The following is a 283,010-nucleotide window of genomic DNA, read 5'->3' as shown; positions in this document are numbered from 1 at the left end:
TGGGGCTGGTGTCTGTCAGACAGCTCCAGCCCCCAGGCACCCATCTGCTGGTGTGGGGAGAGGGGGAGAAGCTGTCTGGTGGCTGCTGCTCCCACACTGGACAGCTGGGATCCCAAAGGAGCTGGGATGGCACCAGGCAGAGAGGAAGCCACACACCCTAGAAGGGAGGCCAGTTTTGTCTCGGAGAATAAAACCTTCTATTTAAAAACAGTTGTGGCTCACACAGGTCTAAATAGATGCAGGTCAGGGCAATCTTGCTGTAAAAGGGTCAGGGAATGGGGATGGGCCAAGTGCCAGAGGATCTGCTGCTGCTGCAGCGAGCGTGGTATCAGCTCAGCAAGGGTGACAGCCTGCCCAGGGCTTGTTGCCAAAACAATATGTGGGGCTTTAATATCAAGGTAATTACCTGACCTAGTATTATTGGACTACCACGCTTGCTTGGATGCCAGTAAAAGTGTCTGAGTGTAGGGCTGGGTGGGAATGAACCCTGGCACTCAGGCTGTGCCCATCTGTGCCAGGTTGCACTGGAGCCGGTGTTGGCTGTGTGGTGTTTGTACCTTTGTGCTCTTTGGTTTTCTGCTATTTGTTTGCCCTTAAATCTTTCCTTTTGCTCCCTGGGGATACAGAGTGGACCACATTGAGCTCCATCAAATAAAATGGTGCTACATGTCCAGTAGGATTTGACAGTGAAGTAGCCAGTTTGCATTAGTTACCTTAGTGTAATAGCATTGGCCCTTCCTCCTCTATCCTGTTTTCTATGGCAGAGGAGGAGTAGATAAAATAAATTATTTTCTGCCCTAAGGAACTCACTATTTAGGGAGAAGGGCAGGTGTAATAAAAAGGTGAATAGTGGTGGGGTGCACATTTTGCAGAAGAGAAAGAGCATCCCTCCACTGTCTACCTCTGGAAAGCCTCTGGGAGGGGAGCTGCAGGGCTGAGGATGAGAAACCTCATCAGTATTGGCAGATTTACTTGACAGAAGGAGACTTTCTGTCTGGGTGGGGGAGTCCTGTGCACACTATACTGACAGCAGCAAGTATTCAGAATATTCATGGTGTTGAGATCTATTTTCCTGGCTTGCACCTGCTGGTGAAGAAAGAAGTAAACTGCATTTCCTGGATTGCATTTTTCAGGTCAGGCTGTGAGTGGGCCTGATTCCTGTCTTACATTTCTCTTTCTGCTGGTGCAGTGAGCCCTTGTGTGCAACCTTCACATGAGGGCTCTTTTTTGGGAGAAATAAGATAAACCTACTGATAAGCACTGGCAGCAAGATCCCAGTGAGCTGGGGGCACTTTACATCTTCTGCCCCAGGGCTGGGGAAGGTGGTCCTGGCACAGAGGGTCCTCTCTTCTCTGGGCAAGTGTTCCAGGGCACAGAGACAAAAGGCAGTGCCAGGCAGACAGTGTCCCACAGAGCAGTGCTCTGACAGCCTCTGTCCCAGCCTGTGCAAGTGGCTGATTCAGAGCCAGTTGCAGTTTCTGGTTGTCTGGCCATGCAAGAACATGCTTCTTTTTTCCCTCCAGGACCTGACAATGTTGTATCCCAGGGCTGTTCCTCACCACTCACTCACTCATCACTGAACCACTTCCTAGAAACTTCTAGTGTTTTACCAGCCAGACTTCTGGCAGGATTTTATTAATCAGAAATACTCATTTCTTGTTCTTCCTGCTTGTCTCTGGCCCACCCAGAAAACACCCGTTGGTGAGCACAGTGCTCAGTCTGTTGCATTGAGTCAGATGAACCTTCTCTCACCATCAGCTGGGCTGACTCCTGCTTGAAGCCTCCAGGAAACCCTCAGGCAGGGGGAAAACAAACCAGCAAGAGTAATTAATTGCACCTTTCCAACACTTTCAGTAGCTGAGGTGTTGTGGCCATGGCAGGACCTTGTAACTGCACCTCAACACCTGGCTAAAGCCAACCCTGCTGTTGGGGCTTTTCTTTATTAAAAAGGGAATGTTCTGACTCCCAACCAGCTTTGAATGTCACACACGAGAGATGGAACGATTGGATGGTTTGCACTTGTATTTTCTCTTTCAATTCAAGTAAGATGCAGTTAAATGATGCAGTTGACTTGGCATGAAGAACACAAATCTGCCTTACTTGTGGTTCTCTTGGGTGCACTGGGAAGCACTTGTGGCTGCTAGGGTCTTCAAGGGAGCTCAGCTGTCCTCCCTCTGTCACAGCTGAAGGGCTGCTGAAACAATTTGGAGAGCAGGCAGTGCATCATAGTCTTTTCAGAAAGAAGTACTTTGTTTTCTCATTTCTCTTTTGCTATTTATGTAGTCCCTGTGAGATGTTCTGAAGTATGTTTTTCCATGACTGAGGTTTCCTGCAAATTGATTTTTTTTTCTGTGTCCCACCCAGTGTTAAGTCTTACCAAGAAAGAAAAGTAGATGACTCATGGTGGCTTTGAAATCTCTGTGGTTAGACCTGATCTTGCAGACTTTTGGCAGCAGTTATGGCAAATGAGCCATTTTGTTCACCAGGAGAAAGAACTGGCAAGATGGGAACTGCTGTCTGAGCCTGTTTAGCCTTTTTTACTTCTCTCCCAAAACGATTGCATTTTTTCCTGCCAAACAGCTCTTTTTGTACATGCAGAAAACTCTCTGCAAACACTTTCTGGGTCCTGCTGCTCCAGAAGGTCATGACACTTGAAGGAAAAACAGTCTTTAATTTTTGCTTCATTATGTGCTGAGGTCTGGAGGGTTAAGCTTGTAAGTCATAATATTAATGCTCTGATTTCCTCTAGGAATTTGTGGGAAAAATACTGTAAAGGAGTTTCAACAAAAGGAGAATTAACTGCAGGGTGTCTGCCTTGGCCAGACACCCGTGTTGCTTGTCAGATTCTGGAGATCTGGGTGGGGGAGAGGAGAGAGGAGGCAGCTGAGGCTCGATTTGAGCTCTGAGACGAGCATCATCTTTCTCTGCCTGCCATCAGCAGGCTCCTGTGCAGGCTTGATCGAGGCATTGTTTCTCCCTTCTAGGAAAGTGGTTAAAAAAAAATTGTCCACAGCATCTATTTTGTTCTAAGCAAGCTGTCAGTATTGTCAATGTATGTAAATGAGATATTTTGCATAAATTTGCAGGTGTTTAGTTGTATTTAAGAAAGAAACATAAGGGAGCTATTCTGTTCCTGCAAGTTACTGCTTCATAACAGACAATTTCTTCTTAAATTTGCCTGGATTTGATCTTAGTCTGAAACCTCAGCCATCATCCCAGAATTATTTGAGAAATCAGAACCCAATTACTGTATATACTTATCCTTAATTCTGATCATGAATCAAACACTTTAAGGTATAGAAAAACTAACTTTTCACTAGCTTGAGTACCCTGTGTCCTAGATGCTGTCATGTAGGGTGTCCATGGGAGAGGCTGATTTGCAAAGCTGCCTGGAGCCCTCTGTGGAGTCTTGGGGACAGCATCACCTCTGCCCTCTGAGCTTGGTGTAATGGTTTCTCTTAGTTACCTCTGGGACTTCTCCAAGCCAACTGTTTTCTTCTTGTAAACAAGACATTCACAAATATTTTTTTTAGCTGGCCACAGAAAAGGAAAATGCACTTCTTGTGAGACCTTGGTGTTACTCTAAATCTCGGATGAAGCTGTGTGGGGACTGGTTGGAGATTTCTGGTTGTGAAAGGGAGGCTGAGGGCTGGTGTCTGCCCATGTTGGTGCTGGCTGTGCTGAGGAAAAGCAGCTGTTCTTGGAAACGTGGATCGGGAGCACACATGCACCTCCTGTTGTCACCTCTGTCACCTGATGTTGCTGATTTTTTGGGAATGATGCCTGATTGTATGACAGCCTTTTAGTGCTGGGTGTCCCAGCTCGATGGTGGGAGCTGCGGCCACTGAGCGCTGCAGCTTTGAGAGTAGACTGGAAAATAACTGAAGTCAAATCAGGACAGAGACATCAAATTCTCATGGAGCTGATCAGCCAGAATGCATCAAACACATTTAAAAGCGTTGCTAAATAAAACCTTAAAAATCACTAGGGAGTTCACTTTGGAAAGGTGCTGAATTAGGTTTGCATGTAGGAGTACAGGAGCGTTTTGGGGTCTGCACCTCATCATGGGGCTTTGCACTCGTGGCTGTGGCTCCAGCCTGTCAGTGACAGTGTTTTCAGGGTGGTGCAGGGTCCTGTTTGGGATGGGGAAGCAGCAGGATTCTGGCAGAGGAGCAGAGAGAGAAGCTGGGACATCCCCTTGCTGGGACAGCCTGGTGACCCCGTGGTGTCACAGTTCCTTTCACACCCATCCTGTACTTTGGGTTACCAAAGTCCTGGCACAGCGTGTGCACAGTCAGCAAAAGCTTGGCAGAAGTTGATATTCAGCCTGAGCAGTCACAGGGTTGGTTAACAGTGCCAGGAAGGATCAGCGTGGGAAGGCACCGTGCAGACACCTGTGTGGACCTGCATGTGGGTCCCAGCCCTGCACCTTGGAGCTGCCTCCAAGAGGGACATCAGAAAAACTGTGGTGGTGGTCTCCCTGCAGTGGTTGTCCCCAAAGCTGGTGGTGGCGTGGGGAAGCCACCCTGGGAGATGAGTACCTTGCACTCCCCAGGCAGGGGAGGGAGTTGGGCTTGGCTGCTCACGTGGGAGCATTTGAGTTCTGTGCTGTAGTGGGGACTACACTGACAGTAGGACTGTTTAGTGGGAGGGCTGCTTTCCTCCTCCATCGTGGCCCTCTGCTCCTGCCAACTGTTTGGTTTTTTTTAAGTGGAAGTTATTTGAAAAGTTCCATTAGGACAAACAAACTCCCAAAAGTCAAGATAATAGAAACAACATTTTATTGAAGTGTTAAATTTTTAGTTAAACTATTAGTAAAAATATGTGGTCTAAATCTGCTACTCCATGTTGCTGTGATACCTGCAGGAATTTCTTGTTTCTTTGAGCAGGTCACAAAAAAGGTCAACAAAATCACCTCTCTCTGCTGTCACATGATAAAAAGCAGAAAAAAAAAGAAGAAAAAGAAAAGTTGTGTTCTCACTTAATGTGAACAGTTCAATCAGCAGCAGGGTGGCAGCAGGGACAGGGACAGTGCTTTCACATGGAAAAAAGCAGAAAAAAAAAAGAAGAAGAAAAAGAAAAGTTGTGTTCCCACTTAATGTGAACAGTTCAATCAGCAGCAGGGTGGCAGCAGGGACAGGGACATTGACCTCCTGACACATACCTGTGCTTTTTGCTGTGATCTGGAGCTGCTGCCAGGAGCCAGTGCAGGGCTGGGATCCTGTTGCAGTTGCTGAATCCCTCCTGAATACAGGCTGCCGTGCTTTCCCTGGGATTAGCTTGGCTGGTAGGAGATATGTGAAGGTCTGTGTTTGCATTTATCAGCTGCCACCTAACCCCACTGTGGGAGGGAGAGAGGGATGGAGGTGTTGGGCTGCCTGCCAGCATGCCCGCTTGTCTCGGAGCTGCCGGAATTCCCTGCGGAAATGTGGCCTGGCAGGTGGCAGTTGCTGGAGCACACGTGGCACTGGGAGATACCAAAATAGTGTTGAGTGATGTACAGGACATCAGCCCTGTAGATATCTATACATTTAGGTCACAAAAATACCTGCTGTATTTGTGTGATGTGTTCAGCTATAGATAAGAGCTGCAGCCATGCATATCATCCTGTGAGCACCATGGTGCTCCCTGTTATCCCTGATCCTCGTGGAGATGGGCACTTTAAGGGTCCTGTGCATTATAGTATCACTTTGGCTAGCTCCTTGCTTTTAGGATTTCATATAAAGCTTTTGTGAGCTCTGTCTTGTGCCAAAATCTGTGTGTCTATCAGCACCCAGAAGTGCTGCATGGCACTTTTTTGGCCTTCCTGCTGTTTGCTATTTGCAGCAGGCAGTTTTCCAATCCCCTCTTTTCCATCAGCCCAGGACTCTATTGACCGCTCTGTTGCATCTTGGTTGTGTGGTTTGGGGATGCTGAGATGGAGCTGAATCCCAAGGTGCTGTCACATGGTTCCTTTGCCTGCCTGCAGCTATAGTGCTAGTGGGTCTCTGGGGGTGAGTAACCAGGTTCCAGAGGCTCTGGGCACCCCCTGTCCTGGTTTTCAGGGGTGTTATGTGCAGTGTTCCTGGGTTTAGGGCTGCAGGGTGTTTCCCATGGACCACATCAGGGAGTGCAGGACTGGTGGTGATCCCTGAAGGATGCACAGCCCGAGGTGTGACTGCTGTGTTTAAATACTCTTGTCCATGCCTGAGGAATCCAAAACAAGGTGATGAATTAGTATTTGTAGGGCCAGCCTTAATTACCAATAAATTACCTAATGATTGGCTTCCTAGGGAGGCTGCACTTCCTGTGGCAGCCCAGGGAGCAGGGATGGTGCTGCTGGGCAGGGGGAGATGGAGCCAGAGCAACCAGTACATCAGCATGAGATCAGCTACTGCCTGTCTGAGGATGCTTATGTTTTCCCTTTACTGTTCTGTAAAGCAAATGAAATGAGTCCTTGGGAGGTGCCTGACGCTTAGGCTGGGCCTGGGTGTGGGGACAGAGCAACACGGAGGGGCTTTCTGGCTGAAGCCGTGTTAGTCACCAGTGCCTTACCTCATCCTTTCCTTGACCTGCCTGGCTTCTCTGTGTCCTTTCCTCTAGCACAAGTGCTGTGGGATGGATGCTGCAGAGCCCTGGCTGGGGGCAGAATGGGCTCTGCCCAGTGTGGATAGAGCAGCAGGGACTTCCAAAGATGAACCTGTTGTTTCCAGGCCATCCCAGCCTTGAAGCGTCTCGTGCCCTGTTGCAAGCAGGCTCTGTGGGTTCCTGTGACTTTGCTGTTCCTGTGCAGGCTGGTGGCTTGGCAATAAGCCTCACATGGCAAGGACTGTGGAAATCAATAATGCAGAGCCAGGGAACAGCGCTGCAGGAAGCACTAATTGGTCTCTGCTTTTAGAGGTGTTGCTATTAAATGTGGGCACTTAGTGGGGATAATTGTTTTGGAAACAGTATTTTAAAATATTTTGGTTTTATCAGGATTGGGCTAAAGATAAGCAAATTAGGTCTGGATGATGTTTCAATGTGTCTATTGTTGATCTGGATTTTTATTTCAATTCTCTAGCTCCCAGTCTTTCCAGGGTAGGAGCAATGCTTTGGTTCTTATTCAAGGACTGTTTTGTGTGTTTTAAAAAACAAACCCTAATCCTTTTGCACTGCCCCTGCAGTGTGAGCATCCAGAAGGACAGATTTTCAGGAGGGGTCTGCATTTGCTGTTGCTGCCTGTTGGCTCCTCTGGCTGCATTTTTTCCATGTACTGAGCTGAAGAACAGGGATAAGGCATTGCTGAGCATTTTTCAACCCTACTGTCTTTTAGTTTTATAGTTAGGAAATGTAACATGCCACCTACAAGAGCCCTGGGTTTTTGATTAAATATTGAGGAAAACATAAAATCAATGTGTGTCTGTTTTGCTTGGTGTGAGTATGAGGATTTTTCCTGGGCTGGAAAAGCAGGATGCTCTTTGCAGGTGCTGGCAGGGATCCTGAGCACAGGGAACACTTCCTAAGTGTGGTGGAGGGCTGACCCCTGCCCAGGGCTGTGGAAGGAAGGTGTGCCAGGGCATAAATCTGGGATGCTGACAAGCCCACCTTCTCCTGGGGGAGGCAAATAACTCCTCAAAAATGGCTCTTATCAGATGAGAGTATTTCTCCAACACGGAGTGGTCCAAAGCTAATTTTAGGTTTAAAATGGGAAGAATTAGGAAATATTTACGTGCAAAGAGTCATCACCACTAGACAGAGCAAAAAGCTGTTGAGGACATTGTGCATGGGAATTCCTTGGAATTTCATTTGGGCTCTTGGTGTTCCTATTGCACCCAGACCCCTGGCAGCAGCAGGAGGAGAGAGAGAATTCACTGCTCCGATTCTTTGGGGTTTGTTTTGGTTGTTTGTTTGTTTGTTTTCTGTTTAATGACCCCATTTCACTGCTCTGTTTTGGCCTGAGCCTGCCTGTGCTGCTCCAGGCAGCCTGGGAGGTTTTTGTGTGTTCCACCATGGGCGCTGCCTGCAGGAGAAAACCAAGCATGGGAACAGAGGTCACTTGTCACAGCCCTTGCCAAAAGGTCACTGTAGTGGGAGAGATGTCATGAGAACAGGAATGAGATCATTTTCAGGGATTATAGTGTTTCTCACCGTAGGGATAAGAGTTGATACAGAGCATCAAATCCTGGGAGGCATTAGCAGGAAAAGTCTGTTTTTCCTGGATGTATTTTCTCTTCTCTGCTTACCATTTTTTCCAAATTACATTTTTCTGGATTTCATAGCTCTTTGTGGTACTTTTCAGAACCTCATTAAGGAGCTGTGATTGTCTGAGCTGGTTTCAGATCTGCCACGATGCAGAATAAACTTAGGCTGACCAAGTTTTAGGTAGTCTGTGCTATTACCAGCTGCATATATTTTCACATCAGGACGTCAGTGTCTTCAAAACACAGAACTGTTCATGAATATTTACAAAAATATGCATTTTCTGCTTTAAAGTTTCCATGCCTTTAAAGCTGTGCTTTTGTTGTCCTGTGCAACAAGTAGAAAAAAATTTCTTTAGTGAAGGCTGAGATGGTCATATGATCCCTGAAGTAATAACTTGGGGTTAAAGCATAACCAAAATGGCAAATAGCAAGTAGATATTGGGCTTGCAAAGTTGCAGGATGGAGCTACAGGTTTGCAATACATTCACAAGGGCTCAGGGATTAATATAGTTAATTTGTATTTTTTTAGTCATTGTTCCTGCAGTTGAAGTCTTGGCTGATTCTTGGTGCAGTCAGTGTTTTCACTGTATATATTTTAGTAGCTCAAGAGATTTGGGGCCTATGTGCTGTGGGGACAGCCTGGGACAGAAAGCAGAGAGCTTAAGTGGTGCTTCAAGAGGAAGTAATTAATATGAGAATTGGACTGGATAGGGGCAGTGTCAGCTGTCTTTATAGGGTTTGTAGGGTTTATAGGGTTTGTAGTGTGTAAAAATCTTCCAGTTTTTAATCATCTCCTTATTTCCTTGTCCGTTCATTCTGTCCAATATTTTCTTTGACTGCTGAGTCTTTTCATTGTGTTTTCCTTCTTTCTGCTTTTGCCCAGGCAGACTTTGAGCCGGATAAAGCTGGAGCAGCACCTTCCCTCTGTTCAAACACTGGTTGCCACACTAGCTCCTGGCTGCCCCAGCAGCAGGTTTGGGGTGTGGGTGCTGGGGTACAACTGTTCCCCTGCCCTCCTCCAAGCCTGGGGGCTCTGCAAATCCCTCCTCAGTGCCCTGCCTTTGCCATTAGATAGGGCTTTCTCCCTAATCTCTGCTTTAAACCAGCAGTTAAACTGAAAGAGAGTAGATTTAGATTAGATATTAGGAACAAATTCTTGCCTTTGAGGGTGCTGAGTCGTTGGTTGCCCAGAGAAGCTATGGATACCCTATCCCTGGAAATGTTCAAGGCTGGGTTGGACGGGGCTTGGAGGAACCTGGGATAATGGAAGATGTCCCTGCTCATGGCCAGGGGTTAGGACTGGATGATCTTTAAGGTCCTTTCCAACCTAAACCATTCTGTGATTCTAATTCAGAGCACTTCTCCTTTGTCCACTCTGCTCACAGCAACCTTCTGCAGGCTTGCAGCCTGCTGTCACATTTCTCTGCCTTCTCTCAGTAGTGACACTGTTCTCACAGGTCAAATGCTTTAGGTCTGAGTTTTCCTGTGTTCTGCATCATCTCTTCCTTCCTGGCTCACAGGCAATAGTCCTGTTTGTTCATTTTGGCACCAGTTTTGCGTTTGTTCAGATTGCCGGTTCTTGACTCAGTCAGACCCTGGTTTTTCTCTTTTGGTTGTTTGGGTTTATTTTCCTTAAAAAACATGCTGCTTATTTTCTGTCTTGAATGGCAACAGCTGAATGCTGAAATGCAGCACTTATTTCTCAGGAGTTTCATCCTGTTATTTGCAATCTCCTGTGATTTGCTGGTATCACTTGAGTTTGGTGTTAGAGTTTTATAATTCCATCTCTAGTCTGTCAGCAGTGTGAGCAGTGAGTGGCACTGGACAGGCAGGGCTTTCTTGGCATAGCCTGCCTGGTTTGTGGTAAAATCCTGGATATCCATGTCTGGTGCCTGTTTGCACCCAGCCTGTAGCAGATTAACCCAGGCATAGGGTTCCCTTGCCCATGGGAATGCAGAGAGTGTCCGCATGGAAACTCTGCCCGAGAGGTTAAATAGCTCTGGTGGAGCAGAGCCCTGTAAAGCAATTTGGCAAAGCTTTCAGAGGGGTGTGGTATGTCCTGTCTTTCCAGCTGACCCCAGTGCCATCTGCCCTGCCCTGCGTTGGGTTTGCCCTGTGTCCTCTGGCTCTGCAGCTGCCAGCTGTGACAGGGAGCGTGGCTGCTGGCCAGGTTCATGGGGCTGCTGACAGGGCCACAGGCAAGTCACATTTCCCTTCTCAACCCCAAAATTTGGCTCTAATCTCGATGGGGGGATCTTGCTGCTAGGACTGATTCAGGTCCATCTGAGTTTGGACCCTGCTTTATCGCAAGATTTGTCTGTGCCAGCTGTGAAAACAGCTTTAGCTTTAAAAAAAAAAAATCCTGAGTTATGGAGCCCTGCTGCGGTCCCTTGGAAATAATCATTGCATACACTGGTTAATTGTTTATCCATTAACCAACTGTGTCAATTAATCTGACAAAGAGCCCAGCTGTACCTGGCACGGTGGGGAGGAGAGGAGGAGGAGGAGGGAGGATGAGCATCTCTCTCTGTTGGCTCCTCTGTTGCTCTTCCTGCAGCCCTGCTGATGTGGTATTTGTGTGCTGGTTTCCTTCAAGTGTAATTGCTGGCGTGGCACGTCCAGAGTGTGTTTGGGCTTGTGTTCTTTTTGACCATGGAAAACTTCTTTTGGAAAGGACATTAAGTTTCCATGAAGTAAAAGCATCTTCTGGTGGAGGGGAAGAAATTGTTTTGTTTCTAAATGTGAATGCACACAGAATTACAAAGCAAGATGCTACTTTATTTCCAGCTAGAAATACACACCAAAAAAATCTTTGCATGAAGTACTGAGTGGGAAATAGGATTTTAATGTATGTATTAGTGCAGAGTGAAGCTCTGGGCTCCCTCCTGCCATCCCCAGGGTTATTTGGGACAGCCTGGTAGCATGGCCTCCCTTGGGAATGCTGTTTATGTATGCCTCCTTTCCAGGGAGAAAATCAAACATCCAAAGCCAGTCTGTATCAGGTGGAATGACTTCACTCCACACAAATGAAAATGTACCTTCTGCTCTCTGAATAATTGAAGTGCCCTGCAGTACATTGTTAGAATAGGAAAAGTGTAAAGCTTCCAAGAGGGAGAACTGGCTTTCCATGAAGTGCTGACAGGGGAGGTGTGGGACAGTGCCAGTGCCAAATTCCTGCTGCAGAGAGGCTGCACAGACTGGGTAAGGTAACAACAGTGTGGTGAGAAGAGTTTGATAATGGAAACAAAATAAAATAGAGTAATAGTTGTAATGAAAGGGGAATAACACCGATGGAAACAAGTGCTGCATAATGCAGCAATTGCTCACCACCCCCTGACCAGTGCCCAGCCCCAGCAGTAGTTGGCACCCCCCAGCCAATTTCCCCAGTTGATATCCTGGGAATGGTGTCCTGTGGAATGGAATATCCCTTTGGCCAGTTTGGGTCAGTTGTCCTGGCCATGCTGTCCCACAGCTTTTTGTGCACCTCCTTATTGTCAGAGCCTTGGAAACTGGGAAGTCCTTGAGTCAGGGAAAGCAGAACTTAGCAACAACTCAAAACATCAGTGTGTTATCAACATTCTTCTGGTCCTAAATCCAAAACACAACGCTGTATCAGCTAATAATAAAATTAACTCTGTCCCAGCTGAAACCAGGACTTTGCCCCAAAGTTCATTGTATATCTGGGAAAGGAGGTACTCACATGTCTGTTTATATTTGAATTATTCATGCAGATCTCTTGAAGTGACCTGGGGGCCCTGGTCTGGTCCTAAAGCCTCCTGTGCTCTGGTGGCTTTCCCTGCCACTGGTGGAAGGTGACAGAGCCAGCCAGGCCCTCAGAGCCCTCACTCCCAAGATGAAGCTGTTTCTTCTACATTTACTTTGGTATAAGAGAAGAGATTGACCCAGTTTTTCTTTATTCAAGCCTGTGTGCAAATGGATTTTTTTTTCTGAAGGCAGCTGCTTCTAGCATGTTTTTAGGCATACATGGTATCAACCTTATGCAGTAATGAAATAATGGACTTGTTTCAAGAGGAAACAATAATAAAGAATGGTCTTTCAAAAGCAGCTAAACACATGATTTATTAAAATGCTAAATTATTTCCAAGTTACGGCATACCCAGCTCTTGTTGTGGAGCTCACACAAGAATAATTGCCTAGTGTTCTTTGCAGAACTTAACATCAGAAATGTCACACTTTCTTGGAAAAATCATTCTTTAACACAATGTAAGAGCTTCCACAAGTATAAATGAGCATCCTTGTATTGGCTTCTGTAAAATGTTGCCAGTTTGTCCCATCCATATTTTTTCACTGTAGCTGTGACATTTATTGCAGAGCAGGACAAAGATTGAGGGGACTTTTTATCATCAGCCCAGGAGCTGGAGCCTGGCTGTGTGCAAGGACCAGCAGCCAGCTCCACAGCCCCATGGTGAGATGCAGAGCCTGGAGGAGGAAGAGGAAGAGGGTTTGCAAATACTCACGAGCAGGGAGGGCTTGTGCTAGTGTCAGTGGCCATGCCTCATATATCGATTTACTTTTGTTTCCTTTTTTATTTTTTTTTTGTTTCTTCCTTCCCCATTTTTCTCATGACTCAGGCTCCTGGAATGGATGGGTGGGAATAAAGATGGGGAGTGCTGGTGTCACCAGTGCCCAAACACCTCTGAGTGCCCTGAGCAGGCTGCAGCCTTTTCCCTGGCTGTGTCCCCATCACTAAGGGACAGTGGGCTGGTCCCCTGAAGCTGCCTGGGATGTTGGAGGGGTGAGCACAGAAGACGTGGGGTCTACTTTGTTGCTCCCAGGCTTTCTGTGGGGATCAGGAGTACAGGGACCCTGGAGAGGAACCTTTAGAGCTGTAACTTTGGAGCCTGCTGAGAGGATGGAGCCGTGGGAGAGCACGAGGCACGCAGACACCACAGGCGGTTGTGTAAGAAGCATAGAAATAGAGGAAATCTTAATAATGCTGGGAGTTTTCAGCACTGCTTCACTCAAACCAAGAACATGTAGCAAAAACTCCTACTGGTTTTCTGAGTGAGCTTTTCCTTCATGTAGCCTGACCTGGGAAATGCATCACCAGGTGAATTAAGTCTGGGATTTGGCCAGGCAGTGATATGGTTTGCACCTTTATGGCTGAACATTTGCCATTGGGTGTGTAGGGTGGGATAGTTGGGATGAATGTGGGTAAAGGGATGGAAGGAAGATGTGTCCATGCATTGCCAGTGGTTTCCTTCAGCCCTGCATTGCAGGGAAGGTGGTGACAGCTCTGCTCTGTCTCTCCCCAGCGCCCCGCGGCTCCTGAGCGCAGGCCCCTGAGATGTCTCTGAGAGCAGAAAGCCATGCAGCCACATCCACGCTGAAGAAGCTCGCTGCAGACATGAGCAACATCATCGAGAGCCTGGACACCAGGGAGCTCCATGTGGAGGGGGAGGAGGTGGACTCGGAGGTGCTCACTGACCCCAAAGGCACCGGTGAGTCGACACCCGTGTGTTCTCATCCCTTGTCCTGCCTGGGTTTTATCAATCTGTTGGCAGGTAGGCTGCAGCCTCAGGGGTTTTGCCAAGCCCAGCATTGATCCTGATTTATAACTAGGAGGCTCTTAATACTTGAGCTTCTCAAGTCAAGTCCCTTCTGTGTAACCCTGTCTTTGAGCTCTCCTTAATAAAAATTGCTCTTTTGCTGGAATTAATGCTGCTGTATAAATGCTCCCAAGTTAAAGCATTGCTGTCTGCTGCCTTTCGTGCTCTCATGGATTGTTACAAGGCTGCTGAGCTAACAGTTTTGTGGGGTTTGTGGTCCTTGCAGTGTGCATTCCCTTCTCTGCCATCTACCACACCCATGGGTTCAAAGAGCCGGGCACGCAGACGTACCTCACGGGATGTCCTGTCCGAGTGCGTGTGTTGGAAGTTGAACGCTTTACTTCCACTAAGAAGGTCAGAACCTCCAGAGATTTTGTTTGATTTCTCTAGAACTGTATTTAAAATGCTGTTTGTGCCTTAATTTTGCGCTTGCTTGTTCATGGGCTGATGAAGCAGCAATGCCTGTGTCTCAGAAAATGCTTAGGAGAGAAGGTTATCTGTCTATTTATAAAACCTAATAAAGCAGAACAAGAAATCGTGACACACAATAATCCTTAAGTAAAGCTGAATAAAGGCTCTTTAGATGAGCAGCTGCAGGAAAATGGCTTATTTCAAAACTTGCATGCCATGTGGTGATGTTCTCCCCTGCAGGTACCAAGCCCCAATGTTTACACCATCGAGCTGACCCATGGAGAGTTTGTCTGGCACGTGAAAAGGAAGTTCAAGCACTTCCAGGAGTTTCACAGGGAGCTGCTGAGGTACAAAGCCTTCGTGCGCATCCCTATCCCCACCAGGAGGTGAGTGTGCGTCCCTGTGGACACAGTGGGCTTTGGGAGATGAGAATGTTACCTTTTAATATCTTATCTATTTGGCTTCCATTTGCTTTGCTGTAGGGGGGAGAGGGCAGAAGAATTCAGTCTCCATGAATATTTAGCATCTATAATAAAAATATTTAATCTATGTGTTTAGCAGCCATAATCTTAAGTGATGTAAATATCTCTCTGCTGACGCAGAAAACGTCTCCTGGGTCATCAGCTTCTGAGCTGGATTTGCCTTGAACTTGGGGAAGGGTTATGATAATGCTAATGGAAATTGCTGGAGCTTTGTGGCTTTCTGACAGTGTGGGCAGGATGTGGGAGGTATGGGGGTCCCTGGCCAGGCTGGCCTTGGTGCTTGGGATGGCTGGAAATATAATAGGAAACAGAAAAGAAGTGTGAAGAGAAGTGGTGTAGGTTGGTAAAAGCCTTCTGATGTAGAGAAATGTTTGGATATGATAGGAAAAGTAAAATTATGAGGGGTTAAGAGCTGGAGGAACATAATGCCCTAAAAATAGGATGTAGGCTCCTTTTCCTTATGAGACCAAAAGCTGGCCCTCACAAATCAAACTGATCCTGCTGTGTTGTGTTTTAGTTTTTAAAACACTTGGAGCACGCTGGCTTCTTGGATAGCTAAAATAAAGGCATTGCAGCAGAGGGGTTTTGGGTCAAGGCATACAGACACTTGCAGCTCTGAGACTTGATGCTGGGGTGTGTTTTTCCCTGCAGTCACACGGTGAGAAGACAATCCATCAAAAGGGGAGAGCCGCGGCAGATGCCGAGTCTGCCGCACACCGCAGAGAGCACGGTGCGGGAGGAGCACTTCTCCAGCAGGAGGGTAAGTGCCACCTCACTCTGGGGGCCAGAGGGATGCTCTGAGGTACAGAGAAGCCTGGAAGGTTGCTTGCAAAGCCACACACCATCAAAACCTTGTTTGGTATCATTACAGTATTTTGCTTGACAAAGTTTGGCTTTGACAAGTCCAGCTTTAATGCCAAATCCTCTGCTGTGCAATGACGAGGATGCTGCTCCTGGGGTGCATGTGGGCAGAGCTTTTCTCTGCAGTTGAGGAACACCGTGATGCTGGGAGTGGTGGTTCCCCTCCTCCCACCTGCTCTGATTTAAAGATAGACAAGGCAGTTTTCAGAGTCAAGTTGCGTGTTGGAGGCAGCCCTGTGGCCATCAAATTCTGAGAGATTTCAGTGCCATCCCCCTCTGAAAGAGGAGATGACAGCCAGGCTATTGATGCTGAAGTGGGTAATTTTAGCCCAGGCACACGTGTTCTGTGTAACTTCATCAGATGTTAACAGATGGGCCCTTCCATGGAGAGGGTGGATGTCTTCCTACCTCTTCATTGCAGCTTTTCTGCTCGCAAATTAAAAACCCCGTGTTTGTTCAGGCTGTGCTTGTCGTTCTCTTTCTGCTGCTCCCTCCCTCCTTCCCTGGGCTTTGTGCCACTGGAACTTCAAGGCCCAGAGGATTAAAGGATTGTGTCTTGTGGCTGTGCCATGCAGAAACCCTGCTGTTCACAGCTTCTCTGATGTGTGGGAACTTTGAGGAGGGAGATGTGGGTTTAAAAGAGGAAGAAAACTGTTGTATAGATGCTTTTATTTTTCAGCCCATGTTTCCCTTCAGTTTGCTTTGTGCCCTGTAGGACTGTGCCCAGTTTCCCATGCCCAGACAGTCTAATTTTTGCTTTTCCCCTTTACCATGAGGATGGTAAGAGATTGCTTCTCCCATAACAGTTTCTTCTCTTCTCCCCTCTTGTCTGGGGAGGACAGGCCCAGCCACTGCTCTCTGTGTCCTTGGGACAGGACAGCATGGTCCCTGTGTCACTCACTCCATGAACCTTTTGTTTTGGTTAAACAGGCTCTCTCAGTGCCTCTGAGCCTGTTTTCTCACAGAGCTGATTCCTGTGGGTCAGAAACAATGGGGACTGATTTAGTATTTTAAATTGTTCTGAAACTTTAGCTCAGTCACAAAAGTTGACCTCCAAAATGACCCTGCCACGGAGCAGGTCTGCTGGTGGAAGATACAAACAGAGGACTATGAACAGTGAACAACCTGTTTATGGCCAAACTGTTTATGGTGCTGAGCTATGATATCCAGTGAGCTCATAATAATGGATTTATTTATCCACTCAAACTGAAAAATGGGTCTGATTTCTTGATTGAATGCCAGACAGTTGGATTACAGGAATTTTCAAGAAAAACCTCCACATCCAATCTAAAGTTTCAACATTTTGATTGTAGAAACAGCTGGAGGACTACTTGACAAATATCCTGAAAATGCCAATGTACAGGAACTACCATGGAACAGTAAGTAGAAATTACTTTGCTTAATTGCATAAAGAACATTCACTTTACAAATGCTGAATTCACTGGAAGAAAGCATTCAGTTTCTGGAAGAAACATTTTACAGCTGTTTTGTGAGCATTTTGGCTTAGCTGATTTCTCCAACACAGATGTAATATGATTAAAACCAAAGGAATGACTCAGGGCTAGAGGTTGCTGGTATAGCACAGTGATAACCTCCTCAGGCTGGTTCAGTCCAGACAGCTGGCTGTACATGTATGATGTAGTGAGATTCTGTTTAATTCTGCAGACTGTGTAAGATGATAAGTTACAGTTTTAAATACTTTAAAAATTGGAATTCAAGCCATATTTGTATTTGCTCCTTCAGTCTGGGCTTTATGTGTAGTTCTGGATGCAGATTTGTCTCAGGTTTCTGTTCTGTACAGTTTCCCTGGACATTAGTGATGTTGAGTTTGTGTGTGTGGGATACCCAGAGAGGTGAATGAGTACTTTGTCAGTTCCAAAGGGAGATGGTAGTTGGCTTATTTCCCCAAGTCAACACTGCTTGAAATGAGAAGAGATGTCAAATCCAGCTTCAGGCCTATTTTAAGCAAAAATATTTCTTTTGAAATTCATCCTCGAATGTTTCTTCAGAAGTCCTCACCTGTCAGCTGCAGCTGTGACATCTCTTGGGGATGGTAATTTATTTCCCTTTTTTTGGCTGCATAATGACTGTGTTACTTCATCTTTTGTGTTACCAGCAAAATCTGATGCACGCACTGAGTAGCTGCCAAGTTTGGTGACATTTCTGAGCACAGAGTGATAGCTGGGATCACCTGGTTTTCAAACAAGCCAAAAATGCAGACTGAACTTTGGGTTTCTGTAGCAGCCACTTCTCTTCCACTTTTGCTGTTGTTAGAAATTCTTCTATTTTGCAGGATTTCCGTTGTGTAGGGATGTTGGGCAGCTCATAGCTGGATGTTGTGTATAAAAACTTAAAAACTGTGTGTGCTCTATTGCAGAGCTCAGTGTTGAGCTCTGCTTGTTCCCTGGGACAAAGTGCCCATTGGAGTTAGCCATTGTGCTCTGGATGGCAGGAGATCTTCAGGCTGAGGAAGCTGCATTCCTTAGAGTGCTTCTTTAGGGGACAGGCTGTGGAGCTTAATTCCAAAGCAGTGAAGAGCTGCATGTGGAAAAGAGTCATCCTTTGTTCTAGAAGCAAGATTGGGATAACTTGGCAATTTTGATCAGTAGCATATGCGGAGCGGGGGAGAGTTATTTTACAATGTGGATCCATCTTGTCACTTTTAGGCAGGCGTTGCCTTTTTAAAATATTTTGGAACATTTCTGCTCCTATGAGAACGTGGGTGATGCTTTGGCCAGGCTGTGGTTTGAGACTGGCTGCACAGTGGGGGCTGGGAGAGGAGATGGGCAGCCCTGCCTTCCCAGGCAGCTGTGGGGTGCTCCCTCCTGGGCTGAATTGCCCTTCTGTCCCCAGCCCCTGGAGCCAGATGTCCCTTTTGCACATAAATTCTCAGTTTATTGTTGGCTTTCACTGCATTTGGCCACAGAGAAGTGTTCAGGGAGCGTTTGCTGCCCGTGGTGGCGGCACGGGTCCTGCAGGCTGGAAGAAAGCACTGGAAGGAGGTGCTTCCTTTAAAACAGCACCCAAACCACCCCCACCATCCTCAGACGAGACTGAAGTGGAGATTTCTGGCACTTTCCCTGGAACTGTATTTGTTCTCCTGAGAATAAAATGAGGGCTTTGCTCTTCCTGTGGTTGAGAAGTCTTTTGCCTGGATGCTGACAAATGCTGTAACTGTCTTAATCTTGGAGCACATTTGGACTCCTTTGTGTTCCTCTCATCAAATCCATGCACTGAGGATTTTTTAAAATCAGGAACTCTGTTAAATCAGGCTGGGAGTTGCAAAGGCAAGCTGAGACCTGCCTGCAGTGTAACCCTTGGTCATTGTGAAGGGCCTGCTTGGGTCAGTAGCATCTCTGAGGAGATGTTTTTTACATCTGAGCTGCACAGTTTAATGAATTTGCTTTTTTACTTTTTTTTATTTTGGGTTTGTGGTTAATTTATTATTTGCCAGTGAGAGCAAAGTGCTTTATACACTGTCTGGAGGATGTGCCATGCACTAAGACAGTTGAGCCTGCAAGTCAGGCTTTGGATTTGCTGACCTGAAGTCACTGGTTGGGTTAAGGATCAGGTCCACAATGACTACATGGCATTTGAGAGGTTGTACATCATCTAGCTTTTTATATTTAATATATTTTAAAATCATTTGATTTATGTGATTAAATCTCATGTCTTCTTCTTTCCAAAACCTTTTTATAGTACTTTTGGGCTAAAATGCTTGAAGACAATTACCATTAAAATGAATGTTGTGGGAATCCCAGTGTGTTAACTGTTCACACTTCTTTTTCTGAAAATTGGAAATTAGAGTAATATAGCCTCAAAATGTTGAGACTTAATTGGAATCTGTTAAAAAATTTTATTAATTGGACTGACCTTTGCATTATTTTTGTTCAAGCTCCCATGCTTAAAAGATGCCCAAGCAAAATGAAAAGTAAGATTTGATTGGAGTGTGTGTATATGTGTAATGTTTTTCATGAACTTTAGAGAGAGTAAAAAAGACTCATATTAATTAAGAGCAGCTGAGAAGCGAGAGAGGCCCCTGGTTTGCCTCTGATACAGCGCTTGGATCTGTAGACCTTTGTGGAGGTCCCCACCCAACCCATCAATATTTCTAGCTATTACACTTGAAATGCAGCACATTAATGTGTATTTTGTATAAGCAATTTTTTTGTGTGTAAGAAATTGTGCTGAACAATATCATTCTGAAGAGTGTGTAATTCCACGTTATTGCTAGTGACCAGTGCCAATCAGCTTTTGATGCATTTCTGAACCCACTAAATAAAGAGCAAGAGTCAAAATGAAAAAATACAGCATGGAGAGGCTGAATCCTTTCTGAAATGCAGATACTCTGTGAAATTTTTACTTACATAAATCATGCATGCTCCACATTGCTGGCAGGACAGGATGGTTTGAACACCTTGCAGCTGGTTCTCCACCTTCCATAGCCTGTCCTCCTGCAGCCCATCACTCCTGTCTGCCACAACAAAGTCATTGAAGCTGCATTCTCCTGGCCCATATCTCATGCCAAAGCCATCCTGCTGTGGGTCTCTCTGAAACCAGAGTGGGATGCCAGATCCCAGGGAGGCAGCTGGGCAGCGCAAGAATTCTGATGTGACGGAGATGAAAGCTCCTGCCTGCCTCTCCCAGCCTCTCTGTGAATGTTGAGCACCTCAGATGAGACACTGTGACAGTAAAAATAGCTAATTGGAACAATAAATCATTCTATCAGACGTTTTGTACTACGCTGGGGAATTTTCCTTCTAACTGCTGGAATTTATTTAATTAATTTATTTTTTTTTTACAAACCAACACTTGATCAGTGTATTGGATGGGCTCCTGTCACTGCTGTTCCAGAGACTGCTTGGCTGAAGAAGAGGTTGCTGTGCTGCCAGACAATCTTTCTTTCTCTTTTATGTAGTGGTAGTTCTGTTTCTGAAAGTAATTTTTTCTCTTGGCTTTTCTTTTTGCTTCTTTGAGGACCATTATTTCTCTGCATGCAGTGCTCCTCAAATTCCTGCCAGCTTTCTGGTTCCAGCCAGCATTTTCAAAGGGTTTTGACATTTCTGTGCTTTTTTTGTGTGTGTGCCCACTGTGAGAGAGATGTCTGGGTTTCTGATTTGCCTGATAGGAAATGCCATGAAGAATTTAAAATGGGATCCAGACAAAGAACTGGCCTGAGAATTTGCATGTGACCTCTGATGAGGGCTTGTAGGATACACTGGATTTTTTCAAACACTTCCCACCCTGCTCTGAGTGTTGCTGCAGAAACAGCTGAAACGTTTGTTGGTCACACCTGGTGCTATTCCAGAACACTTAGGGAGAACAGAGAGAGCAAGATGGTTGGTAAAATAGAATGGAATGACTTGTTCTAACCACTTTCTGAAAACAGGCTGAAATCACCCTAAAATCAAAGCATTAAAATTGCCTCAGTTGGGTAGAGGTTACTTTATGTCCTTGAGATACTCAGAGGAAAGCAATAGTGTCTTTTGTTTTTCTTCATGGCCTTGGCTGATATGAGAAGTTTGGGAAAATCCCAGGAGTAGCTAAGCATGAGGAGATGGAAAGATCTTCAGTCCTACTGCTGTGTTCTGGGAAAAAAATATGATACTGGGAAAGGAGCCTGTGCTAACCTCATTGTAATGGCAAGATAGACTTTGACCCCAAATTTACTGATACTTTTTGTTATACTTGGTGTCTGAAAATGTCTTTCAGACTTAGGGGGCCACCTGTGTAATTCCTGTGCAAAATTGCATTTTGCTGATGAGGGCCCTGAGGCTGGTTTACCAAAGAGAGATGACAGTGGCCCTTTCCTTGAGAGGAGAAAGCCTTTTCTTGGAGTTGCTGTGGGTAGGGGTGGGCATATCCTGAAGCTGATAACAAGGCTGCCTCCTATCCCCACTCCAATCAGGAGCATGGGCTGAGCCCTGGACTGCAGTCCCAGCAGGGTTTATGGCCAAAATGTGCTGTTAGAGGTTCCCTCTGGCTTGCTGCCTGGCCAAAGGGACAGTGACACCTGCCCTGTGCACCTTTCTGCACTTGGACAACTTGCTGTGACAATAAATTAGAAGTGCCTGGGTGCAGACAGGGCTCTGCTGTGCCAGGCAACTCCTTCACAGGGCTGTGCCTGCCCCAGCCCTGTCCTGCACAGGACACCCTGGGAGAATGTTTCTCCCTGCTAAAGGGGCCCAGGGCTAATAACCAGCACACTGCCAGGAATGTCCTGCTGTGCCAAGAAAAGCCTGCTGGGTCAGAATTGCCCAGTGTCCTATTTTTAGAGGTGAATGTAATCATGCTGAGCTTTCTCACTGGCTTTGCTCACTGTTTTGTTCCCTGCAATCCCTGCTGAAGCAGGAGGAGCCATGAGGAGGCAGGTTCCTGGATTCTGGGATTTGAACTTGCTCTCCTCCTGCCCCACTGTGGTTTTCCTTTGGGTTTTTGGTTCCTGGAACCAGATGGGCAGTGATGTGTGTCCAGCACTGACCTGCTGCAGTGGCCTTGGAGGATGCTCATGGTGGTGGGGCTGAGCCCTCCTGTGGTGTCTCCGTGGGGTAGGGGACTTAAACTGTGCTCCCTGCTCTGGGCATGTGTCCTCATTTCCTTTGCAGTCTTTCTTTGAGGGTCCCTGGAGGGAGGAGAGGATTCAGGTAGCCAGCCAAGATCACACAGACTCCTGAACAGTGTCAAACTTGAGTCCTTTTTCAGCCAAAGATCCAGGAGGGAGAATACCAGGGAGAATACCAAATACCTGTGATGTATTTTAATTTAATTGTCCTGAAATGTGGTCTCCAAAGTACATCTAAAATAAACAAACAAAAAACTCAGCCAAAATACTTTCCTTGGTCTTCTTGGAGATGCTTAAGTGATGGTGGATAACATCTGCTCTGGATGTCCTGTAGGTCTTTATGGCAGGCCACTTTGATAAAGGAAAAACATTTTTGGATTTCATGGTTATAAAGATGGGGGAATCTCTTTTTCTTTGCCAGATGGAGTTTGTTGGAGTAAGCCAGCTGTCATTCATCCACGACCTGGGACCGAAGGGCATGTGAGTTGTGAGCTGTCTTTGTGAGTTAGGATTCACTAAGAGCATGGCTTTATACATAAATACTGTTAAAATTAATAGCTTTCCATTCTCAGTACTAACTGACTGGGAGATATTTTGCCATCTAGATATGAAAAATTATTACTGTTCAGACAGAAATGCTACAATTTGGAGAAATGTTTTTGAGAGTGAGCTGCTTTACAAGACAGTGTTTATGGGGTTTCCACACTTCCCTCCCTGCTGCCCTCCCTGTTGAGCCACTTTATTTTCTGCTTCCAGTGCTGTGAAATGTGACTCTGTGCTTTTTAAAACTCCATTATTTTCTTCTGGGGGGTTATTTCTGCCATTTATCCAGCTTTCAGGGCACAGTTGGAGAGCCAGCCCTAGGCACAAGGGCTGGGTGTTCAAACCCCCCCTGCAGCTCCAGGTGAGCCCCATCCTCACCCTGAGCCTGTTCTGTCCTTGCAGAGAAGGGTTCATCATGAAGCGCTCCGGGGGCCACCGCATTCCTGGCCTGAACTGCTGTGGCCAAGGCAGGATGTGCTACCGCTGGTCCAAAAGGTACTGCTGGGGTGGCACAGGTGGGGATGCCACGTGCTCCCTGGGCACACAAAAACCCCCATTTGTCTCTTTCTCCTAAAAAATCTGTGGGAGAGAATCTTGCTATTTTTATGAAAGCCACAGATTTTCAGGTTGGAAGGGCCCATGGGCTGTTTGCTGCCTCACCTTCTGTGTGGTGGGGTTTTTTTTTCTCCTTTGGAGTTCACAGAAGGGACATGTTACTCCAGAGAAAATCTGAGATTTCCTAGAGCTGACAGAAATGGCAGTGACCTCCCAGACTGTGCCCAGTTTTCCCTGCTGCGGGAGCACAGGTGGCTCTGTGCCTTTGGGAGGGAATGTAGCTGGTGACCTGCCGCAGGCAGATTTCAGCCTGGCCTTCTGAGCTTCCCTTCCTCAATTTACAAAATGGAAATCAATTAATTGAAACACTCTTTGGACTCCTTCAGGGCAGGATCAAATCAGGTGTGAGCTGCAGCGCTAAGGAGCTGTTTGGTGCAATTAACTTTGGCATTAAATACATTGCCTCTTGCTGATTAATGCAGGTATTGAATGCCAATGTTTTCTCCTGTTCCCATGTCCCTTCCTGCTGCACACAGACATAATTTGCTGTTTCCCTTTACCCTCTGTGTTAGGTCTCTGTGTTGCCTAGGACTGCAGCACAGGGAGATGTGTGCTGTGGGGCAGTACCTGTGTTACCAGCCAGCCTCCAAAAAATGCAGCGTGTATTTCCTGGAGCATGCCCTTCCCAGGCAAATCTCTCCCTCTGAAAATTCAAATAGCCCATATCTGCCTTACAGCAGCAATTTCTTAGTCAGTGGAGCTTACCCCAGGCATTATGCACCTTTGGATTTTAGCATTACCCATGGGCTGTCATTAGTTTTATTTTTATTTGTTCTGTGTTCCAACAAGACCTTTCTGCATTCTTATGAAGAAAAGGTCCTGTTTCTGCACAGTCTTTCCAACATTTCTTAATTTAGGCTTACAGAAGATCTCTGTAATGAGGGCACAAGGAGACAAAGATGTGACCTTCCTTCAGGTCAAATCATTAAATCGTCACCAATTCTTTTTTATGGAAAAATGCCTTTTCTTCTTGATATTCCTCAGTTAACCCTTTCTTGTGTTGTCCAGAGCTCAGGCTGTAGTGGGGACAGTAGCACACCCAGCTCTGATGGATCTTCATTTTTCTTTAGAGGCTAGAAAAGGGGTAGGAGAAGTGTTTGAGTGGGATTGTGAATAGAATATCACAAGTGAGACAGTAAATTCCCATCTTGGCCCACTGGACTGATAGTTTATCCATCAATAAATAAGCAAATAACAGTAATATCTCCCAGAGAGGGTTATTTAAAGGAAGGATTTTAAGACATGGAGGAGGATAGTGGGGTGAAGCTGTGAGTGGGCACAGGCAAGACTCCTCAGGCATGTAGAGCTGCCTGGGAAAAACAGAAGGGAGAGTATTTGGAAATACACCCCGTGGGATGTTTAAGAGTGAAATTATGGGCCAAATGGAGAGGGGAGGTATTTTGTCACCAAATGAGAGGTGATGCCAGGTAACTGTTTCAGGGCCCTGAAAGCACAAAAAAAAATTACGGTATCTAATAAAAAAATACGGGAAGTAGCTGAGGAGCTGAGGCTGTTACTAAAGATATAAGAATGAACAGATTTTTGCAGTGTTTTGTGCTGCTTTGTGTGTTTCTGAGTGTGCAGAAGAATGAAGAGAAGGTCTGGTGATGGAGACCTGTGTGGGACAGAGGGGGCTGGTTACCCCAGCTACGCTGCAGGGGGAGAAAAAATTAGAAATGCCATTCACAGTAAAAAATGTGTTTTTTTCCCAGAGTTGCCTTCAGGCTACAATATTTATGTAAAACCTGCCGGTCATCCCTCCTCATGTGTTTGTGACAGGGTGCCTGTTGCTTGGCAATAAAAGCTTTCCAAAATGCCTCGTTCATATATTTTGATAGGAGTGAAAGTGATCCTAGCATCAGAATTAATGTAAGAAATGTCAAATAACTCCCATATAGCATGCAAGCTGAATAAAAATCAGGGATGGAGAAATGCTTGTTGCACCTTGCCTCATGCTCAGAGGTTTATGACCAGGGAGGTTCTCAGGGGTTTTGTTTAACAAGGGAACCTGTATTTTTAAAGACTTGTAAAAAGGAGTTATTTACTTAACTCTAAAAGTCCTATATTGAATTAAAACTCATTACCCAAGTTTGTAAAATAGACACTTTTCTCCTCAAGAAAACCACCCCCAGTCTAGCTCCTGAGAATAATTTTTACCATTTAGTAGATTTCCTAGATAAATTACTTGCATGTCTTTTGAAGAAGCACTTCTCCATTTTATTAGCTCTTTTCATGGCTCATGTTTTAAGGCCTGGCATGGGTGTGAAATCCAGGTGACATGGTTGCTGTGTCTGTACAGGTGGCTGGTTGTGAAGGACTCCTTCCTGATGTACATGAAGCCTGATTCAGGGGCCATTTCCTTTGTTCTGCTGGTTGATAAGGAATTCAACATCAAGATAGGCCAGAAAGAAACAGAAACGAAATACGGGTTGCAGATTGACAATCTTTCCAGGTAAGAAAACAACTTTGTTTATGCCCTTTTAGTTTGCTTTTGCTTTTTAAGGAGAAATCGATGCTGCCCTGCAGGAGTGGTTAACAAGCCTGGGTGGCTGCTGCTGGTGTGCTCAGACGTGCTGGGGATTTGGCCCTAATGCTGATTATTTCCCATGCCTTAATGAGGCATTTGGAGCTTCTGTTTGTCCATCCCTGTGGTTATTGCTGGGGCCTGGGGCCATGGTGCATGCTGAGTTGCACAGTCTGGTTTGGCAGCAATTGCTTAGGTAATTTTTTTAGGCACTCTGTTCTCTTTAAGCTGCAAGCAGGGATGTTTTCTTCTGCATCCCAATGGAGTATTGCTCAAAAGACATGCTAGTGGGGGATAAAGAGACATTTAATGTTTTTATTTTAGCGCACAGTATAAATTCATCTCTTAAAAAATACAACATTGGCTGGCTCCAACTCCAAGTTAAGCTGGTGCTAATAATTTAAACATGGGTGGGTTTTTTGTGCTTGGCAGTGCAATAGTGTTAGTCACTCAGAGCAGCTCAGTGCTGTGCATTCTTTTGCAAACAAAGCAGCCACGTCCCTACTTTTTGCGTAAATAAAATATGACTGGTACTGATGCATTTACCAACACGGACAGGCAGTGAGGAGCAGCCCAGTTAAATGCAAATGGCTTCAGCCTCCTGCCTTGTGCTTCGTGTGTTCTTACAGGTCACTGATTCTGAAGTGTAACAGCTACAGACATGCCCAGTGGTGGAGGCAGGGCATAGACGAGTTCATCCGGAAACACGGCAAGGACTTTCTGACGGAGCATCGCTTCGGCTCCTACGCGGCCGTGCAGGAGAACACCCTGGCCAAGTGGTGAGCACCTGCTACCTGCCTGCCCTCAGCTCCTCTGATCAACAGAGCTGGGAGCCTTGGTAGCTCTGGGGACTGGTGATAATAAAGAAGTTGCAAAAAAAAAAACCAAACGAGGCTTTCTTCACCAGTGACAGAGTAGCAGAGCTGGTGGCAGGAGCTCTCAGCGTCGCAGCTCATGGTGTTTTGCAAGTCAAGTAATGTTTAAATTCAAAGGTGCTGGGTATTTGTCATTGTAAGGATAAAAAGAAGAAGAGGGAATCAACAAATGCAGATCTGGATATAGTTGGGAGGATGGGCTGGGCTTTATGCACACAGCAGCCCCTGAGAAATCATTCTGTCCCCAGTGTAACCTGACTGCACTAATGCATTCCTAAAAGTGCCTCAAAAACTGGGTTCTAGCTGGAAGCAGACCAGTGCCTTCCCTGCACCGCCTGCTTTGCAACAACCTCTGCCTGAGTACTTCCCATAAATCAAAGGAAGCACCATTCCATCATCCTTTCCTGAGAGACAAATCTGGCTTGCATGTCAAGCAGCACCCAGGAATATTGTGTGAAGTTGGCAGAAGTGCCAAGAGGCACTTAATATTCCCTTATTGTGCTGTTTCATCAAGCTACTGATAACAGCATAGAATTCTCCCTGCATGTTGTCCTGATTCTGGAAGTTAGGATGGTGTTTGCTTTTGAGAAGAGAACGTAAATGTCATTAACACAGAACCCCAACACTCTTCAGCTGTGTACTTTGTTTAATGAAGGGGAGGAAGCATAACTCTGCACTCTGTTTGCTTTTGCAGGTATGTCAATGCCAAGTGGTACTTTGAAGACGTCGCAAATGCCATGGAAGCTGCTAAGGAAGAAATTTTCATCACAGATTGGTGGTGAGTACTGACATGTTTGGGTGTTGCCCAGCTGTCTCTCCGGGGACGCTCCCGACAATGCGGCACTGTTCGGAGCCCTACAGTATGGCAGCTAGCCCTGCAGCCAGATGGTTTGGCAGCACACCCAAACCTCTCCTTGTGTTGTGTTCAAAGGCCTTTTCAGGAGGGCTGGCAGCAAAAGCACACGCTTCAGATCAACAGCTTGGTTGTCTCCCTCCACAGAAATGCCTGAAATCACACGGAGGCAGCACCTGAACTGCACACGTGGTAGATTGAGGGGCTCCTCAGGAGTGTAAATAGCTGCTAGGCTGAGGGGCATGGGTGTCTTTCAGTGTATCAGGGGAAAAGGATGCTCAACAGTGCTATGGGATCCCCTTTCAGCTCCTCCTCACTGCCTTGGGAAACCTCATGCCAAGTGTGAGAGCATCTCGTGGTGTGTCCTTTTGGTGTGCTCTTAAATGGGCCAGATAAGGGAGGAGGGGAGCTTTGTCACCTTTTCTGAGCTGTGTGTCTGCCAAAGGACGTGGCTCTGCCCACTTGTTACCTAGTTTATGTGTTTCTGCAGTGCTCTGGTTCCTGTTTGTGTCAGGAAAAGGGTATGCTCTCACAGACTGGGCAGTCTCCTGGCTGGGTGCTGGTTGTGGCTGCCCATGTCTTGCCTTTCTGGAGGTTCATCTGCCTGAGTCAGCCTGGACCATGGGCATGGGAGGCTTCCAAGATATGACTCAGATTTCCTGTTCACCTTAGGCACATCTCTGTGCTCCTTTCCTTGCCTGTGAAATGAACCTCTGACTGCTTATCTGCTGCCTCTGGGAACTGGGAGAATTAGTTTCTAGGAGGAAATTATGAGAAAACTACATACCATGTTAGAATTTGGTGGGGTAAATCTGTTTTCTGCCATTACCACAGTTAAGCCTAATGCTCATGTATTCCACCTATGCAACATCAGGTGGCAGTTCAAGAACATCTCCTTTCAGACTCATTGTCTCTTACTTGGTGTTTTATTCACATGATTGTTAAAGTATCATGGATTCCAAAACTTACATAAACTTGATGTATAAGATAAAAATAGGATGTAGTAATATGCTTTATCCAAGCCCAAGTTGCTATGCTTGGTACAAAAGTAAAGGAATGAAATTCTGTCACCTTGCTGTGCAGGAGTTAGCTGAGATTGCTTAACTATTTCTTGTAATCCTTAAAGCAATAACATGTCCTGTTGAGAGATTCTATTGCTTTTTCTTTAGGCACCAAGGAAAATTCAGCACAAATCTGTTCTGTTGAGATAGCTCAGGTGCCAGGAGAACTGAAATCCCACTCTTATTTATTTTTTGTGTCTGCATATTTCTTTCAGAAAATCCTCAGGGTTTTCTTTTGTTGCATCTTTCTTTCACAGATAGAGTCCAAATTTCCCTATTTATACATCACTGTTCAGCCTGGTCTCGTGGGTTATTGAATATGAAGATGAATGTGCTGGGCATGTCCCCTGCCCTCTGTAATGCTCAGTTATTAAAGAACAAAGAGCAGGATATTGGAGAATGCATCACTCTGGGACATGAACTTTCACATCCACTTTATTTAAACTTCAATTCCTTTGCTTCCCAAGTTGGTTATTCATGCCAGTGCTTTGTTTGCAGGCTACATCTGCTGTGGTTTTTATACACCTTTATTTTCTTAGGCTGAGCCCAGAAATCTTCATGAAGCGACCAGTGGTGGAAGGGAATCGCTGGCGGCTGGACTGCATCCTCAAGAGGAAAGCAGTAAGTGAGCTCCAGCTGCACCCTTCAACCTGCACCCACCCAGCCAGGGGTCATACTGGGGCTGGAGCACTTCCACCATTCATTTTGATAGATAGGAGAGTTAAAGCCTCACATCAGTGGCCTTGGAAAACCACGTGTTTTGATTTGTTCCCCTCGTTTGGGTTTGGAAGAGCTCAGAGGCAGAAGGTTAGATCCTCTCTGATTGACCCAGGTTTGGTTCCCAGTTCCTGGTAGGGTCAAAGATCTGCTACTCTCTCTGCTCTCCCTGTGATTTATGCAATTTAGAGGTACAGGAAAGGCTGAGCACTTTGTGGTGTGTTTATGGGTGGGCTGTGCTCCAGCTGTTCACACACCCTGTGATAACACCGGTGCTAAAAAGAGCTTGCCGGTATCACCAGTGAGTCACAAGGTTTGTTCCCATTCCAAGGGAAACCTCTTGAATTCTTGCTGTAGTAGAAGGGCAGAATTCTTTGCATTCCATGGACGGAGACTTTAAACTAAAAGAGGGCAGGTTTAGATTAGCTATTAGGAAGAAATTCTTCCCTGTGAGGGTGGTGAGGCCCTGGCACAGGTTGCCTGGGAAATTGTGGCTGCCCCATCCCTGGAATTGTTCAAGGCTAGATTGAATGGTACTCTGAGCAGTCTGGTCTAGTGGAAAGTGTCCTTGCTCATGGCTGGGGGTGGAACAAGATGATCTTGGAAGTTCCCTTCCAGCCCAAACCATTCTGTGATTCTGACATGCTAATGGTACTCTGAGCAACCTGGTGGAAAGTGTCCCTGCTCATGGCTGGGGGTGGAACAAGATGATCTTGGAAGTTCCCTTCCAGCCCAAACCATTCTGTGATTCTGACATGCTGAAATATCTTTGACTTTTTCCCCTTTCAAGCCAGTTGTCATCACAGTCCTCACCCCTCCACGTACCTAGATAAAAAATGAGAGCTTTGTGTCTGACTGTTGTTGATTTGGAATTACTCTTATTTTCTGGCAAAAATGAACTGGCCACAAGGCATCACTCACTCAAAGAAGCAATTTGGCTCTTTTTGTCACATTGACATGGATTTTCTTATGATCATAAAAACATTGTGGTAAGGTGAGTGAGGTCAGTCTCTGGAAATACTTGCTCTGTCGCTTGTGGTGTTCCTTTGACTCAACAGGGCATCAGCAAGCTGGTGTCATGGTGTAGGGCTGAGGCTGTCCTTGCTGTGTGTGCAGCATTGCCTTGGACTCCCCTGGGTGCAGTGGAGAGCACAATATCATCCACAATTTGGAGATTGCCTTAGCTCTTAGTAGCAGCTTTATGGGAATAGAAATTCAAAAAGCTGTGGAAAGTTTAGTTTCCAAGTTTAAGCTGGCAAACTCTAGTGCATGCTTTTAATCCATGCTAATTTATGGGAAGTGGAGGTGTCCCAGTATGTGACCAGTATTTGCCAAGGTTTGGGAGGCACTTGGCACATTTGAAAGTGCTTTAACAAAGTTTTCAGAAATCCTGCCATGGATACAATGCTGGTCACAAAAATCACCATGTTTTTAGCATTGCTCACTGTATCCCAGGAGTTTGTTTAGCTCTACCAGCAGAAAGAACCTCTTTACTGGTGTTGAGTTGGTGACATCCCCTTCAGGAGGGGGATTGTCTGTGTAACCTCACTGGTCATGTCATCCTGCAGGGACATTTAACTGTGGGCAACCCTCAAGGCAGCATGAACCAGCAGAACACTGAACTTTAGAGGATGAACATGACTCATGATTGGAGTGAATCATGCTTGTAAAATCTACCTCAAAGGGTGTGCAAAAGGAGCTGCTGTAGGATGGGTCTTGGCATAGCTCAGACAAAACAACAAAACCCACACAAACCCAGGTACTGAGCCCTTCTCAGAAAGCTGGAGAGCTTTCCCAAGCAGGCAGGTCCTACCAGGCTGTGGGGTCCCCATGGAGGATCTGGAAGAGCATAACCAAGAGCAAGTAACCTCAGTCAGCATTTCCATCAGCAGACACCACACATTTACTGCCTCTTAGCTTTTCCTCCCTTTGGAAACTGACACTGTCTGTTGATGTGCCTGTATTCCATGTGTTCTTTTTTATTTCTGACAGCAACAAGGAGTGAGAATTTTTGTTATGCTGTACAAAGAGGTGGAGCTTGCCCTGGGGATCAACAGTGAATACAGCAAGCGGACACTGATGCACCTGCATCCAAACATCAAGGTAATTGCACAGGGCTGTGTGGAGGGTGTTTGCATTCAGTTGTTCTTGATGGCTGGTGCTGACCCTGGTGTGTTTAGGTGGGAACTGCAGGTTCAGGAGTGTTTCCCACCATTGCAGTGTGTCTGACAAGGTATACCCACATGCTGAGGCCACATCTGGCAACTTCTTTTCTTTAGGTTCTAATGGAACATAAAATTGCTTAGTTTAGATTTGCCAAAGCAACTATTTGCTTTAATTCACAAGTGTATTTCATGTGACAAGTTAATGGGATTATATTAAATGGAAAATTACAGATTGAGAGTGTTGTCTTATTTCAGCATTTCTGCTCAAATGTGAATGATGAGAGTCAACACTGGGTGTTAATATTCCCACCACAGAAGAACAGCACTGCCCTGTCCTGTGCTGTTACACTGCTCTTCTGGCACCAAGCAGAAAATCAGTTGTGGCAGACAAACCAGTAGATGAGGTTAGATCCAGTCTTTAGATATACATACACCTTAATGAGCAGGAAGATACTTGTTATGCTAGCATAATTGATTTATTTTCACTTGATCAGTTGTCACAGCAAAGGGAAGCATCTGTTCATTGTAGCAAAACTGGATGATACACACGAGCAGTGTCACAGGTTTTGGGAGCAGCCAGGTGAAACTTGGTAGCTTTTTCTCCAGGAGACTGGTCTAGTGGCTCTAACATCATAAATAAAACTCTGAGCTTAGATATGGAAATTAGGGTTCCATAGACAATTGTAAAAAAAAATAAATTCCTAAACAAATGCCAAACAATTTGATTTTTAGTGGGGAGAAAAAAAACACCCGACTTCTCATTTCAGTTGTGTGGTGGCAACAACCAAAGAAGTGACTCAGATCACCAATATGTTGTTTTCTTTCAGAGCAGGCTCTGTGTTTGAAAGCTCAGCTATTACAGCTCAGCTGAAGCAGTTTCTTTGACTGTGGTCCTCTTATGAAGCTGTTGTAAGGGTGACCTATCCCAGCATCAGTAATCATTGCTGCTTGGGATTCCTGCATCCTGGGGAAACACCTGCCTGCCATATGGCTGACACCAGCTATGGGGAAATTGAGTAGCTTCAGTAATTAAGCAGTGGATGCATCCAGTGACAACTCCAGCATTTCCCCATCACCCCAAACCACCCAAAAAGGCTGACCAGCTCTCTGCCTGGCAGGATTTAAATTTGACAACGACGCTGAGCTCGGATGCTGCTTTCCTCGCAGGTGATGAGGCACCCAGACCACGTGTCCTCCTCCGTGTACCTGTGGGCCCACCACGAGAAGCTGGTGATCGTGGACCAGTCCGTGGCATTTGTGGGTGGCATCGACCTGGCCTACGGGCGCTGGGACGACGACGAGCACCGCCTGACCGACGTGGGCAGCGTCAAGCGCGCCGCCGCCGTCAAGTCGGTGTCCACTGCCAACCTGGCTGTGAGTGTGGGCTGGAGGTGGTGCATGCAGCCTTCCCCAGGGGGTGGGAGCCACAGGAGCACCAGCACACACACACCCACATTCATCATCTCCGGAGTGAAGACACCAGAGGGTCCAGGCGTGGAGTTCCAACGTGCTTTAATTAGGGCAGCGCTGAATGAGTCTGGGGGACAAAGATAAAGGAGGGTCCAGGGTATAAATGGGCAAAGGAGGGTCCAGGGTATTAATAGGCAAAGACAAAGGCGGGTCCAGGAAAAGAGGGGCTGGAGAAGAGCGTCAGGGATCCAATGGTCTGAGGGCTCAGGGGCGGTACACAGGGAAGGGACCAATAGGGAATGCCAGGGTGGATGGGTGGGGTTACACAAATCAATGGGGAAACAGGGAAGGGAGAATTTGCTAAACGTTAACATACAAGGGTAAAAGGGGTAGGGAAAGCCAATGGGACAAGGGGGAAGACAGAACTGGGACAAATTAATATAGTGCTGCAGAACACCATGGGAGAAGCCTCTTTCCTCACCCTATCCTATGGGGAATGCCTGGAGCCAATGGTGCATCTCTCCAGCGTATTGTGGTTGCCTTCTCCCCAGTAAGTTCCCAGGCCTGCACATAAATGGGTTGGGTTCAGCTGGTGACCACAGTCAGCCATGGCAGGTCTAGGGAGAAGGGAATGGGCTGTGTCCTCTTCTGAGCATTGGTTTGGATTTTGGAGCTTTAATGACAAGTAAGTGATGAGAGGAAGGATCTAGGAATGAAATGACTCTTTAGGTCTAGGTGCTGACAAGCCCTTGCTAGGGCACAGAAATAAGAGAGCTGGGTTCCCACTGGAGCTTGGAACAGCAGTCAAAATTTGAAGTCTGTGTTCTTAAAATCATAGAATCTTAGAATGGTTTGGATTGGAAGGGACCTTAAAGATCATGTTGTTCCTACCTCCATCGTGGGCAGGGACACCTTCCACTAGACCAGGTTGTCCCATGTCCTGTCCAGTCTGGCCTTGAACACTTCCAGGGATGGGCCATCCACAACTTCTCTGGGCAACCTCTCTTTTCTTAAAAAACTTAGAAATGCAGAGTAAGCACTTGAAGAGTGCTCTGAAATGTTTGTTGTTTGTATCCTCAGCAGCTGCCTTGTTTGCTGAGCTTTCTGCTAACCTGGGGCTCTATGCAACCACATGTCTCTAAAAATTTGAGTGGTCTAGGTTGATAAGAATTTCAAGGGTAGTAATAATCCAGAGTAAATTTATGGATCCAAATATTACTGCTAATATTACTAGGCTTTCCTGGTGTGTGCCTCCTCAGTACAGACTCTCCCCAGAAAGCATGCCTAGTTCCCACTGAAGAGTGTCTGTCACAGAGCAAAATTTGGCTCGTGGTTGTTTCTGAGCACTGATCTGCACGAGAATCTGTAGTTAAAGGGGAACCTTTTCTTACCTGCAGCCATATCTTGTGTCTTTTCAGGCTGCAGCAGAGTCGACTGAACGTGTCCCACTGCAGCCTCAAGGTCTGGCCCCAGAGAGCCACTTGTTTGAGAGAAATGCTGATGATGCCACAGACACATCAAAGATGAAAGGAGTAGGAAAACCCAAAAAGTTTTCAAGGTTCAGCATTTACAAGCACCTGCACAAGCACGGCATACACCACGCTGACAGCGTCAGCAGCATCGACAGTGAGTCAAGTGAGTGATGTTCAGCTAAAAAATGTGTATAAAGGATGTGTGGAGGTGGTGGGTGGGTGTATGTGCACGTTCACATGATTTCTAGGGCAATGTGTTCTTTGTATGGAGGGAAAGCTGACAAGTTACCTAACTATCAGAATAATAGCTGTGTGTAGTCAACATGTAAATTTGTGTCACTGCAAAATAGAGAAGAAAGGTTTTTTGTGGATTTTTTTATTTAGCTAATTAGCAATTTTCATGAGCCCTCAGATGATGTGATACAGTGTATGTGATTCTTAATGTTTGTGTTGTTGGAAAGTGTTTGTTCCTGCAAGAGAGAATTGAATCTTTCATTTTTCAACTTGGATTTATTATAACAAGCTAATAATTTCTGAATGGGATTATCCCCTCTCATAGACTACTGTTAAAAGCTAGGTTTTAAATAAGTTCACTTAAATAGAGATATTCCAAATTTACCCACTTACTAGAGAGGAAAGTCTGTTCAGCAGTTGAATGTTTAAATGCAGCTTTTAATTCCCAGCATTAAAGATAACTTCAGTGCTAAAATTGCAAGGATCAGCTTGGCAATTGTTCCAGAACGAAATCCTTCCTGAAAGTCTTCAGCTTCTGAAGATGAGGGAACTTACTGGAATTTCCATCCCTCCCTGCTGATCTTTCTCTTGCCTCTGGCTCCTTATGGGGGTCTTGGTTGCAGTCAGCTCAGGACACAGCCATGGCTTGGTACTCAATCACATCTGTTTGGGTTAAAACCAGCTGGGTCCTGAATTAGGGCCCTTGCCTGGCAGCCACTTGCAGTTTCAGCCAACTGACGTCTGGTTTGAGTTCCTGTCTGCCAGGTGTCTTCAGACAGGAGCAGGCACCAGGGTGGCAGAGGTGGATGTGTGTTTTTGCCATGAATAGAGCATCTTGACTTTCTGCAGGTTACTCTACCCCCACTAGGAGCCAGCCGAATATAATCCAGAGTTTAAGGCCCCATCTGAAAATGTTCCATCACCACAGTGAATCCAAACAGGGGCTCGCTGAGCCTCGGGAGGGTAAGTGGAGGAAGGCAGAGCTGTGGACCCCTTCAGGCTTTAGCTGCTGATGTTTTTGCATTATAACAAGAGTAAGGTTGGGTGCCAGGATCAGCCTTCGCTACTTGTTGTTTTCCCAGCATCCTTATTCCTCCTCTGTGGGCATCCTGGCAAAAGAGCCTTCTCCAGAAACTACAAATACTGCAGCATAAATAGATAAGAATTAAAAACCCCAAAACAACAACAACAGACCAAAATCAAACAAATGAGCAAACAAAAAATTTGCAATAAAGACAGCAGGGAACATTTGCAGAAATAGTTCTGATTCTGGTATGTGATAATTTCAGCAGCTTTCATCCTGTGAAGGAAAGAGCTGTTACTGGAACTGGGAAGTTCTGTATTGGATATTTTTAAAGTAAGCCTGATGCAGGAAGACATGCAAACAGAGAGAGGAAGCAGCAGAGTGGCTGCTGCCAGTGCTATGTTTGGACAAAGATTTGGGTCCCCTCTTTTGCTCCTAATTAAAACCAAGGAAAGCACACTCAGTTGAGACAGGAGTTGCGGGGTTGTGAGCACTGAGCTGTTCCCATCTCTGGACTGGTATTCAAGGGCCTATCCCAGTGTGGTACCTTTCCAAGATGCCTTTGGGTTCAGGAACAGAGTGAGGAGCAGTTCTTCAGCATCATCCTCTTGCAAGCATCTTCCTCTAAGGCATTAATTGCCAATTAGAGAGTATTGGTTACAAAGTAGTGGCAGGCAACAAAGCATTTCCATGTCTTTGTGGAGACAGTGTGCAGTCTCCCCCGTGGCCATTCATGCTCACTCGTGAGTCACTGTGCAGTCATCGGAGCATCCCACACATTTCCATTCCCACCCAGGCTTGTGGAGTCAGTGATTCCCCAGCTCCACCTGGACTCTCACTAGAGGCTGGAGCTTCCCAAGGCAGCTGTGGTGCATGGCATTTCTGGCATGGCTTGGCTCAGCTCGGCTCGGCGGGGTCACAGCGGCGCTGGCAGGGCTTGCTCTGTGTCCCTGGTCTTGTGCTGCTGCCAGCATGTGCTTTGTTGGCTTTGAAAGTTGGTTTTTCTGTGTGCTGAGGGGTTTTGTGGTTACCTGGTGGTGTGGTTGGGTTAGGAGGAGGATTCTGCTCGTGGCATTGCTGTATAATTACTGCATTAATATTTGGTGTCACAGATGAAGGCTGCTCTCACGGTCAGGAAGTAACACCAGGTAACTGTTTATGGTCTAGGCAAACATTTTTGGATTTTTTAAGAGTCTGGAAAAAGTGTTCACTGCACCAGAATATGTGCTCTGGAAAAGGGATCCTGTCAGGAGGCAATATCCCTGCATGTGGTATGTCAGACCATTTTTCATAAAAACAAATTTGGAGTTCAGGATCCATTTGTTCAACATGTAAAATTGTATCCAAAATGACACTGCTGTTTGGAGAAAACAAAATGATACTAAGAAAACCCGCAATACTTCATGAGGGAGCATGAACATCTCATTCTAGATAATAAATACTACTTCTATTAGAGGAGATACACCCTGCTAGAGAGGCAAAATAATAAAGAGAAGATGGAATTAGTTCACTATTAATATAAAATATATGAAGTGGATGATATACATGGTCTGCCATATGGGAGTATTTAGGTGTTATTGAACTGGGAAAAGGCAAATGGTTATAGGGTGATGTAGTCCAAGATAAAATTCAGCATCTGCTTTTCGTTTCCATAACAGACTCCTATTTATAACCTCTTCTGATTGTACAAGAATTACTAAAATAGGGAAGAAAAAATATTGACATATATCCCTGGAAGTAACAGGAGGACTAGGGCGAAAGCAGCTTCAGCTGCTTGGGACAGGCAGGTCCCAGCAGTGCTGTTCCATGGCTGTGGGTCTCTCTCTCTCTGTGTGCAATGGATGGCCATGACTTTGGAGCATGTTTTTGTTTTGTTTGCCTGGACAGATAAAGGATCCATCCGTAGCCTGAAGACAGGTGTTGGAGAGCTGCTTGGGGAAACCAGGTTCTGGCACGGAAAAGACTATTGCAACTTTGTTTTTAAAGACTGGGTTCAACTCGACAAGCCTTTTGCTGGTGAGTGGGAGTCTTTGCATTCCCCAGACTTTCTTCTGTACCGTTTCGGTCTCAGATCTTATTTTTCCTGCCTCCAAGCCAGAGGTAACAAGGCTTGGTTTGGTTTGGTTGCTAGGAAAAAGCAGCAAAACTCCCTTTGAGGGGTTTTAGGGCCAATGATGCTGTTGCAGTCCAAGTGATCTGCCTTGGGGGTGCTTGGTGCCAGAAACCTCAGTCTGAGGAGGGGATTTTGCACACTCATGTTCTCTATCTGAGGAAATTCAGCCGTGCTCCCCTGTCCCACAGACTTCATTGACAGATACACCACGCCCAGGATGCCCTGGCACGACATCTCCTCCGTGGTGCACGGCCGAGCCGCGCGCGACATCGCCCGCCACTTCATCCAGCGCTGGAACTTCACCAAGGTGGGTGTGGGTCTCACTGCTGGGGGCACAGAGATAAGCACAGCCTTGCCTCATCCCCCTGCCCTCTGCAGGCATCTGTTTTATTTCCCTTTGCTGTTTGATATGTTGCAAGCATTTTTTCTTTATCTGTTGCAAGCATTTTTTCTTTATCTGTTTTTTCCCTCCCCGTACAGATTATGAAACCCAAATACCGGTCCCTGTCCTACCCATTCCTGTTGCCAAAATCTCAGCAAACTGCTCATGAGTTGAAGTATCAGGTGCCTGAGGCTGTTCCTGCCACAGTCCAGGTGGGTGTTGATGGTCTCTTGCTCGCAGGAGGTTTGAATGCCTGACAGACCCTCTGCAGAACTTGAATGATAAGATGCAAAACTCTTACCTAATTCAGCTTACACATTAGGTGATCAGATCCTCAAATGCAGTAGAATAATGCAACACTTTTAGCAGAGAGGCATACATTTCTATGTCCACCTTTGAGGTAAGGGGACTAAAGTGCCTGCAGTACTCAAGTGGTGGGAACACTGTGACTTTGCACAGCCGTGTGGTTTAATGGTTTGTTTTCTGCTGCTCTTCATCTAACACCTAACATTTGGACTTGATGATTCAAGAAGGCCTGATGGGCTGAGGTTACCCACTGAGTATTTATCTCAGATCTTAGAGCAGACTGCCAGGCCCTGACGCCTCGCTCAGGCGGGTGGTGGTCAGTGAGAGCCCAGCATTAAGTGGAGTCTTGGGGCTGTTGCTTTCTGCCTTGAGCTTCATCTGCACTTTATTATGCAGCCCTGCACCCCTGTGGATCCTCTGCAGTTCCACACAGTCAGCCCACAGTCTGATTTGTGACAATCAGTCTCACAGTCAGAATTGCCAAGATACCTCTGTTCAAAAGCCCAGTTTGCTCTGTCAAGTGCACATACTTGAATACTTGAGTATTACTGTTACCCAGCAGAAATAGGAACTTGTTGAAGAGTACAAAGTCAAAATAGTTATGCTGAAGCAGCAAAACCATTGTGTGTCTCTGTGGATGAAAGATGTATGAAGTAAGAGCAGTTAGACCAAAACCAGGAAAAATGCATGACTTTGCTTTTTGTAAGGAGTGGTCTGCCCAGACAACAGCACTGCTTGGGGAAACTTAGTGAAATAAGATGCTTTTTTCTGGTTTATGGGTTGCCAGGGCATTGTCTGCTCCTCTCTGTGTGGTGTGAGGGATGGGCAGCACAGGGATCTTGTGTCGGGGTTCTGGGGTGTTTTACATCAGTTTCCAAAGCAAGGCTCCCAGCTTGCTGGGAAGTAGTCCCCTTCAGGCATCATCCTGTTCCCTGTGGCTGTAAATGCCTCCCTGTCTGTGTCTGACACCAGCTTTTTGGGAAATCTTGTTCTCATGGAATTGATGGGGCTTGTGTCCCCTGAGCACCCTTTAACCGCAAGATAAGCCACAACTTCTGAATCACGGGGTTTGCTGTAGCAAAAAGTTAAGCTCTGCTGATTACAGAACTGGAAGCAGTTCCCAAAGGAGAAATTAAACTGAGAAAAACATAGATGCAGCTTCTCTTCAGTCCAGCTGCAGAGCTGCTGGCTCAGGACATGAGGCCATGGGAGAGGAGGATGGACTCAAGCGGTGACTGCGGAATCCGCAGACTCCGGTGCTGAGTGATGGGTGAGCACTTGGAAAACCAGCCTGGCCACCACATTGCTGAGGCATTGCAAATAACTGATACATCCAGGAAATGAGGGGCTGCTCTCAATGATGCCATAAACAGCAAAAAGAGAGCAGGTTTGTCTTGTAAATTATTCATTCGAAGCTACCTTGCTCATTTCTTATTTATGCATCTGTCAAAACAGCCCTGCATGTAGACAGATAAACAAACCTATATGATATTAGGCTGCAAATGGATTGTCCTGAAATGTACCAGCCTTCCCAGTATGAGGGAAAACTGGTGGGGAAGAACATTTGTAGTGCCAAGCCTGGTGGAAGCAGTGTGGAGGGCTCTTCTGCCCAGGCTGGGACACCCTGTCTGGGTGCAGCTCCCCAGGCTGCTTCAGCTGGGTTATGATTTCTGGGTGACTTCCACAAGCTCCAAGGCAGGGATTTGTAGGCACATAGTAAAATTTTGACTGTCTCCTCCCTAATACCCACAGTGGCTTGGTTTCCCTTGGTCCCCAGGTTACACCAGTGCCCTGAAGTCCCACTGTGAATCCAAAAGTGACTCAGTCTCTCCTCCTGATGGAGGTTTCAGATTTGGCTGCTGTACAAGTGGGACAGGGGAGGACACCTGCAGCCTGGATCTGAACTCTCCCTCCTGGTGACCTTTTTCTGGAGCCCCCATGGGGTGCATCAGGGCATCCCTGTGTGACTCCTTTTCTGCAGGGACAGAAATATCAATGTCTTGCCTGTCCGGTTTATTCATTTTGGAGCAGAGGGCTCAGGTGCTTGCATCTCCTCTCAGTGGTATAGTTCTGCACAGAAATAAGCAGATATCCTGAAATCTTGTCACAACTTTTTGTCCAGAAAAACTACAGCAATATTCTTGTTATTCTCAGTATTGAATCCTATGGCTGGTCAGCAGCCAATTCCTGTTATCTCCATTTGAGTACTGTGCAGGGATTTTATAGGCAGAAGTTACTGCCCCAAGGTAAAATCCAGCATCCCAGGATTGTCCTTGGCTGTGAGGTGATTGAGGAAAGCCTGGCTGTTAGTTTCTTGTTTCTGACCTTGTTTGCAAATCTGTCTTCAACTGTGGGCAGATCAGAGGAAGGGAAAACACAAAGGATCCTTGGGGATTGCAACGTTGCTGCAAGCCCAAACCATTGACCTGTCAGCAACATATTCCAGCCTCATTGTACCATCTGGTTTTGCTCTCCTCTGTGAGAGGAGAGGAGTAGGAAAGCATTTCTGGGAGGATAGAGCACTGACAAGGGCTTTCCCCTGGGCAGGGAGGATGAATGCAGTGTGTGTGGGAAACACTATGGAGGTACAGGCTGGGAAGGAGGAAAAGGAGTCTGGCATGCTCTCCCATCCTTTTTCATTTGAACTTCAGGGCTTTGCTTGCAATAAGCAACGTGATTTTTTCAAGAGCACAAAATTGATTCTTGCAAGAGTCAAATAGAGATCTGCCAAAGGCACTGCCAGATTTTTTTCCACTATTCCATCTCCCAGTTTCCACTCCAGAGTTTGCAGTTATCTGCCAAAGCCAGCATTGCAAAAGATATGATGTGGTGAGGCAACATCCCATTCCTGATGGAAATGCAATGAAAGTTTAATGCTCTGGCAGCAGCTGACGCCCTCACCTCTTTGAAGTCTGCGTGAGAGCCCTGCTTTGTTCAGGGTTTGTGCACTAGCCCTCAGCAAACATCACATTTATTACCCTTGTATCAGTTAGAGAAGTTAAAGGGATGACAAGCTATTGAGAGGCTCAAGGGAGGGGAAGGGAGAGGCTGGAACAGCTCTGGAAGGGAGGGGCTCTGCTGGGCAGCATGTGGCCTTTTGTCCCCATGAAATGGGTTTGAACCACCTTGACAGGAATACCATTAAATACATTGACAGGAAAGAAAGGTGTCCAGAAGTGTGAGATGGAGCACCAGTGATAAGGGAAGGACTTAAGGAAGTGTAGCAGACTTCCAGGTGTTGGTATGTGTGAGTGCCACAGCTTTGTCTCCATGGGATGTTGCCTTGGTGGCATTGTCCTGTCCCTGTGGCTTCAGACCTGTTAAAAACAACTTTATTTTGAGGAGGTCCAAGATGAAACACACTCATCTGCTGTCCCATCCAACATTTTCTGACATCTCTTCTTCCCTTTTTTGCAGGGGGATTTGAGGTTGTACCTGATGGGAGCTTTTTGGGTGGTGCTGTGCCAGCTTTTTTGGAATTAGCCATGGCATATTTTGCTGGGGTGAGGCAGAGGGATGGTGGCACTGTAATAGGGGCAGCCCAGGGTGTGGAGTAAGCTGGGGTGCCAGTTATGTGGAGGGGTGAGGAGGAGTGTAGGGAAGGGCAGGTGGATGATGCACTGGGAAGTCATGGTGCTGCAAAGGGATGGTCCTGAGTGATGGTTCTGTTGTGTTAACTAGAAAAAAAAATAAAATCAGATTTTGTGCACTAGAAAGCTACAATCTGCCACTTTCTGAAGTGCAGTTCCAGATTGCTGTGCTGGTGAGAGTGGAAGTGCTGTGAGCTCCAGTCTAGGCTGCATATGGAATAATTAGCCTGCTTTCAACCCTGGAAAACTGTTTTTTCTTGTCTTATTAATGCCAGTAACAGCTTATTAATGCCAGTGGTGGAATTTTGTTCAAGATCTCAGTCTGCTGTGGTGCTCAGTGTTGTTTCAGCCCAGCTTGGGATGAGTGGGAACTCTCAGCCTTGGCTTTGTAAATCAAATGAGTGATTTAAAAACCTTGGGAATGATCAGCATGGCCTTGCAGGGGCTTGTGCAGGCAAAGGGCAGCTATTTGGCACCTCTAAATGCTGTGACAGCCCTTGTATTCAGGCTGGCTCCCTCACTCCAAAATTTGTGACCCCAACAGTCATTTAGGGAGACTGCAGAGTGCACCCTCCTGTTGGCCAAGAGAGCAGCCAAATATGAAAGTTGCAGGGCCTGGTTTTTACTGGGAAAAACAGATGTGGGAGAAAGCTTCTGTCCAGGTGAAGGAATTAGCTCAGGAGCCATCTGCTGTTTATCAGCCATGGCCCCGAGTGCCACCTCCAGAGGTCCTCTGGAGACAAGAGGATTGGTTTGGTGGATTCCCAAGAGATCAGGATTTTGCTGGAACTGACACACACATTTCACAGATCCCCAGCCCCTGGGTCTTGTGCTGTGTGGGACTGGTCCCAAGTTCCAGTATAATGGTTCTACTGAGATATTTTAAGGGTATTGTTTCAGTGTTTTTGTCTTGACAATGTTTAAAGAGAGAGGCTAATGAAAGGGCAGCTGTTTGGCACCTCTAAATGCTGTGACAGCCCTTGTATTCAGGCTGGCTCCCTCACTCCAAAATTTGTGACCCCAACAGTCATTTAGGGAGACTGCAGAGTGCACCCTCCTGTTGGCCAAGAGAGCAGCCAAATATGAAAGTTGCAGGGCCTGGTTTTTACTGGGAAAAACAGATGTGGGAGAAAGCTCCTGTCCAGGTGAAGGAATTAGCTCAGGAGCCATCTGCTGTTTATCAGCCATGACAGAGAGTGCCACCTCCAGAGGTCCTCTGGAGACAAGAGGATTGGTTTGGTGGATTCCCAAGAGATCAGGATTTTGCTGGAACTGACACACACATTTCACAGATCCCCAGCCCCTGGGTCTTGTGCTGTGTGGGACTGGTCCCAAGTTCCAGTATAATGGTTCTACTGAGATATTTTAAGGGTATTGTTTCAGTGTTTTTGTCTTGACAATGTTTAAAGAGAGAGGCTAATGATGAGTTACTCTTCTCCCAAGCACGTACTCTGCCAGCACTTAATTAAAAACTACATTTCCATCTAGGAAAGCGTCACTTGGGGTGTAGTGTGGCTGCCTCTTGACTCAAAGTGCAGGAGCAGGAGGTGCCACAGCATCTTTGGCTGGGGGGGGGTGGGATGCTGACTGCTGTGGGGCTTGCTCAGCCTGGCCCAGAGCACAAGCAGAGGCTGTTTCTCGTGTTGGTTGGGCTCTCTTGTGCAAAAACTGCAGGGTGGAGGGGCAGGACATGCCCTGGCGATCCTGCAGGAATCTACTTTAAAAGTGAATTCCCAGTAAAAACTAAGAAATAAATGTGGGCAGCTGAACAAAATAATTTAAAAGTTGTATCATCACAAATGGGATGGCTTGTGTAAGAATTTGGCAGAAGAAACAAATGACCTGAAGTGCTGAGGACAAAGGCATGGCCTGCATTATCAGACTGACTGTGTGATTCTGTACAGCCTCCTTGGGGGAAAAACACCCTGCCCCACCTGGAGACCAACTTTAAGGTGCTGGGCAGGAGATCACTGATGGGGATATGCATCCTAAAGCTTGGAAATTTAGGTTGTTTTAAAAGCAGTTTATCAGAAGACCTTAAGCAAGAGCAAGCATCTGGAGCTGCTCAGGTGGGAGAGGGCACTAGTACAGCAATGGGACAGGGCTCTTATGTTTTTAATCAAAACATTGCTAAGGTTCAATACTATTTCTGCCTGCCCTCTCTCACAATGACAAATGCACTAGAAATGTTGCACTCACTGCCTAATTTAGTAAAAGCCTGGCTGTGCCAGGGAAGAGCCTTGGCCCTGGGATAGTTCAGGTGCTGTGGTGCTGTCCTGGATGGACAGAGCTGGAGGTGTCTCTCTCTGCTTTCCAGGTGATCCGCTCTGCTGCTGACTGGTCTGCTGGCATCAAATACCACGAGGAGTCCATCCACAAAGCCTACATCAGCGTGATAGAGAACAGCAAGCACTACATCTACATAGAGGTCAGTGGCAGGAGGGGGGGCAGGAGTGGTCCTGATGCTCTGGGCATGGCTTGCAGCCATCTGGAGGGTAATTACCTCTTGAGCTTTGGCCCTCAGTTTTTAGGCATTTAGACAGATCCTTTACCTTCAGTGGTCTTCAGGCTGTGTACCCTGACAGCCATCTGACCACGAGGTGGAAAAAAGTAGACTTCTCCTTTATAAGGCTCTTTGCAAAATTGCCAGCAGCTTTCATGGCCTGTGCAATAGCCTCCCTGTCCCCTCTGTGGCTTTGCAGTGTCCCTTGTGCATGCCCAAACCTCCCACTCACAGGGCAGCTCTTCATCCACAGAGCCTTCAGCTGCAGCAATCTCTTGTGTCAGAGTGACACTCAGTGCTGGCTGAATGGAGATGCTTTTTCTCCTCTTTTATTTTTTCCTTAGGCTCTTGTTAGGTTGCTCTTTACATGACCTTTCTGAGGAGTGTGATTAATAAGGACTAATTCATTGCCTAAGCAAGCACAGACACACATATCATTTAATCATAATTTCAAAAAGCTCCACTCCAGTGGCACACAAACCCAGCTATCTTTAGTTGTTCTTGGTCTGAAGTAAAGCATGCAAATACTTTGGTTTGGTTGCTGGCAGTGTCTGACAGTAGTTTATCTTGCTTTTCCTGCAGAACCAGTTTTTTATTAGCTGTGCTGATGACAAAGTTGTCTGGAACAAGATTGGTGATGCGATTGCTCAGAGGATTCTTAAAGCTCACAGGTAACCTGTTCTTATTGAGGCAGGAGAGCTCTTCAGGTGCATTTCCATGGTGTGGTGCAAAAAAATAATCCCTCAGTGGCCACAGCTGGACAGTAGCTGTGCCAACACAGAACTGACAGGGTTGAGCATCTGCATTTGCACCAGTGAGACTCCTGAGTGGTTTCTTTGCATCCAGAAAGTGATTTTCTGGACTTGCCCCAATGTAAATGTATTTTTAACTACAGAGCTTGTTTAAAGGCAAGTCCTTTGTGCTCTGGTTCAGTGACACCTTTGCTCCACTGCCAATTTGCCTTGAGCTGGGTGGTCAGGCAATTCCATGGGTGGGAAGCATGAACTGGGATTTGTGGTTTATTTAAATCAGCTAGAGAGGAGCGGCTTCAAACTGGGGAAGCAAACACATTTTGAGGATTTGACTGCAGGGTTCTGCTATTGTTTGAACAACTTTTCTGGTACATGCTGGAGGGTGTTCACCACCTCCAGTCTTTGCAAGGGGACCGTTGTTTGTTCCTGGATGGATTGAATCCAGGTTTTAGACCCTCCTTCAGCACACCTGACCCTGTGCTAACATTAATGCCACAGGTAGTGGCTTGTCTTCACTTTGATCCTGGGCAGCCTTGCTTAGGGCTGCTCCCCTGGAGTCTCTTTGAGACATACATTTCATAGTTTAAAACTGTACCCTGCTCCAGCTGGGCTGAAATGCAGAAAACTTTCTAAACTTTTCCCTTTCATCTCTCATGGGCTTTTTCACCACACACGGAGATGGTTTTTTGCATGGATTATTTTTTCCATATTGTAGTTGTCCAGAACTCTGCAATGCCCTGCTTTTCCAGAAGTTCTCTCTCTAAGGTTGCAGGAATTTTGTTCTTTTTTGCACTTGAGCTTGGAAATTCCCACTTAGATAAAGGTACACAACCTGAGACAGCCACCAGAGTGCAGGAAATGTCTGCAAGGCCACAGGAGCTGCCCTGGGTCAGGCTTTGTTCAGGGCACTGTGGAGAGACTAAAAGTCTATCACAAAAGGGGGTCACACAGATTCTTAGTGACCCATTTCCAGATATGATGCTCACTTCTGTATTACTCTAATTGTATGCCAGTGTTGTGCTGGGTTGATGTTGGCAATTCCTAATGGAATATAAGTTTCAAATTCTGCATTACCAAAGATTAAAAGTAAATTCAGACCTAAATGGTTTGTATCATAATGCTGATTTTCCAAACTGCCCCAGGAGAACAGCATTTAATTATAAATTAAGGTCTGTAGTGAGCTTGTATACTTCTCACTCTTCTAGACTAAATATTTTCTACTGATGTTATTAATAATGTTCTTTTCTTGGTTTCCTCTTTTTTTTTTTTATGGGTGGCTCTCTAAGCAGTTTGGTAAACACTGTCCTTATACAAACAAGCTGCTTTCTGGGGAATGCTTTTGTTGGTAGACCTTTCTCATGATTCAAACAGACTTGGTTTCACAGTCTCTTGTGTCTGGGTAAGGCCTCATTAACAATTCCTGAGCTCTGCTGCTGAACCAGAGCCAGTCTGCAGTGCCCAGCACAGCTGGAAGGAAGTGCTGGTTGAAATGAGACACACAGGTCTCACTGTCTCCCTCCCAGCTCAGATGGGACCCCAGTGCTTCACAATTCCCGCACCCCTAAATTCACAGGCATACTTTGCCCGAGGAAGGAGTGCTGCTAGCAAAAACTGCAGACTGGCTTATCCTCAGAGTGCTGCTGGAATGGTTTTGTGCTGATTAAACTGTGTTTGCCATCTAGTGGCAGCATCCTTCCATGGAGCATCATCCTGGTCCTCCTCCAGGGCACAAAACAGCGAATTCCCAGCACCCAGGGGCACCTGGAGAGTGCTCTCAGAGCAGATGCACCTGGCATTTGTCAGCAGAGGAAACCCAAAGGGAGCTTTGAGAAAAGCCCCAGGCAGTGCCACAATAATAGCTTTTGTTCTGAATGGGGTCAGGATTAGGGTATGGATTAGTTTGGAGAACTCTGGAACTGATTTTTGGGTGCTGTGGTGTGTCAAGGATATATTTGCCTTCCCCTAGTGACCAATGTTTTGCTTGTGCCCTGAATTTTTCCACCTTTTGTGGTGTTTCTGGCTTCTGAAAACCAGGAGGCAGTGGGAATGTTGGGTTAGGTTTTGGGTGTCTGCCTGTGACAGCTCTGTAGGCTTTGCTCTGCCAGGCAGCTGTCCCCACCAGCCTGCACCAGCATCAGTGTGCCTGGCCTATTGGGGTGCTCAAACTAACTTCTGTAGCGGCAGACAAAATCTGAAAAATTCTTAGCCTGCCCCTGAATTTCAGTAAAAATGTGTTTCTTTTCATTTAGCTTCTTTTGTTGTTTGCTGAGAGTAAATGATTCCCTCTGCTCCTGAAGGAGCACTCAGAGCAGCACTGATGGCAGGTGATGATTTCCTGAAACTGGAAATCATCAGAAACTGCTCCCTTAAAATCTGTGTGGTGGCCTAGGATGGGAACCAACTCAGTCATCTGGGGGGAAGTGAACCCGAGGGGACTTCACCTTGTGTGCAGCTGTGCCTTGTGCAGGCTGCTGTGACCCTCCCAGGCTGATTGTCCCCCTGAGCACTGTCTGTTCCTCAGGGAGAACAAGCGCTTCCGAGTGTACGTGGTGATCCCGCTGCTGCCCGGCTTTGAAGGGGACATCTCCACGGGCGGGGGCAACGCGCTGCAGGCCATCATGCACTTCAACTACAGGTACCTCAGCCAGCCTCTCACACCCCTGCACGCCTCCCCTGCTGCTGGGGGACCCCAGCCCCTCCTGCCATCAGTGGGACCAGCGTGCACAGAGCTTTGGGCAACCTGGTCTTGGGGAAGGTGTCCCCACTCATGGCAGGGGCATGGAGCTAGATGAGCTTTAAGGCTCCACCAACCCAAACCATTTTATGATTTGTTTTCCACTTAGGTGATTAAATCAGACTTGCTGACCTAGATTTATCTCCAAATCTGCCTTTTTGGCCGATACTTGGCCTGGCTCTGCCCGTTGGTCTCATGCAGGCAGTGGCATCTTCCCCAGTGTGATTCCCCTGCTCCAGGATGGGTGTTTTGGTGGGGGGCACTTGCAGCCCAGCAGGTCTCATAGGAAGGACTGAGATGCAGAAGGATAGTCCTTGTGCTGAGAAATGTAGAAGGTAAAATGGCCCGAGATGGTTTTACTGGAAAGCTGCTATGTTATGGTATGGCCGGGGCACAGTCAGTGTGCAGAGACTGCTGCAACCCTCAGAGTGAAATCCCCCCTGTCTCCTGGCCTGCAGGGGTCCTGCTGCACCTCCAGGAGGATGAGTGGGGCAGGGGACACAAGCAGATGGAAAGTAGCACATCCCCCTGACCCTTCTGCCTGAGCTTCCTCCTGCAAGGGCAACCAGAGGAAATTGCCTGTGGGTTGGTTGGTTCTCAGTGGAATTGCAGCTGTGGCTTTTCCAGCTCAGCCATAATCACACAAACTCCCTGACCTGATGGTCTGCATGTGTCAACATTTTTCTTAACATGATTTCACACCCACGCCTAGCACAGGGTGTAGCAGCCCTGCTTGTCACACGTTTACAATCATTGCCACGTGCTCTAGAAGGCAGAGTGCTCCCCAGCTCCTCTGCAGGATGGTATCCTTAGCTCCTTTTGGAACATGAGCAGTGCTTGATGTAGTAACAGTCACTTGGGAAAAGAAGCACCCCGTTTCACCTGCTGTTTGAGAGGCAGCTGTGTTTGTGATTTACCCCACCCAGTTCTGCTCCAGCACAAGCTGCTGTCTGGAGCCACGGGGGTGCTGATGGCTGCCTACCTTCTTTCCAGGACCATGTGCCGAGGGGAAAACTCCATCCTGGGCCAGCTGAAGGCAGAGGGTAAGAACTTTTTTCCTCTCCTCTGTGTTGTTTACTTTGGATGCTGCTGTTTGATGGATCTTAGCACATAATGCAGCACATGCTGCGGGCTCGTGGGGCTGAGAGTGACCTCCTCCTTGCCTGTCCTCCCATGGCGAGCTCTGTCAGGTTGCACAAGCCATGGCCACTTGTCAGAATTCAGACCTGACTGCAGCCCTGATCCAGAGGAGGGGAGCACCCCAGGGAGGAGCACGGCACAATTGCAGCTGCTCAGGATTGTGTTATTTGGAAAATGTCCTGAGCGGGGTCACGCTTCTGGGAGCGATGAGTGCTCAGCCTTCCCCGCAGATCCCACACAGGGTTTATTTCTGGCAGTTGTCAGATGTGGAGAGGAAGAACCTGCCGAAGCAGGAGGCTGTTTCCTTGCCATGAGGAATCCTGCTGGAATTTGCTCTGCTGGGAGTTGGAGCACTGTGAAAAGCCACATATCACAAGCACTAGGACCGTGCATAATGCCTCATTTGTTCTAGGTCCTGGTGTAAATCTGAATTGCACAAAGTGCATTAGGACACATTTGCCATACTGACCGTGGATAAAACACCTGCTTCGTCTCCTTTCTGCAGGATCTGCAGAAAAACAGTCTCATGGTCCACCTATTGTGTTGTGCCCAGGAGACTGGAGTAATTTCCCACTGAAGTGGGAGTCTCTGAGCAGCCAGCAGATCAGAGCAGCACAGTTTGCTCACAAGCAAATTTTCAAGTCCATTTAAAAAAACCCCAACAATTTATGTTATCTGTTCATTTATGTTTTACAAGTAAAAAGTGAACCGTTATTCATAGGGGTCTTCATGTAAACAAAGTCTTTTTTTTTTTCCTCTTCCACCTCCCTCATCCCATCAATTTTATTGTCTTTTAATTTTCAGTTGGAGATAAGTGGATAAACTACATATCATTCTGTGGCCTTCGAACATATGCAGAGCTGGAAGGAAAACTGGTCACGGAGCTCATCTATGTGCACAGCAAACTGCTCATTGCTGATGACAACACAGTTATAATCGGTGAGCAGGGGCTCCCAGGAGGGGTTTGGGGCACTGGCTGACACCTGGATCAATCCCTTCCCATCCCCATGCACAGTGCAGGCTGCAGTGCCATGGACTTTTCTGTGTTGTCATTTATTTCCTGAGAAATATTTTGCTGTTTAAAAAAAAAACCAAACCCATAAATTCATCAAGAGGGCAGAAAGGATTCAGAGGGCTGTCATTTCATTTGTTTTTCTAAAATCTTTTAAATCTGTGTGTAACCGTGAAGAGAATCCCAGTGCAGGGAATATTGTCCATCTGTCTTGTATCAAACTCTGCTCTAGCAGGAAGACTTGTGAGACTTGTCATCTGTTCCTGGAAGAACAGAATGTGCTGTAAAATTTGGAAGGTTTGGACAACATGTGTCATGTATCAGCTCCATTTCCTAAGAATGGGACAATATGCTATAGGGAATAATAGATATCATTTCATCCTCTTCTCTTACCACATTTATTATGAGAACATGAAGCAAAGAGTTCAGGCTCAGAGCTCTAAACTGCAGCAGAATTTCAGCCTGTTTCTTTAAAGAAGCCCTTTTTGAGCTGTTATATCAGCAGTAAAAACTTTGCCAATGAATACCTTAATACCAGAATTTACAAGACTCAAAATATTTCCTCCCTTCAAAGCAGTGGTCTCGGATGCCCTGTGGTGAGGTTTGCTCCTCTGTCACCTTCTCAGGGGCCATATCCTGTCTCCAGTGGCTCTGAGGTGGTTTGATATCACAGCAGGTGTTGTGTTCTTCCTGCTGGGATGGTCTGGGGGACCTGAGGCAGCTCTTAGTTTTCATTTTCTGTAACTGTAAACTTGAGGGTAGATTTTTATACAGCCTGTGCATCTCTGCTGCCTGGTGAGGGGATGGGAAATCATCCCTTTTCCACAGAGGAGAGAGTGCATGGAAATTAAGTGCTCATGGAGCTACTGGGCTGGAGCATGGGGTGAAAGGACACAGAGGCACTTAGCTGGTTTTTCCTCTGGAGGTGTTGGCTCCCCTGGAGTTAATCCAGTTCCTGGGAAGGCTCAGTGTCTAACTGCAGCCTGGGGGTCTCTTACAGCTGTGTCTGGAGATTTTTTATTGTTGTTTTGGTAATTTCTGCAGATTAATGACCTGGTTATGCCTATCCTTCCCTGAATCTTGGAGCCAACAGCTGCAAGCAAACAGTGTTCCCCCCTGCCCTGCTTTCTGCTGTCTGTGTAGGACAGAGAAACCTGTTTGGGGGAACAAAGCCTCAGCTGGTCTTGAGCATTCCCCCCTGAATGGCACAGCAGCCTGGTCTAGTGGAAAGTTTCCCTAATGATGGCAGGGAGGTTAAAAGGAGAGGAGCTTGAAAGTCTTTTCCAAGCCAAACCATTCTGTGATTTACCCACAGAGCTCATCCTGCCTCAGGTCACTGGGTATCCAAACTAAAAGCAGTTCAGACCTTTGAAAGCTGTGGCTCCTTCAGCAGAAGCATCTGGGAAGTTGCAGAAAGAACAAATTTTGAAAATGTTGGCCTGGGCTTGGCTGTGATTTAATTTTCTTCCGTTAAGCCTACAAAAATTAGTTGGGTTTTTTTCTCTCTTCCCCAGCTCCTCTCATAGTCTGTGTTTCCACAAGGAAGCCCCCTGGGCTTACCTAGAAACAGAGGCTAGACAAAGTTAAAAAGATAAAAGCAGATATATTTATTGAAGGGCCTTCAGGTACATTAAGGCTCCCAAGGGGCCACAACCAAACTGGAAAACGATCATGAGTTTCTCAGACAGATAAAAGTTTGGTCTATTTGCATATTGGGCCAATCCTCCAATTACAACTTCAGGTAATGAAGTTGTAATTGGAGGATATACTCCCAATTTGTTCCCCACCCCAATTCACTTTGGTTTATACTTTTGGGGCCTGAGGCAGACGGTGTCCTTGGTTCTCAGGCTTAGAAGGATCTGACCAAAATGTGGAGAGAGCTTACTAACACTCTGTATGGAGTTCAGAGTTACACACTAATGCAGTACAGGATATGAAAAATATAACAGCCAAAATCTTAATGCATCGGGTTGGGGTTGAAGCCGTGGATGGTTCCCCATGGGGCCGAGGGGTGTGGAGGTCCCCAGGGGTGGCAGGGGGTGATGGAGGCTGTGCAGGAGCACCTGGAGCAGCAGTGAGACATCACCTGTGCCTGTGCTGCCCTGCCCAGGCTCTGCCAACATCAATGACCGCAGCATGCTGGGGAAGAGGGACAGTGAGATGGCCATCATCGTGCAGGACAGCGACACCGTCCCCTCGGTCATGGACGGCCAGGAGTACAGCGCCGGCAGGTTCGCGCAGTCCCTGCGCCTGCGCTGCTTCAGGTGGGCCTGGGGCTGCCTGGCCATGGCACACGGGATACAGCAGGGGTATGGGAGGGCTTGCTCAGGCTCCACCTGCCCCCACAGCCTTTCAAACCAACAGGCTGGCACTGCCTGCCTGGGCTTAGCTCTGCTTGGCCTGGGCTTAGCCCGGGGTTTTGCTGCTGTTTCTGCACACTGCTCCTGTCCGCAGCTTGGTGCCTGGATTTTACAAATTATTTTTGCTCTGGGATTTCACTAGCAGAGCTCATAAACAAGTGGTGTTTCCCCTCCAGATCCCGTTTGCTCACTCTTTCAATCTTGGGTGGCAGTGTCACTTTTTAAAGGAGCTTCTTTGCTGGGAGCAGCCATCTGGCCCACAACATGGCCATTTTTAATTTAAGGCCTTTTTCCTTTTTTCCCCCCCACCATGTTTTCCCATCTGGACAGTTACTGCACAGAAGAAAAGGAGAAAATCAAACAGCTTTAGAGCTGAGAGATTATCACAGGGGATGGGAGTGGGGGGGTGCTGGGAGCACACAGGGTTTGGCAAGTCCCAAGGTAACTTCTTGTCTCCTGGTATTTATCAAGAGTGCTTCAGCCTGTGTGAGCACCCATCCCTTTGTCTTCTCAGGGTTGTCCTTGGTGGCTCCGACCTCAATCCAGAACACCAGGATCCCGTCTGTGACAAATTCTTCAAGGAGGTGTGGATTGCCACAGCAGCTCGGAATGCCACCATCTTTGATAAAGTGAGGAGAACAGCAACTTCCCCCCCTCCTCCATCCCACACAGAGGCAGCAGATGTCAGTGGGAACAGCAACACAGGGAGGGCAAAGAGAGCAGGGCCAGTTCCTGGGGTTGGACCTTCAGAGCTGTTTTGAAGGAATAAGTAATGTCAGATGCAAGAGCTGTGAACAGGAAACTGGAGCTGGTGCGTTCTCAGTGTGGCAGCACCCATGAAGGCAGATCAGATTTCTCCTTGTGTTTGCATCAGCTGTAGCTCCAGTGAATGGCCATGGTGTAGTTACTGCTTGTAATTAGCCACAGGGTAACTGGAGTAGAAGCAAATTTTACTACTGTTTTTTAATGAGCTTTTGCAGTGATCAGAAAAGGCCCTGGAGCTTCCCTCTGCCTGCTCCAGCCTCATCAAGGGCAGGCACATTCCTCTTCCCTCCCTGTTCTCTGGGCTGTTAAATCAGTCACCCCTATCCTGAGGAATTTGCGCTGGATCCTTGGGTCTTTCTCAGGAGCTCTGCCTTGCTGCCTTTTCCCTACACTGACAGGTGACTTCTTCTTTCTGTTTTGATCAGGTGTTTCGATGCCTTCCCAGTGACCAGGTGAATAATTTAACCCAACTGCGTGAATTCATCAACAAGCCCATATTAGCAAATGATGATCCTGTGAAAGCAGCAGAAGAATTGAAAAAGATTCGTGGGTTTTTAGTACAATTCCCCTTTCGTTTTCTGGAGGAAGAGTACTTGCTTCCCTCTGTTGGAACAAAGGAGTCCATGGTACCCATGGAGGTTTGGACTTAAGAAGATGCAGACTGCTTTACCTTTTAAAGTCTTGTTCTCAGGAGAGAAGTTAATGAAAAATATGGGATTTTGGAAAGTTAAAGGAGATTAAAAGCTTCTTCACCAAGGTAATTGAGCCCTCCAGAAGGATTTTTGGTAGAGGAACTTGAAGCAAATCAACACTAGCAGACAAGAGGAGCAGAAAAACTTGGAAATGGTGGCTGATGAGAAGTTTAACTTCTGGAGGAGTTACTGCTTCAGGCATGTTCTGAGCATCTAAAGGATGCAGGCTGCTTCCTATGACAGGAACTGACTCCCAATCGATGTTGTCACCACTGCCAGCTGTGTCCTGTGGTTGTGTTCCTACTGTGATCGTGCTGTGGCTGCACAGGACTCCTGGGCTCTGTGTGCTGCTTCTCAGGCTTTGGTATCTGCACCTTGGCTCGCTGGAGCTCCCCATCTCACCCCTTCCACGTGCCACCAGAGCACATTGTGCAGCCCTGCCACTGTTGGGAAGTGCCATTTGCTGCTGCCTGGGGCTGTCCTGCAGCTTTCTGAGTGTGTTTCACTTCTTAAAGGGAAACAGACTAACAATCCTGTATCAGAATCAGCATTTCGGTCTCTTCATCCCTTTGGGGGAAAAAATCCTTTTCCTATTGCAGCTGGAGCAATCAGCAGCCCTCAGGCTTGGCAGAGGGCAGGCTCCGTGGAGCTGGAGGTGCTGGAGATCACTGGAGTTTGCTGACCTTTGCAGACACAGCACAGCAGCTTGGTCCCACTGGGTGTGACTGTTTTCCTCGGGAGGGGATCAAGGTTCCAACTCAAGCCTGAGGTGTCCAGAGCTGGGGAAAGCCAGGGCACTGCATGTAACAGGACTGAGACTCGAAAGCCAGCATGGTCTGAACCAAGCTCTGCACTCTGCTTGTGTGTTCACCTTGCAGCATATGGGTAGATTTTCATTTCCATCCCTTCCCTCTACTTAAAAGAAAGGAAAGGCCATTAAGCTGACACCATGCTCAGACCAAGCTGGTGTGTGCATTTATAGCTGGGGTGGATGCAAGGGGGAAGGAGAGCAGATGACAAAGCCTTGTCTCTGCTCTGCTTTGTTAGTGAACCAGCCACAACCTTGAGTTCAGTCAGGCAGGACGTGTCTTCCCAAGCAGAGGTAAAACTCAGCATGCACATTCCTGTTTTACATTGCTATAAGAAGGTTTCCAAAGCTCTTTTGCACCTCCCTGTACAGAGAAGCAGCAGTTCAATCCAGCATCCTGGGAAAAACACTACAGTTCCTGGGTTAGGACATCGTGTGGTGGGCACCAGCCTGGTCTTGCCCCATGCTCCATCCTGCAGTGAGGCCATGTCTCCCAGTTCTGTGTCCAGCTCCAACCTGAGGTGTTCCTGGCAGTCTGCAGTGCTGTGTCAGCCACTGGGAAAATGGAGCATTCGGAAACACTTAAGGAGAGTTGGATCTGGAGGAGTGGGAGGCTGAGCTCTTCTGCTGCCCCTGCATCTGGGCATCCCTTCCCCGAGTTATACCTGTGCCCAACACTCCTTGGTCAAAAGGCCCAGTGAACTGGTATTTATTTTATTTCACAGAAGAAGTAATTTTTTTCTTTTCTGGATCTTCCAACAGTTTTTAAACTGGAAAATAATCCCACTGGTCACCTAGCTATCCCCAAAACGTAGCTGGCATGACATTTTAGCTGATTGCCTTCTGTGTTCAGACCTGTGAATAGGTACCAGCTTATTCTGTCCCTGCTGCATCACCCAAATAGGGAACAAACCCCAGATGTTCTTCCAGATCTCAGCCCATTCCTACAGCTTCCACTGTTTCACACTTGTGTTTTGTAGATGCAGTTGCCTTTTATGCTCCTTTCTGGCATCTGTGGTCTGGTTCACCTTTGGGAAGTGCATGTGCAGCATTTTATGTGATTGAGTCCGGGGGGTTGATGGTTTTACCTGGCATGCTGTAAGCACATAAATATCTTCCCTTGACTTTTGTTCCCTTAAGAAAACTGACCCGGGGTCACCCCCTGCAGAGCCAAAGCAATGTGTGCCCTGACCATTTCCAATCGAGAAAGATCAAAGGTGTCCTGTGATTTCACATCAGTGCAGGTTCAGAGCTTTTCTCTCCTGATGTTTTTAGCTGTTTTAGTTTGACTGAAGCTGCTGGCTTTAAACAATTACAGCCTGCCAGAGAATCCTTGTCACTCACACAGATCCATGTTCAGAGTCAGAAAGTGTTCAGCCCCACCACCTATACACTGAACCTTGAAGTGCAACACTCATGTCACCTTCTAAGTGCTCTTATTCTCCTCCTTCTCATATTAGCAAAGGTTTTTATAATTGTTAAATTATCCTTACATTGTCTTTTAAAATGGTAGGTTGCTAATTGTGGTAGGGGCTTCCTGACTCCAGAGGTGTTGACTCCCCCTCTGCCAGGCTGCTTTGGGGAACAACCACTCAGGTTCTGCAATGCTCAGCCCCTGTGATAGCTGCTGGTCCCCAGTGACACAGCAGAGCCATGGAGGGAGAGGTAGTCGACTGATTTGGTATGGAAAGGTGCTAATTAAGAAGGTCTTTCATTACTGAGGCAGCAGACAGGCCTGATGTTGGCTCTCTGTCTGGGAGGAGGTTCCCCTCTGTGGGAACAGAGGCACTGTGCTGAGCATCCCTGCCCTGTGTTGGTGCTAAATTCCTGATACCAGGAGTTTAGGAACATTCAAATGCGAGCAGGGTGTGCAGCCTCAGCACAGTGAGGAGATCCCAGCATCTCCAGGGGCTTGTGGGGCAACCAAGTCCCCTATGGAGCAGCTCTGCTCACCCCAGACAGACAGCAGGGCTGGAGCCACTCTGCTGAAGGCTCTGCTCATTCACAGCCCAGGCTCTGCTGCTTGGAGCTGGCTGCTTGGGCCCTGCCTGCCACAGGTTTGTTTCTTATATTAAGAAGCCTGTGAAGACTTTGAGAGTTGATTTGTGCACCTGAACAATCACTACTTCTTAGTCTGTCATACCAGCGTGGGCTTCAGACTGGAGAAGGTCACCCACGATACCCAGAGCTGGAACAGGTGATGTGCATTCAAGCACTAGCAACCCCAGAAACATCAACTGTTTCTTGTGGCATTTATTTGTTAGAACTATAGGAAATGAGAAATTCTTCCAGGCTCAGACTTTATTTTGTAATTCAACCCGAGTAGAACGCTTCTTTTCCCTTTAATTTATTCTTTAACAGATATCATTTTGAGAACTCACACTCCTTAAATTTTAATAGTCTGATATTTTAAAATATGTGTTTTGTTGTATGGATATTGGACTGGATAAATTTTTCACTGTAAAGTTAATGCATGATTTAAAAAATGAGGGATATAATGTCATTGTTTGCAAGAATTGTACTAAAAACAATTTATAAGAGAACCACTCCAGTGCTCCATGGAAGAGGCAAAGTGCTCAGCTCAGTATCTGGTCTCTTGGTCTCAGTTTGTCCCCTCACTTGGTGAGCTGTGCTGCATTAAACCCCAAACACTCCATTTTCCTTTCTTTTGATCAAGTTTCACAACATGGTTTTGCAATCCTGGTGCTGTCCCTGGGAGAACCTCAGTGCAGGTGTTGCCTGGCTGGGATTCTTCCATGAATAATTTCCAATATTTTTTTCCTTCCAGAGGGAGCATCCCTGTACAACTCTTCCATGAATAATTTCCAATTTTTTTTTTTCCTTCCAGAGGGAGCATCCCTGTACAATCAAGTGCAGATGTGCTGTTGTTATTTCAGTGTAAGGAGCCTTGAACACTTGTAGCAAGGACACTCTGGGGGTTGTGTCTGGGCACAGAGCTGTGCTCATGGGGACACTCCCATGCCAGGATAAGAGAACTGTAGGATAATGCCATTTCCCTCTCCTGCTGCATGCGGAGCCCCAAATCCATGCTGGGCCAGGCTGACCCCTCTCAGCAGCAGCAGAGCCTTTCATGGTGTGCTGGCCAAGAGGAAGAAAACCAGAGGTCTCCAGAGCAGGACATGAGCAGAGTTGGCCCCCCTTGGGGGCCCCACGAGATGTGAACACACTGTCACAGCTCGTGGCACTCATTCTGCAAATGGTTTCAACCAAGCAGTGGCTGCTGCACTGCTGAGATCCTGCTGAGCCCAGGAGCTCTGCAGGATCCTGCTTTAAACCCAGAGTGTAACTGAGATCCTGCTGAGCCCAGGAGCTCTGCAGGATCCTGCTTTAAACCCAGAGTGTAACCTCATGGCAGTGAATCAAGGCCAGCCTGTGAATCTCAGTGTATCAAAGTGGAGCCTCCCCAGTAACCACACATCGACCACTGAATGCAATGATCCTCTTGGGGTGTCACTTTTTTTTTCCTGTTTTCCTTTCCCTGCCTGCTTTCTTGTTATATTTTCCAGTATTTGTGATTATTCTATTTTTAACCTTCCAGTGTCTTCGTAAAATCTCCTCTATGTAAATAAATTCCAACTTTCCCTAGTCCTGACACTAGGGAAATGAGAAAAAGTGTCAAAAAGTCACTGTTTCGGGAATGTTTTGATGTGTTTTGGTTTTTTTGAAATTACGTCTCTAGCTGAACTAATCCACAAAAGGAGAGCTTCCACTTGGGGTGTGAGCGCAGGTCTCCGTGCGTCCCTCCCTTGACAGTGCTGCTGTGATATTGAATATCCCTTCTGTGAAGGCTGCTGGAATTGAGTTTTGTATCCTTGTTCCTGCTAACAATAGTTTTCCTTTCCATGCTGTTTGTATCTGGTAAATGAATGTGTATTAATGGACTGAAAATACAACCGATCATCATGTCAGAACGTTGGGCTTTGGTGTCGTTTCTCCTTGTTTTGGGGGACTCATCCTGCCTTGAGTTCTGTCCTTGCTCTGTATCAGCAGCCAAGATGTGAGGGGGAGAGGCCCAGAATAGCAATAAAAATGATTAGACTTGAGTCATTTGGGTTTTCCTGGGAGAGGGAAATTGCTGGGGTGAAACAGCATAGAAAGAAAATTGGACTTCTTAAATAGATTAAAAAGTCGTGTTTTAAAGGAGTTTTAATAATCCAAAGGCATTATGAAAGGCATAGACAAAAACACTCTGTCTCCAAAATAAAATTAACCTGCCCCTGTCTCCTTTAACTTCCAGTAAAGGAAATTCAGCTGAGAGTGAGGAAGAAGCAGCTGCCTGTTGTCCTCCAGGGGCAGAAGAGATTAATAAAGCATCAGTGGCATTTCCAAGCTCTCTTGCAAACTGAAAACATATTAACTTCTCCATTTCTTAGGTTTCATCTCCTTCCTCAGATGCCAGAGGGCTCCCTGCATCTTCAGAACTTCCAAACCCAATCTGTGTCCTCAACAGACACAATAAACCAAGACAACAGAGCCAGAGGGGGAGGCAGGGGTTGGTAAGAGGCATCAGGCACTGATGAGTGCCACTCACGAGTGTCACTGTCTGCTTCTGCTGCCACTCCAGCATCCCCCTGCTGATTATGTGCCTGCTGAATCCCACTTTTGGGCTCCTGAGGAGGAGACAGCAGCAACAGGAGTGATGTGGACCTGGCAGCCACTGCTGGGTGCAGGGTGCTGAGCCCAGGGGTGCTGGGTGGCAGCAGGGTGGCTGTGGGGTCACACGGGGCAGCCACAGATGAGGCTGGGGGTGCCCTGCCAGCATTGCTTGGTTTCCCTGCCAGCAGCAGGAGAGCCCTGGGATCACAGCTGAGACTGTCTTGGTGTGAAATTAATGTGGAACTGGTCCTGAGCCTAGGGAGTTCAGGTATGGGTTTGCAGGAAGGATCCTTTCCCTTTTCTACATGGTTGTCCTGGTTTTGGGGGGGATAGAGGTCATTTTCCCTCAGTAGTTGGCAGGTTCTGTTTTGGATTCAAGTAGGGGCCCAACTCGAGGGCACTGTTGCTGCTTTTGCTGTTTTCCCTCTCCTGCAGTGCTCCTACAGGACCTGGCTTCATTCACATCCATCCCTAAAAGCAGAAGTGAGTGCCAGCCCATGGCTATGGCTGGCTCTGACTGTGGGGAGGCAAAACTCCCCCTGACATTCCCCAGCCAGAACGTTCCTGTTTGCTGGCTGCAGGATTTGCAAAGCCTCAGTTTGATGGCTCCTCGCTGAGCAGCCCACGCCTACCCTGTACACAAAGTGCCCTTGGCAGAGTGTTTAGCAACCTGTTCTCTCCAGGATGGATTTCTCCAGCCATTTTTTGTGTCGAGGCTGTTCCTGCCTCCTCCCACAGGTCAGCTCCTCCATCGTGGATGTGTCCACAGGAATCCCGTGCCAGGGGCAGGAGGAACCCAGCACATCTGCTCTCTGGGCCTTCATTGGCATTTATGCACTGAGCTCTCAATAACACATCAACTCTAATGAGTGCCAGCCCTTTGCATGCATGAAATCACTAATATGCTGTAGTTATTTTTGTTCTGAGGAGGAAAACAGGGAAGAAAGGAAAAAATAAAAGCTTTTGTGAGCCAGGTCTAAGGGCACATAAAGAAACAGGTTTCTTCTCACTGCTAAAAATCAATTTATTTTAGTTTCTCTGCAATTGTGCCGGCTCTTCACATTTTCAAGTACAGCTCTGAAGCGCTGATGCAGTGGAGCAAAGGTTTGAAGAGCTTGAATCACAACAGCACTGTGAGCGAAATGCTCGATTTTTTTCTTATTGGAAAAATTAAAAGTGACAGCTTCAAAATTGGTTCCACTGCTTTGATTGATTAGACAGAATATTTAGCTCAAAATGATTATGGCAAGATTTTCTACAGAGGCTCATGGCTGGGATGGAAATTAATTTGGAGAAAAGGGGAGGGGGAGTTGTTAAAAAGAAATTATTCTGCAAAGGAAACTGTTTATCCCCAGAATCTGAGATGAGTAATCTCTCCATATTCAGCCTGATCTCAATAATTAGATATTCTGTGAGTTCCTATTTGAGGACAAAGGACAGGAGATAGTGTTAATGAGGCTTCACAGGTGTCTGTCCCCTGAAGATGCTGCCAGTGTGCTGCTCAGTGCCCAGAGGTGGCCTGTCCGTAGGGAATGTCCTGACTGGGACACCTCCCTGGGCCGAGGGTTGGTGTTCAGCTGGGGTCCTGCTGGGGCAGCTGCTGGAGGTCACCCACTGGGAGGCTGAGAGCCACGGAAGGAGGGGTGGGCACAAGGGAAGTTCAGGTAGGAGCTCGAACCACCTCTGCAGCTGGAGAACCAGGGCCAAGCACAGCTTAAAGCAGACACAAACAAGGCTGCTCCAGCGTCTCCAGCTGCTCTCTTGCTCTGGATCCATCCTGGAATGGGAGAGCTGGGCCCACCTGGGAGGGAGGGGACAGGCAGGCTGGGCTGTCACCCAGGGAGACACCAGTAGGGGAATCACAGAATGGTTTGGGTTGGAATGAGCCTTAAAGCTCATCTTGTTCCACCCCCTGCCATGGGCAGGGACAGCTTCCACTATCCCAGGTTGCTCCAAGCTCATCTAGCCTGGCCTTGGATATTTCCAGGGCAGCCACAGCTTCTCTGGACACTGTGCCAGAGCCTTACCCCCTGCACAGGGAAGAATTTTTCCCTGACATCCAGTCTAAACCTACTCTCAGTTAGAAGAGATTCCCCCTTGTCCTGTAACTCCAGGCCCTTTTAAAAAGTTACTCTCCATCTTTCTTGCCAGGCTCCCTTTTCAGGTATTGAAATGGCATAATTAGGTGATTCCAAAGCTGCCTCCTTTCCATGTGAACATTCCCAATTCTCTCAGCCTTATAGCAGAGGTGCCCCATACCTCTGCCCCATCTCGTGGCTCTGTCCTGCTGCTGGTGTCCTGCTTCTGGCATTTATCTGATTCATCCTGGTTCCTTTCACTAAACAGGCAGAAAAGTGTTTCTACTCTCTTCACTGGGTTATCTTCCTTATTCCATCCTTTATCAGACAAATGCACATTAAAGGGCCCAGCCAAGCCCAGCAGACACATTGTGCATCCAAGACAGAAACAGAAAATGGGTCCTTCAGGAGAGGGCTCAGGCTACTTGCCCAGCATTTTTAAATATCATATTGAAAAATAGGTTTGAGACTTTGGGTTGTGGTTTTTTTGGGGTTGGGCTTCTTTACATTTTAGGTTTTCACATTTCAGACATGCTTCCTCTTGAAATAGGTACGTGGTTTATGAACTAAAATATAAAAGGACTATAACTGCAGAAATATGAAGTAGGTACTGTATATGGAAGTAATTTAAAGCAGAGTTAATGTTTTTCTTTATACAGAAAAGCTCTATTTTGACCAGTATCAGATATGAAACAGGGAAACTCCAGAAGCACAGACAGCTGTAGCCACAAGCCACAGCTGTAGCCACAGACCAGCACAGCACTTACAGGATGTTTTTCTACGGGTGTCTCCTGTCTCATGCACAGTGAATCCCAGATAATCCCCACATATCTTTTAGGACTGTGTGTTGGCCAGCACATCCTGGCTGGCAAGAGTAATGCAGATGTAACCTGGGCATTTAATCACATGTAGGAATTTGGGCTGTGCTGGGGCCACGTTACAGCAGCCCCAAGGTCACTTTTAGGTAGCAATCCACCCAATCCCCAATTTTCACAGATAGGTCACTCTCAGGTAACAACCCAGTTGTTACCTGGCTCTTCTTGGCCTGACAGCTGCTCTGTCCAGTGTGTGGGGGGAGCAGAGCCCATGGCTGAGGAGGCTGTGCCTACAGCTCCTGGGCTAAACGGAGCTGCCTCTTACAGGGACCACATGTTGTGAGTGACACGTTCATCTCCACACCTGCACTTCCAGTTTGGGTTAAACCTGCCCCCGAGACAACGCAGACTGCAGCTGGGGACACGCCTGGAGCCCTGTAAGGTAGGACCCTGGAGGATCTCTGTAGTCATGATATTTTCTGAAAAATCCTTTTGCCAGGGTTTTTGTCCTGAGAAGCTGAGGAGCCTCAGGAAAGAAATGTAAACAATAATTATCTGCTGCTGTGGAATGCAACAGGTGCATCTGTGATTGGTGCATGTTGGTTGTTTCTAATTAATCGCCAATCAGTCAGGTGGCTTGGACTCTGGAAGTCACAAGCTTTTGTTATCATTTCTCTCCTGTCCTTTCTAGCCTTCTGATGGATCCTTTTTCTCTCTATTCTTTTTAGTATAGTTTTAATATAGCATTTTAATATAATATATATCATAATATAATAAATCAGCCTTCTGAAACATAGAGTCAAGATTCTCCTCTCTTCCCACGTCCTGGCACCCTCGAACACAACCACAGATTTCTCCATGGTCTCTGGTCCACCTCGCCTGTCCTGCAGCGCTGCTCATCTCCATCCCCTGCAGCAGCAGGAAGGACCACGGTGCTGCTCGGGCTCAGCCCTGCTGGGGCCGATATTGCACTGGTGCACAGCCCTGCACTAAACACACCTAAGAAAATAAAAGCCTTGCTGGAGAGATTCTTTCCAGTGGATGAAACCCTCGCTGCAGCCGAGGGCTGGGTGGCCGCGTTCCTCTAGAGGGTGCTGCGGGCTCAGCCTGCGCTGCCCCGGGGAGCCTGCGAGCCCGCGCCCCGCTCTGCCGGCTCCCTGCAGCTCCCTACAGATCCCTGCAGATCCCTGCAGCTCCCTACAGATCCCTGCAGATCCCTGCAGCTCCCTACAGATCCCTGCAGCTCCCTGCATTTCCACCCCGCTCTGCCGGCTCCCTGCAGCTCCTTACAGATCCCTACTAGATCCCTGCATCTCCCTACAGATCCCTGCGGCTCCCTGCATCTCCCTACAGATCCCTGCAGCTCCCTGCATTTCCCTGCAGCTCCCTGCAGCTCTTTACAGATCCCTGCAGCTCCCTGCAGATCCCTACAGATCCCTACAGATCCCTGCAGCTCCCTACAGATCCCTGCATCTCCCTACAGATCCCTACAGCTCCCTGCATTTCCCTGCAGCTCCCTGCAGCCCCAGCCGAGCTGCGGGACGAGGCTGCAGCTGAACCCGCCGGGCTCCCTGCTCCAGCCTGGTCCTGCGGGCTGTCCCCACATCTGGCCTTGCTGCTGGGCACTCGCAGGTCAGCATCTCCTCCTCCCTCTGAGCACGGTCACGCTGAGACGTTTTTAAACGAGGTACTACGTGTACCGTGAGTGCTTAAATGCATTCCCTGCCTAACGTGTCCTTCCCAGAAGGCTGCCCGGGCTCTCCAGTGACTCGCTGCAATGTGTGTCTCCACTTTGTTTCCTTGCAGACCATATCTGTGCGACATCGATTGTACTGGCTAAGAATGCTTACAAACCTATTTCCTGCTGCAGGATGATCACATTATACACAATTACACACTCTAGGAATTTCTCCTGAGATCCAGCTGGGTACAGGCTGGAGTGGCGGAGGAGCCGGAGCGTGTGCGGAATAATGAATCACTCATTCAAGCTGACTTCAAGCTCTTGGGTTGTGCGAGCCTGTGGTGAGCTGCACTAGCTGCTTACTGCCCCAAAAAAAGCCTGAATCACCTAAATCATTCCAAATTTGGTTTCCACTGTGTGTACACTTTCTGTGTCTTGCCACTTCCCTATTATTCTTTTTACCATACCGGAAAGGTTTGTGCAGAATTTATTCTAAATGTCTCAGCAGGAGAAGTCTCCATGAGCTGAGACATGCTGTTCCAAACAGAGACTTTCTCAGCAGGAGCAAAATCCAAGTCCACAAGGCTCCTACCCTCAGAAGAGACAGAGTATTGCTTGTCCCGTGTTGCTGGTGGTGGTGGCAGCAGCAGCACTGTGATGCATTTGCATTGCAGCTCCATGGGGCACCTTCCCAGGATCCTGGGATGCCAAGGGATCTAAAACCTCAGCATTTCCCTGGCCTGGAAATCTCACAGCCTAAGATGGGACAGAGTGCTTGGAAATCATGCAGATGTCCTCAAGAAGGGCAGGGATGTCTCATGTAGAGTTTTTCTATAAACAAGGAAGCTGGTGCTTTTCTTTGACCCACTGTTGGATCTGCCTAGCAAAGCCATGTGCTGCAGTGTCACGGGAGGGAAATGACCACAATGAAGCCCCCAGTGAGGAGCACAGAGCCCACCAAGCTGTGCTGGCTGTCCCTGAGAGCAGCACTGGCACAGTCACACTTCAACACCCAAAAACCTCACCCTCCACCTTCCTCTTCCTCTTCCTGGCCAAGCTGCTCCAGGAGCAGCTCTCCTGCCCCACACTGTTTCCTCTGGCCTGGTGAAACACCTCCCTGCACGGCACCACTTCCCTGGTATCCAGCTCTGTTTTATCCACTGTTCCATCGTTATCTGCCAGCTCAAAAGGCTGGAGCATGTTTGTTAGCTAAAGATTTCCTTTTAGGGAGCTGGAGGCAGATTATCCTGGCTGTTTCTAACGATGTGTAATCTAAGCTGTCACCCACATTTCCAATATTTTATTCTGGCAAGGCTACAGTAAGGCTGGAGTGGAGCTGAGGGGTTGCAGAGCCTTCCTCATGCTGGATGGATGGTCTCTTTGACCTGGGACCTCACCAGTCCCATCACCTCCACCCTCAGGTCACCTGAACTTCAGTTTCTTTAACCCTCTCAGGGATCATACTCTATTGCTTCCCAAAGGCTACGAATTCCAGTTGTTTATTTTAAAATAAGAGCTAAAAGTCATATATGGAGGTTCCAAGACCTGCAAAAGTGCTGAATCTTGTGAGAGCTGGGAGAAAAATCAAGCAAAATGTCTCCACAGAAACACTTCAGACATGCTGTTTGGAAGACCCACCCTTGCCAAGCAGGCCTGTGTTCCCCCCTCTTTTGTTCATCATAACTTTTGTTTATATCAACATCTGCAAAGAGAATTTAACAGAGGATTTACTGGCACACAGAATTTTTTTACAATTTTCCAATGTGGCACATGCACCCAGCCGGGTGTGTTTTAGAAAGTGCCCAGCCTCTTGTGATAATCTGAGGGGACATTTCCCTTCAGTGCCACATGAGATAATGTCACCCTGGCCCCATATGTTTCTTTCTTTCTGACTAAGTGGCTGCTGTGCTGGTGGTTTTGCTGTGCTTAATCTGAACTCAGTATAAGGCTGATGTGCTTGCTATGTTCTCACATTCCTTTATCTACAAAGCCAGGACCTGAAACAAAACCCAGGCAATTCTGTAAGGGCAAACACAACTGTTTTGCATGCCTGGAAGAAATTGTTGTCTTACAGTTGTCTTACAGGTTTTTTCATTATTTTAATGGGTAATCCCAGGCCAGGTGCATCTCAGCTCTAATGCTAGATCAAGTTAGAGACTGAAAAGTAATGAAAAACCAGGCTGAAAGAGGGCCTGCGTGTTTCAGGAGCTCAAGTCCTATTTTTCACAAGCAACCTGGGCTTTTAGCAGCCTAATTGCCATTTACTAGCAGCTGGACTAGCTCTTAATGCTCAGTTTTGCAGAGGAAAAGGCTAATTCTCCTTCAGCGAACAGCGTGTGTCAGCTACAGCAAATGCAAAACTCAGACTTTGCTGTGTGTGTCATCTGGTGCTTGTGAGAGCTCACAAAGGGCTAAACCCACCACCTGCCTGTGCGGAGGATGGTGGATTTTCTGTCAGGATACGGCTAGCTTGCTTCTTAAGATGTTGTGTAAAGCACTGAAAGCTTCTATAACAACTAAATAATTCAGAGAAATTTTGCAGAGAGGTCCCTTGTGGGGCTGTCAGCACCTCCCCTCTGTGCATTTTACAGAATGGCTTTGTCCCCTCTGTCCAGGCATGTGGTGGAAGGGAACCAACAGGACACAACTCACCACAACCAGCTTTGGTCAAGTAGGACTTGAAAGTGGGCTGGACCACTGGCTCATTTTTACATCTCCCTTGGCAGGCACCAGGGAGGAGGATGCTTGCTGTCAGGACAGGTTGGAGCTCTTCCAGTATCCAAGGGCACAAAACCACCTCCTGCCTTTGCCACTGCCCCAAGCCTTTCAGCTGACTCCTCGGCAAAGGCTGGGTTAGAAAAGCACCAGTAACAAAGCATCAGAGACAGAGCAGTGTGTGTAACAAACAATGTGCTTGGTATTTGGAGATGACTCAGCTTTCCAGAGCCCTGCACTGAACATGGCTGGAGCACCACTCTGACAGCCTCAGATGGCAGTGATGGACAAAGAAGTCAGTCTTCAATCTCTGTCATCTGTGGGATGTCTCTTCCCAGTCATCTCCATGTGCTTTTGAGAGTCTTGTAACACTTGGAGGTGGCAAAGGTCTTGGCAACCTCTGTGCAGGCTGCAGTACTGCATGTGCTAGGAGCCACAAACACAAATTTCTGAGTTAATTAAATATATAATGACACTTTTTAAAGTCTCTCTAATACTGTGGTTGCTTTGAGCCTGTAGGGGACAGAATTTCAAAGGAAATTTTCTGGCTTATCCTTCCCACTCAGAACTGGTGCAGAGGAACTGGGTCTCAGTCATGACTTTGTTGTTTGGGGTTGATGTAATTTTCTTACCAAGGTTCTCCTGAGTGTCCTGTCTATTCCCAGCTGATGGTTCCCTTGTAGTAACCTACTCATGAGAGCCCAGACTGCAGGCTCAGATGTGGGCAGGGTTTCCCCCTGCTCCGAGGATCAGCCCACTCTTTTCTGCTTTCTTAACTGAAGATGGAGTCACTCCAGTGAACATGCAGAACACCTTCAACAGATATTTTCAAAACCACACAGTTTCCTGCCTGGTGTTTTGGTAGTTATTCAGAAATCACATGTTAACACTAAAGTCATCAGCTTGTTTAAATGTACCCATTTTATTTTGATCTATACATCCTTGTGCTGACAGGATATATAGATCACACAAGTGTGGCAATGCTTTTCCCATCTTGGATGCTCCTTCATTCCCAGGTTCCTACTGACCAGTAGAAGATCCCCTTATCCCTTCCTCCTGGCTTTTCCTCCACTGGGTAAAGATGTGTCAATCAGTGTCTATAAACTCCACAGGACCTCCTGGGCCCAAAGCCAGCCTCCATCCACATCCCTGCAGCAGAAGGCCTTCCATATATAAATCCAGACTCAAGTGCCTCCTCTCTGAGATGCTGAAGTGGTATTTTTGGATGCTCTGGTTAAGATTTTCTCTTTCAGCAAGTTGGAAAGTCCATGCCTTGATATTCTCCACCCGTTTCCTAAGCATACAGCACGTCTTACCTTTGGTGAATATTTGAGTGAGCTTTTTTAAGCTTTTCCATGTTATGACATGACCTAGAACATCCCCCTCCTTCTTTTTTTTTTTTAAACCATTTTCATCTAATTCCAGGAGGAGTGCTTTCATAGACTGCCACATCTCCATGAAGGCATGAGGAAGTAAACACCTCTGAGCGAAGCCTCCCCAGAAAGGCAACAGCAGTTGGCTCAAACTCCATCTTCCTACTCAAACCTCACACTTTAAGCACTACTCAGACGATTACTTTGAGTTGCTTTAAGTACCTCCAGTTGTTTTCTGACTCGCTTTTGCTTTGGGCATCGATGATGAGTGGGAAGCCTGAAAACACTTATGATGTGTATTCTGTAGTTTAGCCTTTCTTTTTCTTTTTTTTTTTTTTAATTCTTTTTGTGTGTGTGTGTGTGTATAAAATAGTTCTGCCTTTTGCAGGGGAAAGTGGTAGGTATTCAACATGCTTCCAACAAGGCAGAAGCACCATGTATTTGTGGCCCTATCTTCTTTGCAGAACAACAAATCTCACACAAGCCATGGTGAAGACGCTGATCATTAAAATAAAAAGGGAAATCTGGAAAAATATATGTGCCCAGGAGGTTTTGGACCTGTGTTGCCTCCAGTCTCATGGGTCTCAGAGAACCCTGTATGTCTGGCTGCCACCGAAGCCCTGTGGGACTCTTGTTGTCAGCACGTTTGCCAACTGCAGTTCCAGTTTTGTAACCCCTTTCCTGAGGAGAGATGTTGAACCCTACCCACACCTCAGGATAGATTATAATTTACAAAAAAACCAAACCTCACTGTTCCTGAAATGTGTCTTAATTAACTCTCAGCAATTTGCATTTGACAAAAGATAGAAGCCAGTTTCTCTTGTTCTACTGATCTGTGCTTCATGCCAGATGGGGGTGGCTTCGGGTCAGGTGTTTCCCAGACCTGGGGCTGTCTTTGGGATGCAAGGCAACCCAGGAGAGAAAAGGGAAAGAAAGAAAATAAATACTGCTTGGCTTAGGGTAGCTCAGCTCCAGACTGATCCGCATAAAAAACGTATTGGGATGATAAATAATTTTGATAAAAGGCGCTTGACAAATGGAGCAGCTGTTCCACCCCGTGGATGGGGCTGTAAATCCAGTATTTATAGGCAGGGGCTCCCAAAGGACTTCCCTGCTGTGGCAGGTGGGTCCTGGGGAACGTCCTTATTCTGGCAGCTCATGCATTCTGGATCTTACACATACTAATATCATCCCTGAGATGCAGGCAAAGAAAGGAGAGATTAGTATTCCTCAGCAGGAATGTGGGGACGTGGTTTGCTGGGGGCAAGGCCACGTTAGGTTTTCTGCAAGCAGTGCAAAAATGGGGTTTTGATTGGTTTCTAACCAGTCACAATTGGCACATTTTAAATGACTATAAAAGACCCGACACTCTCCTGAAGAGCAGGGTCGCCCTTTAATGTCTTTTTTCCTTTGTAGAGGAGGCACAAAGGAAAGAGGTTAATTGACAAAACTAAGTCCTGCATCACTAGTGTGGAGTGTTCCCAAATAGCAACACAAAATTGTATTGCCAAAAGGACATGTTAAAGCCCTGATGCTATAGCCAAGCTGAGGGGAGAGAATCAGCTCCTGCTGCATCTGCTGGGGAGGCACACACATCATTACATACAGCTCTGCTTTAGCTAAAACCTGAAATTTTACATTTAAATTTTAGCATTCTGCTAAATGATACAGAGGTGCCTCAAAGAATGTGGGGGCTGGCTACCCTGGAGAAGCCTCTTTCAGCTCAGGCCAGGCTACATAAACCAGGCACGGGCACAGCAAGCACTCCTGCTGCTTTTGGCAACATGTTGGTTGTGGCTTCTAGGCTGGAATGTCCTTGCCCACACTGGCAGCCCTCAAGAGAAGACAAATGCAATGGCAACAGAAGGGGCGTAAAGAAAACCTGTGCTGGTCCTCAGGGTCAAATATTTTGGGGAAGAACAGCAGCCTGGAGGGGTGCTGTGGGTGAGTTAACCTCCTGGAAGTGAACCATCCCCTGTCTCTTTCCTCGTGGTGCCCCAGGAATTTGCAGTTTGAGTGTACCACTCTGTTCCCTGGTATGAATCTGTAGAGGAAGGGCTTTCCAAAGAGCTCTTGCTGACTTTCCATTTACTCCCCCATCACAGTGACTACAGAGGTTTGTGCTTGCACAATGCTTAAGTAAGGGAGTGATGAACTATTTACAGGGGATTTTTCTTTTGTATACAGCTATAGGAAAAATCCTGGCAGCAGGGTTCACTCACATAGTCCTGCTCTGCTCCAAGGATGCAATGGAAAAACACTTCTCTCCCTGGAGAGGAACCCACATCATCAGGAGGACAAGCAATCAGTAAGTGATAATGAATCAGTTAAAGTGCATTTGAGATCAATAGATGGAGGTTAGGACACATGTAGCCAGTCATTTCTGAGTCTCTTTTAACACAGCTGCATGTTAGCCTAAATCCCAATTATTATGCATTTTAGAGAGTATCAATTTTTCAGCATTCTCTGTTCAGTTTGGGCAGAGTCCTTTAAGTACTGTCTTACATGGGCTAACAGTGGGGTAAACCAGCCTGGATTTAGAAAAACTGGGGCCACATGGTCACAGAATTATTGTGGAATAAATCAGATGTTGGGGCCCAAATGTGCTTCCCTGTTTGCTTCATTCCTCTTCTTGATGATCTTTGAAGAATGATCCAAAGCCCAAAGCACCTGAAGCTGTTCCTAATTGGGCAATGGCTTATTTGTCACTTAGATTTACTCATTCTACATACACCCCCTCACAATATAATTAACAGTGATGGCACTGTTAGATAATTAAATTTAGTTTTAGGCAGAGGTCAAATGACCTGGATAATTTATATGGGGGCTAATGCCCTTCAATGAGTAAATCAAAAATAGTGATTTCAGGGTCCCCCACCGCTGACAGCAGAGCTTTGGGTCATTAAGGTGCTCATTGCTCACCAAGGCCTGTGGGAAATATGGAATTTTCACATTTCCCCACTTTCCAAATGGAAAAGAAATAGGGAAAAAAATAACCTGTCACAGAATGATCCCAGTGTGTGGCAGAAGAAATGGAAATGGAGCTGGTGAGGGATGTGGGGACTGAGCCGGGAGGGCTGTGTGCTTCTTCCATGGTTACTGTTTAATGAAGGGTGGGATGTGGTCACTCCATTCCTTTATTTGGCTTGGTGGTGCCCTGCCCATGCTGCATCTCAGCCATAGCTGTGCCAGTGCTGGCTGGAGCTGCTGTGACACAGCAGGGTCCGGCTGCCGTGCCCAGGGGGGACCTGCCAGGTGGAAACTCAATCTTGTGCTGAGATGACTCATTGCAAAATATTTTGAGCCAGTTCAACCTGAGTACTTTGCTTTGAGTCACGGTGACTGTAACTGCAAGGTTTGTTTAGATGCTCCTGGCAGAAAAAAAAAACAGTGTACAGAGAGACACAGATAGATTGGTAAATGTATAACTAAAACAATAACAAATTGGAAACAATTTTTAATGGAAAAAGATTCCTGCAAAAAATGACTGCTCAGTTTAAGCTTTTCCTGCAGCCTGGCTGGGCAGCAGTACAGCCCATGTAGCAGCCCTGGCATCTCTGGAGGTCACCGGGTCCACATCTCCCCTCCAAGGCTCTGATTTTGCTCCAAGCAGCCTGGAAACAGCAGCCCTCTCTGGGATTTTCCTGTCATTTCCCTCTGTCACTTCATGCATTTCTTATTTCAGTGATAACAGGAGTGTCCTCTACATTTTTCCCATCTCTATAGGCAGTGATCATAATTAAATCACAGCTTAGCTTGGGACTTGGCACTCGTGCTGAGGATCAGGGCAATCTGTCTATTTGCAGGATTAGACATACATACATGTATATATATATGTGCATATATTAATCCTTATGTTTTTCACAAATAATCCTGTGTTTTCTTGGATGGAAAACACATTAGAGCAAGCCAGCATCCTCTCTCATCCTGTTTGTTCCTCCCTTCTCTGCCTGAGAACAATGACAGCAGGAGGAAGTCTCGCATTGGTTTGTTACCAGTTTCCAGGCAGTTTTGCTTCCAGCTCCCCAACTACAGCGCAACATTTCAATCCCTGGGCTGGAACAGACACAGACAACATCTGGTCCAGAAAAACACCACGAAAGATCGGGGACTTTGTTGAGTTTAGCATTTTGATCGAATTTACCTCTTTATATGTGAGTGATGGCTATTGACTGCGCACGATATTAAGGAGCGATGATTTCCAGCTTGGGAAAAGGGGTTAAATCCAGGCAGGCTGCCGTCACTGCGGGCGATGTGCAGCCCCGCGCGGCTTCCGCTACCTGCCACTTGGGCAGTTCATCACCAAAAAAAATCACATTCTGCTGCGCCCTCGCAGCCCTGCAAGCTGGAAGGCTGCGGTCGGGATTAGCGAGTGGTAAGGCAGGGATGCAGTGCCCCGGGCAGGGCGGGCTGCTGTTTCTGGGCAGGTTTCAGCCTCTCCTGGCCCTTGCTCCATCCGTGTCCCGCAGCCCTGCCTGCTGAGGCTGCACCTCCCGCAGCAGCAGCAGCCTCCCCACAGCTGCACCTCCGTTTGTAATACCATTTATTATTACTTTTTGGAGCACATCCCCAATCAGGGAGTGTAAGAAAATCCCATCCGCCTGCCAGTTGACTCATGTGTAGGGTTTCCGCTTCCCAGATCTGCATATTGTAAGCTCCTGACACAAGTTGATGTTGTAAGTACAGCTTCCATACGGTTCTCTCAAAGGCAACAGATTTTTTTATACATATATATTTATATACGGCACCTGGTTTGGCAGGAACCACATCCGAAAAGGGGAAATAAGGAAAACTAAAAGCTGACTCTACCTAGCTATTGCTGGCTTGGGAGGCGGTTTGGCCAATTCCAAACACAGCATCCATCCCTTATTCCTGCTGGGGACCAGCCTGGGAGTTGGTAGGGCTGGGATGGCTCCCGAGCGCCGAGGGAACAGGTCCACAGCAGGTCAGCAAAGCCAGGTGTGCCATCTGCATCCAGCTGCAGCAGGGCCAAATCCCACCGAGCATCCCGAGGGACACCAAGCAGGCGGATGGCTGCCGCTCTGGCCTTGGCGCTTCCCACCCACCTCCTGCCTGCAGAAGCAGCTTTTCCCACCGCGCCTCACAGGCACTGTCCTTGTGTGGGGGAACCCACGCGGCCCAGACCGCTGTGCCTTTCCGCCCGGATGCCGGGACCTCTCTGTGTCTAGGGGGGATTTGCGTGCTGAACAACCCCGTGTGCGCACCCGGGAGGGTCCCCACGCCCGCTCGCCCGTCGGGCTCGGCTGCCAGCACCCGCCGTGCTGCCGTGCCCTGCCTGCCCACCGCGGCGGGTCGCGGCGCAGCCCCCGCCCGGCCCTGAGGGGGCTCAGCCCACAGCCCGCGGCGAGCCCTGCCTGCCTGGCCGCCCCTAGGCAGCCGCGCTGCGGGCGGAAGGACAGGGGCGGCGGCGGCGGCTTCTCCTTCCCGGCGCCCCGCATGAGGAGAGGCGTTAAATAGCGCCAGCGCCGCGGCGGCCGCCACTGCCCGGTCGGTGGCGGCGGGGCCGCCTGGCCGGCGGCGGAAATATGGCGAGCGACTCCCCGGCGCGGAGCCTGGACGAGATAGACCTCTCGGCGCTGCGGGTGAGGCGCAGGGCCGGGGATCGCGGGGGAGCAAGCGGGAGCGGCACCCCTCCCATCCATCCATCCATCTGTCCATCCACCTATGCATCCATCCATCCATGCATCCATCCATCCATCCATCCATGCATCCCCCGGTGGCGGGGGATCCGCGGGGCTCGGTCTGTGTGTGTATCTATGTGTGTGTGTGTGTGTGTGTGTGTGTGTGATGTGCGCCTGCACGTATGTAAATGCGGGCAAGATAACCGTGTGCGCGTGCATGTGCGTGCCCGCCGCGGCCGCGCGCGCGCGTCCACACGCGTGTGCATCCGCACATGTGTGTGTGTGAATGTGCGTGTGTGTGCGTGTGCGTGTGCCCGGCCGGGCCCCGCAGGTGTGTGCGTGCCCGTGTCGCGGCGGGGCCGCGGGCGGGGCGCGGGGCCGGTCCCACGCGTCCGCACATGTGTGTGTGTGCGTGTGTGTGAATGTGCGTGTGTGTGTGTGTGTGCGTGTGCCCGGCCGGGCCCCGCAGGTGTGTGCGTGCCCGTGTCGCGGCGGGGCCGCGGGCGGGGCGCGGGGCCGGTCCCACCCGGACACCCCCGAGCCCCGATCCCCGCCCGGGCAGCACGCGTGGGCAGGCGGACACGCAGGGGTCGCGGGGCCGGGCATCGCCGGGGTGCGGAGCTGCGCCCCGGAGCCTCCCCATCCCTCTCCCCATCCCTCTCCCCATCCCTCTCTCCATCCCTCTCCCCATCCCTCTCCCGCTGTGTCCCTGCGCGCTGCCTCCTCCTCACCCCCCTGGAAAACGAAGCCCAGCATGTACCCTTGAAATGTCAGGCTCGTCAGACGTGTCAGCCTCGGCGTGGGCTGTGGCCTGATGTCCCCCCTGGTCCATTTCTCTTGTAACTTTCTTCCTTTTCCCCACCTCCCCGGCCGTGAGAGCAGCTCGTTGGGAACGAGCGCGGGGAGTCATTGAGAGAAACAGCATTTATGCGGGAGGCAGCAGCCCGGCTGCTCCACAAAACCCACTGCACAGACAAATAAATAAAATCAAGCAGAATCCGCTGAAGACTTGAACAAGTGTATTTTTAGAAATATTATTTGCTTTAGTGCAAGGAAAAAAAAAAGAGAAGTCTATCTTTATTCACTTGCCCTACTTTCTTTCTGTTGAGTTTCTGGTTGATTAATAGTGTAAATGATTGCTCAGCAATACACCGTGTAGATGAGATTGGAATGGGGGAACCATCTGCCTTAAAAACAGACCTGGAGCTGGTTTCCCTTCTTAGGTGGAAAGTGCCTGGGGAGAAAGGTTGCTGAAGCTGGTGGAGTTAATTCAGGAGAACAGTGTAATTTGGGGAGAAGGGGGCACTCTCCTTCTTCCCCGCCCTCTCGTGGTTTTTTTTAATTTTAATTTTTTTGTTTAACATCTGTGCTGGGAAGTGTATTTGAACTAGGATACCATTTCTTTTTAAAACCATATCCACACGTGCTTAGTTTTTTTGTTTTGTTTTGTTCTGTTGGTTTTTTTTTTTCCTGTTCGTGGCTTTTTAATAGCAGTGCACACCAGCTACAGTCAGGGTTTTGTTTTCACTTTAGGAGGAAATGTATATTCCCTCCCTCCCCCTGAGACCCAGCGGCAGCGCCTGGTCGGTGAGCAGAGCAGTGCTGGCATTGCAGGGTAACCCGAGACACGGGGACCCAAAACCCTGAGTGACACCGGGGTGGGACAGCAAAACCCTGCCCAGCAGTGGCCACTCTGCCAGCACAGGGCTGCTGCCTCTCAGGGGGACAGACCCGCTGTGGCACTTTCCTGTAAATGATGAGAGATGTGGTGGTTTGCAAACGAGACAAGAATAGGAGCTTAATTTGCCAAGGAATAGATCTTCTTCTAAAGTAAGCTCCTCCAGCACTTAGAATAATTGTTAAAGGTCGTAAATTCAGCGGATAGGGCACGAAGCGTGAATCATTCCGTGGGGTCTGAATCAGAAATCGATAGTAAATTTGCTGCCTGAGCACAAAACATGGCAGGGAGGAGTAATTCCCCAAGCCTTGCAAAATTTTTATATATCAGAAAAGAAGTGTCACATTGCAGTGGGTTTGTAGATGAGCCTGGGTGGAGGAGATGTTGCTCTTGTGCTGCTTGTGTGTTTGAAGGGCTGAGAGGTGACTCTGTGAAATGCTGGGAGCAGGTAGTGACTCAAAAATCTGGCGATTTGTCCCCAGCAGCAGGGAAAGGAAGCGCTCAGGACACTTATCTCTGGGTTTGAGTCACTGAAATGCTCCAGGAGGCTGAGGCTTAGGAGCCACAGACAAATCTGTGTGAGAAAAATGAGCCTTTGACTTGCCTTTGCTTTGGCTTCCCTCCTGCTGTCCCAGGGAAGGGAGGTGGGTTTGCAGGATGGCAGCGTGCTGTTGAAGGCTGAGCACAAGCAGAACCCTGCACACCATCATTCAGTTCAGTTTGCCACTGCCCACGGGCTTGTGGGGAGGGATTTATAGATCTGGGCTGGAAGGTGACATAGGAGGTGGCAGGAGCTCCCGTTTTTGCCACACTGTGGAGTTTATTTTGGCCACACAGCCGGGCTCCATGCAGCAGTGCATCTGCTTGATGTGCTGGAGGCTGGGCCAGGAACAAAGCACTGAATTCTGATTAAAATGCACGCCTGGTGCATCGAGTAAGTGCACTTGGGGCTGGCTCCTGCCTTCTCTGACATGTTTCTATCCATCACTGGGCACTGTGCTCATTGCCCTGGTACCCAGGAGTGCCCCTGTGGGTGCAGAGGACTGAGTGTGCCAGCATAGGAAGGGTTCTTAAAGCAGAGATCTTCCAGTGGTGGTGCTGCTAATGAGGATCGTTAATGTTGCAGAAAACTGTAATTTAAAACAATGAGGCCATCGAACAGGTAGCGCTGCATATTGTACTGGCAAGGGGTTAAGATAAACTACATTATAATCCCTTTTGTATGGGCAAGGAGATATTTTTGCTAGCCCACTCAGCATGTTTAATAGCCAGGTGACCTGGCAGTGTTATTAGCAAATAATGATTAACAGGGGGACTTGCACAGGCTGTTGACAGGCATGTTGGAGAAGCAGATTTTTGCAATAAAATGAGAGAGAGCGTGAGGAGGGATGCAGTGGGCCACGGTCTGTGGTGGGAAATGCACAGCTGATCCCAATAGGAGAGAGCAGAAAGATGGGGCTGGGTTTGGTGTTTTTCCCCCCCTTTTTTTTCATCTCGGCGAATGCAAGAGCCTGTCATCTCTTGCTGAAGGCAGTGGCCTTGATCCTTCTCAAATATTCAGGTCAATAGCTTTTCCTCTGCTGCATCCATCTGCAGGGCTGGGCTGATGTACTCAGCAGTGGTGCTCTTCTGCAGTAGCTGCCACAGCTGGATTCATCTGAGTTGCTTTGCAAGGTGTGTGGGAGGTTATAAAAGATCTCAGGGAGGAAAACCTTTCCCAGGGAGCTGATAACCCCTGGGCTGGGGCTGGCTTGGGGCCAGCAATCCCTCCTGCTCACAGCTGCTGCTTGTCTTGCGGGCAGGGGCTCGCCCTGGGCATAGGGCACCAGGCTCACCTGGGATGTACAGCTTGTCTAAGGGTTTCCTGCAAGGCATGGAGTTCAAAAATAGCCTTTTTGGGGAAGCAGCAATTGTTTTCTTTATGTACCTGGACGTTGTTTTTGTTTTGAACTCATTAACAAACGCCAGCCTTTTGTTGTTTACTTCAGTGAAGTGCTGACCATGCACTCTTTGGAAACTGTATCCTAAAATCGTTTATTGTTTTGGAAAAGCCTGGCATTTAATGCTCAGGCTTGGAGTGGAGACAGCACAGAATTTAAGGAGCCGGTGAGTATTAGCTGTTGCTGGGAAGAATTGGATGAAACCCAAAAATGTCACTACTCTTCCTTTAGCTTGCTTTGTATAGAAGTGAAGTTTCAGTGGCCCTTTGTTTGCATTAGTTGATCACTGTCAATGAAGATAAAAGCTGACATGTTAAAATCCCACAAAACTCAAACATGCTGGCATTGTCCTGTTTCTAGAACTTTGTCAGTTTATGGCATATTTCAGCATCATTAAAGATTTAGGAGAAGCTCTATTGTGGGATAAGCACTGCAAGCCACCACTCAGGAGCATTACTCTGGCAGCATTATTTTAGGTTTCTTCCAGCACCTTTAAAAAAAAATTGTAGTTCAACGGAATTTGAACAGCTTTTGTAAAGGTCACCTTCCTAAACAGAAAGAGGAGCAAACTTGACTGGGGATGACTTCTAGAGATTAAAGAAAAAAAAATATATATGGAAAGCTTATTTTACTGTATTTTACATGATAATGCTAAATTTGCAAATAACTTTGCAAATTAATATTTAATTTAAAATTAAAATAATTTAATATTATTTTTGCAAATAACTTTGCAAAATTTGGGGCAGGTGTTCAACAAATAAATATATGTATTCTCAGTTCCTGAGGAAAGACACTCTCAAGAGTATTCCATCGGGGACTTAATCTTGTCTTCTTCCATTGTCATTCAGTGTGCATGTGAGCTATGGATCATGACAGTATCCATGTGCTTTGTCTGTTTTGGAGCCTTTTGAGTTCTAAACCATAAAACTGCAGAAGAATACTGGTCCTGAATCACAGAACAGTAGAATGGTTTGGGTTGAAGGGAGCTCATCTAGTTCTAAAACCCCTGCCATGGGCAGGGACGCCTTCCCTTAGACCAGGTTGCTCCAAGTGCTGTCCAACCTGGCCTTGAACAATTCCAGGGATGGGGCATCCACAGCTTCTCCGGGTTTCATGTTCCAGTGCCTTACTACTCTCTGAGAAAATAATTTATTCCTAACATATAATCTAAATCTTTCTTCTAATTTAAATAATCCCAAAGAGATGGCACTGTTCAACTCCGTTCCTTGAGCCACTGGTGCAAATGTGTCCTCTATGCACCTGTGCATGTTCTTGTGTGTGCTCATGAAAAGTAACAGTGGAAAAGGGTCTGTCTCCTGTCAGATCTTTCTCTGGGGTTGATTGCATTCTTTTCTCTGCCTTTTGGAGTTGTGCAGCCCAGCTGCCATTCTTCTGCAGTTACTCTTCAGCAGTGGTCTTCCTCGTCTTTGCAGTTCTTCCACACCCCAGCAGTGTATGGTGTGTTCGAAGGCATGGAGAGCTCTCTGTTCTCACTAGTGTTCCTTTGCTGGGCAGCCATAAAAATTAATAATTTGGAGTGAATATTTATGGAAAAATAGATGCTTGATCAAATTGAAGTTTAAGCACAAGCACTTTGTGCTTTGAATTAAGCTTTGAAGCAACAAAGAGCATTTGGTTGGTGTGCATATTTAAAATAAATGGTCTGTTTTTAATGCACGTGACAAGGAGGAGTTAGAGGAGGTTTTTAACCTTGCTACCTGAAGGTAGTTTTTATATGTCAGGCTCGTAGATGTAGTGGCACAGTCTGTATGGTGTGAGGGAGGAGTTTCCATTTGATCTGTATGTAAGTCCCCATGGATGAATCACCCAGCTGTGAAGAGGTGTCCTTGGAAATCATCATTCATGTGAGGCCAGGTCAGGCAAAGCTGCTGGGCTCAGGCTCTGAGCTGCTCCCTGCAAACCCTTGCTTGACTCCTCCTAAAGCACCCTTACCCTTTGCAAGGGTAATTATGGACCCCAGTGGGAGTTCTGTCACTCTGACCTGCAGACCAAGGACGGGCTATTGATCCCTGCCTCATTTCTTCATGCCTCATCTGTGAAGGGTTAGAATCCTGCTAGATTTCCCGTGCTTCCCCAGGGAAAGCTACCAGCAGGCAAAAGGGTGCATGGTGTGGAGAAACAGCTTTGGCAAAAACTCGTGTGCCTTGGGGTGTGGAGGATGGTGTTGAGGGTTCAGGACCTACCACCTGAAGGCAGCTGCTTGCCCTGGGCTGCCAGGGGAGCACACATGTTGTTTTCCCTTGCTGCCAGCTACAGAAGAGACCAGGAGCCTTGTGGAGTGAGGGGCAGACCAGCATCCACTCTGCCAGGACTTTGGCTCATCCTTTCTCCCTGCTGGTGGCCTTTTGGCCCTGACTCTGCTCTGCAGAGCCTCCATCAGGAGGTTTCTGTTTGCTGATGCTCAGGTGTCTTCTTTGTTACCTTTCACACAGCCATTAAAGCAGGGTGCAGATTAAAACCCACAAGCCTAAATCATTAGGACCTCCATTGGGTGAGAGGTTGTATTTCCCATTGAGAAAGCCAGTAGCTTTAATTTCCTTCTCCCCAGCCCCCTTACCCTGTCCTGTTTTGTCACATTGAACTGTGGCTGCACACTGAAAGTGATGGTCAGTCTGCTCTGGGCTCAGAAAGACAATTTATGTAAGTGAGATTTGATATTTTCCATGTAAATTGTTTGTGATTTCTAAAGGAGTGCTGGCTAAGGAACATGGTCCTTGGAAAAGGGATACTCCCCCTCTGCCTGCATTCTTCCTGCATGGCTGTTTCTAGATGAGCCCTGCAAAGGGCTGAGCATCCCCTTCCTGCCCTGGGATGAGGATGCCCAGCACATGAGCCCCCAGCCCTGGGGAGCTCCTGCAGTGGCTCCTTAGTGAAAGGAGAGGAAAAGCCACCAAGGTTGGAAAACACTGATAAGAAGTTTAGTTGGCATCAGTTCTATCTCTCTTCATGCTTGATTTTTATTTTGTAATGGCCAATCAGAAGACCTTTCCCTTTGATCCAGAATGTCACTTTTCCATGTTAATTTGCTGCAGTGCTTGCCAGAGGTTCAAGGTTGTGTGTTGGTAATAAATGATGGTAATCAGGCGGGCAGCACTGGAATGGCCAGGTTGGATACCAGCTCCTGCTTCCATCCGAGGGGAGCCAGCAGCCTGTCCTGCCCCCACACTCAGAAGCTGAGTTACCCTGGCCAGCAGAAGGTGTTCCCTTTGCTCTGCTGTGGGTAACCAGCTCTGCTCTGCCACAGGAGCCCTGCCAGATGTCCGTGGCTTCGTGCAAACACCATCCACTGCCAGTCAGCGAGCTGTCACCTGGGGGGGTGACACCTTCCCATCCTTCCTAGGGATGCACTCAGGTGAAAATCAGCCCTGCCCTGTGGCAGGCACGGTCCCTGCCTGCTTTGTGCTGCTGTGAGCTGCTCCTCTGAGCAAAGCCTGAGCAATGCAAGCTCCACATCCTCCTGGCTCCGAGCGCTGCTGCTGCAGCGAGGGTGGGTGTTTCTGCTTGCGTGAGTGCACGTGTGGTTTTCAGCTTCAGAGTGCACAGAACCTTTTGTTACAGTTTTTGCTTGTTCCCTCCAGCAGTGGCATTTCAGGGTGCAGAAAGTGTTGATTGCAGAACAGTAAATTGTTCTAAAAGCAATGCTCTTTAGAAGCCAGGGATATTGCCTCACATGCATATTCCTTTATAAGCTAACAAGAAAAGTAAAAAATTTATGTGGCTGACAGTTTCCCCTCCCCTTCCTTTTAAAAATTCCCTTTTCTCCTAATTTTGAAACTCAGCAGGAAAAAGCCTACTGCCAGCTGAGTCATGTGTTTAGTGCATGACAGAAGTGACTGTTTGGGATCATGCCCTTAATCTGCTGGATGGTGACTTTAGGATGCATTGGAGGTGGTAGAGCCTTTGCTGAGGAAAAGATCGCACAGCTTGAGCCTAATAAAATGTGTCTAATAACTGCTGTAGCTTGCTATAGAAATACAAGAGATCAAAGCTTCAGAGGCATTTATTTTCATAATTTGTGGGTCAGATCCTTGCAGGACTAATTGGGTGCTGTTTGATGTCCAGGCAACAATAGAAATCTTCCTGTACATCAGAATATATTTGTCTCTTCCTCTTTCTTTCATACAAAGGCATAAAAGCTTAGTGTGATTTTGAGATAAACTGGCAAAAGTGAAAGTGCAGATCTCCTCCCTACCTCGCTGCAGACTTCCTTAGCAGTATTAAGAGGGTAGTGAGGCACTGGGACAAGTGCCCAGAGAAATGACAGATGATCCATGTGTGGAAGTGTTCAAGTCCAGGTTGGATGGGGCTTGGAGCAACCTGGTCTAGCAGGTGGCATCTCTGCCCATGGTGGAGGATGAACTTAAAACCCATTGTATATTTCTTTTACATTGGGGCCATGTAGCTGGTATAGTGGCCAAAACAAATGTGTCACTTACCAGATGTTGATTGTTTTAATTACCATCAGTGCTTCAGGAGCACTGAGCCTCCTGGCTGTTGCCTGCCAGGCTGCTGCTCCCCAAAACATGAGCCCAGATGGAACCAGAGGATGAGCTTTGATGGTGCAGCTCAGTGCACCTCCCCAGCTGTGGCTCACTGGTTGTGAATCTCTGGTGCTGTGAATCCCAGCACTGTGCGTGTCTCCCCCAAAACACAACAGGTCAGATATGCTTTGGGCTTTGCAGGGCATTTACAAAGGTCTTTTATTTATATGTATTAAAATAAAGGCTACAAATATAAATAAAAATAAGCGTGGCTCTAACTGTTCCCTCTTGAGTGGAACAGGACAGCAGTGTGTGGCTATGAGTGGCACAGCTTGTGTCCCTGTACCTGGCAAATAGACCTTCTTCAAAACAGGCCAGAATTTTCCAGGCTACTCACTCAGATGGGACATGCCAAAACAGCCATGAAAAATGGCTGGAAAGGAAGGTGCAGTGCCCTTAAACTTGTGGGGTTTGTGTTCTATGCTGCCACTGAATACTCATGGTAGGTGTTTGGGGAAGGGGCTTCTCTCAGGTGTTTGCAGGTGCCACCATTTGGGAAGGAAAGAGAGATGGGTGTGCAAGGCAAATGTTTCTCAAGAAGAACCAGAGGCGAAAGCAACTAAATGAAAAGGACTTTAAATGCATTTTCTGGCCATGCAGACAGGCTGTCTTCAGTGCAATAAATCTTCAGCCTTTATGTATTGATTAGCTTCAGTAAATAGTGTGATGACTCTGCTCTTCCCATTGCCATTCTGTGGGGAATCAGCCTGTTGGTATGGCTGAAGAGGCTATAATAGCTAAATGGGATTCCAGTAGTGAGAGCAGTTTACAAATGCTCTCCAAAGTGATCCTCGCAGCCAGTGTGGCTGTGTTTGACTGCTATAAATGTAAACAGAATGCTCCACTGGTGACCAGGCTTGTAATGGCTGTGTTTCCTAATGGGCAAAACTCTGTTCTCTGAGCCAAGTGTCCTTCAGTGACCGTGCCCTGCCCTGGCAGGGATGCTTTCTGCACCTGGTGCCCTGGTTGGGCACCTGTGATGGACACATTCTGAAGAGGAGAGGCTGAAATATGGGGCTGCCTGGTAAAAAAACCAGAAAATGGCTGAAAATGCTCCTTCTTGCATCAGCCATGTAACAATTTCTTCAATATTCATAAGATGCTGGGCATGGTTTGAAGCGATTTTGCTTGTTGAGCTTTGTCCCTGCTCTTGGAGCCAGGTATGTGATGTGGCAGCCTGGAGGTGGTTGTGTTTGAGCTCTGGGCAAGCCCCAGGGCCCTGGGCATTTGCTACAAAAAAGCATGAACAGAGTGGGAAGATGGCAGGAGCAGCATCTCATCGTCCTTGTGGAGCAGGGATGGATGGATGGATGGATGGATGGATGGATGGAGAGCTGCTTTACCTGTTAGTTGCCATAGCTGGAAGCCCATCCAGAAGCCTTTCCATTGGCATCTCCCTGTTTTGTGAATACCTGTAACAACACCCTGGTGAAAGAGCTCTTCCAGAGGTAGTTTGGACCATGAACTGAAATCCCAGGTTGCTCTGGAGACAGTTGAAGGAAAGATAGGATGGAGGAGATGCAAAATTAGCATAACAATGCACCTTTAATTCAACTTGAAGGAAATAATTGAAGACTAGTTGTCACTTACGTGTGTGACCTCTGCCAAGATGACTCACACTGCAATATAATATGAGTCATTTGTTAATGATGGCCTGTTAAGGAGAAAGTGCCAAATCGCTGTAACTTCTTCACTCTGCTCTGTAAAAGCCAGGATGGGTGTTCGGGATATTATTGCCTAGAAGTAGCTGATACTTAAGAGCACTGCAGCATCTTTACTTGGCTCTGGGTGGCTCTGGCATGAAAAGGCAAAGGTCCTGAGCAGAAATGTTGCTGCTTCTTTGGCCTTGGTTTAAAAGAGCCACAAAATCCTGTGTAGCTCTCCTCCCCAGGGCTGCCTTGACATGCTGTTGCCCGAGGGTGGGGACCCTGATAACTTTCCTTCCTGCCAGATGGCTCGGCTGGCCAGAGGGCAAGTGCCTGCTGGTGGGACAGAGGGAGGGAGGAAGGTGGGTTAATGGGTGCTCAGCTGTGCCTAGGGCATGAAACCTCCACAGAGCTTGGGGAGGGAGGTCTTGGAGGCATCCTGGCTGATGGGAGAATGTGAAGGTGGGCATAAAATACTCAGTGGGAAGGTCCCTGGGATACCACTGATGGAGACCTGCAGCAGGAGCCTGGGGGAGGAAGATGAAGAGCTGCAGCCTGTGGTCCCATGCAGTGAGGGCTTGGCCAGGCACAGCTTCCCCGTGAGCTCCTCGCCTCTGACGTGTGAGAAGTTTTTTATGGCCTTAGGAACTCGCAGTGCTCCTGCAGCAATTGACTTGAGCACTCGCGTGTTAATCATCTACTAGCTGTATTAAATGCTTCCTCTTACTGTGCTAGTGTTTTTCCTCAATAAATGAGATTTCACAATCCTCGGAAGAAGTGAGAGGCTGGTGTGGAGGTGCTTGTGGCCAGGGGCAGGAGCTCACCAAGAAGTGACCAGCTCCTGTGCTTGGGAGGGGGTTTCTCATTGACAGAAGCCTCATGATTTTGTCTGTAGTCTAAATTAGAAAATTCTGTGAAGTGCTGACACCAGAAGTTAACTTGAAAGGGGAGTATTTTTCCCTAGATCTCATAATTGTAGAGAAGCACGGAAAAAGGTCTTCTTGAAAGACCATAATCCAAAGGGTAAATAGAAGACTTCGAGTAGCTTATTGAAAATTCAGAAGAAAAAAATGGAGATAAATGTGTGAGGCTTTGCCTGCCTTCTTCCCCGAGTGATAAAACAGAGATCCCTGAGCTGCTTGTGCCATGTTTTCATTTTCCAGGAAAGAAGCTGCCTTACTTCTACTATCTCTTCTGCCACCAGTTCCAAGGTATATTTTGCCCTCTGGACTTTGCCTGTTGGCAATCCAGACAGGACTGGTGTCCATACAGGATCTTGCTGCCTTAGGCAGCACCAGTGTGGGCACAAGGAGACAGGAGGGTGATGATGAAGGGCTGTGGAGGAAGGTTGAGGTGAGAGGGGTGAGAAGGAATGCACCTGAAGGAAGAGAACTTCACACTTGGATGTTCCTATCAAGGGAGTCTAAGGCAACCAAAGGATATTGAATGTGCAAGTTGGTTGCATGGCAGAAAATTGTGTGTAGTACCTTAGGAATAGCTCTCTCTGAGGGGTGAAGGAATGTGATTTCCTGAAGAGAAACTGCCAGCACAGTGGAGCCCAGATCTTGAGCACATCTGTGTTTTGTCTTGCTGGTTTGATAATGATCACCTGATTCTTTATCAAGTTCCTGCTTTAGCATAGCTCTCCTGCTGCTGTGGGAGCTCTCAGGAGCCCTCATCATGCCTCTTGAATAGGCAAAAGTTCATCATGTGATTGAACTGGAGGCACACCTTGCAGGTGGGCAGACCATACCCCCCCAAAAATGGAGCAGCGGGGTTGACCAGTGAGAAAGGGCAGAAGTTCAAAGCTGGAGTTGGTTTCTCAAGGCCCTTCCACAATAAATCCTGGGTTTGTTTTCACCTGTTGGTGTGACCTCTTCCATGCTGCTGGTGTACAGCAAAGTGCCTGCACAGATGAAATGTCCTCGAGAGAAGATGCAAAAGCTCTGCTCATTATCAGAAACGAGTAAAACTGCTCCAAGCTAATATGGCTGCCTAAAAATAGAAGTGGTATTAGGGGGAGGGCTGTCTTCTGTGTTCATTTGCCCTTGATTTTCATGGCATTTTGCTGCTCTATATTGTGTGTCTTGTGCAGGAGACTGCGTGTCCTGGTCACGCTGGTGTAATTCACAAGAATGTGTACTTGTGTCAAAAAACATCCTGAGGAGACTGAAGAGCTTGTTGGGGGTTTAGCAGTTCACTGGCAGAATGCAGTTATTCAGGTTTATTCCCTCACCCTCCTGCCCCTCACAGGTTCATAGCATGACCCTTGCTGTGATCTTGAAGCCTTTCCTGAAGGAGTGGGAGGCCTGAAGAAAGGATGTGGCTGGCAGGGAGGCTCTGGGATGGGATGGATCCCTGGTGCTGTGAGGTGGTGGGAGCAGAGGACATCCATCGTGTGTAAACCTTGCCAGAGAGGACAGACCTACCTCAGTTGAAGGTTGCAGCATCTACTTTGCAGTTAAGGGAAAAAAAAAAAAAAAAGAAAAAAATTACTTATGAGACTTAATTACTGAGTTATTGTTATTCAGTATTTAAAGCCCAAGTTTCATAACTGCCTTGTGATATCAGCATTCATGTTCTTTGGCAGTATTATGCAAGCAGCTCACCTTGTGATCATGAAATACTGAAAAGTGCTTTCTAATGCTCACCCTCGTTTCTCAACGAGTCCATAAAACCTCTTCTGCTTTCCATTAATTATGGAACAGTGGGACATTTTCCTCTTAAAAAGAGCTGAGCCTTTTTTGTTTTTTCTTCAAGTTCTTGAGCCAGCTGCTCCTCTGAGAGCTGTCTGTTCCACATGGCTAGATCAGAGTGGACATTTCTTCTGTCCTTCACTGCATTGTCTTATGTCACTTGGGAGAAAGCAGGAGGTTTGTGGACCAATCTTAGGGGCAGAGGTCTTGCTCTACTGGAGCAGTTCCAGCTGGTGCTTGGCTGTTTCTGGCACTGCTCTGGTTGGTGTGATCTGCCTTCGAGGTTAACTGAGGCATCTGGGAAAGATGGGAGCAAGTCCAATGGGGATAACTCTTATTTCCTTCCCAAAAGAGCTGAAACACCAGCTGGCTTGTTGATATTCAGTTGTTTTCCAAGTGGGAGTTTAACACCAGAAGCCCTTTGTGGCCCCCAGCAGGAGCTGTGCTGTGAGACCCTGGCAGTGCAGCTCTGGTTTCACCTGTGCCAGGTCTGGATTTTCCCCACCTTCCAGATTTGCAGAACACTGAGAGTAGACCTCTAGTTTTCCTCCTGATCAGTCCAGTTCTGCCACTCAGTGGCATCCAGAGAAAGGGTGGGACAGGGAGGGTTGTCCTGTTGTGTGGGGAGTGTCTGTGAGGTGGTTCTGCAGGTGGCTCTCCAGAAATGGTGGGGTCTCTTGATATTGTTGGGAGAATCTGGAATGATTTCCTTGACTTAAGAGATGCAAAATTTAATCTTTCCTCTGAGCTTTCTCAAGAAAAAGGAAATTATTGTTTTTTTCCCTTCCCTGTAGGGGGAAAGGGTTCAGTGTTTCTCTGAGCACAGATGTGGAGTGTGCTGAGCACACTGAACCCTTCCCTGTAGGGGAAATTATTGTTTTTTCCCTTCAGTGTTTCTCTGAGCACAGATGTGGAGTGTGCTGAGCACACTGAAGAGGATGTCTCCAGGCTCCCTGGCCAGTGCTGCTTCTCCACTCCTGCAGACTTTTCCTTATTTACACATCCAGAGATCCACAACTCTTTTCACATGCTAATGAGGACTTTATAGATAAGATGCCCTGTGAGGAAAGGAATGCTAGGAGAGTCCCACAGCAGGGGAAATTGAGGTGAGGAATGGTCAAACATCTTCCTTAGACTCGCTTATGAGCCTTGCAGCCCCAGTAGAGCTCAGAGTAGAAGTCAGACCCTTTGGCCTCTCATCCCGTGTTGTGGCCATTAAACTATGCTCTCCTAAGATTAGATAACCTGTGGTTTTAGTGTCTGCAAGTCTTGATGAGCAAATTCCTTTGGATAAATGCTTTTCTTGTATACTTGCCAACACAGAGTGATGTCTGGGACATGAGGGAAGGGAAATAACTTGCAGGCGTCAATTTTCAGGAGATGACTCAGATGTAGAGATAATACCCAACAGGTTAGAGCTGTTGGAGTGGCTCAGTGGTGAGGATCACATTCTGTGTCTCTGGTTTAGACTAAGTGATATGGGAAACCCAAGGTGCAGCTACTGCCAGCAGCTTGCCATGAGTTTGGATATTGCTGAACAGTCTGGGTCTCTGGCAGTGATGAGATATGGCACTGGAGATTGAGCCTTGGGATGGCTGCTAAAGGGATTGGAGTTGCATGGTACTTGGTGTTACCCTGAACAAAAAGTCCATCCTGCCTTTGCATTACTTGCAGTCTGGGAAAGCTGATAGTTGAGTTGGTTTCCCTGCATAATGAATATTCCTTTTCAACACAGATCTTCAGAGAAGGAAAGGATTGTAAAAGCATCTTGGTCTTGTAGTAGTTTGTCTTTCTTGCTGTTAGCCTGAGGCTGTAAGGTGGACCAGAGCTCAACTGAGCACATGCTGCTTTTGGCTTACAATGAAACTGCAGCATCTCCCCTCCCTTCAGACCAGGAGAGACAGTGATGGGCCAGCTGGGTCTGCAAGGAGGGATGAAGTGATGCCTTCTGAGGGTTTAGGGAGGCTTCGCAGAGTTTGTTGTACTGTTTATTTTGCTTTCTTTGGAGGTGTGTTTTGCTGAAACACATGGATTTGATTTCTGGTTATGAGCATCCTTATCTGCTTGTGTAGCCATTAGCTCTCTGTCTTGCCCACGTGGAAAGCTGTAAGCTACTTCATCCGATAAGGCTTTTCTTATCTGGTCTGCTGTTTGTTGTGTAGAATTGAAATTACTCTAGGAACTATAAAAAGAGGATGGAGCCTAGGAATTGCAGCTGAGGAGTTGTGTTTCTCTTCCCTGCACAGACCAACAATAGGAAGTATGAATGTCTCCATGCATCAGCCAAAGCTGAGTTCTTGGTCATGTATTATGTTAAAAACAAAACATATGTGCTGAGATTTCCTTTCCTTACTTTGTGCAGCATTATCAGAACACCCCGTTTGGCCTTTTAAACTCATCAGCCTGCTTGTGAAATATTCAGTAAAGCTTGGGCTGAGTTTGCATCACTGTCAGTGAGTTGCATCTTTTTGGAGTGACTTTGATCTTGCTTACTCTGTGCTGAGTAATTTAAACTCCTCTCCCTCTGAGAGTCTGGCCCTTGCAGGCTCTCTTGTTTCTCCTAATCATGAGCCTTTAAGTGGTATTAAAGCCGTTTATCCCAGTCTTGTTCTTTTATAGAGTCATTAACACCTCTGTAGAGAAAGTGTAAAACTCTAGTAAAGTCAGCTTTACTTGGCACTTGACAGTGGTTTGAATGGCTCTAGAGGGAGCAGAGGGCTGAGCAGGGTGTTTGGGAGGGTGCTGGTGGTGGTGCAGTCCCCAGGGGTGGGTTCACCCTTGGGAGGTGGTGTTCCTCTTCATCCTGGGGTCAGGGCTCCTTTCTGGGTATGAGAACAGGCACCTCCAGCTTTTGTTGAGTTCTTCCCCCACCACAATTCCCTAGAGGCCAGAAACATCCATCTCTCTGTGTTTGCTGTGCTTTATTCAAGGGCATGTGTCAAGTGGTGTCAGCAATTTTCTTTTCTACTCTGTTACCTTTACAAAGAGGTGTTCAAGGGTGATCCCACCAGGAGGTCATCCAAGAAAACCCAAAGCTGGCTTTGTTCTTCACCTTCTCTGTGTTCCTGTGCAGCAGCTGTGCCACAGTGATCTGATCTGCCTCGTGGCCATGGAGAAGTCCCACTCTTGCTTTCATTGCTTGGTCTGTCGAGCCAGTTGAGCTCTGCACTAATTAATGGGAAATTGTCATGACTTACGTTAGGCTGGCAGGAAAAATTAACGGGGGTGAATAATAGCACAAGATACATGGAAATCAACGTTTTTTCTCCTTGGAGGCTGTAGATGTAATCCACTTAATATTCTGTGGAACACAGGATTAATATTCTTCAGCATAATATATTTGAGGGCTTTTCTTTTGAGTTTGCTGGCAGAGGCATTGCTGCATTGCTAAAGCTGAGGGCAGGGGATTAGGAGGCGGGAAGGATGCTGACCCAACTTCCAGAGGATTCAGGAACAGTGAAATCTGGCTAGAGAAGATTAAACTTCTTCCTTGCTAGCAGGACTTTATGCAAGAAGTGTGCCTCACACTGGGACAGCCCCTGTTGAAACCTGGTAGGGTGTTTTTCAACTCTTTGGATGCCTGAATTATTGGGGAATAGATGTGATTTGCTTGGACTGTGTGGTGTGACTCTGCTGGTGGGCTCCCAGTGCTGCAGAGTGTGGAAACTAGCTCCAGCCTTGCACTTGTCCTCCTTCACAACACAGTTTTGCCATGATTTAAACTCATAGAATTCCTAAGCGTTGTAGAAGTTCCTTTAAAATAATAATAAAGCAAAGCCCCTGTTCTTTTTCTTTCACAGGATGGAAAGAATGCAGTGAGTTGCCAAGCTTAAAGAGGAGTAGATACAGCAGAAATAAATAAATCAAGACCATTTATTTTAAGTTGATTAATCTGATATGTTCATAGTTTTCTAAAATAAAATCTAGCCCCAGAGAGTTTAGCAAATCAAATAACAATAACGACAATTAATTTAGAAGCAGCTACTAATGTTTCTCATCCCCTTTTCAGATCCTTAAACACTCATGATTAATCTCACATCTTGTGGAGGAGGTGGGCTTGGAGAGCTGACCCCATTCCTGAGTGTGGGGAAGGACTGTGGGCAGGGCTGACACGAGTGGCATCTCCCTCAGTTTCTGAGACTGTTTCACAATGTAGGATCCACCAAGAAATACAGAAGACTTGCTATGGGAAATACTTCACACCCTGGCAAAAAAAAAAATCTTGCAAATCACTTCAGCAACTGTGGATCAGCCCTGATTTCAGGCTGGTTTTTTTTGGCATGGATCTTGCATTTTGGTGTGGAACCCAGTTTGAGTGTCTGTCATAACCAACCTTTTGGACTTCCTGTCGGGTCTGGCGTTACTGGAGACAGCCTGTGAAATGTAGGAAAAAAGGTGAGAAGCCTTCCTTTCCCCTTCCCCACATCTTAACTCTTGGGTGAGACATGTATTTCTAAATTGAAACATGCAAATGAGTATATATTTGATAATCTTTTAAATAATTCTGCTGATTTGTCAAGACAATTCAATGTAAAAGTGAGTTTAGAGTACAAGGTTTTGGTATCTTGTTGATATAGTTGTGGAGTTTGGGATTATTCTACAGTCTATCCTGCAGAGTTCGGCTTAATAATTCGAAGTGATTTGTTCCCCCTATTGTCCTTTCTTGAAACTTCTGCCACTGGAGGGTTATCTGCCTTTCTTGCTTGCCAGCCCTTGTAGAGCCAAGTGTGAGGAGCTGATAACCAGTGACAGGCTGTGGGTAAACTCTTTGAAAAGCACAAAACCAGCAGATAACTCCATCTCCAGATGATCTGTGAAAACTGGGCTGATGTGAGAAACTCTTCACTGAATCCAGTAGGGAGGTAGTGTTTCTCCAGAGATGTGTATAGGGACAAGAAAATACTGAAAAGTAATGGCAGCTGCTTTAATCTGGGGTTCAGGGATTTCTGGAATGCATGCCTGCATGCCTGGCTGTGTCTTGGTTGTTGCACAGATCTCTGCTTTTGAAGGCTGTAGTCCATGGGTTGTTGATGCTACAGCCCTTTCATCCCTGACAAGATTTCTGGTCAGCTCAGCGCACAACCATAACTGAAAAATAGACGTAAGAGGTACAAAACCATCCTAGTTTAAGAAAGCAAAAGGTTTTCAGATTGGTTTTCTTTTCTTGCTCCAAAATGCATCTGGGAGTGAGACATTCTCCTGTTTTAAGCCATCCCTCTGGCCACAACTCTCACTGCAAGGAGGGAGCAGCAAGGCTGTCATTTCTTGGCAAAGGTGATCCCAGACAGTGACCCCAGCAGCTCCTGTGAGGCTGCAGGAGCTGGAGTGTCCAGCAGTGCCTCAGGAAGGTGCAGGCTGGCTTCTGTCACCCCTGCAGGCTCACACAGACAAAGCCACGAGCGTGACCTGCTGTTGGAGACTGAATGTTTGCATTCAGTGAGAGGATGCTCCCTTTTCTTGGCACAAACTTGGCAGCAGCCGTGCTTTGCACAGTGCATCTCCGGGAGTGGGATGTTGAGGCTGCAGCTCCCAAAACAGCTGCCTTGGTGAGCAATTAAACCAACTCCTCCAAGAGCCCATAAGCCTTTGACAGAGATTAGTGGTAGGTAACGATTTCAGCTTGATGCAAACATTTGCTGGCCAAGGTTGAAACTCTTTCTTAGAGGGATGAGATTTAAACATTTAGGAAAAATATCTTATTGGTCTGAAACTACATGAATGACTTCCAGTGAGGAGAGCGTCCAGCTGCTGTGCTCTAATTGATGTCTGCATCTGAAGAAGTGTGGTACAATACTGGTAGCGACTTTAGATCTTCTGGGGGCTATAGATGTGATTTATAATTGGCACTGCAGCTTTTTAGAGACACTGAGCTCAGCCAAGCCTTTTATATATTGCCTTGTTGAAGTTGTGTGCTTGAATTAGGCATATGTTGAAGGGGTTGATGGTGCTGAGGCTGCATTCATCTAGCAAGGCATTGAAAACCTTGGGGCTCACTTAGCAGTTGTGCTTTTGCTGATGCTTCTGGTGTGATTGGCTTCTGGCTCTTGGGGATGAACAGTCTGCTGTGAACTGGAAGGTGGGATGGTCATGCAGCTGCAAACAGTTCATGGAGTCTGTCCTGGTGATCTGTGGAATGTGCTGCAGAGCTTTAAAAGGGTGAGAGGAATGGCTGCTTTGGAGGGAAACTAACTTCAAATGAAGCACAAGTGTTGTTGTCTTCGGGGTTATTGAATATCTCAGCATTTTCCTACTGTGCTGAAGACTCATGGAGGCCACACGTTCATTTTCATTAGCCTCAAGTCAAAACTCAGTGCCTTTTGCTCAATTGACATCAGGAGAGATGAACTCAGCTTGTTGCTAGCCGTGCTTTTGAAGGAGTGGGAAGGAGGCTTGGACTTCAGTTTTGATTAATGTAAATGTGTAGCTTGTGGGTGGCTATTCCTTGGTCTGGACTGCTCTGACATGCAACATTGGAGAAAGATCAATTTTATATATGTCATTTTTTGTCCTCTCCTGGTATCACTAGTGCATCTTGGTCTGTGGGACCCACCATTTGCAGTGCTGTAACTGCATCATTTTGGTTGGAGAAAACCATTTTTTTCCAGGTCAGTGTATGTGTTCCTTACAGGCTTAGAGCTCCCACATTCCATATTTGTGGAGAGGGTACAGAATGGCTGCTTTTTCTTTTGACGTGCTAGAAAGGAGAAACTAGGTCAGAAGAACTCTAATTTTGTGTGTGCAAGATTGAGTCTGAGCAGGAAATCTGGAATACTCAGTTTATTGTAGCTTCAGTGGCTTGGCCTCTGCAGAACCAAGTGGGAATGAGCTGTCAATGTGCATAGGGGATTTTGTATTTTTCTTCCCTAAGCACTGGTGTTGGCTATTCCTTTGCTGGCTGGGGGCTACAAATCTACACTTACATCCTAAATTGAACAGGTAATAGTTGAAGAAGTAATACAGTTTTATTGACTGAAAAGCCCAATGTGGTGATTAGTTCTTATTTAATTTTGCTGCTGCCAGCTGTTGGCAGGTCTTAACATTCTGGAAAGGAAAGAGACGCTCACATGGTGGCTGGAGCTTTATTGCAGTGAGAAGATGGAGAGGAGAGTGCTGGAGACCTGGGCGAACAGATTTATGGTTCAGAAAGGGGGAATGGACAGAGCACAGATGTGGCTCTCAGTAGGGCCTGGAAGAGCATCTCCTGGTGAGATGCTGCAGAGGAGTGGTTCAAATAGATTTGTAAACAGGCTTCTCAGCTGTCCAGGGGAGAAATTTTTCATCTGTTAATAACCTAGCCTTGAGAGCAGTTTTTCTTACGCTGCGTAGTAATGCTGTTTCTTGACTAACATCTTCTTTTAAGTTACAGAGGGTGTTTGGGGGTGAGGGAGGACAAACTGCTTCTCCAAAATGAAAACAAAGCCCTTGGGGAGTTCATTATTACTCTTCCAAGCAGAGCAGCTTGTATTGCTTGAGTAGGCAGGAGGTGCAGTGGTAGATGGCATTGATGATAGCTTGTTTTGTGAGTCTCTGGATGGGTGGGCGAAGGAGGGGAAGGTACCAAAGCTAGCAGGAGAAGGCGTGAGATTAAACAATCCCTGTGAGGGCTGAGTAACATCCAGTAGTCCAGCATGGTTCTGCTTCATTGCTTGGCTTTTATCTCAGAAATACCTGTGCAGCCTTTTGAGGTTTTTTGCACTGCTTTAATTAATGGGCAGCCTCAGGGCTGTGTCTGTATGATTGAAACTTGAAAAAGTCGTGTCCCCAACTTCTTTTTTAGAAAGTTCCCAGTGACTCAGTCAGTATTTTGTTGCCTTGGCCTCTGCCTTCCTGCTTTGTTTGCTGCTGTCTGCAGCTATATTAACAATCCTCTCCTGGCTTGTGCAGTCCATCTTCATATTACTCACAGGGCTGTTAACTAGAAGTGCCTTGGAGATGGAGACTGCCAGCTGATTACTAAAAAGCAGCTGTGTCTTCAAGTGCTCTTCAAACCCCTCTATTTTTCTGTGAACTGTGTCATTTGGGGTAACTTCCCCAAGGTGATCCAGACCTTGTTTTGTCACACTGCACAAGTGCTTCAATTCCTGTAAAAGAAGTGAACTGATGCCCCTTCAGAAGGAATAACAGGGGACTTTGTAGAGCTTGAGGTTACTCAGGTCCTGATGTCTGGGAGATTTATGGCTGTTTACAGAGTTTCTAAAGCTTCCTGCTAACATGAGAGGTGGCTTCAGAGAGTACGGCCCAGCCAGCATTTGGCCTTGGGGAAATGGAATCTGGGCAGGTGTACAGTGTGAGAACAAAAGGCTTCATCCTTGTACTCATTCCTTGCAGTGATGCTTTGCATAATCAGAAACGTTATCCTGATGACAGTTTTGCCTATTGAACTCTACTGCTGAAAGGCTTTTCTGTCTCTCCTGCCCTCCTACCAAAACCATTCTCACGTTCTGAATCAATGGTCTTTCACTTCTGGTTGGAGCTTGGTAGGGTTGGAAAACCCAACTTTCTCCAGGCAATTGACACCTCAACACAACCGCTTGGGGTGACAGTGCTGCCATGCCAAGCTGTGTGATGCCAGGTGGGATTATGGCTTTCCTGGGCTGTATGGGTGCCATGGCATTGCCATTAGTTTACAAGAGCCAGCTTTTTGGGAAGAATGACCCTCAGCTGCTTCCCAGTCCCAGAATTTCTCCTTGTGGCTGCCAGGACTTGTCTAGGCAGAGGCACCTGCACACAGACAAAGCCCTCTGGGTCTCATGTTGAGGGTGGTGATAAATGGCTTTGTAAGCCTCCTTTGCTTTTTGTGGGATCTCCTGTTGAGTTTGTTTTATTATGGAGATGTAAGGCAGAGGGTCATAATATCCTGATGCTTGGGAGCATTAGTGCACAGGCTTTATATCTTGGTGGAGATTAAAAAAAAAACTCTTCTGATGCCACAGAGCTGCTTTAGCTGATTCGTGCCTGGGGACACTCCTCTGTTACTGACCCGTAACTGTGCTGCCTCTGGTTACACAGTGCTTTTTCCTTCTCTGGGGTTGTAACATTTGCTTAATGACTGGGTAGCTCCATGATTTTTGGCTGGAAGTTGTCATTAGCTGCTAGAATTGGGAGACTAAGTGCACAATGATTACAGAAGCTCCAATCTCTGATTTCCCCTCCTGTGCATCCACAGCAATCGTGGTTTAATTGGTGTGCCCCTGGGTTCCCCTCTCCTGAGCATCTTTCCACTGTCTCCTCATGTAACCCTTCCTGTTACATCCCTTTTGTGTGGGCTAGAAGGGAGAAAAATGAGTCTCCTTCAAGGAAAACAAGTAGATTTAGGCTGTGTATAAATATTTTTTGTATTTATGGACACCTGCATAGTGGTATTTAAAGATGGCTAACTTGTGTTCTGTTCACCATAGCCAACACTGATTCACACCTGCAGCCCTTGGCCCTCAGGTGACTTAGCCCTGGTGTGGATTTTGCTCTCTGAATAGTCTCCTCAAGCAAAGTGTTGGCTCTTTTGTGCCTTGGACTTGTTGAGACATTGTTGTGTGGGCAAGGACGTCTTTCAGCTTTAGTTCTGTGGGGTCTGGGTTAGGCAGATGGGAAGGAGCAGTTTTAACCAGGAACCTGCCAGCCCCAGTGTGCTCCAGGCTGATAAGTCTTCAAAAGGGAGGCCTGTTTTGTTACTGAAATTTGAATATATCCTGCTTTATCATCCACACACAGAAGTCCCTGATAATGCACTGGTTTCAAATACACTGTTTACTGAAATAAAGGGGACTTTTTTTTCCTTACCTATGATATTGCTGTAAGGATGATGCCTCTGCATTCTTCTGTGTCTCGGACTGCTTTTAGCCACTGAAACATTAGTACCACTGATTTTCTTGAGAGATTAGGAGAAACATAACAATTTCCCACTTGAATTTGAGCCTGTCCTGGCTTTACCTGTGGCAACATGGTCATATCCTGGCACAACAGGCAGGTCTCAAGCCATCTCTGCCTGGGTCTGCACAATCCTTGCTGCAGGTGCTACTCTGTGAAACATTTCCCATCCCATGAGAAGTAGATGAAAAGTCCTCTTGAGTGTTTTGTTTCTTTATGGAGAGCCTGAGTTTGCTCTTGTGTTTTCTGGCACAAGCTCCAAGTAGCAGGGAGAAGGGAGGGACCCTACCTTAGTTTAAGAGATCTTGGCAAAGTCCTGGTGCTACTACAGCTGTAAAAATCCTTTTCTAGTTAGAGTGAAGCTAATGTAGAGCTGAAAATTATTTGTGGGTTTGTCTCAAATGCTGTCTCTCTCCCCTGTTTTAAACAATGCACCTTCTTTGCCTAAACTAACAGCTCACCTCATTTTTTTCTTTTATTTGTGGGCTTGTTATTCAGTGCAGCTGTTTTCAGTTACACGAGGCACAGTAGTTCTTGTGAGGGCATTTTGGGGTGTGGGAAGAGCGGGCTGCAGCAGCCTCCTCACCTGTGTGTCCCTGCTGGATTGAGGAGAGGGCATCAGCAGCAGGAGGTAGGTGCCAGGCTGGGAGCAGCCGTGTGGGATGAGCTTTGCAGCCACCCCCAGCCAAGTGCAGCCTGGAGCTGCTGTGAGCCCTGATCTGCAGCACAGGCTATATTTGGTCTGAGATTATTCCCTGCTTGGCCTGGATTGGTCCTGGTTGGGGCTCTGCAGGGTGGATTTCTTTTTCCCCTGGCTAACATCACCCATGCTGTGTGCCTCTCTGTTTTTCTCCCTCGCTGCCCACTGCAGCCTGCCCCAGCTGCTCTGGTACCCTCCTGAAGCATCTCAGCAGGGGCTTTGTGGGATGTGCAGGATGTGCCCCTGGTACCAGGAACAGCCTATTCCCCAGCAGCCATTAACATGCAAATCTCTTTTCTGCGAATGAATCGGTCCAGGGGAGGCCAGTGGGAAGCAGGACATTTTTTCCTTGCCCACACCATCCTTTGCTGCATGTTTTCTGGAAAGGCCATTAATAGCATATTATTCCTGGTTCTAATAGTGGCTCTTGGGAAGAAGCTTTTCTCTTTGACTGCCTGCTGCATGGGAGGAGGGCAGCAAGTCTGGGAGCAGAGATCCAGCCCCCTGTGCTCCCTGACAGTGCTGGTGCTCCCAGCGTGCTGGCTGTGCTGAGAGATGCCCAGTTACCTTGGCAATGCTTCTGGAAAAATGCAGGGAGAAAACAGGATGGAGAGGGGACAGTGCAGCAGGGAAACTGCCTGGCTGGTGGGAGGCAGGATGGGATGTCAGGAGTGGAAGGTGTAGGTGATGGGAGCTATGGGGGAAAGCCCTCCTGGCACAGAGCTGCCCTGGGCACAGTGACAGCAGAGGCAGGTGTGGGACTGCCATCACAAACAAGTGATGGATGGACTCAGGCAAACCTGTTGGAGCCACAAATGTGATGTTTGCACATGTAAGAGCAGTGAACCTGGGATGGTGGGATGGGGTGCTCTTGAGTTTTAGGATTTGTAGAAAGAGGTTGGAAAACACATTGCAAAAAGGAGTTCTTTTTATCAGAAATGGCCAGCTGCATCCCTGGATGTTTCTCCAAACCTCCTAAGCATATGCCCTGGGCACGGCTTTCTTCTGCCTTAATCTCCTAGTGAATATTCAAAAATAGACATACTTGTAGCACTGGAAAAGCCTCTTTCAGAGTTGTTTCAGCACTGCAGAGAACAACCCTTAGGAAAGAAACTCAAAAAATAAACAGCAGCTGCTGCCATGTTTCCCCTTCCCCCACCTCCTCACCCAGTGTGGAAACCCGGTGTCAGTTCCCTTTCCCATCCTTTCCTGGCATTTCCCTGCCTGGTACCAAGACAGCAAAACCCACAGGGTATCCACGCCCAGCTGAGATGCTGCATGTTGGAAACCTGTTGTGCTGCAGCTTCACCTGTGTCTGGCCCAAGTGTGTGGATGCAGGTGTGTTTGCAGGGCAGACGTGTCCTCGGTGGTCTCCTGCAGCACAGCTTCCCTGCCCTTTGCTGCAGATTGTCCCGCTGAAGGCTGAGCGTTCTTCCCACCCTGGAGTACCCCAGGGCTTCCCAGGCAGCTGAGGAAGCTGCTGATACATGATGGAGGAGCAGGCAGAAGGGGGATGTGGCATTTCTGAGTGATCAGAGGGGCTGCTGTCACCCTGTCACAGGCTGTGCCAAACCCTGGCCGCTCCACGGCAGCACGTGTTCCTGGCTGGGTGGAAAGCTGCCCCAGCCATGTCAGGACTCAGATTAATTTACTTTTGTGGCACTGTTGCTGGATGAACCTTGCTTCTCAGCTTCTCACAAAGATGCAGTGTTTGACTTGTGGACCCACGAGCATAATGAGTTCATGCAGCTTTGTAATGAATGAAACCTCTGTGTCCGTAACGGGTGGTGGGTGTCCATGTCCTCTCTCAGGAGTGCTGCTGGCTGATCCTCCTTGGGAGGTATCCCTGGGAGCTGGTATCCCTGGGCTCTCTGGGGTGCCAAGTCATCCAGCAGCTCAAGTGACTCAAAACCCAGCAGGGAGGATGAGGATGGGTGGTGGTGTGGGAGACAAGGTCGCCCCTTGGCAGGGTGGGCTCAGGGACACACAGGCCCCTGGGATGTCAGGATGCCTCCACATCTGCCAGCTTCCAGGGGGATTGTGCTCTCCAAAATTGGAGTGATGAGTACAGGAAAAGGAGGAGGAGCAGGAGAGTGTAAATAAAGCTTCTGGAAGGGGAAAACCCACCAAGAGGAGAAAATAGCAGTGCTGGTTGTTATTTTTATTTTTTCCCCACCCTCCCTCATACGTCACTGCTTGTATTGTCTTTGGATTGTGCTGGTGGGTGCACATGTGTGTGTGTGACTGCACTTCCCCTGGCTGGGCACATGCCAAGTGCAGCGGGGTCAGGGAACAGGGTTTTGGGCTTTGTTGCCACCTTTACAAGGTGTTGTGTCCTCATATAGCATTGCCAGAGCTGCTCATCTCAACTGGCAAACTGGGATGTCAACAGCCAGGATGCACCAAACCAAAAGTGGCCTTTAGACCGAGTGACACTAATGTTCCTGACCTCAGGAATAGACCTGGAAACCCTGCTTTGAGCCCCAGAATGGCATCCTGCCAGTTGCCTTGTTTTATTCCAAAGCTGATGCATAAGAAAATCTAACTTTTAATAGCAAATGTTTGCTGTTGCATTTAAAGCACATACTGAGTGTTTGTAGATCAAGCAGATGACAGTCAAAGGGATGGATGCTCACTCACAGGCTCCTGCCTGGCATCTCCCAGCCCAGAGTGCTGGGGCTGCCCACACAGGGCTGTCACCTGGACTGTGCCATGCTTCTGCTCATTGGCCCTGTAATTCCCATCTCTGGTCTGCCTGAAAACCTTAAACCACTCAAAACCCTTGTCAGAGAAATGTTGATCTTCATCAAACGTTTATTTTTTCAGAAGTCTATAATTATTAATTATTTAACATTCTTTTTCTTTTCTCCTAGGATCCTGCAGGAATCTTTGAACTGGTAGAGCTCGTTGGAATGTTGATCTTCATCAAACGTTTTTTTTTTTTTTTCAAAAATCAATAATTATTAATTATTTAACATTCTTTTTCTTTTCTCCTAGGATCCTGCAGGAATCTTTGAACTGGTAGAGCTCGTTGGCAATGGTACCTACGGGCAGGTCTATAAGGTAAGAGTTCCAGCTGAAGTGATCCTGTTTGCATTCCCTCCTGTTGAACGTGGAGCATCCCAGCACATCACCTTGACTAGACTTTGACCATTTCAGACCTGACAAGAAGCCTTTGCTGAACTCTGACCTTTCGGTCTTGTGTGCAAGTACCGTGTAGCACACAGAGCTCTTATAATAAGCAATTCACATTAGCTCTGAAACTGTCACAAGAAAATGAATTGCCTTTTTTTTCTCCCCCTTTCCTCCCAGTTGCTTTTTATTGATTAGATGATGAGGAGGGAGTGAGAAGTCTGTGCTTTAATAGCTAAATCTTGATCTCGTCTAAGAGCTGAGTTTACGGCTGCAATAGGCTGCCAAATGAGTTTGCTACAGTCTAGTGCTCTGCTTGCACACAGGCTGGCTGCCATCCTTTCCCCTGGCAGGAACCTGCTACAGGATTAAAAACACTATTAAAATGTTTTTATTAAAGTGCCTGTTACAGTCTGTAGGATTGCTTTAAATTTTTCTAAACATCTCGAAGCAGCAGTCCAGGTGAGAATAGTGAAGGGACTGTGGAGAGCAGGATTTTAAAAGCATGAACTTCTTTACAAGAATATTTAGAATGCCCCTCTGCTGTATTATATCACCTTTCCCAAACACTTTTTAGCTTGGGGAATTTCCAGATTTTATTATCTTGGTGGGGTCTTTTTATGGACGGTTCTTGTGCATTTGGGGTGGGATTGAATTATTTTGAAGTCTGGGGTTATCTGTGTTTATATGTGGTGAGGAGATGTTTCTTGTCATGGTTGCATGAGGAATTTGCCAACTTTTATGGTTCTGCTGGGAGTCAGTACCTCCCCTGGGCTTCATTCTCCAAGAAACTCCTGTATGTGTGGGCACAAGTGCTGTGTACACGTGTACTCATGCATGTGTGGGCACACAGAGATCCTGTTTACCCGTCATGCCCATGTTTCATTTTGACTATAGAAAAGAGTATATTCATGTGCTCCTACTCTGTGGTTTTGGAGACACAGCTCTTGCTTGTCATGGTCTAAAAGACAGTGAGCTGCCCCTGCTGAAGAGAATGGTGTTTCAAGAGCCAAGATTCCCCCATCCTCCTGCTGCTGCAGACTAATCCTGTCAGTAGAAGGATCAAGGGATTGAAGTGAACCGAAGATGAACTGGAACTTCTGGAGTTTTAAATGTGTGAATTTTTGAACTGAAACAGATTTAAAAAGAAAAACCAAACCAAAAACAAAGGAAAAACCGCCCCACCCCAAAGCTGTTCTTATCAAGGTTTTATTCCAGGGAGCCTTCCCCTCTGGTGTTCATTGTTTTCCCACCATGTGCTCCCTGCCACGGGAGCTCCCTTCTGAACTGTTTTTCTTCTCAGCTGCTAAAATAACGGTGGAAGGTGACCTAATTTTAACTGGTTCATATTTCTAACAATCCATGGAAACTATGTGCCTGTAACGGCCTTTTCAAAGCGTCGTGTTTTTGTGGAGAGCAAAAAAGGGAAATAAGCTGGTGCTGCTGGTTGTGTGGCTCAGCTGATCGGGTTTCCTCTTGCTGGGTACAATTCTTTCTGTGTGTTACCTCAAAGGGGAAAAAAACCACCCAGAAATGTCCCAAGTGTAGGCTGAATGTTTCTGTGTTCCTTTTTCCCATGCTGTACAAGGGGAAAATCCTCCTCCTAACTGTTTTTAACTTGCTGGAGTAACTGGATTGTCCTCGGTGTGATTCACGTGGTGCCGGTGCCAGACGGGATGGTGACGGGGGTGGAGGGGAAAACGTTGCTGTCCAAACCAAATTAGTAAGTATTGAGGTATGAGCTCAGGCTAAGCCTGACTTCACAGCTCTCTTAAACTGAAGTCCTGGAGTAGCACACGCTCTATAAACAAAAGGAGACTTTGATATAAAACACACATAACTGTTTATGGTGTCCCACCCTAAAACCCAGCGTGGAAATAAGATCTCTGTGATTCTTTTTCTCCAGATACCACCGCTGTATTTATCTCTTGCAGCAAAACAAATGGATCAGCTTTCAAGACACACAGACCTTCTGGCTCCATTCTAAATCAGCCCTTAGAAGTGATCCATACCTAGGAGCAGCATCCTCTCTAATTAGATGGTTGTTCCATTGCCATTTCCAAACCCCTCTCAGGCAGGGCTGGACTGTTCACAGAACCATTCAGTTTGGAAATGGTCTTTAAGATTGAGTTCAGATAATAACCCAGCATTGCCTAGTCCACCATGTCCCTAAGTGCCACATGTACACATCTGTTAAATCCCTGCAGGGGTGCTGTGTTACCTGAGGGGCACCATTGCTGCCCTCTTAGAGGCTATGTGCACCTCTGGCTGTGTTTTTGAGTTCTGGTGCTGGCTGCCAGCCCGAGCTCTGCAGGTCCAACCCCTGTTCTCTCAGCCAGGAGCAGTCACCTGGTGAGCATCACCCCCCCTTCTCATGGCTGGTCCCTCTCTGAGCAAGAAAAGCAACTTTGCTGTTGGAAAGAGGCAGAAGTGAAATGTTTATTCCAGGCAGGGGATGATGTTTTATGTCTGTGTGCTGCTGCAGCCTTGATGTTCCCCTAGAAAATCTGAAATAGCAGCAATGTCTAACACTGCTGCATGGCCACGTTTGTGCTGGAGACTCCAGGTGTCCTGGTGATAACCAGCTGGCCTGCCCAGGAGCTGGGGGGAAAATGTGCAAGGTGCAAACTTTCCATTGATCCCATGGGATAAAGGGCATGGTTATGTTCTTCTTACAGCTGAGTGATCTCACAGCTCAGCAGGAGGAGCCTGAGGAGTGTCTGGGAGTACCACAGTAACAGGAGCCCTCAGAAAGCAGGGATTCATGGAGCCTGCCTCAGCATCTGCTGCGTTGGAGAGGCTGGGGAGCCCCTGGCACAGCACATGCCTTCTCCTTGCTTGTGGGAGGAGAGCCTGGTGCACCCTGAGAGCTCCCAGAAGGAGGGCACCCGCTGCCAGAGCGTGTGCATCGGGCTGCAGCCGCTGCTGCTTTCATCCTGCTTTCTGGGTCATGGTTTGAAGATCCCTTTCAGGTGCTTCACAGTGCTTCTGTGAATCAAAGCCTTGTTTTCTGAGCCTTGTGCTCGAGGCAAAGGCCACGGGTTCTGTTTGACCTCTGTATTTTCAAGTAAAGGTCTTTCTTTGCTGACAGCAGCAGGTTAAAATATCCCTTTGGTTCTTCCCAGCTCTGGCCATACCCCAGTGACACCTGGGCACTGCAGGAGCCCTGGGCAGAGACCTGCTCTGCTCTCACTTCTCTAACCCCAACCACAAGCTCCTCGCTTTGGAAAAATGCAGAGAGAAACAACATTCCTCATTCACTGCTTAACAATCTCTTGTGAATAGCTTGATTTTTATTTTAATGAGGGACTGCACTGGTGATGATTTATCTCTCTAATTGAATCGGAAGCTTTTCTTTATTTTCTAATAATCCTGCATCTAATGTTACAGATTGTAAACTGGTTTTGGTGAAAGACTGAGAACTTGCTAGCTTCTGTGCCAGACATTGTTGCAGTAGTGAATTTTTCTGTCCTTGGATTTTATTTTTTTTATAGGTATTTAAGGAAATGACTATCAGAAATACAGTGAGTTGGACTTGGGGAATTAAGCCTTTGCCTCACTGGTTTTTAGCTGATGGCTGAAAGCAACTCTAAACACAAAACTCACTAGGACCCTTCAGAGCATTATCTAAATTGTGAGGAAATGCTGCTTTTATATCCCAGAACATTATTATTGCTGTTTATTTCTACTCTGCATGAGAGCAAACAAATACTTCTTAAAATACAGCGTGTGCTTAGATTGCCTGGATAGATCAGGGCCACAACCAGTGGGGTGTCCAGCACCAATAAACAGATGGGTTCAAAGGAAAAAGACCCTGGGCTACTCAGAAATACCTGTCCAATAGATGGTGCAAAGCTTGGGGACACAGGCAGTGGGCTATCTACTGTGCATTGAGTAAGTGGAAAACCAGAGCAATCCCCCTGTGTTTTCATGGGCTTAGCCATGGCCATTCACACAGTGGCCCATGGATGGTGTCAGCCAGGAAGGATTTTGATGCAAACTTTCACAGTAGTGAGAAAAAAATCCAGGAAATAGATCAGATGGTAACCTTTGCACCTCTCATCTTGTGTGTTTTACAGCATGGAAGTAAATGATGTTGATATTACATATTCACGTGCTTCTTCCCAACTGTGCCAGGAGGACAGTGGTCATGAATGCCAAATGCTGCTTTGCCTGGTGCCCTGGGGACGTGGCTCTCCATTTACAGCTCCAGCAAGGTTTTATTTTACAGGGTACAAGATAGAGTATGTGGGCACCTCTGTAACTGCACAATAACTATTGATTGCTTAATTATCTGGTAAATGCCATATAATCACCAAGCTATTGCGCAGCAATAGTCTGTGCTCTAATTTAGAGCGTGTGGGATCCACGTGCCGCCCGTGTCAGCTGTGGCCCTCCAAGGAGCTCCTTCACCATCACCAGCTGACGGGGCAGGGCAGGGGAATCACTCCTGGGAGCCTCCCCAGGGCAGGTGGAGCACCTCTGCAGGATCCTGGCTGTCCATGTCCTCTGCCAGCCCAAACGAGACAGCTCTTTGAAGGAAATATGTTTTCTGCAATTGCTTTTTTGTTGTACTATATTTGTCTGTCTGTCTGGGGTACAGTGCGCATGGGAAAAGATTGAAGAAATGCATCCCAGGATCTTTAGTCAGGACTTATTGCCCAGCTGGTATTTGCCAGAAGTCAGGGCAAATCCACCTGGAGGCAAACGCCCAGGTTTGACCTAGTAGGTGGAGATGTTGAGGTGTGTGGGTATTAGAAAGTGAATAAAATACTTGAAATCCAATGCACCTGTTGCTGGAGAGCTGGGAGCAGCAGGACTGCTGGGACAATATGGTTCTTGAGACAAACCAGTGGGAATGTCCCAGGCACAGGCCTGTGTTTGATAGTGTTGTCTTGGAGTTTACAGGTGCCAGAGGAGGAGGCATAATTAGGGTCCTGTGCTCCTGGGTGCTGTTTGTGCACTCCATGCACAGTGGCATCCTTCTTCCTGGCATCCCCAGGCATTCCACCAGTGCAGGCTGGTGGGGTAGCAGGTAAATATCCTAAAGAAAGACTTTTAGAAGACTCCTTTTTGCTTTAACTTATTTTTGAGGGTGGATATGAGAAAATATAGTGGAGTCTGTGCTGTGTTTAACTTGCCTGACATCTGTCTCAGTCTGGCTGCTGCTGATTGAGTGCTGGCCCCTTGCATCTGCCCTGGTGAGAACAGAAACTCTACAGGTTCCTGGGTCATTAATAGAAGTTCAGATAATTAGCCTGAGTGAAGAATGACAGTAATTGTTTTTAATCATCAGTTGGTTTATTGTCTCCCTTTCTGAAAGGCTGATGGTCAATAGCTCGATAATTAATCACTGTTGCTTTATCCGTGTGGAAGAAGCTACCATGCTGCACACAATTAATATTTCCTGGGGATTGTTGCTGTAAAGAATTAACTGTAGTTTACATACCCAGCTTTTATAGCTGCAGACTGACTGCTGTGCCTTGCTTGAGAGGCCAGACTGAACGTGTGCACACCAGTGCCTGCAGAGCAGGTCCTGCTGCCAGCCACCCTTGTCCCAACATCTGGTGTCCTGTGCTGGTCCTGAGCACACCTGGTCCCCCCATTCACAGGCTGCTGAAGGAATTCAGACCCCATCATCTTTCAGTCTAAACAAGCAGCTCTAACCCTACACAGCTGTTGCATTTGAAGGTGCACTGTGAGCATTTCACTTTTCCCACCTTCATGTTTATAAAATGAACTGTGATGTTGCAACGTTGGGTGTGACTTGAGCACTGGTGGTTCTGGTGTTGTATCCTCAGCTTTGGGTCTTTTTTTTATGTTTTCAAGCTCTTCAGAGGTTGCTTTTGGTGCGGGCTGAGTGTAACCACACGTGTGTGAATGTGTGTAGCCATCCCTCCTCATGCTCTGATGGTCACTGCACATGAGGGGTTGGTCCCTCTGGTTTGGGAAGCTTCCTGGCTTTCCCCTGGTTTGGTGCTGCCCTGAGAGCCTGCTCCAAGGGACTGAGGCAGGGAAGCACTTTGTGTCTGCCCACCCTGCTGTGTCCCAGGCTCTTCCTTCATTTGGGATGATTTTGGTGTTGGCTGGAATGCTCACATCCACATCCAGACACGGACCCTTGTGGGCAGGCACTGGCTGCTCATCACCTTCAAGGTCAGGGGTGGTCTGAGTGTGGAATGGATTTACAAGATTTACAAGCTGCTTTATAATCCTTCTGTATTACAAGCAGAGTATTAAATATTAAGCCATAGTTTCTGCTGGGATGGCTCCATGTGCCAGCAGAGGGGATGATGCTGCTGCCAGGTGGGGATGGTGGGGATGCTCACCAGGGCTGGCGTCTCCACTGCTGGGCTTTTAGCAGCTCTTTTGGGTTGCAGGAAGGGGCTGGGCTGGAGGACTGGTGTGTGATAACTCCTGTAGCCTTATCAGAAGGAAAACAGGCAACCTCAATGTATCAGCTTCCCCACGATGTTATAGTAGCTCTGGAGGAGAAGGTCCTTTCCATGCTGACTCAAATGGAGTGTGTGTGTGTTTCTGAAATGCAGATTTGCTTTTGCCATGCAGGCAAGGAAGTCTGAACTGAAAAATGCTTAAAATGAGCTTCATTCTTATTTAAAAAAAAAAAAAAAGGCAAAAGCTTTGTTACCAGAGCAACTGGTACATCTTGTGCTGCTTCATTTCTCTGAAACACAGAGCGAGCCCTCAGCCCTCCCTCCCCCCGAGAAGAAACCAGCCCCCACACACCTACACACCAATATGGCACATTAGCTTTGCTGCTTTCTGAATAATGTAAGGGAAAGGTGCTTTTTCAGTCCCAGAGAATGCAGGTTATAAAAGGTGATTAAAAATGTCTCTGTATTGCCTCCCTTTAAATCTCTCTGTTCCCTTTCCCTCCCTGCTGAGTTTGTGCAGGGAAAGGGCAGGGTGAAGGTCAGGAGCAGACTGGTGTGTCTGTGGAGTGACATTTGTCCAGTCTGCCTTGCATTGCTGGATGCTCTGATTCTGTAAAAACTGCACAGCCTTGCAGGACAGAAGAAAAATATCTGCAATGTCTTAGGGTTAAAAAAGCTGCTTTTGAAGATGCCAAGTGAAGTCCGTGGTGCTGCAAAGCGTGGAAAATGTGGTGGTTGAGTCTGCAGTGTTCGTGTGGGTGCAGGCATGGACAGGGACAGAGGGAGAGCCCCCTCCTTGGCTTGTGGGCATTGGAAGGTGCTCTGTGCAAGCAGCTGCTTTGCTGATCGTAGGAGCAGGCACCATGTCCAGTGCCACATTCCCCTGTCCCAGAGCAATGGCTGGGCTGGGAACTCAGACTTGGCTTTTGTCAGATCTTTTGTGAGGGCACTGAAAGTGAGAGGTGGGGGTGCAGTGTGTGGGGAAGGTGTTTAGAAAAGAGCCAGCTTTCAGAACTGGGGTTACTGCGTGTGACAGCCCCACTCTGTTTTGGGAGGGGTGCCTTCTGGTGTGCTGGAGCTGCCATTGCTCTGCTCACTGGAGTATCTTACAGCAGTGTTGTATTGTACAAGGGTGTGGCTGTGGCTGGTGTGGGTGCTGTGAGGCTCGGGTGGGTGACAAGAAACATTTGCTATTGGGTTATAGCCCTCTAATGGGAGCCCTGGGCTGCAGGGCACCGGTGAGGAGCTTCTTGCTCTCAGCAGAAACTGGTACCTGCTGGTTTTTGCAGTTGTCAACTTGGATATTGTATTTAAGAAGTTACAGGCTCTTTTAGTGAATTGGAGCCTGGTGCAGTGCACAGGGAGCTGGGGACCAGGGCTTCATTCCTGTGGACTCCATGACCTTTGCTAAGTGCCTCCTCTCTTCTCCTCTCCCATCTTTCTTTTGCATCCCTGTCCTTACCCTTTCCTGATAAAATCAGAAGCAGAGCAATGCTGGGGTGGTTTGGGGGGCAGAGCTGGGAGCTGCTGGGTGATACCAGCATTGGAAATCAATCTCTGAGGCCGTGGGGAGGCTGGGTACCCCTGCACCAGCATTTTGGAAACAAAATGCTGGGAGCGAGGCTGATTCCCAGAGGAGCAAGTACAGCAGCTGCTACTAGGTCAGCTGAGGAAAACAACCCAGAGAAGCACTGGAAAATAGGTTTTGGAGCTGGGAGGTGTTTTGTTCCTCCCAGCTCTGGAGGTGCCACTCTCAGCTAGAAAGGCACTTTTCAGAAGGCTTAGAGAAGGGGATGGGAGGAGCAGCAAGCTGTAAATGCTGGTCCAGGCTGTGGATTTGAAGCATTGCAAGTGCTGTGGTGTTTGTCTTCAGAGACGTTTCTCGCTTGTCACTTTTTTATGTCGCTCCAGATTTTGATGCAGCTTGACTTGTGGCTGACCCTGAGGACTTGGAGGCAAGTGATGCCCACAGGGAGCCAGCTGGAGCTGTGCAGCTTCTCCTGGTTATGCTTTGAAGGCTCACTGCAGAGAGAATGGTGTCTCTCTTCAAATCTGCTGTTTATTCTTAGGTTTACCTGGGAAGCCCTTTACACTAATTACCTAAAGATGGAAAGTGCCAAGCAAACACAGCCTGCTTCCAAATGTTGTGGGATTTTTTTTCCTCTTCTTGCATAAGAATGGCAGATTGGTGTACATTTTTTTTTTGTTTTGTTTAAGTCTTCATATTTCTGTGTGTCTTTAAGTGTCTTAAATTCTAGTGTTGAAATGTGCACAAGGAAGTGTGTGGCTAGAAGCCCAGTTCCATCCTCACATGCCCTTGTCTCCAGCCCATCTCAGCCTGTGTGTAGGTGGCTGGGAAGGAGGTCAGACAGAGCTGCAATCAGCTGGAGAGGGATGTGGGGGAACCTGAGCCTTTGTTAGCACCAGCCATGGTGATCCAGCCCAGAGAGTCCTGTTAGGTGCCACAGCCACCTCTCCCTGTGCCCAGTGCTCACCCTTGGGTGTGGAGCATCCCAGCCCACATCACTGCCTTGGGCTGGGCTCCAGACCTGGGCACTGATGCCCCACTGGTTGCTGCTATTCTCCAACTTCCCTTCCCAAGCTTTTTTTGCTCTCCACTGGAGTAGAGCTGTGCTTTTAAAGAAGTGTTGGTAAATGCTCCTTTTTTCATGTGTCCCCCTTTTTTTCCCAGCAGAGAGGTTGTGATGGGATGCATCCAGGAGACTCAGAAGTGCCCCACAGGCTTGCAAGAGGATGGGAAATTTAAGTGCTGGATTGGGGCTGGTGGGCCTTCTCTTGGTGTGAATCTCTGATTTAGGGTGGGGCTGTAGGATCCTCCTGGGTTGTTGGGCTGCTTCATTTGTGTGGTTGGGGGTTTCACCAAGAGTCACAGCAGCATCAGCAGGAGGAGCACCCCGGAGTGGAAGGGATGCTGCTTTGCTCCACATTCTAATATTTACAGGGATACTTGTGACCCATGGCAGTGAGATTACAAAAAGAATAGCCTTCTGCTTGCCTCTTCTTTTTTAACCCACTGTCAAGGTGAACCTGATAATGAATGGTACTTGAAATGGCCTGGGCATGAAGGGACAAAAAGGGCCAGCGAGGCAGTCCAGCCCATTCTGTTCAGAAATGGGAACTGCAGAAGGGAGAGTTTTGTAAAGGACAGAATTGGGTATCAGATACCTGTAGTTTACCTGGGCATGAAGGGACAAAAAGGGCCAATGAGGTAGTCCAGCCCATTCTGTTCAAAAATGGGAACTGTAGAAGGGAGAGAGTTTTGTAAAGGACAGAATTGGGTATCAGATACCTGTAGTTAATTTTACAAAGCTGCCCACAAGCCTGGTCAGGAAGCTGTGCTGGCTTTGTTAGCTGTCCATGGGCACTAAGATGGAGAGGCAGAAGCATCTGGCTAGGCAAGTGACATGCTGCTGTCACTGGAGGAGATGCTCCACCTGGGCTGCAGGGAACAGATGATGGTCTCATCTCATCTCATCTCATCTCATCTCATTTCAGTGGATTTGCCTTAGCTTGATGTATGGTCCCATCTCATCTTATTTCAGTGGCTTGGCTTTAGCTTGGTGCAGTTTTTTTTTCCCAGTTAGTGCTGAGTGGGGATATTGTTTCAATAAGTCTGGTTTATAATAAACCAATAAACAAGTTGTGTTAGTTTGGATTTGCCTTAGCTTGATGTAGTTGTTTGTTTTTTTTTCCCCAGTTAGTGCTGAGTGGGGATATTGTTTCAATAAGTCTGGTTTATAATAAACCAATAAACAAGTGGTGTTAGTTCCTTGCAGTTCTGTTCCCTCAAGAAATGGTTCTTAATGGGGTCAGTGTGAAAAAATGTATTTCATGTTTGCCTACATGGTATCTAGAGCAAGGAGGTCAGGATTACATAGTAAAACAGCTACATTTAAAAAATATTAACTGGTGGATGCCTAATAATTAGCTAAAAGGTGTGATTTGTTCCTCACAGGTTGGTGTTGTGTGTTCCTTGCCATAACTGTTGGTGTATGAACTTCAGGGTGGTTTCTCCATCTGGGCAAGCAGGATTCCTGGTGGGGGCCTCAAGTTTGGGATGAGTGGGAATCTCTGACACTGATCTCTCAGCTGAGCTCCTCCTCCAGAACCCCTGTTGTAATGGTAAATAGTAGGAGGATTGGAAGGGAAAGCTAGGAATTTGTTCCAAGGCCTCTGCTCCCTGTCCTTAACTTTCCTGAGGATGGTGTAATGGCCAGGGCATTGGGCTGGTGGGGCTTTGTGCCTGCATTCAGGTCAGTCTTGTGTGGCAGTGTTGATTTGCATTTTAAAAGCTCCAAACTTATGGTGGCTGTTGCTGAGGAAAGGTTGAACATGTCAGCCTCAATGGCAAAGGAAACAGAGGAAAGCAGATGTGCTGGGAGAGACCACCATCTCTTCTGCTCTGCTCTCTGTCTGGGGCCAGCAGCGTCAGATGTGGGCAGGGAGCCATTTCGTCCTTCCAGCTTAACTCTTTTCTTCTTGCTTTGCATCCCCTTTTGAAAAGATGGGAGGTTTCCAGCATATCTTGCCGTTCATAAGTCTTTCCTTGGTGTTGTAATTTCTCCCTGAGCAAAACCATTATTTGAGGATAAGATGCCTCATTCAGTACTACCTTGAGCATTCAGAAGTCTCCAGCCAACCTCCCCTGTCCCCACCTGGGACATAAAAACTCTTCAGAGTTTGAGGCTCTCACAGACAATCCTAAATGCTAGAAATGCATCTTTGTTTTCCAGAGGTAGAAATTCAATATAAGCAGTCATCAGGGCTTAGGAAAAATTGCAAATTCCACTGGACTTGCCATTAGTCTCTTGTTTTTTTTAGAGCAGTTATAGCTGTAGTTGAAGTGGGCAGCACCAGTGGAAATGCCTTTGCATTCCTGGACTTCAGAGATTTTCCCTTTCACACTTTAATTCAGCAGGTCCAGGATCAAGGCCAAACCTTTTCTTTTCTACATAACTAATAGAAAGACAGCCAGTTCAGCAGAATTTCTGTTAATAGCCTGTTCCAGATGAGTTGTGAATTGTGTATGTGAATGCCAATAGAGCTAATGCAAGGGGTAGTTTGCCAAAGAAGATGGAAATCTTGTGTTAGAAAAACAGGCTTCTGAAATGCAATGTCACATTACATTTTTGGACTCTGAAGAAACATTGTTTGCTGTAGTCATAAAAATGCCCAAAATGCAGAAGAGTCTTGATCCGTGGCACTGAAGGACAGCATCCAGGGGGTGAGTCCTGGTCACACAGAAAACACTCAGCATCAGCTGAAAATCCTGCAGCAGTGGGCTGGGCCCTTGAACACCTGCTGAAAGAACTCCTCCAGTATTTTAATTTTTTTTTTAACTGACAAAAGCCAGCATCTGTTGGCATAGTCATGGTGTGGTTTGGAGGTACTCTGCCTTCAGCATCCACTACGATTTGGGGGCTGGAGGGAGGGGTGGTGGGCATCACAGGGAGGTCACTCAGCTGGGCAGTGGCCCAGGGCATGGCTGTGCCACAGCAGTGATGCTGTCCATGGAGTTCAGCCCCCACAGGAGCAGCTGGACTCAAGGTCTGTCACTGTCAACCCTTAAAAGCCAGCATGGATGGGGGGTACATTGTTCCTCCATGCTGGCTGCCTTGTAACTCCTTGCACTGCCAATGGATTTGCTGAGCTGGCTTGCTGGATTGTGCAGTCCCAGGAGAGCCAGGTTACATCTTTCTGCTTGAGGGAGAGGCTGGTTCTCAAGCCATTCGTGTGTCTTTGGCCTGGGCTGGCTGGGGCTCTGTGAATCATTGGCATTTATCTGTGCAAAGGAAGCACAACACATTTGCTCGCCCAGGTTAAGCACTGCAGCACCACCTGCATCTTCCAGCCTTTTTCTCCCTTGTGGCAATCTTAGGGATTTGGTTTGGTTTGGGTCTTTTTTTGCTTGCATCTGTCCACAGTAGCTAAAACTTTGCATGGCTAATTGCAAATTTGGTGCCTTTCCCATGCTGTTCCATAGCAGATACAGGATTGCAGAGTGGTGCCAGTAGCTGCAGAGGGTACATAGAAGGGTATTAGGCAGAGGGCTCACAGATTTTGGGCTATGCCATGTGTCTGTGATCACTCTTCTTCCTCCAAATCTCTCATCTTTCTTCTAGAAAAAGTCCTAAATGTGTGATAAGGTGCCTGGGGTTGTGTTTAGCGAGGACTCTGTATACCAGCAGTTGGATTTAAAGCAGGTGGGGGCAGTGTGTGAGCCCCAGCCTCAGCTGGTGAGCCCCTGGCCCTGGAATGTTCCTGCCAGTGAGGGTGCAAGGAGCCCCAGCCAGCTGTGAGGGCATCCCCCATCCCTGGGGAGGGGATGCAGCTCCTGGCATAGCCACAGCAGTGTGTGCCTTTGCCTCTGCTGATTACTGCCTTCAGCACTATTCCAGGGCTAGGGAATGTTCCTTGGGCTGGGGGAGCCCACAGCTGAGCTGGCATGGGGAGAAATCCAGTGACAGGCAACAGCAAATGCTCTTGAAAGCTCCAGCAGACGCTCCCAGTATTGAGTTTTCTTCTTCCCTCACTGGTGACTGTCTACAGCCTGTTTGGGAGGGCACTTGAGAAGAAATAAGGTAATTACATAATTTAATAACAGGTGTGAGAGTGCCATTCTGAGCACACCAGCAGCGTGGAGGAGCTGGGGCTGTGGAACGTGACTTGTCTTGCACGGGAGAGATTAATCACATCAGCTCCTGGGAGACAGGTCTGCTAGAGAGGTGCTTATGTTGGATGCACTGTTCATATCGCTCAAATTAGGCTGTGTACAAGAACTAATAAAAACAGGAGAAGAGAATTCCAACAGAAGGGATCAATAACTTGAAAGCGATTTAATTCAAAACTAGAAAAATGAGAGAGGTTATGGGCAAGGAGAGTATGTTAATAAAGGAAAATGAGTATTTGTTACTGCTGGTGTGAAATGAGATAATTTAAGAGATATTCTAAGTACCTTTTGTCACAGTTAATGCCTTTTGTTAGGTTTCCAAGCAAAATGGAGCCTGCGACTTTCAATTTCAGGGTTCTCAGATGATCAAAATACCGTGGGGCAGCTTGATCATCTCATGCTTTACTGGAATGAGGTCATCAATAACTTTTGCCTGGGTGTGATTTACACAGTTGTCAGTGTCTGAATTGCCATAATATGTCTCTGCCCAGGAAAATGCTGCATTTGGAGGGGGGGAAAAAACCAACAAAGCAGAAGCTCTCTGGGTAGTTGGTTCACTGCTAATAATGGATACAGAAAAGTGATTACTTGTGATCCATTCAAATAGAAAGGCTCAGCCTCTAAAGCTGGAGGCATGGAAGCTGTTACAAGGTCAAGCAGTGTCCTTTAAGAAGAAATAGGTGGCATATACTGTCAGTGGCAGATAACACATCTGCAGCATCATGAGAAGTACATCTGAAATTAAGATTAAAGGTGCTTTGCACTCGTATGGAGAGGGGGAAAAGAGAAAATAGAGATGAAATCAGAAAAAAAGAGGATTAGCTTTTGGTGGGTGACAGGCAATAGCTCTGGCCAGGGAGAGATTTAAGCAGCAAAGTGCTCAGTAACCCGGGGAATTATCAAAGGTTTCTGCAGCTGCTTCCAACTGATGGTCTTCAAGAGCCTGAAATTCTTTGTGTTTGAACCCTTCTCTCACCCCAAGCCCGTGTGTGTATGTGCACATGCAGAATCTCATCTGCAGCCCCATATGTCAAGCTGGGAATGCAAAGACCAGAGGCCCTGGTCATCCTCACTTGCAGGAGACTGCTTTAATTTTAGATGCCTTCGTTTACACTGAGGCAAAAGGGGACCTGACCTGCAGCTGTGCTGGCAGACCTCATTCTTTTGTTGACTTACACTGCAGGTCAGGGCACCAAGAACTTCTAAAAATGAAGTGATTGTGTCTGGGCAGATGTTTTCAAGTCTCTGCTTTCATAAATGGGGCTGGGAAGCTTTGCTGAAGGTCCTGCAGGAGATACTGGATCTGTTGACTGGTGGGTAGGAGGTAAAGTTAGCTTATTTTAGGTGTTGAAGAGGATGGCACTAGGTTTTGTCAGTCTCATGATGCTGGAAACCCCTAATTTGTGAAGATAGGTTTTGGCTGTAACCTCTTTGAGGAGTACAAGGACTTGACCCTTAATAACTGTGGTATGGCAGTGGCTTCACAGGTGGGAAATTTGGATTTGTGTTTCCAACATAAAGTGATCCCAAAGGAAAACACCTTCCCTGAAGCAGAAGAAGGAAGATCCAAGGTACCAAATGTGCTTCTCCTGCACTTTGGGAAAACACCACAGCCAACCAAAACCCACGAGGTTTTCATCCAAATTGGACCCCTCGGTGCAGGGCTTGTTTTTGCAAAAATTTAAAAATGTTTGGGATTTATTCTGTTGTAGAAAAGAAGAGTGTGTGTGCCAATCTCAAGCATTTGGGGGAGCATTGTTGGTTTCCTGGAGGTGATCAGTGGTGCCCGGAGCTGCTGGTCTGCAGTTCTGCTTGCTTCCTCTGTGGCAAGACGCTCGCTGGCATCCAGATTATCAGGTCCATAAATACCCAGGCATCTGGGAGGCCTTCCTGGTGTCTGGTCTGTAGCTGACCTTTCATTTTGCTGGCAGAAAACGAAGATTAGCCTTGAGATCAGCAGACACCAGTGAAGACTGCACATCCATGCTGTCAGATAAAAATAGAAACAGAAACTGGAAAGGGGAAATATCATATCTGTTAAAGATCATCTGTGTGCTATTAATGTACCAGTGACCAGGCCTGTCCCTGAGCTTGTGAGAGCTTTGCCTGCATGAAAATGTTGTGTATGAACTACAGCAGTCTCCCGGGTTTGTGTCCTTCTTGTACATATGTGGACCTTGCCTCTCCATCTTCTCATGTGTCCAAACCAGTCTTATCAAAGGAGCATAGTGTTTAATCCAAGGCAAGCCTCAGAAGAATAAACTACTTTTGGTTTTCATAGTCTGGTACAAAATTCTTTCTGCATTTCTTGGCACTTAGTTATTAATGAGGCATTTGTTCTGTTTGCTTGAAAACCTCCCAGCAGCCAGCACGTGTGTGCTATGCAAATTATTTGTGGTTTGGTTAAATACTGTTTTACTAGGAAGGGGAATAACTGAAATTAGTAGAGGAAAAATAAGTAACATTAACCCTCTGTAGGCTGTTCCCTTGTTAATTATTTTGGTGATTTGGCTCTTGAACTGAGTGTGCCACTGTTGTAAATGGCAATTTGGGATATGGGCTTGAATAGTCACGTACCCCTGGGTGCTTATTTTGTGTGGCAGTGGTCCAAAAAACTGCCAGCATCCTAATTAACACACTTTTTCAATGGACAATATTAATATTCATACTATTATAATGTAAAGTGAGTAATTTGAATAGACAGAATACCTTGCACTCTCTTGATCTCTTGTGGATTAACCTACAAAAGGCCACTGGCACTCATCCTTTCAGGCCTTAATGGTTACAAAGGCTTCTAATAAAACTGTTTGGAGCAGAGGTACCTAGAAATGCATAGCAGACATAGTGCATGTGGTAGGGATGGGGATAATTTGTTAGAGTGGTGAAGGGAAATGTGAAGGGAAATGGTTGTAATAGATGAGCACCTCCAAATGATGGAGGAGTGAGGCAGCTCTCAGGGGTGACTGGCCCCACAACATCCATCTAAATGATGTCAGCCTGGCAGCAGTGATGCAGGAGTCCCTCACCGAGCTGGTGCTGAGAGGAAAATAGTACTGAGGGGGAGAAAGCAGATATATGTCTGACTGGAAAACAAAAGACTCACAAGGCTGGTTTGTTTTATTGATGCCCACCATTAGAGGCTACTGCAAGATCTATTGCTGAGGTTGGAAAAAGGAATGGAGGTGCAGAGAATGCTGTGAAAGAAAAGGGATTCACCCAGGGGAAAAAGCAGAGGTTCAGCTGAAGCAGGAAACACTGGATTTAGCCAAGAGGTTGGGCTGTGAGGATTGTGGGGTGTGTTTGGGTAAGCCCCAGTCACTTACTGAAGGTCCAGGTTATTCACCTGAGATATGTGCACACACCATCCTGTAGCAGACACCCTCTGCCTCTCCCAAGGTCTGACTGACCTTGAGTCCTCAAAGGAAAACTGGCTTTGGGGTCAGTATTGAGGGAAAGGGGCTGCTGAAAAGTCTCAGCACACCTTCAGCACTCGGTGTAGAGAAGGCTGTTAGCTGGGGGATGAGCTTTGCAGGTGCACCATCCTCTAAAGAGCTCTTGCTGGTGCAAAGAGTGCAAAGGAAGCTTTGGTAGCTGCAGGTTTGGCTGTGGTTCCTGCAGGCCTTGGAGTCCTGCAGAGAAGCTGGTCTGTGTTCAGCAGCAGAGGAGAAAACCTGTGTGAGTGCAGAATTGATGACAGCAAATTTGAGTGGCTCGGTGTAGGAACGACATCACTTTTAGAAGCATCAGGGGAGACTTTGAGGAATGGATGAAAGGGAACTGAGTGAGCAGGCAGCTGTGGACACAGATTACCTGCACCCAGGACAGTTTTTGGTGGCGTCACACACAATCTGTGCATTCCCAGGGCCTGGCACTGGTCGTGGTCTCTAATGGAAGACACAGACACACCTCAGATCTCAACAAGCCAAAGGCATCTGTGAGGAGCAGCGTTTTTCTGCAGAGGAAGGTGACTCTGTAGTGACACAGAGTTCAGTTACAACTGATTTAGTTCACTTTGTGTATGGGTAGCTTTGGCTTCTGAATTAAAACTTAGCCTTAGAAACTGTAGCTGCTCAGTCAGAGCAGCAAACCCCTTTCTGCAGAGCCTGGCTCTGCTCTGCTGGTGGCATCCTTGTGTCTGTACAAGTTGTTGGAATGGGGCTAACCACTTTTCCTGAAGGTAACTCATCAGCCCCTCTGCCAGCAGCCAAGATGGGGAGACAAGTCTGAATTACCCAGCTGACTTTAGGTGCTGCCTTCTGCCTGGGGGTAGGACCTGAAGCATTTGTGTGTGCCTGCCCAGGCTGCATCCCTTGACGGGTCAAAGATGGGTGGCATCTTCTCTTCTCAAACAGCTTCAAATACCTATTTCTGTGGTGTGTCCAGAATGAACTCTTATTTTTGGTACCACTTGTGGGTTCTTCCCATAACCTGGGATTTTAGTGCATCCCATGCAAACCCTGAACATGGATGATTTACACTCCATTGCACTTTCAAACCCCAGCACATTTGTGCATCCAACCAGCTCCAGTGGCCACGTTAGCTATCACTTGGTGCATCATGTTCCAGCTGGAGCACATCCCTATATTCATTAAATAATCATCCTGAGAAATGGACACACAGTGCACAGATCTGCACTGAGCTCTGGACAGGAGCTATGTGGGTCTGTTCCCATCACCTTCTGGGTAGGCACATTCCCATAGATGTCAGCAGGACTGCCACTTAGTCTTCCTCGCTCTGTTAACTCAGTTTAACATTAATTATTATAGATCTTACTTTATTTTTTTAAGGTGAAAGGAGACAAGAAGTATGTTTTCAGGCTGTGCCAGAGATTACTTGAGTCTCTAAACAAAGGACCCACTGGAAAGATTGGAGACATCCCATTAGCTGGGAGCTCATGGAAAAATTAGAGGCTTTTAGAGCCCAGGTTAGTATTGTGAATTAAACACTGAAAAACTGTTTTGTTATTGCAGTGTTATGTGAACTAGCAAACCTCCTACAAGGAGTTTGTGACTGAATGAGTGGAAAATAAAAGTCCACATCCCAGATGTTTCTCCATGGAGGCTGTGGGGGCTGGGGCTGGCAGGCTCCCTGTCAGCCTCTGCAGCTCCCTCCCTTGAGCAGGAGATATTTTGGTGAGCAGTGAAACAGCCAGTGAGGAAGGAAAAAAAAAAAAAAAACAACAAAGAAACAAAGAAAGGAGAGAGGAATAATAATACATCTAATACTCAAGCCAGTTGGGAGGGGAGGGAAGCTGGGCCGAGTGGTGCAGAGCTGTGACTCACAGGCCAGCGCAGTCCTGCAGCATCCCTGTGCCAGCCCTGGCATCTCCCCGGCCACGGGGCTGCCCTGCTCCCCACGTCCCCTCATCCTCCTCCACGCTCCTTGCCAGCCCCCCGTGGGCACCATGCCTCTGCCCTTTGCTCCAGCGGGATCCAGGAATGGGAATTGTGTGTCTGGAGCGAGGTGCTGGGCGGCACTGCTGGGCACCCTCCCGCTGGGCACATGCTCTGCTCAGCTGAGCTCCCTCGCTGCTGCTTCCATCTGCCCGTGCCTTTGCTGCCAGAGTTCATAGAAGTACCGAAATCTATTTTCCTGCCCGCACTTGCTTGTCCTTAGGTGTCCTCTTTCTGTAGAGCGGTTTCATTTAATTGATTTTTTTTTTTGGAACTTTTGGGAAGAAGCCTCAGAGAAGGCCTTAAAATAGAGAAATCATGTAAGTTTAAATATTTTTGAGGAAGGCTGGGAAAATATTCTGCAGCCTGCTCTGTGACCTTTCCATGTCTCCTAGGAGGCTGAGATCAACTTCTTTTTGAATAATCCTCCATTTGCATTGAAAATATGGAAAAGCTCATTTGTATAGCTGCATGTTTTGCTTCAAGGTGAACAGAAGTCTCAAATGTAGTGACTGGTGGCAAGCCAGGGCTGATGCCAGGAGGGTGTGTCCATCAGAACACCAAGGCACAGAGCATGATTTTTTTTATTTTTATTTAATCTCACGAGAAAGCTACAGTTAGCCAGGCCAGGCTTAAGGTCAAGCTCAGCTCCGCCTAAAAGCGCTCGTGGTATTTTATTCAGTTGAGCTTTAGAGGATTTATTGCTTCATTTTTTAGCCTCAAGCCAGAAATTGTTTTCCCCCTTTTTGCAGGAAGGACATTTTCTCACAGATCCTTTGCTTTGCTGATAACGGAAGGAAATTCTTCCGAGCCAACATATTCAAATGGTGGTTTCTTTCTAGAAAAAAATAATATCCCTTTTTCTTTTTCTTTTTTTTTTTTTTCTTTCTCTTCACTGTAAAATGTGTGTATAACAATACCTGTCTGGGGAATGTGCTGTATTTTTAAGCTTTGGTTCCCATTCTGGGATTTTGCTTTGTTATTAGCATGTCTTTGCAGCATGAGCTGCTGCTGTTCCATCTAGCTCACTCCACATGGAGACATTTAATGAGAGGTCTTCCAAGGCTCCCCTTTCTTAGCCCCATGCCTTTTCCTGCCCTGAACCGAGGTGAAGCGTGGCTGCTCCTGGAGGAGCCTGGAGTGCCCTTTGTGGGAGCAGCTGGTGGCAGTGGCTGCTGAGGTGACAGTGCCCTCATTCCAGCTGGAGCAAAGCTGTCAGCCAGCAGCCCGAGAGGAGCACAGGAATGAACTCTTTATTTCCTAATTACTGTTATTTTGGCAGATTGTTCTGAAGGCTCTGTAACTGATCTCTGCTGCGGTGACTTTGGCAAGGGGTGGCTCACTCCAGCCTCGCCTGCCGAGCTGTGTTGTCCTGGTGCAGCATTCTCAGCCTTTGTCAAAAAGCTGTTCCTTGCTAATTTTCTGTAATGGTGGAGGTACTTTAAGCTGGGGCTGAGCAGACAGTGAGAACTGCAGTGGAGGGATCTGTATGTTCATCCATCCTTCCTTGCCCCCCAGGCTCCCTGGCTGCCCCAGGCAGTGCAGGTAATAGAGATGCTGTTCTGGAATAGCCACTCTGATGTCAAAACACGTATTGTTATGAGCAGAATGAGGTATCTGCTTACAAAGCAAATGCTTCTCTTGCTTAGGTTGAGTTCCTCACAGCTTTGCAAATTCTGGGCTGTGTAGAGATGAGGCACCCAGCTTGCTTAGTGTTGCAGGGAGGAGAGGAGATCACCTCTCTGGTTATTTAAGGATAAATCAATCAATGCTCAAACTCATCCATATTTGCTCCTAATGTGTTTATTTACGTGCTCAGCCCAGGCATATGAACAGCCCTTTTAAAATCAGAGGGGGGAGATGCTCCAATCAAAATGGAAAATTACTTTCTGCAGCATTTTATCTTAAATCCAGTCTCAGTTATTGCTCCAGGACTATCTGGGTGTGATGAAGAGCCAGGAGCCAGCAGATTATTTCAAATTCCTTTTTTTTTTTTCCTCCCAGGAGACAGAGGAGGGGAAAGAACCTGTCAGGGTTCTTACACCAAGAGGGAAGGGAGGGGTAAGAGGGAAGCCCCAAGGGGTTTGCTGCTGCCAGGCTGGAGGCACAGAGGTCCCAGCCCTGCACCTTGGGGTCACATCCTGGCCTGTCAGAGAAAACAGTCACTGTTCCTTCAGAGGGACAGAGGGATGCATGGTGGCAGGGCACATGGAGACAGGCAGCTGAGTCATGGCTGCAGCAAGGGGATGCTTGGGGAGCAGGGACCATCACCCTGGGGCCCCCAGAACATCCCTGCCCGCCCTGCAGGGCTGCAGATAGACCCCAGAACAGTGGAGCAGGCATCACCTCCAGCAATTAAGCTTTTCTTCATTCCCATCATCATTCAGTTCTGAAGCAGCGTTTACATTCATATCCATTTTTTCCCTGGCTGCTGCTGCTGCTGCTTTTGTACCGGGGGAACCTTTTTGGAGAATGCCTTTGACAGAAATGTGTTTTCTTATCCCTTGAAGCTGAAAGCCATAAAGAAAGAATGAGTTTAATGAACAGACCTTGCCGAATCACCACCTTGAAGCTCTAGCTGCTCATGTGAATCAAAACTGGCTGAAAGTAGGTCATATAGTAAAAATGAATTAGGCTTACTTCACATTTTATTGACTCTGCCAGTTTTTCATTCATAGAGGCTTATAGTTTGGAATGTATCTTGTCTTTTTAATGCTAGGCTGAGGTAAAAGGGGAGAGTACTGTTCCTTATTCCCTCCCTTTTGCCTTGCATGTTTCTGGTGGTTGATTTTATGATGGCTGGACTTCCTCTTTCCCTTTTATTTATTATTTTATTCTCCTGCACTCAAGAGCTGCTTAAGTGATGACCAAACTCCCATAATACGTTAACAAGTGGGAATTCAGTCTGGTCCCAGAAGTTTGTGTAACGCCTAAATTAGTCTTAAAGCTTCTGAGATGGGTTGAAGGGTGAGGTGGTGGTGGGGGCAGAGGGGTTACACTGGGCATCTCCTCCTTGGGGCTGGGCAGCAGGATGGCATCGTGTGGGTTAGCACAGGGAGGGGTCAGTCCTCTGCTCCAGCCTCTACCCCTCTGAGAAATCCTGGATTTCAGGGTGGTCAGACCTACCTCACCATCTGGGAGTTGATGGGCTCCACCTGTTAATCCATGCAGGGTGGCTCAGCTGCATTGTGGGCACTTTATTCAGATCAAACTTTTAATTTTGGTGTAAGTCCTTCAAGCGTCAGTGGTTCCACTGCTCATCCATCAATCCCTGTTCGTGATTAATTACTCTCACTCATAAATGATGCTCTTTATTTCCCATTAGTCTTTGTCTGTTTTCAGTTTGGTCTTGTGGTCGTTGTCTGCCATTTTCTGCCTTTGTCTGCAATTGTGATTTTTCCTGAAATTTCTGCTGGAATTAAACAATCTGGTCTCAGCTTTAACAAGAATCTGGGAGAAAGAGGATGGAGAGAAGGCAGAAACATTGCAGTGGTGGGATCCCTGACTCTGTGCATGCAGTATTCATTTAAAAGACATTTTTTAAGGGAGACACATAATACACAGCACTGAGATTTTGTCTTGTGTTTAGGATTTCTGTTGTGGCTAACGGCAAAACAAGGAATGAGGGCAGCTCTGTAATGATGGATGATTTTTTCCTGCCTTCCCGTCTCTCTTGCCTGCTCTAGATGGCACGTACTTTAAGGAGGTGAAAAATCCCTACTGATAAATTAGGATTTGTTTTGCAACCTTTTCTCTGCAATTACAGCTAACTGCTTTGATCTTAGCTGAAGACCTTTATCCAATGACAGAATATAAATCTTCTCTACCTGTGGTTTCATAACTTAAAGAAATACAGCCAGAAAATGTCCGGGTAGGAAGAGAAATTCCCTGCTGGTAGCCCTGTAACAGCTGACTGGGGAGGGCATAGCAGATAGTACAAGTAGCCTCTGTCCTTATAATTACTGCTGGACAATCCACACATTACCTAAAATCCCAGCTTGAAAAAATTAAACTATTTAATCTTGTATAATACAATGTGAGACATAGATGAAGGCTTGTAAGTAAGCCACTATTCTACTCCAGAAAAGACCTTCATTGACTATTATGTGAACAATAAATCTTCCATTTTCTGTTAAGAAACAGTAATTACAGAATCTTCAGCTGCGATGGGTATCTCCTGCTGACAATAAAAGTCTGTCCTTCAGCACATCATCAGCATCTTGGTGATGGATGCTGTGGACTACACTGTAAAGATAATATAAAATACTGTCTGTAGTATGTGCTGGCAGCCCTTTTTTCAGCCTTGCGAGTACAGATTGGGAAGGTGCTCTGTGTATCCAGGAACACATCTTGTTTGTCACACTTTCTGTTTTTAACAGTTCCAAGATATTTTTGCTGTTTGGCTCTTGGTTGCTAGCAAGGAGCCCCAAGGAGGTAAGCTCTGCTCTTTGGTAGGTAGGAAGCTGCCTCAGCAGACATGGCAGAGAGGGATGACCTCTTTCACTGCTCCACCAGCAAAATCGAAGTGGAAAGCTGAGTGGATCAATGGAGCCATAATCCAGTTTCCCAGCGTGGAACTGGGTCAGGGGAAGCTTGGGTGGGTTGGGGGCTGAGCTGTGACCAGGACCATGCCTGTGGGTGCAGCTCCAGCCTCAGGGACACCTCAAGGTCACATCCAGCTGCTGTTCCCCTTCAATGGGAATTGGTATGGGAACCAGGTGAGGGGGTCAAGCAGGAATTGTCTTCTGTATCCATTGTTGTTATGCTGATGTGGACCCTGCTGTAAGGGAAACGTGGAGTCTCTGGCTCAGTCCCTGGAAGGAGGTTCTGCTGTACCTTGTCATGACTGGTTACTGGAGATCTTGACTCCAGATCATGGATCCAGCAGGACCACAGAACTCCTGATGGAAACTCTTACGATGAGCTGGTCTTGGGCAGAAATGGAAGAATAATTGTGATGAGGTCAACATGAAAAAGGAAATGTTGCCAAAAGCTTGCAAAGTGCACATTTTAAAAGTACACTCCTCAGCACTAGCTTGATGACCACCAGGCTTCAGCTCTGCTTCCAGGCCATCCATAGCCACTGAGGGCTCTCTGGCTTTGAAGGTGGATTCCATTTTTTTGGTGTTGAGGAAGACAAGAGCTAGATGGACTCTGAGCTGTTTTTAATTTTCAGAATGTTTCTTGAGAAAATATTTTTTTATAAAGAGCTGCAATCTTATTTAATGGCTCTACATCTAAATTTACTGACAATCTTGAGATTTTTTTAGTTTATTTCTTTTTTCATGGCCTGATGTTTTATAATCTGCAGGAGTTGGATTGTAGCAGAGACGTGGCCTCTGTTTTGGAGAATGCTCAGGTAGATCTGATTTTCCAGGAGTCTCATTACAGAGCCTCTTTGATTCCCCTAGAGTTCAGAGTGAATCAGGATCAGGGTGTCAGGTTGTTGCCTGCTTTGGCGGTCATGTTGCAGCACAGACTTTTTCCATGCAGGGTTCACATGCCTGAGCCTTGAAACCACCTCCATAAACTTTGGGAGGTACGTGTGTGCCTCCATCAGTGCTGCTGGGGGCTTTGGCCAAGTCCTAGCTGGGGCTCTTTTAAAAAGACTGCAATTAGGCAAGCAGGTGCTGTGCTGTGATCTTCAATTTTCTCTCTTCTCCTCCCTCTCCCAATCTGTTCTTAAACCATTGTGCATCAGGCACATGAGGAACACAGTAATGGTTTGAAGAGAGCATTAAATAGACAAATAGCCAACTTTTGTCTTTAGTAACTTCATTTCTTTTTCCCCTTTCCCTCCTGTAACGTATTGTTTCTCTGTTATTTCTTTTTTTCCCCGTTTCCTCATTTATTTATATCTTTCCCCGACTGAAATTGCCCTAGTTACAGCTGTCACATCCTCACTTTGTGGTGGTCTGATTTGGCAGCCCTGTTCCCTCGTAAAACTTACAGACAAATGACGGCGTTTAACTTGCGGCATCCTCTGGTTGCTCTGCTCTGTCACAACAAGATTAGAGCAATTCACATAAAAGTAGAAAACCCAGCTGTCTCCTAGGAGGAAAGTCTATTCCTCCACTCCTTCACAGGGTGTGAAGATGGAGCAGTTTTTTGTGGAGAGCTGCAGGCTGCAGAGTTGCATTTCTGTGTTCAAGCCACGTTAAGTGTGTGCTGCATCCTCCTCTGCTAGTGGTGGTTTTGTGGTGTTCTCTGCCCATCCTCTGCTTGTTTTCTTGAGTTGGAGTCAACTGGGCACCATTTCATTGCTGATGGTTTAAATCCCAGGCTGAGGCGTATTGTTCCTCGGAAATGAGCAGAAATAACTCGCTGAGATGACTGCCTAAATAATTCACTCTTGGAGGAGCATTCTTTGTGCGCTCTCTGAAGCAGTGATGAGGAAGGAAGTAGAATGCTTCTCCTGCACAGCAGCACATTGGAAAACATCTCCACTTCTTTTTCAGTGACACAAACAGATTTTGCAGGCCATCTTAATGTTCTGCTACCTCCTGTCCAGTGACTGATGTGATCCATTTCAGATTGTGCAGTATTTTTCTTCCTGTCAGGAGCAAAAATTGGGCTTGCCTTGTGGCTGGTGACAGAGGAGCTCCTGGCATTTCCTGGGATGACTCATCTCTCGCCATGTTGATACATTTGGAATGACTCTGAACTCTGTGGTGCTTTGGTAATTAATTTGGCATCTTCCTGAAAGAGCTTTCAACAGTGACTCCTTGTGACTTCTTTCGCTGTATAAGTCATTCAGCTGTGGTCATGAGAAACTTTGTGGAAAAGGGAACTTTTTTGGGTTTCCATGCTGCAGGATTAGTCAGATAACGCCCAGTGGGCTACAGCCTGAAAAGGATCAGATGTGTGTGGTCACAGCACAGGACTAGGATTGAAGAGCTGAATGTTTCTGCTGTGTGACGTGATTTTGGTATTTTCAGGGCTGCTGACCTTTCTGTGCCTCCCTTGGTTCATCAGCACCATCAGCCCAACGAGGACATTCCTCACTTCGTTACAGTTGTTGGGTAACTGATGCTAAAACCACATTTTCTAGCCACATTGTCAGCCTTGTGAAGCTTGGGAGGCTCCTTGGTGTAGTCTGTGGGTTAGGAGAGGGGTCCTGGGGGTCCCAGGTCCTCTGCTGCAGGAGGGCTCCACAGGCAGATGTGCCTGTGACTGCAGAGGAGCTTCCCAGCCTCCATGGGGCTGTGACTGCCCTGAGTGCTGGCTCTGGCTCTGCATTCCTGCAGCACTGGGGGAGATCACATCCCTCATGGAGAAGAGTCAGTTCTGGTTTTGGCAGTGCAGAGAAGGGTTAGGGTACTGTTCCTTTGAGGGACCAGAGGCTGCTCTTGCCTCCATGAATTTATGGCATGTGCCCCACCATGGGTGCAGTTTTTAAGATCTGGGAAGTAAGGTAGTTTGTTGTTTGGAAATACACTTGGTTACAGGAGCAGCCTTGTGCTCTTAACTGAACCACCCCATGAAGGAGAGGGTGGATTGCTGGGATAAAACATTGTGATCTGGTACAGATGTTGAACTTACTACAACATCTATTGCTTTGTTAGGGACCACACTGCTCAGCAGTCCTGTTGGCCCCACAGGGAGAGCACAGGAGAGGATGAGCGGGTGAGAGATTAATTTAGCTGGAGGTGGTCCAAGAAGTACTCCTTAAAATATACTGGTATGGACAGAAAAACTTCCTGCTGGTTTTAAAAGTGGAACACGTGGGGTCAGAGATCTCCCCAGGCCCTCCAGTCTGTGGCATATGTGTGTCCCCAGGCCACATCCTGCTCTGTCCATACCTGTCTGCATCGCAGGCTTCTTAATATAAGAAAATGAGAGTCCTTTTTCAGAGTGGCTTTGAATAGTGCTGGGGTTTTTGACCAAATACTTGGGACCTAGCTGTGATCTTCACAGAATGACTTTTGTACAGACAGTTTGATATGAACCTTGGCTGTGCCACTGTGAAAAAGCTGGGATTTTTACAAAGGCTGCTGTTCATGGAAATAATGTAAAAATTTTATTTGTTGTCAATACATGAAAGCCCACGCTGAAGATGAAAACCCATCTTACACACTGCTCTCTAAATTATACCCATGTGGTGTTTGGAACGTTCTGCTCAACCCTTTTAATTAAAGACTAAATTCTATGAGACAATTGCTTTGCATCCCTCCCCTCATCCCCCTTTGCTTTTTTGGCTGTTTCCTTAAAACATATTCCCTCTGTTGGGAGGAATGACTGAATTCTGTTGCTCCTTCTTCTCCCAAATGTCCAAAGGTATGTTGCTTTCTGAGTATCTGCAGTGGGATGGGCTTGCTGTAGGAGCAGCAGGACTTATGGTCCCTTTTTCCCAGAGAGCAGCAAAGCCCAGCGGGTACCATACTCTGACCCCAGCCTGTGGGTGAGTTGCCATGGCCAGATAACATGTCACCCAAAAAGCCTTGGCTGTTACACGCCCTGCTCTTCTGCTTTTACTGGCAAAGTGGTCCCTTTTGGTCCATGGAGAGCTGATGGTCACCTCGGGGATGACCATCACAGCATTTAGTGCCCTGTTGTGCCTGAAGCCTCCTCTTTGATAAGCATCACTTTTTTTTTTGTTTCTTTTGCCTTCTCATCTGTGATGTGGGGTTGTTAGTGGTGTTGCACGTCCTGGTGCTTCTGCAAGTGCTGTCAGTGCTGGGAAAGCAGTCAGAGGCTTTGATGTGTCAGGTCAGCTGAGCTCAGTGTAGCGTGAGGGTTCAATTGTGCCACCTAAATAAACCGTGTTTTACCCAGTCAGCTCTGCTCTTCCTGCCTGCTTGTCTCTGACCACAAAAAGGCAGCAGGGATGTGAAGAGATGAGTGAGAGACCTCTCTGATAGACAAGTGACCATCACAGAAGGACCTGGTGGTGGACCTTGCATATTGCTGGTGCCCCTTGCCTGTGCAAGGAGCAAGGCTCTCTCTGTAATCTGTTCTTGTCCTTCTTAATCACTTAATGTCTATTTTCTTCTGGATACCTTGTGAATAAATGGCATCAGTCCTGGGATTAAAGTTCAGATAAGAATCTTGTGTAAGATTGAGACCATTTTCTCTTGTGAGTGCTGTGCATCTACATTAAATGGCTTAGGAGTCAGGGAGCAAACGACTGTAATGAAAAAATTGCTCCCATGAACCACTGTGTTCTCACACCCCGTTATAGGAGAATCCCAGAGTGTGTTCAGTGGTGTATTTGCAAGAAATAGATGGGCAGAAGGGACTGTAAGTGGGACAGGTGCTCTTATATCACACAGAAAGGGAGCGCAATCTCGTTCTTGCTGTTCAGAGGAGCAGAATGCACCTATATCACAGCAGCAAATTGAAAAGTCGTGGGTAGAAGATTAGGTTTACTAGCTGTAGAATGCCTCCTGGAATTCAGATAGAGCTGTGCCATTAATAGAGCATTAAATTTTGATAGCTCTTGGCTTTGTTGGAAGTCTGAATTTACAGCTAGTTACTGGGCTGTGCTGTGGACCTGGAGGAGGTGGTGGAGGGTCACCATGGTGGCTGATGGAGTGTCCACCAGCATTTCTGTGCTGTGGGCCAGCCCCAGCACCTGGATGGTCATGACCTGTGGTGGCCCTGCCTTGGACAGGGCTTGGACCAGGTGGAGGTCACCTCCAAGCCATACCTTTACACATTCAAAAAAGCAGGGTGCTGTCTTTGTGTGTGGAGTCAGCAGGTGTGAGGGACTGGCTGAGCTGAGCAAGTCTTGGTTTAGCTGTGCTGCTTTCTGACTGTCCCCACGTGTGAAGTGGGGTGACATCCCCACCAACAGGCCAGACTGATGTCTGATTTCTGCACCATCAGTACCAGGACATGGTGCATGTTCTCTTTGCCAGTGGACAATGGCTGATCACTGGGAAGCCAAGGGAACATCCCACTGAACACCATGACCTTTTTCTGGCAGCACTGGCTGGACACCATTCCGGCTTCAAGGCACTGGTGTTTCCCAGGCAGGGCTGGAGGTGGGAGCAGCAGGGCTGGCTGGGCACACTGCATGCCTGAGCACAGCACACATCATCCCCAGTGCTCGCTTCAGAAGGTTTATTATTTTTAGACGAAGCAGGAGATGAGAATGTGCTGAGCTGGCTCATAAGACCTGCCAAAAAAAGAACATCTTTCAGGACTTCAACTTCCATCCCTGTGTCGACAGAAGAGCAATCTACCTGGAATTGATAAGTGGTATTGCTTAGAGTCAGTAAGACTTTTGTAACAACTCCATAAAGTATGAAATCTTTTACACGACTGTTGGAGGAAATCTGTCAGGATGAGCATTAGGCTTCAAAAATTTGCACCCAGAAAGATTTAATTAGTAGATTTTTAATACTAGTGCTAAGAAAGACCGAGGTGCTTTGTGGGATAAATCATGGCAGCCCTGTCTGCACTGGGGCTGTTGGGGCTCATGGCATGCTGTCAGGCACACAGCCCTCTGGATGAGAAAAGCTGTAGAAAATGCCAGAGTCCTGGTGCAAGGACAGGCAGAGCTGCTGGCTCTAACATCCATGGGGTCAGGCTTTTTTTCATCTGTACTTCCCCAGTTTCACGAGTTAAACTCTTGAGTTGCTTCATGAGTTTTAAGTGATCCTCCCCAGCTTTCGGAGGGCCTGCGATGCTCTGAAGCAGTCCCAGGTGCTGCTGGGCAGTGTGAGCTCCTGGAGAACACACTGGCTGGGGGGCTTTGCCCCTGTCCCAGCATGTGCCACAGCCCAGCAGCAACTGCAGAGCAGTTTGTGTGGCGCGAGGAATGCGAGGCCTCCCGCATGACGTGCACCTTCAAATATGCTCCTTTATTCTCGGCCCTTGCAACCAGCAGATAAACTCGTGACTTATAGGGTAAAGACAAACAGCAGAAGCACACCCTTGAGTTATCTTGGGTGACATTATTACTGTGATGAAGTACCTTGCAGGGATGTTATCACATTGTTTTGCTCCGTTATAAGGTCAGCAGTCGAGGGCTGAGTCAAGAAGGGATTTGGCGTTTTTGTTTTGCACAGTGAGCTTGATAGGGATAACTCGTTTTTTTTCCCAGACTGATAAACTGCATTAAGAGTTTTCAAGACACGTAAAATTAGGAGTAAATTTAAACTGTATGGAGTAGAGGTATTTTTTTTATTTAAATCTTTTTGTGTACCTAGTCAGCAAAGCATTTAGAAGTAGTGTTGGCTGCAGCTTCACTGAACCAGGGACAGAAGAACGCCAGGTTTGTAGAGAGAGGTAATGTCTTTTATTAGAACAGCAGTTTTTAGCCAGCCTGGAGGAGCTGCCTGAGCCTTGGGGCATGCTCAGCCCTTTCCTCAGCCTGGGAAAAGATGATGAAAATATTTTCAGCAGTCTGTTGACCATGTTAGGCAGGATCTAGATCTGGGGCAGTGCTTCAGGTAGGGTGGGAAAGGCTGGTCCATCTCCATGCAGAATGGATGGGATTTGTGTGCTGCCATAAAGAGATCCAAGATCCTTGGGTCAGTGGCTGATGTGAAACCCACTGAGATCTATTGGAAGGCATTTGGGATCACTTGTGTTTGGGGACAGAGCCCAGGCAGCCTTATTTATGTCCCCATCTGGCTGCTCCCACAGAAGACAACTCGCAGGTGTCCCTGGGAGCGGGAGAGCTGGCTCAGCGAGCTCAGCTTTCTCCTTGGCTATCAGTGCTTTGCTTCCATAAGTGAATGTTTTCTGCCAGAAAAATGTTCCCAGCTATATTTTTTTTTTCCACTGGCTTTATTGAAACACTGTGCCTTTCTTCTCCTGGCATCCCAGCTGGTGCCTGCCCTTCCTTTGGTGCATACCAAGTCCTCCCTTCGTCACGGAGAGGGGATGCCCAGATGCTCTTGCTCAAAACTGGTTTACATTAAGAAAAAAAAAATAAATCCAACTTTTCTGCAAATTAGAAGTTTATTTTCCATGGAGAGGCTTGAATTTATTTTCACGTAGTATCTTGGCAGTTTTGGGGGGACTTCTTTTCTTTTGTTAAGGAGTTTTGGGGGTTTTTAAACTGTCTTGGTGCCAGCCTGGAATTGAGCATGAAAACTATCATAAGCTTTTTAGCTGAATTTCCCAAAGAAATGAAGCTGCTGCCAATGGCATGGTTATCAGTGAGTCTTCTCTGTCTCTGGGTCAGGGAAATTTCCAACCTCCCAGCTCATCCCAGCTAGATTTAGCAATTGTAGAGGTCCCTGGGACCAGCGAGTGTCCCTAAGACAGGTAGCTGGAATAAGCAAGAGAGGGAACAGCTGCAAACGCTGACAGTACTGAGCATCCAAGAGTTTATATTTATGAGTGGCAAAAAATAGTTTTCATAAACTGCAGTGCTTGTTTCTCTTCTCCTTTTTTTAATGAACAGAACGGCTCGTTTATACAAGATGCTTAAAGGGCCTTGTGTGCACCACTTATTTAACGGCTTGTAGTGAGCCTTCATGGGAAAGTGACCTAGTTCAAGTCCCCGGAGGCTACTGCAATAAAAATGATTATGAATAAAACTGCTCTTATCACCATATGGCAGTTTCAGGCATTGCACATCCAGAGTCTGCAGCGGTTTTTGTCCAGAAATGGTGAGCTTTTTCTTAAATAAATCTATCCAGCAAAGGCAGCAGAGGAGGGGTGCCGTTATTATTATTATTATGTTCTTCCCTGTGAACCGGCAGCAAAATCCTCGGTGGCTGGAAAGGGGAGGATGGGTTTTGTTCTGCAGGCTGCCCTGGATAATGTGCTTTGGGGAGCTGAAATCCTCCCGTGGAATAGAATCTGTTCTGCAGGTGCAGAGCACTTTACTTTTTCCTTATAAGCTCAAGCAGAGATTTAATTGCTGCTCTTCAGAAGTGCAAAACAAGAGAATGTAATAATTAGAGCTGTCAGGGTGTCCTTTCTTTCATGCTGATGCTGACATTAGCTGGTTTAAAGCCTATTTTTAACCTCTGCAACATTGAAGACTGACTGTGTATTTTCAGTCTGGCTTTATTTGTTTCAAACTTTGTAAATTTTAAGTGTAAACTGGAAGAGGTGAAAGAGGAAAAACTGGATGAAAAAAGAAAGGAAAGAGGAAAACCAAACCAAATGAAAAATGCATTTGTAAATCATGTTCATCTTACAGTGAATTTTTTTTTTCTTTTTATGATCCTGCAAAATTCCTTCTAAGTGGAAGTTGAAAAATCTCAAAACATAAAACCACAAGTGGTTGGTAAGATAAATATTGTGTTTAATGTACCTTCAGACCGTGCCCTGGATACAGCAGGCAGCACAGGGACTGTTTTTCTTCTTCAGTAGTCATGGCTTTATCCAGCTTCATCCCTGACTCCTCTGGGGTTATCCTGATGAGCCAACAGCAACAATAGGCAACCATGATGTGCTGATTTAGCACTTTGCTTATATTGTATGTAGGTACATATGTGTGAGTGGATATCTATGTATGCGGATTTAAAAAAAAAAAATATATATATATGATAAATGTTAAAAGTGAGCCAGTGCTCCTCTACAGCTTTGCTGGGGCAATGGGGATCTACTGGTTTTTATTGGAGGCTTACAAAAGGCTGAGCTGGTGGAGATGCATCCATGCAGGGCACGGAGGATTTGCCATGTTGTAGTAAAGGGTCTCTCCTTGTCCTGGAGGAATAAACCCAAAGGACACAGTGAAGCTGGAACTTCTTGGGATGTCAGAAAGGTCACAGTCCTCTGGTGCTGGTTAAATACGTCGTTTAAACTGAGTCAGGGATGGAAGAAGAGGAATGTGGTTGTGTGGTCTCAGTCTTGCTAAATTGGTGCCACAATGGGATGTTCAGACAGTCTCACCACATGGCTTCCCATATATGTTCTCATATATTTTTCTCTGTCTGGCATTTATTTTTTTTTTTTTGGTACCTGTCAGTGCTGCCAGCAGTTACTGGAGGCTGTGGGGAGAAGTGGGAATGGTTGTGGGGTGGAGGACTCCTCTTGGATCCATCTGGTGGTGGTGTGAACTCTGCCACATTGCTGATTAGGCACTGAAATCTTGTGGCTGTAGCTGGACAGCCCCAGTGAAGGCAGTGGATGCCTGCACAGAAGTGTATGTTAGCCCCCCTTGTTGTTACAGGAGAGCACACAACGTGGTGTTGGCAGTGGATTTATTGTATTTTTTTTGGTGTTTTGTGGCATGGATGGCTCATTCCTTGCTTGCCCTCTTGGTTCCCTGCAGATGGATTAGAGAGTCATTGTGCCACTGCTGCTGGCCTCTTTCTCATGCAAGGTATTGACATCCTAAATACAGATTTCTAATCCTGAAATTACAACCTGCTCTTTCATAACGTGAAATCAGTTAGTTAACCTCCAAATAGTTCCGTAGCCCCTCGTTAGTCACTTTTCACTATTAAATTCTGAGGCATTAAAGCACAAATGTTACACACACCCACTGGCTCTGAACCTGCTGGCCCCAGGTGAGGGTGGGGTAGGAAAGGATGGAGCTTTCCAGCTCGAGTGGGCTCAGTGCTGCCCTGGGGTGTTGGTGCCTTCACTTTGTCCTTCTCAAAGCCTCTTGGAGTGCATTGTACACCCCGTGATCCTGACTTTCCTCTTACACTGGGGAAAGTGAGATACTGGAATTGCTGGGAAGCACTGATCTAAATCCGACCTGAGAGCTGGGGTTAAAAACTTCTCATAAGGCTGGTCCAGCTGTAGTTTGTGTTCTGTAACCAGAGTTAGGCCAGAACCTGGCCCCCTCCATAATGAGCTCAGTTACTTGCCCATTGTGAGCACCATGGTTCTAGAAGCTCTTGAGTTTTGGTTGGTTTTGTAATTAACTTCTCCTGAAAGATCAAACCAGGACTGTGCTGTTAAGATTACTGATCTGTTTTATGCCTCCCCCAGTAATCAGGAATGAAATGGGCATTTCTGCCAGCACCAGAAGTAATAAACCTGGTTTCCGTTGTATTTATGTCTCTTGGTTGATTGAGTACTTCCCTAATTAAATTAGGATTCTATTATGTCTGCTTATACCTATAGTCTCTCACTCCTATTACTTTTTTGGCAACACTGAAGCTGCTATAATTGACTGGAGAAAGGGGCCAGCAGGATTAAAAGCTGTTGGAGATAAACCTGGTGAAAGGTTGCATCCAGCATCCTTTGCCACCCAGCTGCCTCATGTTGCCATGAGGTTGGTAGAAAATAATTATCTTTGATGTCTTTGAAGTTAGCTAATAGTGTTAAAGCTCCCAAGTGCACGCATGCATGCACCCACGTGAGTCCAATCCCAGCTTGCTCCTGAGGAAGCTGGGATAAAATGGAGGAGGGATGGTATCTTTTCAGTCCAGGCTGAGCTTGGAGGGTTTTGCTCTGGAAGGTGAGGAATGTGTGTGGTCAGCATGTTAAAGTGTGCTTTGGCAGGCATGGAATGGCACGATGAGTTGTGCACTTGTGCCGTGGTAGCACAGTGTGAGAGGGAAAAATGGGCTTGCAAGTGAACACTGAGGGGTTTTTGTGTAAGCAGCAGCTATTCCCAAATGTGATCTGTACCCAGGAGACCAGGCTGTGCCTAGAAAATCATGTGCCAGAGTTCTGGACTAATTCTGACTGGTTTTGGGACAGGTGGGAGATGTCTGAGCCTGTCTGAAGGCAGAGGTGTTTCTCCAGGGCAGACATCAGTAGGAATAAATGGAGTGGAGTAGCCCCTGGAAGGCTCACTGCCCTCATTCCTGCCTGGGAAGGGGGGACACGATACCCTCTGAGCAGGAGACCCTCCAGGCTGGGTCCTTCCTCACAGGAGCCCTGCAGGGTCCTGGGGTGCATTTCAGGAATACTGGGAGAGCTTCCCATTCAAGTGTGCCCCAGATGTGACAGTGGGACCTCTGTCCTGTGACAAAGTTAAGAAAACAAGTTATTAGGTTGAAAGGTGATGTGATACCTTCCTCCATATGTTACGAAAATTATGGAACAATGGGAATCCTTGCTGGAAATCTGTCTTTAGTCTGAAATGTTTGTGTCAGGTTTAGTAGTGTAGAAAATATGTGAAAATTGAGGCCTTGCACGTCAGATACCCATTTGTGAATAATTACATGGCAGCAGAGCTCAATTAACCTTTTTTTAGAAAAGAAACAAAACATAAATTTGCAGAAATGCAATCTTAGGACTGCAGTAAAAAGTGAGTTACCTAAAAAATGTGAATCTTTTGCCTGTATGATGAGCGGGGGGAAATGCTAAATGCTAGTGTGGCAGCACAGCCAGGTCTTAGAAAAGTAATTACATAAATGAAGCATGGTCTCAGCCCACTTTCCCACTTTTTTGCCCTTTTTTAAAAGTGTGTACATTCTTTTACAGCATGGAACAATTTTGCAGCCTTAGATTTGCCATTTATTCATTTACCTGTAACTAAATTAGATGTATTTCTGCTTTTCTGAATTAGCCTGTTTCATTTTCCATGCTTTTAGGTACTTTTAGCTCTAATTTGTGTGGTGTCCAGGTACCAGTCAGAGGAGAATGGGTGGGGGAAGGAGAAACCCTCCCATCAGTCCTGTCCCTGCACCCTTCTCCAGATGAAACTGTGGGGTCAGTGGCTTTTTACCAAGTCCTCCATTCTTTTTCAGATGGATGCCAGGTGCCAGGGGGGATACCTGTTGTCACTTGGATGCCTTGCAAGGAGTGTACTGGAAATGAAACAGGGAAAAGCAGAATGTGAAAAACAGAGGAAAATGGAAAGACTGAAAATAAAGGGGTAAGAGGAGGAAGGCAGTGAGAAGGCAGTAAGGGCTCGTAGGACTTGGATAAGCTGCTGTCAGACGATGCTGCAGAAAGCCTGAACTTGTATTTTTAGGAACACTTGGGTTTATACTTTACTGTAAATAATGGTTCTGGAGGAAGAAAAGAAATGACTGCTCTTCCTGCCATCTTCCCCACTAGGCTGTGTTTCACTTCTTCTTTCCTTCCTTGGAACCACAGCATGTGCAGAGTGAGAGATGTTGGCACCCTCCCACCCCATCACTCCTGGGACCTGCCCCAGCACACAGAACATTTCCAGGTGCCACATGGGCCAGGGAACCACCATGTACCACCCACCTCCTGGAAATCTGCTTTACCCACTCAGTCATTCAATGGCAATTCACCACCTCTTGTCATCCAGGACCAGGTTTGCTGCGTGTTTGAAAGATTTCCCCAAAGTGTTTGTATTTCAAGTGGCTCTGGGCTCAGAGCAGAAGAGCAAGGGCTGGCTAATTTCCATAAAATCATTGAGGAAAATGGGATGGTTGTTTTGGAAAGACAGGTATATTTTTGACCTGTTTACTGAGCTTTCAGAAAGAGGAAATTATTTGAGATTTCAAGCTGTCCAGGAATTTCAGGGGAGACCAAGATTTGCTTTTCTGTTGTCACACAGGGTGTTTTTCACTTCTTCTTTCTGCCTTGTATTTTCCCAGAAATGGGACACATTTTTGCTAAATCACAACATTGGGCATTACTGATAGTTCAGGCAGGTTTTATGAGCACTTTTAAAAGACTGTTCCCCCATCATCATTTAAGACAGAGAATGACTTTTATTTATCATCAGCACAAGCCCTTTCAGGAGGGAAGGGAGCATGGCTTCATGGCACATTAATAGGCTGCTACAGATGGCATGTCCTGAGCAGGTGTAAGGAGCTTTTCCCAGACTACAAGTGCTGCTGAAATCTCTCACTCTTAACTCTCCTCCGCGACCACAAAACCCAGCTTGCTGTCAGGGGACAGCTTGGCTTGGCCATCATTCAGGTCAGATAGTGGTGACTGTTCTCCTCATGTGGCTTTACATCTACATCAAGGCAGTTTATCCCCTCTATATTTACATTTATCCTCGAGGTAGATTTTATTTGCTGAGTTCCATTTCCTCCTGATCCAGCACATAAATGCTTTGAGAGCCTGAGAAGACAAGGAAAGATACTGCAACAGAAATTTATAGGGGTGCTTGTGCATGAAAAGGAACAAGATTTATTGAATTCTCTCGTTCTTCTTGATCTGGAAAGTACTGGGAACAGCAGCCTTCAGGGAATACTTCAGCTCAGCTCTTTCAGAGACAGTTAGGAATTTGGAAATCTGGAGGAAGGAAACAAAATGTTAAAAGCTTAAAAAAGATTAATGGAAAAAAGAAAGAGACTTATAGCACAGGTACCTAATCCAGTTGAGATACTTGTGTCAGAAGTTTTGGTGATGGCTCATTCTTTTGTCTGAAATTACTCATCTTCCTCCTTTGTTTGAAGCACTGCAGGCTCATGGCTTGTAGGCAGCAAGGATGAGTTGTGGCTTCTGCAGTCACCTCCTGTGCAGTCCTGGTGCTGCTGCCAGTGACTTCTCAATCACATCACTACTGTGAGCATTAATCACAATTATTCACTTGCAGTTAAATAGCCAGGATGGATTTTAGTGTCCTTGCAGGCTCTCTAGAGTGAGCTTGGTTGGAGGCAACATCCAGAGAAGTGATGCTGGGGTCAGCAAACCCGCTCAAGTGAAAGGCAGGAGCAGGATGCTGGAAAGGAGGGTCTGAGTTAGGGGGAGTGTCTGTCCAGGTGTGCCCTTTCCCAGTAAAAAGATTTCTCTCCACACTTTTTGTTTCATTAGTGAGAACTGGCTCATGCAACTTTTAAATCCCCAAATAGTGGGAAGGGGACGGAGGAGGTTTAAAGGCAGACTGATGGGTGGGTGTCAAGCCAAGTGCTGAGGGGCACTTCCATCTCTCCTGGAGGGACTTTGAATGTGTCTTGCTTAAAGATGTAAACATCTTTAGGGGAGGAAGGCTACATCAGCCACACAAAGTGCCCAAAGTGTTGCAGTGGTGTTCATCTAATCTTTACTGACCTGAGAGCTTTGGCTCTGAGGGAGAGGTGCAAATACCCAGTGCTCAGCTGGTGACTGGTTCCTCCATCCCACCTGCTTTCTGCTTGCCCTTACCCTGATTTCCACCAGGGAACACTTTACTGGGAAGTCTTGCTCCTGGTGTCTTGCTTCTAGAGGGTGATGATCTGAATGGAGACAATTTGGGCACTGGGAGAGAGCAAAAATGGTCTGCCACATTTGTTGTCCCACTGTCTGATCTTCCATTTTTGCATGACTGACCGAATGCCAGAGGGAATTCAGGGGAGCAGGGATCCTCTGTATCACACCCTGAACACAGGTTTTCTCTCTCAAGAGTGATGCTCGAGTGGCCCTTGGGTCTGGCTCTGGGTGCAGCCCTGCAGTACTTGTGAGAGAAATCTTCCACCCATTTCCCTGTGCTGCCCTTTCCATGCTAGTAATGTGTCTTCCTGTTCAGCCAAGACTCCCCTTTGTGATACAAAATAAGCTCTTCTCCTGAGGAGTTTTTTTGTTCAAAAGGGATCTGTGTGTGCTTTTGTGAGGTGAGGGAAGGAAACTCTTTCATCTCTGGAGAGGACCAAGGTGACAAACATGTACCCAGGAGAAGAACGACCCAAAGTAGAGACACATCCAGAGGTTTAAGTTCATGGTGGTGGTGCCTTTGCTGTAAACATCCTCTGCTTCTCACAGTGCTGCTCCTGTCTGAGCAAATGCAGCCCTGGCATTTCATTTTCCTCTGGGAGTCTCCCAGCTGCCTTCACCCACCCCCCAGGTTCACCTCTTGCAGAATATGAGGAGCACCAGGACATCTCTGCCTCATCTCAACCCATCACCTGCATTGTTGGGGACAAGAGGAAATGGCTTCAGCTTGCATCTGGGGAAGTTTAGATTGGCTATTAGGAAAAAATTATTCACAGAAAGAGTTGTCAGGCACTGGAACAGGCTGCCTAAGGAAGCAGTTGAGTCACCAGCCCTGAGGGATTTAAAGGATGAGTAGATGTGGTTTAGTGCTGGACTTGGCAGTGTAAGGTTTACAGTTGGACTTGTTGATCTTAAAGGTCTTTTCCAACCTAAATGATTCTGTGATTACTGAAACAACAACATCAACAACAAAAGAAGAGCCAAGCACATCTTGTAGCTCCCTCTGGGAAATGTGGTGTCCGTGGAAATATTAGGAACTAAATCCCAGGGTGATATTTCTGCAGCCGGTGTGTCCTGCTGAGCTGCAGCTGTGGGAGGGATGAGAAATACCAGGCAATCTGACAAGTCAGTTTTCTGCTCCAAAGGCAAAGGAGCAGGTTACATTTATGATGGCATTTGTACAGAGAAACATATCTGTCCATGGGCTTTTTGTTGTTTTTTCAGGCATTAGAAAAGGGGTTGATCTTTTGCTCTCACAGGCTATTTGTTTCCCCTCTGACGCTGGTCAGAAATTGGGTGATAGTAACTGAATTTTATATTTTACCCTTCACATTTAAGGAAACCTCCCTCTGTTCTCTCATAAATGCTGGCAGCTCACAGTGTGCTGATTGGAAACAGTCAGTGCTGCACTGGCAGAGCTGGCTGAGGCCAGGGCTGAAGCTGCAGAAGCCTGAGTCATCTCATGAAGCAGATCAGCTTTTAATTACAATTTCTAGTGCACTTTTTAAGCAATCTTGTGGAAATGCTGTGTAGAAGCATTTGAATTTAAAATGTAAAGAAATTTTGTTGACTTTTTTTTCTTGTTAAGTCTTTTGGGAAAACAAAGCCCTTTGCTTTAGAAAAAAATAATTAAGAATTTATAGACCACTGTTGTTTGAAGGTGCAAATGCAGGGTATGGCTGTGTGAGGAAGAATTCCTGATATTCTCTAACATGTCTCCACACTTAGGCAAAGCTTTGGAGGCTTTTTGCAATATGGCATCACCCACTGCATCATCTTTATTGGGTAACTGTAGTATTATTTTGCCCATTTTACTGGGGGAAAACATTGAGCAGCAGAGAGCTCAGACTCTCACCCAAGGTTGAGAGCTCTTGGTGGGGATCCAGGAATAGCACCCAGCTGCTTGGCTTGGCCTTGGCCTTGCATCCCAGGAAATTGTCTCACACCACACTGGCTGTGCTTTCTAACCTTTCTTGGAGTTTAAGACTCCACAGTGCACTTAAAAGTGAGCATTAACTCAATCAAGTCTCCAATGTAAAGGAAATTTACACACCCTGGTAAGTGTATACCAAAACTCACCCTGAATGTGAGTGTTTGAAGGATTTGGCAGACTGACAGATTGGGGTTTTTTCCCCTGGAAAAATGCAGGGAGGTCCTTCCCTGCTCTTGCATGTTGGTGGCTTGTACAAATGGCCTTTGCCCACACTGTTGCAGGTGAGCAGTCCTGAATACCAAGCAGCATAACCAAACCAGCATTTTCTCTGACAGCCAGCTCTTGCTGAGGGGAAAGACCTTGAATATGAAAGAGCTTTTTAATATGAATCTGCCCGTAACTATTGGTGACTTCTAGTTCTTAGCAAACATTGATCCTACTGGGAAAGGGTTAAAAGCCTGCGGTGGGCTGGGAGGAGTGGCATGTTGTCCTGGCTGTAGGGAATGGGATTTCTGGGTGGCCTGAGCTGCCTGTAGGTAGGAGCAGGATGCAGCTGGTCCAGAGTGATGCTTCTAAAGCTGTATCTTACCAATTTCTTTCTCTTAGTACAGCTGAAATGGCAGGTTTGTGGCGTGACTCAGTGCAGTGCCTGGCCTTGGTTCCTTCCTGGCGTGCCTACAGCATGGCATAGTCCGTGTGGATTAGCTGTGGATGAGGTCTCACGCCGAGCTTTTCAGATTTTCTCTAAGATCTTTATCCAGTGGAATAAAAGGCCATCACCCCCTGCCCATATGTGTTCTCCCTGCAAAGCTGCAGGCAGCCTTCGTGAGCTGCCCACGTTCCTGCAGGCAGCTTTTTGGGCTGCTTTGAGAGCTTTTTTGTCTGCTTTGTTTCACTTTGCAAATAACTGTGAGTAAAATCCACAGCCTTCAGTCAGTTCCTGTACACCATCGATTTGTGTCTGTGCTTGTTACTGCTCTCTAAGTAGGGCCCTTAATGGCTGCAGAGCCCTCCTGCCTTGATAACCACATCAGGCAGTGGCTGCAGTCCCAGAATTGCCAAATAATGACCTGCTGTGCCAGTGCCGGGCTCGTCCCTTATGTCCCCAAGTGCTGAAGGTGGCAGGGACACGCGGTCCTTTCTGGCTTCCTCCCACTCATTCCTGAGCTGTACTGTTCCCATGCAATCCCTGGTACTGGCTTAACCTTCCCCTGCTAATCCCAAGTCCTCCTCCTCTTCTCCCTGCTTTCAAATCCCTGGCTAAAGCCCCTCTCTGCTGTGCTGCCTTGTGGCAAGGCTGGATGGGGGCTGTGTGCAGAGAAGGGTCTTATGGTTTTTGGGGTCTTTTAGGACTCACTCCTTTCCTAGAGGAGCCCTTGCACCCCAGTTTCTCTGTTTAGCAGAGAAATGAGTGAGGAGTTCCTCTAGTTAGCAGAGAAATGAGTGAGGAGTTTCTCTATTTAGCAGAGAAACCAGTGGGGAGCCCTGGGTGTCCTGGTCCTTGGCCACGCAAGCGCTGCCCAGTGGTGCCATCAGGTCTATTTTGCAGGGAAAGGAGTGACCTGGCTGCTTTACTGCTTCATAGAAAAGCTTTTCCATGCCAGCGTGAGGGTAGGAAATTCCTGCTTGAGAGAGGAGACTTGGAGATGGAGAAGCTGTGGAAGCAGTTTAATGTGGTGATGGACGCTGTTGCTCCCAACCCTCAAGGCTGGCTTAGAGGGTGAGCCACAGAGAGGCTGTTCTGCAGCAGGGTCAAAAATCCCATCTTTATCCCAGACAAAACAGCGAGTGCACACGTGACAGACACAAAGCAAATACAAGGGTGAAGGGGGTCTACATTCCTCAGCCTCCCTTTTCCAATAAGCAGTTCTAAAGTTTTGCTGCTCAATACCCGACTTGCTTGAAACTTTGGACAGCATGAAAGCTTTGATGCCTCCCTGTGCAGCCAAATTAGTATGTATATCACAGAGGATTGCTCTAGGCATGGCTGGGTCTTTTAAATCAGTAGAACACAGGCACTGCAAAACGTTTATTGACTCCTGACAGTAAGTGACTCGGGGTAGGATGGGATGGACAATAAGTTGTCAAGGCTGCTCAAGGCAGACAAAAAGCCTGGAGGCGAGTCTGGATGAAAGGGAGTGTGATGTCCATCTGCCTTCAAGTATGTGAGGTCTAAAATTGATATTTGAGCTGACATAGATAGAGAAATGTGCAACACAGGGCCTGCAGTATCTTGAGTTACAAAGTCATTGGGATTAGGGGAGCACCTCTGCCCTCCACAGAAGAAGATCTGGGGTTGTTTATGTCATTCTTACACTGATTTTCCTCACATTATGACCTCAGTCACTCAAGAGATATATATGACACTTTCTGGCAGCTGTGGCATTTTCTCCTAAGCCCCATGAAGAGTAAGTACCTTTATCAGCTTGTTCTTGTTACTTCTACCACCCTGAGACAGGGACTTAAGAGTCAGCTCGTGATTGATGAATGAGTGAAGCCTGAGTGTATGAATTGGCTCAGGTGCCAGTCAGCCTTGCCACGTGGGCAGGAGTCAAGGGGGTTAAATCTGTGCTGATCCAAGGGTTTGCAGGACTGGAAAGGCTCAGAGAGGGAGGCAGTGGAAGGGTTGTAAGGATGGCTTGCTTAGAAAGTGTGAGTGGATGTAAATCCTGGCTCATGATGGGCATGTTCAGCTGTTACCAGCATGGGGACTGGACCTCAGAAGTCCCCAAATTTCTGCTGGATTTGGTGTGTTAGGGTTGGTGCACAAATGAGCCTGGTGGATTTGTGTTCAGGCTCCTTTCTACAAGCAGACAATGGTGGAGCAGATGGGGGTGACAGAGATGAGAGCCCCGTTCGATACCTCTGCTGAGGTGCCCAGACAGATCCATGGTGGGATCTCATCCTGGGCCATGGTGTCTGCAGAGAAACAGGGCCATGGGAGCATGTGCTGTGAGCTGAGATCAAAGAGTACTGCCCTGCAGTTACATGGAGAAACACAGGGATCAGGAAGAACGTGGCTGGGAGAGCAGGCTGGGCTGCTCAGTCAGCTGGGGTGGTTCATGGGAACATGGACACGCTTGGTTTGGGCCATTGGCAAGTCAATGAAATGCAATGGAATCCCTTCATGAAAAGCCATCGACAACCAAAGACCTAAATTTTCTGAATTAAATGGCTGGGAAAACACCACAAATATTGGGCTTTCCTTCTTACTCAGTTTACTTTACACAGCCACAAAAAAAAGCACAAAACCCTCAAGCAACTTTGGGTAACAGATGCCTCTGTGTTACCTGGTTCCTCTGTTGCTGTCTCCTGCCACCAGTGCTGTCCATCCCTGCTGCCAGAGAGGATGCCAAGCACTCAGGTTCACAGAAGGTGGTTCTCCCTTGCTGTTGTTGGTTGAAAAATCACCTTGCACTTCACATGCCACCTCCAAAATTGGATCTTGCTACTATGGAACTAGAGCCGAAGTCAAGCAGATGGCACTGCAGAGGTGTTTCCAGAAGCTCCATTTCCATCTCTGTGTGTAGTGTTTTTTTCCAGAAGGACCATTTTTAAAACTAAGTTCGCAAGATAGTTACTGATTTGGAGGATGGCTTAAAGAGCAGGTGACAGTTCAGATGTTAAAAAGCAGCTGTTTAATGTGTGGCACAAATAAATGGGGTATCTTGTCCTTCGGTGTTCTGGGGTGGGTTGTCATGAGAGGCAGCAGCAAACGTTTGCAGGCATTAAGCCCTGCCTGCCCTGCAGCAGGGAGCAGCTTAGGAAGAATCTCTTTTGAAGGGAATTGTTTTTCTTACAAGTGCAGGAGAAATAGCAGCAGCTGCCAAAGCACACGGTGTTGTAGAGACTGCTGGTGCCCCTGAGCTCTGGACACAGCAGCTCGTTCTCATGCTGAGCTTTTGGTCTGAAGTCCTGAGCAGCCTAGTCATTAAATTACATCCCTGGTGCCCTGGGATGCCTTTTCCTGCCTCCTGCACCGAGCCTGCTTCATCTGTGATGGGAACTGGTGCCTGAAGCTGCTGGGCTCATGCTGGAGTTTGGGTTTGAATGTTGAAGCTGAAGTGGTTCTGGCCTCAGTAAAGCCAAGGTGGCCTGGGACCAGGCAGAAATGTGGGCTGCAGACAGCAAAAGCGTGTGGAAATGGGGGATGTGTGTGGCGTTCTGCAGATGTGGCAGCTCCCTGCTGCAGCCTAGACCTGGCCAGGTGCCCCATGTCAGTGCCCTGGGAGGAAGGTGCCAGCTCTGGGCTAGCCTGGCCCATTGGAGGAGGCTGGCTCCTGTCTGGGCCACCCTTGAGAGCCAGGGTGTCCCTTGGGATGCTGGGTGGTCCAGGCAGTGCTCCCTGCACGGCTCAGTGCTTCCCACTGGGAGGAAACCTGGTGCTGCTGTCAGGACGTGGCCTGTGTGAAAGGGTGCCTTGTGGGTCTCCTAAAGGCAGATTTAATTTTAGTTATGAATACTGCAGTGTTGAATAGGCAGCGACGTGAAACAGAAGCACAGTGGGGGTGTTAAGGGGTGGTAATAACATGGCTGTCATGAACTAATGTTGTTGGGAACAGGCTGTGCTGCCTCCTTTTAGCTGTGAAAATGTGCACTTGCAGAGGAGCTGGGGCAAAGGGAGGACAGGCTGTGAGGGAGGGGAAGGAGCACCCCAAGGCCTGGCTGCTGCCCTGGTGGGCTGCAGGTGATGGGCTGCTCCCCTTGGCAGAGACCCGTGGGGATTGCCCCATGGTGGATCTGGGGGTGCTGGGAGGGGGCAGAGCTCACAGAGGGCCTGGGGAGGCTGCATGGGGTTCAGTGGTAAAAGGTGGCATCCCTTCCCTTCATCCCACTGATATGCTCTTGAATCCTGCTGCCTTCAGTGTGGGATCAACTCAGTGAATATTTTCCTGAGACACTGCTTGTCTTTCTGTGTTTTTTTATATATACATTACTCTTTGTCAGGAACATCTCTCCTTAGTCCTTTGGTGCCTCAGGTTTCCATAGGCTGCTCCTGAAACCCACTTTTGGGGTATATTCTGTCTGTTGATGGTCTCCATCTCTCTCTCCTCCCTGTTATGGTGCTCAGCCCACTCCTCTCTCAGCCTAGACCTGCTCTTGTTGAGGCTTTGACCTTCCTTTTCCAGAGCAACGCTTGTTCCTGGGCTCTGGGAAAGCCCTGACAAATGCAGAAACACCTTGAAATCTGCTCTGCTGCAGGGTTTGCTGTGACCATGAAGAGCAGACCTTCAAAAGCTGCATCTTCAAACACTCATGGGCAGAATCTGTCACAGTCCTGGTGTGACCGTGGAGGAGATGCACAGCCTGACATGCCCAGTGGGCTGTGCTGAATGGTGCCACAGAGAGAGGGGACAGGCTTTCTAACCCATGTTCTTCCCTGGATGGAAATTAGAAATGGGGCAGGCCATATCTGGAGGAACCATCTGCAGAAACTTCTGGAAGGATTCAGCTCTCTGATGCTGATTTTGGACTACTTAAAGCAATGGTTTTATCCATGGAAGAGGGAAACCTGATTCTTCCTGAGCTGGAGGTGGGAATCTCCAGCCTAATTTGAAGGATGGATAGAGGATGGAATAAGTACAAGCACTGGCCTAAGAGATGTTTCCATTATATAGGGAATATAAAACTGTAGTCTTGCTCAACTATAGGCTGTAGTGCATGTTATTTCTGGAGATGAATAATATGCTAATTTAACAATTTCGCTTGTTAATCAAATAATCCTGCCTTCCTTACTTAACGTCAGAGCTATTGTGGAGCTGCAGTAATGGAATTGCAGCTCTCAGAGCTGCAGGGTTCTGATCAGAGCTTGGATTGATACAGAGGGCTGGAAAACACTTCTGTCCAAACATCAGCTCTGTTGGGTCAGCACAGAGCATTAGCCTGGCCCTGTGCAATTAGAGGCATCTGTGCTGGGAGCAGATTTAGGCTTTTCCAAGGAGAACCTCTGTTTGTTCAGTCCAAACTGAAGTATTAATAAAAATGCCCAGCTAGGCACCAAAAAGAAAAAAAAAATCCACTTTGTTTAGTTTCTCTTTGAGTTTTTTGAATACTTTTCAATATTTTACTCTTTAAAACATTGGAAAAGATGACATTGGGGAGGATTGGCAATGAGTGAAATTTGTGTTTGTCCCTCCCAGTGAAAGGTCTTCTGCTCTCCAGACCAGCCCAAAGGAAGGTGGCAGGTTAAGAGAGGTGAAAATCTGCTCAAGTGAGCAGCCAGTGTTCTGAGAGCTCAGGAGAGCAGAGGAGTGACTCTGGAGCCTCACCTGGCCACCACGTGAGATGTCAAACACTGGATGCAGCTTTTTTTGGTTTTCATAGGTTTTGCATTTCTTGGAGTTTCAGGTGTGCCATGTTTATTGTGCCATTTGCAGAGTGTTGAAGTCTGGGGAAACAGGGGCTGGTTTAAGTGGAGTTTGTCCCAAGTGGAAAGGAACTGCACCAAGTCAGTCACGTTCCTTTGGTGCCTTGAGGCAGTGGGATCACTCTGAAGCTCTGCAAATCTGTTTGTGAGCCCAGGAGATGGTGGAGAGAGGGAAGGGTGTGGAGGGAAGGAAGGACACTGCCATTGTGGTCAGCTCCTGCTGTAGGAAAGCAGAGAGATGGGGCTGAACCCCTGGGCAGGGAGAGGGCTTGGTCCCCAATCTGCAGGGATGTCCTGAGTCCCCACTGGCTTGAAATCTCTCTCCCATACTGGAGTTAAGTGCAGGCAGCAACAGTAAGGTTTGGCCCATGATGGCTCTGTTTTAATCAAAGAGATATGTTACTCTTTGTTAAAATAAACATTTTCCCCATCCTGTTACATGACTCAGTTTTTCTTATGCTGGCCTCCAATGTTTTAACTGCCTTCTCAGATACATGGATTTATTTCAGATTTATTTGAAGAGATCTGTAAACCAAGTGCAAAGCTTGGGTACGTCATTTTTAGCCAGCTTGTTTTGGAGATTGCTGAATTTTCACACTAAAATAAGCCTATTTTTTGCATCAGTAAGTATTTTAGCCCCTCAGACTAGCTGGAGAGGGGATTTTGGCACCCTCAAGATTGCTTTCAATGGGAAACCAAGTACATAAATGTGCCTGTACTCTGTAAAAGCTGAGAACAAATCATGCCAGGTGCTATAAAATGGTCTAATGTACAGCAGGATGGCAGTTCAGCTTCACGGCTCCTGTTGGAAGGCAAAGCTCCTTCTCCCAGGAAAAATTGGATGCAGTTTTCAGTGCATTAGTGCTGAAGTGCCTTCATGCTAAAAATCTTGGACTGAGTCCCTGGATTGCCTTGAAGTACAGAAAAAGAGGAACTGGCAGGACCTAGACCATGGAGCTGTGAGAGATTCCAGGAGATCTTAACTGCAGAAGGTTTTGGATGCTGAATCAGAATCTGGAGGAGATGAGACTCACCAATGGACACCTTGAATGGTGCCTGTGCAGAAGTAGGGCTGGGCAAAGAGTTTTTTGTAGCACTTAACAAAAATTATGTGTGGACACAGAAAAGTGAGCTGGTGACTTCTAACCTGGTGAAATCTCTGGAGAGATTCTTCTAGGAAGAATATGCAGGATGTGGTGGTGCTGAGGATGTGCTGGGTTTGGAGGCAGGGGTTGGGCAGTGGAAAGGGTGGTGGTGGGGCTGCTGGCACCAGGCTCAGTATTTTAACTGCTACAGAAATGAAATTGAAGAAATTTATTTGTGAGGCTTCTCTGCTGCCAAAATTGGTGATATTTGGACTTTTATGAGACTTCTTGTTGTTTGTCTGACTGAGATTTCAGTACGAGACACAGTGTTCCTCAGTGGTGAGGGCTGATGTTGTGGTCTGGTCCCAGCAGGGCTGCTGTGCATGTTGAAATTCCAGCAGTGCTTTGCAAGAGCACCCTAATCCCATTAATTTTAATATTTGCATGCAGCATTACTGAGGGCAGTGCAAAATGGTGGGATTTTAAGTGTTTTGCTGTAAATCATCAGGCATACAACATGGTTACTCCATTAAGTGGCTGCAGTGGAGGTTTTGTATGCATGAGGCATTGGATGCTGTGTGTCCAGGCTGGGAAGTGTAAGAGATGTTGCTCTGCCTGGCACAAGGAAATAGGAGCTCTGCATTTCCCAGGAAAGTGACAATTCTGGTTGTGTCCCACTGGCTGCAGCAGGTGGTGGGTCATTTATTTTGTTGGATGAATAAAAGCCGACAGCACAAGTTAAGTAAATATGATGGAATACATTTCTGAGTACAGAAACTGCAGTTTTTGCTTAGAGGTGAAATCCATGCTTGTGCAAGGAAAATTTTAAAAAGCAACAATCAATCATCCTCTTTCTGTCCTTAAAATGTGGACTTCAGTTTTGGGCCAGGATATGCAGTTGCTGTCTACAAAGGCTGGTATTGAGGCCAGGGTTTATTTATTTAGTAAACATAATGCCTGAATGCATCAATTGATGTTTAAAAGCATTTACCAATGTTCTGATTGTGTGCTGGTCCATTACACTTTATGGAGTGTGAGGACCACAACCTTTGAAGAGCAAACTCGTGGGGCTTGCTCCATTTGTAGAAATTAGTCTTAATACTTGACATTATCAAGTTAGTGATAGTTGATATAACATTTTGAGAGTAATTAGGAGCATGAATTTATGCTCAGATGGATGTTCAATTAAAAACTGTGGCAGCTTTGAAGATCATGCTTGAATAATCCTGAGGCTGAAATGTGGGTTTGTACCCAAGTGAGCCTTGACAGCAAATCTGTAGAGGGGGAAATGCTTTAGTAGCTGTTTTTTCCTCCTGTATGTTTTATGCCATCGTAGCCATCAGTGTCTGTAACTGAGGACTTTTGAAAAAGTGAAGATTTTCTGCTGAACCACAACAATTCTTGCCTGTTTTGAACCACATCTTTTGTGTCAAGGAGGCAGAGTTGAGCAGGGGAGCGGGAGTAGGGTCAGTCTTAATGTGATTTCTGGATGGATGGTGGCTGATGGTGTGTGATGGTTTAAAGGAAAAATACACTGCTGTGGTGATGGTTTAAAGGAAGAAACCAACCAGTTTTGGTGGGTGGAGGACACACAGGAGGTAGAAGCATCACAACAGAGCTTTTTGGTGCTTTTCTTATTTTGATACCTCAGTCCTCTTTTGTGGCTTCCTTACAGCAGCACAAATTAACAGCGGACAACTTAACACTTGACATTAATTAATTCCCAATTTCTGCTTGCCTTGGCTTTGGCAGTGGTGGTTCCACTTTCTGATCCAACTGAATACTTTGGAGAGACTGCATGGGCATGGGTGCTTCTGAACTTGCTTCCAGGCTTTGGGCACAGGCACTGGAATCTGCGTGGCCAAGGTGCCAGTGGTGGCTGATGCTGTGGATACTTTGGAGAGACTGCATGGGCGCTTCTGAACTTGCTTCCAGGCTTTGGGCACAGGCACTGGAATCTGCGTGGCCAAGGTGCCAGTGGTGGCTGATGCTGTGAGAGGGGTTTATTGCTGCCATGGCATATTTAATGGGTACAGGCTGGATGTTGATTTATTTCTTCTGTTGCATCTCTCACTTCCAGTTATTGGTGTCTTCCTCCAGCCTGTCTGTATCTTTATTGCAAATTTAAGGACATCTGCAGAAGGGTGAAAATCAACTGGGTTTTCTAAACTATTTATGAAGGCTTCACAGCAAGTCTCAGTGCTGAGCAGTAGGTTGAATTAAAAGGGATGGTTGACTGGTGAGGAGATGCCTGTTTTCCCTGGATGGCTTCATCTGCCAGGGTGAAGCTCTACAATCCATTGTTGTGAACAAACTATAGAAAAAGCAAACCTTTGCTGCAATATCCCAGGGTGAACACTCACTGGTTCTACTCCGCCTGATTTTGCGTGACTAAGTGCCCCTCATGGCTTACATTAACATATGTTTCCAAGTGGTTTATTTTGTTTTGGTAAACGCTTACACGATATTAAGTTCTAACCGTTGTCTGTAAATGTTTGGGAGGTGTGCAAGGAGGCAGCAGATTCCTGGGAGGAGGATGGTGTGGGCACACAGGGATCCCTTTCCCCTTGCCTGGTACTGAGGGAAGCAGGAGCACTTCACCACGGCAAAGCTGAGGCATTTCCTTAAAATGCAAAATGAGGTGGCAATGCATCACATGAAGGCAGCTGTAACTCCTAAATCCATGGTTTGAAATGCCCCAGCTTGCTTCCCCCTCCTCCAGCTCACGGGAGATGGGGCATGCCATGGTCCAAGTGTTTACCCTGCTGGTGCTCTGTGGGCTTTAATTAAAGTGTCAGTACACGTGGGGACCTCCTGGGCAAGCCAACAAGGATGAATTTAGGAAGAGGAGGATTTGTTTCTGCAGATCATGCTGTCTAAATAGATGGTGCCTAGCAATGTGCCCCTCCTTCCCGACGGCCACATCCAGGGGATGCTTCAGCCACAGCCTGGGGCTGCTGGGCTGCGCTTGGTTTATTACTTTTTATGTTGCACACTCTTTAAAGTAAACCTATTTTCCGTTGCTAGAACATGGGCTTGCTCAGGACGTATAAATTGTGTTAATAAATGAGCGAGGAGCCCTGGTGGGTGAATTGGCTTCCTGGTGAAGTCATAAATTTGGAGAGGATGATGCTGCCTTGCTCCACAGCCGGCGCGTGGGTTTGCTTCCCAGCGCCGTGCCTGGAAACCTGAGGGACCAGGGAGAGGTTCCCATGTCTGGTAATTTAGGGTTCTTGAGCTGAGATGGTGTGAAAGACCATCTCCAGTCTGCAGGAGAGCTGGGAGACTTGACACAAACCCCAGCTCATCAACACACACACTGCTGTGGGGGCAGCAGGAGCTTCCAATTCAGGAAAAGCTTCTTTTTTTTCCTGTTTCTTCCATGCTGCAGCTTGACCCCTCTTTGCCTCTGCTGCTGGTTCTGTCCTTGGTGTGTTAATTATCAGTGCTGCAGGGCAAGAGCTGCCATTGCCTCTGTGTCTTCTACACCATATCCCCCAAGATGGGGCATTGGGCAGCTCCCACAGTAAATAGGGATGTAAACTGGGAAACAGGGATGCCTTTGCCTCCCAGCTCTCCTGTTAGGATCAGCATTTGCTGACTTTGCTCGAGGAAAAACATCTTTTCCTCAGGCTGCCTGGTTTGGAAGCAGAGCACATGTCCTGCAGTTGGGGGTGGGAATGATTTGATATGAGCAATTTGGATATGATGTTGGGTGATCCATTTCTCAGGAAAGGAGAAAAGGCTGGCAATTGCCTTGCTGGATAGCAGTTGTGTTGGTTTTAAGACCTCATAAATAGTTGGAGCTCTTTTATATTTTCACCATCTCTCCCAGGCATTTTCCCATTAGGATTAATGTAGTCGAGCACTGTGCAACAAACAGTTCATTGCAGTGATTTGCTGATTTTTTTCAGTTGCTGAAAACTGTAAAAACCTCTCTGGCCTGCTAGCCAAGTCTTTCTGAAAATAAATAAATTGCTGGTCAGAGTGAATATGGTGCCCTGCAAGCCAGGGGTCCCTGGTGTGTGCTGGGATGGGACCCAGGTGGGCTGAAGGCAGGGTGGGTACCCCAGCCAGCACACTCCCATCATCTCAGCTCCAGCAGCCCATTTCCAGCCGAGTCATGCTCTGTGCTCCAGAGAGGCCCCAAGCTGGTTTTTTGTGCATGGCTGAGCATTAAAGGGTATTTCCAGCACTTGTTTGCCAGGAAAATACAGCACTGAAGGCCCTGCACTAATTAATTGTAGTGGCAGGAGGAAGGGGAGGGAATTGCTTTCTCATCATGGCTGCTGTGAAGATGCTCTTGAAAAGGCAACAAATAATGTGTGGATGCTGCCAGGGCGAGGAGATTGTTTAAGGATATTGTTCACTGTGAGGAAAACATTGTCACTGAGCAAAACCAAACAAATTTTTCCCTTTTCTTTTGCAGGGTCGTCATGTTAAAACAGGCCAGCTTGCTGCTATTAAGGTTATGGACGTCACCGGGGTAATGTATCCTCCTCCTGCATCCTTAAATTACAGATAAGAGGGGAAAGGGGATGGGGTGTGATAATGTGTGGGGGTGGGTGGAAGACTGATGTTCCTGGGATGTAAATTGCCTTTGTCTTAATGTGCTATGTGCCATTAAGAGGTTTTCGTTTTAATAAATACGTGAGGAAAAAAGTGCATCTGGAAGAGTTTTGGAGATTAAGTACTTCATGCTGAAACAAAGCAGCATCCAGTTCCAGCAGTGGCTCTTTTAAATACCCTACTAAATTCTGAAGAAAATCATAGAATGATTTGGGTTGGAAGGGACCTTAAAGATCATCCAGTACCAGTCCCTGCCATGGGATACCTTCCATTGTCCCAGGCTGCTCCAAGCCCTGTCCAACCTGGCCTTGGACACTTCCAGGGATGGGGCAGCCCCAGCTTCTCTGGGCAACCTGTGCCAGGGCCTCACCACCCTCACAGGGAAGAATTTCTTCCCAATATCCCATTTAACCCTGCCCCCTGTCAGTCTGAAGCCATTCCCTCTTGTCCTATTGTACATGACTTTGTCAAAAGTAGCAACAGGATCATGTGTTCATAACTCATTTCTGTTTCTCTGCATCCATGATTTTCACTGAAGAGCTTTTGTGCACCGAAAATATGTTGCAGTTATTGTAATGCATAACTTCACAAGGCAAGTTGAATAATTCCTGTGCATCCTACTGATAAAAAGGAAGAAAAGCCACACCTGGTCTTAAGGTGGCTTTTTTGAAATTTGTGTCAGACCGAGAACCAGGAATTTACAAATAATTAAACTAATAGCAAAATTATGGAGAAAGGATATTTTCACCATTTCCCAGCAGCCACAAAAGAAAAAATATTTAAAAGCAGATGCATTTAGGAGCATGAAGATGCTTTTCTTGAGTGTTTTTTTCTAAGTGCAATACTACCCCTTCCAAAGTTCCTGCACTGAAAACAATGCCAGGCTTGAGAGTGAGAATGTGTTTTGCTGGTTTTTGTCTTTTTTTTTTGACTGGAATAACACATTTCAAAATTAGGATTCTATCACAGTTTACTCACCTCAATTTTTGAATTAATGTTTTAGTAGCTTTCAGGAGCTCAGCACATGCAGAAATGACTCTCTGTGGAAGCAGTCAGCTGGCCTTGGGAATCTGTTTTGAAATACCTTAGATGCTGTGGTGTGGTATTAATATCTGTGGGACCTTCATCCAGGTTATTTTTGGTGCTAACAGGTGAAATGGTGTGTGGAAATAAGTCTGTAAATGGGAATGAGATTTGTTCCTGTTTACTTGTAGTATCTACAAGTGCCATTTATCTCGTTCTCATGGGAAGCAGGCTCCAAGGGAATAGGCAAACCCACCAAACATAAACCCATGGCATAAATAGCAGTGAAATTCCCATGGGATGAAGTCTGATGTTAGAATGAATTTTAGCTGAGAAATCAAAATATTACTCTGAGGCCAAACACAGGCTTAGATATGAATCCACACTTAATTCAGTTGTTTTAAAGTACTTCCAAGGAAAGATATTGGAGAAAAGTACCTGAAATCTGATACTGCCCAATAATAATTTCATACACATTTTTAAGTAGATGTCCCTGATCTAAGACTTTACCTTGTAAAGCTGGGCCTCATGTCTGAATGTACAGGGTGTACATCAGATATTTGTCATGGGATGTGGCTTTTGGATATTTGGTTATTTTCCCCTTAGGCTGCTTTTAGGCAGGGAAGGCTCATTCAGGGCAGGACCAGGTTTGGGCAGGATGGGCAGTGGCCACAGTGCAGGCAGTGCTGCCCTCTGCTAAGGGCTGTCTGTGCTTCATAGCTCTTGGTGCAGAAGGCACTTCTGGAGCCTGCAGGAGTGGTCCTGGGCATTGCTTCTGGAGGAGTTCCTAAAGCTGGTCCCTGCACTGTCCTGCAGCCATGCTTGGCACCTGCTCCAGGCTCAGTGCAAATGCTGCTGCTGGAAACCCAAACTCAGTCCTTGGCCTCCTCCTCACACACAGTTTCAGAGCTGCCACTGGGTGCTCAGAGAGCTGGAGGGATTTTGTGCTGAGTGCTGCTCCTTGCTCCCAGCACTGTTGAGCATCCGTCTGCTTTGTAGTTGTTGTTGCAAAGGACTTCAATTAATAAAATCATCTCTGATAACCTTCACGTTATGTGGCCTGGTTTCCTGGACAAATGAAAGCAAGCAAAGTTGTGTTGACTGCTTGAAGAGAGGTGATAAAGGTTCTTCCAGAATAGTGCCCTGGTTTTCTTTGTAATGTTTGAGCCTGTCCCTCCTCCTCTTTGGTGCTTATACCCTCTGTGTTTTTACCAAAAATAAAACTGGAGGTTGTTTATGCAGGCTCCATCCAGATATTTCTTGCACTTGTTCCTCCTGTCTTCACCTTTGCTGCTCTTCCCTGAGTGGTATTTTGGGAAGAAAGATGTGTTTCTGTCCATGTTAGGTGTCACCTGGTCAGGGGGCACTGCTCCTGCAGCTCTGCTGCTCTGCGGGTGCCTTGTCCTTTGCCCATTTGTGAAACTGAGGTCAGGAGAGGCAGGTGGGGGACACAGGGGAATAAAGGAGAATAAAGAGCAAACAGCCCTTCTGGGCCTTTATAATAAAGCTCGTTGACATCAAGGTGCTGAGTGCTTCCTGTGGAAATACAGGGGCTGGGATTCAGTCAGCTTAAAATAAAACCAGGGCACGTTTGATGGGTGTGAGAACAAAGAGGTGGGACATCAAAACAGGCATTGGTGTGGCTCCTCTGCCTCTGCTGCTTCAGCTGGAGCCACTTTGAGGTGGGACAGAGAGGGGCTGGGACAGCCCATGGGAATGGTGCTTCTCACCAGGGCTGAGTTATTCTGATGGAGTTTGTGGACAGGCAGCCCCTGCCTGCTCCCCATGTGGTGCCACCCCTCCACCAGCAACTCCTGGTGTCTCCAGAGGTCTTGTGCTGCTTCCAGGGTGGGCTGGGAGCACAGGAGCACTTCTGCCCTGCAGTGGTTTGTAGAAAAACAGCTTCTTGGGCCTCTGGTGTGTCTGTGAGGGTGTGTTAATGCATCACTGGGGTAGCACAGGTATGGGTGAGCCTCAGAACAACATGAGTCTCCAGAGCAGCTCTCAGGCTCCCAGGATCTGCTGCAAAAAACCTGAGAGGTCAGTCAGGAATGGGGTGCTTGGGAGTTCACCCATGTGCAAAGACAGCTCAGACCCTGTGAAGTGCAGTCTCCTAATGCCTCTGGTTTTGTCTTTCTTTTGTTTTCACCTCATTCCAGGATGAAGAGGAAGAGATCAAACAAGAAATTAACATGCTGAAGAAGTATTCTCATCACCGAAATATTGCTACATATTATGGTGCTTTTATCAAAAAGAACCCACCAGGAATGGATGACCAGCTCTGGGTAAGTTGCTTTCTTTTCTTTAAAAAAAAAAGGGATTTGACAGAGATTTTTTACTCTGAATTGTCCTCTTACCAGCACCCAGCTTACATAAAACCCCTTATTTTGCATCCATCTTTTTCAAAATCATGGCTTTGATCAGGCTCTTTCTGCACTGCAAAACACATCTCCATTTTGCCATAAAATCTTTGCAGGCTGATTGTAAACCCATGTTTATTCTGAAGTGTCATTAGCAGTATCTTTATTACAATAGTCAGTTGAAAACCTTTCCATCTTCTGGCAGCTGGAGGGAGCTGGGAACATCTCTGGGAAGGTGGAGGCTGAGGGTGATTCCTGCCAGCTCTTGGTGGTGCCTCTTGTGCTTCACATTTCATGGAGCCTGTGCAGGCAGATAAAGAGGAGGAGACAGTGAGGGGAGGTCAGGGAAGGATCTGTGGCTGCTCAGCCACTTTGCTGGAGATGCCTGGTGCTGCTGAAGGGCCCCGAGCTGCTTTGTGTCTGTGTAAATCCTCTGCTGCCTCCTCCTGCTGCTTCCCTTGTCAGGGCCTTCTTGGTTATTAATTGAGCATTCCCAGAGCAGAGAGGATGGAGTTTAAATCTGCTCTGTCTCTGGGGAGAGGCAGAGCATCAGAGCCCACTCCCTTTGGCAGCAGCTGGTGCTCAGGGGGCCGGGCAGGGCAGTGGCACTGGTCATTGCTGTAAAATTAATTAAAGTTGTTGTGCTGTGTTCTGAGCTTGGCTGTGCTGGTTGGAGTCTCTGGAGCAGCATCCTGCAGTGCCTCTGGGCATCAGAGCAGCAGTGTAGGACCCTGCTTTCCTTGGAGGTCTCTTGGAAAGAAGGCTGCGTTGGAGTTACTGTCAGTACAACGACCTGGATGTTGTCCTGTGGTTGAAAAAATCTCTATTTCTTCACAGTCTTGTAAATCCAGTCAATTCTGCCTTACCCATGTGTGGTTTTCAAAGCTGCTCTGTGCCTGAGCAAGGTTTCTGCAGCCTGATTTTTCGAGAGTGACAAGAGAAGGCTGCGTTGGAGTTACCGTCAGTACAACTGTTGTCCTGTGGTTGAGAAAATCTCTATTTCCTCACAGTCTTGTAAATCCAGTCAGTTCTGCCTTACCCATGTGTGGTTTCCAAAGCTGTTCTGTGCCTGAGCAAGGTTTCTGCAGCCTGATTTTTCAAGAGTGACAAATATCCATGGTTCACCTGGGAGACCACGGAGATGCTGAAGAGCAGCAGCACGCTCTTCCCTCTGCTCTCTGTACAACATAGGCTTTGTTTTAGCAAAACCTTCAGTGACTTCAGCTGTTTGTCCCTGCATCCACATGCCAGAGCATCTAGTGGGAAGTGGAAGGATTTGGAGGAGGTTTCTCCCAGGAGAAAACTGCAGTTGATAGACTTCTGTGCCAGTTTGCTCTCCAAGACTTTCTGATACACTGAATTATTGGGAAGACTTGGGGGCTTGGACTCCAGGCATGTTCCTTGCTTGGGTATCCAGATCATTTTTGGAGGTGGAAACTCTTAAAAACCATGTTCTTTGCAGCTGGCCTGGGATTCAGCAAGGCAGAAGCTGTCAGGCTGAGAAATGCTCTTGCATCCCATAAAATTCCATTTGGCTTTGGCTGGTTTATAATTATTTTTTTTTTTATTTTAAATGAAATATTAAAACAACCCACAATGTGCTGCAGGAGTGACTGGAGGGGGAAAAAAACCCCACCAACTGTGTGCCAAGTCCTCCAGTATTGAGAGGAGCCCTCCCTGGTGCTGGGCTCTGCTCAGTGCCTTTACACTGGTTTGTGTGCTCTGACCAGGCAAGGGGGTTGGGTTTTGTTTCTTTCCTCCAGCTCCAGTACAAAGGGCTCTTGGCATACACAAGTGTTAATAAAAGAGCAGTCCAAACTTTCAAAAAGAAAAGCAACTAGAGAGAACTCCTTGTTTCAAGAGGCATGGCCTGAAGAGTGATGGTATGGGGCTGTGTCAGGGGAGGTTTACGGTGGAATTGGGAAAGGGTTGTACACCCAGAGGGTGCTTGGGCACTGGAACAGGCTCCCCAGGGAAGTGGTCACAGCACCAAGCCTGACAGAATTCACAAAGTGTTTGGACAAAGCTGTCAGGCACAGGGTGGAATTCTTGTGGTTTTCCTGTTCAGGATGAGGAGTTGGATTCAATGGTCATTATGGGATCCCTTCCTAGTCAGGATATTCTGTGGTTCTTCCATTGATCCCATCACCCAGCAGAGAAGGCTGTACATGCTGTATCCCCTTCACATGCCCCAAGTCAAGAGGGCAACCTGGGTTTTCCCTGATGGGTCACTCAGTCATGCAAAGGGAGAAGATGGTCACAATCCTTCTATGCTGCTTGTTCTTGGCCTTTGGGAAAGGCAGACTAGATAATCTGAATTATCTACCAGCCCACTGCCTCTCCTCTCAATCTGGGGCCTTTCTCATGTGTTCATGAAAAAGATATTTTTAAAAGCTGCTTTTCTTGCACTGGGGTGTGAGGGGGTTTTTAAGTCTATGCCCAGTGTTGGGACTGGTGGATTCCTGGGAAAGCTCCCCAGCCCTGGAGGAGAGGTGTGCTGGTGCCCCTGTGTTAAATAGCTGCTGTTTCAGGATCTGATTGAATTAGGACTTGTGTGAACTCTATCAGTCTTGCCTCACAGATAAAGGCTTGTTTATTTTTCATTGGCTCTTTGTTGAAATAAAACGGTTTCTGATAATGCCCAAGTAATTCTTTTTATCGACACTCGGGAGGCTGATACGGAAATAAAAAATAGGGAACTCTTTCAGTGGAGATTAAGATCTCTCAGAAACGTGGCAGGCTTCCGACATGAGGCATTGTCAGTGCTGCTGCTCCATTCCACAGCAGCCACTTGCCCTGAAAGATGAGCTCAGGCTCACTAAACAACCCTGTGTTCAGAAATTAGGGAGCTGTGCAGAGGGTGTTTTAGCAGATGCATCACAAATCTGCTGTGTTAGGCAAAAAAAAAAAAGGAAGCAAAAGTCATAGGGACAACCTTTATGGAACATATAAAAAGAAATTTAAAAATATGAGGTAGGTTTATCCTTGTGTTGGATAATGTGTTGCATTCTGGGGTGCTGTGGGTTTTCAGGAGGGTTTGTACATCTCTAGCTGAGGTGAGGGGGTCCTCGTCTGGTGCAAGGGGGCAGGGTGAGGGTGGGCTGCAGAAACTGGGGAAGTTCCAGGGGATGTGAGATCCAGATAATCAGTAAACTGCTGCTTCTCAGAGATAAACTTATTAAATTCCCCTTGCTCTTCTCAAATCTAAGCTATGCGATACCACTCTGTGCATAACCCAGAGAGGTTGTTGAGATATTGTGGGGTGGGTGATTTTGGTCCACTCAGCTGGACACTTGTCATCTGCCCTTGCTGTCCCCTGTGCACTGAGGCCATGGGCAGAGCAGCCCCCACCACGTGCAGTGGGCACAGGGGCTGTGCAGAGTGTGGGGGCTGAGCAAAGGCTGGCAGCAAGCCCAGAGCCCACCCAGGGCAGGGCAGAGCCCACAGTGTCCCCAGGGCCAGCGCTGCCTGCGATGGATGGGCTGCCATGGCAACCCTGCCCGCAGCTGCATCTGTCACCAAGGGGGACAAATTGCTAATAGGCAGGTTGCCAGATACCCACGTGGTGGGGTGGCCTCCAGGGTGTCCTCTGCAGCAGATAATCTGGGCCAGTGTGGGGGAGAAAGGAATGAGGGTGATGTGGGAACAGCCCCTCTGTCAGGGTGGCACTGCTGCAGCTGTGCAGTGCTCAGGGCTGTGATTGTGTGGTTGCAATGTGTTTTTTCACTCCGTTGAGCTCTAGGGGCCCATTGAATTGCTTTAGGGTGATGTGAACACAGTCACACCAAGGATCTGGAGAGCAGAAACAGGGGCAGCAAGGCTCTATTGAAAATCAGGCATGAGCTGTCAAACCACTGGGTTACACCTGTGCAGCTCTGAGCAGGATTGCTCTTAATCTGTTTATATGCCCTGAAAAATATTTTTGGGCAGTTGGTGATTCTTTGCATTACAGAAATTAGATCATGAAACATTTGAGAGGGGTCAGTTTTCGGTTGAGCTGTATCTCTCTTTAGTCTCTCCAAGCTCTGCAGTCCCGGGGGGTGTGAGAGGATCAGGGCTGCTCCTCTGGCCCCTGACCGAGAGCTCAGGGTTACCAGAGCAGATTTCTTCTGCTGTCTGGCAGAGTAATCCAGCACTATTTAACTCTCACTGCTCCTCCAAGCAATGTCAGTGCTGTAAACACTGCAGGACTGTGAGCCCAGCTCCTTTTGCTGCCATCCCTAACCCAAGGACATCATCCTGCTCAGGACCCGTGGTGTCAGCTGCCTGCTGCCTGCCCAAGGGGCATGGCTTGCTTGGCTGGGCTTGACATCCAGGGATGGATGGCAGGCAAGTCATTTATTGAGGAACATTCATTTGGTGAGAGCACTTGGATGCTGCAGTTGGAGGGGAGAGAGCAGAGCAGTGCTGGCCCCCATGTTCCCACCTGGGTGTGCAGCTGCAGTGATGCAGGCAAGTCATTTATTGAGGAACTCGTGTGAGAGCACTTGGATGCTGCTGTTGGAGAGGAGAGAGCAGTGCTGGCCCCCATGTTCCCACCTGGGTGTGCAGCTGCAGTGTCAGCCTGCTCCCACCCCAGCACCAAGAGAAACAATGAAAACCTGGCCTTGTCTCACTGCTGAAATTCTTCAGCTGCTGCTTAACACCAATTTGATTGCTATTTCTGTTTCTGAAACGGGCATCAGCCTTTCTGCTGATCCACCAAGGGAAGCTCTCTCTGTTTTTAATGCTCCATCCCTGCCTCCAGGTGCCACAATGTGGGCTTGGGGGACTCCTTTGCATGGGAGCCAGGCTGAGGGGTGGGATGAGAAATTTGAGTGGCTTAGGCATATGGGACCTTGTTGCACCCAGGTTCTATTTACACACACAGCAGAAGGATTGATTTCCAGCAGCATTTAGCCTGAGGGTGTTGTGTGCTTGTTTTCTGTAACTTCAAAGAAGTCAAATTGTTCCTGAGCTGAGGCATAGGAGCACAGAAGGATTTGTCCTGTGTAGTAAAGTATTTAATTTGGGGAGTTCCTCTGGACAAGCTGGAGCAGTTCCCTGCAAGATGAATTGGGGTTGGTGTTCTGGAGATGCTCAGGTTTGAGCTCTTCAGATAATACACAGCAGTGATCAGAGCAGAGGTCTTGCCATACCCAAACTGAGGAAGGTCGTGGTTGATTTGAAAACTGAAAAGGCTCTTTAAACAAAAAATTCATGAGACAGCAGGACACAGAGATTTACAGCTGCAGCTTCTGAATTTGCCTTGCTTATGAAGTTTGCTGTCACTCTGGTATGAAGAGCTAAGTAAAAGCTAAATGAACTGTATTTAAAAATACTTCTTCAATAAATGTCCTTGCAAATTAAATTTCAGAAGATGATCTTACCTTTAGCCCATCTTGATGATAATTTTAATTATGGTTAATATAAATTCAATATGCGTTTCCAGTTTATTGTCTTACTCCATCATGGCTTCATCCCTTAAGAAAATTGGTAATGATGCAAGTGTGTGAGGGTACCCAGAAGTATGAGAAGGTGAGAAATATTTTAGTATGCAAGTGCCCTTCGAAGCCTTTTCTGAGTCTATTGAGTTCTGCCCTAAAATCAGCCAGAACTTCTGCTCATTTTAATTTTTCTCCTGTAAGACTGTTGGTTTCCAGCCTAAACATACCCATAGTGTTCATAAATTGATATTTTGGTAGTATCTGCATTGTTCTTCTCCCTCTCTGGTGCTTACCTGCCCTTATTATTGGCAATATACACAGATAGCCCATAACCAAACACTTTCTGCATGGCTGAACAAGCCCTCAGCTCCTCTGAGAAGACCTGGTCATGTTCCTGTGCCCACTCCAGTGTGCATTTCTTGTTCTTGGGCTCCACCACCCAGCAGGACACGAGTGCTGTGGTTCAGCTCTGACCTGGCCTGTTGGGTGTCTCCTTGGCCTGCCATCATCTGTGGTTCCTCTCCTTGGAGGCTGCACTGTATGAGCTGTGGTTGGGAATTCTGCAGCATCCTTCCACCTGAGGAGCATGAGAAGCTGTGGAAGCAAAAGGGGATCCCAGTGCTGCACACAGCAGCCACTGGAGCATGGGAATGGGGGCTGTTCACGTGAGGTGTCCATCAGGGATGAGGATACTCAGCCTTGTCACCTTGCTGCTGCTGGATTTCTTGGAGCATTCATGGCAGAGCTTTCAGGCTGTTCATGGTGCTCAGCCCCCTTGGGTCTGGAGCCTCTTGGTGCTGGCAGGGATCTGCCAGTGCTGGGTGTTTCCCTGTGGATGTAATGGGACTATGAACCTCTTGAAAAACCGAGTTGGAAACACCTCTTCTGTGACTTTCTCTTTTTCTCTCTGTTAATTCAGTCTGCAGGAGGTTTCACAGTTACAGGTTTGGGATACATCAGCATGTGGCTGTGTTATTCCCCTCCTGGTGCAAAGTTAATCTTTGCTCTGTGGAAATCAGGGGCAGGGTAGAGGACCAAGCAGACTGCCAGCTCCATTAAGATAATCTGGCAAATTAATGGTTGTACTGTGTACTTTTAATGGGATTTCTTCTATGTTCTTTTAATCATTTTGTTTGCCATGCACAGCATAGCAAGCCCTTCCTCTTCCTCTTGCCCCAAACCCTGGTGAGAGCCTGTGGAAGAGTTCCCATGGAAGTAGACTGGAGAGGGCAGCATTTTGGATTGCAGGATGTTTGTGGCTGGCTGGCTCAGCTATCCAGGATTTTCCTTTCCAAATTTGCTGCTGTGATGTCCCAGATGTTAGTTTAATCAGACACACATGAAGACACTGATATTCACCACGTGTCAATGGTCCAAAGGGGAGAAAGAGAGGAAAAGCAACTTTGAAACCAGTTATTTATTCCTCATTATTCCCCATTCACTGAGCAATGAGTAACCAGGAGTTAGGCCATGTCAGTGACCCATCAGGATGGCTTGGCTGCTGCTGGGGTGGAGGAGCTGTAGGTATGTTCCTTGCCTTTTCATGGGGCAGATTTTGGCCAGTGACCCATCCATTTCTGCCATGTCTTTCATTTCTTGAAGTCGCTTTCATGACTTAACAGGGATATTCCAAGAATTTTTCAGCACCAGTTCAGGAAGAAAAGAGAAACTTAACATCAAAACTAAAGATAGCAGTGTAGTCAAAGCCAAGTAAGGTATAGTCTGCTCAAGTATTTTATTTAGTTTAAAGGTTTATGGTAGTCCTGTGTCTGGATTTTATGATCATTATAATTTATGATAGTCTTAAATCACTGCATTTGTGCAATTGGGTCAGGAGGAACCCTTCTGCTGTTTTAATTCTCTTCTTGGCCTGTGCTTTTAATCATGATGTCACTTGCTTGGAGAACGTTAAATGCCATGTAAGCCTCATGTGATAAGAAACTTGAAACATGCACATTGAAGAATCTGGCAAGGGAATGTCTTCAAGTGGGAAGCAGATCTAATTGGAAAACATGGTTTCACATCTGAGAGGAAGGCACTTGCCCAGTGAGGCTGTGCTCACTTTCTGGAGCACGCTGATGGCTCCTGCACACCCTGGGGATCTGCAAAATCCCAGGGAGGCAGACTCACATCCCCTGCTATTTTTGTAATGTTTATTTCACAGTTGTTCAATGACAAGATTAAGTTTGGGCTGGGTTAGATCATTACACTTGTATATTTGATATTCTTAAACTTTGGAAGTGGTACAAGTGGCGGTGGCCAGTCATGTTGGAGCCAGCATGAGCAGTAGGACAGCAGCTCTCTCCTGGGGCGCCTGACACTGCTTGGCAACCTTCCCTTCAAAGAGGTTTCCTGCTCAAAGACATGGTCAGAACCAAAGTTTGTTTGGTTAAATAAAAAGTAAAAATTGAAAAGTACACCTGGTTCCTAAATCATAGGAAGCTTTCAAATATCTGCCTCAGTGCCTTTGCATTTTCAGGTTGGAAGAACTTGCATGCAAGAGGCAGAGTTTTGTTTTATTGCTGTTGATACTAAACATTGATCAGAAGTATAAAGTAGGGTGTGTAGGGGTAGGGTTTGAGATTCTGATCTCCTCCACTGATTTTCAGCACTGGACTGATTCCTCTTTCTTGCTCCCAATCTTCTGGAAGGCCACAAGCCTTTCAAGCCTTTTACTTTTTCATTTTATAGCAAACCCCAAACAGATTGCAAGCTGCTAAGTCCAGGTTGATGTTCAGTGCTCTATGTAGCACCGTGGGGTCCCCACAGAAGCAGTGCCAGTGTTGGATGCTGCTGCTGGTGTCAGTGCATGACATTTGTGTCATTAATTACATTCCTGTTCCCTCTGGCAGCTGGTGATGGAGTTCTGCGGCGCAGGCTCTGTCACCGACCTCATCAAGAACACGAAGGGGAACACCTTGAAGGAGGAGTGGATTGCCTACATCTGCAGAGAGATTTTGCGGGTACGTGTCCAGGGGGAGCTGAATGTTATTGGGAATGTGGCAGTTCAGTGCCCAGGGGACACGGGAAGCCTTTGGCTCTGCAGATTTCGTGGATGCTGTGCTGCCATGGGCTGGAGCCTCTGCAGTGCCAGCAGGCGTGAATGATTCATGTGCCTGTATGATGCATAATAAATAAGCCCTGCTTAATGCCCTTTAGCTCTGTTAGTTGCCTGAATTTTAACCCTTTTTTTTCCTTCAACAAAAATATAATCTCCTATTAGTATTAAAAGGGCAAAGATTTATTTACGTTAGAATTACGTTTTTAATTAACAGAAAGGTGAGGACTAATAAAGTCTGTGGAAAGCAGAATCTTCATGATTGAAAAGCATCCTATGTTTTATTAAATCCACATGTCTGATTTTAATGAGGATGCTGCAGCTTTTATACTCACAATATAAATGTTTGACTGAGATGTCTTAAAATGGGCCATGCCAGAGATGGCAGCTTCAGCAAAGACTTTGCTGCATTTTGCATTGCTGAGGTTAGAGGATGGGGTTGTAATGGTTGCCCTACATTAAAATCTATTGCTCTGTGAGCTGAAGATTTGTTCAAGAGAAAACAGGAATATTTGGCTTGTGAAGGAAACCTGCACAAGAGCCACTGAAATGATAGGATGAGATGAAAGAGCCTCAAGTTGCACTAGGGGAGATTTAAGAAAAATTTCTTTATCAGAGGGGTTGTTAAGTACTGGAACAGGCTGTCCAGGGAAGGATGGATCCCCGTCCCAGGGGGGATTTAAAAGAGATGTGGCTGTGCCACTTAGAAATGTGGTTTTGTGGTGGCCTTGGCAGTTGTCAGGGTTATGGTTGGGCTCTGTGGTCTTAAAGGTCTTTTCCAACCTAAACAATTGTTTGATTCTATGAATGAAAATGAGGCAGAATGATCACTCCAAATGGATGTGCCTGACACTGAGGCTGCCACGGGTGTCCAGAGGTGACACAGCATTTCTGCATTGACCCTGAATGCCACTGTCCACACCAGAGTGATGTGCAGAAGATGCTGGCACTGTAGCTCATCAGCTTTCATATGGACACTGCTTTCAGTGCCAGGAGGCCACAGTTACATGGAGTTATTTTAAGTGTGTGAGCTCCATGAGCCTGCTCCTTAAAATAGTCCCTGGCAGTGAGTCAAAGCCCAGCCTCTGACTCATGTCCCGGGGCCAGTATTGGGTGTCACTGCATTTTGGCCACACATTTGGGTGGTGGAGGGTGACCTCTGTGGGGTTTGGGGTGAGAAAAGGCTGCCAGCTTCACCCTGCAGAACGTGGCTCAGGCTTGGTTCAGACAGTGATGGACAGTTGGAATTCTAACACGAGGCTCAATCCATGTTGTTAAAGGATTTATTGAAATCCTGTGGAATTTTTGTTTTGCCTCAAATGCTCAAAGGTGTCTGTAACCAAGTATAATATGGTTAAAAAAAGCACTTCTGTACAGATATAATCTGTTCCACAGTTTTCCCAAGGTAATGAGCATAAAATGACTAATAAGTACCAGAAGTGATAGCAGAAATCCTTTTCTTCCTCAAATATGAATGTTTAATGTGAAGTGCAAACCTAGTGCAAAATTAGTTTTTGAAGTAATCCATATTTTTCCTAAGCTGGCAGTCTGGGTGGATTTTACTTTAAAACTGAAATAATAAATGAATGAAATAAAATTGTGGGTTGCAAAAGAAATTAATGAGCTAATAAACCAGCACAACAGCAAAGCTAGTTTACCTTTAGCCTTTGAGGCAGGCTTTTCACTTGAGCTATATCTCTGTTAGGGATATGTGCAAGTTATAACATTTGTATTTGCATGGTAGTTTTTTTTTAATACAAGTTTCTCAGTGTACTGAAATCCAGTTTATTGGACCCATATAACAAGAGAATTGTTTTCTTCAGTTTCTGGATGATGGAAGTGGAGAAAGGAGACAAGCACATTCTATTATTTCTGCCACAGAAATGGCTCCCTGAGGCAAGGGAGCACATGGGGGAAATCCTGTCTGGAGTGAGGGCAGAATTTGGGTTAATATAGGTTCCTGCTGGCATGTGAAAGATTGTGTTAAAACCCTGCAGAATGCACAGGCTCCTCGCCAGGCATGTCCTCCCAGCATGGGACATGGGACAGTGTTTGTAGCATGTGATAAACAAAAGCATTCTCAAGTGCTTGACTCCAACTGTGAACCTTTCATTTCTGGAGCATAATTGGTTGAGGAGGAATGTCAGAAAATAACATGCTTTGAACTTGGGTTCCTCTAACCTTTCTCTGAATTCTCCAGGGCTTGAGTCATCTACACCAGCACAAAGTAATTCATCGAGACATCAAGGGACAGAATGTGTTGCTGACAGAAAATGCAGAAGTGAAACTAGGTAAGAGTGGCTTACAGCTCCTGGAAACTGCAGGTGGGCTGGCTGGGGAGAAGCAGCAAGACTGGCTTGTACATGACCTGAAGAAAGAGGATGGGTACCAAGAGCTCCTCAGTGGGTTTTGTTATGTTGGATTTGATACACAACCGTGGGTGTTGACCGAGTGCTGTGCCTCAAGCTGCCAGGGGTTGATGGCCAGGTTCTGCCTGCAGAGATGCACCTGCAGTGGTGTTTCTGCTCAGACAGCTCTGCCACCAGGTACAGGTTAAGCAACCAACACCAATTTTTCATGCCCTGGATTGAAAATTGCCCTGTGATCACCACCAGATGTTGTGAGTGGATGTTCCCCCACAGCTGCATATTAGTGTCCTGGAGAATAATCCATTTTCAGTTTAGCATGACATAATCCAGGCTCCTTTTCCAGGCTAACCTGATGGAGGGGTTTAATTTGCAAGAACTACTCTGAATTTTGTGCACTCTGTTAGTCACCCTGGAGAGGAGCAGGCATTGGTGTGGAGATCATGTGGAAGGCAGCAGATCAGTGCAGATGATTTGTACACATCCCCACTTGTCCAGTATTGATGGTATTGAGGCTGTCTCTGCACGATTAATTTTTGTTGGGGATGGAAGATCCCTTACACTGGTCATGTGTGGTGAGAGCCTGGTTTTCCCATGCCTCCTCTCTCCCTCTACAGCAGAATAAAACCCTGGCTTAACAGATGGCACCACCAGCTCATTGGGCTTTATGCTCCTGAGGATTCCTCTCCAAGGGGAAATTCTCCAGGGCAAATCTCTAGCCACTGTGTTGTGTGAAGTGCAGTTAGTGGACCAGAGAGTATTCTCTCATTGGTTTGATTTCATAATTTTTTGCTTCATTTTGCAGCTCTCTGCTTGACATTTCCCATGGGTCTTTGTCCTTGGTCCTTAGTTCCTTAAGTATTTTGCATTTCTGCCATTTGCAGCAAGAATTTAGGTAGAAAAATGAGGCTTCCACCAGTATTTGGCAGGCTTCAATTCAAATGAACAAGCGTAGAACAAAGGCTGCTGCTTATTCATGTTGCTAACCCTGTTTCTCATTAGTATGAGGAGCTGTGATTTCTTTTCATTGCCTCCTGGCAAGGAGGAAAAGGCACAGGGTTTTGTACAAAACATGGACATCAGATGATCAGGTTTGTCCTTGACTGACCTCTGTTGATGCCAGCAGAGATCAAACAGGAATGTCTTCAGCCACGTCCCCCTTTCCTGGCCGTGCAGAGCTGTCCTGACTGAACACAATGCTTTACATGGAGCAGCAGGTTTGTCTCTGACTGATGCCCCACTGTCTCCCTGCTGCAGTGGACTTTGGTGTCAGTGCCCAGCTGGACAGGACGGTGGGCAGGAGGAACACCTTCATTGGCACGCCTTACTGGATGGCCCCCGAGGTCATCGCCTGCGACGAAAATCCCGATGCCACTTACGACTTCAAGGTACCTGCACGAGCATCTTCCTGCCCAGGGATTCAGCATATCACTGCAGCACTGAAAAACACACTGGCAGGCAGTGCAGGCTCCTCCTGCTTTCTGGCTGTGGGATTTTGGGATGCCAGTTCAGGTCCAACCTGAATCTTTGTTGTGCTGTTCATGTATCCAAATTTACTGTGAGGAGTCTTTCCCCGTGTGGAGAAAGGTGTCAGACTCAGGCTTCCTACTTGCTACCCTGCTTTTTGATGCTGTGTATTTAAATACTCCAGTCAAACAAGCTGTATTTGCTCTATTTACTCTGGAGAGGAGTCAGGTCAGGTTTAGAAAGGGTAAAATCACATCCTCTGGCCTGCAGGCTGATATTCTCAGGGAGATGTGAAGGCTGCCACACAATCAGACGTTTAGGGGGCTGACCTACTTTTTACATGTCTCTCCAGCCTGTTTGAAGTTTATTTTTGGATCAGTGGCAGCACAACATCGCTGCTGAGTTATAATGTGGCACAGAGCCCTGTGCCATGCAGCAGATCCACAGGAAGGTTAGGAGTCCCACCTGCCCATTCAAACTACAGTGAGGTCTGATGTTTAAAGCAGGGAGAGCTTATTATAGTTTATCTGTTATAGTTTATCCTGTTTCTGCCTTGCTACAAGTTTCTGGATACACATCTGTAGAAATATCCCTTGGTTTTTTGTCCCTTGGTTTTTTGAAGTGTCCAGAACTTGAATTTCCAGCTCCAAACCTCCTAAGGTCCACTGAGTGTGTCCAGAGAGGAGGGCAGGGCATTGCCACATGAACTCTGGGGGGGAAGCTCAGGCAGATGTGAAGCTTGCTGTACTTCTGTTCATGTGCCTGCTGAGAGGTCACTTCACAAGGTGATGTTTTAAAAAGGACTTTGAGACCCTCTGGTGTGAGCTGCTTTCTAAAAGTAGAACACTCCAGTGTAACAGAGGCACAGCCCACCATTGTGATATAATTTTGGCTGCAATTACTCATTGTTCAGACAAATTTTTGAGAAATGAATGATTTTAAAGAAGCCAAATGATGCTTTGCTCTTGCAGCCATTTAAGTGCATCAGTCAAGTTTTGAACTGAGGGTTTTCCAGAGAGCAGCTCTCCAGTCTGAGTTCAGACTCTGGGTTACAGAAATTGTTAGTGATGGGGACATGTAGAAATAGTTTAATCTCCAATTACTTATTACTCTTTGATTAACCAATTACAACAAGCATTTCCTCAGCTCTGCTAGGGCAGTGCTTCATGACAGGGCTGCACCCTGCACTGGCTGCTCTCGCCACTTCTCCACCGACAGCTGCCTGTGCAATGCTCTCATTAATCACAGCTTTTTGCTATTATATTTTTTTTAAAGGACTGATATCTTCATAGGCTACTTCTACCCTCTGAAATCCCTGAGGATTTTCTTCCTGCCAGAATAACTGGGGCACTTAATATGCCGTGGACTGATGCACAGGCTGCAGGACCAGAATCCCTCTATTGTCCCCGAGGATCAGATGCTCACAGCGAGCCTCTGAAGTTGGCTCTGGCCATTTTCCCGTGGCTGGGGATGTGGAACAGGAGCTGATTGCTGCTGACACGCTCCATGCAGGGTGCTTTCAGAGCTCCTGGTGATGTGGGAGCCACTGGACATTAGTCCATACCCCGGATCACAGCCTTGCACCTGATGCTCTTGCTTTGAAGTAGGGTGGGGAGGATGTAAATTATTTCTTTTAAAAGGGATGCAAATCAGATGCTCTTAGGTTTAGCTGACTGGCTTAAAATACTGAATACAAAAAATGAGATTTATAGGGTGAGAAAAGGAATCCTCACAGGCTTAATCTCTTGGACAAAAAGCCTCTGATCTCACTGTTTTCTTAGCCAGAAAGAGATGCCTGTGTAATCTATGGAAGGAGGCAGTAAATACCTCCTCACATAAATAAACCACTTTAAAAAAGAACAAATAGAACCCCCCTCCTGTTGTTGAGGTTATTTGTTGTTTTTTCCCCCAGCCAGTCTTCCTTTTTGCTTTAGAGATATCTTGTCAATAAGCTTAGAATCAAAAGGAGGGGGAGAAGGAAGCCTGCTTCCCTTCCCAAGTCAAGGGAATGCAAATACATTAGCACAGCATCCCTTTGCTGAATGGACTGAAAGGCTTTTCAGTCTTAAAAATAAAAACCACTCAAAAAAATTCCTGAATTCCAGATCATTATAAAATGTGTGCTTCCCGCTGAGTTTTCTGCTTTCTCCGGGAGACTCAGAGAGATGATAATCCCTTTCTGTATTCCTCCAGCTTTAAGATCACTTGGCATCTTGCATATAATACTGGGCACCTCAATATGGAAAGACACATTAGGAATTTGGAAGGAGTTCAGTGGCAACCCAGAGGGAAGGGGTCATGTGTACTGAATCATGTGGAAAGACTGATAATTAAGTATGCAGCAGAAATCCCAGCTGACCAGAAACAAAGAATGGATGAGACTGTGCTGTGAAAGGGCTGAAAATAAGATTTGAGAGAGAATTTTTAAGCAGGTGCAAAGATGTGTAGCAAGGACAGCATCTTGAACTAAAAATGAGGAAAAGTGCCCTGAAATTGGAAATCCAAGTTGCCTTTCCTGGAGGGTGTATGTGAAGAGGTGCTTGTGGCTCCTGGAGGTTCTCTCTAGCTCTGGCTGGGCTTTTGGGACTCTGTAGTGGAAAAAACAACCTTTCTGGGATTTACTCACTAAGTGGTAGGTTTAGAGGCTTGAGGCAGTTTAGAGAGAGCAGCTCTTGAACTGGAGAGGAGAAAAGTGAAGTGGGACTGCAGGGACATGGCAGAAAACAGGGCAAGGGAGAGCTGGATGCACAAGAGGAAGGGTGGAAGGCAGAGTCCATCCTTAGGTGGAAGCACCAGCATTGGTCTGAGTCGTGTTCCCAGTCCAGCAGATGGGTTGGGCTCACTTTCTCTCACTGGGCACGTCCAGCCTCTGCCTCCTGCAGTGCCAGGAGAGCCAGTCCATCCCCTGGGCTCGTTGTCAGGGCTAGGGGTGCAGCCACAGCTCAGCACTGATGGTGGGGAGGAGGCTCTGGAGGGCAGCTCAGTGCTGCTGTCTGGCAGGGAGCTGGGGGTTTGGGTGATCCTGCTGGCAAGGGAGAGGATGGAAGGAAGGGTGTTAGAGGTATGAAATCAAGAGTTTCCCAGATATGTGTGTTGTCTCTGCTCTGATCCTTCAGGAGACTCAGGGCTGAGCAAGGCTTGGGAACAGGGTGGATAAATGTGTGCATTTCTCCTTGCACTGGCAATGTCCCTCTGCTTTCTTCCACAGAGTGACTTGTGGTCTCTGGGGATAACAGCCATCGAGATGGCCGAAGGTGCTCCCCGTGAGTAGTCATGGCTCTGTTCATTGCCCCTGGGCTGTAAATGCTGGGCTCTGCTGGGCACCAGCCAGAGCTCAGCTGGTGAAAAACCACCCCAAGGTTTTCCCTGGGCTTGCTGAGGTGGAGCTCACAGCACCCATGGGGACAAAGCTGCCAGGACAGCATGGCCCAGGGGGCAGGGTGGGCAGTGAGCAAAGGCACCTGTGTGACACCTGATACATCTTGGAGCACTCTGGGACATGCTTTCCTCAAATAAAATGCAGGTGAAGAAGGGCTGGAGGACTGGAAGCAGGTAGAACACCTCAGAGCTGGTGTGACACTGACAGTGACATGCTGGGTGCACCCCCACAAGTCACACTGCCACAGTTTTCAGTGTTGTCCTCAGACTGTCCTTGCTGGAAAATGCAAGTCAATAAAGCAGAGCATCATGCCACGTGGCATGGTTGTCCCATGCTCTGGCACATTGATGTCAGCACCTGGCAGGTGCTGAGGGCCTGGAGCTGCAAGAGCAGAGATGACCCCAGCCAACCCTGGTGGTGCTGGGGACACTCAGAGCCCTTGGGTGGGGACATCAGCCCTCACCTGGGTGGGGACATCAGCCCTCACCTGAGCCCAGGGCTGGGGGTTGTTTCTGGGGGGTTGTTGCTGCAGTCATCCTGCCACGAGGGTCTGGCAGCCTCAGAGGGAGCTCGGATCTCCCAGCTGGATGTCTGTGCTGTATTTTTAATGCCTCTTCTTACAAATTGCAGCCCTGTGTGACATGCATCCCATGAGAGCCCTCTTCCTCATCCCCCGCAACCCGGCCCCGAGGTTGAAATCTAAGAAGTGGTGAGTTTCTTTCTCCATCTTTAGGGACTGTAAAAACATTTCTGGAGCAGTCTTTTTCTGCAGCTGGGCACGCTGGGGACATGGTGTTGATATTTATGTAGTTTTGGGGGTTGGTGATGGTCTCCAGCATTTCATGCTGGTGAGCACAGTTTTGGGTTTTGGTCTTCCATGGAGAGGAAATTTGTTCTGAGGGATCCACCATGGGATGGAGGCCTTCCTTGGTGTGCAGAGAGAGCAACACACTCACCCTGCCATTTCACAGTGCAGAATTGGCTTTTCCTGGGCAGTTTGTGTAGCCTGAAGTCTGATGACACTTTGCTTGGCTCCTGTTTCATTCCAGTCAGGTTCCGTTCTCAAGTGGAAACATGTATCCAGGCCAGAAAAAAAAAAAGAGGATGGTTTATCTTGAAGGCCCAGGAATGCAGAGATTTGTACTTTGTTTGGGCTTTATTTTAAAATTTTGCAGGAAAAGATACATCACTGTTTTGGAACAAAAAAAAGAAAAAAGGAAAGAAAGTGAGGCATGCCAATAAAAACCCACAGGACAAATATTCCTGAAGCCCAGCCAGATGTTGTTTTGTTACTGTATGTTCTGTATTGATGGAAGTGGAGTCCTTAAAAACACTTGTCTTTGGTTTGTGCTGCTTTCCTGCCCCAGGTTCAGCAGTGGTTTAGTCAGGAAAGATCTGCCACATGTTGGAGAGACAGCACTGCCCCTTGTTCCCAGATGGGCTGAGCTCACAGAGGGAAGCTTTGCCTTAATCCTTTAAATTTTGCTTAATGTCTTATTGATTGCACACCCATAAAAAGGAGAAGAGCCCATGGTATGTACTGACAACACTTGGGGCAACAGCAGCAGCTATTTTATTGCTGACAGAGGAATGAGAGGGACTTTGAGACCTCTGCTTTGGATGCATGGTGTTGGGCTTTTAGGACCAGCCTAAAAACTCACCCGGGCTTTGGCAGGAGCCATCTCAGTTTGGTCAGCCTGATCATCAGCTGCTCCAGTACCAAACCAGGAGGAGAGGGACCATTCCCAGCTGGCTCTGCAGAGGGTGTCAGATATTCTTGCTCTCTTTGCATGACCTTTTGAGGATACAATTAGTCAGCTGAGAAAATAGTGTAGGTGCTTGCTTTCTGCCAGATCACCAGTCTGCTCCTTTGTTATCCTTACTCCTACAGCACTAAAAGGATTGTGAGACTTGAGAGTTTATTTTTCATACAAAAGTGCTGTTTATTCAGCAAAGACTCCTTCAGCCTCCAGGCAGAGGGGAGCTGATGAAAGCACATTTTGAGCAGGATGTTTCCCCATATCCTTAAGGCAAAAATTGAGCTGGGATGGAATTTATATTTATAAAATTTCATTTTCCTGTCCTGCCATTGCAGGATGTGCTTAGTGCAAGGTGGCATGTTCCTGGGCACCACCTTGCCCCACACATCTGGCAGCTGTGCCAGGTGTGCTCATCCTGTGGGGTCTGCCTGGGGTCATTTGGTCTGCCCAGAGTTGTGCTCTGCCTGTGCCAGGGATGCCATCCTGGGTGCTTTGATGGAAGATCTCCTGGGAAGCCACAATGTAATAAAACTCCAGCTTTGAGAGGCAGCTTGGTGCTGACCTGGCCTCTGCTCCCCTTCCATGATCAAGCAGGCATCCCTGGTGTCCATCAGAGCTGGGACATGTGTATTTCAGGTAGCTCAGACCCTGTTTATCTTCCAAGCTGTCATTGGAGTGGAAAGCTCCAAAGGATCCAGATAAAGCTCCATGAAAGCAAATTTTTGCAGCATTTTCAATGTGGCACTGGGCAGATTTGCTGTCCTTGGCTCATTTCTCAGCTGGAGGTTTTTGGGCCTTGCCAGGATGAGTCCTGAAATTCTGCAAGCCCACCCCAGGAAGAGTGGAGATGTTTGACCAGGCTTTTGGGGTGGCTTCCTGGCAGTCAGTGGGCTGGTTTTCACAAGCACAGGTCACAAGAGAAAAGCAAAATGAAGGAAGGTTCAACTTGAGTTTGTCCTTGCTTTTGTGCACAGCAACACATAAATAAAAATACACTACATGGGCAGACCATCTTTTTCCTTGCATGTAAAAGTAGTGAGGGGTCTCCAGCCCCTTTGAGGGTAAGTCAGGAAAGCCAAGAGAGAACACTGGCATGGGAGCCTCCCCCCAGTTAAAAACTGCAGAGAGGAAAATAATTTTGTTGCTTGCTAAATCCTCAGACTAGCTTTTGAAGGAGTGCTCTGTTCCTGTGAAATTAAAGTCTTTGGTATATCATTTTCTTTCCCAATTAAAGCCAGCCAGCAATGAAGCTTTATTTTCCTCTTGCCCTGTTTGCAGGCAAAATGAACTCAAACTTTAGTGATTTTGTTCCCATAAACCTTCTCTAGCCCTGCATTGTAAAAGACATGAAACCTCTTTGTTAATGAGGTGATATTTGCACTGTGGTACCACTTTTCATCCAAGCAGCTGCAAAAGCTTTGCAAACATTGATTTAAGCTTTGCAAACCCCAGGAGCTGGAGGAACGTGTGTTTCAGGAAGGTGAGCTGCCCTGGGCCTGGGGAGGGGATGAAACCTGTGCTGGAGTCCTCCTGGATCAGAGCCAGGGAGAAAGCCCTGGTCTTCAGCTCCAGTGAGGGCTGGACTGTGCCACTGGACAGGCTGGCTTGTTTGGGAGAGGAAGATTTTGGGAAATGCAGCAGCCTGAGCTGGAAAGTGGATGGGAAATCCCTGTCCATATCTGCTCAGGCAGCAAAGGTGTCTTAGGGCATCACAGGGACCCACCCCCATCCCATCACTTCCAGGAGGAAAACTTCTCAGCTACTTCACCTGTAGTCTATTGGCACATGCTCTGGACCACACATCCAGGACTGGAGAGTCTCCAGCTTCCCACCAACAAGGGAGAATTGTATTTTAAAAGTGTATTTTTTTTTTTGAGCATCACATTGATGGTGCCTTCTGGGTACACTGAAATACTGCATTTCTCAAGGCAAGGTGGGGAAGGCAGATTTGCTCATTAGCAGAGCTGGAGGGAAGATTTAATTGGATCCAGTAGCATATTTTATTTTTGCATCTCAATTTGTATGGATTAGCACTTGAAAGATAAATCACTTTTAGTCTGACAGCTTAAAAGTAAAATCCCTGAAAGCTTATTGTTTTACTTCTAATGCAGTTCTGTAGTATCTGTTGGCTTCTGACATTAATTTATATTCATTTTCTTATTTGCTAAAACAACATAGACTACAGTAGCCTGTCAACATTTTCCTTCCTTGTAAATCCCTGTTCTCTTGAGTTTATAATGTGGTGAAATTAGTTCCAGGAAAACTTTGGATATGCAGCACTCGAGACTAAGACAAATTTGTTTATTAAAGATTTGGCTGAGACTGTTTTAGCTGAGATTGAGTGTAACTTTGTGGGCAGGGAGGAGGGCAAGGCTCTGTTCCCATCTCTATCAAAAGAGCATGTCCCAGTCTCTTGGATCAGGGGGCTGGGACCTGCTGGCCCCCCAGCCCTGGTGGGTTTCGATGCTGCTGACAGAGCCTGCAGGCAGCAGCCTCACCCAAAGGTTGCCTGAGCTCTACCAAGCCCTGCAGTGGTGGGACTTAAATCTAAAAAAAAGAAAATTAAACCTAGCTTGTCCCGCTCAGCTTCACAAAGATTCATCTCTTGAAACACTGCCTGGGGGGCTATAAAATATGAGAAACTATCCACTCAGGCATTGTGCTTATATCTGTGTGGTATCTTGTTTCTACCTGCAGTTTCACAGGTTCAGAGGGAAGGGAGCAGGAGCACTCCCTTGCTTTTTCTTGGGTACCATTAGTGACATCTTGCTTTGGTGATTCTCTGGCCATACTGATGCTTCCCAGCATTCTGGGATAATGAGCAAGAACTGAGAAAAATCTTCTCAAACTTTCTAACATGAGAATCTATACATTTACCTGTTATTTCTATGCCTTCCTTCCCTGTTCTTGCCCAGGTCTAAAAAGTTTCAGTCCTTCATTGAGAGCTGCCTGGTGAAGAACCACAGCCAGAGACCGACGACGGAGCAGCTGATGAAGCACCCCTTCATCCGAGACCAGCCCAACGAGCGGCAGGTCCGCATCCAGCTCAAGGACCACATCGACAGGACTAAAAAGAAGCGAGGAGAGAAAGGTCAGTGGAGCAGAGAGGAGGGTTGGTGGAGAATAAAAAGCGCTCTGAGCAGTCTTTAATCTCTGCCATGTGCTCAGATATCCCTGTCTGGGCAACCTGTGACCTCTCCCATGTGCTTGGGGATGCCTAGTGCAGACCAGGGCACGTCCAGGCAGGTGAAACTTATGGGGAAAAGGGGGAAGACAAAGAGGACTGGGTTGCCCATGGTCTCAGTACCAGTTCTCCTTACTCAGATGGCTGAGATTGTTTGCAGTCTCGTTAAATTCAATGGGTGTAGGCCTTCATGTGGTTTTGGGGACAGATTGTTTTGTTTGGTTTGATTCCTCTCAGTCTTTGAAATGAAAATAAATACCTGTAACTAAACAATGGGTGTTCCTGCAAAGCAGACAGGTGACTGTCATTAGAGTTAATCAGTGTTTTTAAATTATTTTTTTTCCTAATGAAAAGTGATGCCATTTTTAGGCCAGGTGGTAATTTCCACATGGAACATCTAAGCTTTGATTCATTAAAGCGTGTGTATAAAATTTACGTTTGCATAGATCTGTGCTGGCGTGTGGGAGGGTGAAGCTGCTAAGCTGAATTTTCCCCAGCTCACGTATTTCATGCCAAGTGTGTTGATCTACGTGACATCCCTGCAGCACCAGCAAAGAGCAGAGCTGTGCAAACGAACATCCAGATAAGACCCTTGCCCCAAAGCAATCCCACTGACTAGGAATAACCCATTAAACTGAATGTTTTCAGTGAACTCTCCAGGCCCTATCAAAGTCCTCTGCAAGAAAGATCAGATAGCAGAAAAAACTTGTTAAAGTATTCAGCTGCTTGTGAACTGAATTTTAATTTGAAAGCTCATTTGTAGAATCCAGCAAATTAATATGTTGCTATTTCTCTTCTTATTGGTAGCGGAATTAATTTTTCATGCGTACCTTCCAGCCCCTTGTAATAGATTTCACTACAATCAAAACAATAAAATGGGATCCCAGTGAAGTATTAAATGTGTTTAGTCTGGCAAATGAAGGTTGGACCCTAGAGATGGAGAGTAATTGGATAAATGCAAGCCTTTCTTTGACTATAATTCCCTTCATCCGATAAAGATGATATCCCAACAGAAATTGCAGCATGTAACACAACATTGCAGTGAGCTTTTATGTAGATATCTTCATTGCCTGGAAATTACATGGATTTGCATAGGAAGAGCATATGTTTAGGGAAAGAGGAGCTGGTGCCTTCAGAGCCTTGGTTAAATCCCACCTTCCTGTGGCTGTGGCTCCAATAGCTGGTGATGCACATCCTGTTGCAGAACCATCCTGAAGAAGGGGGTCACTGGCATTTGGGGATAAATTCTTATTTTGTGGACACTCCCATCTTTACATCAAGGGGCTGTGGTTGTCAGGGCTGTTGCCCACTGTGCTGGTGCTTCCCTGGCCTTGTGGCCCCCATAAAACCACAAAATGCAGAGCAGTAATGCTGCTTATTCTTGGCCATGCAAGGTAAAGAGAATTGGCTGTTCTGCCTTCAGAGCTCTGGGGTTTGCAGCCACTGGAAAAACAAATGAGTCCAGCAAAGGGCACTGATGAGCAATTCTGTTCCTAGATGAGACAGAGTACGAGTACAGTGGAAGTGAAGAGGAGGAGGAGGAAAACGACTCTGGAGAGCCAAGGTAAAAATCAGCATCTCATTTGTGCCCTTACATCCCTTTTAACTCTGTGTCAAATCAGCTTGGATTATGGGCTCATATGAACTGGAAATGGAAAAAGGACATTCTGAGCACAGAGTCCTGTTCCCTGGCAGAGCAGAGGGAATTCTTGCTGCCGGGTGGTGCGTGGGTATAAACTGATGCTCTGGACCACCTTAACCAAAAGCTGGGGAAGAAAACCCCATTGCCTGTGGGATCTGCAGCACGACATGGTGCTGTCATGGGAATGTGGATATTGAGATGTCGAAAAATGTGAGGTGAAATTTTAAAATTCTTTAAAATGTAGTTCCTTACATCCAAGTGTAACTAACTCCCTGTTTCCATGTAATTTTTCACCATGAAACCTCCCAGGTGCTGCTGCTGCAAGCACTGTGGGGCTGGAACTTTCTTTGCTGACATTTTTCAGAGCCGTTGTAATTAGTATCAGGTTATTCCATTATTTCTCTGAGATAATGTAGTATTTTAATAGCTGGCAATGATTCATGCTAAATGTGCTTTGTGCACAGCTAAATATAGTGTGTGCCAGCCACTGCAGCACCAGAGGCTCTGGTTAGAAACTTAATGTAAAGGAAACCATTCCATTTACAGTGAGTAAATGACCGATGAGCCATGAGCAAAGCTCTGGCACCTGCAGGCCCCCATCCCTCCACCCACTGCTGCCCGAGCTCCGTCGGGCGCTCGGATGCTGTTGGGATGGAGGGGAGAGGGGCCACGCTGGAAAACCACACAGCAGCAAGAGGCTGAAGCCTGCAGGGAGGGGCATCTTCCCTGATGCTTCTCCTGTGTGCAGCTCCATCCTGAACCTGCCCGGGGAGTCGACGCTGCGGCGGGATTTCCTGCGGCTGCAGCTGGCCAACAAGGAGCGCTCGGAGGCGCTGCGGCGGCAGCAGCTGGAGCAGCAGCAGCGCGAGAACGAGGAGCACAAGCGGCAGTTGTTGGCCGAGCGGCAGAAGCGCATCGAGGAGCAGAAGGAGCAGAGGAGGAGGCTGGAGGAGGTAACTGGCCAGGGATGAGCTGGTTTTTGGGTGGAGCAGCAGGTCCCAAGGGACCGTTCTCAGCCTGGTTGAAGGTCACGCGCTGACCTCTCCAGTCAGTAATCCCAAATGTTTTGTTACACTGGTCAAGCCTCTCTGCTCGTCCTTTTGGTGCAGCCACCTCCAGCCACTCTCCCCACCACAGCCAATTGTTGCCAGCTTTTGGGAAGGTAATAGAACTGGTTTGCTGTAAATAAACCCTTGGAATTCCAAACCTAAAGGGTTCCCTGGAACTACTGAGCAGAGTCAGCCTGTGACTGGGGTGACTCAGTCGAGGTGGGCAATCCAGCATCTGTCAAGTTCATTATTGTTATTTGCTCCTGTGGACTGTTACAGTTGAAAAGAAGCTGAAAAGCCCAATTTGCCCTATCCCTGGATCTATGTGCCATTTGTGTCCCATTTAATCCATAATTTCAACTTCAGTCTTACAGTCCCTGCCAATTACAATTTCTCTTGCAGGCGAGGGGCAGGTGCCTGCCTGACTTGTGCAATGATCCATATGTGCCCTGAAGGATAAGATTTCATTACCCTTGTCTTAACATACCAGCCACAAATGCAATCGGTCTTAAAATTATCCACCCCATTTAAAATCCAGCTGCAGGATTTGACCTTGTGACTTTGGGTGTCCCTGAGCTGCTCAGCCTGGCCATGTGCTCTGGAGGAAGTGCTGGCTTTTGCTTTAGCTCATTGAAGTTCACCAAAAAATAAAGGGGCTTTTCCCTGTCTCTTGGGGTTTTTGATGGGGTCTTTCAAAAATACACCCATTGCCTTGCTCTGAAGTCAGCCCAAGTGACTCATTGAAGGGTTCATACATTGAGGGTCATTAAATTAGCTTTCTGAAGAGGTCACCAGTATTTCTGATAAAAGGATTTTCAGTAAATGAACTGTTAGGGCACCCACCCCCTTAATTTGCATGAGCAAGAGGTCTGTTGCTCTGGTCACCAATCTCTCCCTGTACTGAGTAATGCCTCAGGCCAGGGACACAGACAGGAAGGAATTTCAGGCAGCTGATGGTGGTGATGGTGATGGTATGGCCCCTCTTCGAGGTGGTCCTCTGAGCCCCTCCAGGGCAAAAATCAACAAAGACAAATCCCAGGCACAGCATTTTTTCAGTCTGGTAAATATGTAGGTCTGTCTGTTGTCAGAGCACAGAGTATTCAATACTTTGTAGGTCAGGCTTTGCTAGAGCCCTGCACCCATCCCAAGGCTGGCAAGCTGCTTAGGGAGAGGACAAGGTTTGCACATAGATGCACCCCAAAATCCCCTGCCCCAGTGGATGTTTGTGAGGACTCTTGTAAGGAGGCCTGGTTCTGCCTTTGTCCCAGCCTGCTTGCTGCAAGCAGTACAGGAGCAGAACAACAGCAGAATAAAAGCAGACACCAGATTAACTGCAATCCTGTAACGAATACAATGCTTGCTGCAGTATTAATATGTTCTCTTCACACAGAAGAAAATTGTTCTCTCTTTGCTGCTTCCCAGGCAGGTTTTGAATGGAGGACTAATCCCTTTGCTAAGCAGGAGAGCTCTGCCCTGAGCTAGAGCTGCTGCCTTGCTGGGCTGGGCTGTGCTCAGTCCCCTGGGCTCTGCCAGTTTCCCTTCTGTCCCCAAGTCATTAAATGTTAATGCCACCATAGCCAGGATTTAAACCCAATGCCTTTTCTAATGGCTTGGAACAGCCCCTTTGGGCTTCTTCACCCACTGCCTTCTTCCCAGCTGCCTTACAGCTTTTGGACCTCAGTGGAAAGGGGGTTGTGCTGGAGCAAAGCTGGCCAAGAGGTGTTTGCAACTCCTGCCATGTCAGAGGAGTGGGGAAAGGCAGGGGGGCTGTGGTTGAAGAGCATCCTCTGCCCCACCTGATGTGATCTGTCCCACGGGCTCAGCCAGGATCAGAGCAGATGCTGGGGCCAGCTGGCAGCTGTGGTAGCCCCAGCATCTTCTCAAGTGCCCATTTCCTCAGGTCCATCTGGCCAGGCTTAGCTTCACCTGCCTCCAGCCACAGAGTGAAATGAGCTCTGCTCTCCATTAGACACCGTTGGCGTGGCAAGGAGCAGCTGAGTTGCTATGGTGAGGATTAAAGCTGGAGTCCTTGAAAGAGGTACAGACCTTCTGTTGCAAACGTGGTGGGTTGTGGCAGTGGTGAGGACAGATGCTCCCCAGCATGGCTGGCTGTGGCTTTGCCAGCTGCAAGGTGCCCTGAATCTGCAAACCCAGAGAATCTGTAAGTGCAGAGATCAGCAAATGAAGTTTCATTGCTGCTGCTGATGAAATATGGTTTGGATACAGTTTGGTCTTTGCCCTTCCTGGGTATTTTGGGGCAGGAAGCCTCTGATGGGCAGACAGAGGTGGCCACCAGGAGCTGTCACAGTTGTGCTGAGTTTGGTGTGGCTGTCCTGAGGCTCCCAGCACACTGCATGGGTGTGGAGTGCTGCTCCAGCCAGGCTGCTGCTGTTGGGCCTCTCTTTTTCCTACACCAGCTTTGCACTAACTTTCCTTAATGGCTCTTGGCCAGGGATTTATTTTGGTTAATGGGAACAGGATTTCTTCCATGCTACTTTATGGTCTGACTAAGATGGGGTGTGCCTCCAGCAGGCAGCACTGGTACCAGCAGATCTCTGGGGGAAGAGACCAGTGGAAGACTCAGATTACTGTGTTTTCAAAATAAATTTGACCTTTAAAACACAGTAGAGCAGCCGGGACAAATAAACCCTTGGAGCTGGTGGCTTTTGGGTCTCCTAAGTCAGCCTGTTCAAGCTGCCAAACATATTACTGTGTTTACAGAAAGAGCTCCTGCTCATAAGATGCCGTGGAGGTGTCCAGGCTGAGGGAGTGAGTTGGCATTTGGGACCAAGTGCAGCTCCAGAAGGATTGATGTAGAAGGATGCCGAGCTCAGAAATGCTTGGAGTTAATTTGTACAGGAGATGCACAGCAAAAGAGCTGAAGAAAGGCCTTAGTGGGATAACTGGTCCATTCCTCTGCCAGTGCAGACCTCCAGGAGGTTTGTTTAGTGGTTTTCCAATGCAGGGGTAGAGCTCCTACCCTTTCTCATGTCTCATTTAACAGAGCTCACAATGAAAGAATTGCATTTTTTCTGTCACCTTGATCTTCCTAAATGGGGATTTCTGAACCTCTCACAAAGTACCTCCCACGTTAGGGCTTTTTTGGGGAAATCCACCATCTCCTGGTGTTGCTCTAACAATAACATCAAATGCATATGGAAAAAAGCCAAGTGAGGAAGTCTTCTGGTGGTCTCTTTATGGCCTTCTTGGTGCCCTCGAGACCTTGCTGCCATCCTTTGCGTGTCTCCTTGCATCTGTTGGACACTTGGGTCTCCTTTTTCAGGAGCTGACCAATTTCCTTCTCTGGGGCTGAATCTTCTTCCAGGCAGCCAAAGAGATTTAGATTTGCAGCTGTCTTTAATTGCAGTGGAAGTAAAAATGCCCAAGCCAGCTTTGAAGCCGGGACTTTCATAGGAGCAGAGTTGCAGCTTTGTTTTCCCTCGTATAGAAAGTTGGTCTCATGAATTCAAAATGTGCACCAGAACTAACCCTCAAATTAGGAAATTAAATATCAATAGATCCAACAGCACTGCAGAAAATGTTTGTGTCATGCAGAAGGGTGAATAGGCTTGAATATATTTTAATTTTTCCCTATATATACATATATTAGATATATATAGTTCCCTAATCAGCCTTCCATTTGTTGCTGGCACAGAATGAGCCTTGATGCACTGGTTTAACCACCAAAACTCCAGCTGAGCTGTAGGAATAACACATCCTGGGGTCAGGAGCTTTAGGGATCCTGCAAGACAAATCTCTGTGCAGACCCCTTGGCAGCAGTGGGCAGATGGAGTCAGAGAGGGCTTTACATAACCTCATTTTTCTGCCAAACTGTGGATTTTTGTCCATTCTAGGTATAAAACGAAGGTCAGATCATTACAGGGAATGTACAAGGCAGATCTAAGCATCTTGCTGTTTTCATTCGAGGTTCCAGTTAGTGCAGTTACAGAGCTGGATGTTCAAGGGATAAAAAATTGCTGAAGCTCCTGTAAATGTTAACCAGCAGAACACCATCGACTAGAAGCTCTTAAAAAGCAATTTAAAAAATTTCAGCAATTAGTTGTAGTTAAATTTAGGTTATCTAAAATGGTGGTTTGTTATTTTCTTCTGCATGTGCAGTTTTCCTGTAGCTGGTAGGAACCTTGCCATTAAGATGGCAGCCCCCCTCATAGTTGTGTGGTGCAGGGGGACACTGCAGTGGTCCCAGCAGCATTCCTGCACCCATTTCCAGGGAGAGCTGTGTTACAGCAGCTCCTGTAGTGCAGGTAGGAGCTGCACCTCATGTCTCTCTCATTGCTCTTTGGTCAGGAAACATGTAGGGCTCACAGTTTCTGAAGCATGAGATTCGTCCTGCATGGGGCATCCCTTCATGGTGATCCTGAATAAAAGCTCTGCAGTGGTTCAGAGCAAATCAGATCCCTGTTTGCCATGGTGGGAAGTTCTGACCCAGATTCTCCACCAGTGGGAAACACCTCTCCATGCTCCAGTGCTTGGTGTGTCAGAAAAGATGATGTTCCAGCCACAGTCACTCTTTCCCTGGTGGCTCAGATAAATGAGCCTGTCACAACAACGCAACCACCTAGAATATTTGTTTTCATTTGTCACTTGGAATTCCCCTTCCACTTCTTTCCTGGCTCATGCTGGTGTTTGGGAGCAGCAAGCCAGGGTTTCCAGGAGCTTCTTCTTGCAAGTGTCAGTGCCTCTGTGAGCTCAGGGGGTTCAAGGGGCAGCTGCATCTCTCTCATTGCTCGTAGCCCAGGATGTGTCTGATCTAGCAAAGCGAGCTTGCTCTTTGAAGTCCTTGTTTCATGCCAGGCCTCCAAGGGCCTCCCCACCAGAGGTTTTGCCTTTGTGTGTCTTCTCTCATCAATATTTAAAGCCTGTCATATCTGGTGCAGTGCAAATAAGATCCTGTTCTGGCTTACAAGCGGCTACATATAGCTTTACCTGCAGAGTTATATAAATGCAGTCCTAATTAATTGGTGCTCTTGCCTTGCATGAATAATGGATCCTGATAGTGTAAATACACACGGTAGTTTCAGGCTTGGAGAAATGTGGGAAGTGTGCTCTTGCAGTGAGAGAGGGAGGTCAGAAAAGAGGGAGAAAAGGAGGCAAGGAAAGAGAGATCTTTGAGTCTTTGGTTTTGGTTTGTTTTTTTTTTCCTTTTCTGTTTCTACATGCACTTGTTTTCAGCTGCATCTCCCTGATCCAAATCCCTCCTTCAAAAATGGTCCACATCATCCTAGTCCTGGGGAGACGGGGGCATTGCTGGAGGCTTTGCCCACTGCAGTGCCAGGTCCTCTCCAGATGTTTGCCAGCTGCTGCAGCGGGGCCATGCAGGGAAGGCAGCTGATTGAGCCCTGCTCTGCTGGGCTGCAGTGCTCAGCTGAAGGTGCTGGTAATGCTGCCGTGACAAATGACCTGCTTATAATGTGACCTGACAAACGTGCTGTGGAGCTGGAGGGGAGTGCTGTGCTGCTGGCCTCCATAAATGAGTGTGCTGGATCCTGCTCGGAGCCTCAGCCCCAAGAGCCTGCCTGCAGCAGGGTGCAGGGGACCTTTAAGTACCCAAAAAGCATCAGGCCTGGCTTTGAAGGAAAGTGGTCCCTGTGGGCCTCAATTCTCATTCCTGGAGTTAAATAGGCTTTTAGAAGGCTGGTGGTGAGATGGTGCCTGGAAGGAAAGGGACCAGAAGGGAGGCAAGCTCACTGGGGCACATGGTACCCAGGAAGGATGGCATGCTACTCCCTCCTTGAGAAAATTGCTTTTGCCTCCTTCTTTGGAAGGATTTGGATTTGTTTGCCTGCTAGATTGGAAATGAAGACCATTTCATCACCATTGGGTGATTTTTATTTAAGAAATAGCTGTGGTATACAGGGCCTTGCCTCCTGCCAGCCAAGCCCAGCCTACACAAGCATTATGTGCTTTATTCAGCAGTGTGATAGTTTAACTAAAAATTGCAGCCATTAAAACCCACCCCAAAACCAGTGTGGCACAACTGGGACTGGAAGCTCAGGGTAACATTTATTTAACACATTAGTCTGAAGATCTGTGCTTCAGAGGTCATGGGAACAGTGACCATCACCTCAGGAGGTCAGGGAGCACTGGCAAAGCCAAGAAATCCAATATATCACCAGGATGCTGCAGAGTGACTGTGTCCTGTGGTGAGCCCTCTGCAATTTCTGTTGCAGAGTCCCAAAAGCTGCACCCAGCCCCACATTCCCCTGTTGCCAGCGAGGACAGGCATGCACAGGGAGCAGCACATGCATCCCCTGCCTACGTGGGCAGTGCCAGTGCCTGTGCCTGGCGTGGGACACACCGGTGTCTGGAGCTGGCAGGTTATTTCAGGTTGGATGCAGTTTTTCCTTGCCTGAGACAAGTGGAGCAGCTCTGATAAATATTGCTATAGGTGGCACTAAAGCTGTGCTGTAGCTCAGGGAAATCATTGGAGTCCATGTGGATGTTACCTGGGGGTGAGGAGGCAGCAGCAGGACAGGCAGTGGCTCCTGATGGAAATGTTGGGGTCTTTAAGTGCTTGTTACAATCTGTAGATAGATTTATCTCCATGGATATATGTCTGTAAAGATATCCTTAGATGTGTATCTCCACAGAGACACAAATATATAGAATATGGAGGAAAATACAGTGTCTCTATAGGTATCTGCAGGCAGATACAGATTCTAAATCAGTGTATGCAGTGCAGGTTCCTGCAGAGCAGCAGTTTCACACGGAAGCATCTTGGTCTCTGGAATGCTCAGCCAGCTCTTCAGCTGCTGGCTCCAGCCCTCCCCACGATTTAGTGAGTGCATGGCAGTGCCAGCTTCTCCAGTGACGGAATTCCCACTGCAGCCTGCTCAGCCACCGAGTGTCGGCAAGCAGAGAAAAAAAAAAACACAGGAAAAAAAAAAGGAGAAAGAAGAGCCAGGTTTCTGCTTCGGCGAGTGCTTCCCTTTGGTGTGTGGCTGCAGCAGGAGATGATGGAGGTGATGGAGTCAGGGCAGGCAGCTCCGCAGCCAGTCCCGGCATTTGAGTGCCCTCTGCCGATGCTGGATGCTGCAGTGAGGGCTGCCCTGGCGAGCAGCCTGTGCAGCACTGCAGCACTTTGCTGCCAGCCCCTGCTCCCGGCATGGTTTAGGCAGCTGGAGGAGTCAGGCTGGGGTAAAAGCAGGCGTGTGGGGGCTGCAGGTGCGCCCAGGGTGACTCACAGCAGGCTGTGGCTTGTCATCACCCCAACACTCCCTGGATTGCTGTGCTACAGAGTGGAGCAGGCAGGGATGCACCCAGGAGGGAGTGGGGCAGGCATGACCTGAGAATAGCAAGGGGAGTCCCATCTGGCTTGTTTGGTGCTTCAAAAAGGAAAAACCCTTGGATTTTGAGTCTTCCTCGTTGGTTTCTGGTCTCAGCAAACATAAAGAGGGATGCATTTCCCTCTGAATAGGCAGTAAGTTCCCTGTCTCTCTCCCTCATCCTCCTGGGTGGGTTTGGGGCTGAGATGTGTGTTATCTGTAGGTGATGAGCTCGTGTAGCTCCCAGGTGTCCGAGGCCTCATTAACACCTGGTTGGCCATGCTGGGAATTGGGGACCATGCACTGCCCCCATGGCTTCATCTGCAGGTGGGAGAAGAAATGATCTGGTTCTTGCTGGGAGGATGCTGTGGGTTCTCCATAGGCAGTGCCAAACACCAGAGTGTGTGAGGATGGAGTGGGATCAAGGAGTCCCTCTATCCCCCAATGGACCAGCCTGCTGGCAAGGCATCTCCTTTGGATGGGTGGGAGCGCTCTGGGTCTGTGGGCAAGGCGACACCCCAAAAACTGTGAGAAAAAGGGCTTTGAGCTCCTGGGGAGAGGGATGGGGATGCTGAGCGGTACCTCCTGCCCCCCACAGCAACAGAGGCGGGAGAAGGAGCTGCGGAAGCAGCAGGAGCGGGAGCAGCGCCGGCACTACGAGGAGCAGATGCGGCGGGAGGAGGAGCGGCGGCGCGCGGAGCACGAGCAGGTAACGCCGTGGCAGTGGGGCCAAAGCCTTCAGCACGGATCCCTCTGCCTCCAGTCAGAGATCTTCTTGTGAACACTCACGTTTTGCCACTTGAGAGCGAATTGCTTAATTGTTAACACTGCGTGTGTCGCTTTCACTGCTGTTGTTTATTTCTGTGTGGATCCACTTGCTGGCCCGCAGATGTGAGGGCACTTGGTGCAGGTTTTCCACGCCCGCTTGTTGTTGGGGTCAGATTTTTTGTTATTCTTGGGTAGCGTTTGCCATTTCCCAGTGGTTTCCATTCTTGTAGAGTGGTGGACACCCTGGGCTCTTTGGCAGGGATGGAGGGTGCCAGGGCTGATTGATCAGATCACTTGGGTGGGGCGGATGTGGGCGCCCACCTCATTCTCCTTCCTCTCCGGAATTACTGGCTCTTTTACCTTCTCTCTCTTTTTCCTTTGATCCTTGCTGCCCATGCCTCCAGGAGTACATCAGGCGACAGTTAGAGGAGGAGCAGAGACAGTTAGAGATCCTGCAGCAGCAGTTGTTGCAGGAGCAGGCGCTACTTCTGGTAAATGGAGGCCACGGCCACGCTTGCCGCTTTCTGCCCTTGTCGTGTCCGCATGCACCCATGTCCCCCCAGTGCCTCCTGACATGCCCAGACGTGGGGGACACCGCTGTCACCACCCTACCTGGAGCCTCCTGTCCCGCTCCATGGCTGCAGCATGCCTGGATCCCCCGTTCTGCTCGGGGCTGGCTCCCCTCATGGAGCACGGCTCTCATCGCGTCCCTCCGCAGCATTGGCATGTGTGTGTGTGTCCTCCTGAGAGGAGCAGCCTTGGTTGCTGCTGTGAAGTTTTGGGGGCTGTTTGCAGCATGTTGGGGTGTGTTTGAGCTGTTGTGTGCCTGCATCCATCAAACCCACTGTGCCATGCTGTTCTTCATGTTCTGAGTGAAAGCTTTTGTTTCAGTTTCCTCGCAAGAACAGTCTATTCCCTTGTGTGCTGTTTGCATTCTGGATGTCCTCTTTTTTATTTAATTTGGGTTTGAGTTATCCTTTTTACTGCTGGTAGCTGTCTGTTACTCATACTGAATTTTCTTTTAATCTACAGGGTTGTTTTTTTGTTTTGTTCTGCTATTTTATTCAGGAAAAACAAAAGCCATCACAGAAGCCATTACCTTTTAAAAGACTTCTCAAAATTATTTAATCCTTTAAACTCATAGAGCTGTAGGGATTCAGAAAGATCACACAGTTGGCTTTGCATCTGGCTCTTTCCAGGATCAATTAATTGGTCCTACAGAGGAGTTGGCTTCAGTTGGGTTTTTTCTGACCATAAAAATCATGAAATGGTTCGGGTTGGAAGGGACCTTAAAGATTATCTCTTTCCAACCCCCTGCCATGGGCAGGGACACCTTCCACTAGACCAGGTTACTCTGAGCCCCATCTTGACTAGGTGATGTTTGGCACCTCATTGAATTGATCCTTTTTTTTCTATCCAGAAAAACCTGGGCAAAGTCAATGGTAACTCCTAAGCAAACATCAGCCCTCAGTGGGTCTGGCAGAATTTCCGTGACAAGGCAGCACTCAAATCCCCCATTCCTACCAAACGGGGCAGGAATGGGGGATGTGAGGGCAGTTCATGGCTGCAAAGCATCACTGGCAGAGTCACAACTCTGAATTCGCTGGCTCTGCTCTCTCCTTGGGGATGCTTTACAGCTCAGTCCCCAAAGTCTTTCAAATCAGCGAGCTCTGCCAGAAAACAGCCTTTCAGATGCTCAGGCCCCATTGTTGACCCAAACAGATAAATCTGTAGGTTTCAGGCTGGCTGGGCACCTTGTCACTGTGTTTTCTCTGGGCAGGAGTACAAGCGCAAGCAGCTGGAGGAGCAGCGGCAGGCGGAGAGGCTGCAGAGGCAGCTCCAGCAGGAGAGGGACTACCTGGTGTCCCTGCAGCAGCAGCAGCAGCAGCGCCAGGACCAGAGGCCAGCAGAGAAGAAACCCCTCTACCATTACAAAGAAGGGATAAATGCCAGCGAGAAGCCAGCGTGGGCCAAGGAGGTAAGGGAGAGCAGGGAGGATGGTGGTGCTCGTGTGTATCCGCAGGGCTGGGTCTGAAATGCACACAGCAGGTTGATCTGCACAGGGTGGGGATGCAGGAGATGCCATCAGCTGTGCTGGGAGCACTCTCAGCTCGGTGCAGTGTGTCTGTGTTTGTACAAATGGGGAGGTTTTTCCATGAGGGCATGTGAGAAGGAGAGTGAATCCCTACCCTGTCTGTAGGCTTGTGGATGTAGAATCATAGAATTCAATTAAGGGGTTGGAATGGACCTTGAAGATGATCTCCTCATTCTCCTTCCTGGCATATCCACGAGTCTGCAGGGGTCAGGGGTGAATGCAGAGGGTGATAGTTGTGAGGTTCTTTGCTGAGCCCTAATTCTGCATAGGCAGGGGTTGCACAGCTTTTCCCCCAGGCTCAGGGCTGTATCCCTTGGGGTTGCTCTTTCCCGATTCTTTCTCTCAGGCAAAAAGAGGGGATTGTAATAGTTGGGAGATCTTGAATATTAATTATTGCTAGTCTGAATAGTCCTGAAAAGATTAAGACATGCATTGTCTGCAGTGCAGATTCAGGACCATGTGCTGATACTCTTTCTCCTTAATCTCTTTCTGGTGACTCCAGTAAGACTGGTGCCTGCTCTTGCTATTAATTTTTCTAATTTTTCTGCATCATCATCCTCCATCCCTTTCAGTGAAAGAAGAGGTTTGCTAAGTGGGATTGCAGATGAGGTGTTCCAGATATGCTGAGCTGCCTCTGATGGGAGAGGCTTCCACCTGGGTGGTGCCTCTGCAGCTTTGTGCAGAACTGGGTCACTCTTGTCCACCTAATGGGGTGCTGAGAGTGGGTAGTGGGAAGGGAAAAGGGAATAAACTCTGTATTTTATTGCCTTATTGTTTTAAGTAAACCCTCTAGAATATTGCTTAAGTATTTCTGGCACTGTCTTCAAAACTTTACCAAAGATATGTAAAAAGGATTTTTTTTTTTTTTATCTGGGGTGAAGGAAAAATGTGCTGGATTTAGCTTTCCCTTTCAAACACAAAGGCCCATTTCTTCTGTTTCGTGGGTCTGGCATCTTTTTGATGCTGTCTCTGGAAGCAGGACATTGGGAACTGCACAGTGTTAATAAGAGCAGCAGAACATGGCCTCTCACCCTTTGCCAAAATCATAGGGAAGATGAGGTTTCCTGTTGTTGGGGAACTTCTCCAGCTTCCACCAATTAGCTCTCCAAACCATTTATTCCTTACCTGTGTCACTCTGTCTGGTTTCTAATTAAATGCTCCAAGCTGGGGCATCTTTCTGCTGTTGGGAGCAGTAGTTTGATGTAGTGCCTCAGCAAAGCACCCTTGGGAATCTCCCAGGATTACTCCTCTTGCCTCCATCCTGTTTTATCTTCTGTTTAGTCCTACTTTTAACACCATTCAGGTACTTTGCTGCATATATTGAAGGCCCACCTTTGCTGGCTCCACAGATAGATTTGTGCTGATACTTAATGAGCCCACCATGGTTTCTGCTATAGTTTAGCAATTTCCATACCCAACCCATGCATGCTAATTTAACAGAAATATTGAGACTTTGTTTTCCTGTGGGAACAATGAAAAGACAAGTCTGGTGCCCAGCCTACAGTTTCTGGAGGCTGTGCAAAGCTTATTTGGATATTTCCTGAGGATTTTGCATTATATCCCATACTGCCCTTGTTTTTGTGCTTTTTTGGTCTCAAGTCTTCTCTCATAGGAGCTTGATCACCACGGCTGAGCCCTCCTCACACTGTGCCTGTCTTTGCTTCTCACACCTCTCCTTCTTACACACATTTTCCCACCTCACTGGTTTTCACAGGGTGACCCCAAGACCCTGCAGGAGTGGGATAAAGCATCAGAGTGAGGCTGTGGCCACTCACCCTGTGGTCGTGTCCCTGCATCCCCTGGTTAAGGGACTGGTGATGACAAAGCTCTGGGTGGGGAACCAGCCTGTGCTGCATCTCTCACAGCTTCCCCAGAGCACAGTCAAGGATTTCTCTTGATGCTGAACGAAACAGTCTGAGCAGATAGTCCTGCCAAAACGCGTGGATGCACATTCCCTTCTGCTGCCCCTTCTACTTCTTGTTACCCAGGGTTATCCACTGGAAGCTAACTTGGGATGTGTCCCAGATCTGCCCTGTTTTTCCAGGCACATCTCTTATGATTATGGACTATTTGGGCCTTTTTGGAGATGATGTTGGGACCCTCTGGTGATCCAGCCAGGGATGTGGCATGAGCACTCTGAGCTGTGATGCTGTAATTAGCAGCTCCCGTTGTTACTGACTTTCTGTTGTGGATCAGTATTTGCTGAACAAGGTGTTGCAGATAGCCAGGGAAAGCTTGGTTAGCTGAGGGTGGGTTTGGGCAGGAATATACCACCATGATTGTGCAGAAAGGAGGGGACAGGTGTCCACATTTTCCACATGGTGGCTGGTCCCTGTGGTGCTTTCCCACTGTCCAGAGCTTCCCTGGGAGATCTCAGGGCTCAGCTGTGCATCACGAGCTGTTCCGTTCTCTGCAGCAGCCAACGCCCACATCAGCTCCTCCTTCAGTCCCCGTGGCTTTTATCCTGCTCTCACTTTGAGGTGATGTATTAAAACATTAGCACCCTCCTACTGGGACTGCACAGACACTGCTAAGGATGTTTCCTGTTTGGGGAATCTTGAGTTCAGTTAGAGATGGCCTGTACTCTAGCAATGATGAACTCCTGAAGGGTTTTGCTGCCTTTCCCCTTTTTTGCCTAATAGTGGAATCAGTAGGGCCCCACCAAGCACATCTGGAGAGTCCCAAGAGCATTCTCTGCTGTGCTGGTCCCACAAGGTGCAAGTGAGGAGAAACTGGCAGTGGGAAATAAGCACCTTTCTCCTTCCCAGTAGCCAGATATCCCCATTTGATCCCTCTCCTGCCTTGTCCTCACAGCAGCTTGGACATCCCCCAGGGCCAGCTGCACGCCAGGCCTGGCGCTGTGCCGGGAGCAGCCGGGCCGCTGCCAGGGCTTGGCTGGGGAGGGGATGCACTGGGGCAGCCTGTGAGCCAGCACTCAGGCTGCTGCTCCCTCTGCAGAGGGAGTTCTCCTTCCCACCCTGCTCCCCTTGTCATCCCTGTGTCCCCTTTCTTGGGCACTGCTGAGCAGAGCTTTGCACGGCCTCTGCTCACTGGGGAAGTTGTGGTGACCTTCTGGACACAGCATTAGCCCCTCACGAACTTAAAAAGGAAACAGTCCATAACACTAATTTCTTACCTAGATTTTACTCTGTCTCATGCTCAGTCTCTGAAAATGATTCATTTTTATTCATATAATGGTTCTTTTGTTTCATGAGTATTTACTTAAAGAAGAGCTGTGGTTCTTTCCAAGCAAACCTGTTGTAAAAATTACCTTTCACTGTGGCATCATCCACAGTGAAACTGAGACATGCTAGGGGTATTTAACACTTTAATGACACATAAATAAAATACACATCAGATCTCGAGGTATCAAAAATTCTGCATAGCATATGCTGCCTGAATATCAATGCACAGCCTAACTGCAGGGTGGCATGGCTGGGTGAGCTGAAACCACTGTGTTCCCATCAAGGGTAGCTGAAAGCAGTGGGCTTTGGGTTGATGTTCTCTCTCAGTAAAAGAGGTTTTTTTCCCTCTCATACATGACAAAGTGCCAGACTCAGTAAATTCAGATCAAGGCCAACAGTTTTCTGGCTGCCATGTTTGTTCTTTTATTCAGATCAAACAAAACTACCCATTGTGGTGTTTATAACAGTGAAGGAAAATGGTCCCCTTGCTTCAAGATCTATTTGAGAAGAAGCAAGAGCTTCTCAGGAGTTATCTTCTAGGAACATCTCTCTGAGGCGTGCTGCCTTTTCTTTATTTTTTCTTTTTTGTTTCTTTACCTTTTCCATTTCATATTCAGAAATTAATTAAGCATATAGATTCAAGCAGTCCTTTTCATGCCTTTAAAACGCATTTATTGCACAGTTTGATGGATAACTTGGGTTCCATGATCACAGAACCACTTTGCTTGGGAAACACCTCCAAGATCCTCAAGTCCAACCTGTGACTGATCACCACCTTGATCAAACGATAGATACAATACACCTAAAGGGAAAAGAGCTTTCTGTATTTATGCATACCTTGGGTTTCCATGGGAGACGGGCTCCTGGGGGCGTTGACCCTGTCCCCGTGTCCCACAGGTGGAGGAGCGCTCCCGGCTCAATCGGCAGAGCTCGCCGGCCATGCCCCACAAGGTGGCCAACAGGATTTCTGACCCCAACCTGCCTCCTCGCTCCGAGTCCTTCAGCATCAGCGGCGTGCAGCCTGCCCGGACCCCGCCCCTGCTCCGGCCCGTGGACCCGCAGGTAATGGTGCTCCCCCGCTGCCAGGGTGCTGCTAAGGAAACAAGGAGGAGTGGATGGAAGGGAAATAGCGCCTGGCTCCCTGGTTTCTCAGCCTTAAGCATGTTCATGAGTAAGAGCAGCATCTACATGCATGAGTGTATTCCTCTTGTCACCTCCATGTGTTAGCAACATCACGCTGGTTTGTACCTTCCTTTGAAGCATCACGTACTGGTTACTGCTAGAAACAAGCTGGAGGACCAGGAGGAACTGCTGCTCTGGTCCAGTGCAGCTGTTGCTCTGATCCTCTTTGGATCTGGTTTATGTAAAGGACTAAAACCACAGAGCCTGGTACAAAAGACCCGGGATGCTTTGATGCTGAGGATCATCAGAAAGAGGTTTTGCTTTCTTTGCCGCTTTGATTCAAGGTTTTGTTTTGGTTTTCCATTGAGTTGACATCAGTCACAAACACATCTGGAGAGGGCATAGATCACCATGACTGTCACAGAGGAGGGGCATCATTATTTTAGAAGTTTCTCCCAGCCATGAGGTCTGCAAGTACTCTGCCACCAAAAGCTGTAGGAGTGTCAGTGCTGGCTCTGGTCCAGCCCCTGGAATTGCTCCCACAGATCCACAGATTCCAGTAGGGATTTCAGAGGGAAATACAAAGCCTTTGCTCCAGGTTCAGTGGGACTTTCTATGGAATATGTGCCAACTAAGCACCAGCCATGTGTGGCACCTCCAATACAAAGCCAGCTGTAAACAACAATGTGCAGGAAAGCCCTGAAAAATACTTTTTGGTATGCATTGGGAAAATGGGCAAAACCACACTTCACTGTCATCCCTCTGACTGACCAAATAATTTTCAGTGACCTTCTTGGTGTCCTATACCATCAGCAGCTACAAGGACTTTTGTTTGGCAATAAAATACTCATGAAAGAGTTGCTTGAAGCCCAGAACCCCATGTCAGTGTGTGTGTGCATACTCATGTGAGACATGTACAGAGACTGTATGTAGAGATTTCAAATAAAAGTTACAACCCTGTTGTATCAAAGAATTGCAGCTTCACAGAGTCCTGGGAAGAAGCTCTGATTTCACAAACTGTGACTTTGTGATTTTCTCAGATTTCCCAGAACAGATGTCAGTATTCCTTAAACTTGCAACCTGTAGGGCTAATCCTTGGGAGCCACCAGGACCTATAGAAGCTCATGCCTCCAGATACTTTTTAAGCCATCTATGCCTCAGAATTCCTGATGATTTTTTTAATCAATTATTATTTATTATCGTTTCCTTATTTTTTTTTCATTTTTAACATGGAAAATCCATGCCAACCCTCATTAGTACAACCACAGAGGTGCAGTGTAGGAGCTGGACTTCGGGCCAGCAGCAGCAGAGCCTGGGGCGGGCACGGCGTGTGCGGGAGTGTGATTTTTAACTGATCTTGCCTTGAAGTGATGTAAGTCAGAAGTTCCTGAAACCAAGGCAGTGCTGATCTCAGACCAAGGGGGCTTTTCAGTGCTAATCAAAAAAAAATTTTTTTTAATCAAATTTTTAGAATTTTTTTTAATTCCTCCCTTTTTTTAACCCTCCATTTTGACTGATAGTTCTGTTTTGACTTGGTGCTTAGATTCCACATCTGGTCACTGTGAAATCCCAAGGAAGCTCCTTGTCTGGGTCTCAGTCACTGCATGAACAGCCTGCAAAGGGACTGGCTGGGTTTCAGGAGGCTCTGACGGTGACCTCTCACCGCACTGAGATGCCAAGGCAGAACTCGGACCCCACCTCAGAAAACCCTCCTCTGCCCCCTCGCATTGAAAAGTTTGACCGAAGTTCTTGGTTACGGCAGGAGGAAGACATTCCACCAAAGGTAACACAATCCTCCTCACTTTCAGCGCTGTCAGAGGCAACCCCAGAGCTGAGTCCCTCTGGCAAAGCAGAGTGGGCAGGACTGAGCCCACCCCGAGGCTCTGCAGCGGGGGCTGACCCACCCAGGGGCTGCATTTCCTCAGGCAGGGTTTGCAGGACATGCTGGGAGCTGCTCTTGGCTGCAAAACAGCTGCAAAACATCACTGCCCTCCAGCAAAGAAAGTTCTCGAGCTCAGACAGAGGCCAAAACAAATTAATCTCTTCTTTCCCTTGGATAAAAAACAACCTTCTGCTTAAATGGAATTATAGGGACATAAAATTTGTCATACTCAATAAGACGGGTCCTTTTTAGTCCAGTACTGTGCCTCCAGTTGCAATCAATATTGATGGAAGACTTGTAAGGGCTCCAGCAGCTTTATACATTCATTGACATTTTGGCAGTGTCTGGCAGTACCTCTTTAATTAGGATTCTTCTGGACCAGTATTTCGATTGTGTTGTTTATACACCTTCACTTTGGAAGAATTATAACTTGGCCATTAAAGTTGCCCTTACAGTGAATCAGTGCTCGGCCAGGAGGATTTTTACAGAGGAGAAATGATTATAAATTGATTAGTGACAGGGAGGCAGTATTTGTCCCTGATTGAGAGGCAATTTTTCTATGTATTTACAAATTGAGTGACTTGCCTTTTTAAGAGCAAAGTTGCAGTCACCAGGTAAGCCTCTCTGTGCAAGGGATCTGTGGTGGTGTCATGGGTGTTAATAATGCTCCTCTTTCTGCTGTCACCAAGCAAGAGGAGACGTCAGTGCTCTGCTGAAGGCAACAGCAAGCCAACAGCTCCTGGAACTGTCTGTGTGCTTGGCTCCTCCATAGTGCAGGAGGGTGGCTGCCTGGTTTTAAGCTAATTAAGAAAAAGCCCCTGCAATTTAATGTTGGCTGTTGCTATGAGTCCTTTGAGAAGGACACTCAGCCGCAGTGATGCCCTGCATGGTGAGACCATGGCTGCTGGGAGAAGAGCTGTTCTCCAGCACTCTGCAGTGATTTCTCCCTTGGCTGAGGGAAAGTGGACTCTGGAAGGGATCTGTGGACTCTGGAAGGGATCTCCACCAGATCACATTTCAGGCTGTTGTGTTGGCAGCACCACCCATGAGGAGCCTGACTTCACGCTGGAGTGCCCGAGGTGGGTTTGAGGTGTTGGGAGGCAGGACCTAAAGGACTGCCCCAAGAGGCAGGACCAGCTGTCTCCATGGTCCAGGGTCTTGTTTCTGCCAGTGCTTGTGGCTGGATGCTTCAGAGGAAGGTGGAAAACTCCCCAAGTCCTGACTGCAGAGTACCCTACCTGGAGGGGAGACTGCTTTGTACTGGGACAAGCTGCAGCTGGTAATGCTGCAGTGCAAGCTCTCTAAGTCTTCTCTTATCTTGCCTAATGCAACTGTGTGTTTATTCTTTAAAAAAGCCAAGCCTAATCCTTTTTCTTGCTAATCCTGACAAGCCCTTGGCCTTTCTGTTACCTGGTGCAAGGTACTGAACGGTGAGTATTGTCTTGCCTCTCCACATCACCTGAGGTGCTGGGGGATGAGGCCTCTGCACCTGTGGCCATGTAGTGATGCCCACGGGATGGGGCAGAGGTCCAGGGTTACCTGTCACTGCCCCTGTAGGCTGTGGTTGGCTTTGGGTGCTCTTGCTGAGCCCTTCTGCCAGCAGCAAGGTTCTGGCAGTGGCTTCTGAAGCTCAGTGAAGGTCACAGTGTTTAATCCCAGTGTTAGGTGGGTCAGTCTGGATCTTCCGCTGTCAACCCTCTTGTTTGTCCACCAGTCAACACCTTCTGTCTGCTGGCATGTGTCATATCTGAGCTAGAGAGAAAACCTCCGTTGTGGCTGTTGAAATGCACTTCAAGTCTGAATTTTATCTTAAAAATTACTTTTATGGGGTTTTTTTTAGATTTAAATTACATATATATATATATATGTGTGTGTGTGTGTGTTTATACGTGCATACATTTCTTCTAGATGTGAGTGCCCTGTTTGGTGGTAGCCAGGCTGCTCTGGGGGCTCTCTGGAGCATCCCTGAGAGCACCATTGCAGCTTGCTGCTGCCTCACACTCCACTGATTCCTTCTAAAAGCTGAGAGCCTTGTCTTTTATAATTGCTCTAAATACTGCCTTTCTCTCAGCGGGAAATCAGTTGTAAATCAGCCTTAAGGCAGAGCTGGAAGGTGATCTCCAGATGGCTCAGGTGAGTGAGTGGCCCAGACTGGGTGACTGCAGATGTCTCCATTCTTTTCCAGGTGCCTCAACGAACCACTTCCATATCCCCTGCCCTGGCAAGGAAGAACTCCCCAGGCAATGGCAGCGCCCTGGGGCCCCGGCTGGGCTCCCAGCCCATTCGGGCAAGGTGAGGACATGCAGGGCTGGGCAGGAGTGACCCTGGTGCCACTGCTGCACTGCCCACATCGCCCGGCTGTGACCACAGACAGGGGCTGGGTCCAGCCCTGCTTCAGCTGAGTGAGCACCACGACATCTGCAAGGCTTCTCTTGTGTCTGGGGTGAATTTGTGCATCCAACAGTGATTTGTACTGACAAGGCTTGGAGCACTGGAATCCCTGGAGGCTTTGCTCCCTTGGCTGAATGCATTCCTGGGCGTTGCAGGGTTTGGAGGTGGATGCTGCATCTGCTGCTGTGGAAGCAAACAGGAGTTTGGGTGCTCCCCTTAGTGGGATTAGGTCCTAGTTCTCACCTCTTGCATATCAGTGGATCCCTAAAAGCCAGTGGGAAGGTCTCAGTGGTACACTCCATAGTTTCTTGTGCATCAGAGTGGTTTTTCACAGGTAATGACTGAGGAATGTGCTGCAGGACAGACACTCATACAGCTTTCGAGATCTTCTCTAGATGTAGATCAAGGATTAAATTCCTTTCAGCTTCCTAGGACTGGGCCTTTAGTTCAGCCAGATGCAGCTCTGGCACAGCAGTGAGCCCCGGGAAGGTGCTGTGCCACCGCTGTGGTCCCATCTCTGCCGTGTCACAGCTGTCCCTGGGCTGTTCAAAACGAGCTGACAGGCTCTGCTCAGAGCTGGATGGAAAAAACACAGCTTAGTCATGCGAGAGCTTGTCTGCCTCACAGAAGGACCTCAGACGGGCAGATCCCCGGAGAAATGCGAGTTCCAATTAGCCTTGCGTGAGGAGGGAGCTCCTTGGCTGCTGCTTCCTGCCTTGTCCTCAGAGGGTGAGGTCAGAAAGTGAATGTGGGGATGTTCCTGGTGTGTGCTGTCACCAGGGTGAGCATACGCCTCCCTTTCCAGCTCAGTGCCCCCTCTGTGCTGCAGCAAACTCAGGCAGCAGCCCCAAGTCACTGGCAGGGACAGCAGTAGGAGGAAGACTATTTTTTGTTGTTCTTTTCTTTTTTTTAATTAGAGAAAAAGCATATCATGGTTTGCTGCTCTTCTTTGCCAAAGGCTGAAACATTTTGAATTCTTGAAAATGTTGTTCTTTTAATTAGCTGTTGCTTGAAGGACAGTTTAAAATGCAGAGGGATAGTGGGCTGCATAATCTTTATAAGTGATGGTATTGAAAGTAAAAAGGATAATGGAAATCTGGGATTCAAATTCAAGGTTGCCCAGTGTTTCCTGCACCTTCACTGTCCCAGTCCTGGTCAGTGCAGGTAAAGACATCAGTTGCCAAAGTTTTCAAATATACTTCATTAGTTAATTCAGCTCAGGATGTCAGCCATGCAGCATGAGCTGGAGGCCTTCACTTTGATGAAAATTGGAAGTTATTAGAATGCTGCCACATGTCCATTAAACTTAAGTTTTCATTGAAATTATTTCATACTTTATTTCTCTCACAGTAATGTAACATTTTTCCTTTCCCCCCATTTTTCGTATTGGTTCTTGATTCTCCACATACAAAAGTGCAAATATTAAAAAATACCCCTTCTTTTATTTGTCACCCTGTTGTGAGAAATGAGGGAATATTTACTACACATTTTAAAGAGGCATTTGAGTAAGATCACTTCCAGAAACATTGTATAAAACCAAATTGCCTAACTCTGCATGAACATCTCTTCTGATGTCATTTCAATGCCAAGTAAGAATTAATTTCCTAAAGGCATTTGATACCCAGAGAGATATTAGTCACTCCTTGTGTATCAAGGGCACTTTTTATTCTAGATTTATCTGTGTTCACAAGGGTGAGAGAAATCAAGGAGGAAAAGTGGATATCTGATGCAAGTTTGAAGTGAAGCCATGAAAATTGGGGTCTGTGAACTGAGTGGTTCAAGAGATCTGCAGCCTTGTTGCAAATTTGAGATCCTTGCTTTGCTGAAGTCTTTGTCTAACAGCACATCACAAATTCCTGCTTTTATGAAGAATTTTGGTGGCTAATTAGGTAACCCCGGATTTGCAAATGTACAGACAGGGGATCAAGAGCAAGGAAATCTTTTAATGGTTGCCAAATTTTACAAAATAAGAGCAGAAATCTTCTCTAGGCAATTTTTTTGTTGTTGTTGCTGTGGTCACAGAGCACCCAAAATTGGTGACCTCAGCCCTGTCACCTCCCTGTCCAGAGGAGAACTCTCCTGGCCTTTGCAGCCACCCCTGTCAGTGTGGGAAGGGTCTGCAGCCCTGGGGGCGGGTGTGACCCTGCCTGATGGTGCCTCTCTGTTCTGTCCTCCTGCAGCAACCCAGACCTGAGGAGGACAGAGACCATCGTGGAGAGCCCCTTGCAGAGGACCAGCAGTGGCAGCTCCTCCAGCTCCAGCACTCCCAGCTCCCAGCCCAGCTCCCAGGGTGGATCCCAGCCTGGCTCCCAGGCTGGCTCCAGCGAGCGCAACAGAGTCAGAGGTGAGCTTGGGAACATCCCTCAGCAGCAGGCACACCAGGAGGGGCAAGAGGTCTGTGATCTCATGCTTGTTTAAAAAAAAAAATTTAAAAATCAAAGGATCCATCATTTCTGATGTGCTTTAGTGACCTGCTGGCCTCCTTGCAAACAGAGCTGCCAACAGCCCCGTTTCCCTGGAGGCTGATATCAGATGGCCACAGCATCTCACTGCCAAGTAGCCTTGGCAAAAGGAGATGGGAGTTGTGCTTTAGGGTAAACTAAAAAAACAACCAGTGTGCTTCCTGTCTTCATCCACCCGGATGCACCTCTCCTGATGTGTTTTTTTCTGGGTGTGTGTTTCACTTTTAATTGATGTATATGTATTTTTTGGGGGGGCTTCATCTTTGTGCCCGAGATGGGATCAGAGGAGTGATGTAACTGTAAGAAGCTTTCTCTCAAATGCTTTCACCAGGCAGCCGTGCTGACATGGGATTTATGTGTGTAGCCAAATTGTTCCCTCTCACCCTAGAGCCCCTCTTAAAGACATCCCATTCTCCTGTTTAATGGCAGTGGAGTAGTGGAGTTGCCACAGCTCATACACCCACACATCTGCATTCTGGCACAGCCCCACACTTCCATTCCCCAGGGCTGAAGAGCATTAAGACAAATGCTGCCTCCATGTGTTGAATGTTTTATGACTTGGCCATAAGATGATGGTGTCTGTTGTTGAAAGCATCCATCCTCTAGGTAGTCAATAAAAGGAGTTTGTAACCCATTGTCATTTCAGGTTTGGTTTTGTTTTTACTAATGAGGAATCCTGTGACAAATATTGTCCTAGCAATGTCAGATGCTGCAGAGCTTTTCATTTATCACATGCCCTGCTCTTCTGCAAAGTAAATTTGTTTCTTTAGTAGAAAAGGAGCAGTAACTCTGTGAGAGGGCTGTTGGTGGAGGCTGGGCAGGATTATGGCTTCCCTAGCTCTGTTGGTGGAGAAGCAGAAAGGAGCAGGAGTGTTTTTCAAGACAGCAGGAGCAGAGTGATGATGAAGCCCCCATTCCCACCTGTCCCAGGTGACAGGCTGCAGTGGTGGCTTTTGGCAGCGTTTTAATTCCCCCTCTCTCCACCTGCCTTTCACAGGGAATGCCAAGCCCGAAGGGTCCCCTGTGCTCTCCCATGAGCCCGCCAAGGTCAAGCAGGAGGACAACAGGGACGTGACACGACCGAGCCGACCCGCTGTGAGTCCTCAATTCCTTCCCATGGCAATGCTGCCAGCTGGCTTGGCCACGTTTCCCTTCGGTGCGGTGGCACAACCGCGGGGAGCCCAAAAACGAGGCTAGCACTGCTGCTGCTCCAGCAGAGAGACTGGAAAGCAGCAGTACAGCAAGAGCCCCTGGGAAATTTGAATGCTTAAGAGAGTGCATGAGTTTTTACCAGGAGCCCAAGCCTAGGGGAAAGCACTTAAGCCTGTGTTTCCAGGTGAAGCAGACGCTTAAGGGCTTGGCTAGCTTGGGCGCGGCGGTGGCCGATGGCACATGGTTGTGTTCCGTGCTGCATGTCCCCACAGCACCCACCCAGGGATGCTCTGCTCGTGAAGGCTGGGGAACCAACCAGCCCCCGACAGCCTTCCCAGCTTAAAACCCCACCTGGTAGTGGTCTCTGTACACTCCCCTTCTATTATTCTGAGCAAAATCTCATCCGAAGTGTTTCCTCCTGGTTTAATGCTGTTGATACTTGTATCTTAAAACTGCAGAGTCGGCCTAAAAACTATATGAATTTCCACTGCTTCTCTATTTTAATGTGTATTAATGTTTTGTTGATGATGTTTTTTTTTCTCTACACTCCACAGCGTTGAGCTAACAATTCTAATTTTATTTCTAACCTGCTTGCCCTTCCTCTGGCTTTTTCCTGTCCCGATCTGTTTCCTCTGATGCTGATTATTCTTCCTTTACCCACAGAGCTATAAGAAAGCTATAGATGAGGTTAGTGATATCTTTTCTCAGTGGGTCATGCCTGTGCAAGGTTGACTAGTTAGTGCTTAATTCCGAGCTGGGTTTTCTTGGTGCTGGCGTTGATAAAGGCGGAGATGCGATCTCGGGTCGGATGGGAGAGCGAACCGGCGGCGTTCCAGCGTCGGGAGCCCGCCCGCGGGGAGGGGACAGCACTGCTCTGCTCAGCCCTGGGCTGCCCAAACCCTGCTGGCCACACCACTTGCATGGAGGCCAGGGCAGAGGCTCCCAGCGTTCACGTGGGGGAGCAGGAGGTGCTGCCGCTGTTCGGCGTGGTGGAAGGAGAAGGAGCGAGAGCGGAGGTTTCTCGTGCCGGTGGAGGAGGTCGGGCAGCTTGGACCCCTCACCACATTCTGCTCTCAGCCACAGCCCCTGGCCACCCGCTGATTTCAGTGGGGCCATCAAGTGCTTTTTGAAATCTGTTCTAAGCCTAATTCAAAAAAAGGTGCTTGAAAAATTCAGAGCGGTGGGTTGTTCATTCTCAGGGACCAGCATCCACTGCAAAGCCAGTCAGCAGAGTCATCTCAGATGCTGATGGCAGTGCTGGTCCTCATTCATCCTCTTAAAAAATGAGAGTCCTGAAGTACACCTTTTTCACTTAGGATAATATTCTAAATGTGCATCTGGCAGTGGTGAATGTTTAAATATTGATGGGAAAAGAGCCAGCATTCCTGATTTCACATTTAACTTGCCTCACACACTCATTGCTGTAACTGCAGGGCTGTAGCAGAAAGCACAGGTTTCAGCAGCCTCTTCTGCAGCCTCTTTCCTCTAAAAATAGAAGATATGAAAGAAGGAAGATGTGCTGGTTAGTTAACTTGTTCTCTTGGATAAAATATGAGCAATACATTTTGTTTAATGAGGTGCTTTGTTAAGAAAAAAGCACATAAATCAGTGTCTAAATAGAGGCAGCGTGTGTGCTGAATTCAAGCTCAAGGAGCAGTGTGATTTCAGAACCCAATCTGACTTGATTCCAGCAAATATTAAATCTAAAGAAGGCTTTGTAATTAAAAGTAATTAAAGAGCACTGACACCGCTAACTTAAGTATTATGTCACCCTCAGTAATAACACTTGGAACATGTGTGGAGTTACAGAGCAATTTCTAGTTGTCAGATTGTTTTTGGTCCAGGAGCAACTTGGTGAAGCCGTTTAATCCTACAAAGAGCTCATTACTTAAACAAAATGATAGCATCAAAGAATTAACCATCCTGAGGCAAAGCTTTAACTAGGAAATATGAGTTATCTGATGATATTGTCTGGGAGTATTACTGCTCTTATAACTTTCAAATTAGTTATTAAAAAGTAATTAAACTGATTTTTAAAATACTTTACTATCTTCTAGTGATGGCCAAAAAAGGCTGGTAGGGTGCCTTAGAAGTAGAAGGTGCAAAAAAAAAAAAATTTTCATAGTCCAATGCTGTGACAGGGAGGAGTTCAGTGCCAGTCCTGCACTGCAGAAGTCCAGCTGCAGTTTTGAGAGGCTCTTACAGTCCTAAAATCCCTTTTAAAGTGAGAGGCTCTAATTCAATTCAAAGGCAAGTGCTCAATAAAGAGCATGTTTGATACTCTAAATGGAAAGCATTGTTAAGCTGCTCAAATTGTCACTGATTTTTATTTAGGAACAGAAGCAGTCGTATCACAGAAGCTGCTACGGCACTAATTAAAATAATTAGTTGTCATGACTGCAGATTTGACTCTATTTCGATCTCAAACATGTTGGTATTGAAAAGGAGCTCTTGAAATACCACAATCTCTCTTTAATCATGGTAAAGAGCCTTTCTTTAAAGGTACAGAGACCATTTGGAGGGACACAGAACTACAGAATCAGGGAATGGTTTGGGTTGGAAGGGACCTTAAAGTTCATCTTGTTTTCCCCCCGACCCTGTCCATAAGCAGGGACACTTTCCACTATCCCAGTCGCTCCAAGCCCCATCCATCCTGACCTTGAGCATTTCCAGGGATAGGGCAGCCACAGCTTCTCTGGGCAACCTGTGCCAGGGCCTCACCACAGTCTGAATAAAGAATTTCTTCCCAATATCGAATCTAAACCTACTCTCTGTCAGTTTGAAGCAATTTCCCCCTTATCCTGTCACTCCATACCCTTGTCCAAAGTCCCTCTCCAACTCTACTGGAGCTTCTTTAGGTGCTGGAAGATGCTCTGAGAGCATCTGTGGGGCCTTCTCTTTCTCCAGGCTGAACAACCCATATAAAACCCATCACAGGTAGCTGCTGTGAAACAGGGATTGACCAATTTAAAAAAAAAAAAAGTCCTTTTTTGGGATGCTTATACTTCTGGGGCTGATGCAAAACTCTCCAATATCCAGGGGAGTGTCTGTGTCAGAGCCTGGGCAGGGCAGACCTGGGAGCAGAATGTGAGGCTGTCACTGGTGGGAGCCCGCCGGGAGGTGTGGGTCATCAGCAACCAAAGCACAGATTGCTTACAAAACATTCCTGCCTCACCATTAAAAAACAAACTGGGTTTGCATCTCAGCCATAGAGCTTCTCCATCCTTTTCTTCACATGTCGACAGGATAGATTTTAAGAGCTCTCTTTGCCACAATAATTAATATTGCCGTAGTCGCCCTGCTGGAACGGTAAACTGGAAATGCAGTAAATGAGAGTATGGCCGTAAGACAATTGTGGAATTTAGTCTTTTTCAATGAGTTTCTTTCTCCCTAATCCTTTATCTCTGACCGAATGCACTGATGCCTACCTCGGTCACTAATATAGGGAGAAATGGTAAGACTGACAATTGCAATGCTTTGTTCGTCATGTGCATGTCTTGTGCAACAGAGTTCTCTAACCCATTCTAATTCGAGCTCTCATGCTTTTCTGCCCTACTGCTTCCCCCTGCATTGCTATAAAAGCATGTAAGATAACAAAAAGTCTCTTTTCTACACGGTGCCTGCCATGTTCCTTGTTTTGAAATAGCAGTGTCTATTTTATATGACTGTCGGGTCTGAGACCTCATCAAAGTCATGGTAAACTGAAAAATTATGACTAGGCTTTGGGACTGCTCCTATCTTTTTTCTTGTTTCAAGGCTTTTTGGTTGGTTTTTTTTTTTTTTTAGTTTTCTTTCTCCCTTAGCTTGTAGGCTGCCACATTTCACATAAAGTGCTTAATGGGTCCCGCTGAGGGATTTTTTTTTATTATTATTTTTTGATCGTGTGGCTGACTCAGAGCTGTGACTCCAAAGTCTGGCTGAGCTGGGCGCTTCTCCTCGTGCTCCTCACCGCCTCTCGGCAGCCGCCCGACAGCGGAGACTCACCATGGAAGCAGCTCTTGACGTGGGGATTGCACCACTCCATGGGAGATGCTGTCATTGCTTCCTTCCCAAATGCATTTATTACAGAATAAATACCATTACGGGGTCTCTTTGAGAAGTTTGAAAGAAGAGAAAACCCTGCAGGAGAAATTCTCCGAGCCAATCTTTGAAGTGACGTTGTTTTCCAGTTTACTATGATGGTGACTGAACTTCACCTTTTCCAACAAATATAATTTTGTCGTGTATATACATATAAGTGTGTGTATATATATGCACATACACGTTCCAAAGAGAAAAAGAAGAGGTTGGCTATTGACTTTTCAGTGAGCGTAAATCAGTTTTGTTTTGTTTAATAAATGCGACATGCTACAAACATTGTCTTACGTTTGTCTCATGTTTGTAACGACTCTGTAAAGCTATTTCTTGTTGCTCGTGCTGTTAGCATTGGCTTTTGGAGAGATGTGTGTGACATTCTCCTCGCTCTGAACGTAACAGCCATTGCTTCCTTGTTTCCTTGCCCCCATCCCCTTTAGGATCTGACGGCTTTAGCCAAAGAGCTGAGGGAGCTGCGCATCGAGGAAACCAACCGGCCCCTGAAGAAGGTGACAGACTATTCCTCCTCCAGCGAGGAGTCGGAGAGCAGCGAGGAGGAGGAGGAGGATGGGGAGAACGAGACACACGATGGGACCGTGCCTGTCAGTGACATCCCACGGCTCATGTGAGGAACGCTTTCTTCTGGGGGGGCAATCCATGAAACCCCGGGGTGTGTTTTTCTGGAGGTGAAACCCCCACGTGTCGTGGCCTGGAGGAGAAGTCCTGGTGTGTCCTGGCCTGGAGGAGCAGCAGTTGTGGTAAAGGACATAAAGGACACGGCCAAAGCGTGTCCATGTTTGGTGGCTGGCACTGGGAACGGCGTCATGGTTGCAAGGGATGATGTACTCACATGAGTGTTTATCCTGTTCCAAACTAGAGACAATTAATGGGAAAAATGGGGCCATTTCTGCTGCATAGTCAGTGAATGTTGCCTCATAGCTGATGGAGCTGTACCTGCTGACGAGGCAGGCAGGTTTTTGGCCAGAGTGGGCACAGCTGACCTCATCCACACTGTGGGTCCTGGCCATGGGATGGATGTGCTAAAATTCTGCCTGCTCTTGAGCCTGGTCTTGCCCCAAATTAAGCCATGCTGAAGTGTCAGTACTTGGTGTCCTGCCCAGTGCCAACTGGTGGAGCCAGGATTGGAATAATCCTGAATCTTTGTCTTGGATTTCTGCCCTTGGCACAGTGTTGGTGGGTTAAAGTGGTGAAATGCAGAGATCAGCAGATTGTTATGTCCCATGGGACAATTGTGCTTTTGAATCTCTCCAGATCAGGGCAGCACAGCTTCAACACTCACAGGGAGCTGTTGCCATTCAGAGAGAGTTCCTGGGGTATTTCTGCTCAGGCTTCCCACCCAGTGCTTTGCAGGGGCATTTCTGGGGGTCTCTGCCTGGCAGCAGGATCTGAATCCTGCCCCTCTGAATTCACAGAGGAGCTGTAGGAAAGTTTCAGGGGATTATTTGTGTTTTAATCAGTTAATTTCCATTTTTCCAGCTGAATGAGTTATAGGTGATAACAGGCATACCTGGCTTCAGGAACATGGTTTAGCAGTGAACATGATGGTGCTGGGTGAATGGTTGGACTCAAGGAATTTAGAGATCTTTTCCAAGCTAAACAATTCTTTGATTCTCTGATTCATGGGGCATGGAGCAGCACAGAAGCCCTCTAAGTGGCAGGGACACCATGTCTCCTTGGGTCCTTGTTATTCAGAATGCCAAGCTCCTGGGTTGAAGCTTCCTTCCAGCAGAAGAATTAAAATCAGAGCTCTTGAGTTGGTTGGAGCAAGTCAGGAGGCAGAGGGCTGGCTCTGAATGTGCAGTGGGATGGGCAGTCAGGCGTGCCAGAAGGGGCCTCAAGCTGCTCATGGAAGAGGAGTTTAATCAGGAGTGGTTAATTTGTGCTGACATCCTTCCTCAGACACCTTGGGTTTGACACAGCACTTCCCAGTGGATAAATATCCCACTGGATGCCTTGCAGCCACATGTGTGGGATGACAGGCACAGCAGTGAGCTGGATGCCCCCAGCCCCTGCCAGCCCAATGCCACATGTCCCATAATGTCCTGTCTCTGAGTGTCCCAGAGACACAGGGCAGAGATGCAGGGCTGTCTGCAGGCAGAGCTGCACTGCCCCATGTCTGGGGGAAAAAAAGCAAATCCTCTGAGTTACACACAAAAGGGACCTTGGCTCGAGTTCAGCCTCAATGTACTTCGGTGTTTTTCTAGCAGACATTTATTTTCCTATGTTTAGTGCTTGTCATTGGAAGGTGGGGCCAAGAGAGATCATCTCATCTGCTGCACCTTCTGAGTGATCTATGTGGAACCCATGTTTAAACTTCCCTGGATGTCCTCCCTGAACACGTGGCTGCTCTTCATTCCAGCTCTATCCAGATGTCCTCTGCTGCAGGATAAACCTATCCATTGCTCTGTGCCCAGTGGATAGGAGGGATTGTTTATACCATCTTCCTCTGGAGATAGCATTTCTCCATCTGAAGACTCTGATGACTCCCTTCAGCTCCTCCTTGAGCTGTGCAAGCCAGCTCTTGCCCATGGCCAGGCAATTCTTGCAGGATGACATGAAACTGTGCACTGACAAAGTCTGGGACCTCAGGGCTACCTCAGCCATTCATGCACTGGCTGTACAATCTCAAAATCAACATAACCTCCTCTGGCCCTGTTTTCTTATTTTAAAACTATAATAACTGTGCTATTTTCTCATCCTTTGGAGAAAAGCTAATGGTAGGGAGGTGTGAGCTCCTCGCATGAAAGGTGCTGTAGGAGTCTGGTGGGCTGCTGTCTGGAGTGCCTTTGTGATGCCTGTCCAGGTGTAGGTTTGATGTGATGCAGGCAAGGAGCCAGTCCCACCTCGGGGTCCCCAGGGCTCAGATCCCACCTTGGACCAGTAACCCCATTATTAATCCAGGTTGTTTTGGTTTTTCACCGACCAGGCTCCCTCACAAGCCTCCGGGCTTGTTGATGTGCACAGAAGTTAAAGTTGTATTGCCTCACACTGCTGGAAGCAATTGGTCTGTGAGGCTTTTAAATGCAAAGTAATGGGTTTGATCATCCAGGGGTGTTGGTTGTTTGCTTGTGGATTTGTTCCAGTTACATTTAAGCAGCCAGGCTGCCAAGGGAAGTCATGGAGGCTGCTCAGCACCTGTGACATCCAATCTCAGGCAGTCCCAAAATTTAATCAATTCCAGCCCCCTTCTTCTAGTAGGAATATGGAAATTTCAAGGTGAAACCACAGGTTAGGGCTACATTTCCCCCTGGAAAACACCAGAAAGCTTCTGCCCAAATCTTCTCCAGACCCCATCCCCTCCCTTATTATTTGCCATCAGATGCTCTGGTGTTTCGTTTTCAAGGCTTGACATGGGAATTAAAGGGAGTAAATTTTGGTTTCCTGTGGCTTTTTGAGGTAGAAAAAAAATTATATAAAGCAGAGCAGGACTGCCACTCCTTGTTACCTGGTCATCAGTGCTCCTCTCAGGACACCTTGGGATAAGAAAGAGAATGGTCTCTCCCTTTGGTATCTGTAGTTTATCAACCTGACCCTGGCCCTGTATTTCTGGCAGCATCTATCATTTCCCCATAAATCTAAGTGATATATTTTTCTAACTTTTCTTCCTGTGAGATACAGAGCCTTACTCTTATTGAAATAATACTGTACTAGAGGATTTTTCACTAGTTTAACAAAGGGATTATTCATCATTAATGCTTTTCCCCTCTGTCCCCAGACCAACAGGAATTCCTGGAAGCAACGAGCCCTACAACCTGGGAATGGTGACAACCCACGGGCTAGAGACTTCCCACGCAGATACGTTTAGCAATATTTCAAGGGAAGGGACTTTAATGGTGAGGGAGGTAAGTTGTAACACAAACACTTCCATGGAGCATCTTCAGGAGGTTTTGCCCATGTAAGCACAAAAACTAACAGTGCTGTGTGTCCGGAACACAAAATGAGGAGTAAATTGTGCTCGTTAGTGCTCTCCTCAATGCAATTTACACTCGGAGCAAGTGTGACAAGTGCAAATGTTTCTCAGAACTACAAACAGCAGTGAATGGCAGTGCCAGGGCGGGAGGAGGCTCCTGCAAATGTTCTGCTGTAACCCCACCATTGCTGCAGGCAGCAGGAGTTATCTCCAGTTTACAGCTTAGTGAATTCACTTGGAACTGGCCCAAAGTTTGGCCTCTTCTTCCCAGCCTTTGGGACTGTTAGAGCCGTGCAGTGTTTGTGGAGCATTTGGGGGCTTTTAGCAGAAGCTGGTCCTGCTCAGAGCCAGCTGTGGGAGGCACTGGGCATCCCAGATGGATGTCAGCCCTCGTCCCCAGGGGCTGTAGAGGTGAGGCTGTGGTGGGAGCAATGCTGAGGGATGGTTCAGCAGTGAGGCAGAGGAGGCACCTTCAGTGGCTGTGGAAGATCTCCCTCGGTGTTTCTCAACTTCCCAGCTGCTGGAACGTTCTGGTGATGCTGGTGGAAGTGCAGATGGGTAACTGGATTCCTGGTGGGAGAGCAGGAGGCCCTCATGGTTAGGGAACAGGGGAATCACATCAGGGAGGTGGATGGGAGAGGAGAAGGAGGGAGGGGAGCTTGGAGTCTGCAGTTGTAAAGGAGGGATGTTTAGATCACATGTAAACTAGACTTGAGCTGCATTTTAGTTCTTAATTCCATTTATCTAATGTATTTACATAGAAATGAAAAAGACAAATGCAAGTTTGAAAGAGAGGAGTGAGTTAGCAAAAGAAGTCACAGTATGTTTGCTGCCTTTCTCCATCAGTTTTGGAGGGGGTAGTAATACAGTCCACCCCATCCCTCACTGGGATGGAGCTGCTCAGAGCAGGGATCCCCACAGCTCTGCACATCCCTAAATCAGGGAGGGAAGTGTGGGTGAGTGGGAGAACAAGGCCCTGTTCAACCAAGGCAGCTGTTCCTGAAATGAGCTTGTGTTCAGCATCACAACAGTAAAACCCTTGCTGTGCCAGCAGGGCTGGATGGGAACTGGGATGCAGAAGGGTTTAAAAGGCATGGGCAAGACAAACAGCTGGAAAACCCCACTGGGAGGAGAATGATAAGAAATCCAAACTGCAGCCTTGTGCTGGGTGCTTACTGTTTTTTCCCCCCTACCACCATGGCCATCAGAGGATGGCCTCACTGAGGTCAGTGGGCTTTGGGCAAAGAGCTTTTCACTCTTTGGTGGGGTGGCAAGGTGTGGTTGAAGGTGATGGTAATGAGCAATCGAAAGAAAAATGTCATCAGGACTAGTCAGGGGCTTGGTGAGCCCAGTTAAAGTTTCCACAAATCCCAGCAAATGGGTAAATCTCTGTAACAATCGCATTGATGTGCTCCAGGTAGGTGAGGTTCATCAAAATGGCAAAATAAACTAGAAAGGGAGAAACTTCCCAGTACCTGCCTTGCACAGGGAGGGATGAAAAGGAAGGGGAACCCTGTGGAAACCCAAGGACCCTTGTGTGCAGGGCGAGCTGCTGGTTGTTCTGCCCCTTCTCTGCTGCTGCTGTTCACTGCTGGATTGGGTCACAGAAACATGGGACAGGGCTGTGCTGGCACTTGCAGTCAGGCTGCTCTCTGCCATAGCTGTGCAGAGCTGTCCAGGCTAACGCTGATTGAGGGCTCAGATTCTGCTGTCACCAGGGCCATGTGGGAGGAGAGCTGGCCATGGGGTTTGCACAGAATCTGCCCTACCTTCCTCGTCTCTAGCCAACAGTGACCAGGCTTCTCTCGCTGTTTCGTGGCTAATTACTCTGCATTGACTTTGTCATTAATCCTGTCTTTAATTCTCTGGAGTGGGGGGTTTGGTTTGCTGCTTGCCAGGCTGCATGGGGTGGAACAGAGAGGGTCCTTCTCCTGCGCTTGCTCTGGGAGCCGGGGGACTGCCGACAACTTCGTTTTGTTTGGGGTTTTTTTTCCCTCTTCTTTTTCTCTTCCCTCCCCCCTCCCTTCTCTTTCTTCCTCATGCCTTGTGTCTCTGCAGACCTCTGGTGAAAAAAAGCGTTCTGGCCACGCAGCCAGCAATGGCTTTGCAGGTCACATCAATCTGCCTGACCTGGTGCAGCAAAGCCACTCGCCGGCGGGCACGCCGACCGAGGCCCTGGGGCGAGGCTCCACGCATGCGCAGGACATGGACTCGGTGCCTGAAGTAGGTGGTGGGGGGCTCCTCTTCCTCCTTTGCATCGCTTTTAAATCAAGCATTAACATCTCTGCCCCCTGACGGGGCTCTCCTGCTTTCCTCCCTGCCTTTCTTGGCTCTTCCCTCTCGCTGTTTCTGGTCCCCGTGGGTGAGTGTAGTGGGAATTGAGGGAATGGGATGGGTTACTGCCATAGGGGCCTGGGGCTGGTGGGACAAGGATTTATTGTCCCACCAGCTGGAGTTCTGGTGGTGTGACATGAGTGCTGCCAACTGATAAGAAAGCCCCATTTTTTTTGACACTTTTGGATATAAAAGAAAGTGGTGAGAGCCAGTGATGCCATTAGCTTCAGCTGGGCCCAGCTTCCATCTGTGCAACCTCTGATAATGATCATGACTGAAAAGGTTACCAAAAGCCAAAGCCAACAAAATTCCAGGTTGTTCTTCAGAGTAGAAGAAGCCTGCACACTTTTAAAGTCATGTGTTTCCTGTCATGGCAAAATATTTCTCTCTGGTAGGTGTTTTATAAGCACGTGATTGAACATTAAAATTGAATAAAGTGTAAAAAGTCTTAGTACAAGATGTGACAAATAAACCAAGGGAATTGATGTGTCCAGCTTACCATCCTTAGCTGTGGGAACCAAACCGTTCATTTTTCCCATGAGAAATCAACCCATTTGGTGCTAATTAGGCTATTGTATTTAATGTTTTTGTTTCATTTGGTAGGTTGTACATCAAAAATTCTGCCATCCTATGTTCTTTCATAAAAATGGTGTTCTCATTCTATGGTGTGCTTTTACTAGCTGTATAAAAATAAAAATTTCTTGGAATTGGGCATTGATAAAACGTAAGAACAGATGGTGCCTGACTTGACCTCAAGTTTTTATCTGTTTCCTCATTGGCATTAAAAGCAGGAATGAGAGAGTTGATCCTGAAAGTAACACCTTCCACAGTCATCCTGGGATTGGGTTTAAATGTATTCATTTATAGAATACCCACCAAAAAGATCTTCTCCATTTCTAAAATTGTATTTTTAGAGTTGACTGAGCAGGGAGTGGGTGTGAGTGGAAACTTGGGGATTTTGTTCATGGGCTTCCAGGTGACTCATGCAAGGACAACCTCAGCCTGCAGCTTGATGCTCTTTGTAAGCCACCACACAGGTTTATAGGCTGTTGAACAGGACCTGGGGGAAGATGAAGTCTTAATATTTAAATATCAGCCTTGGAAGCTATTAAAATGTCATCTTCTGAGGAGAATAACTGAATGTGAGCAAGGAAAAATGCTCAGTGCATTGGGATGAGGGGTTTCTTTGTAATTCATTTGCTGGAAAGCACCTGGCTCTCAGCTGGAAATCCCTGAAAAAAACTGACATCTTCTTTTCCTTAAATTGCTATTGTTTTATGGAAAAGACATTCAGCACAGGGAAAAAAAATCTGTGTATTTCTTGGATAGGAGACAAGCACAAAGCAGAGGTGTCTGTGCCCGCAGCCTTCCCTGCTGCAGGCTGTTAACTCCTTCAGCTACCATGTTCTGTTTAGAAATCCATCCTGTTTCTATGGAAACAGCCAGGCTGACAGGGAGTAGGGCTGGGAGGGAAGCAGGATGCACAGCCTGATTTTGGCATGGATGCTGGCGTGGATGCCAGCCCCAAAATGCTTGGAAAAGTCACGAGCCACGAAGCTGCTCCCACACCTGTTTTTTTGTGCCCTTGAATCCTTTTGTGGATCACTGGAGGACAGGCACAGGCCCAGCCTGGTTTCAGTGGGGATGTGCCAGGGTGGTGGTGTTCCCCATGGCATGGGGGGACTTGTCCCCGTGGCAGCTGTCACACAGGGGCTGTGGCACTGGGCATGGGGAGCAGCCAGGGCTTGGTGACTGGGTGAAAGCTGAGGAGGATTTATTTCAGAAGAAGGACAACGTCCCAGAGAAGAAACACGTGGGCTGTAGAGGTGCTGCAGAGTGAGCTGGGTTTGCTGCTGTTGCAGCTCTAAACTGAGCTCATCCATAAAGCGTGTCCTGGGTAAATGCTGGAGTAGGAAGGATAAGCTGCTCAAAGAAGGAGGGAATTCACATCACTTTGACTCCAAAGGCAAGGATTTCCTTTTGCTTGGAAGGAGGTCTTAGCCTCGTTTTCTGCCTTAAAGCAATGGTTTTAAAAAGAAAGCAGTGTGACACTGCAGTTTGTTCATCCCCAGATTCCCTCAGCAAAGCATTGGCTCCGACATTTCCTGCAATACCCTCAGGTTAAGTTTTGTTAACTTAGAAATGCCCCTGTCTGCAGTCCCACTTGAAGTGCTGGGCATAATTTAAAACTGTGCCAGCTGCCCCAGGCCAGGGCTTCACAGGGACTCCCAGCACCATCCTGCCAGCCTCAGCAGGAATGGGAAAGTGGGAAAAGCAAACCCTTGCCTGCCTCATGTCCCAGGGAAGGTTTAAGGCATGTGTGTGACATGCAGACAAGTAAACACATGGATTGATGATCTTAGATGATCAGTCTAAATGATTCTGTGATTCTGGGCTGGATTTTACCTGCCCTGGCTTCTGCCTTTGGCCTTGTGGCTTCTCTTCTGACTGTCCTCATGGCTGTGCTTCTGCCTGTGAGGAGAGAGCAGAGCCAGGCCCTGCTTCTCCCCTTTTCTGTCACTCACAAACACATAGAAATCCAATTTAATGTTTGCTTCTGATTAGTTATGGGGAGGAGGAGCAGATGTTCATTGAGGGCTCAAAAAGGGCAGCACAGAGGCAGGCACCATTTGCTAATTAGAAAGTCTCAGATGTACACAGGTGTTATTTCTGTGCACTGAGCCCTCTCTTGCTGTTCATTTTCTAGTATGGTATGGGAAGTAGCACCAAAGCCTCTTTCACCCCCTTTGTGGACACCAGAGTGTATCAGACCTCACCTACTGATGAAGATGAAGATGAGGATGAAGAGTCATCTGCTAATCGTAAGAGCCAGTGTGGCCAGTTTGAGATGGGAGGGCCTTGTGGAAAGCAGGTCAGGGAGCCTGGATAACCCAATGAACCTCTCACATTCACTCACTCCAGACATAGCTGGTGTCTGTATCCGTGCCCTCTCTAGCTGCCATCCAGCTTCTTCTCCCCACCAGCAAAATGCCACCATAAAGATCTGGGAGGAAATAGGGAGCAGCAGAAATCCACCCTCCTGTCTGCTTGGGCAAACTGATATCTTGTAACACAGTAATGATTCCCCCATGGAGAAATAAACCAAATATTACCATTCTGTCCCCAAAAAGAGGTGCCAGAACATTTAACTGTTTCATCACCCCTCCCTGTCTTCCTGTGTTCCCCTGCCAGCCCTGTTCACCAGCGAGCTGCTCAGGCAGGAGCAGGCCAAGCTGAACGAGGCGCGCAAGATCTCGGTGGTGAACGTGAACCCCACCAACATCCGTCCCCACAGCGACACCCCCGAGATCCGCAAGTACAAGAAGCGCTTCAACTCCGAGATCCTCTGTGCTGCTCTCTGGGGTAAGCCCTGCTCTCCGTGTGGCTCCGGGCTGGGAGTGTGTGGGAATGTGCCCTTGCCTCTGCTTGGCCCCTTCTCCATCCCCCAAGGGTCGCGTCCCCCGCGCTGCAGAGTGACCCTTCCTGCCCATGACCTCAGCTGCTCAGCCACACTTGTGTGGCAGCAGAGATGAGCTCGGGGTGCTGTCCTTGGGAGCAGCCGTGGCTCCCAGCACCCATGGCCCTCTGCTCTCCTCTCCAGGTGTGAATCTGCTGGTGGGCACGGAGAACGGCCTGATGCTGCTGGACAGGAGCGGGCAGGGCAAGGTCTACAACCTCATCAACAGGCGGCGCTTCCAGCAGATGGACGTGCTCGAGGGCCTCAACGTCCTCGTGACAATATCAGGTGCTCCCCTCCTGCTTTCACCCCATCATTCACCACAAGCCCTGGGTGGTGCCAGCTCAGACAGAACGTGCTCTCTGGTGTCAGAGGGAAGCTCCCAGGGGAGCTGGAGGTGGTTTATTCTGGAATCAAACCAGTTTAACCTGCTTTCAACAGTTTGCTTCCTTCACCTGCTGACTGCACTTCATCTCCATTCTCCTGGAGCAGGGAAGGGGAGGTGCAGGATACAGGCAGGTGGCCCAGCAAAGGAGAAGGTCACAGCTTGAGGGGCAGAGAGCTCTGCTTTTGGGTGTGTTTGGCTCTGGCTGAGGGAGCTGTGATCCATGGCTTTAGATTCCAGTTCAGACCACAGATGTGCTTGGGCTGTCCCAAGCATTGGGAGGGCTACAGGCTTTTCACTGTTCCTGTGTTTAGTGGGGAGCTCCACTGTGCTCGTATCAAGCTCATGGGGTGATTTCTGGCCACAAAAAAGCAAAACCTCTGTAGTCCAGTCTCCCAGGAGAGCACCCAGCATTCTCCTGCAGAGCAGCCCCCAGGAGCACATGGGTGACAACCAGAGAGAGCCTTCTCCTGCTGATCCCTGTCCAGCAAAGCTCACAGAGGGCAGCAAGAGAAGTGCTCATTAGGAAATTGTTTGATAGCATCCTTCTGTTTCCTTTCACATTGTTAAGACGTTCTGGCCTCACTGCATTCACCTGCAAATTCCTGCTCCCCCCATTCAGCCAGAGCTCCAAACTCACTGCTCCATCCTTTACCTGCTCTGCAGCTCCCCTGTGCTTTTGGGATCCAGCTGTAGGGATAAGGGGTTTAGTACAGCTGGAATGGGAATAGCAAACTCCAAGGTGATGCTGAGAAGGAGTCCTGAGGACATGAGGAAGCCTGTGAGCAGACAGGGTCTGTCCTTTGGGTCCTGTCTCACCAGGCTCAGTGTGAGCTCTGTCCTGTCCCTGTCATGGGGGCTCTGCAGCCACAGGGATTTTGCAGCCTTGTCACAGCATCCAAGAGCAGGCACCAGTGCAGAAATTTGGCAGCCCCTCAGCATTGCAGAGCCCAGCACCAGGCTTGCTGGCAAACAGCAGTGCCTGTCTCAGGCCAAGGAGCTCCTGTGTCATCTCCAGGGTGGAATTAATGTTGTGTGATGGAGAGGGAAGGAAAGAAATCCAGTAGTTGAGTGGTTGGATAAGATTTGAGCTGTAGAAGGGTTGGGGTCACTGCCCCACTGAGTCCCTCTGTGAACACTGATTTATAGGAGAAGGAATATTTCCAGCCTGTGGGAAGCAAAAGCTTGGCTCTTCCAGTGTCTGCCTGCAGCCCAGAGGTCTGCGCTTTGCTTTCCATATATTTCTTCCCAAGGAAAAACCCAACACAACAACTAAATTACTATTTTCAATTTCTATTTATATTACTTTTATCATGAAATGGCCTTAAATTCTATCATCTCGTGATTGAAAATAAGCACTGAAACCTGAAGAGGGTCCATGCAAACGTGCTCTGCTCTGACAGGGACATTTCCTTTGCCAACAGGAAAGAAGAACAAGCTGCGTGTGTACTACCTGTCCTGGCTGAGAAACAGGATTTTACACAATGACCCTGAGGTGGAGAAGAAGCAGGGCTGGATCACAGTTGGGGACCTGGAGGGATGCATCCACTACAAAGTCGGTGAGTGGAAATAAATGTCTGAAGAGATGTGGTTTTGTTCTCTGGTCTTTGGTCTGACCTGACAATTTGATATTAAAAGTATGGGCAGACCATAGCCACGAGTAAATTTGGAATTCATCTTTATGCATTAGGTGGACTCTGTGTAATGAGAATCAAATGGCCTGAGAAGCTGTTCTTGAGATTTGTTGGAAAGAGAGTGAATGTTTTTAAAATTGGGTTTGTTTTTACTTTAGTGAAATATGAAAGAATCAAGTTCTTGGTGATTGCCTTAAAGAACGCTGTAGAGATCTACGCTTGGGCTCCTAAACCATATCACAAGTTTATGGCATTTAAGGTATGTTTGTCTTTTACACTCTGTAATTGTAAATACATGAGGTTTCTGTACTCTGCAGAGCAGAAAAGCATCTTGCTAATGTAGCTGAGCTCCTCAGGATGCCTGGCAGGCACGGGAGATGGGATCTCTGCTGGCTGAAGAGATTGGATATGTTCTGCTTGCAGCCAACAATGAAGTGTTATTATTAGTTTATGCTAGCAGGCTTTACTTGAGGAATTTGCAGAAAGCTGATCAAATGCATATGAGTAAAATTGAGTTGGGGATTTTGGTGGGTGTTTTTTGTGAGGTTTTTGTGTTTGGTGGGTTTTTTTCTCTCTGACTAATTTTTAACATACAGCACAAAAATAGGCTGTCATGATTTTCTATTTCATTTTGCAAGGTCCTCTCTCCTTCTGCAGTTTGCATTCTGTTTCAAGACAGAAAGTTTGGGAGAGTGACCCACTCTTTCTCTTTTTTCCTTTTCACCTGCCTTGGTTTCCTCAGTGAGACCTTCCTCCTCTCCAACCTGCCAGTGGGTATTTTGTGGTTAGTCCTTCAGAGCACTTTTCATCCCATGCTCTGTGCAGAAAAGTCACAAGGGCAATGCCTTGTGGAGATGTTCATGCTGAGTAATCTCATTTTACATCTTTCCAACACAAATGGACTTATGCAGTGTTAGGTCACATTTGCTTTTTCTGAACAAAAGCCAGAATAGATGGGCTCAGTGACATGGAGAGCTCAGCAGCACCAAAATGGTCTGGGATCCAGCTGCCCACAGGTGTTTGTGTCACTCTCCTGCTGAGCACCTAAGCCATGGTGCTTGGTCTGGACATGGCTGGGGCTTGGTCCCAGCCTTGCTGCAGCAGGTTAGATGGAGCAGGGAAAAGTAGGTCTTTGCTAAACTGACTCACTTCAGCTGCCCAAAGCAGAGCAGTGATCTCTGCCAAGAGAGGGGGTGGGTGGTCACGGATCTCTGCTGGGAGAGACTGAGCACATACTCATGTAAAATTGAGCTGTCTCCTTCCTTTAGAGGCCAAGGCCTTGTGCTGGCCTCAGGCTCCTGTGAGAGAGAGCTGGGCTTGGCAAGGGTGGGCACTTATCTGCTGGGATGGCTGAATACCCTCTGAGGCATCTGACAGGGGAACAGAGAGGCAGGAGTATAAATAACCACATATTTAGTAGGAAACACAGTCAAACAAATACGATTTCAAAAGCTTATCAGGCTGCTGCAATGGGGATTTGTTGTTTCTGTGATGCTCATGGAAGGGATTATAAAAGTCTTTTGCAGATCTCCAGCACAAGCCGTTGCTCGTGGATCTCACTGTAGAAGAGGGTCAGAGGCTGAAGGTTATCTTTGGATCCCACACTGGTTTCCATGTGATTGATGTGGATTCTGGGAACTCCTATGATATCTATATACCATCTCACGTGAGTACCTGGGCAGTGCTGCTGCCTGAGGAGCACAGGTCACCAGTGAGCTTTGGGCAGGCTCCCAGGGGCTCACCAGTGGGGACACTGGTGGGTGTGACATTCCCAGTGCTGCACTCACTCAAAGAGGACTCAGGGCTGTCACATACTTCATGTTCATCTGCACAGGCTGTTCCTGTCCTCGTGCAGGAGCAGTAAAGTTTAAAGTAAAGGGTTTTTTATGTCCCATAAAAAGGACAATCTGTCTGTACACAGCACGGAGCAGTAATGGAGCTCTCTGTAGGACTTCATTGTTGGGTCATTTAAACTCCATCTATACTGTTGGCCCACCATAAACTGGTCTAGGAGAAACTGTGTCACTAAACAAATGCAGGAATTGTTGCATCTGATCCAAGCAGCTGTCTCCTCTGCGAGAACTAGGAAGAGCAGAGGAAGAAATACAGGGGCAGTTTGGGATGGTTTTGTGTTGTCTTAGCTGTGGAAGGGCAGACATGGGTGGAAAGTCAATGCAGCTGCCCTTGGAGCTAGAGGATGATTGCTAAAAAATAGGATATTTCCTCCCTAGGGCTGCCTATAAAATTCGGAGTTTGTTTACCTTGATTTGAACTGGTGATGGATTCATCAGCTCAGTCACTCACTTGTGTTCCAGCCAAGTGTCAGCCATCAGTCTTGGGGGCGTGTATGTTGTGATCTGTCTGTAATTGCTGAACCTGTTTATCCTTGCTGTGTCAGACAGCTTTGATGGCAGGGTAAACATGACAGTTTATTCCCCTTCAGGCTTATCTCTGAAACCCAGTGCCTGTGTGGGGAACGCAGGGAGGGCTTTGTTCTCTGCTTGGTTTGGGCTTTTTTCCCTGCTCCCTTTCTCCCTTCAGTGTAATTCTGACTCTCAGGGTCTGTGTTACCTGCAGATTCAGGGCAATATTACTCCCCACGCCATTGTCATCCTGCCCAAGACGGACGGGATGGAGATGCTGGTGTGCTATGAGGACGAGGGAGTCTACGTGAACACCTACGGACGGATAACTAAAGACGTGGTGCTCCAGTGGGGAGAAATGCCTACTTCCGTGGGTAGGTCAGCCCTTCCTCCTCACCTGCTTAAAGTACAAGCCACAAGTAACATGAGGAGTTGAGAATGCTGAGATGGAGTCATTTGGGATGAAGGGGATTTCCCTCCTTTATCAAAGGGGATTTCCCTTAGCCAGCTATGAGATGCAATTGCTAAATTTCTGCAGTTTGGTCCTCCATGATAAAAGCAAGTAATTTCTTGAAGATTTGAACTTTTTTGAGTATGAGATAAATATAAGATAAATGTGAGATAATGCCAGCTGTTGCACTGGTGGGATACTGTGTTGAGTGGAGCGGGGCTGGGTGTGGAGCTGGGAGCCCTTGAGTTGCTCTTCTGGCTCTGCTGTTGCTCAGCTCCACAACCCATGGAGGCAAAACACTGCCCAGCTCCTCACCTTGCTAAACCAGAAGTGATGCTGCTTCTGTTTAAATTTGTGGATGAAAAGTGCTCTGAAAAGGCTGCTGTCCCTGCAGGCCATCAGAGCTCTGCCATTGATCTGCTTAGGCTTTGAGTAACAGCTTATGAGAGCTTTTCTGCCCATTGCATAATATTTAACTCAACACAAGTTGTAACACCTGCCAAACGCTTCCTTTTGACAGCCTACATTCATTCCAATCAAATAATGGGCTGGGGAGAGAAAGCTATTGAAATCCGGTCAGTGGAGACAGGACATTTGGATGGAGTATTTATGCACAAGAGAGCTCAAAGGTTAAAGTTTCTATGTGAAAGAAATGATAAGGTAAGTCCACTTCAAAGCTTGTATCTGTGCTGTGAGCTACAGGGTGCTTTTAGAGCTTATGTCTGGTTTGTCTTGAGATTAATAATTAATCTGAAGGTTCTGTTTAATAAGCAGTGCCCTTAAGACTATTCCCAGTTAATTTTCTCCAGTGGATGGAGACCTCAGCCTGCAAGATCTCTTCTCCATCTAGCTGAGATTTGGCTTGACTTTCTCCTAATTTTTTCATCCGAACATTAAATTGAGGCTGCCAGGTGAACTCTGAAAGTTGAGTATTAGCAAGGGTGTGTAAGTGATCCTGGTTTGAGCTCTGATGCAGAAACATTTTGATGCATTTTAAATTATTTTCCTCTTACAGCCTCATGCATTTCTGTGGACAGCAGTGATAAATACTGCTCTGGAGGGTCCCCAGAGTTGCATGGCTGTCACGTAGATGCCCCCTGCCACAGGTGTTGGAAGGGGGGCAGGGAATGAGGAGAAATTGCTGGAGGAAAAGGCATTTTTGTGTGGAAGAGATGGTTGAATTCCCAGGTCTTTCTGCAGGTGGTGTTCCCTCCTCTCCCAAGGTTTCACTAAGATAAGTCAGGAGCAAGCAGCAGGGAGATCTTTCATAATGGACACGATCACAAAGCCAGTGAAGAAACCAGTTGCTGTGTCCCCAGAGCAGGATTTAATAATGCAGTAAATGAGCTTTGAGGCCATGGTCACTGTAGTGAACAGCTGCTCATTAGCCAAGTTCTGCCCTTCCTGGGGCATGGAGCTAGGCTGAAGCTCTGCAGGAAGATGTATCCTAACTTTGCAGTTGAGTAGGTTATGAGAAGCTGTCCAAGAAGCTGAATTTAAGTTTAATTTTAGTGTAATCTAATTCTAACAAAGCTGGAAAAAAACCACTGTGATCTTTCTAAAATACTGGAACCAACTGATCACTGATGGGTATGAAATACTAAACTCAGATGTTTCTCTTTCTGGAGAACTGGTTAAACTGGTAAGATTAAGTAAATTTTTGTTTTATCTTAAAAAGAGGCTTCAGATAGTTCCCTTCAATATTTGCAAATTATAACTTACTTTTTTTTTAAGACTCCCCTTGGAATCCAGTGCTGGTGGATCGTGCCAGAAGCACCAACACCCCTGTTATTCATACAGAATGCTGATATGTTTCTGCACTTTGAGCATGTTGAAGGGAAGTCATTTTCTGGGCTTTACTTTCAGGAATAGCTGAAATACCAGGACTGACTTTTCCAAAAAAAAAAAGCCATTTCAGACTGAGGCAGGTATCGACCAAATGGTGAATGTTTAGCAAGATCCAAACCACTGACAGCAGTTTTTTGTTAGTACTTCATAATAAATGATGCTGTGGCAATAAAATGTGATAAACCTGGTATTTTCAATGCATTCCAAACTCCTTGGTAGTGAGGGAGAAGGAGGTTTAATTACTGCATTTACTAATGAGTGGCTCAATTTAATCCCAGTCTGGCATGGGTTAGCTCCATCCCGAGTATTCATAAGCGTTTTTTCCTTCCAAACAGGTATTTTTTGCATCGGTGAGATCCGGAGGAAGCAGCCAAGTGTTTTTCATGACCCTCAACAGAAACTCCATGATGAACTGGTAACAGAGGAGCACTTGGCACTCACCGCCATGGCATTATTTCTAATTTAAAGGACATTAAACACGTGGACTAACACTGTAGAGGCGGGTGTGGAGGAACCCCCTCCCCACGCTCCCCCGGCGCCGCCAGCCCCGGGGCAGGGACTGCAGCCAGGGATGGACTTTCACGCTTGGACCCCCCAAGGTCTCCTGATTACGCTGTGTTATAGTGGGTTATGAGTTTTCCTTTATTTTATTTTATTTTATTTTTTAGTTTTACTTTTTCTTTGTCCCCTACTTTGTAAGAACGGGGAAAGAAACAGTGTCAAAAAGTCTGTTTTTAATTCTGTCTGCCTGCTAGCATCAAATATATAGTATGTTGTAAAGTTACCAATTAAATCTGGTGAGAGACAGCACAATAAATGTACCTTTTATCTTTGTGATGAAGGCCATAACCATATAGCTGGGTAATTTTAGAAATCTTTTGCCTTCACCAACATTTACATGTTGCTTTTGGCAGCAACGGCTTAACGGATTTTTAAAGAAGAGAAAAAATAATAGGTTTTTTTCCCCTCTTTTGGGAAATGGATTTTAAATGGCTAAACTACTAGCCTTAGACTAATAAAAATCAGCTACCATTTTTGTCAAGTCTGTCAATCCATATTTCTATATGGATCTTCATATAATGGTGTGTCTTGATAGGGACAGAGGTGCCATTTCTTGTTGCTCCGGAGGTGCCCACCTGCTCTGGGGCTTGGCCACGGGCACCGGGACAGGGGATCGGAGGAGGAGAGGACAGAGGAGCGGTCAGAGGAGCCCCGTGCTCCCCCCTGAGGGGGATTTGTGACTGCAGAGGCTCCCGGGATGCAGCTGCTGAAGCTGGTGCAGGTTGTGGGTGTTCGTTCCCCCCAGTCCAGAGCCGGGCACTGGCGTGCGGGAGCAGCCGGCACAGGGATGGGGACCACGGAACAAGCTGCCTGTCCCCCATGTTCTGGATTGGGCTTGTAAAGAGCTTAAAAAAATATATATATGTGTGGTTTCTTCGGCCAAGGGTCTGAATCTACTCGTTTTCCACCCCCTCCACTCCCTAGGAATTACCCAACATACAGTGAAAGACAACATCTGTGCCGAACCGTGTGTGTGTGTTTAGTTCAGGTTGAATTGTGTCCTTATAAACCTTGCTCAGTTGATTTCTGTTTTCAGTGCGTATCTGGGGTTTTCTTTCTCAGTAGCTGCAAGCATGGCCGCCTGTGGTGTTGGGGTGTCGCATAACAAGGTCTGTGTTGCTGGTTTTAACCTACCTCGTTTCGGTTGGGGTTTGTTTTTTGGTTTGGTTTCGTTTTATTTTTTTTCCGTTCCGCTGTCGATCACAGCGCTGTTACCTCCAGCGACATATAGAGAGCTTAACTGGCAATCTTGGTGTACTCAGTAACGATGGCTTTATTAAAAAATTATTAAATCAACAGGACTTGGTCAAACTTGAATCTTTATCAAGGGTAAGAGGTGATGTGGGGTGACGGGGATGGGATGGGCTGGGCCACCCTCACCTGAAGCATTCTGTGGGCAGGGTGTCAGGGTTTGGTACCGCAGGGATTGCCAGCAGTGGGACTCCCAGGATGTGGAGTTCAGGCAACAACAGGTGGGACGTGCTTTGTGGTGTCTTCTTTGAGCACCAGACACCCTCCTGTTGGGCTGGTGCAGCCTGGAGAGTGTAGGGATGGCCACAGGATCAGATACTGGTATTCAAATCCCATCACAAACACTGATTGCCACCAGCTCTTTGTATTTTCATTGTGGTTAAAATAAAAATCAAATAAAGCCCAGAGCTTTTATTGTGTTGCAAACTGATAACTGTTTTGGGGTGTTTTTTGTTCTACTTCAAGTGACAAATGCACAGCTTTGGATGATTTTTGTTATTATGGGTTTTTGCATACAGTGATGAAATAGCAGGCAGTCATTGAGTTTAAACGACTCAGGTGGTTTGTGAATGTATTTTTTTAAATCTCAGAATAATTTGAAACAAAAATCACAGAAGCCAATATTACCACAGTCTTGTCTATGGCATGTGTGTATGGAGATAACACAGAGCAAATGCTTTTCTGGTGCCAACCACAATAAAACACAAAACTTCACCATTAAGCCATGCCTTTTATGTTTGGGTAAATAAAACCTGGGGTGTTGGACATGGAGGTAAAGGGGATTTTCAGGGCTCCCAGTAACCGTGCTCTTTTTCTGAAGACTCTTGGGAAGGTGGTTTCGGAACAGGATGAGTGCAGGGAGGTGGGACATGCTCAGCAGTGAGCAGTGGCCAAAGGATGTCTTGGTGGACCATCACCACCTGAAAACTCCTCTTCTACAAAATCCACCCATGGTTATTATAAAGACATTTCCCCTCCAAATGTTACTAACTTTGATTTGCTTTTCTTTTGCTGCATTTAAAATGTGCTTATGGTTGATTGATGCCCTCAGAAACTACTTATTAGTAGCATTTAAAGAAATAAAACCTGCAGCTCATTTTAAAATCCTGCTTCTGGGACTTTTTGCCCAGGAAAGGAAATTCGTTCAGCTGTACAGTGCTATGAAATTGTATAACTTCAGGGATGAGTCATGGCAAATGGAAGAAAAGCCCTGAGAGCTGGCATGAGGCCATCATGCAAGGGCCATGGTTGGCTGCACCACGCTGGGGAGATGCTGGGTTCCATGCCAGGTGAAGGATGCTCAGAGGTAAGGCTGTAGCAGCTACTTGTGGGAACTGAATCTTTTCAAACCTGTTTCAGAATCATTACCAAATTGCCTTTGGTTTGGGGGTTGACGCTATGTATTTTGGGACAGAGCAGGGATGCTCAAGGTGACACTGGCCCCAACCCAGAGCTGCAGTGGTTGCTGGAAATGGTTGAAGTCAAGCTGCAGTTCATTGTCTCCATGTGAGCCCACTTAAGGTCTTTTCCTGCTCCTACAGTTTGATGCTCTGTGACTGGGGCCAGCAGGAGCATCGTGCAGGCCAGCAGAGACTGAACCTGCCTGCTCCCAGAGGGGTGGGGTGGAGCTCCATGTCACACCCTGCCTGTGTCTGGGCTTAGCCACCCACCTGGCACGGCTCTGAGGAGATCCAGCAGAGATTCCTTAGCAGTCAGGATGGATTTCCTGGCACAGGACACCTGTCACAGCCTCTGCTGCCCTGCAGCATCCGTGTCCTGCCCTGTGCTGCAGTTGGGACCTGCAGCTGGGAGGTTTGCAGGGTTTGCTTCCCAGTTTTTCTCTTCTGGGAGATGCTGCACCACCCAGAGCTGGGGGGTGGGAAGGGGCTCATTAACCTCTGGTATCTTTACAGCAGTGCTGTAAATGCACCGAATTCTCTCTCCTAAATGTGTTTATCAGCCTCAGCTGCTGTCTCACATGTGGCCTCAGCACTGCTGCCTGCCCCAGCTGATGTGCTTAGAGAGGAGAAATGAAAGAACATAATTTTGGTTTCGTGCCAGCCACTGATGTGCTGCATCAGCCTGCTCTTTGATATACAGTGTCTTGCAGACCAGATCTACCTTTTTTCCTTTGTTTTGTTTTGGTTTATGGCATACTTCTTCCTTTTTTTTTAACATCAAAGCTGTCTCTGAATGACCCAGAGCAGTAAAATGGATGTGCAAATTGCCCTGTCACCTGGGTATAGCCTCACAGCCCCTCTGGAATCTTTGAATTCCTTCCACTGAGGTGACAAGCATGTTCAGCTGTTCAAAAGCAGAGCCCCACCATAAACTTAAGCCCATTGCTTTTATCACACATAGATTATCAACACCACCAATTACACTACACACAACACAGAGTAGGCAATAAGCGTGGCAATTCTGTCTAACATTATGCACAGTCCTTGCACTTTATTATTTAAATACAGCATTAGCAATAATGCAGACCCTGTTGTTTGCCAATCACATAAACACTGCCTGGCCAGGCTCTCCAGCCATGGGATGGGTCAGTGTTCCTGTGCTGTACCACACTCTGCACCCTCTGGACTGTGATCACAACTGGCTGTCAGATGTGCAAGAGGTTTTATGGTAGGTCATTCATCCTGGTGGAGCCAGGACTGGTTCTTTATCCTGTAGGAACACTGTTTCTCTCTACCAAGCCAACAATCATCCCCTTTGGAAAGTGATTGCAGTGAGAGGAAGATTTACACATCAACCTTTGCCATCCATGAGCCTTGGGACCAGCCTAAAGCTGGCCTCTGCTAGTCACCACATCCACATCCAGCCCCCTGTTCAGACAATCACAGTCTGTTAGTGCCACTGAGAGTTCAATATGTTAAATACTAAATTTTCTGGGGCCAAGCTGTGGAGGAGTGTGTCACAGCCCAGCTGGCACCAGCCAGGGGCTCAAAGGCAGAGGTGAAGCAGCCCTGGCACTGTGTTGCAGCATCTTGCCTGGCAGGGAGGGTAAGAGGGGCCAGGGAGAGGTGGGAAAACCCTGGGATAACTCCATGCCTTTTGCCAGCAGACCTGGCCAAGGGATATGTGTGGCTGTGGGGCTTCCAGCCTTTGGCATCCACAGTTTCCATGGAAGTGGAAGGGCTGCTCCTGCGGAGGTGAGTGTTGTTCATCCGTGCCTCCAGCACTGTCCAGCTGCTCCCCACCCCATCCTCAGGAAGCTGGATTCCGGGAGGGCTCTGCTCTGAGCAGCAGTGGGCAGGACATGGGAAGGCCACCCTGCTCCTGGTTTGGTGGCCTTTGATCCCTCCAGTTCCAGTAGTCTGGGAAGAAAAGGGAGGGAAAGCTCTTTGTGCCAGGCACCTGCAACAGGATGGGAATCCCTGAGGGGTATATGGGAATCTTGGAGGGGAACATCTGTCCTGGCAAAGTTTTCACACTGCCTGAAGGTTTGGTCTTGGGTGAGGGCCCCCATTTGTTTTCTGATTAAAGCCTTAGCAGCCTGGTAATTGTCAAATCCTGACAGTCCCATTGTGAAGGTATTTAACTGCAATGCAAAGAAACTGCTTGTAAATGCCTGGGTATCCACACACAGCGAGCAAACAAACACCATTGGCAAAGATCTCAGCAGGAAGGACAAATATTGGGGAAAACTAAAAAGCTCAGCCTTGGGGCCCTTCCTGTCACAGCTACACCAGCCCTAGAGGGGAACGCAGATGCTGTGGCTGGAATCAAAGCCTGCTTAATGTAATGAACTTTCCTCTCCCAGTTAAAGTTTTACCTTTCTGGAGACCAGTGCAAAGATTAGTGGTCTTACACTCATCTTTGTTGTTTTTTCTCTTGCTCTTCCTCTGTAGAAAGTACATTTTGTGCTCATGTGAAGCCTGGCTGACTGAGAGCATCATCCAATGAGTGCTGTAGCTTGGCTGCTGAGCCCGTCAGGGGCTGATCTGGAAGATAATGACTTTAATCAGCATTAATCACCTTCCCGGCTGACTCAGACTTTGGCACGGTCTGCTGCCGCTAAGGATGCCACTGTCCCCCCCACCCCGGCCCTGCAGCTCCTCTCTCTGACCATGTCAAGGACAGCAAATCCCGAGCCCGAGCAAGACCAGCTCAGACCAGCTTGTGCAGATGTGCAAAGTTCGTGAAAGCCGAGTGAGCTAACGCAAAAATATTTGGCAGCATCAGTAGCACTTGGCAGCATTGGCAGTATTACCCAGAATCCACAATATTTGACAGCACAGCCATCAGCTGGTGGTAGTTCGTTCACACCACTGTAGGATTTTTAATGAAAGCCTCTTTTAATGTACTATTCTGGGTAATTTTGTTGTGTTCTATGTCTATACACACAGCTATCTCCTCTGATAGGTGTGTACTGGCATTAGAGCTGCCTGCTGAGGGGGCTCTGTGTATGCAGGTGTCTGTGTATGGATACACAGAGAGACCTGTATACATCTGTGTTTATATGTGGCTCTGTATGTGATATATACACATGAATATATTTCAAAGCAGGTGCTAAATGCTATTTAAATAAAACTCTTAGTCATTTTCTAGCTGCTTTGCTACTAGAAAATGTGCTGGAGAGGTTTCTTCTCCCTGATTCACCAAGAGGATTGTGATGTGACATGCACACCCAGCACAGAAGCCAAGGTAGGTGTTGAGCATCTCAAAACAGGCTCAAGCCCCTGGCACGTCACATTCCCAACTGTTCAGCTGAGGGACAGCCCCAAACCAGCCCTGTGGCTGGATCATTTGAATTTTCCAGATCCACTCCATGTCTTTGCAGGTCTCTCATTGTTTCGTGTGTGTCCCAAACACGGGGATTGGTGGTGGCTGCTTTGAGCTGAGCGGTGGCCAAATAATGCGTGGAAGACTTGGGTTTCTCATTAACTCCAGAGTTGATATAGTCCCATCTTTCCAAGCACCAGCCCGTTTTCCTGCCTCCATCCCAGCTCTGCTGTCCTTCCTTCCCTGCCCAAGCCTTCACCTTGCTCTGCAGCCCAGGACAGTGACTGTTCCCGGACGGAGAGCGGAGGAGCAGCAGGGTGGATGAGAGAAGGAAAATGCAGACAGAGAAGGTAATCATGGCTCCCCGGGATTCTTGCACTAGACTTTCCAGTGGAATTACTAAAATTTCTGCAGGACCCCAGCACTGAGCAATCCCTTGCCAAAACCAAAACTAACAAAAAAAATCCCCTCCACTAATTAACTGGGCACTGATGGCAAAAGAGAAAAGGGCCAAGGGGCTATTTTTTATTTTAAGAGGTCTGTTGGCTCACTGGATAACTTTAACTGTGATGGGAAGAAGAAATGCTTTAAACAGCACTGCTGGAAAACCCTGTCAGTGTTTTTTTCCCAGCTGTTGTACTCCAGGGATGGGGATGGGGAGCAATTGCTGCTGCTGCTGCTTCTTGCACCTCTGTACTGGGCAGAGCTTTGGCTCCCACAAGCTCCAGGGCCAGGACAGGCAGTACAGCAGGGAGAGCTGGACTGTCATTGTGGGGCAACACCACTCTGCCCTGGGGGCCTGATCTTGCCTGTCCCCATAGCCTTTCCTTCTCCTTTGGAGCAAGCCAACCACCTGTGCTGCTGCAGCAGCACCCCTGGATGCCACTGTCCCAGCCAGCTGGGCAGCAGGGTCCCCTGGGACAGGGTGGGATGCAGCCCTCCCCCAGTTTTGGCACTGCTAGGACAGTATGATGAGGCTGTTCTTTGCTTCCTGCCCCAGCACCTCACAGGAACACTGGTCCTCTCTGTCTTCACTGCGGTTTTGGGCTTCTTCCAGTATGGCTACAGCCTGGGGGTCATTAATGCCCCCCAGAAGGTAAGTTGAGCCCCTCAAGCTGTGCATGGCAAAGGAACTACGGCCTCAGGGCAGCCAGGGCCAGTTTGTCCCTTGCAGAGGCCCTCAGGAAGACTCTGTCCCTTCCCAGGCAGTTTCTCCCACAGAACAAAGCCCCCATGACAGGGCAGTGGGCTGAGAACACAGCCAGGACCCTCCACTGTCACTTCCCCAGGGAAAGGAGAGGGATTCTGCTCACAATGGAGCTGTTCCCACTGCAACACAGTCCCTGTGCCTGAGCCAAGGGATTGTACCCCTCCACCAAATCCAGTGCCAAATCCAAACACCATGCTCAGCCCAGCCCCGGGAGGGGGAATGCTTAGTGCCTGCCCTTGTGGCCCACCTTCGCTGAGGTCTGGGTGTTGTGGAGCTGGGGGACCCAAGATTTTACCCCTGCAGAGCCTGCAATGCAAATCTTTTTTTGAAGTGAAATAAAATCCAAAACGGGGGTTGGGGTGGTTATAGATCCCAGCTGAGGTGTTTCTCTTCTTTGCCTCTCACAGGTGATAGAAGCGCACTACGGGCGCGTGCTGGGCATTGTGTCCCCAGACAGATACTCCACCAATGCCTCCGGGGAGGATGGCACGTTCCTCCAGGCTGGCACAGAGGGCACACTCCCACCCCCGACTGACGGCAGTGAGGAGCTCGCTGCCTCCCCACACATCCTCACCATGTACTGGTCCCTGTCCGTGTCGGTGTTTGCTGTTGGAGGCATGGTCTCCTCCTTCACCGTGGGCTGGATCGGCGACCGGCTCGGGAGGTGAGAGGCTCATGTGTGCTCTGACTCTGTGCCACAGCCCAAACCCTTCTGATTGATTTTTTCCCATAGAACTATTTCCTCCCTGTGGAAATACCATTTGTGTAATTTTCAGCAATTTAGGAAAAAAAGGAAAAATAACCCTCCCAATTTCCAAAATACTGTTTCAACCAGGCTGGGCTTTTTAAAACCCTCAGTTACAAATCAGACATTTTATTGCAACTTGAGTGTTTCAGAGAGCAGCTGATGAGCAGCCTTGATTAAGTTCTGAATTCCCCCTTTTCTTTCCATGGCAAAAGGAAGAGGAGGATATCTGCATGGTATTTGCACAGGATGTAAAGTATCATTTATAATATCATTTTAACTACTCTGATTGTACCCTGGTCCCTGTATTTTGCAGTGCTTGCTATCATTGTTTTTCCCCTGTAGTACTGATTAAGTGACTTCTCAGTTCCTCTTGTGTGTTGCAATGGCTGCTTTGGCTGAGAGAGGTGCCAGAGGAGCTGTGCTGCTGCTGCCTTGCAGAGTGAAAGCCATGCTGGTGGTGAACGTCCTCTCCATTGCTGGGAACCTCCTCATGGGGCTGGCGAAATTTGGGCCATCCCACATCCTCATCATCTCCGGGAGAGCGGTCACGGGGCTGTACTGCGGTGAGTCCAGGCTGGGTCAGCCACTGAAAGCAGCTCCCTGGTAGCGTGTCCAGGGCTGCAGTTCAGTTTCCCATATTTTTTAATCCTTTTTTAGTTCAGAAGGGGTTTCACAGGTGGGAATTTCCCTGCTCTCCCTGTCTGCCCTTCGTGATCCAGGATCTTTCCCAGAAGTGTTTGGGTTGGCTCTATCAAATCTTTATTTTACACATCCTGAAAGGAGCAGGTCCCTCTGAATCTCAAGGATGAGTCTTGCTGGTGGCTGCTGCAAGAGCACATCACTATCCAGGCTGCTTAACATCTTCCCTAGACAGAGAGCATGGGACCACTGTGCACAAAGAGGATATAGCCAGCAAATAATTGGGAATTACATTGGAAATCACAGCTCTTTATACTGTTACTGGTATTCAAATACAATACTCCACTCTGAGGTTTCAAGGCACGCTTTAAGAAGGCTCTTCACCCTGTGATAACTTCAGCAGATAATCCCTGCTCTGTGCTCGGATGTGTGTGTTCAAGTAAAAAGGCTTCCCAGGTTGGGGCTCTGAATGCAGGGACATCCCAGCACCTTTCCAAGGTGCAGGTGGCTCCCAGCCAGGCGTGAGGGGCTCGGTGGGGTGTGGGGTGCAGCACACAGGCTCCATCCTCCTTTCCTGTTTGGGAAGTGCCTTCTGCTGGTTGCTGAGCTGTGTCTGGGAGGGGTGACACCCCCGTGTGCTCGCTGCAGGGCTCTCCTCGGGACTCGTGCCCATGTATGTCAGCGAGGTCTCTCCCACGGCCCTGCGAGGAGCGCTGGGGACGCTGCACCAGCTTGCAATTGTCACAGGCATCCTCTTCAGCCAGGTAAGCAGGAAAACACACACATCCAGAGAGGGCGTTTCAGAGAATAGGAAGACCATAGTGATGTACTGGGTTATTGTTTACCGTTCCACCCCAAAACTGAAGGAGTGTGCAAAACAATCTGCTTTAACAGGGTTAAACGCCTGCTTTCAGTAAGATGTGTCTTAATAAAGACAACTTCTCAAGAAATAAAAAATACTTCTGGCAAACAATTTCTCCTCTCCCTGAAAAATTTTTTTCAGCATCTCATCAGTGTCAGGATCCTGAGCATTAGACTCCTGAAAATCAGGTTCTCAAAAATGGCTTCATCAGGGATGTAGGGAGCCCAAACCCCCATCAGCGTTGCCCACCATGACACAAGTCCCAGCTACACAACAGTTGGGCACATAAATATACAGAAAACAAACACATCCAGAAAAAGAGTTGGTATTTGCTTCTAGTTTTCCCCCAGCTTGTCACTTCAAAAGACCATAGTGGTCAATTGCTTTCTCTTCTTAGGGTACAAAACGATCCACTCAAATATGCTTCAATTATTTCAGATCCTTGGACTAGACTTTCTTCTGGGCAATGACGAGATGTGGCCCCTGCTGCTTGGCCTGTCTGGCGTGGCTGCCCTGCTGCAGTTCTTCCTGCTTTTACTGTGCCCTGAGAGCCCTCGATATCTTTACATCAAACTGGGGAAGGTGGAGGAAGCTAAAAAAAGTAAGAAAGACATTCTGGGCTTGTCTAGAGTTGGTTTTATGCTTTACATAGTACAAAACAGAGAAGGAAAAGTCTGGCTGAAGACTCAGATGTGACTGTGGTTGTTCCATCTAATGCTCTGAGCTGCTGAGTTACAAACTAGCCCTGGATCAAAAACTATTGAGACATTTGCATGAGTCTGAGCAGCACTGCTGAGGGATTAGGCTCAAGAGTGATCTCAGGGCTGTTGCAGAGCTGATGTGCTGCTGTCCCTGACTAAGCAGATGCACCCTGGATCCTTGGCTTACCTTGAATTTTGCCTAAAGAGATTTTGTCCTTATGTATACAACTTATCTACCACTGAAAATAAAATGTCAATCTTTTTTTTTCCCTAAGATTTGAAAAGGCTCAGAGGAAACTGTGATCCAATGAAAGAGATTGAAGAGATGGAAAAGGAAAAGCAAGAAGCTGCTAGTGAAAAGAAAGTCTCCATAAGACAGCTTTTCACCTCTTCCAAGTACAGGCAGGCTGTCATTGTGGCACTGATGGTGCAAATATCCCAGCAGTTCTCAGGAATCAATGCGGTGAGTCTCCCCAAAATGTTTGTCTCTCAAGAGATTCATGGTGAGCATGAAAAGGCAATTCTGGCTCCATCCAAGCCATGCAGGGATGGAAGAAGGCTTTCCCATGGCTGTAGTGGGCTCCTGGGTCCCTGCCAAGCTGGCTGTGGGAGGGAGGAGGGGAGAAGGGTGGGAGGGAGTCCAGCACAAAACCAGCTGGCACAGCAGGCCCACGCTGAGCCCTCCCATGATCCTCACCTACCCAAGTCTGTCGGCAGTTTGCTGTCTTTCATGACATCATGCTTACCTCAGATTCACTATTTTCTAGCTGTTTTTAGCTAAACAACTTTTGCATCACGTCCTGGAATACCAGAAATCCATTTGACACCCAGAAACATTAGGGAGCACACAGGGATGCCCAGCCTACCAGGCTCCAGGCCATGCCCATCCCATCCACCAGCCATCCTTTACCTCCTGCCCTTAACTTTCACCAGAAAGGAATAACCTTATTCTTGGGGAGAAGAAAAAAATGGGAATCATTGCAATGAGAATATTTTAAAATTAAGATATTTGTTTCATACTAAGATATTTATCTTGAGTGCTCAGTGCTGGTGATCTGGATTTCATATTAAACATAGACTACATAGAAGAAAACAGATTTAATGTGCAAATGCAGTAGCTCAAGAGGGGAATTTCAACAGGATTTGTAACTCCCTCAGGCTCCTATGAAATTTTCAGCTTTAATTATTATAACAAGCCATTAAAAGTTGAAAAATTAATCATAATTAAATTACGCCACATCTCAGCCAAGCAAGTGCATGCTCTTCCCTCATGAAAACAAAAAGTTTCAACAAACCTGTTGCCTAATCCTTCATCCTGATGTATTCTGATAGATCTTTTACTACTCCACAAACATTTTCGAGAGAGCTGGGGTTGACCAACCAGTTTATGCAACCATCGGTGTTGGAGTGGTGAACACGGTCTTCACTGTTATCTCTGTAAGTAAATACTTCTGCCCCCTGGACTACAAAGACACATAAGGTACAACGTGGTTTTGAAACATGATTTTATCCTGGAGCTGGAATTTGCAGTGTTGCAGGACTGACCCTGAATGGCTTACAGGGAAATATCATTCCCTGGGAAAGTTGAATTTGAAAATGCAAGCCTTGACATGTGGCTATCGATCAGCACTGCTTAAATGCCTTGTGAGTGGAAACTGCACCACTGTGTTCAGGGCAGCTCTGAAAACTCTGCATTTCCCCCCAGAATAAAAGTTGACCATGCAATTCTACAGGTCCTATTTCCCCAGAGAGCAGGCAGGGGATGGGGACCCTGACGGGGAAGTCACCGGCTCCCAGTCTGCTCTTACCTGTTATCTTTCAAACTGTTTTCTGTATGTACATAGCACCTGCACGAGTGATATCCAAAGGCTATTCCACAGTAATAAAAGTAATCCAGCACCTATCCTCATCCTATCTGTGCAGGGCTCTGCAGCAATAAAAGGATGGTTCTGTTTCCACAGACCTCCTCTTCATTTATCTCTCTCTTGAGAGGATTAACACAGTTCCTATCAGCTGGCAAATAGTTTTATAATGTGGCCATTAATATAAGACCAGGAAATGCCAGGCTTATTTCCCTCATATCTCTTTAGAGATTTAGGGAGTAAAGAACTTTCACCAACATGATGCAGGATTGGCTGCAAGGCAGAAATACACAGCTCCAAGAGATTTAGGACAAGGAGACAATTTTAAACTGACAGAGAGGAGGATTTGATTAGATATTAGAAAGAAATTCTTGTCTGTGTGGGTGGTGAGCCACTGGCACAGGTTTCCTAGAGAGGTTGTGGATGCCCCATCCCTGAACTGTCCAAGACAAGGCTTGGTCTTGTGGAAGGTGTCCCTGCCTATGACAGGGGGTTGAAATTGGATGATCTTTAAAGTCCCTTCCAACCCAAACCATTCAAACCCCAATATGTGTGAGAGAGGATATCTTGGAGTATACCTGCCTTAGAGAAAGTCCATTGTAGGCCCCATGAGGAGAAAATGTGATGTTATGTGTGTAAAATGAGGCACAGAGGTGTGCAGCTGGAAGAAACCTTTCTTTAGCATGGAGGGTGTCCTGCAGTTTGATCCCCATGGCTGTAGTACTTGCAGCCTTGGGCATTTGCTCTTTGCTTCTTTTGTCCACGAGCACTTAAAAATTACCTGCTTTTGTCAATAAATGACAGACCCCGATCAAAAGGCAGAAGTGCTGACAGCTGGGTGGACCTTGAAAAGGGAGAAGGGAGCAGAGACTCATCCTCTGCAGCTTCACGTGTGAGCACATGAACTGCCTCTAGCAAAAGAGACTCTGGGAATTGTAAATCATGGCTGTAATGGCAGCAAAAGTGGAGCTGCTGGCCAGAGGTGTCCTTTCAAGCAGAGGGGAAGGAGCAGGCAGCCTCAGAGGCTGATGTGTGGTTATGCCAGGACAGCTGCACTGTCCTCTGGACGGAACTACAGCTCCCTGTTGCGTGAGGTGTCTGGTACAGACTTAGGTATCCGTCAAAAACTGGGTGACATGGCTGGAGTCCACCAAGAGGAGCTGAGAAGGAGCAAACTAAGCTTTGTGACTACCAGCAAAGCAAAAGGAGTCTGGGAGTGATTGGAGGAAAAATCCTGACTGCACCTGCTACACAACTATCCCTGCCTTAGGACAGGCAAGGTGCAATGGCCCGTGACGTGACCTGAATTGTGCTACATTTTGAAGCCTGATTTCAAACTAATGCAGACCTAGTAAGTTTTTAGTTCCTGGAAGAAAAAAAGAAAAGGGAGAGAGAAAAAGTCCACAGTCAGCAATTCACGTGTAGGAGCAGTGGGAAGTCCTGAGAGCTTGGAAATACATGGGCTGTGAGTGTGTGTGCCTTTGCCTTACCCTTGGCAGGGTGACTGCTCAGTCAGGCTCCCCAGCAGCTGCCAGCAGAGTTTCTGACACTTGGAAACCAGGAAATAAATCTATACCACTAGAGTTAAAAGAGCAAAAGAACAAAAGAGCAAAAGTGTGACACTGGTAACAGGCTGGTTATTGCTAAAGGACCTGATCCTGAGAGTGGTGGTGCTGCACACTGAGCTCCTGCTTGTGTTTCTACAGGTCTTTCTGGTGGAGAAGGCGGGCAGGCGGTCCCTGTTCCTGGCAGGTTTGATGGGCATGTTAGTCAGCGCTGTGGCCATGACAGTTGGGCTTGTGCTCCTGGTAAGGATTTCTCTCCATTTTTCCCCCCTGGTTTGAAAATAAGATCCCATCAAAGTCAGTCCAAACCATTGCTGCAAGCCCCTGTCAAGATGAAAACGCAAATAAGAGGTGGCCTCCTTTGCTGAACACCCTGGTTATTAAAGGGTGCCATTCTGCCTCATTTTGCTGAGCTGCAGGCAAGGAGAGGGCTCAAAGTAACAGCTGAGCTGATGACTGTGAACTCCTCCAGGCAGCAATGCTGGCACCACATGCCCAGCCAGCACCTGGCACAAGAGTTTAAAACCTTAATTATTCATGTCCTGTCTCCCTTTGTCTGAATAGAAAGAATTTTCTGAAAAAGAAGCCTAAATAAAGTAATTAGTGTTAATTAATGAGAGTTACTTTAGGACTATAACACCAACCTCTTGCAGAGCCAGTTTGCCTGGATGAGCTACGTCAGCATGGTCGCAATCTTCCTCTTCGTCATCTTCTTCGAGGTGGGGCCCGGGCCCATCCCCTGGTTCATCGTGGCCGAGCTGTTCAGCCAGGGCCCGCGCCCTGCCGCCATCGCCGTCGCCGGCTTCTGCAACTGGGCCTGCAACTTCATCGTGGGCATGTGTTTCCAGTACATAGCAGTAAGAAATCTCTTAAATCATACAAATAAATGACTGGCACGATCCCGTGTGAATGTGCCTCCCAGATTTCCATCCCCTGGCCTGGCTGGGATCCCCAGCTAGCCAGGGTAGGAAGGGGAAGCCATCCCTGTGGTGCTGATGGTGGTCTCCCCGTTCTCACTTTCCCACTGCAGGATCTGTGTGGACCATACGTGTTTGCAATCTTCGCGGGTCTGCTCCTCATCTTCCTGCTGTTTGCGCACTTCAAAGTGCCGGAGACGAAAGGAAAGTCCTTTGAGGAGATTGCAGCTGTGTTCCGCCGCAAGAAGCTCTCGGCCAAAGCCATGACTGAGCTGCAGGACCTGCGACGCAGCGAGGAGGCATAGACATCCCATGCACCCAGAAAGGAGGGACTGGGCATGCACGACTGGGCATGCACCTCCTTCAGGCACCATGGGAAGAATGCTGGGCAAAAGTCTCGTTTCACAAAAACCTTGCAGCTGGCAGACCAGGCGAACCCATCCATCGGATTCCTTCTGGCTGCTGCAGTTCACACCTCCCAGCCACAGGTGCTAACCTGGCATTTTACTCTGAGACACTTGGGACAACTGGGCTGCAGGTAGAGCTAGGGAAAGGACAGGAGGAGTACAGTACATGTCCATCTCAATGCCCTTCTGGAAGAGCCCAGTGGGACAGTGATCTTGCCAGACAGCATTGAGCAGGGCCATCTCGTAGCTGAAATGAAGGAAAGAGGGGCTGGCTGATGCTGCAGCCTCATGTTTTCACTTTTTTATCCCCATCTCTCTGCTTCATTCTGCTGAGTGACCTGAGCCACCAGCACACAGCACTGCTCACCGAGGTGCTAAGGAAACAGGTGGAGCAAACACCCCCTTACTCTTGCTTCTGCAGAGGAAGATGGTGGATCCCACCTGAGCTGGTTGGGATGTACTTCCCTTGCTTTGCTATCTCTGCATTATGGAAATGCTGTCTGATCTCATATGGATTTCTCAGTTGCAATATTTTTTTGGAGAATCTTAGAAACTGTGGCTGGGCTGATGGGTATTTTTCCTACATTTCGGCCAGAATATTTAGCTCTCTCTTTCCTCCCAGGAAGCCTCTCCTCTCCTCTCCTCCTTCTCACTGCTGCAGCACAAGGCATAGCACAACACTGACCACACAAAAAACCTGGGCACTCTTGGCCTCCATGTGAGGAGATTCGAGTCCTGCTGTCACCCCTTCCATGGTGTGACCATTGCCAGGGCACCTCCTTCCCTTCCTTTCATACAGTGCTCCAGACCCACAGGCTCCAGGTCCAGCCAAAGGCTCAGGGTGCTCATAGAGCAACAATTACTGATGACCCAAAGAAGATATTGGAAGGTTAACTGGAAAGTGCCACTTACCTAACCTCCATTTTGCATCACTTAGCATTTTGCTGGCTGGATGTGCTTCAGCCAAGATAGTGTGCAAGCAGGAGGTCATGCTGTTTCCATAGCCTTGTTTGTGCTCCTTTTGCTTTTTTATGAGACATTTTTATGTGGCAGAATCAAACTCCAAGGATTTTTCTTCCTTTTTTGGGGGCGTATTTTGTAACCATTGTAAAAGCCTGCTCTCTGCTTGACTTTTAAGACTTGCATGTTCCTTGTTGTGTTACCAGGTTACTTTTTAGCAATTTTTTCAGGGTAGAAACCCATTATTTATTTAGAGATGAAACACCAGCATTGCTTGGTCACTGTGTGCTCACCAGGGCTGCTGGTGAAGCAGTGGCCAAAATGTAACAGATAATTGAGCATAATGAAAAGCGCAAAATAGATGGGCTGAGGAGGATCATGCTGCTGCTATGGGTTTGGTTTTACGAGAGGTTCACGCTCCTTTCCATGTGCCTGAACTTTTTTTCCTTTGTAGACTTTACTGTCTTGGTATCAAGACCCTACAGCACACTCTGGTCACTTCCAAGTGATGACAAGTGCAGCCACAAGGTCCACTGGCAGAAATGCCTGTCCCTGGTGTGTGCACTGAAGCAGTAAGATTGCACCAAAGGCTTTGCTGGAGTGACTGCAGGGATTTAACTAGAGGAGAACTGGGTCAGTGCTGTCATGTGCTGCAGTGGTGGGTGACCCAGGTCTGACACAGGGCATGCAGGGCTGTTGGAACCAGAGCCAGGGGCACAGGCCTGTGTGGAGCTGTCCATCTGTGTCCATCTCCCCAGGCGAGACCAACAGCCACGGCAGGCTCAGAAGCTCTCCACTGGCTCTGTTTACTGTAACTTAAATATAATGGATTATCTGAATGTACATTGTTATCTAGGTCTGTTAGATAAAAGATGAACAACATCTATGTCGTGATGGCTTGCGCTGCTGTTTTTCCCCCTCTGTACAATCTCAGACATACATCCAGTGCCAGATGAGAGCCATTTCCCCAGCAGGACACATTTGCTCCACAGGTGGTAAAAGCTGTGCAAGCCCTCAGCTAAATCCCTTTGAAACAGGTGCTCCAGAGGTGAGACTTGGGGTTGGAGGCAGCCCTAGAGCTGGTGACAGCTGGCTTTGGGCCGGGATGAACCCTGACTGGAGGGGTGCCAGAGTCTGGCCCCAGCTGTACACACTGCCCACCTCACCCCACTGTGAAGCACCTCCCTTCCATGGTGCTGGTGCCTAAAACCTGGTGGTGGGGCCTCTGTAGGCACGAGAGGCAGGAGGAGCATTTGGGAAAAAGTGAAGTTCAAAGCAGATTTGCTCCTGCACTCAGGGCTCAGTCTGGCTGGGTTCCCTGTGATCATACAGGGGGTATGAAATTATTTCCTAAACTTCTGCTAAGTTTTGTCCTTTTGTCTGGGAGGGCATCAGTGACTCTGCCAGCAGCTCAGCAGTGAGGGGCCTTATTGATCAACATTGAGCAGGCAGTCCTGGTTTTCGCGTGGTGAATGACAATAGAAAGTCTGGTCCAGTTACTGTAGTGCAGCACATAAATCAGTTTAACAAAGCTCACAGCTACAACACTGAACTTCCCAGAAGAGCTGCCTGCGGGTTCAGAGGCACCTAAGGAAAATGGAGTGTCAGGCTGTGTTTCCTTGCAGCAGCTGCCATGTGGAAGGTAAGGGAGTTTTCTCCTTCCAGCCTGGGACAGGGTGAGCAGAGTAAGGCATTGCTGGCCCTTTGTCCTCCCCATGGCTGCAGTGAAGGATCAAGCTGGGCTTTACTATCACAAGAGCACTTTAGCCATATGCCAGCACAGGACGGGGTCATTAGAGTTAGTTAAATCTGACGATATGTTTACTTTTGTCTCGTCCCATCAGGCTGACAATTAGGACTGTACACTTTATCTGTCCTTGCTACATGCAAGTTCCAGTTAAAACTTGTTCTTGAGACACAGCTTGTTGAATCACCATTTTTATCTCTCACAATTACAGTTTTACTAAGTTGCTAATCATTAAGAAAATTTAAAAGACCAAGTCAAACTTATTAGCTAAATGGTTGTTGCATTTTAGTAACATGCTAAATATGTTCTCATACCATGCCTGGCTAATAATGCAATATAATTAATAATCCCTGAGAAAGCATCTTGTCAGCAAGAGCTTTGACAGTGTTTTCCTAATGTGCTGAGACAACAGCCATTAGGACTTTTCTGTTGTGCCAACGCTATCTAGTCTCCCACTCTCTAGGCTTAATTTTAAAATTAGTTTGACTTCCCTAATTCAATAAACTCAGGACATTTGGCCCCATTAACGCTCTCCACACTAATTTATCACAGGTTTTTCTGCCTCACTTCAACTTGTTTTTCATCACTGAGAAGCACTACCCTCTATCTCTGGAGTCAAACAGCTGATAGTAATGAAGCTAACCCAAGTACTAGGTATGCAGGGACAAAGTCTTTGGGGTATGATGAATTTTCTGAGGTGTTTCATGTTCTTATCTTTCACCAGAAATCTATGGGAACTGAGGAATTTTAAGGTAGGATATCAGGTCTGGATCCAGGAGAATGTGTAAGCATCAGATTAAATTTAAGATAACTGGATGTGCTCGAGTGTTTCACTAAATCCTAAAGCAACACTGGCAAATTTTACCCAGAGGCACAGCCTGAGTAGCTGTGCTGAAAGGGAAGCAATCTCCTCCCGAGCACTGGGGCAATAAATCCTGGCTGCAGATCAGCAGTCCTTAAATTCTACAGGCTGTAGATACAACTGCAGACCCAAGGCTTGGTTAGCGCCCTGCATTTTGCCTCCCTGCACTCTGTTCAGGAAAGAGAGGGGCTCTGTGACTCTGAAAACTTCAGGCCCCCGCAGGTCCGGGTGGAATATCACTGCTCCGGCACTGTGGCAGCCCCAGGAGGAGGGAACAGCTGGAGTTACTTTGTGCTTTCCTTCTAGTTACAATTACAGTGGTTCCTGCTAGCTCACAGTGTCACCGCTTGCCTCTGATCCCCGGGTGTGCCCAGGGTGATTCCCTGGGCATTCCCACGTGGGCTCGGCACAGGAGGAAGATGGTGAATGGCAGGACTAAAGCAGTGCCCGGAGCAGAGTGGGGGCAAGGTCACTGCAGAGGGTCCCTGGCCCCACTCCTGCAACATAGACACACTGCACCTCGGAGCTCTGAGGGCTTGCTGAGCGTGGCACTGCCCTGTGGAGGGGGATTGCTGATCCACAGCTCCTCTCACGTCCTCCTGCTCAAGGCTGTGCCCACAAGCCGGCGTGAATCCTCACCCCAGCAGTCAGGACACGGTGGGATCCAGGAAAGTCAGCTCAGCAGCTGAAACGGAGACACTGCTCAGGCTGGAACAGGGCTGTTTACACCACTCCGCTCATGACCTGGTATTTCCAACCGGGTGCCCTGACCCCAGGGCCCAGAGGTGTAAACAGCATCTGCCTTCCGTGGGCTGCCTCCTGCCTTCCGTGGGCTGGATGGAAACAGGTGGGATGTTTCTGGAAACAGGTGGGATGTTTACCCCAGCGCTGGCTGAAATGCATCGTCTCAAGGCTGGGCTTTGATGAGGTGCTTTAGGGCATCAGACACTTCTCCAGGACACAACTGAGAACAGACACAACTCACTCAGTTTAAATCTTACTTTTTTTAGTTTTCTAGTCCCTTTTCACTTCTTAAAGACACAGATAGGAGAAGAAAAACTTGATAACATTCTGAGCCTGCTTGAGAGAAAAGATGTGTGATCCAGCCATGCAACACTGGAAAGAAAATACCTTTAAATATGAAAGGCCGTGGTATTTCATTTACAAATATGCTGTGAATCAAAATGCTGTTCTTGTATAGAAAAGTGGGATAATCACATTAATACTATCAAGAACTGCACTTTAGAAAATTAATGTTGATCTAGACACAGGAATGATGCCTGCAGGCAATAACTGATGGATTGGATTTCCAATGTTTTTTATTGAATCTCAAATAAAAGCTGTCTTGGAATATTTGTTTTGGGTCTGAAAAAAATAAATATCATCTACAGCACACTTCAGTAAAAAGACTTGATTTAGCCCAGAAGATCTCTCAAGTAATTCAAAATGAATCTGTTAATTGTGGAAAATCAGCCAAATTTATAAACTGATACTTGAGAAAGTCATCAGTAGTGCTTAGCCCCAGGCTGCTGCAGTTTGGGTTAAGAACAGTTGGTCGTTTTCTCACAAAGTGTTTTTTGAGAAGATAAAAAAAGCCCTAGAGCGTGTGCAACTGGTCACACACTTGCAGGTAGACAAACACACACTGCACATGTTACAGCACTTACCAGGATGCCCCAGATTCTGCTTATCAACTGAGACAGCAGTAAACGGGCAGGATAAAGGGTATCATCTCCAGAGCAGGCTGGGTGAGGCAGCATCCAGGGAAAGCCCAAGTAAAGCAGAGAGATGATGCTGAGGTCTCATGAAGTGGCCCCAAACTTAACTCCTTGGCTGTACAATTTGGAGTGTGTAACCAAGGACCACAGGCAAACAAATCACAAAAATTAACACAGATCAAATAAAACATCTCATGGTGAACCATTTAAAAATGTGATGTTAAAAGTGACTACCCCATTAGAGCACAGATGACAAAGTCAGGATCTCAGGGCAAAAAATGTAGGACAGCACACAGCAGCCTGTGGTGGTGATGGCTGAGGCAGGGGCTCCCACTGCTGCCACTGAATCCCTGCGTTTTCCTGTTTTTGTTGTGTTTGTAGGTGATCTGCAGGGCACCCTACAGAGCCAAGGCTTATCCGCCAGCAGCTCTACAGGAAAGCTCCTGGTGAATTTGTTCAAACAGCTCCAAGTGTTATGACATCTGATTAGGAGGGATTTAGTAAAAACAGTCCTTTGGCCTCAGGACCCCTCGATCAACCTTCCATAGCCACAGCCTCTCCTGAGGCAGCGCAGGGAATGGTTGTTGGACAGGATGAGGGCTGTGTCATATATTTAGAATATTTTGGATTGGAAAATCTCTTTAAAGATCATCTATTCCAAACCATGGGTACTGACATCTTTCATTAGATCAGATTGCTCTAAACCCCCTCCACTCTGCCTGGAACATTTCCAAGGACAGGACATCCACAGTTTTCCTGAACCGGGTTTTTCCAAACCTACCCTCTTTTCAGTTTGAAACCATTGGCTCTTGTCCTGTCACTATGGGCCCTGGTAAAAAGATCTCTTACACATAATCCTCCTTTATATCTGGAAACACTGCAACAAGGTATCCCTGGCACCTTCTCCAGGCTGAACCCCAATTCTGACTTTCTTTAAAAGATCATCTTCATGGTCCTCCCCTGGATCTGCTCCAACAGATCCATTTGTTTCATACGGTGGGGATTGCCACATGGAGGAGGCCACAGTATTCCAGTACTAATAATTCCACCATTAACAGAACATCACACAGAAACCTTTGGTAAGGAACTCGGCCATCTCCATCCCTTTAGGCTGATTATAATGGTCTCAAAACGTTCGTTTCTGATTACTCCGAGCGGGGGCACACGAGGCACACAAAGGAGTTTTGTCTGTACAGTCACACACGGCTTTGGGGACATTTTGGGGACACACATTCCCCCTAAAGTCGCTCTAACTCCCAGGCCGCCCTCACGCACCCGCGGCCGCCTCAGCCGCCCAAGATGGCGGCCGGCCGTGTGCGCTGTGCGGAGGCGCCGCCTGGCGGCCGGTGAGCGGCGCCTCCGCAGCGCGCTGACCCCGCCCCCGGGGAGGGGNNNGGGGAGCCCGGCCCGCGCTCCCCGCTCGGCTCCGTGCCCGTCCCGCTGTCCCCCCGCGGCCGCGGGGCCCCGAGCCGACCCCTCTGTCGCTGTCGCGCAGCCCCCCCGCCGCCAGTGCTCCCCCCCGCACCGCCATGGCCGACGAGCTCGACTTCACCACGGGCGATGCCGGCGCCTCCTCCACCTACCCCATGCAGTGCTCGGCGCTGCGCAAGAACGGCTTCGTGGTGCTCAAGGGGCGCCCCTGCAAGATCGTGGAGATGTCCACCTCCAAGACGGGCAAGCACGGCCACGCCAAGGTGAGCACGGCCCGCAGCGTGCGCTCCTGCGGCTCCCGGCCGGCAGGGAAGGGTGTAGCGTTTCACTGGGCTCCGTGTCCCGCCTTCGCCTTTCTCGCAGCGGTGTCTCATCGCCCCAGAGCTGGCTCCAGGGGGTTCGGTCGTGTAAAGCAGGAAGGATTGAGGACGGGGTGGTTGGGGTTTTTTTTTCTCCCAACTTTAACTCGTTAACGCTTAAAAAAAAAAAAATTGAGGACGGGGTGGTTGGGGGGTTTTTTTTTCCTCCCAACTTTAACTCGTTAACGCTTTAAAAAAAAAACAACAAAACAAACAAAAAAAAAGCTTTAACGCTTATAGGGACACAATCAGTTTGTGTAGTGGGGGTAGGGTAAGTTCTGGAAGGGGGGCTGATGAAATCACTAGGGCGTGGTTGGGTTGTGCTGTCGCTGCCCACCAGAGCACTTCTGTGTCTGCCCGTGCCGGCAGACTTCCACTATCGCAGCGCTGGACCAGGGGCCGTGCTGGGTTACATAATCCCCGCCTCGGCGGACACGCGGTGCTCTGAGGGCCTGCTCTGGCCCTGCTCTGCCGCCTTTGCCTCGCAGCTTTTCTTTATTCCAGCGCCCACAGAGGAGTGCCCGTGCCCGGGCAGGGACGTTCTCAGCCGCTGTCTGGGGCTGCAGCCCGAGCAGTTGGCTTGTGCAGCTGTCCAGAGCTCAGAGCAAGGCTGAGATCCCCATTCATTCATTCATTCATTCAGCCACACTTTAGGGTGGGTGTATCAGAGTTTAAGACAGATCTGTTACAAGCACAGACTAAGGAGATTCATAAGTTTCCACAACCTTGTGCGATATGTGTAGGGGAGTAGAGTGTTTGGGCTTGTCCAAGCTAGAGTGGACCAAGCTCTTCCTAGTTCTTTCCCTTCTTCTTCCCCTTTTATTTTATGGCTTGTTTTAACAGACAGATCCAAATTTCTTAAATACAGAAACAGCTGTCAGGAAAGGACATGAGGAGAACTGGTTAAACTGGTCATCTAAGCTCTAGCTGCAGCAAGCAGTGCAGCTAGCATAAAGGGAGGTGGGAGCTGCTCTGATCTCTGTGCATGACCACCTATTTTCCCCTTAGCTGCCTCTTAGAACAGCTAGATCTCAAAATAAACATCTTCTTAACCACTGTGAACTCTTAGCTTGCTGCTGTAAATCTGCAGAAGGCAGTGGAAGATGACAGTGCCTGGTCTTGCTCTCCTGTAGGGTTTCTGTAGTGTGGAAGGGAGTGAGAGGCCCTCTCTTGATGCGAGGGATGTTTTCATACCACAAGCAAAGGGTTGAGGCACAATCTGGGATTGCACACGATCTCATGGGAAACTGAGCAGAACCAGCAATACTGACGGCAACAACATCTTGCTTCTCTAGGACCAGCAGTAACTGAAGCTGTTTTTCTACTCTTACAGGTCCATTTGGTTGGTATTGATATCTTCACTGGTAAAAAATATGAAGATATTTGCCCATCTACTCATAACATGGATGTCCCAAATATCAAGAGGAATGATTACCAGGTGAGTTGAGTCATACGAGGCTTTATGCTTTTAGTACCACACACAAACTCTCTTCATCCCCAAATTTGCCTTTCAATAAAGTACTGTTGTCAGAATTAATGGGACTTGCCTGTCTAGACATGACATAGCTGAACTCAGAGCATTTACTGACTTGCTAAAACTGCCGAAACTCATTGATGGACAGAGAGCTCCTTAGTGTATAAACAACCTCAGGTCAGAGTAGCAGTCTTTAAGCATGACAGGTAATAGACATAATTCATACCATGCCTTTTTTAGCTATTGTTATAAGGCCACTTCTGGATTCTTTGTGGTACTGGCATCCTTTAGAATATGGAGAGGGGTTTTCCCTGCTACAAGTTAATATTAGTTAAAGGAGAACCAAGATCTCACATACCTAAATTTGAATCCAAGCATAAATTGTTATTTATAGTTTCACTCTTACATGGGGTAGATGAATCACCAAAACAGTCCTAAATGGCATCTGATGTGAATTCTAACTGCCAAAGTTTCTGCTCCTTATGGGGAAAGTGGCTTTAGGTGATATCAGGTAGTTTTGAAGTTCCTGAGCTCTGCAGTGAAATACATATATGAAGGGGGCAACTTCTGTAGTGCCTTCTATGATAGCACAGTTCAGATTGAGTTGTAAAATGTTTCCTATCTTTTCATTTCACTGGGAATAGTTTTGGTCAGGAGCTGACATTCCCCTCAGCTCAGGCTTTTGGTTAGGCTGGAAACAGCATTATAAAAGTGGTCCAAGGCTTGGTGGTTGTTCCCTAATTTATTAGTGTTTATTGTAAATTGTAGTATCTCATTGTAGAGATGCAAGTAGGGAAATGTGTAGTTACACTGTTGTCTGTTTTGGACACTTTATACAAGCAGTGCTGTTGAGTGAATACCATTCCAGTTCTTGTTTCTAGTTCAGTGATGAAGAAAGCTGAACCACTGACCTGGAAGCAGTACATTTCCTAAATCACACAGATGGGGTTTCTAGTGTCTCATCTACTAGGAAGTAACCAGCAGAATTCTGTTGGTTCTTTATAACAATGCCTTCTGCTACAGTTGCCCTATCTCTCAGCCCCCTGAACTTCTGTTAAAAATTGATTTAAATAAGGTTTTTAACTGTTACAGAGTAGTAAAGAATTATTGTAACAGGTACAGTTCACTGCCTTCTGCTTACATAAAGCTACTACCTGCTGACGTTAAACTTGTGAAAATGAACTTCTCTTTGCAGCTGATAGGCATTCAGGATGGATATCTCTCCCTGCTGACAGAAAGTGGTGAAGTTCGTGAGGATCTAAAGTTGCCAGAAGGGGATCTTGGCAAAGAAATAGAAGGAAAATTCAATGCCAATGAAGATGTGCAGGTAAGTAGGGAGGGTGAACAAGAACAGTTATGGTTAATCCCACTTGATGATACAATGAAGGAGCCTTACTCTGACATTGACCACTTGTATCTCTTTGTGAAGGGTGGGCTTGAGGGGTGGGGGTTGGTCCTTTGAGATGTAGGAGGACATTTGGACTGGAGCGCTCAAAAGAGATGGGATAGATATTAAAATGTGAAAGTCTGTAACTTCTGGGAGCACTTCCTGTGGCCTGGAGCTCACCTGTGTGTCTTCTCTTCCAGATATCTGTCATAAGTGCAATGAATGAAGAATGTGCTGTAGCCATAAAGCCTTGCAAGTAAAGAAGATCTCCAGGCTCGGGCAACTGCTCAGGTCTGGACAAACCACAGATCTATAAATTTGGTCCTTATTGTCACCAAAGCTCTGGCCTTCACAAGCAACCTCATTTCCTTTTTGAATTGTTAAAAAGCAGTGCTGGATTCTGGATTAGTGTTGCAGGCTAACTGGCAGTTTTCAAAATCACTGAGATTTTAATTCCTTAATTGTAACTATTTTAACATTCCTGTGGGTTTCAGCTATGGATCTAAGAAACCAATCAGGTGTTACTAGTGGATATATTTTTATTTGCTTGAGCAAAACAGTGTTTGTCTGTATGAACAGACAAAATACAGTATTCAGGGGCTTTTAGATAAGCTGGTAGGTATCTAGGGTTATAAAGTGACCTAGAGCACAAATAGTATTTTTCTTGACATCTTTAGGTAGAACTGACAATAAAAGTAGCTTTTTTTGGTTTTTTCCTTTTTTTAAAGCTTAAGTACTTTGTGGATTGGGACTCTTGCAGAACTGTAGGTGCCAATCACAACTTTTAGACCAAGAAACTCAAGTGATCAGAAATGCCAGCTGGCTTGACCAAGCCCCAGTGGCCATGTGCAACTAAACTGTATTACCTCTGTTTTCTTCTTTGCCAACTTGTTGGCTTATTGTAACGATAAAATGGTTTAAAAAAAAAAAGCCTACCTGTGGTTTAGGCAGGCCTTTGGAATATTGAGTGGGTAAGACATAGATAGGTCAAGGGGACACAAAGGTGAGAATGGATGTTAAAGCTATAGACTTTCACTCGAGGCCTTTGTCAGACTTGAAAAATAAAATAGAAAAATGCAGTTCAATTGCTTTCCTTTATTATATTTATCTTAAACTATAAAAGGGTGACAAACTCCATGGGAATCTGTTGCAGTGCTTCCAGCTTTAGGTTTTAACCTTCAGGTTCAGACCATATTTTTGTAGCACAGGGACCACACATTTTTCAGAAAGTGGGACAAACTGTAGCATTGAGCCTAAACTAAATGCATGTGATTCTTTTTTTTAAAAATAAAACTATTGTATTTTCAAAACATAAACTTGACAGACAATACCGAACAACCATGGCTTCAGTATAAAAGTAAATAACTTGCTACCTAGTTAGGGAAGCTGGCTCCTGTCCTGGGGAGTTCTGAGTCATAGCAACATGCATGCATGCCTCTGACTATTTAGTAGCTTAACAAGGCTTCACAGCAATAGTTATGGAAGGATAATTAGCCTGCTCCTCTCTAAGGTGTTCAGCTTGAATTCTAAAACTTTGTGACTCTTCATGAGTGGGGAAACTTCCTTAGTCCCTGGCTCAGACCTCTCTTCACAGCTGATAAATTGTTTCATGAACTTGCCTTAATGCTGAGTGGCTGATGGAGGATGACACAGGAGCTGCCCCGGACAGCACGCACAATTCACACTACTTGGCAGCCAGAGTTGGACTCCATGCTGCTCTTAACTGCTTAAAATGTTTCCAGCTTCATAGTTTGTACTCTCTAGTCCCCAAAGGGCTCGTGGCAGCTGTCCTGAGCTGCCCTTGGCCACACTGGGGCAGGGCTTAGCAAACCTTGGAGGTGCAATGCAGGTGGCAGAAGCACGCGCTGTCCACAGACTTCCCACGCCGGGGAGAGCAGTACCAGTGGAGCTAAAGACAGCAATAAATACATTCTGGTAATAAAGCACAGATGCCTGGACACCTGGCAGAGGTAGGACCTGCCACACGCTCTTGCCTAGCACAAAACATGTTGCAGGTGAGCTCTATAAATAGCACCTTGACTGAAATGGCAAAGCTGCTTTTTAAAGAAGCTCTAGATTGAAATACTTCCAGGATAGTTCTAAAGTGGATCAGGAATAGTTCAGGCTAGTCTGCACTGTGCTCCCTTCTGCCTCTCCATCAAGCTGGTACCTGGAAGTCAGCTTTGTTGGCTTTTGAGGTGACTGTAACCATTGCTGCTGCTGCTGGCAGCAAGCTGAGCTGTGTGGTGTCACAGGTTGCTATGTCAAACTAATGCAAGTTCTATCACCATATTACAAATACTTCCAATATGCTTGAAAACTACAAGACTTGAATTTGTCCTTGCTCTGGTAGTGCTTTGGTGTGTTTTCAGGTTCCTGTCTGTCCTCTTGTTGGCAGACAGGTTCTTGATGTCACTGGCCCACAATCCGAGCAGTTCCTCGGACTGAGCTCTGGGACCAGGGCTGCTTGAAGCCCTGCGCCTGCAAGTGGAGTCCTGGCCTGACTGGAGTTTTCAGGTACCACAGCAATCTGAAGAGAGAGGTTTCATGACCTCCAGCTTGCTGGAAGAGGCCCTCCTCAGGGCTTCCAGATGTCCTTCTATTGCAACCTTCAGTTCTGCAAGATTTAAATGATTAAATACTTCATTATAGTTTGTTCTTAAATACTTAGTTGTCTTTGTGAAGCACTTCAGACACCATGGAAGTGCAGAGCATCATGCATGAAGTTTCCCATAGGTACATAAGCATGTCTTAAAGCATAATCTCCAAGTTTCAGTAAGGTTGCTTCTAAATTAAAACATGTATTTGAAGCATTTTTTTTTCCAAAGTAAGACGCTTCAGTTTCCTGTCAGAATCGTTGCAACAAACTTTGTGATCAGTAGTCCATAGAGATGTGTATTTTTAATATCCATAACCAAGTGCTTAGGGAAGTTCTCCTTTCATAGCTTTACTTTAAAACAGGTCTTACAGGTGTATTTGTTCTGTATTACTGTCTTAACACTTAAATTGTGTCAAAACCATAAACTTCTTATAGCTGATGGCAATTGCTTAGGGTAAAGCCTGTGAACACAGGGAGGTGGTGAGGTATTTCCACTCCAAATAATGCGTTTTTTTAATGACTCCTGTTCATTGAGTTACTACTTCACACAATTGGAAAGACTGCAGTGTTTCCTGCCTCAAATGTTGGCAAATAATACTTTGAGAATTCAGTAGATCCTTCTAATTTTTGCTTATAATGGTGGTTTTTCAACTGGGCTCATCCTGGTTGAGCCATGTTCTCAGGGCTGTTTTTTTTTAAGCTGAAGTTCATTGTTTCTCTTGCAGGTTTTTCTAATCCAAAGTGTACCCAGAAACGGTGCACGGTCTGTAGTTTCACAATACAGATAATTTTACATAATCTTTAAAGAAGTCAAGTTTGTTGACAGTTCTAACTCTTATGGTTACTGCAGGTCAGTCTCAGAATCCAAAATTCAATAAATCCCACTATTTTATTTTTTTTTTTTCCTTCGGTTGAGTAATTAGAACGTAGTTTGTTACAGTAGAACTAAACTTCAGGCTACAAAGAGACCTTGTCCAGGATATTTCGAGCATCCCCTGGGAATGAAGGTGTGGATCCTGGAGCCATCGGCTCGAGGTGGGCAGAGGCTCTCCAGCACCCGCACCGTGGCCCTGCAGTATTTGGCAGCCGAGAGTGACTTGGTTTGTTGAATCCGAGGAAATGTTTGCTGTGCTTTGCTGTATCGCAGACCCCTTTTGTCCTGTGCTGTGTGTTGTAAGCGAACGCGGCTGCTGCTGCTGCTCCCGGGGCCTTGTCCCCGCTCCCGGGGCCTTTTCCCCGCTCCCGGGGCCTTGTCCCTGCTCCCGGGACCTTTTTCCCCACTCCCGGAGCCTTTTCCTCGCTCCTGGGGCCTTTTCCAGGCTCCTGAAGCCTTTTCCCCGCTCCCGGGGCCTTTTCCCCCGCTCCCGGAGCCTTTTCCCTGCTCCTGGGGCCTTTTCCAGGCTCCCGGGGCCTTGTCCCCGCTCCCGGGGCCTTTCCAGCCTTTTCCCCACTCCCGGGACCTTTTTCCCCACTCCCGGGGCCTTTTCCCCCGCTCCCGGGGCCTTTCCCTGCTCCTGGGCGATCCCGACCCTGCAACCCGCAGGATCCGGGCGCGGCCGCAGCTCCGGCGTCTCTTTGGGAAGCTCTGTTAACTGTTCTCAACACCGTGGAAACGATCAGGGGAAAGATTTGTACGCGTGTGTGTGTGTTTTTTTGCTCCAGAAATATTAAAGGTGTCAGTGCTGTGGGGAGATGGTGCTCGTTGCAGTGACGGGAGCGCGGTGGGGCTGCCGGGGGTGGGGGGGGGTTGGCAGCCCCTTCCAGGGGCGGGGGCGGGCGGTTGCGGTTGGTGCGGGAGGCAGAAGGCGCGCGGGAATGACGCCGGGCGATTCCACACGGCATTCCCTCCGCGGGGCCGCCATCTTCCCGGGAGCGCCGGCGCCTCCCGGCGTGCCCGGCGCGCTGACGTCACCGCCGCGGGTATAAAAGCGCGGCGTGGCGCGGCGTACTTCCTTTCTGCGGGAGCGGCGCGGCGGGAGCGCCATGGCGCCGGTGAGAGCGGGAGGGAGGCGGCGGCGGGAGCGCCGTGGCGCCGGTGAGCGCGGGAGGGAGGCGGCAGCGGAGCCGGCCGGGGGAGCCGTGAGGCGGCTGGGAAGCCGTGAGGCGGCTGGGAAGCCGTGAGGCGGCCGAGGAGCCGGCGGTGCCAGCGGGGCTTCCCCGAGAGGGTTTCGTGTGAACGCGGCCCGGCTGCAGTGAGGCGCGCTGGCCGGGAGGAGGCGCTCCCGCTGCCCTGTGGGTCCCCCCCCTGGGTCGGGAAGTTTTTTTTCCAGCGCGGTTTGTTAATGGTGAGGAATCCTTTGGTGTTCTAGCAAAAGGACCGAAAGTCCAAAAAGTCGACCTGGAAGTTTTGCCTTGACCTGACCCATCCTGTGGAAGATGGAATCTTTGATTCCGGGAATTTTGTAAGTGGTGGTTTTGCTCATGCTTGTGACGCATAGTTTAATAAAAGCTTTAGTGCAGTAACTGAGTTACAGTCGAAAAGCTGCATTCTAATTGTGTTAAATCACCAGCTGTTCTTTAAAATACTGTCACTAAAAAAAAACGCTATAGGTTTTATAGCATGTTTCATACTTGTCCATGAATAGAACTGTTTTAAATTAATTTCTGCTTTAGCACAGGGGTGATTTTTTTAAAATCACGTGCTGTAAAATATCTTTGCGTTTTAAACACTAATATCAGGACATAAGTAAATGGTGGTTTTTAATGTTGCTTCCTGACTAGGGTCCCTTCCCTAGTTCATACCTAGGGTGCCATTCCCTAGTGTTCTATTTCTTTAATGTTGGAACAGGAACAGTTCCTAAAGGAGAAGGTTAAGGTCAATGGGAAAACTGGAAACTTGGGCAACACCGTTCACATTGAACGCCTGAAGAACAAGATCACAGTGACGTCAGAGAAGCAGTTTTCTAAAAGGTTGGCATGGGTTTCATTCTGTTTTTGTGGGGTTTGAACTGTGGGATGTTGGATGTAAAACCCGAGTAATTTAGCTTGGAAGAGATCTTCACAACCAAGTCCAGCCATAAACCTGACGCTGCTAAATGTGCCACTAATCCATGTCCCATAAACACATTAATATTCAGCTCTTGCCTGCAAAATGAATTCCAATTAGTGCACTTCTGATACTTGGAGAGGTGTTAGCTCTAACCTTCATAGCACTTGTAAATATTAGTGAAACATGTAATTGAAACAGATTTATTATACCAGATATTTAAAAATCGCCTTTTAAAAGTCAAGGCTTGATTGGTAATTAATGTTGACTCTAAGCATATTAATAAAGATACTTCATATAGTCCTTGGCAGTGTATCAGTGGAAGATGGACCTTTAAAATAACACTGAATTAATACCGTGGGTGGCTGTTTGATTATTTAAATTGGTTGTATTATAATGTGGGTTGTTGCAAACAAACCCTTCAAGCCTTACACTGTTGAGTTTGTTAGGACAAACAAGAGCTGAGTGCACTGATGGGAGGCACACATCCTTCCCTTTGTTTGCTGGTGCAGGTGCAGCAGAACCTGTTACGTTAGACCAAGGTTTAGAACCAGTTACCAGTGCTGTGTAGGTACTGGCATTTTGCTGTGTAGTCAAATGAATAATAAATTCCTACATATCTGTAGTGAAAATTGGCTTTTTGTGCCTGTTACACGTGAAGTTTTTCTGTTTCTGGCTATAATTACTGCCCTGCTCCAGACACTGTCTGGGGTGGAGTGTAGCCAGCAGCAGGGGGTGTCCAATAGAAGCTTCTAAGGCAGAACTGCTGGTTTTCAGGTACCTGAAATACCTCACCAAGAAGTACCTGAAGAAGAACAACCTGCGGGACTGGCTGCGCGTGGTGGCGTCCGACAAGGAGACGTACGAGCTGCGCTACTTCCAGATCAGCCAGGACGAGGAGGGCTCCGAGTCTGAGGAGTGACCCAGCCCCAGCTCGCTGCAGAGTACAAAAGACTACAACATCTATTTATGGGAACACTTTTAACTTATTGGTGAATAAAGGTTTTGTACCCTGTTGGACAGAGCACGGTTGGTTTCCTGGTGTTTTTCTGAAGTTCTGATTAGAGAACAGCGCGGGAATTGTGTGGTTTGCAGTTTTGCTTCCACTGCCAGGAATCAGCTGTTCAGTTGGCACCAGTGAGAGTCCCAGGAGCAAAAAACGGAGCCCTTTGCCCAGTATATATGAGGGACAATTAAATAAATTTTTAACTATATTGGTACAAATAATTCTAGAGCTTGTGACTGAAAGTACCAGCTCCTGTAAATTTCTGTGAAGGTAATGACAAAATATTTAATACAAGTTTACTTCTAGTTAGTTTAGCTTAAAATACACTTGCAGATGGTAAAGATTTTTTTTTTCTGTGTGATTTACCTCATTCCTTAATTGGTTTTGATATTCCTATGTGTGATCACAAGTCAAACTGGAGGACAACAAAGACTTGATAGGTTTATATTAGATGGATAAATAAGGAAGTGGAGACAAACCTGATTACCAGCAACCAGCTAAAACATCTTAAAGGAGTGAGATGTTCTTCAATATTCACAGTGCCTGAATGCCGTAAAATCTATACAGGTGTTTCTCCTTTTATAGTGTGTTTTACAGTTCTTGCATTTGACTTCTGGGATTATTTCTTTAAAACAGGTATTTCTCTAGTACAAGTGGGGAGTCTTCACTGAAATAATTCCATAATTGAACTGTTCTTCATACATTACCAAGAGAGATTTGTGGTTTTGTTATGAAAATACTTGTGAGGCTGCACTTGCAGTAACTGGCATGTAGATGCATTTCAGTGCCATGTGGTGTCCTCTGTAGGGGATTAATCAGAATATTTACTCAGGTTCCAGTGTGCTGGTGAGCTCTGGAATAAGTAATGCCATATTTGTTCAATGTCATAAACTAGGGATACATCTAGACTCTGATACTGAAGTTTGTGCTTGAGCAAGTCTGGTAGTTGAGGCTGAAATGTGGCCAATAAATTGTTGAATCTCATGATTTTTTTTTATATTATATCAGCATTGTTTTTACTGGCAAACCTCTCAGATTTTAGAGACTTGACAAAGCACAAAACAATGCATTACAGTCAAATGATACCCACTATTGTTACCTAAATCTAAATGAGAGTTACAGAAGGGGAAATGAATTTTGTCGACAGCCTTTTGGGTATCATTTGTCATTTTCCAACGTGCTTGGGCAGCTGTTCCTGGAGCAGGGAGAGGAGAAGCAGCAGCAGTGGAGTATCAGCTACTTGTTAGCCATGTCTGCCTCTGGTGGTTTCATTTTGGTGCTTCAGAGGTAGCTAAAGGAAGGGAGCAGTATGTGTAACTGGCTGCAAGACAGGATGTGTTGGACTTTATGTACTTCAGTGGAAATAAAAGAGCACAATTCCTGCCCCAGTGTGGGGCACTGGCTACTGCTGCCTTGGAATTTCCTCTTGGAGGAAAACCAGGCAGTGGTGAACCAACAATTAAGGGTGGTTTTCTTTTTCTGAAAATCCCAAAAATAGATAATGCCATCACAAAACATTTACAGGACCAGTAATTAATGCTGTGTTGAACAAGCCACGTTTTTCATGGTAAAGCTGCATGAACTCACCTGTTTCCTTTGCTGCAGGAAGTTAAGAAAGAGCCTGACTTTACAGCTCCATTTCAAAACCCAGCCACACCTGATGTTTCAGAGCTGTGCTTTTATGTGACAACATATCCTTCACACTGACACAACAAACCTGTTGTGATTAAATGGAACAAGCACCACCAAAAATCAGAGCTAATGGGATCACGCTGCCTCGTTATCCTTCCTTTCAAAGCAGGCTGGCAGCCACGTGTGTGGTTGTACAGATTGTCACCTGCCAGAGGAAAACAAGGCCTGGGATTGCAAGAAAAAGCAACTTATTTCAGAGCTGGGTTTGGAGGAAAACCACCAAAGTGCTCCTGCAGGTTTCTGTTACTCCCTAAGTTTAACTGCAGTGAGGATGGAGGGCAGGAATTCATTTTCCCAATGCTTGAAAATGTTTAACTTTGAAAAAGCAAAATTCTGTTAACAACTGTGGATCTAGAGTACTTAATAAATTGAGTAAAATTTTCCTTTAGATCCAGACGGGTATTTTTGTTTTCTCCCTGTGTTGCTGCCCAAGCTCCACTGGGCGTACCCAGAGCTTCCCTTCCTGAGTGGATGCTTTCACAGCTCTTCTGCAGGTAGGGCTTTTATCAGGTGCATGTATGTGTTAGGTATGGAAAGCACAAAAGAGGGTTTTAAATGTAAATGGAGCTTTTACAATGATTATTAAATGTTTAATGGGGAAAATAGCTGGAGTCTACAGATGAGACTCCAAACAGCACCTCAGAAAAATGGTGATTCCTCCATAATTTCATGTCTTTTTGCAGCTGAAGTGGCCAGGTGTGGTGCAGGTGGCAGGCAGGAAACAAAGCCTGTTATTGTTCCAATGTAAATTCATGCAAATTACCCAGATTTGAGTTGAAGCAAGGCTTTTTAAAAGCCAGAGGTCAGTATTTCTGTGATTTTAGCAGGCAATAACTCAGCCAGGTGCCTGCTTTGCCAATTGTTTCTTTCCTACAGAATGTACAGTAAATTCACCAGTTTTGTTCACATTTGTTTTGGAAGTTAAAAGATCCCAAACAGCTTGATCACACACAGGACTGACTGTTGGAATTTTCCATGTTTAGTGCTGGACAAGAGCCCAGAAAAGCCCTGCTCGGTGGAGGGCTGGGCTCTCCTCGGAGCAGCAGGGATGTGCTCCTGTGTCAGTTGTGGGATGAAGCTGTTGGGAAAAATAATGCACTCACAGCCTGGAGACTGCACAGGTGACAGAAATGCCCCAGTCCCAGATGATGCTCAGGCTGTTTTAGGGTTTCCAGAAGGGGTAAGCACAAAATCCAGCAGGAGTGAGTGCTCCAGGAACACCACTTGGTCTCCACCCAGCTGAGAGCTGTCGTCCTTCAAGCCAGAGGTTTAATCTGGGAAGAGGAATGATCATTGCATGTCAAATCTTAACTTCTTTTTGCCAGGGTCAGGATTAAATATATGAGATGGTATTTCTTGTTTGGACTCAGATGTTTTTTAGTTCTTATCTGTGTCACAGTCTCACAAACCCTGAGCTCTAAAGCACCTCACTCCAACAAACTAAAAATGTAGCCCCATCTCTCTCTCTACAAGGCCTTTTAAGGACAAACTGTCTAATTAAGAAATTACACCTAAATTATTTTTAACTTTAACCCAATAACCAACCACCCATGGCCCACAATGTGGACTTTTTATCCAATTACACAAAACCACCCAAACCCATGGAGAAGAAGGTGAACAAGAAGGACCAGCCTCCTAAACACCCTACATCTTGCTTTATATTTATTACTGTATTCTAAACCCTTAAACTCTGAGTTTCCCACCCTGTGATATCACACACTTCTATTCAAACTCCACACCCACAATCCCAGTTCTGTCATCCCATTTTGAAGCTTCTCCACGGCCTCAGGTCAATGCAGTGCTCTCTTGGGGGTCAGTGCCTGGCAGCAGAAAGTCTGAAATTCTCAGTGACCACAGTTCCAACAATTACAAAGCCCCAGTTGGCCTCCGTCTTGCTTTATATCTATTACTGTATTCTAAACCCTTAAACTCTGAGTTTCCCACCCTGTGATATCACACACTTCTATTCAAACTCCACACCCACAATCCCAGTTCTGTCATCCCATTTTGAAGCTTCTCCACGGCCTCAGGTCAATGCAGTGCTCTCTTGGGGGTCAGTGCCTGGCAGCAGAAAGTCTGAAATTCTCAGTGACCACAGTTCCAACAATTACAAAGCCCCAGTTGCACTGGTAGCACAGCAGATGGGCCAGGGGGCTCAGCAGGGCAATGGCATCATAACTCTGACAAGGCTTTAATACAGCCGAGATATTACATAAATATATTTTATAAACATATATAAATAAAATGTCAGTTATGTTCTTCCCTTTTTAATAGTTTTCCCCTTCATTTATCAAAAAATGGTTTCGCTGCTGTCTTCCAAATAAAATCAGTTTATGAGAGACATCCCACACATGTGAAATTCTGATGTCTGTCAAATAAGAAGAAACAGATTTTAAGCTGTTGCCAGAGCAGCAGTAGCAGCACCACATAGGCTATTTATGTGTGAGCATACAGAGATATTATTTTTCTGCACCGCCAGTCTTTTATCACTTTTGCTGCAGCAAAACTCTCACTGTCTTCCATGTAAAAAAGAGCAACAAACCCCAGAAGACTTCACCAATTTTAAGCATCACTAATAAAGTTACTTCTAATGTATCTCTATTCTTTCTGTCTGCTTGCCCTCCTGGCCAATATGCCCATCAGAAAACAGCTTCATTAAATAGCCAGAAATAGTAAGATCAGAAATAGAGGTAAATAATAGCAGGAAATAGCTGAAAATGTGTTGTTTACAATATACTCAGCATGTGGCAGGTATTAAAGGAGGTGCAGACTCAACATTGTCACATAATATCAGCACAAAGCAATTAGAAACAGAGAGGCCCATGGAAAAATAAATACTCAATAATAGCTTGGATGTACTCAGCAGCAGGAAATGAGGTTCAGTGGTGGAGGGATCTGATTACACCAAATATAGACAAAAATAAGGAACAATTCTTGTTTCTTTTTACAGGCAAAAACAAAGCAAAGGGTTTCTTATTGGGCAGATCAGAAGGAATCAAGTTACCTCCTCATTTTGGGTAACATGAGTATAATATTTACATATACTCACCATAGGTATCCATTTCATTTCTCCATTATTTATTGGTGGGCTCTGGGCTGCCTCAGGTGTCCTGGTGGGGCTTGGCAGGGATTCATGTCAGCACCATCCTATGCAGCAACTAAACCCACCCAGCCCATCCTGCTGCCTCTGATTGCAGACACAGGAACAACTAAATTCCTGTGGGGGGTGCATTTTTGGCAGGGTGCTGGCATGAAGCCCCTTTTGGGCTTGCCCTGGCACTGTGGCTGCTATTTGAGCCCTAACTCATGCTGGGAGGAGTGGCCTGGGATAACTGGGACTGGCTGTAACCTGCCCCAAATTGGAGGCAGCTGGATCCTGGGATGTCCTCATGGAGGAGACTGAGGGATTGATCCAAGGAGGGTTTCTGTGACCACTCTTGAGCCTGGAAACTGCCCTGAGCAGCATTTTGTACCTGAATCCCTTTGGTCTGAGCATAAATAAACTCACAAAGCACTAAGGAGCCAACAGCCAGGAAAGGTTTTCCATGGCTGTCCATCCATTCTGGAATTAAATGAGAAATTAAGAGAGAAATGCTTTAACAGATCAATAGTTTGTGGGTTTTTTTTTTTAAATTATATAGCTTAATGTATCAAGCAGTTCAAACACCCCATCCCAGCAAGCATTAAAGCATGATTTAAGCCTTATATTTGTTATATGGTTTTTGCTGTCAAGTTGGGGGTTTAGCAGGAATTTTAAATGAGAACATGGGACAACAGGAATTTTTTTCCAGTGGGCACTGTGTCTCAATCACCACACTGATGTTCCCTGCACACCAACAGGATGCTCTGAGCCAGGCCTCCAGGTGCCAAAGCCCACAACAGCATCAGCATCCTCTTAATTGCTGGCACAGGGGACAGGGAGAGGACAGAAGGCACTGAAAAATAAACACAGCAAAGTGCACAAACAGCAGAATGGAAAGCAAATAGCTAAAACAATTTGACACAGAGGAGTAAAACGCTACTGGGACCTGTGCTGCCACTGAGTCAGGCTGGGGAGACCCCAGTTATCCCCCACTTCTCATCCAGGACAGATAAGGGAGTGTTCAACCACCCCTGTTCCCAACCTGATAACATTTCCAGCAAAACTGCATTCATCAGTCTTCCTCCTTCCAGCTCATTTAGAAATTATTTACACTGTGGGCAGATAAGGGTCCTGAGATAGGGGTGGTTTTGCTGACACAACAGGCTGGGAGCTGCAAAGCCTCTGTGCTCCTGCCCCAGCAGCTGTTCAGAGCTCTCTCTCCTGCCCCAGCCTGCCATGCTGAGACCCCCGGGGGGGAAAGACCCTCCCCATGCCCACCCAGCTGCATGGGCACAGTGTGGGGCTGGCAGGAGCAACTTCAGAGCCTGTGGGTGAGAAGCAAGGAGCAGCTGGACTGGGGTGAGGAGCCTGGAGCCCAAAGCAGGATTAAATGTCTCTCTATAAATATGTATAATTCCCAGGGAAAGGGCCTCTCAGAGGATCACAGCAACAGGGCTGCCCCCCATCTGAGCTTGCACTGAGGACTCAAGTTCCAAACTCCATTAGGATATCTGCATAATTGCACACTGCAGCCATAGAAGTGCAACTGAGTATTTGGTGTCAATCCTCAGCACCAGGGACTGGGATGAGCTGGATGGCCCTTGGAGGTTAGCAGGGAGAGGAAATCTGCTTATTCTCAGTGACTTCTGAGCTTCAAATCCACCCTGGAAAGCTCAGGAGGGCTCTTTTCCTCTCCCCCCAAACATAATAAAGAGGCACAAAGCAGGCAATGTTTTTGCAGGTGCAGAATTATCTGTCAGGAGAACAAAGTGCAGAGATTGTGACATTAAGCTGCAACTTTCCTGCTCACCTTTAGCAGGGAGCTTGTTTCCCACATCAGCCCAGTAACCAAAAAAAAAAAAAAAAAAAAAAAGCAAAGCAAATGAAGCCAGAAACCAGTCAAAAAATCCTGGGCTTTTGTTCCAGTATATTTCATGGGTTTTGTCTGTCAGTGCCAGTGGCAGGGATGTCTCCCTGCCCCAGCTCTGATGCTCTGTGCCAGGGTGGGATTGCAGGACCCAATTCCAGTATATTTCATGGATTTTGTCTGTCAGTGCCACTGGCAGGGGTGTCTCCCTGCCCAGCTCTGATGCTCTGTGCCAGGGTGGGATTGCAGGACCCAGTGCAGAAAGAGCACTGTGCTGCTGTACACAAAACCTCAGGGAGGGTTTTGCTTGCAGCTCCAGAAGCTGCTGCTGTTGCTTGCCTGATTCCTCTGGGTGTTTTGTATTGCACACAGCCAAGTAAAAAGCGTTATGATTATAAGAGTGTTTATGTGTGCTGTCCTGAGCTTTGCTAAGCCCCAGAAGCAGCTGGGATGCACAATTCCCTTTAAAACAAATGGCACTCCTGTGCCAGCCCTTTCAAGACAGTTTTACAAATAGACCTTAGAGATATGAGCTCAAAAAATGAGTCTTCCAGGGTGGCTACATCCAGCACTGTTACTCAGAGATACGAGGGAAGATGTGAGTCAGAATCAGTGCTGACATTAGGCCAGGATTGGACTGACAGAGTGAGCACAGGGTGCAATCAGTCCTCCCCAGTTTGCCCATTTTGACAGTCTTGCTTGCAGGGAAATGCCTTGCTGAAACCCAAGGCTGCTGCAACATCCTATCAGCCTTGGTGTGGGCTGCAGGTGGAGCAAGGTGGGGGTGAACTGGTCACAAACACCCCGTGAGTGAGTTCTCCTTGCTGAAGTGCTGGAGGGAATAATACCCAAACAATGCACTTGGAGAGCTGCAGTGGGCAATCCACACGAGGCAGCAGGGGCTGTTCACTCATTATTTACCCAACACCTGGGACAGCTCTGGGGTCTATTCCTTTAATTTGAAATTCACCACACGAGTGTTTATCTGGACTTGGAAGCAGGGGTTAAGCAACGCTGCACTGATTTTTCATAAAGCTTCCCCAGGCTGTGACAGGGTATCAGATCCATTGCTCATGTCAGGGGGTGATAAGAGAGCTCGCTTCCAAAATGGAAATACAGCAGCAAACTCCATCTCAGCTGCACAGCGGAAAGATCAAGGCAGAAGATCATATTTTGCCCCAAATAGCTGTAGCCATGTCCTGCCCAGGACCCCCTCTGCAGGCAGGACATGACCCAGCTCCAGCCTGGGTGGGCAGCAGCAGCCAGGGGCTGATGGTCCAGCTGGATTGTGTGATCAGGATTATTTTGTGTTCTGTCACACAGTTTGGAAAATAATTGGAAATCTGAGTTGACTAATTAAAGTTCTAAGGTGAGTTCAGGATTATGGAAAAGAGCTGCTTGCCCAGCTGGTGCACAGATCAGCTGCATTCATTATCCATAACCAGTTTTACAAATTTTGCATTTCCCTGGGTATTTTTCTCAATGAACTTCAAGAATCAACATGTTGGCATGCTCATGCACATCCACATCCACTCGTACTTTCAGATTCCTCCTTACTCCTTACTTCTAAGGCAGTGCATTAATGTCACCATTTAGGTACTATTTACAATATCCTGAAGACCAAAAATTGAAGCTAAAATGCTGGAAGATTCTACTATCAATGCAACCACACTGTGATTCACTGCAGATGCAAAATAGCAGCCAAATAGGCAAGAGAGAAGCAGAGCTGGGATGCAAACCAGCACCCACACCATGGGATGTGGGTCTGTTGGCTGTGACAGCCCTGGCTGACACAGGCAGAACCACACCTATCTCATGCCAAGCCTTTAAAAGCATGGAATCATCTGGAAGAGACGAGATATAGGAAAGCTGGATCTCAAGTGACGTTGGAAACTTGTAGTCTAGATCTGAGAAAAATGCTGAGAACAGGCTGATGGGATGCTCCAAATCACTTGCTAAAGTAGCTGCCCAAAATGATTAATTTATATGAAAGTGCACACTAGCACAGCCCAGGAGCAAACAATGATTCCCAGGAACAAGAGTTGGGGGTAATTGTTGCCAGACTAGTTCTTGGTTGATTAACCAAAATAAAATAATTTAGAAACCCATTGATTTGGGTAAAATGTTTGCTAGGGCTGGAAGATTTTCTCCAATATCTGTTTCCATTGGCAGTTTCTCCCACTGATGGGAAATGAGTATTTTTCCTAAAATTTTAAGGACCCAGCAGACATGGAACTGAAGGTGACTCCTGGGAGCAAAGAGGAGGAAAAGAAGGAATTGTGACCCAGAGAGGCTGCTCTGACTCCAGCTACATCCTGGCCATCTGCTAGACTCAAATACCCAGCCAGAATAATGCACAGGGATTTTGTTGTCCTGTCTGGCAGACTAAATGCCTTGGAAAAGCCACAATCAGGTCACACCAGTTCTGTTTGCCACCGCTCCAGCACAGACCTGCTGACATTCTGTGCCAGCTGCTGCCCACAGGGGAGCACAGATGCCAGAAGATGCTTCATCACCTGCTGAGGCAGATTGTGCATCCCTGCTGTTTGTTCACAGCCCCAGGACCATCAGAATGTCACATGAGAGTGACAACAAGCAGCCCTGGTTGGTGGGCAGCAGCCTTGAGCAGCAGCACTCCTTGGCTTTGCAGAGGACAAATTCTTGTCTCTCCCCACCCCAGAGTGGTGCTGAGGCTTCCTCACACTGGTCCAAAGTCATGCAGGGAGAGCTGTGTCCAGCAAACACCATCACATCCAGCTGGGATGCTCCTGGTTCCCCAAAGCCAGGGAAGATCCACCAAGAACCCCCCTTGACTTTGTTATGGGAAATAATTGAACACCAGCTTTTGTTCACTGTAGGGATAGCAAAATATCATAATTTTATGAAAGAGATGAAGGAGATTCTTCCCTGTGAGGGTGGTGAGGCCCTGGCACAGGGTGCCCAGAGAAGCTGTGGCTGCCCCATCCCTGAAGTGGTGGAAGGTGTCCCTGCCCATGGCAAGATGATCTTCAAGGTCTCTTCCAACCCAAACCCCTCTAGGATTCTATGATTTTACTGTCATGCCTCTCTCCTTTGATCCTAAATCAGAAGAACCAGGACAAATGAAAGTTGATCACCAAACAGAGGAAATTTCCTAATGACTCCCTCCAAGGTCTCTGCCAGCACAATTTAGATGGCTGAATCAACATGTACAAACTAAAATGCACTGTGAATTAAGAAGCATTGCCCCAATGAGGGAATATTTGCTGTAATTTGTTTTGCAGGCACTTAGCAAAAACAGAATAAGAAGAAATGGGGAGAGCACCCAACAAAGTAATATGAAAATGGAGCTTCTGGCAGCCTCTGAAATGCACACTTTTAATGCAATTAGAGCATGGACTGGATGAGGACCCCACACACAAAGTAGCCAAACTCTAGTTGTGGTTTTTTTACACTGCAGCAGGTCTGAGCACAATCTGTTCCACAAGTGACTGGAAAATACATTACAGCTGTGAGGAAAATGGATTTTTCTTTTCTTCTAAACCTATTGTGAAATATGAATTGGGAATTCATTAGCTATGAGCTGCTGCAAAGTAATGTTGTTCTTAAAATATTCTCCTGATTCCAGAGGACCTTGGTTAACTGCAGACAGAGAACAGGGGTCTTTCACTCCATAAAATGTACTGGGAAGGATCATTAGAAATTACTTACAGATTCTTTCAAAGGCTTTTTAATTTCCATTTGCAGGCTCCAAGTGATGACAAAGCAGAAAGGCTTTAAGCTGGAGGAGGGTAGATTTAGATTAGATATTGGGAAGAAATTCTTCCCAATGAGAGTGGTGAGGCCCTGGCTCAGGGTGCCCAGAGAAGCTGTGGCTGCCCCATCCCTGGAAGTGCCCAAGGCTGGATGGGGCTTGGAGAAACCTGGGATAGTAGAAAATGTCCCTGCCCATAGAAGGGGGGTGGAAGGTGGATGAGCTTTAAAGTCTCTTCAAAGCCAAACCATTCTCTATGTGAACAGTGAACCTGCAGCTGTTGAGTGGTGAAGGAGAGGGTGCCACAGGCTCTGCTGCTCACAGAGACAGGAGTGGGGAGCCAGAAGGAAGAGCACTGGGCAAAGCAGGCTGTGGCTGTGGCTCATCCATGTCCCAACACCCTCCTGTGGGATGCTCAACAGCTTTGGATGCAATGAGCAGCTTCGGCCCTTGGGAATCCTTCAGGTTCCTGCAGGGCCACCCAAGGTCCATTCAAGGACAGGCAGAGCTGGGACACTGTCAGAGCTGTGGGGCCATTGCCCCAGATGTGTGTGGGCTCCATCCCTGCAACATCTGAGCAAGGTTCTGGAGGCAGCGGGACCACCAAGATCCACCAATGATGGACACAGGCAGCAGGGGTGGGATGGATGTCCTGAGACTCTAAAGCCTTCTTGGTGGTGGAAGAGTTTGATTTCCATGGCCTCAGCAATATTTGATATCCTGCCAAGAGACCACTCATCATGCTGAAGGCTGCATTCAACAAACAAAGAGCAGTCCTGCTCCCACAAGGTCTGCTCAGAGCCTGACGTGAGCATGGAAAGTGGTGGCTGTACATGTCTGTACATCTGTCTGCTCTGCCCAAAGCTGGGGGCTGGCCTGCCTGTGTGGTCAGATTCCACAACTGCTTTGATTCCACAATTGCTTTGATTCCACAATAATTCCCAGAGGAGCAGGCCCTGGCTCAGGCCCTGGCTCAGGCCCCTCACAGTCACGGTGCCAGAGAGCAGTGGGGTCGTTATCCAGAGAGCCCAGTGCATGTGATGGGCAGGCTTCCAACACCATCAGTTACCTCTAGTTAAACAGCCAGACCAAGAAAGTGGATCCTGCAGGAGTAGCTGCACACCACCAGAGTGGGAGCAGCTTTTGAAGTCAGCACTTATCACCTCAGCCCATCACCTGCACAATTAAACCTTTCTTCCCCCACAAAACAAGAGATGCCAACACAAACAGCATAAGTCCCTGCTAATCATTGAACAAACCCACTACAAAGGTGACCCCAAGCCTTTGGGGAGCAGAGTGGGGACAGGGATGCTCTGGGGGATCTCAGAGGGGGGAAGTCTGGTTTTGGGAATGGTGTGCTGTGCTCTGCAAATGAAGGGAAACAGTGGCTGTCCACCCTGACAGAGGCAATTGTCTTCTGGTGTATTCCCCTGCCTGGCCTGCCCCCTCCCACCACTCTGCTGACAGGTTTGAGCCCATTTGCCAGCATTGTTCCACGTTTGGCATGGCAGTGATGCTCTCAGTGATGCATTTGCTCAGGTTTCAAGAAAGTGAGGGAACAGGTGGGGAAATGGAGACAGGCAAGAGCACCTTCTGCCTGAAGTCCCTGATGGCACTGGGGACACAATGGGAGCACTGGGGACCCATGGGGACCTGGCAAGGAGAGGTAGCAGGGCAGGACAGAGGACCCACAGAACCAGGCAGAGCACAAGCTGCCAGCTTGTCTGCTCATGGAACAATTGATTTTCAAGGGCTTTGAATGAAAACTTAGAGGAGTAACACGATGGTTTTACAAGTACCTAAAAGAGGAGCTGAAATCTCCTTTCTCCTGGATGCAGGCACGCTGATTTTCCTTGAGGTTTAGAGGCCAAACGTCTCCGATGTCCAGAACCTCTTGACAAGCAAGAAGCCACAGGCTGAGAATTAAGGGAAAAAAAAATGTGTGAGGTCCTCTTCAAAGCCAGAAATATCTTCAAAGCTGTAAAGACAAGATCTTCTTGAACAAAAGAGTCACTTCCACCTCCACTGTCACTTACCTGACCTTTTCATTTGTCTGGAGAGCTGATAAAATTCACATGACAAGATATGCCTAGAGAAAAATCCTTGCTTACAGGTTTTTGGTAGAAAAAAATATGCTTCCCCCCAAAAAAATTGAATCCAACCAATTAAATAAAATAATACAAAAGCAATTTGAAATTTGGTTGTCCAGTTTTTCCATTTCATTCCAAAAGGAAAATATCTAAGTAAGATATTGACTCCTATCAGTACGGATATTTATTTCTGCTAGCATGGTACCTTCATGCCAGTCATTTGAAAGTGGTGAATAGATCCCTGCCTGGAGAGCTTACAGTGAGAAAAGTGAGAGCCTGAAGGAAGAACTGACAGCAGATAACAATAAAAACAACAATCACTTTTTCTTTTTTTATCTTTTTTCTCTGGAACTGACATTTTCCTGTGGAAATGTGAAATGAGAAATATCTTGTTCGGTGGGAAAGCAGCTCAAGGCAAGCAGTCCCTGCCAAAGATCCATCCCACCTGCCTGGAGCAGGGCAGGTAGAGGTGAGCTGAGCACTCTGATCCTCAGCCATGCAACCCAGCTCTGCTGCTTCCCCATCCCTTTTCTTTTTTTCTTCCTATTTTTCTTCCTATTTTTCTTCACCTGCCAACTGCTCGCCTGGGGCTCTTCTCCCAGGAGAAGTAACATTTTACAGCAGCATGCTGATCGCTATTAAAGTCCCACCAAGCACATCCCTGCCAGCAGCCATCACGGATGATCCAGCACCGGGACCATCCCACTCCCCCTGCAGAGCTCTGGGATGTCTCCGAGCCCTCTGAAACCCCAGCACCAATCCTCTCGTGTGCTCACAGCTTTCCTGCAAGGCTTTTCTCCAGATTCTCCCCCTTTGCCGCCACGGGTTCAGCTTTCCCAGCGGTTTCACTTGGATGTAAAACATTTCCCACTCTCTCCCAGTGCCAGGCTCCAGGGACCACCACAGCGCCGAGCTTGGCTTCCCTCTGGGCTCTCTGCATCCCTAGCAATGAACAACTGCAATGCTTTACACTAAAACCATCTCCCTCATAGATATTCATCAGCACCAAGCACGGCAGATGCTGCAGCTCTCAACACATCCAGCAAAAGGAAGGTCCCAGCAGCAGCAGCAGCTCTGGGTCTGCAGATGCCAGCGCAGAGGGGACTCCTCCTGCTCGCTGCCCCGGCCAGGAGGGATGCTTCATTTTACAGTGTCACAGCCACATCAGCTGTCACAGACAGCAGCTCTGGGGAAGGCTTCTCTGCCAACTCCTTGGGAGCTCTGAAAGATCCCTAGCAATTATTTTTCCTGAAGAAAACAGATGAATTAATCCTTCTGCTAGGGTTGCGGTTAGTTTTCCTAAAACTGTTTTTTTCCTAAAGCAAACAAGGCTGCCTAGCACCATTTTTCAAAATCACTCCCTGTTGTGTAGTTCAAGCACTCCATCAGATTTCCAGAAGAAAACAGCAGATTTCTGAAGTGCTGCCTGCTACCCAACTGGGGACGTTGTCTTGTGCCTCAAAAGAGAGCAGCAGATTTGGCACAGATCTCACACGTGGGAGATGGGTGCCAAATCCGTGCTCTCCCTGAGTTTCAGCTGCATTCTCTTTTCTGAAATGATTCATTTGTAGCCTTCAGATATGAAATACAGATAACCCAGGAGAGAAAACAGGGGAATCCAGCAATGGATGTGGCTCCTGTGCACAGTCTTGCTCATCACAACACTCTGCTCTAAGCCCCAGGAAAAGATGTGAAACCCCTAAATTTTGCAATATGGACACCTCAGGACACAGCTAAGAAGGTTTGGTAAAGGGATTTGATGAGGCAGACAAGGAAAAAATCTTATTTTTTCAGGTGGAATGGCCTTCTGTGGAAGGCACTGGAGAAATAGCTCTCAGAAAATTCACTCCAATTTAGTACAATTTGCTGGAAATTAGTTTCATCAGTGACAATTAAGCAGAAATGCCACCTGAAAGACCTCTAACCTTTGAATGTCAGACTTGGACATCAGCAATGCAGATGGCTCTTCTCTGCAATTGCTCTGCAGATAATCACAGAACCATCAAATGTTTTGGGTTGGAAAGGACCTTAAAGACCTTAAATTTCAACCCCTGCCATTGTCAAGGACAATTTCCACTAGACCAGTTGCTCAATTAAACAGTCAAACCTTCTTTTCTGTGGCTATACATAAATAACCCCCACTTAAGAATCAGTTTCTTTATCAAGCTCCTCTGTATGACCTTATAAACACTTAGATTTGGCAGGGGAGGTCGTGATCATGTTAAAATCAGTGGAGGTTTGCTCAGCAGCCCCACACAGCAGCATTTCACCTGCTGAGCAAAGATAAACTGGTACAGGTGATCGGGATCTCAACTGGGTCTTCATTTATGGATTTAATAATTTTTAACCTGAAATAAAGGAGCACAACTTTATGAGAATAGAGAATTTTGGCTTACTTAGCTTAAAAAAAAGGCAGGTTGAGAGAGGATACAACTGCTGTTTATAAGTAAATAAGGAATATCAGCAGGAAAAGAAAATAATTAGGCTAACAACCCTTAGTTAGAACTAGTGGGAATGAGCTGCCCATAAATTATTCAGGATGGAAATGAGAAGTTTCACCCCATTAAAGAAATCTTCGTAACAACATCAATTCTTGCCTCCAGTTAGTCTAAAATATGGAGATGGAAGAGGGGGGCAGAGGGGAGAACTTACCAGAATTTCATTATGAAAGGGAAGAACAGCAGCAGCAGAAGGAAAAAGCCCCTTTCCACAGGGCAGCAAATACACAACCACAAGCCAACACAAATATACACACACTACAGATTTCCCTAGCTCCTCTTACTTTATGATTTCTTTATTATTGCCATTAAGAAACTGACAGTCCTGGGGGAGAAACGGCCAATGTCCCTGGCTCCTCTTACTTTATGATTTCTTTATTATTGCCATTAAGAACCTTTTTGGCATTTTAACGGATGGTCTGAATGCAAATTACAGGAAGGTCAGTGTAAAAACACATTTGTTAAATAAACTAGTATTTTCTTAAACTCCCCTATGAAAAGAAATGTCTTTGTGGATCTTTAATGAGACAGCACTGAGGCTCTTGTCTAAACCCAGGGTCAGGGCATGAGAAAGACTGGGCTGGCTGACTGCAGTCTGGGTCTTATTTAACTCCCCAAAATAGAAGAAAACACTTGGGCAGTGAAGAGTTCATTAGTATATTTTGCTCTCACTGTCTTGAAAGCAAGCAGTGATGGTGACCTGTGATCTTCTGACCAGAGAAAACTCATAGAAAGCTAAAAATAAGCATAGTTTTCAGGTAGAGGGCAGTTTTGAGCAACACCCCTTCTGCTATAGTGCTGTGGGCATGACATTGTCCCCTCCCAGGACAGAGGGGACATCCCCTTCACTCCCAGGGGCCTGAATCCTGCCAGAGGCACTGACAGACACATCTCTCTTTGATCTCCAGCATTTGAGGGACAACACCACCAACCTGCAATGCATTCCCAAGCTGGCTGGTTGCAATTCCTTGAACTTGCAATTTGTCTCTAATTGTAACGCTCATTAAAGCTGTTTATAGCCATTAATTCTCCCAAGGCCCTCACAAGGCTGGAACACCCAGCAAAAAGCAAAGCAGGCAGAGATTAACTGATCAGCACAGGGTATGTCACAGCTCAGCAGGAGGGGCCCTCTCCTGACCCAGATCACTGCTGTTTTGTAGCAAAAAATAAAAGGAAAATCACTCCAGGCTAGGCCTGAAGTCTGTGTTCTGTCAAAGTGCTGAGTGCCAGGCTCTGCTGTGCCACCAGCTTATGGCACTCACCATCACTGCCTCACAGGGGGACATGGCAGAGGTGCAACATGAGACAGGAAAATCCATCTCCAAAGTTTTGGAGCTCGCTCTGCCTCTTTCTGAGGTGGTTTGTTCCTAATAAGCCCTAACAATCAGTTCCTGGTTTGGTCCTAGCAAGTAATTGTGACCCTTTGGGTGTCCCTAAAGTCGTGGGGTCTCCCTGGGCACTCCCTCTTTACCACCACCATGAACCCCCCTCTAAAACCAAGTCCCACCAGATGAGCCCACCACCTTCTCCACATAGAAAACACAGCATGAGCAGACTTCTCTACAGCCACCCCAAACCTTTCCCACTTTTGCCACCCCAAAGTTAGAGTGCCAGGGTTACAGGGCACGTCCCATCCCCACCTGCCACTGATGCTTGACCGTGGAACTCTCACTGATGATAAATCCCTCCTCACACACCTGGATCATCCTCCAATGAGCTGCCACGGATCATCCCCAGTCTGGGGTCATCCAGGTCTGGTTGAGCCCAGCCTTGGCAGAGCCACCTTCACCCACTCGATGTCAGAGCTGGCCCGTGGAAAGGCCAGGCTTGCTGAGCTCAACACATCCCTTATCAACAAGGACACTCCTCACAGTGCTTTCTGTTCCCCTTGCCTAAACAAGAAACATTTCTGTGCAAGCCAGGGAGAGGCCATTCCAGCCTGGAGATAACAGATACAGCTGCCTTTGTTCCCTGGGAAATCTGCTGACAGGAGCGAGGGAGGGGAGCTGCTCTTTGGGGCCAGCCAAACTGATGCTGCTGATGGTTTGATACGAGGTGGTGTGGGCCAGGCTGGCTTTCCCAGAGTGCTGGGGCAGCAAGGCTGCAGGGAGCCAGAGCTCTGTGCTGCTCCAGGCAGGGTTTATCTCAGGAAGAGGCACCAAGGACGGGCTGCAGCCACGCGTGGATGACGGGAGGAGAAGAGCCAAGCACGGTGAAGTCACAGCTCTGAGTCATTAGCTGAGGCTCAGAGCTCTGCCCGGGGTAAGAGACAAGGGGCTGCAAATAGATACCATGAATAAATGCCAGGAGAAAAAGGAGCTTCAGTTTTACTGAGGAGGCTATTGTTGGTGAACTGTTCCGCAGCTTGGTCTGTGCTGGGGGCCAGACCTGAACATCAAAGTCCTTAAATAGTTTCCTTGCCAAGCATGGGCAGCCAGGGAAGCTTGAACTGCTCATCCTCCTCCAAATCTTTAGTGCCCTGATGCTGCCCAGCTGCATCAACCCCAGGGCTGTGGCTGAATGGTTTTCTCCACCAGAGAAAGTAAAGGAACACATTTTATATTGACAGGAGCTAATTAGTTCCACAAATACACCCTCCTTCTGAAGATAGCCGAAATTATTAATGATTTTTCATAGCTAAATGGTTTTGACAGGCTTTTCAAAATGATGGAAATCTGTTTAACTGAGGAGTAAACACATTCATGCATATCCAAGGACAGAAAGCTGAGGATGCATCCTCAAGATGAGCTCCTGTGCAAATTCAGACCCTGAAAGTTCCAGAACCCATCAAGCAGCAATAAAGGAGGAAATAATAAAAGTAATAATCCATAGAGCAAAATGCTGCATTTCCTCTCTGTGACAGCCCTGGTGCCCAGCTTGCTGTGCCATGGTAGCTGAGCATGATTTTTGCTAAGCACACACATCTCTCCCTCCTTAGGTATCTCACACCGTGACGTTCTCTCCAAATCATTTTCCCTGAGCATTGCTTAGCAACTCATTTCTGGTTATCTAACTCCAAGCAGTTCATCCTAATGACCATGCTGGGTTTTTCTTTTTCTTTTTTCTTTTTCCTTTTTTCTTTTTTTTTTTCAGCTCTTCCCATGCTGTTTCTTCTCGTAAGGAAGTGCAAGTGGCAGCAATTTGAGAGTTCTGGGCAGGGAAGGCCATGGTGTGCCTGCTCTCCTTGCTGTGAGGGGGGACCTGCAGGATGCTCCTGTGGCCCAAAATGCACAAAAGGCCCCACTCTCCTTTAAAGATCTTCCTCTGCATCTCTCCATCTTGAAATATTAAATCCTTTCCATCTTTTAAAAATATTGTTTGAGCACTAATTGCCAAAACACACCTTGCTGGTGGAATCAAAGGCTGCAAAATGAGATTTCTCTGGCTGATGTCCCCCCACAGCCCAAGCTGCTGGAAGAGCTGCCCTGTAGTGCAGGCAGCAGGTCCTCCACCTTCCACCTCTGAGGAAGGGTTGCTTTATAGCCTTCTACATTTTTCCATTCTATACCAGGCATCAATTAATGCACACAGCAAATTATGCTGGAGAATTGTGTGAGAAGAGACTGTCATCCGAAACAGAAGGAAAAGTAGGAGATGTCAGTAATTACATGCATTTATTCCATCAAAGTGTGCTCCTGGTCAGATCATTAACTGCAAAGCACCACTCAGAGTGCAATCTGATATTTGGAGGAGTCAAACGTCTCATGCCTTCCGTGCCAGACGAATATTTCAGCTCCTGCATCAATCTCTCCTTCACCTTTCTCATCACCACCGCAGTGACAAGTCCCTTTTCATGGCTTGTAGCATCTTGCCAGTTTCCTCAGGCAGAAAATTTCCCTTTCTGAGTCACTGTAGAATTTCTCAGGCTGTAGAGCAGCCAAAGCCTCCCCCTGCTTTGTAACTCGCTGTACAATTTGACAAAATCTTTACCCCAGCCTGAGGCCAGAACTGCAGCCCCATAAACAGCCCATAAACATTGGGGGATGTCTGAGCTAGCTGCAGGTGAATTTATCTGCATGCTGCTGGTCAGCAAGGCAGGTTATGGGCACTGTGACCACCATTTGGTGATGGACATCTTACTTAGTGGCCTGCAGGTGTGGAGGGCACAACTGTGGCTCAAATGTTGAATTTCATGATGGATCCAGGGTCCTCTGACACAGATCATCTCCATCCTGAAGCTCAGAGTTTGCACACAAACCTGCTGCTAAAAATTCTGTTTCACTGGAGTGACAGATAAAAACAAACCCTATTTATTTTAGAATTACCCTGCCAAAGCCCTCAGGTTTGTGGTGGAGGAAGGCTGACTTTCCTGGGCAGGAATATTGTGGTCTCAGGCAAGCAAGGGCTGTGCCAGAACTTCCATCCTGCCCAGTGTGAGTGACCTGCTCCAGCCTGGGCAGGCTCAGCAGCCCAGGGGAGCCTGTGCTGGGCAATAAAGGTGCTTTCAGTGCAAACCCAGTGGCACACAGCTGATAAAACAACATTGGGGGATTCCACAGAGCCCAGCACCACATGGCTTGAGTGATGAAAGCTGGATATTTCCTTCCTGTGTGTGATGTGGCATTAAAATCAGGGCATACAATGGAAAGGAGGGTGAAGGGACCTGGCCTCAGGTCACACTCCAACATCAGCAGCTGCTGGTTCTGCCCTGCCCAGCCTTCACCTGCTCCACTGTTTAGATCCTGATTCCCAGGCAGGATCTGGGGCCACTGGCTGTGCAATCTGAGGCAAATGACTTGGTTTTCTTGTTTCCAGTACACCAGCTTCTTGTATAGATCAGAGATATTTTGGAGATGAATATAAGGAGAATGGGGAATACAAGGAGTTTGGCACCCACTAATACATAAATATAGCTGACATCTGGAGAGAACAGAAGAGAGGAAAACAGCTAAAATTCATCTAAAATTATCCATTTCTCCTTTAAATAGCATCCTTCCTTGGTTTGCCGGGTTTTTTTGTTTTAGTTTGGGGTTTTTTTGGTGCAGGTACCTTGCAGCAGTGCCCACATCACCCTGGCTGGCAGCAAACAAAGGGTCACAGCCAGTTCTGGGCCAGAAACACCAACTCCTAGAGAAGGAGGCCAAAATACAGGTCAAAAGCTGCAGCCATTTGGTGAGTAGCTGCAGTTTGTGGTTATTTCAGCTAATAAAATTGTAATCCTCTCAATGACTGGTCCAAAAATAGGTTACAATTTTGGAGAGAGACAGCAAGGCTGCTGGGGTCGTTCCCTGCCCTGCAGCTTCACTCTGCTTTCCAAAATAAGGAGCTCTGCCGTCAATGCATGGCTGCAGGAGCTGGGCTGGAAGGTAATTAGGGCAGGACACAAATATTCATGATGGGCGTGGGTCCCCTGCCGCCAGGGGCATCCTGGGACAACGCATCTTTCAGTACAAAAATATTCCTGCAATCTCTCAGAGCTGCAGCTTAGTGTAATAACATCTCTCCCAGGCAGAGCCCTGGCAGATGTGCAGCAGCTCAATGGGTTCTGCAGCCTGGAGCAGCCACCCAACAGCCAAAGGGAAAGTAAATTCCCCTCCAGCAGCAGGGTGCTGCGGGGGTGGCAGCAGAGCCCAGCCTGAGAGGCTGGAGTGGGTCAGGGAGCAGCAGTGATCCCACACCCTTCATCCCACACCTTTTGGATGGGGTTCCCTGCCCCTTTCAAGGCAAGGGTGTCTCTCCTTTTCATCCTCATCTCCTCTCTGGCAGAAAAAAAAAATGTAGTGAAATTGTCTTACCTTGATGAATTTGTTTTAAATTTCTGCAAATTAAGTAAATTCCAGCAGGAAGAAGAACAAGGAACAAACCCCGAGCACAAAAGGTATTTCAGGATCACAGCATTTCCTGGGTGTGAAGACCCAAACACTGACCCTGCACCCCCAGATGCCCCTGGTTTAGGCAGTGAAACACCCAACCTGTGTTTCACCCTTCTCATTGCCTCAGGCTTGAGAGGGCTCAGCCAGTTTAAGGTCAGGAAAGGATTTAATGCAAGCAGAGAGTATCTTAGAGACACTCTGAAAATAAAACCAACAGCATTATCCAAAGATGTTAACTGATGAAATCATACAACAGTGTAATAATTCACTTTAACTGTAAGCTGTAGCACAGTGCCCAGGCTGCCAAGTCAATGCATCTTCTCAGGTCTCAAAAGAACCCTTTCTACAGTGGATACTGGCATCAGCACAGAGCTTAAGACTGATAAAATGCAGCTGGTAAGAGACTCCCCAGGGACAGCCCATTCCTGAGAGTGTTCAGGGCCAGGTTGGATGGGGCTCTGAGCCTAGCTGAAGTGTCCCTGCCCATGGCAGAGGGCAGAATGAGATGTTCTTTAAGGCTCCTGCCAGCCCAAACCCTTCTGATTCTACATTCCATCCCCTCTCAACACCATCCAGCTTTTGCATTTTAATTGGGGTCCATCAGCAAATGAGAGTGTTTCACTTCTGATGTTCAGAGCAGGCACTTCTCAGCCATTGGAAAGGGAACCTGGATGCTGCCAGTGTTTCTGAAATGAGCAAAGGTGGATGGAGAAGGAAAAGAGCCACATCCCATGGGGAAAATGCTGAGCAACAGCAGGAGCAGCATCAGCTGCTTCCTGACAGTGGGTACAGAGTAATGGCATATAAAACCACATCTCAGCCAGTGTGGGGCAGCAAGTAGAGAAGACACACTTCAGATGGTGAATAAGAACCTCTTCCATCTCCTTCTCTGGTTTTTCTCTAATAAAATTGTTTCCTCTGGGCACTGCAGAGGTTACAAGCACAGCCACACTTCATTGCAAGTCCCTCACCTACCCAGGCACAGAGGGGCTACTTGCCAGCTAGTTTTTCAGGTCCTTTTCTGAGTCTAATTAAAGCTTTCTATTTTTGTAATGTAATGTATTAACTGCTGAAAATTATACTGGGGATCCAATATCTGCTGTGCAGCTACCTTAGTGCTCATCAGCTTCCCAGGGTGAGGGAAGCAGCAGCAGCAGAGATACAGAGGGGATGGGGAAAAAAAAAATCCAAAAGTCCAGCAACTTTTGTAAACAGTGGTAGATTGAAAATGCCTTTAACCTAAATTTCACAAGAAGCAATAATAAAAAAAATATATCTATATATAAAGATTGGATATCTGCAGTAGAGTGCCAGCCCACTAAGCATTATTCTCTCTTTGCATCCTTTCCAAATGCACAGAGGACTATTTCCATTTTTTCTGATTTCTTGCAACTCTTTTTCATAAAAATGAATAAGGAAAAAAGAAATCAGATGCTTAAAATACTTTAATTTAGTTCCCTGCTCCCTCAGTGTGTGACATGGAGGAACAGAACAGTTGTTTAGATGAAGTTTTATATGATGTGAGAGCCATCCTGTTTGCAAGTAATCCTGAAATCCTGGGACTAGGAGTCTTTATTTCGATTCAAGGGATTATTCAGTAAAAAGATCCCTGTGGCAGTAGAGGAAACACCCCCAAAATCCCTGTGGAGCACAGGACAATGTGCAATGGCAACTGGCCCCTGAAAATGTGCTGCATTTATATGATTTAATTTGTCATCTTAAATAGACCTGGCCACCAGGAGAGGATGGGGTCAGGAGGTAGCTAATAGCACATGAAGTGCTGTTGCTTGAGGAGCATTTCAGGGAGAGCTGCAGCCAGGCTGGGCTGTGCTTTTAATTAAGATGTAACCTAAAAGGGCTTTTTTTGATGAAATGCCAAAAGCAGAAGCACTAAAGAATGAAGCAAGTGATTTGGGCAGATGTCTAACCAATGGAAATAATTTAATGAATTGCTCTTAAACCAGCAACAGAACTACTGAGATGTTTTGCAGGTATCAGCAGAAAGGGTGATTGCTCTGAAATCCTGGTTTTCCTTTTCCCCTGGCTCTGATGACCCTTCTGGAAATCCCTTTGCAGCCTCCCCTGCAGCCTGAAGAGCCAAAGCCACCACCAAAGCTCCTTCTTGCCCCTTGGAGAGGAGGCACTGCTGTGCAGCCTGAAGCCCTGGTGCTCCTTGTGGGTACATTTCACAGGAGCTTTGAGTAACAAAAATTGGAACATCTGACCATGGCTAACAAATAAAATCTGTCTGAGCAGCAGCTCAATGCAGCTCATCCCTCTGTAACCCTGAGAGAAACCCCGAGGAGTCCATGGGGGACACTTCCAGTGGGTCCTCCTCTAGGAGCCCAGGGCTTCAGGATGGTCTTCCAAGGACAAAGAAAGCCTTTTTGTGCTCATGGATTAGTTGGAGGGATTAAACACTGTTCAGCTGTGGTTACTGGGCTGTTGCATGTTGTTTGTGCTTTGCCCACTGAGTGGAGCTGGGGACTCTCCCATCCTTCCCTCCGGGGATGGTGGCAGTGGTTTCTTTCCCTCCCTGGACCAAGGGCAGGTTATCTGCCGGCAGTGTGGCTGCAGTTCTCACAGGCAGACCCGCTGGTGGGGCCACATCACTCAAGTTTAAGGTTTCCCACCCTGTTTCTATACAGAGATTGAGTTTTTGAACCCAACTGATGAAGCCTTGTGCAGCACAGGGACATCCACACCTTCAGAAAGTGAGGGATGACAGAACTTCCTCCTTCAACACCTTCCTGCTTCAGGTCTTTTCACAAATTCTGCTCATTCACCTCTCAAATACCTACAGGTCCTGACAGAAATGTCTGGGAACACAGAGGGTTTTCAGGAACCTCCTCATGATGTGGTCCCTCCTCTGTTTTTTACACCTGTTTAACATAAACCACCTAAAATACCAATAGATTATACAGCAGGTCAGCAACAAAGATAAACTCATCATCTGCCATGAGGATAATAAAATCATTAAAACTATTTGAAAGACCATCCAACACCTGTACAAGTTTATACATTCCCAGCAAAAATTCCCTGGGAATCTGGGACAATGGATGAATTCATCCATCCACCACCACCTTTCCTGCTGGCAAAGATCACGTCAGAAATAACCTCAGAGGAGAGCAGAGCAGGTCTCTAGGGAAAATAGAGGACGTGGAAATAAACCAGGGTAAAATTACAGCTGTACAAAACTCATTGCATTACCCTGCAATGGAAGGATAATTAGGAAATTGGTTTTGTACTAATGATTCATATCTAGCTGGGCAGGAGCTATGTCAGGAACACGACTTTAATTTAACCTAATACTGCAGTACAAAACATGGCTTGCAATATTTTTATGCCCAGAGCCTCCCAGTGTTGCTGCCTCTCCCCTCCCACCCCAAATCACTGTCCCAGACAATGACATTTGGGGACATTGGGGACCTGCATATCCCAAATAGCAGCTAATTGTCCTTCATGCTCTTGCAATGAGGCAGGTTCAGTCTGAAATGGCTGGGCTGGTGGGATTGTTTTCCATGAACCTGATTATGATTTCTGAGTCAATGTATTACCAAATGATCTTCTAATTGGTGAGGCTGGACAAAATCCATGAGGTCACTGAAACCTTATCCTAAGACTGGCCTACATGGTGCTCCTATGAAGAAGTCTTTAAAAAAAATCTCTGAATGTCTCATTCCTGGAAGTCAAGATTTTAGGATGTGTTCAAGCCTTCCTATTCAACTATAACAAATTTTTCCTTGTGTTAAAGGAGATCATTCTATTCAAATTATGTCAGCACATTGTCAGTGTTGACTGAAATAATAACTTGCAAAAACAGTGTATTTATGCAGCAGATATATTAAGGTTGCCTCTACAAGGGTTTTTCTTTGCAGACAAAAAATATATTTGTCTGACAAAAATTTACAATTTCTCATGGAAGCATTATCCATGGAAACGATGCTACTGATATGCAATGAGACACAAATGTCACCCATCCATGCACAATAATCTGTGGATGAGGAGTAGATTGATGTATAATTCTTCATTTCATGAAAAAAGTCTACAAGTTTTTCACTGATCACCCTACATTTATGTGGCAAAAGATGAGTTCTCTTTGGTGTGTAATTCATTTAATTAATGTAGAAATATTTAATGAATAGTAGATTTAATCTTTCCCCTTTTTCTTTGCATCCCAGACTTTAGAGTAACTCAATATCTGTTCCAAATTTATAATGGGAGCCTCTTTCTCAATAGTGGCCTCGAGGCACAAGAATATACTGAATTTTATGTACTTACATAAAATAAAATGAGAATTATCCTATTAGTCAATTCCTTTTAATCTAAGAAAAGAGAGAAGGATTCATAGCATGAAAAATTTTCTAATATATTGAACCATATTGCCATTATTGCTTTATTGCCTGTTATCACAGGGCTCTTATCAGCAGATCCTCCTGGTAAATGAATAAACCCTTTCACAGCACAGCTCTGGCACAAATGGCAACCCTGGGCTGGGACAATGGAGACAGAGGATTCTTGTCCTGCCCTAGGCACCCACCACTCATCCCTGTGGGCAGCCCTGCTCTCCTTGGAGGCTTTGCACAGAGCAGAGATTTGGTGATTTAGAGATGAACAGGACCTTGCCCAGCTCCTGCACCCTTCCCTGCCCATCCCAGCCAAATCCAGGGCAGGAGCTGCTGCCACACCAGTCACTGCTGGGGGGACAGAGGCACCCCCAGAGCTGGTTCTGCTCTCGGGCACCAGTCACTGACTGGGTAGAATTTGCCTTTGAGGGATTGTTTCAGGGAGTGTCTCACTCCTGGGAGGACTTCACATATTACTGAGTTAAAACAGTTAATAAACACTGGTGAGAGTGTCACAGCAGGCAAATGCACTGCTGGTGGGCTGTATTTTGGTGAATATATGTGAGCAAGAAACATCTGCTGACCCTTCCAAGATACCTTAATGGCATGCTCCCAGTTAAACCTCTGCCTCTTTCACTCATACATATGAAACCAAAACACAGTTCTAAACTTCCACTGGGAAGACAGCTCTGTGCCAAGTGACCAAAAAATCACTTCACTGCATCAGTTTCCTAATTATTTACAGGCAGGCTGGTGCTACCTTTCCTGTTAGATAGGGTTCCCATGGCAACATTACTTTTATCACATAAGAGGATTTACCAGATTAAAACAGACGCCTTCAGGTAATTAAAATACATGAAATTTCTTTGTTATTTACATTTCTGCTAGTGAAGAACCACAATACTCAATTCAAACCAGGATGTTGAGGATCTTTGCGACCGAACAAACAAGAAATAAAGCTGTCAGTGTTTGTCTAGTACAAAATGGGGCCATGCCAGCTGCAGGAGGCATTGCACACAAAAAGCCTCCCAGTTTGGAGCATGCAACGCCGAGAAGAGCAGGCTGTGCAACCTGGTATTTGCATTTGGAGACAGTGCCAGAAGGTTGGGATGAATGGCCTGGTTTATTTTCTGGAGTCAGTTTTCTAGACAAGACATAATGCTTTGGATGTGCAGGAGCTTTAACCCTGGTGTCCTGGGCTGAAGGATGGTGAGGGGTGGATTTGAAGGTGGTCACCTGTTTCCCAGGTGATTTCAGCTGGAGATGGTATTTTCCACCTCTGCCTCACAAGGTGTCAGACCTTCAGTTTATTAGAGACTGCAAAACTCATTCTTCCCAAAGCTGTAGCATTTGAGTTCCAGATAAAAGGGCTCAAGGACCAAAAACCAATGCATCTAATAATTTCCATCTTTCTCTAAAGGTTTTTTTTTTTCATTTTGGGTTTTGCTAAAGGGACAATCCTTTAGCACTTCCAGACACTCTCTCCCATCTTTACACCTGTGATGCTCCTAGATGCCCCAGCCTGTTGCAGGTGAAGGCAGAGACAGGGTTCAATGTCTCCTGCAAGGTGATGGGGATTGGAGCAGCTCTGGGAGCTCTAGCACTAGAGTTGGAGCACAAAAAGAAAAGAGCAGGGAAAGTCAGATCTGGGAAAAAAAAAAACCCAGTCTTTCTTTGGGGGATGAAGGGCATTTTGTACAGAGGAGTTGCTTCTACTGATGCTGTGGCCATCAGGTAAATTTTTGGAGGTTGAAAGTATTGAAAGTAGGTGTTTGTCAGATTAAGGGCATTTTGCACAGAGGAGTTGCTTCTACTGATGCTGTGTCCATCAGGTAAATTTTTGGAGGTTGAAAGTAGGTGTTTGTCCCTGTCCTGAGGAACTGAGACTCCAGCCAGTGAAAACACTTTGCTTAGAGGGCTGGAAGAAGCTGCACATCAGTAACAGTGAAGACAGGTCATCCAGAAAGCTGAATCTCAAGCTGCTTCACTGTGAAACTACATCCCACAGCACAGCAAATTTGCTTGGCTTCCAGTAAACTGAGCTGCAGAAACTCCCTCTCAAATTAAATCTGTCATCAGTGTATTTTAAGATCTTTGTTTCTAATTAATGTACAATATGAGTGACTGCTGTGGAAAGTTTTCTTGTTTGAAATATTGGGAGTATTAAATTCAATGTTGTTCTTCACTGTATGCTGAGCTACACCACTTATTTACTCCACAGCTGAAGTCTGGAGGAGTGAGGACTTAAATCACTCCATGTAGGAGGCAACTTCAACTTCAACAGCAGAGGCAGTTCAGACTTCCAGCCTTCTTCATGCCTACTTTGAGAGCTTCAGCAGGAATTTAGTGCATGCTTTCTAACCCTTGGCAAGCCTTGACTCCTCCCAGCAGCCACCTCTGCACAGACCAGAGGTGGATGAAAGCAAAAAGCCATTTAAATGCAGACAAGGGTGTCCTCATCCTTATCTCTGAGTCTCAGTTTCTCATGGGGATGAACAGAGCAGCTCACCCTTCCAGAAGTGAGATTTGCAGTCCCCACAATCCACACAGACCCACCACGCTGAGTCACATTTCAAGCTTCTTTGCCAGACATTATAACCAGCAACTTTTTTCTTAAGTTACAAAAGAAGAGCTGAGTTCCATTATTTGGTGCTACACACCGAGTCCAGCTTTGCATGACACAGAACTGCAATTAAAACCTGACTGCTCTGAGGACAGGCAGAAGGGAGTCACTTGTAGCTGGAACTACATCAGGCCCTGGAAGTGCAGTTTAGCCCCTGGAAATGCAATCTAATGCTGTCTCAGGTATTTCCATTGCAAATGGCTCATGAAGCCCATGTGTGACATCGCTGTGGCCTTGCAGTGTTCTTTTAATTGTCCTGACATGTCTTCAAAAAGATATATTTATTTTCAGGAAGATGTAATGGAAATAATTTTTAATGGAAAATGAGTGCAGAAGGGATTACACAGGAGGAAATTAAACCAATACTGTTATGTCTGGCAATTCTCCTCCCATCTTTGAATAATCTGGTTAATTCTTGATTAAAAAAAAAACACAAAGAACTGGATAGTGCACACAAAGCAAAGCTGTAAGCCCAGCCAACACCCTTCAATCTTCTGTGAAAAATGTTGATTTGGGGTTATTTGGAGCAGATTTAGGTGCTACCATGGAGAATGAATGATGCCAACACTGCAGAGTGACCCAGTGGGCTGCTCAGCAGCTCCCTGCAAGGGCCTTGGGTTTGCACTGACTGGACTGTTCATGGTGAATCACCTGTTCCTGAGTGCTGCAGAACACATCAAGCACCAAAGCAAATGGCTCAGGTGGCAAGAGGGCAGCCCACGGGCTCAGATGACCACCTGAACTCACAAAGATTTCTAAATGAACAGAAAGGGACATGATGCTGCTTTTGGAGGATGATGAAAATGCCAGGCACGTTCAGTTCCTCACTGCCCTAAGACCTGAGGGTCATCCATAAATCCTCTGAGGAGGCTCTCACAACTTTTCCCTCTCTTACAGCAGTGTTACACAAGTGCCCAGGAGCTCCAACATGAAGTTATCACAAAGATAAGATGACACATTCCTACAGCCTGAGTGCAGGATGCTCACAGACCCACCCACAGAAGTGAAGGTCTCTGTTCTGGATGGTAATTTAATCAGCCTCTGAGCTCTGGATCTTTTCTAGCTGTCCCTAAAGCATTCATCTACCTGAGGGCTCAGCCTTACCAATCTTTACAGCACAAACATTACCTGCTTGGACTTATTTGGATTAAAACTGCAAACCACTTATTTTCTAGACATTAAATTTCAGTATAAAGTTTCAAACCCCATTGTGAGCACTCTCCATTCCCTGCTGTAGCCAGGCAGCAGCCACTAATGCTGCTGGCACACACTCTTGCCAGGCTACACCTAATCACTGCCCACTGAGCCGTGGCACAGAGACAAGAGCAGGAATAAACAGAGCTGTTGTAGATCACAAGTGTGATCAGCTGGGAACTTACTGAGAAAAGCAGCTGTAAAATATGCCATTGTCAGAGAATTGGGAAGGGCAGGTGCCTGTACTCTGGTGGTCCTTCAGAAGTGCTTTACCACTGCCTAGGTGGTCTTTGGACTTCAGTACAGCTCCAATGGTTGGTCCCAGCCCTTCCCCAGATTCATCCCTGCTTGGGCAAAGAGTGATGTAGGTCCACAGAATCCCCTAGGCTGGAATTCTAGGGTCACTGAGTCCAGCCATAAATCCAATTCCAGCAGCTTCAGGGTGGCTTCATACCATGACATGACAAGATGTGTGCCTGGAGGGTTCCTGGCTGCTCTGAGGGCTCATCCAGGTCCTCCACAGCCAGCAAGGGGTGGAAGCACTTCCTGAGGACAGTGTACCTCACCTGCCCCAGACATCTGTTCAGGACCCCCAGGGATCTTCACAGAAATCTCCTAGATCAGACATGACTCATGGAGTGATTCAAGTACCTGTGACTCAGCTCTCAATTGATTGTTGTGGTCATGGCCCAGCTGGTAAAATCTAACGTGAAGGTCATTGGAATTAAATGAAACAGGCCTCTTCCTGAGGGTCATTTGACTTTCCCTATGGATTTTCTAATTTCAGAAAACAGAGTGACAACATATAATCTCTTCCCTCCAAAGCCTGACTCATTTATCCACACAAACACGACAGAGGCAGGGGTTTAAACCAGTGATTTCTTACTCTGCCTTGGCTTTTCCCTTGGGCACAGCCAGTCTGTTCCTGTGATCCTTCTTCTCATGCCCCTGGTATTTGTGTGTTCCTGCCTTCTCTGCCTTGGCTTTTCCCTTGCCAGTCTGTTCCTGTGATCCTGCTTCTCCTGCCCCTGGTATTTGTGTGTTCCTGCCTTCCTCCAGACTGCCTGGACAACAAACTGTCTTTTTTTAATTCAATTTTTCAAATCATACAGCTTCTCATCTTCCCTAAATTCCCTACCTGGAAAGAGCCATCCATTATAAGTTAAGCAACAGGGGAAAAGAAACCCTGGGTTAAGTTGGTGTTATCTTTCAGCAAGCAACATCACTTACAACAAACATTACACCACACTGTAGTCCTGAACATATGACAAATATTTTCCTTTTTTTTTTAATAATTAAATCTGAACTGAAACAATGAATACCCCAATTCTGAAAGAAACCCCTGTAAACAA

The 283,010-nt window shown here is 47.1% G+C and overlaps 5 protein-coding genes across 15 annotated transcripts in view; all 5 read left to right on the top strand.

Moving 5' to 3' along the window:
• PLD1 (phospholipase D1) overlaps positions 1 to 57,488 on the top strand; it is a 61,347-nt gene extending 3,859 nt beyond the window's left edge. The window contains exons 2-27 of one of the 3 annotated variants that reach the window (XM_039713533.1): positions 13,439 to 13,624; positions 13,959 to 14,086; positions 14,384 to 14,529; positions 15,277 to 15,385; positions 16,800 to 16,865; positions 22,470 to 22,528; positions 22,994 to 23,086; positions 25,506 to 25,658; positions 26,360 to 26,509; positions 27,300 to 27,383; positions 29,059 to 29,140; positions 31,229 to 31,339; positions 32,569 to 32,775; positions 34,230 to 34,446; positions 35,367 to 35,480; positions 37,429 to 37,557; positions 37,843 to 37,961; positions 38,135 to 38,248; positions 44,250 to 44,360; positions 45,018 to 45,106; positions 47,709 to 47,822; positions 48,915 to 48,964; positions 49,866 to 50,000; positions 52,184 to 52,337; positions 52,948 to 53,062; positions 53,624 to 53,848. In XM_039713533.1, coding sequence (XP_039569467.1) covers positions 13,471 to 13,624; positions 13,959 to 14,086; positions 14,384 to 14,529; positions 15,277 to 15,385; positions 16,800 to 16,865; positions 22,470 to 22,528; positions 22,994 to 23,086; positions 25,506 to 25,658; positions 26,360 to 26,509; positions 27,300 to 27,383; positions 29,059 to 29,140; positions 31,229 to 31,339; positions 32,569 to 32,775; positions 34,230 to 34,446; positions 35,367 to 35,480; positions 37,429 to 37,557; positions 37,843 to 37,961; positions 38,135 to 38,248; positions 44,250 to 44,360; positions 45,018 to 45,106; positions 47,709 to 47,822; positions 48,915 to 48,964; positions 49,866 to 50,000; positions 52,184 to 52,337; positions 52,948 to 53,062; positions 53,624 to 53,848 — 3,228 coding nt within the window. In that variant the 5' untranslated portion in view covers positions 13,439 to 13,470. Of the gene's footprint in view, positions 1 to 13,438; positions 13,625 to 13,958; positions 14,087 to 14,383; positions 14,530 to 15,276; positions 15,386 to 16,799; positions 16,866 to 22,469; positions 22,529 to 22,993; positions 23,087 to 25,505; positions 25,659 to 26,359; positions 26,510 to 27,299; positions 27,384 to 29,058; positions 29,141 to 31,228; positions 31,340 to 32,568; positions 32,776 to 34,229; positions 34,447 to 35,366; positions 35,481 to 37,428; positions 37,558 to 37,842; positions 37,962 to 38,134; positions 38,249 to 44,249; positions 44,361 to 45,017; positions 45,107 to 47,708; positions 47,823 to 48,914; positions 48,965 to 49,865; positions 50,001 to 52,183; positions 52,338 to 52,947; positions 53,063 to 53,623 lie in introns of those variants that run through there. The other 2 variants (XM_039713534.1, XM_039713535.1) reach the window with 2 other exon arrangements.
• A 15,846-nt stretch (positions 57,489 to 73,334) lies between these two features.
• Positions 73,335 to 222,599, top strand: TNIK (TRAF2 and NCK interacting kinase). 9 transcript variants are annotated; one of them, XM_039713378.1, is made up of 34 exons: positions 73,335 to 73,580; positions 99,703 to 99,768; positions 151,067 to 151,123; positions 154,389 to 154,514; positions 162,868 to 162,978; positions 165,274 to 165,364; positions 166,697 to 166,827; positions 170,115 to 170,169; positions 170,916 to 170,994; positions 174,961 to 175,136; positions 176,727 to 176,793; positions 177,620 to 177,824; positions 185,805 to 185,915; positions 186,379 to 186,465; positions 187,755 to 187,952; positions 192,152 to 192,316; positions 193,920 to 194,159; positions 196,444 to 196,550; positions 198,830 to 198,993; positions 200,109 to 200,206; positions 200,927 to 200,950; positions 203,709 to 203,717; positions 204,778 to 204,962; positions 208,074 to 208,200; positions 210,327 to 210,491; positions 213,310 to 213,424; positions 213,795 to 213,965; positions 214,204 to 214,347; positions 215,869 to 216,003; positions 216,237 to 216,337; positions 217,595 to 217,744; positions 218,656 to 218,815; positions 219,413 to 219,552; positions 221,076 to 222,599. In XM_039713378.1, exons 1-34 carry the CDS (start codon positions 73,524 to 73,526, stop codon positions 221,157 to 221,159), a joined length of 4,101 nt encoding a protein of 1,366 aa, XP_039569312.1. In that variant the 5' UTR covers positions 73,335 to 73,523; the 3' UTR covers positions 221,160 to 222,599. The 9 variants fall into 9 exon arrangements, with proteins under 9 accessions (XP_039569312.1, XP_039569313.1, XP_039569316.1 ...); XM_039713379.1 differs by lacking the exon at positions 203,709 to 203,717 and adding an exon at positions 202,533 to 202,535; XM_039713382.1 differs by lacking the exon at positions 186,379 to 186,465.
• Positions 222,600 to 227,493: 4,894 nt separating this feature from the next.
• SLC2A2 (solute carrier family 2 member 2) lies at positions 227,494 to 238,041 on the top strand. The gene is made up of 11 exons (XM_039713787.1): positions 227,494 to 227,630; positions 228,281 to 228,376; positions 228,898 to 229,154; positions 229,677 to 229,801; positions 230,526 to 230,641; positions 231,178 to 231,340; positions 231,716 to 231,903; positions 232,773 to 232,877; positions 235,009 to 235,110; positions 235,521 to 235,724; positions 235,898 to 238,041. Exons 1-11 carry the CDS (start codon positions 227,616 to 227,618, stop codon positions 236,087 to 236,089), a joined length of 1,563 nt encoding a protein of 520 aa, XP_039569721.1. The 5' UTR covers positions 227,494 to 227,615; the 3' UTR covers positions 236,090 to 238,041.
• A 4,844-nt stretch (positions 238,042 to 242,885) lies between these two features.
• EIF5A2 (eukaryotic translation initiation factor 5A2) lies at positions 242,886 to 247,214 on the top strand. Its single transcript, XM_039713504.1, has 4 exons — positions 242,886 to 243,172; positions 244,602 to 244,706; positions 245,938 to 246,069; positions 246,330 to 247,214. Exons 1-4 carry the CDS (start codon positions 243,008 to 243,010, stop codon positions 246,387 to 246,389), a joined length of 462 nt encoding a protein of 153 aa, XP_039569438.1. The 5' UTR covers positions 242,886 to 243,007; the 3' UTR covers positions 246,390 to 247,214.
• A 3,440-nt stretch (positions 247,215 to 250,654) lies between these two features.
• RPL22L1 (ribosomal protein L22 like 1) lies at positions 250,655 to 252,741 on the top strand. Its single transcript, XM_039713502.1, has 4 exons — positions 250,655 to 250,720; positions 251,038 to 251,130; positions 251,517 to 251,638; positions 252,492 to 252,741. Exons 1-4 carry the CDS (start codon positions 250,712 to 250,714, stop codon positions 252,634 to 252,636), a joined length of 369 nt encoding a protein of 122 aa, XP_039569436.1. The 5' UTR covers positions 250,655 to 250,711; the 3' UTR covers positions 252,637 to 252,741.
• The last annotated feature ends 30,269 nt before the right edge of the window (positions 252,742 to 283,010 follow it).

This window comes from Passer montanus, unplaced genomic scaffold (genome assembly GCF_014805655.1).
Source record: "Passer montanus isolate IOZ18808 unplaced genomic scaffold, ASM1480565v1 scaffold29, whole genome shotgun sequence".
NCBI lineage: Eukaryota > Metazoa > Chordata > Aves > Passeriformes > Passeridae > Passer > Passer montanus.
This window is presented reverse-complemented; position numbering and strand designations above follow the sequence as displayed.

Bases quoted from the DNA above. Each gene is read 5' to 3' on its own strand.
- TNIK (XM_039713378.1), top strand. From the start codon at position 73,524: ATGGCGAGCGACTCCCCGGCGCGGAGCCTGGACGAGATAGACCTCTCG. The intron at 170,170-170,915 runs GTGAGTAGTCAT...TACAAATTGCAG, and splicing joins GATGGCCGAAGGTGCTCCCC to CCCTGTGTGACATGCATCCC. The intron at 186,466-187,754 runs GTAAATGGAGGC...TTCTCTGGGCAG, and splicing joins AGGAGCAGGCGCTACTTCTG to GAGTACAAGCGCAAGCAGCT.
- SLC2A2 (XM_039713787.1), top strand. The intron at 231,341-231,715 runs GTAAGAAAGACA...TTTTTCCCTAAG, and splicing joins GGTGGAGGAAGCTAAAAAAA to ATTTGAAAAGGCTCAGAGGA. The intron at 235,111-235,520 runs GTAAGGATTTCT...AACCTCTTGCAG, and splicing joins CAGTTGGGCTTGTGCTCCTG to AGCCAGTTTGCCTGGATGAG.
- EIF5A2 (XM_039713504.1), top strand. From the start codon at position 243,008: ATGGCCGACGAGCTCGACTTCACCACGGGCGATGCCGGCGCCTCCTCC. The intron at 244,707-245,937 runs GTGAGTTGAGTC...TTCTCTTTGCAG, and splicing joins TCAAGAGGAATGATTACCAG to CTGATAGGCATTCAGGATGG. The intron at 246,070-246,329 runs GTAAGTAGGGAG...CTTCTCTTCCAG, and splicing joins ATGCCAATGAAGATGTGCAG to ATATCTGTCATAAGTGCAAT.
- RPL22L1 (XM_039713502.1), top strand. The intron at 251,131-251,516 runs GTAAGTGGTGGT...ATGTTGGAACAG, and splicing joins TCTTTGATTCCGGGAATTTT to GAACAGTTCCTAAAGGAGAA. The intron at 251,639-252,491 runs GTTGGCATGGGT...GCTGGTTTTCAG, and splicing joins GAGAAGCAGTTTTCTAAAAG to GTACCTGAAATACCTCACCA.